This window comes from Panthera pardus, unplaced genomic scaffold (genome assembly GCF_024362965.1).
Source record: "Panthera pardus isolate Hobbes unplaced genomic scaffold, ASM2436296v1 HiC_scaffold_10, whole genome shotgun sequence".
NCBI lineage: Eukaryota > Metazoa > Chordata > Mammalia > Carnivora > Felidae > Panthera > Panthera pardus.
In genome coordinates this window covers 100648494-100916165 of record NW_026526655.1, presented here as the reverse complement: position 1 = coordinate 100916165, position 267672 = coordinate 100648494, and the positions used below count along the sequence as shown (strand labels likewise).

The 267672-nt window shown below is 44.2% G+C and overlaps 3 protein-coding genes across 3 annotated transcripts; 1 reads left to right on the top strand and 2 right to left on the bottom strand.

The window, feature by feature from the left end:
* Positions 1–4148: 4148 nt before the first annotated feature.
* LOC109278751 (5-hydroxytryptamine receptor 5B) lies at positions 4149–18623 on the bottom strand. The gene is given in 6 exon segments (XM_019469323.2): positions 4149–5221; positions 17753–17923; positions 17925–17942; positions 17944–18213; positions 18215–18436; positions 18438–18623. Coding segments are annotated over 6 exon segments (1110 nt in total). The 5' UTR covers positions 18534–18623; the 3' UTR covers positions 4149–4888.
* Positions 18624–44341: 25718 nt separating this feature from the next.
* On the bottom strand, positions 44342–63304 carry DDX18 (DEAD-box helicase 18). The gene is made up of 14 exons (XM_019469322.2): positions 63130–63304; positions 61324–61623; positions 58154–58294; positions 56377–56512; positions 55921–56021; positions 55602–55801; positions 55392–55506; positions 52404–52543; positions 50897–51058; positions 50440–50592; positions 49211–49324; positions 47651–47707; positions 47102–47279; positions 44342–46049 (listed from the first exon to the last, which is right to left on the bottom strand). Exons 1-14 carry the CDS (start codon positions 63212–63214, stop codon positions 45907–45909), a joined length of 2025 nt encoding a protein of 674 aa, XP_019324867.2. The 5' UTR covers positions 63215–63304; the 3' UTR covers positions 44342–45906.
* An 8255-nt stretch (positions 63305–71559) lies between these two features.
* LOC128776984 (uncharacterized) lies at positions 71560–215615 on the top strand. Its single transcript, XM_053901949.1, has 2 exons — positions 71560–73057; positions 215506–215615. Exons 1-2 carry the CDS (start codon positions 71560–71562, stop codon positions 215613–215615), a joined length of 1608 nt encoding a protein of 535 aa, XP_053757924.1.
* Positions 215616–267672: the final 52057 nt, after the last annotated feature.

The window sequence follows — 267672 nt, the reverse complement described above, 5'->3', positions numbered from 1 at the left end:
TCCAGCCCCAGGGGAGGAGTCATGACGGCCATTCTCAAATAGACTGTTTCTGTTGGCCAAGAATTTGTTTGTGATGGGCATCTAAGCCCATTTTGGCCCCATCATGCTTAGGGAGGGGAGCTTCCTGCTTGGTGGTCAGATGCATTCGGAGAGCTCGCATTCTTGCACATTGTCGGGGAAGGACAAGGTGTCTGGAGCAACCTGAGCCATCTTGAGACCGTGAGGACAGAGAAACCCCACAGACTGAGCTTGGCAGATAGAACAAGCCGGACTTCCTGAAGGCACAGCAGGCCTCTGAACTAACCTGGGGATCCCACACCCCCATATTTCGGGTTCCATGAGAAAAATAACTCCCATTCAACCAACAAATAGTTGAACTTCGACTGGGTCAGGCCCTGGGAATGCAGCAGTGGACAGAGCAGACAAAAGAACGTGCCTTCACTACCCTCCCGTGGGGGAGCCGTGCAAGGAGGGCAAACCGGGTAGGCCGTACGGCATTACTGCCTCAGCATGCTGACTGCGGCCCAAGCCTCAGGAGTGCCTGGCTCAGCCATGATGGTTGCAGTGTTACAAGGAGTTAAGGACCACCCTTACATTCTTTACCGGCTTTTCTTTCTGGAAACTTTCCCAGGGCGCCAGTTAATCTGCTGGCTACTGGAGACATCACACCTTGTCAGGGCCGGCCCAGCATCAGCGTCCTGGTGCCATCCAGGCTCACCATAAATGTCACCAGAGCACCTGCTTGCAAAATGCCTCCTGTCCCTCACTGCCTGTTCCATCTGACTCTTAGCCGCCCTAATTTTCTTTTAATTCTATAAACTGCACGTTATTTTGTATGCTTCTGTTTTATTTTTGTCATGCGTAAGCCAGGTGTGGGTTCTATGGCTTAAACGCTATGGGCAGCTACACTGCTCTGCGTGAATATTGGCAGATATTTGGAAGATAAGGTTTACGTGGTCTCGGCTTGATTCGGGGAAGAAACCATGTCTTGCATTTTCTAGATTTGTGGGCTGTTGGGTTTCAGAAGTTTGAATCGCTATTGTTTTTATGATCAAAACGTCCCATCCGGAAAAAACTTTCTCGGTTGTTTGTCTCTTCTTTCGGGTATCAGTGTTCTCAGCATTAAACACCAACAAACAAACGCACGACCAGGGAGGAAGGGAGCCGCATGGACACCTGTGTGAGGGAGATGCCAGGCAGAGGGAGTCGTGAGGGGAAAGGCCTCGGGGTAGGAGCGGCTGTGTTAAAGGGGAGAAAAGTAGCATACTTTATCCATTACATATGACTACATTATAAAATAAAACCATTGGTTTAGCCACAGCCTTCCTACAAGCCTAGAACTTTGTGAAACGAGATTCTGACATGAAGACACCGTATGATACCTTAATCAGGAAATGAATCCCAACAGGGAAGAGACTAATTCCTCCTAAACACCCCCTACCCCTGTCTTAGTCGTGTTCCTCAGGCAGATTTGAAGCAGAAGAGAAACATGCTTATTAAAGAAGTTCCTGGAATGTTCATTTTAAATCGGATACTTTGCCAATAGACTTATTTCTAATACTCTCACTAAAAGGAATTACAGGTGCATCCTTACATAAAGTCAGTCATCAACTGATCTGTTTCAGAAATCTATGCATTTTGTAATTACAGTGAGTGGTCAGGGAAGGCCTCACTAACTGAAGAGAAGATTCAAGTCTGAAAGGTCCAACAGAAGTTGCCACCAAATTAACAAGGAAACAACCTCCGTTTCCAAAGGACTCAACGTACATCATTCCTTCTGCCTGGGATGCTCCCATCATGACCCTGCGTTAAGTCAAAGCCCAGGCCAATGGAACACAATCATAAAGCATCCCACCCAGGCGTAAGAGTAAACAAAACATTCCACAAGTCCCCCGCTCCCGCACCCCCCCTCCCACAACCCTCCCTAGATCCTTCCTCTAAGGCTCCTGCCTAGAATCCAACTAGAACGATGCAGGCAGACCCACTAAAGCGTGTGCAGGTCTCATGCTGCAAAATGGGAGCCAACATGGAAACATGGAGTCCAGGCAGACTTCTGTTGGCTTCCCTTCACTGCCCCGTGCTTGGATGCAGGCAGCCCGGGGTCCACACACCGGTTCTGCCAGGTGTTCCTGTGTGACCAGATGCAGGCTACTTCCCCTCTCGGAACGTGGTTAAATGAGAACAATACCTACCTTGAAGGATACATGTAGGATTAAATGAGCATTTATATATGAAACCTACTACAACAGCAACACATGGCAGATGCCCAATAGATGGTACTCTTAAAATTATTCCCGATTGTGTGTTTTATGAAGAGAGAGACAGGGAAGAAGGTCTTTAATGCCGCCTAGTGTGATTCAGCCAAGAGGGGAAATCCCCAGTAGCCCCAAGCTTGAGCTCCAGCCTTGTAAAACACAACAATGTGCCTAGTCTTCTCTTCCCTGCCTTGGTTCACGGAGGATTTGAGGTGGCTTTTAGGAAATGCATAGAATATGAGAGGAAAATACAAATCGAACAGAAAACACCAGGATAGGGAAGCCCTAAGTAAACACTGGAATTACAGACTGGCTAGAAACATTAGACACAAATCTAGTTTGTGTAGGTTGCCAGTTCCTACACAGATTCCAAAGTTAGGCCAGAAATTTGGATCTGTTCTTCTTCCTGATCAAGGGAAAAATGCAAACAGTCAAGGAAAAGTCCTCATTATCATAAAAAAAAAAAAAATGGCCTTCACAAAGAATGGAGCAGATGACTACATTTTTATGTGAAATGCATTAACAGGTTTCATAAGACTAGTTCTTGAGGGGCGCGGGGTGGCTCAGTCAGTTAACAATCTGACTCTTGATTTCCCCTCAGATCATGATCTCATGGTTTGTGAGTTCAAGCCCCACGTCAGGGTCCGCACTGACAGCACGGAGCCTGCTTGGGATTCTCTCTGTCCCCCTCTCTGCCCCTACCTTCTCGCTCTCTCTGTCTCTCTCTCTCAATATAAGTAAATAAACTTCTAAAAAATTTAAAAAGACTATTTCTTGAAGCATCTTCCAATGAAAATAACATTCCAAAATGACTCCAAAAAGGCTGTCGTAGGGACATGCATAGCACCTGCGTGATGGGCCACTCTCCAGCGGCGAAGAAGTAGTGGGACCACAGTCTCTTCCCAGACTCCCTTTGGAAGCTCTCACCTGAACGGGGCTGACATGCAGCAAAGCTGGGACTGTGGATCGTCTGAGGTCTTACGGGCCCTCTATCGTAAAAACACTGAGTTCGGTGAACAGGTTGTTTCTGACTCATTCGATGACAGGATCTGATCTCAGTGTGAGCTATTTTTAGCCTTTTCTCACAGTGTAAATATTCATATATTTCACTGCACAGTTTGAGTAGAGACTGCTGCCCCCACCCCAGCTGGGGGTGTTATCTAATTTATGCAACACATACCATATTGCCTTTCTAACACTTAAAAAAAAATTCTAAACTCCAAAGCCTGTCTGGACCCAACGATTTTGGAAAAGGCACTGTGGACCTGTATACTCTGATAAACCCCAAAGTACCAAATCCCAAAGAGTATCTACATACCTCAGACATCTAGTGAGCCAATGGCAGAGGGGTCTGTTTTGTGTACATTGAAAAGCATAATCGGTAGGCAGCCAGCACTTCTCCAAAATCAGACGGACTGTGGCCTGCATGACTTGGTCCAGGAATCCCCCTCATCCAGGCCCTCGGACCCCTCCATTCCTGGGCAGCATTTGGTATTTTCAGGAAGGCCAAGATCCACTATGGAAGTTGGGGGGCTGTTGTATCTTAGTTCTACAGTAGATGACCCTCTTTCAAAGGCATGTGTATGTGTGTGTGTGTGTGTGTGTGTGTGATCAATCATACATATGAATGATTCTGAGCCTAGAAATAAATGCTTCAAAAGTATTTTTATTACACATACAAATCCATATGCTGAAGAAGGTGGGAACATTTGTTACAGCTGCTCTCCCTTGTACAGAAGCAGAGAAATGGCCCCACCGGGGTCCTCAACCCTGGCGACACGGTGAGATCACTTGGGGAGATTTAAAAAGCACTCGCGCCTGCAATTCACCATGCTCCCCCCCACCCCTGAAATGCCTGTTAAATTGGTCCAAAGAACAATCTAAGCACCCAGCAGTGAAATGCCTGTTTAATTGGTCCAAAGAACAATCTAAGCACCCAGCAGTGTCCCTCACTGATGAAAAAGAAAATCATCTGGAGAAGTCAATAACATAAATTGCCAGCCCTCTTCTCTGAAAGTCTCCTTCAGTAGATACGGCTGCACGGGACACTTCTTTTAAAAAACCAAAGTTCAGATGATTCCCGTCTCCCAGACTGGGATACACCACCTTGGAGGGTGGGGAAGAGAAGTTGAATCGGGTGGATAGAGGGTGGGAGAAGGGCTGTTTCACAAACGAGACAGTCTCCTGAGTGGACTCCCAAACAGGCCCCTGGGCTCCGTGCTGCGGGACCCCCCCACCACCACCGGCCCCGCTGGAGAAATAGGGTTTTATGCGAAGGAAAGGCAAGCCGGCTTGGACTCCCCTGTCAGTTTCAGCCGGTCAGCAGTCACTGCCAGGAGCTCTGTCTGAAAAGGATCCCGGGGCAGAGGTCCGCTCAGTGGACAGACTGCCGCTATCGATTGGCAGTGTCTGTCACACATCCGGAAGAGGGCACACCGCAGGCTTGCCAGACGCTGTCTTTCTGCAGAGCCCTTGGCGTTGCTGCTCCTCCGGTCCAGGCCCAGTGGTGCGGCTCTCACACGTCAACACCCCGCTTGGGGGGAGAGGCTTCCAGATGACTGGGGGGGGGGGAGGCGGGGGTCCTGCCCACCGGCCCACAGCCCCCCACCTGCACATCTCTCCAGGCCCCGCGTTCATCTCTGCCTGCTGAAGAGACTCTTGAAGGCGTTGTTGTAGTTCTTGTTAAATGCCGTGTAGATCAGGGGGTTGAAGAAGGAATTGGAGTAGCCGAGCCACAAGAATATGCTTTTCCAGATGGGGGGCAGGCTGCAGGCACAGAGGGGGCTGATGAGCTCCGCCAGGAAGAAGGGGATCCAGCACAGCACAAACACGCCAATGAGAATGCCCACCATCACGGCCGCCCGCTTCTCCTTCTGCTCCCGCCACGAGTCCCCGCTCATCTGAAAGGCCACCACCGGGCGACGCGCCGTGAACACCATCTCAGCCTCGTGAGGGGCCTCCTTCACCTTGGGACAAAGGAAATGTGCCGTTAACACCGAAAACCCAACACTGGATGCTAAAGCAACGTGGGGTGGCTCCCGTGCGGCCAACCCCTCCCCCGCAGCCTCATTCAAGACCCATTTATCCATAATCCGTCACAAATGTTCGGTGAAAAGGTTCCTGAGACTGTAGGTTAAATTAAGCCCCGAAGGTTCTTCTGGGAGTGAGAGTGGCGGTCTCCACAATGTCAATATGATATAAAAAGAGAGGGAGGCAGTTAAGAGCGGGAGCCTCGTGTCAGACTCTGGCTGGAGTCCCAGCCCCATGGGCCATGTGTGAAGCTGGGTGACGAAAGTCCTCTCCCTGGTAAGGACACCATGGAGGTGAACTGGGAATGTGCTGGGTGTGCCATTCAATGCTCATGGAGTGGGCTGGGTCGGGGACTAGGACCCCAAATAGAACAGCCCTGACCCAGGCCAGGCACCAAGTTCGAAGCTGGAGAGGCAGCCTATAAACCTCAACATTGCAAGAAATTGTACAACTATGTGCTAGATGGATTCAATTCGGATTTGGGGGTACTTCTGTACTGCCTAGCTTTGGGGGCACCTAGGTGGCTCAGTCGGGTGAGCGTCCGACTCTTGGTTTCGGCTCAGGTCATGATCTCACGGTTTGTGGGTTCGAGCCCGCATCAGGCTCTGCACTGACAGCAGGGCTCCTGCTTGGGATTTTTCTCTCCCTCTCTCTCTGCCCCTCCCCAGCTTGGTGTCTCTCTCTCTCTGTCTCTCTCTGTCCCTCACAAAAAATAAATAAATAAGCATAAAAATTTTTTAATTAAAAAAAAGACAGGGGCGCCTGGGTGGCTCAGTCGGTTGAGCGTCCGACTTCAGCTTAGGTCATGATCTCACAGTTTGTGGGTTCGAGCCCCGCATCAGGCTGTGTGCTGACCGCTTGCTCAGAGCCTGGAGCCTGCTTTGGATTCTGTGTCTCCTTCTCTCTCTGCCCCTCCCCCGCTCACGCTTTGTCTCACTCTGTTTCTCAAAAATAAATAAATGTAAAATAAAAACTAAAAAAAAAAAAAGACAGCTGTAAATGCCTTTGTGGTAATAATTCACTACTCTTTAAGGAGTCCCCAGCACAATGTCCACCCTGTCACCCCCATCCTTTGGCTAACTCCTATTTACTTCTTAGGTCTCAGCTTAGAGGCCACCAACCCTCTCAGAGTGGCCTTTGTGACCCTCTAAACTCAATCACATTGTCCTCTTCCGTAGCAATTTGTGTGACTGTGGCTATTGCATCTGCCCCGCCCCCGCCCCAGTCCAAGCTCAACAAGGGCGGGGACTGTGTCTTCTAGGACTGTGTGCCACCTGCCTGGCAGCAGCAGCCGTGCCTGGCAGGTGCTCCGGGAAACAGCTGCTGCGTTAACGAGTGACCATGACAACAGGAGGGTCCGCATCTGCATTTCCCTTCCTGCCCGGATGCTGCCAGCCGTGGCCCACCGACACTGGGGGCACCCAAGGGCGGGAGGCTTGGGAGCAAGGGTTACATCTAGCTTGGACACCGCTGGAAGCAGCTGTGGGGACAGCATCACGGCCGTGGAGCACAATACAGGGCCCACAGCCCATTTGCCGTCTGCTCTCACTGGGTTAGGATGGCCAAAGCCAAGTGCTGCAGGACCCCCCGGGGGGCCTGACCCATGCAAACCTGGGACTCCACCCTGGGAACCACCTTCGAATTCAGTGCCTTCTGCTACTTTCCCCACCACCCCCAGCTCCTTTCGTGGGAAAATCACTACACCGGCCTGGAGAGAGATCACGAAGACGTGGACAAAGAGTCCTTGCCTTTGCCAGCGCCCACCTGGCTTCCTGCCCGCTGCCTGGAGAGAGACAATGACAAGGAAAGTGATGGCAGCATGGGAACAAACAGCATTTCCCCCTCCCCGCCCTGCGCCCCCAGAGCGGCCAGCCAGAACCCCTCTAATGAGCCTTTCCAAGGTTTGCCAGCCCCCCATGGGCAGGTATGAGCCCCATGTCCCCACTCCTCTTCAGAAGAGGTGGTACTGATCGGCTGATTGCCTCTTGATGGACCATCAAGTCACCAGACAAGTCTGAGCCACAAAACGTGCCTTCCTGAAACCACCTCATGAATATTTAACTGTCTACTAGGGAGGGGATCATGTTATCAGAGCAGGAGCGGAAGTGAGAGGTGATGCGTTTGTTTCTCTCCCACGGCGCTCCCGCTCCATCCATAATGGGCACTTTTCCAGCCACTTCTCTGCTGACCTACGCGGCCTCCCAGGCACTGGAGTCCCTCCTCTGGGTAAGGCAAGTTCTAAGTCCTTGTTATGCTGTTGAGGGAATGAAATGGGGTGAATTCAGTTCAAAGGGCTCCCGGGGGAAGAGAAACAGAAAAGGCAAGTTCACTGATCAAGGAGGTTTAAAATACCAGGCCTCCAGCGCCGCGGCACCACGTGGCAGAACCCGAGTCTGTCCCGCCTCAGCATCTGTTCGCTAGAAGTAAGCTCACAGCTTTCCACCTGAGCCTGCTGCACTCTGTGCAGAGAGAGAGAGAGAGAGGCTGGGAGATCCTGGAATCTTTCCAGAGACAGCTTCAAAGAAACTGAGTCAACCTGGGATGATCCTGGTTGGCAAGGGGACTGGGTAGCTTGGCTCTTCTCGTTTGAAATGAGATATCCAAAAGGGGCTAAGGGCAACTCTAGAGAAGTTACTCTAAGACAGACACGATGCTAAACGCTTGTGACGGATAACTTTAATTCATTCTCACATCAGACTTTCGAGGTATTCATTACTATTATTATCTCCATTTTGGAGTTGAAAAAACACTCTGAGAAGTTACATGCCTTGTCCAAGGTCACCCAGTTGCTTCTTATAAGAGCTGGAAGTCAGACTTGAATATCTGGACCCAGAGACCACACTCTTAATCCCTATATGTTGTTCCGCGCGTTTAGTAAACGAGATTGCTCTGAATAGGTTCCGACAGAACCTATCTTAAGGATATTTATGCCTGGAAATGTTTTCAGAACGGACATGAAGGGCTTCCTGGTGATTTCTCTGGCCACCAGCTCTGGGGCCACCCCTAAGCTTCTCCATCTCTCCTCTTTGGTCTTCTCTCTCCTCAACCTCCTCACCCCAACTTCCCTCTACACCCCTGTCTGAAAACTGACCATCTGGGCTTTAGAGGCCTCTGACCTCTGGTTAGAAATCCGCTCATGTGCAGACAAGAATACGGGCTGGTGAAAGCATACAGTCAGTGGGTCCTGCAGAAAAAGGAAAAGTGCTCTCAATACACAGAAGTTTGGGCACGTCAAATGCCATGGCCAAGGCCACGCAAGCAGGGCAAAATGCCAGACCTTCCCGGCTCTTGACGGTTGTCTGGTACGCGGCTAGGCGGTTCCACACACTGTCTTATTCAGTAATGACAGCGACCAGTAAGGAGGGGATGAGGAAACCGAGGCTCAGAGCAAGTTAGTGATTAGACAGGATTACCATCAGAGCCCCCACTTCTACATCTGTAACCGTAAAGAATCTTGTCTGTACTGTAGGCCTAGTGTGAGGATCACAATGAGGCACGGTGCATAGTAGGACCTCATAAATGTCAGCCTCCTGTCCCCTTGTTCCTTCCTTCTCCTCTAATAAAAAAAAAAAAAAATTCTAGTGGGGCACCTGGGTGGCTCAGTCGGTTAAGTGACTGACCAGCTCAGGGCATGATCTCACAGTTCATGGGATTGAGCCCCGAGTCAGGCTTTGTGCTCACAGCTCTGAGCCTGCTTCCAATTCTCTGTCCCCCCTCTCTCTTCCCATCCCCCACTCGCATCCTGAGACTTCGCCTCAGGTCATGATCTCATGGTCCGTGGGTTCGAGCCCCACGTCGGGCTCAGTGCTGACAGCTCAGAGCCTACTTTGGATTCTGTGTCTCCCCCTCTCTCTCTGTCCCTCCTCTCTTTCTCTCAAAAATAAATTTAAAAAATTTTTTAAAAATTCCAGCTGCTGGGGCTCCTGGGTGGCTCAGTCGGTTAAGCATCCGACTTTGGCTCAGGTCATGATCTCACAGTCCATGGGTTTGAGCCCTGCATCAGGCTCAGTGCTGACAGCTCAGATCCTGGAGCCTGCTTCGGATTCTGTGTCTCTCTCTCTCTATGCCCCTCCCCTGCTCATGCTCTGTGTCTCTCTGTCTCTCAAAAACAAATTTTAAAATTTTTAAAAAATATTCCAGCTGCCACAGAAAGAACCCACAAACATTTTTCATCCTCTAATGTTGTTAACTCAACATCCTAACAAGGAACAGGAGAGGAAAGCAGAAAGAAGCATTGTCCCAATCACTTGTGGAACAAACACCAGTTGGTGCTGTGACCCCACGGGTAGGATAAGAGTCTCCATGAGGCAGGTGTCGGGGCGGCCATGCTAATCCCAGTGGTGAATCAAGGCCTACGGCCTCTGAGCGAGGAGAGAGGGCATAGAGAGTTTCCTGGTTCGGGCTGAAGGCACCCCGGATCGTAAGTGGAATCCCCTGTTTCTAACCAGAGCTCGGCAGGTCAGGACCAAGAATGCCTGGGGCTCCAGTCTCTCTGCCCCGGGGTCCACGGGGCACACCAAGCTCCCCACTGCATTTCCCAAAGGCACACCAAGGACATGACTAGCCAAAATAGCCCCTCAACGTGAACAGAAACTGTCTAGCTTGTCTGACAACCTAGAGCAGCAAATGTTCTCGGCTGCTTCTCTGGCGGAAAAAAAAAAAAAGAAGAAAGAAAGAAAAAGAAGAAAAGAAAGAAAGAAAGAAAGAAAGAAAGAAAGAAAGAAAGAAAGAAAAGAAGGAAGGAAGGAAGGAAGGAAGGAAGGAAGGAAGGAAGGAGAGAGAAAAAGAAAGAAAGAAAGAAAGAAGAAAGAAAGGAGGAAGGAAGGAAGGAAGGAAGGAAGGAAGGAGAGAGAGAGAGAAAGAAAGAAAGAAAGAAAGAAAGAAAGAAAGAAAGAAAGAAAGAAAGAAAGAAAGAAAAAGAAAGAAAGAAAGAAAGAAAGAAGAAAGAAAGGAGGAAGGAAGGAAGGAAGGAAAGAGAGAGAAGAAAGAAAGAAAGAAAGAGAAAGAAAGAAAGAAAGAACCAAGAAAGAAAGAAAGAAAGAAAGAAAGAAAGAAAGAAAGAGAGAAAAAGAAAGAAAGAAAGAAAGAAAGAAAGAAAGAAAGAAGAAAGGAGGAAGGAAGAAAGGAAGGAAGGAAAGAGAGAGAAAAAGAAAGAAAGAAAAAGAAAGAAAGAAAGAAAGAAAGAAAGAAAGAAAGAAAGAAGAAAGAAAGAGAAAGAAAGAAAGAAAGAAAGAAAGAAAAAGAAAGAAGGAAGGAAGAAAGAAAAAGAAATTAATGAAGTTTTCTTGTAAAAAATAAATAAAAGCAGAGCATGCTAGGCTTGAAAAAAATAACCTTTCCTTCAGTGTAATTCTATTTGTAATAGAGTATAGTTTTGCTGAGCTCTTGGGTGTGATCATAACAGAAGGTACAACTGCTATCATTCTTGTTTTTGGAGAACGTGGATTTTTGTGGAGAGGTTGGTCACTGTGGTTTGGCTAAGAATCCACTGGAGTTCATGCTGAGAAGGAGAATATAGCTCTGTTTTCAGCTCTAATATCATCTGATCTGAAGTCATCCCCCCTTTACGAGTGGATGCCAATGGAAGGGCCTCTGTTGAGGCAAGAGTTCACCCCTGAAATCCTTGGGACCCCAGGACAGAGAGGCCTGGAATGGTGGGGTGGGGAGGAGGGAAGGGGTAGAGGGAGAAATGGAGAGAAGGGAGGTTTTGCCTTTTGCACATGTATTGTCAACCCTCAGTGTTCCGATGCACCCCCCCTGGAGGCCACACCCTGATGACTACAGCCCTGCCTCAGAGAGTCACAATTCCCACTGCCCTGTAGGTTCTATCCCTCAAGAGGGCCAGCTGGGAGCAAGGCTCAGTATCACTCTTCAGAGATGGGCTTCAGGGAGCGCCCTATGCAAAATGGCTAAGTACCTACATACCTTTCTGGGCAGCAAGTCCAAAGCTTTCTTGAATTTTCAAGTCATCTGTGACCTACCAGAAGGTTAAGAACCATGGAGTTCTGATCTCAGTGTTCCACTGAGAAGCTCAACCTTCTCCAGGAACTACACGGATTTAAGAAGCAGCTCATTGCAAGGTCATTGGTGAAGACACACGGTGCCTGCACCATATTCGCCTATGCCCCCTTCATTTCCCCTTCTCCCCCTGCACTCTTCCTCAATGATCCAATCAGAGAGAAAAGAGAAACGGAAGTAGACGTACAGAGATAGAATGAATGTGATGATGTAAGGAGAACAAAGGAGAAGTTTATAGAAAAGGGAAGGCCAGGGACATTTCTAAAGGGGTCTAGAAAATGCTCCCTGGCAATTCCAAGTATTTCTGAAAACAGACTATTAGGTACCCATCTTAAAGGAATCAAACCATAAACCAGATTTTTGATTACCACTGATACGATTTGATTCATAAAATGTACTTTCCTAAAGTTAAAATAATCTTGCAGTCTGGAATGGAATGTGTTTGAGCCCACAAGTTCTTTTAATAGACAGAGTCAGAACGAGGGCGACGTCCTCTTCCCGGACCCGAGCTCTGACAAGAGCAAAAGCCCACCAGCAGCTTAGTCTTTGGGATGGTCTGGTGACAACTAAACATTGGACAAAGGACAAAAACAAAAGGGGCTCTGTGCAGATTTCAGTCACTCAAGGCTCACGTACTGTATGCTTACAGCACACAGACCTGCTTATATTAATACAGACAATTAACTTAAAGAGGCAAATATTTTATAATATAGCATTAGCTAACACTCAGATCCAAGTTGTCATAAACCCCACAGCTCAATACTACACATTTATTTTGCCTTTTGCAGTTTACAAAGTGCTTTCCCCTTTATTATCCAGTCTCTCAGGACCATTGTATTCTGGACAGACTTCTAGCAGAGCACCTGTAAGAGTTTATTCACTTTTTAATGCTATGGTTGTAGTCTACTAACACTAACCCCTGGAGAACAGAGGTCTTGCTTGCGCATTCCTTGAACCTTCGGAAGCTACCGCACTGCCTGATATATAGGTCAGCAATAGTCAATCAAGTAATTTTGAGCACCATCTGTGTGGTGCTCAATTACACAGATGGTGGTGGTTTTAAAATCTGTCCACAAGTTTCCTGACACTTCTCCAAAGGTAGAGCTTAATTCCCCTTCCGTTGAGTGTGGGCTGGAGTTGGCGACTCACTTCTAGTAAATAGAATATACGGGAAGTGATTGCCTGTAACTTCTGAGACTAGCTCATAAAAGGCATTGCAGTATCTTCCTTGCTGAGCTCTCTTGGAATAGAGGAAGCCAGCTGCCATGTTGTGACAACACTCAGGCAGCCTTATGGACACCTCCTGCTAACGGCCATGTGAGTCAGCCATCTTGGAAGGAGAGTCTCCAGCCCCGGTCAAGCCTTCGAATGACTTCTGCCCCATCTGACATCTTGGCCACCACCACAAGAGCCCTTCGGTCCAGAAGGTCGAAGCCATTCCCAAGCCTGACCCACAGAAATGGTGAGTTATTACATGTTTGTTGTTTTACACTCCTAATACATGTTTGTTGGGCTATGTTACTCCAGCAAAAAGTAACTCTTCTGCCTAGAATGGTGAGTAATAGAAATAAAGAGGACTAAGATAAGAATTCATTATTTATAACTTACAGGGGGAATTTTAAAAAATAATAACAAAGATAATACAGCAGCTGTCATGGATGGTTTACCATTTTCAATACTCCATATACACCATTATCTCATTTACTCTTCACAAGAATATTATGAGGCAGGCAGCAGTATTTCCTTTTTACCTAAATACAGCCTTAGATTAAGTCACTCAGCTGAAGTGCTAATAAGTCGCACACAAAGAACTGAAAATCAGGTCTCCTTGCTTCCAAATCCCATGCTCTGAACCACTGTGCATGGTCTCCCACCGCGTGTTTATTGACTGAGTGCATGAGTGAAAGGTATCACCCAGGGTGGCGTTATCACATCCCTGAGCCTCAGGCATCTTTGCCTCTGTGGGCCCTTCCCCCATTAAGAAGTATTAAAAATTACATTTTATGACTATATTATTAGAAAGACTAACATAATCGAGGCTGGACACATTATTATATATTCATTGCTGCGATATTCATTGTCCCCGTAATTTTAAAGGAAATTAAAAGTAAACCAGTTCCGTGGGCCCCAAAAAGTATGGTGCCTCCGGGTTGCGTGCCTACTTTGCCTAATGAACAATTAGACCCTGGCATCAACTTGTATACAACAATTAAACAATTGAAAAGAAAAAAACTTCTTTTTATAGAATTTGCTTATAGAATTTTATTTATTTTGAGAGCGAGAGTGAAGGAGGGACAGAGAGAGAGGGAGAGAGAGAGAGAGAGAGAGAGAGAGAGAGAGAGAGAGAATCTCAAGCAGGTTCCACTCTGTCAGTGCAGAGCTCCATGCAAGGCTCAAACCCAGAAGCTGTGAAATCATGACCTGAGCTGAGATCAAGAGTCGGATGCTTAACTGACTGAGCCACCCGGGTTCCCTGAAAAAAAGAAAAACTTTTTGATGCTACATGTTGAAAGGCAGATAAATAATCCCCATTGATTCTGCTTTTTTTCTCCTAAACAGAAAGGGCACAGGGCAGTAGGAAACGATCACAACGCATGGGGGTTGCTCTGTGGGGAGCAGAATATACTGTATATGCGGTGCTCAGTCTAGAAAGCGGAAAGAAAGGATGTCAAGGTAGGAATGAAGCCTGCCTCCTGAGAGAAGCCGGCAGTGCCTCTGTGCTCAGCTGTTCTGGAACGAACAGAGTCCCGTGCACAGTTTTGAGATGCTGCTCCCATACCCCACCTTGACTGGGATACGACTGCCTCATTCCTATGAAGGTTAGATGCTGTGGGCAGTGGGGCAGCGCTCGGCAGTTAAGTCCCCAGAAGGGCACGGAGGAATGACAAAGTAAAGAACGGTGACTTGAGGTCTGCGACCAGCCTCAGCTTCTCCACTCCATAACTCTGTGGTCTTAAATGACCTTTGTGGCAGCTGAGTTTTATCAACTGGAAGCTGAGGGCTGGTGGCAAAGATAGCTCTCACCAAATATCCCTAGGCTCCCCTGGATTTCACAGCCAGTGGACTGAGAACAGAACCGACATGTGTCCACTTGAGGGTAAGGCAGGTAAAAGCTGCTGTATTTCCATATATCTCTTCCCCTCTCACAGCCACCTTGGAAGCCGCCAACAGAGACTTTAGGCCAACCTGGCTGGGCCATGATGCTTAAATAAGAAGATGAAGAGAAAGCATCAAAACAGTATCCAGAAGAGGGGACTGACTTAATAACCACTGGTTTCTGTCTCTACTGTCGAAAACTGCATTTGTTCCCTCAAAGAATTAAGCCACTGCCCAGGAACTGTGGCTTGGCCCTTTCTGATAATATTTCAATGTTGGGACCTGGCCACAGAATTCCAAAGAAGAGGAGGGATGTACACAGCCCTGTTACCAGAGGCCCTCAGCCTTCCTAAGTGCCTCTATCACCCACAGAAATCAGTACCGACATGTCGGAGTGCAGGAAATGGCAGGTGATAGGGGTGGGGAAGGTAGAGAGAGAGTATTCCTGGCATATTTTTTTTTAAATTTCTGTTTGGGGGTCTTAATACTAGAAAGCTTGCTCAGCAGCATTTCCCAGGCATTTGCATGAGGCCTGGCTGAAGCCTAAAGACGCAGGCCTCTCTCCAACACCCTCACATCTACAATCTCAGCATCATGGGACTCAAGACCCCCAGGCCTGGCCTAGACTGATACCAGAGAACTTGCAGCACCCAAAGCAGGGAACCGGGTTGGCAGGGGGCCCACTGCAAGTGGAAAATCACAATACTTCGCCCTGCCCCCCAGAGCTCCTCCTCCCCACCCACAGGCCACCCCGGATTGGCCAGGCTCCTGTTCACTCACTTCTTCTCTGTATCACCTGCTGGAACCGGGTCTGTCAAAAATAAACACCAAACCCCATCTTGGCAAGCCTTTCTGACGTCCATTTCACCATGATTTCTCTAGGTGCACGTTGGATTAATGTAGCTATTAAAAGTCAGCCCTACCTCGCAATCAGACAGAAAAGCTATAATCACCCCAGGCATTTCCAAAGGACCTTTCAAAGAACATCATTAATTCTGAACAAAGCTCTCCCCTACCAACACTTTCCAATTATAGTCTTGACATTCCTATTTTATGCTACAAAATCTCTCTGCCATTTAATGGAGAGGGGGGAAAAAAAGCCTGCTTTTTAAAACACATATGTTTGAGTAGCCTACGTATCTGAGTTAACTTTCCAAAATTAAAACACAACTAACAATAGAAAACTCACTGTCCCTTTCCTCCCCCCCACCCCCATCGGCAGTCCTTCCTTGGCCATAGGCAGTAGCCCTCCCCCCACCCCCAACCCGCCCCCTCCACTATCCATGGTTTCAGCTTTCTGAAGTTTCAGTTATCTGAGATCAACCACAGTCTGGAAGCAGATGACCCTCTTGATTTTTCCGGGTCAACAGGAAACTAACACTATGTCACAATGCCTACATCATCATTTCACTTCACCCCATCTGGTAGGCATTTTACCATCTCACATCATCACAAGAGGAAGGATGGGTATAGTAAAATATTTGGAGAGAGAGGCTGCATTCACACAACTTTTATTGTTATAATGTTATAATGTTCTATTTTATTATTATATATATTATGGGGCACCTGGGTGGCTCAGTCGATTAAGCATCAGACTTAAGCTCAGGTCGTGATCTTGCGGTCAGTGAGTTCAAGCCCCAGGTCGGGCTCCGTGCTGACAGCTCAGAGCCTGGAGCCTGCTTCAGATTCTGTGTCTCCCTCTCTCTCTGCCCCTCCCCCACTCATGCGCACGCTCGCGCGCGCGCACTCTCTCTCTCTTTCTCTCTCTCAAAAGATAATAAACATTAAAAAAAAATTTAGGTGTGCCTGGGCGGCTCAGTGGGTTAAGTGTCTTGACTTCAGCTCAGGTCATGATCTCACGGTTTGTGAGTTCGAGCGCTGTGTTGGGTTCTGTGCTGACAGCTCAGATCCTGGAGCCTGCTTCGGATTCTGTGTCTCCCTCTCTCTCTCTCTCTCTCTGCTCTCCCCCTCCCCCCCCCCCCAGCTCACATGGATGTGCATGCACTCTCTCTTTTGAGAAATGTTAAAAAAAAAATGTAGGTATGTTGCTATCCCTGTGCCTAGTTTATAAATTAAAATCTATCTTAGGCATGTATAGGAAAAGACCAGTATACATGGTTCAGTGCTATCTAAGGTTTCAGGCATCCATGGGGGGCCTGAAAGGTATCCAAGCGGGGCGGGGTGGGGGGAGGGCTTGGAAGGTATCCCTGTGGACAAAGGGCAACCACTCTATTGTATTTGGGAAGGGGCAATAAGTCCTGTTTTTATTCTCCAGGACTTTGAGCCTGCCCCACCCCCTACCCCTTAACAGGGAAAGTCTGGGGCTTGCAGGGTGAGGAGGGAACTGACTCTACTAGATCCCGGACCAAAGGCAGAAAGGTCCAACTTTAACTACAAGCAGAGAAGTTCCGAGGAATGCACAGCCCTGCATCTCATTCATTTCCAGGTCCTGCCCAGTGCACACGGCCTGGCCGGACCTCGTTGATCTCTATTCTGCCGCCCCGTGTGCCTGGCACCTCACGTTCTTCATCTCATGTGATCCTTTCTCACCATGAAGTAGGAATGAACTTGTTTAAAGATATGGGAAAGAGGCCCACAGACATTAAGGAACCGCCCCCAATATCCCAGCTGAGGTTTGAACTCACGGTTCTATGTCGTTCGGAAGTCACTAGAGGAAAGCACTGAGGTTGGGGTAGTGAAAGGAAAGCGACGCTTGGGTTCTGTTTTACGCTCACTTCCCTCTTTGGCACGGAGCTGGCTGATAGAGTTGGAGATTTAGTGTCTGGACTGCAGAGCACGGACCAGGGTGTGGTGGGGACGAAAAATACAGGAATGTGCTCATCTGCGGGACGCACATTTCCAGCCCGCCGCAGTCCCGCTCTGTTTAGTCGGGACCGGGAAGCTGGCGGCTGCACGATTCACACGGAAATACACAGTCACTCCCCCGGAAAGCACCCGAGGGCGAGGCCGATCGGTGTGCCCTCACTATTGCCCCGACACGCTGCCCCTGCGAGCCCCACTCAGCTTCGTGGATTAGCGGTGGGAGCGCCCCCGCCAGCCCCAGTGTGCGGGTTGGGGGGAACCCCTTCCCCCGCGCGTCAGGTCCGCAGGTGGCCAACCGGTGCGCGCCTGGGGCAGGCGATGCGCCCCCTCCGCTGCGCGGTCCAGGAGAGCAGATGGCAAACTCCCTGTGCGCTCCAGGTGCGCTGGCGGCCAGCCTGGCGGCCAGCCTTCCGGCGCGCGCCCCAAGTGTGCAAGCTTCCGCCGCCAACTCTCCCCGTAGCCGAGCTGCGTCCCCACCCAGCGACCCCCTCCTCCAGCCCCCCCCGTGCCGCAGCATGCTCGCTCCTCACCTGCACCTTGGCCGGCAGCGGCAGCACAGCCCCGCGGCGGCGGCCGAAACGGAACTTGGCCGCCTTGTAGATCTTCCAGTAGACGAAGAGCACCACGCCAAGCGGCAGGTAGAAGGCACCGCAGGTGGAGAAGACGGCGTAGGAGGGTTCCTGGCTCACCTGGCAGCGCTGGGCGCCGTGGGTCGTACGCCCTCGCCCCAGCCAAAGAGCAGCGGGGCCAGGGCGATGAGCGCCGAGAGCGCCCAGGTGAGCGCGATCATGAGCGCGGAGGCGCGGCGGCGGGTGCGCAGCGTGTACTGAAGGTGGCGAGTGATGGTCCAGTAGCGGTCCAGGGCGATGGCCGCCACGTTCCAGATGCTGGCGGTGCAGCACAGCACGTCGAAGGAGATCCACACGTGGCACAGGCTCCGGCCCAGCAGCCAACGTCGCCCGGCCGACAGCTCGCTCACCAGGCTCAGGGGGCATCACCAGCGCGGCCACGAGTACGTCCGACACGGCCGTTGAGGCCACCAAGTTATGAGGCACACGATGGAAGGCGCGGACGCGCAGGATGGTGACCAGAACCAGCAGGTTCCACAGGAAAGTGGCCGCGATCAGCAGCACCAGCAGCGTCACCACCAGCACCGTGAAGACGGAGAAAGGCGGCTCGCGGCCGGGCAGGGCGGCCCCGCCTGGGGTCGACCCCGATGACCCCGCCGGGGCTTGGGCTGAAGCTGCAGGCCTCGGATCCCAGGGGCAGGGAGACGCCGGTGGCGGCCACCGTGAGGTTAGCTGCTTCCATGGCGCGCGGCGCGCGGGATCTTGGTTTCCCGGCAGGGGACACACGCGCGCGGCCGGGGGGCTCGGTGTGGACCGGGCGGGTGGGGGCGTGGAAGGGGTCGCCGCGTGCCCTGGGAGGACAGAGCGGGGTCCAGGTCGCCCCACCCTGTCCCTCTTTGGGCCGCAGCCCACGCTTTGGCTCCTCTGTCTGGAGCCCTCGTGGACCTCTTTTCCAGTGGAAGAAAAAAGAGTGGGACCCCTCTGGAGTCCAGCTCAGCTCGGCGCGCCAGTCCCCTCCCACCTCTCTGCGCCGTCCCCGGGGCAACGGGCTGTCACAGGGCTGGGAATCCGGGAGCGCCGCGGAGTGTCCGCGCGCAGGGGCGGGTTTGGAGAGTTGCCCCCTCCCGCAGCCGGCCGCGGCAGGGGCCTGGCTGCAACCGGGTGGGCGGGTGGGGGTGGCCTGAGGACCCGCCAGCACCTGCCAGGCCTTCACGCAGCCTCACCGACCCCCACCCCCACCCCTCCGCCGGGCGGAGAGAACCCTAACTGCGGTTGTCTCCGGAGAAGGTTCATGATCGCGCAGCAATGCCGCAGCCACCACCTTCTCGGATCCGAGACAGAGAGACAGAGGCGCCCACCCTCTCTCCTGGCGAGGAGGAGTTCTGGTTTCCTCCAATGACGATCCTACGTATACCTGAACTAGGTACCGAGGTACAGACAACAGCAAGCTCCTAAAGCCGGCTCCACTCGGAGCACTTCTGACCGGCAGGGGCTTCACGGTGCCTTGAGAAGTTCACCTCCGGGAAGAAAAGGACGCTACTTCTAGGCAGTTTGGCAGGGGCCCCCAACGGGGAGCGTTTGCAACCTGTCCCCTGACCCCAACCCTGCCCACCAACACCTGTCCGCCGGCCTCAACCCTGCGGCCATATCTCTGTTTGTCCTTCCCTCCCTGCCCTTTGCTGTTGCTGACATCCCTGACCACACTCTATGTCTTCCAGGCTAAGGCTGGGGTTTTTTTTGTTGACCTGTGAGCAAAGGTAGACACCAATTAGAAAGGTGAAATCACCCTAACCTTCACCCCACCCCGCTCCCCATTTTCAGTCTCATGCTTTTGAATAATAGTTCAACAATAATTAAATCAACCCAGTGCGGGCACTACTTCTGTGCCCGGGAATCAAAACAGGAACACAGAGCCCAATACGGCCCCTTTTCTTTTCACCGCCGCAGAGGGACAGTCACCCGCCGGCTTCTTACTGACACCTGAGGAACAGCCTCAGGCTAAGCAGGGTGCTCAGAACAGCCAGAGTGGGCACGGCACTGAGTCAGCTCCCAGAGAGAGACTTTCTGGAAAAGTCCCCTGAGACCGTAGCAGGTGGAAGGGGTTTCTTCCGTGAGCGGTCCACTCCTGGCACCTGGGGCAATCTTTGGGGATCCGGACCTGGCAGGGAGGACGTCCCAAGAACGTCCTTTTCCTCTGCTCTCCCTTCGCTTCATCCATTCGCTTTGTAGATGCTCTCTGCTGTCTGCATACCCTGCCTGGCGGTTCTTGCTTACACACTCAGACTTGATAGCACACTCCTAGGGCATAAAAAGCAACAGGCAAGGAAGTCAAAAACACTTACAGGCAGGGGCGCCTAGGTGGCTCAGTCGGTTGGGTGTCCGACTTCGGCTTGGGCCATGATCTGGTGGTTTGTGAGTTCAAGCCCCACGTCAGGCTCTGTGTTGACAGCTCAGAGCCTGGAGCCTGCTTTGGATTCTATGTCTCTGTCTCTCCCTGCTCATTCTCTCTCTCTCTCTCTCTCTCCCTCTCTCAAAAATAAACATAAAAAAAATTTTTTTTTAATACAGGCATAAGTGTCAAGTGATCGATAAAATGATCAGAAATGGGCTGCTCAGTGACCATAGAGACAGAGGATGCTGGGGTCAGAGACAAGGCTTTGCACTTACTGAAGTGCAGGGAAGGGGTGTGGATATTGGACAAGATGAATGGAAAGTTGGACCTGGCAAGGGCGTGAAAGTCTGGGGTCAAGGGGACAGATATGCAGGTGTAAATGACAAGGAGCAGGGTTTGCATGTGGCCATGGAAAAAGCTGGATGCTGGGCGGTTTTGGGACAGTGCCCATGATGAGCAGAAAACGGGGACGGGCCTTTGAAATACTTTCACGATAGTCTCCCCCTTCTATTGGACAAGAGTGTAACCAAAGCAAAGACTATCAAAAATGTAAAAGCATCCGTACTGCAGCAGTCAGATGCTTGACTTGCTGTTATTCTCTTACCTTTGCCCCTACCCGCATGCATGTTTTATTAAACCTAAAATCAATTTCTTATTTGGCAGAGTTCGCTTAACGCTCTTCATGTTGCTAGATATTCTCTTCATAGCTGTACTTTTTATACTGTGCCGTTTATTACTTGAGAGACTTTGAGCAACTTAGGCTCTGTTTCCTCATTTCCAAACCAAGGCGAATTATGCCTGTCGGGCGAGTATTAAAGGACTACAGGTAGGGGCACCTGGGTGGCTCAGCCGGGTTTCCGCTCAGGTCACAGTCTCAGGGTTCTTGAGTCCCCAGTTCGGACTCCACACTGACAGTGAGGAGCCTGCTTGAGATTCTCTCTCCCTCTCTCTGTCCCTCCCTCGCTCTCTCTCTTTTTCTCTCTGCCTCTCTCTCTCCCTCCCTTTCTCTCCAGATTAATAAACTTTAAAAACTCTTCAAATAATAATAATAATAATAATAATAATAATAATAGAACTACAGTTAGAGGAAGCTGGTAGCACTGGCTTGAGTCAGGGTTCAATACAGGGTCACTGTTGCTACTATTTCACTCTGAGTTTAACCTTCCATTCCCTTCTCTTGTGATCTTTTGCTGTGGTTCCGTGTTTTTACAGTTGTGATCCCTTGAATATTTGCAACAAGAAAACTCGTCCACACAGTTTATCTCACTTGATCCTACCCGCACCCCTTTAGGCCTCATTCCCATCTGCAGATGGAGAACAGAGAGGTCTGTGGTCTTAACCTGCTGCCTCCCAGCTGGGACTCAGCTCTTCTGACTCCCTGCCCCTCCCGCCCCCCGTGTCCGTGACGCCAGGCTGCCCTCCGTACACGGGACTGGGGTCCAGTCTGATTATTTTCCTTTAACTCTTTTATGAAATTTTTGTTTTTGTTTTAGAGAAAGAATGCATGAGCACGAGACGGGCAGGGGCAGAGGGAGAGAGAATCTTAAGCAGCCTCCACGCTCAGCACCAGGGCAGAGCCAGACTCTGGGCTCAATCCCGTCACCGCGAGATCATGACCTGAGCCGAAATCAGGAGTCTGACGCTCCACCGAACGAGCCACCCAGGCGCCCCTAAATATTGTTTTATATAAAAAGTCTGTGTTAGAAAAGGTGCCCCCCAAACATATTTCAAAGTTACTTTCTCACTTTGGTTTCAAGCAGAGGGAATGCCTTTCGAGAGAGGGACAGACTGTAGACCTGATGGTCAGGGGAGACCAGAGAGTGACATGGGTGCAGAGACCAGGATGGAGTGAGTGAACGAGCCTCGCCTAAGGGAAGAGCATCCCAGGGAGCGGGAACAGCACACCCACCAAAGCCCTGAGAAGAAATATGTTTGAGGGGCACCTGGGTGGCTCAGTCGGTTGATTTCTGCTCGGGTCATGACCCCAGGGTTGTGAGATCGAGCCCCGCCTCAGGCTCTGAGCTGGGCACAGAGCCTGCGTAGGATTCTCTCTCTCTCCCTCTCTCACACACCTTTTCTCTCTCTCTCTCTAAAATAATAATAAAAAAAAGAAACTTAAAAAAAAAAAGAAATATGTGTAAGGAATGTAAAGCTTTAACGACACACAGGAACACCCTTTCTGATTAAGAAAATAAACAAAAGGAGAAAGAAATGAGCCACAAAGAATCAAAATATCACTTCAGGCAGGAAAGAGCCTTATAATTTAAAAAAGAGATTCTAGATATCCTAATTTTACCTTTTGAAGAAAGATACAAAAAATAAACTAAGTGCCTTCACATGTTGCGTTGTTAATAGCAGAGGCCTTTTCTTGGCAGTGAATAAATCTAATTTACGGAAAGCTAAATAAAAATATAAAGCATTCTCTAGCTCACTGTTCTGCTTTGTCCTCACCAACACTTCATGAATTGACATCATGTTGTGTATTTCGGCGCTTTTTGTTACCTGCCTTTCCAGAAAAATGTTAAGTTCCTCCAAGGCAGGGCGGCTTCTCACTGCTGTATCTTAACTTCTGGTTCTGCGCACGCACGTAGAAGGTGATTGGATGCATTTGAAAGGATGTCTTAAACGAATGAAGGAGGCGTTGTTGGGACAGGTGATCCACGGGCCCTGAGCGCCTCACCCCGTTCCGGTAGGACGCGCCGAGGACAGGGCTCTGCGTCACTGACCAGGCCACTTGAGAGAGTTGTGTTTGCAGCAAGGGGGCCGTAACAGATGAGGTGACCTCTCCCCCTGGGCAAAGGGGATCCCCCAAGCCCAGGGTTCCTCTCCTGTAACACAGTCGCCTGCCCGTCCGGGTGTCATCACAGGCTCTTTCTACAACCCCCCGTGGGATTTGGGGAGTGTGGGGAACCAGCACAAATGAACACGGAGGTCAGGCCGCAGCTTTTGCCCAGAGGAATAAAGTCCTTTTGTCTCTGACCCACTGTGTCTGTCTTCTGACAACATCTGTGAACAGTTACACAGTAGCTTGTTGCTTGCAAGTAAGGTCAAGTCCCGGACCCTGCACGGTACCCGGTTCCCCACAGGCACTTTGCTTGCTGATTTTTAAATTACAACGAGCAAAATCATTTTGCCCCTTGGGGAATTTCCCTTGACATTGTTCTTCCAAATTTAATAACTGAGGCAAAAGGTAGGAACAGTATGATTGTTCTTTTTACATATTTCCAAATCGTACCTTAGAGAGATTTAATGGATTTATTGTTCTCTCGGCCTCAGCTTTGGAGAAACAAGAGAGAGAGATTGACAACCTTGCCAAAACCAATTTTTCTGTCACTAGAAGAAAAACTGTTTAATTGGTGTATGATCATGTATTTTGTTTTAATTTGCCTTTCTTCGATGGCTAAGCATCCTGCATTCTCCCACATGGTGATATATTTTTCTATACATCCTTGTGTGGATCTGTTCGCCCCATTTTAACTACTTTATACAGGAATCCGGGTACTGACCCTAAGAATATTGATCAATTGCAATGTAATTGGGGAGCCGATTTTCATCAGTGCTGTTGTCACATACCTTTTGCGCTGTCATTCCTCTCTTTGCATTTATTCCATCACGTCTTGTTGAAAACAGTTTTCTTTTATGGGAGAGGACACGTCGATCCTGCCCTCCCTCAATGTCCTTAATTTATTCTGTCATCTTAAGTTGCTTTCCTGCCCTCTCTCGCTGCTATTAAAGTTTATGAATAGATTTAGAAATTTCTCTCTTTGATTCCTCTGGAGTCGTGTGTGACACAGAAGACGATGGTGTTTGGACCCTCCCATCTGCATGCTGGCCGTAATCCCGTCCAGGGAAGCCCAGCCTTGATTACTGAGAGAAAGACATGGTGTCACAAATGCAGGCCAGATGCTGTCCTGATCCTGGATCCCTTTCATCCCCCAGACAACAAAATCTATCTGATAACCAGAATACAGCAACATGTGCCAGCAGCTGATCAGAAGTATAAACAAAGTTTTCTGGTCCTTGCTGGGAGAGAGAACTCACCTCCGGTGAGGAGAAGCAGAAAAGGCCTCTTGAAGGAGGCAGATTTTTTTTTTTTAATGTTTTATTTATTTTTGAGACAGAGACAGAGCATGAGCAGGGGAGGGGCAGAGAGAGAGGGAGACACAGAATCCAAAGCAGGCTCCAGGCTCAGAGCTGTCAACACAGAGCCTGACGTGGGGCTTGAACTCACGGACCGCGAGATCATGACCTGAGCTGAAGTCGGAAGCTTAACCAACTGAGCCACCCTGACGCCCCAAAGGAGGCAGACTTTGACCTGGACATTAAGACGCAGGAGGTTTACTGACAGAGGTGGGGGGGAAGAGGAGGAGGGACTACCCATTAGGAAGAGGGTGAGCAGAGGCTTAGAGGCTAAAGAAAAAACACCGACATACCAAACATATGAGCAGATAATTGATCAGGAAGCACCCAACGTTGCCCAAATGATAGTTCCTTCCATTTTGGCTTGTCAGTTTTTGTTTTTAAAGAAAACATAGGGAAAACATTTCTGTCATCTTTTGTCAGCGGATCCTTCCATTTCTCTTTACTACTTTCATTTCTCTCCCATGATTTTGTTTCTGTGTTGCTGTTATTAAAAAGCATTCATTCTTTGATATTATTGCCCTTGTGTTCTTCCTGGTGATTTTTTAATATCATTGTATCGGGCTTTTTTTCTAGTTGTTCATTAAGTCTCAACCAAAGTGTTACCTCCCTTGAGAAGCTGTTCTGATCTCTGCCTCTGCCACACCCCCAGACTCTGCTGGTGCCGGTGCTGGCCCTCTGGAAGCCAGTCCTGGGACAGAGACACAGGAAGAAAGGAAGGAAGGAAGGAAGGAAGGAAGGAAGGAAGGAAGGAAGGAAGGAGAGAGACATTTCTGTCTCTCTACTAGTGGACTGGGTCCTTGAGGATATGGTGGGGCCTCACCCTGCTCTTCCTCCTGGCATTACTCAGTGCCTGGTGTGGCTCCCTTAACTTGCATGGAGGAAGGGAAGGAGGGAGGGGAGTGAAGGAAGGAAGGAAGGAAGGAAGGAAGGAAGGAAGGAAATGAGGGAGGGAGGGAAGGAAGGAAGGAAGGAAGGAAGGAAGGAAGGAAGGAAACGAGGGAGGGAGGGAAGGAAGGAAGGAAGGAAGGAAGGAAGGAAGGAAGGAAGGAAACGAGGGAGGGAGGGAAGGAAGGAAGGAAAGAAGGAAAGGCGAGAGTGAGGGGAGGAAGGAAGGAAGGAAAGGAGGGAGGGAGGGAAGGAAGGAAAAGGAAAGGAGGAAGGGAGGAAGGGGGGAGGGAGGGAGGAAAGAAGGAAGGAAGGAAAGAAGGGAAGGAGGGAGGGAGGGGAGGAAGGAAGGAAGGAAAGAAGGAAGGAAGCAAGGAAACAAGGGAGGGAGGGAAGGAGGGAAGGAAGGAAGGAAGGAAGGAAGGAAGGGAAGAAGGAAAGGAGGGAGGGAAGGAAGGAAGGGAAGAAGGAAAGGAGGGGGGAGGGAGGAGGGAAGGAAGGAAGGAATGAAAGAAGAAAGGGAGGGAGGGAGGGAAGGAAGGAAGGAAGGGAAGGAAGGAAGGAAGGAAGGAAAGAAGGAAAGGAGGGAGCGAGGGGAGGAAGGAAGGAAAGGAGGGAGGGAGGGAAGGAAGGAAAAGGAAGGGAGGAAGGGGGGAGGGAGGGAGGAAAGGAAGAAAGGAAGGAAGGAAGGAAGGAAGGAAAGAAGGAAAGGAGGGAGGGAAGGAAGGAAAGGAAGAAGGAAAGGAGGGGGGAGGGAAGGAAGGAAGGAAGGAAGGAAGGAAGGAAGGAAGGAAGGAAAGAAGAAAGGAGGGAGGAGGGAAGGAAGGAAGGAAGGAGGAAGGAAGGAAGGAAGGAAGGAAAGGAGGGAGGGAGGGAAGGAGGGAGGGAAGGAAGGAAGGGAGGAAGGAAGGAAAGGAGGGAGGGAGGGAAGGAAGGAAGGAAGGAAGGGAGGAAGGAAAGGAGGGAGAGAAGGAAGGAAGGAAGAAGGAAGGAAGGAAGGAAGGAAGGAAAGGAGAGAAGGAAGGAAGGAGATTCAGCTTTTATATCTGCATAAACGCATCTAAATGCATTTCACTACCTCCACCTAGGTCAGAGTTTCTCACCCTAAGCACTATTGACATTTCGGGTTAGATAACTCTTTGTTGTGTATGGCAGGGGTGGGAGAGGCTGCTGGGGGAGGGCCCTGTTGTAGGATGTCTAGCAGTGTCTCTGACCTCTACCCACTAGATGCCAGTAGCAACCCCTCAGCTGTGACAACTGAAAATGTCTCCAGACATTGCCAAATATCCCCTGGGGGTCAAAGTTGCCACAGGTGAGAACCACTGACTTAGGCTGATCAGATCTCTCTCTCTAGCTGGCATCTCCCCTCTGGAAAGTGCTGCTTGACCTGGCGAATTCTTAGTCCTTCTAGGTTCCCCTCCTGCTGTTTCCCAGAGAAAGCTCCTCAATGCTGGCATGGTCCCCATGTGATACCTGTATTTACAAGGAATCGCACAGAAAACCACTGGCTGCAGGATCTGGCTGAAACACTGTATTGCGAGGTTAGCCACCTCCCTCCATGTGGGGGTCTTTGAGGGTTTCTCCCCTGTCTGGAGTTCCAGCAGTCTTTACACCCCTTAGCCCATTTCTGGGGTTCTAGAATGTCTACTTCCATCAGGGATAAATGTTCCTCCTCAGGCCCTGCCTTCATTCCTCCCTCATCTGGACAAATACCAGGTAAAAGCCCAGAAAAGGTACACTGCCTGAAATCAGAGTTATTCAATCTGCTGTGATGTCTGATGGGAAGCTTCAAGATGGAAATATGGGGGCACCTGGGTGGCTCAGTAGGTTAAGCGTCCGACTTCAGCTCAGGTCATGATCTCGCAGTTTGTGAGTTCGAGCCCCGCGTCGGGCTCTGTGCTGACAGCTCAGAGCCTGGAGCCTGCTTCGGATTCTGTGTCTCCCTCTCTCTCTGACCCTCCCCCACTCACGCTCTGTCTCTCTCTCAAAAATAAACAAACATAAAAAAAGAAAAGAAAAGAAAATACGAAGGATGCACTGGATCCTTCCGGCTAAGGTCCCAGTGTCATTTTGCTCCTACCACAGGTGGGTTAAGCTCTTGAACAAGCATGTTTCTGCATGCACACACACCCCTCAGAAGTAAAATAAACAAAAACATTTTAAACACAGTATAGTCTAAATCCACGTTTGGAGGTATTTTTCCTCCCTGAAGGGAACATGATCAGCAGAGAAGAATTCCACACAGAGGAAAAATACTCTTTTATGGGGCCACGCAAACCGGTTTCCCTCCTTGTGCTTCCTGAACCTCTCGGTTCCAGAAAGGATTGCCCCTTTGCCTTGGCGTAACCAAAACGCTCAAAAAAAGCTGCCTGCCAGTAAAGGTGAAATTCAAGCCTCCACCTCCAGAAAACCCAAAAAGCAGCCTGCAAACTTTAAAATAGCCCTCTCTCCCCCTCACACCCACTGCTTGCCTTTATCAAGGTTTTAAAAAGCATGTAGGCTAGTCTCAGCCAGGTACCCCATTATATCTACAGTTGGAAATAAATCTAGAGACATATCCTCTACACATTAACATATGCCACCGTGTTATCTGCCTTTATAAAACTATTCTTTTTTTTAATTTTTTTTTAACGTTTTATTTATTTTTGAGACAGGGAGAGACAGAGCATGAACAGGGGAGGGTCAGAGAGAGGGAGGCACAGAATCTGAAACAGGCTCCAGGCTCTGAGCTGTCAGCACAGAGCCCGACGCGGGGCTCGAACTCACGGACCTCACGGACCTCACGGACCGCGAGATCATGACCTGAGCCGAAGTCGGCCGCTTAACCGACTGAGCCACCCAGGCACCCCTATAAAACTATTCTTAACCACACTTCTTCATTTAGGTCTTACATTGAAATTTAATACTTTTTAAAAAGCACATTCCTCTTCTCTGCTATGAACTACTGTCATTGGTCCCCTGCCATCCAGAGACGTGCATTCTCCGTGGGGTTGCAGACGGTGGTCTTTCCCACCTCACGCTCAGGAGGAAATTGCCCTGGTTTCTGTGTTGGTCCCAGCCTCCCCACTACTGTGGCTTTTGCTTTTGAATGAAACTGGGCGAAAATAATTTCTCCAGATAAGCAATAGGCTTCTCTCCAGCTCACTATCAAAGTAATGTTAATAATCAGATGGGGATGGTGATGGGGAAGAGAAAACATGTTCCAGGAAACATCTAGGCATAATTGGCGTTTGTTTTTCCATTGTGTGGGTGTTGGAGCTAATTTGTTTGCAGGAATGTGGGGAGATAGTGCCTTAGAGTAATTGTTCCTCCTACTACTCTTGGAGTTTTAATTAGCAGATGGACTCTTTTTTTTTTTTTTTTTTTTTTTTTTTACATGGCTGCTTTCTTTTACACCACCAAAGGTCGCTGTTTGTTATTTGTTTTTACATTTCTATGCATTCCAACCTACCTCCTTAAAAACCCCACCTTCCTTGCTAAAGCAAAAGCCTCTGGCAAAGACTGTTGGTCCAGAGCTGAAAGTTCTCCAGAGTCTATGGCGACGACAAAGAACCCCCCTGTGCAGGGACCCTGCACGGACAGGTCTCATATCAGTGTGGATCCACGGCAGGCAGGCAGCTGAAGACTCTGCTCAATTCAGCAGTCTCCGGGCTGGTTGGTCGGTTCCCACCCGAATCTTACTCCCTCGGGCTCATCTTGCCACTTGTTGGGTAAGTGGCTTCATCAGAAGTGGGGATAGAAGCAGTGTAAGGTGAGGAAGCAGAGAGCATGCATCAAAGAGAGTGGTAAGCAGTTCAAAGGAAGGCAAAATTGAGAAGGGGGGCCATAGCGAGGTCTGAAAGTACCTCCATTTCCCCTTATAGGCTGATTTACATCCCACACCCTGCTCTGAGTGGCCAGGACCAGGTGATTCAGCCCCAGATCCTGTAACTGAACTATCAGCTCTAGAATGACCAATAATTGCAAATTGGAACTCCCCCCGGAGCAAAAACCAAGAGTGCTGTAAACACAAAATGAACCCAAGAACTCCAAGGCTCTTAATTTGGAAAGGTGAATTAGGAAATGCCTCGTTGCTACAAGTATAGATTAGGAACATAGGTCAAGACAAGATGACACTTAGTAAGTTTAATGTATAGATTTATAGGACGAACACGGAGAACCATAAAGACATATGGTACCGATTGGTTGCTTGTGGGTGGATTTGAAAAAGTCATGGGTTTAAGTACAGATGCCAAGAGAAATACTTCACTCGCGGTTCTGCCTCACATTCCTGGGTGGAAACCCCAATTCTACCCACAATCCTTGGGGGCAGAGGCATTATGATTTCTGGAAGCCCCAGACTTTCATTCTGGGGGGTAGTTCCGAGACGACTTCAGATTCTTGCTGCAGTGGTTCTTATGTCCCTGCTGTGATGAGCAGCTGCTAAGCGAGCTCAGAAGTGGGAAGCAAGGAATAATGCTTTCAAGTGACCTGATCACACCCACACTGACGGGGCTCATCTCTAAGCAGACTCCCCCTGCCTCTCTCTCACTGTGATCTTCTCTTTGCTTGAGTTTGATTTCCTGTGTGGGTGGTTGGAGAGTCAGTACCACGCCTCTTCCATGGACCTTCTTTCTTGTTTATAATTTGTGATTCTAACACATTTCAGACCCACACTCTTTTATCTCGGTAAGTCTGAATCTTTTTTCTGGACTCTATAGAAAATCAGGTCTCTTACACTTTAGGCAAACTTAACTTTTTACCTCCAAAGACACCATTTGCATGCTGGATTATTTTGCTTCTATGAAATTTTTCTTTCAGTCTCTCAGGATTACAGAGAAAGCAGAGGATTCTAAACATTCCCTTTCTTTGCTTTGCGCCCTTTTTTCCTTACACCTCTCCAGATACTTTTTTTTTTTTTAGTTTATTTATTTATTTTTAGAGAGAGAGCACAAGCAGAGGAGGGGCAGAGAGAGGGAGAGAGAGAATCCATGCTGAGCATGGAGACTGATGTGGGGCTTAAACTCACAAACTGAGATCATGACCTGAGCCCAAATCGAGAGTCAGATGCTTAACCGACAGAGCCATCCAGGCACCCTAACTTCAGATGCTTCTTGACCAATGACACAACCCGAGGCTAGGTTTGCCAATTGAGTGAAGGAGCATGTGGGATCTCTGGAGCCTGAAGATGTGGATGCCATTCCCAGCTCGGCGTTGGCCAGTAGAGCACCCTTTGTTCAGGACACTTCACCGCTCTGCACAGCAGTCCTCCTGCCCCCCTGTTAAGAGAGTGACTACCTTCTCATCTTCTGCTCCAAATGACACCTGACAAGGTAGCAAGGTGGACTCTTTCTCCCTTCCTCTCTCCCTCCAATCTCCCCTTTCTTGCCTCACTTCCTCTTTAAACTATCAGAGGTGACACCCAGGTCCCCCTTGAGGACTGAAGGACTTGTTCCCCAGGTGCTGCCACAGACAGTCCTCTACCCCCAGCTCCTTCTAGAGTTGCCTCCACTGAAGGGAGTCTGTTGTCCAAAGTCACAGGCTCTTCCAGGAACAGCCTTCAGCCATGATTAGCACAGACCATAGAGTCCTGTCTCCCTTTCCCCAACTTGAGACTCAGAAGGGGCATCACACCTTCTGAACCTCCCGATGGGCTTAGCCGTGATTTAGTGGAGATTGAGGCTCAGCTGCTCCTCAGCCCAAACCTTCAGTCACCCCCAAGGGGATGTTTCCCCCTAAGTCACACCTAATAAACCTCCTGCACACTAATCACCTCTGCATCTGTGTCCTAAGGAACTCCACCTGCAACAATCGTGAGGAGGTAGGATGCAGAAGACATGATTTGATGGACAAAAGAAATACACATGAAATAGATTGGTAGCAATAGGAGATGATGACTAATAAAGAGTCATGAGCTACCATTCAAACCACACATTCACAGGAAAACAACCATGGGGTGGGTGCAAAGGCTGCAGGGGAGGAGGTGTTGAAAGAGCTGTGACTTGCCCAGGGGTGGGATTTGAAAGGGGCCAGGAACGATACAGGAGGCTTTAGGTAGAGGAAATTGCCCAAGTGATTTGAGAAGAAACAACCCTAGTTTTCGAAATAGTTGTTATATGTGGGCAAAGCAGACACCCTTTTGCTGTGGGGTGGGAGGGAGTGAGCTATACGGATTGGATAAGCTCGACTGTAGTTAGAGACTAGATTTGGAAGAACTTTGGCCGCCAGGCTGAGACATCCAATACTCACAAGTGGTGAGGAACAAGTAGACACATTGGAGAAGAGGGACACATGAAGCATCTAGGTGACTCGATGCCAGTAGTTGAAAATCACTCCTGATTTGACTTATTTGAGCAAAAATTCATGTGTTTTTGAGTGGTTGTCAAGGAGAACAGTGACCCAAATTTCACCACATGTGTAGCTGGGCTTGAGCTCTGGACCGTCCCATTGCAGGCATGCTTTCCCCCTCCTGAGCTCTCGTTATGATGAGAGTTTGGGAGAGGGCGCTGGGCATGTGCCACCGTGCTTGCCCCCTTCTGGGTGTGTGTGTTTAGGAGGGTTGCTTTGCCAGCACTTTATCTGCTGGGTCAGCATTAGCACGAACTTGGAGGAAGGAAGCCAGGTGGGTGACACTTCCACTGGTGCAAGTGGGGAGTGAAGGGAGCTGGGACGGAGGTGGGAGGGAGTGTTGCAGCAATGGATCAAAATCCTTGTGGGGCACCTGGGCGGCTCAGTCGGTCAAGCATCTGACTCTTGATTTCAGCTCAGGTCATGATCTTACTGTGCTGAGATCGAGCCCGCATCGGGCTTCCCACTGGGCGTTGAGCCTGCTTGAGATTCTCTCTCTCCCTCTCCCTCTGCCCCTCCCCTGTTTGTTCTCTGTCTCTCAAAAAAATAAATAAATAAAAATCAGTTAAAAAACAAAACAAATCTCATTTCTTTTTATGGCTGAATAATATGTAATTGAAATGTGTGAACCACATTTTAACCACTCATCTGTCGGCAGACACTGGGTAATTTCCCCTTTGGGCTAGTGTGGATAACGCTGCAGTGAGCATAGGCATTCAAATAAGTGTTTGAGGGGTGCCCGGGTGGCTCAGTCGGTTAAGTCTCCGACTTCAGCCCAGGTCGTGATCTCGCGGTTTGTGAGTTCAAGCCCCACGTCGGGCTCTGTGCTGACAGCTCAGAGCCTGGAGCCTGCTTCAGATTCTATGTCTCCCTCTCTCTCTGCCCCTCCCCAGTTTGCTCTCTGTCTCTGTCTCTCAAAAAATAAATAAAAAACGATAGAGTCTTTAAAAAAAAAAAAAAGTAAGTGTTTGACCCCTGTCTTCAATTGCTTTGCGTATACAGCTGGGGGTGGAATTGCTAGGTCATATGTTAATTCTATGTGTAAGTCATTGAGGAGCCACCAGCCTGTGTCCCACGGCCACTGCACCCTTTCACATGACGTATGAGTTACAACGTCTCCACGTCCTCACCAACACTTGGTATTTTCCATTTTTAAAACCATATGTATCCTAGCGGATGTGAATTGGTCTCTCATCGTGGCTCATCTCTAATTCTTCGTTGCAGAAATTTGCTTTGCAAATTTCTTTTTCCTTTCTTTGCAATAAGTTTAATGAGCTAGCTCTATTTCTTTTACTCGCAGTCTTGTTGGTTTTTTTTTTTTTTTTTTTTTAACGTGTATCTTTTTGGAAATAGACAAAATTTAAATCCCGCGCGAAGGGACAAAGTCAAACAGTGATGCAAAGACTTAACTGCTTTCAAGACGCTCGCGTGTTGTGTTATGAAGCACTCTGTTCCACTTGCTTTTCGCTTCCCAGATGATCTTGTCATGGAAGATTTTCTTGCTTTCCCTGTTTTCTTTTTTGAGTGTCTTGTGTGATGTCTGTACGGTCCAGTGGAGATTTTTCTGTTTCCTGAGCAGTTTGACAGTTGAGCTCCGCTAGTCAAGAAAGCTGTTAGTCCTTGCTGTTTTTTAGAGGTAACGTTTATATTCTGTTGGCTAGACACGAAATGCGCAGGATCATGCTGTTCTTTATCGAGGATGAAATGATACAGGGCTGTGAAGCCACCACAGCCAGACCCACCCTTACCCTGCTATGATTGACTCCGTGACACATTCTGGAAATTCTCAGATTGTCTTTCTTTAAAAACTTCCCCAGGCAAATACGAGGCATTATTCCCATTAAGGACTTCAGGAAGGCCTGATGGCAGTCACAGTGGAAAATAAAACATGCTTTCTTTTCTTTCTCTTTCTTACGTGTTTTGAATGTGAAATAGGGGAAAGTTGACCTTTGGGTGTTGTTTCCAAATCTTTAAAAAAAATTATACCAGTATGTAATTAAAAAAAAAAAAAGCATTTGACAAATCTAACACCTTTTCAAGATACAACACTCAAAAAGCTAGGATTAGAAGGCAACTTCCTCTACATAATAAAGGATAGAGATGAAAACCCCACAGCATTATGGTCAATGGTGAAAGCTTCTCTCCCTAAGATTAGGAAAGACAATTCTGTTCATCACAGTTATCGCCACAGCAGTTAGGTGAGAAAAAGAAATGAAAGGCAGCCACGTTGGAGAGGAAGTAAGATTAAGTCACAGATGACATGATCTGATAGGTAGAAAATTCTAAAGAATCCACAAAAAAACTAGTTAGAGCTAATAAACGAATTCATCAAAGTTGCGGGTTACAAGATCAACACGTGAAAATGAATTCTAGCTCTATATACAAGCAATTGAGTTAATTCAAGAAGGAAATTAAGGAAAAATCCATTTACAATAGCATCGAAAATAATAAAATGTGTAGGAATAAAGTCAACCAAAAAGGTGTGAGACTTGTAAATGAGAATTACAAAACATTGCCAAAAGAAAGTTTAAAAGACCTAAATAAAGGGAAAGACATCTTGTGTTCATATATTAGAAGACAACATTGTTAAGATAGAAATTCTCCCCAAAGTGACCTTCAGATTCAATGCAATCCCTGTGAAAATAACAATGGCTTTTGTGCAGAAATGGAAAACCTAATCCTAAAATTCATACAGAATCTCAAGGGGACCCTATATATCCATCAAATTTTGAAAAAGAGCAAAGTTGGAGGATGCATAATTCTCAAGTTCAAAGTTACTACAAAGTCACAATAATCAAAATAGTATGGTACTGGCATAAGGACAGACAATAGACCATCAGAATGGAGAGTGTGTAAATAAACCCATATATCTATGGCCAATTGATTTTGACAGCAATGCTAAGACCATTCAGTGGGGAAAAGAGCATCTTCTTCAACAAATGGTGCCAGGACAACTGGGTCTCCCATGAAAAAGAATGATGTCACATCCTTAACACGCACCGTATGCAAAAATTAACTAAAATGGATCAAAGACCAAAATGTAAGAGCTAAAACTGTAAAACTGTCAGAAGACAACATAAAGGAAAATCTTCATGATCTTGGCTTTGGTAATGTTTCCTGAAATATAACACCAAAGGTACAAGCAACAAAAGAAAAAAATAGATACATTGGACTTCATCAAAATTAAAAATTTGTGTGCATCAAAGAACACTAGTAAGAGAGTGAAAAGACAACCTACAAAATGGGAGAAAGAACTTGCAAATCATAGATTTGTGAAAGGCCTAGATTCTAAAATAAAGAACTCTTGAGTGGTGCCTGGGTGGCTCAGTTGGTTAAGTGTCTGACTCTTGATCTGGGCTCAGGTTGTGACTTCACGGATCCTGAGGTGAGCCACCCCCCTTCCCCCACTGTAAGTGCAAAGCCTCCTTGGGATTCTCTCTCTCCTTCTCTCTCTTTCTGCTCCCCCTACTTGCACTCACATGCACACATGCCCCCTTTCAAAATAAACTTTTTTTTTTTTTAATAACTCTTGCAATTCAACAACAAACAACAACCACAAAAACCACCCACATTTTGAAAAGGGCAAATGATCTGAATGGACATTTTCCCAAAGAAGATATACAAATGTTAACAAGCACACGAAAAGATGCTAAAGGACATTAGTCACTACGGAAATGCAAATCAAACTCCCAAGATACCATTGCACACCCGCGAGGATGGCTATCATTTAAAAAACAAAAAAATAACAATATTGTCAAGGACGCAGAGAAATTGGAACTCTTACACTTTTCTGGTGGAATGTAAAATGGTCCAGCTGCTGTGGAAAATGAAGGTCATGGTTCAGTAGGTCTGGGGTGGTGTCTGAATTGTTCATTTCAAAATCTCTCAAGTGTTGTTGGTCCATGGTCCACACGTGGAATGGTAAACTGGTAGGGTCTCTTTACCTTCAGGGGAAAAAAAAGAGACTTCAAGAGAAACAGGCCTTTCTTCCTGCCTTTCGAATTGTTATGTAAAGCTGTGATCCCGGGAGCTGCTGTAACATTTTGAACTTGTTGCCACCATGCAGAGAAAACGAGGGAAACCACAGAGAAAATCACACGGAGCCCTGATTGACCAACCCTGAATCCCCAAGTCCTGGACTTCGCGTTAGGTGACAGAGAAAAGCCCCTTCTATTTTAACCCTTTTGGGTGCTGAGTGTCGTAACACGGGGAAAGCCCCCTAGCAGACATAGCTCCCCTCTCCACCGAGGGTGCTCCTGGGAGGAAGAGAGGGTGAGCTGGGGGCTGTCCACCTGCTCTGTCTGCAGCTTGTGAGCATCTCACTTGACTGGGAGACGAGCACTTTCCCCCCATTGGAAATGACCCTTAAAGTCCAGACAGTCACTTCACCTGTCTTTAAAAAAAAAAAAAAAAATCTGTTTCTGGAGAAACAATGAGTTTTGTTTGGATTTACTGAGAAGTATTATGTCACATTTTTACTTGGGCAAATACAGCCACAATGAACCTAGCACTGATGGCCATCAATAATCGTTCAAGAGACATTCATGCTGTATTTTTTGGGTGATTTAATGGATTTTCTAGGAAAAGTTAACTATATAAATTTGCCACGTTATGGTCTGACTTTGGAATCTAATTTCGTTTTTTTTTTTAATTTTTAAGTGTTTATTTATTTACTTTGATAGAGACAGCGTGAGTCGGGAAGGGGCAGAGAGAGAGGGAGAATCCTAAGCAGGCTCTGTGCCATCAGCACAGAGCCTGACGTGGGACTCGAACTCATAAACCGTGAGATCATGACTGAGCCAGAATCAGGGGTGCAATGATCAACCAACTAAGCCACACTGGTGCCCCTGGAATCTAATTTCTATATAAAATGTAATCCCATCATTATTCTTGTTTTTTCCATATTAATATCACGGAATGGCAGATCCAGAAAGGCTATTGTATCCTGTTTTGTAAGTAGATTAAGGTATTATTGCTTTTGGTATATCGTTTCACTGAAAACACAACTTTTCTAACCATACAGAAGCAGCTACAATTGGAAATAAAACTAGAGAAATCCTTCCATCAAAAAGGAGCTAGAACATGGGATAACAAAGAAAGGGTTAATGTTAATACATAAAGAGATACAACAAATAAAAAAGCAACATTCCAAATAAAAGCAGATGGAAAGTAAAATGAAATATTAGTGATACAATGTAGGTGATAAGGTGTGGGTAGTCTTGTACCACACTTTTCGATTTTGCCAGTTTGCTTGAATTTTTCAAGATAAAGTGTTAGCAAAAAGCAGACACAGGTCCTGATTAGGCAATTAAAAAAGAAGAAATACAAATGGCTAAAAAGGATATGGAAACATGTTCTAACTCACTGGTAAGTAAAGAAATACAAATTGTTACACATTCAACATTAGAGACATTGAGACATACAAGATGGACTGGGCTCTCACCTGCACCAACCCCCCCCCCCACCTCAGCCCCCCCCAGCCCCCCCCCTCCCCGTGGGCTCAGCCCTGCAGGTACAGCAGCTGGAAGCCACCCTTGTCCTGGGCGAGGTGGGGGGGGCTGCCTGGCCCATGCCCACCTGCAGGATGAAACCCCCGTTAAGGCTGTAGCGTGGAGGGTAGAACAGGGATGGCCATATGGAGTCACAAACATTAAGTTTCTGGAAACATTAGGTTTGTGGGTTGGGCTTTTACCAAAGCAGGGGGGCAGGCCCAGAACCTGGAGGCTCCTGAGGAGGAGGGGGGCTCCTTGAATCAGGAACCCAAAGTCTTCTCCCAGATCCTCCCCGAGGCAATGGGACTGCAGTCCTGATGATGTGTGTATCTTCCTCCTCTCAGTGTGCTAACATCCATAGAAGAGGGGCAGCTGCCGCGGGGCTGGGGGGAGCACTGTGGGCACAGGACAGCCTTTGCTTGGGCCCTCCCTGGGCTCATTCCAGGGGTGCTCTGACTCAACGATGCCACCTCGGCTGACTCACAGTGTGCAAAAAAACTGGTCTCTTCTCCAGGCCGCGCTGGCCCGAGAGGATTGAGCACACATTCTTACCCAGATACATTTATTTTCATTAAGACAACATAAATCTAAATATATTCACCAATATTTTGATGGCTTTCCCTTCCAAGTTCATCTGAAACTTATAATTATTTATTTATTTTGAGAGAGACAGAGAAGTGCGAGCAGGGAAGGGGCAGAGAGAGGGAGAGAGAAGCCCGTGCTGTCAGCGCAGAGCCTGATGTGGAGCTCGAACCCAGGCACTGTGAGATCATGAGCTGAACAGAAATCGAGTCAGATGCTCAACGGACTGAGCCACCCGGGCGCCCCATAAAATTGATAATTTTTAAACATATATCCAGTCCATGGAGGGCTCAAACAGGATAAGAAGAGAGGAGTGAATTGCTCTGTTTGAGCTGGGGACGTGCACTTTCTCCTGCTCTTGGACATTGGTGCTCCTGGTCCTGGGCCTTCAGTCCTGGACTGGGACAGACACCACTGGATCTGTCCCCAGGTTCTCAGACCTCAGGGACTGGACTGAGTTGTGCCACAGGCTTTCCTGGTTTTTCCAGTTTGCAGATAGTGTATCATGGGACTTCTCAGCTTCCATCATCAGGTGAGCCAATTTCTGTAATAAATCTCTCTCTAGATAGGTAGGTAGAGTGATATATAGAGATCTGTCTGTCTCAGTCCGGCAATTCTACTCCTACATATATTCCCAGGAGAAACGAAAGCATATGTCCACACAAAAGCTTGTTCAAATGTCCATAGCAGCATTATTTATAATCATCAAAATATGGAAACCCAAATGTCCACCAATGGAGAACTGGAAAAATAAAATGTGATGTTCACACCATGGGCTATTATTTGTTCATAAAAAGGAATGAAGTCCTGGGGCGCCCGGGTGGCTCAGTCGGTTGGGCGTCCGACTTGGGCTCAGGTCATGATCTCACGGTCTGTGAGTTTGAGCCCCGCGTCGGGCTCTGTGCTGACAGCTCGGAGCCTGGAGCCTGCTTCGGATTCTGTGTCTCCCCCTCTCTCTCTCCCCCTCACCTGCTCATGCTCTGTCTCTCTCTGTCTCTCAAAAATAAATAAACATTAAAAAAAATTAAAAAAAAAAAAGGAATGAAGTCCTGATTCGTGTCACATGGGTGAACCCTGAAAACATGCGAAGTGAGAGAAGCCAGACACAAAGGGCTTCATCTTGTATGATTTCTCTTTTATGGAAGGTCCAGAATAGGCAAATCTATAAAAACAATGCAGATAGTGGTTGCCAGGGCGCAGGGCAGGGGGACACGGGGAGCGCCTACTAATAGGTACAGAGTTTCCTTGAGGCGGTGGAAATGTTCTCGTATTGATTGTGGCGGTGACACAACTGTGTGTGAAGAAAACACACAGTTTTCTGGAGTATGTGAATTGTATGGCATGGGAGTTACAGAACAACACAGCTCAGAAAGGCTACCAGAGAGTTCAGAGAGTTGACTCCTCCAGCCCCTTAGACCACATGGCGGCACTTTGTCCCCAGTCACCAGAGAGTGGGAAAAGCCTGCTTGTCCCCTTGGGTATGTTGGGGACTCTCCGGTTCTCAGCTCCATCAAGCTGCCGCATTTCCTCTGGCACTTCGCCGGTAACAAGCAGTCGCGTGGCAGTTCGGTGCCTTGTCCCACCCACTTGGATTTTGGGGACACCCGTCACCTGCTTTTGTTGTAATTACTGTCTTTGGCTTCTTAGTTTTGCCCTCTAGGTACTCAGCTTTTATGTGGGGTTCAGAAAAATCCAGAAGTTATCCTGGTGTCACTGCCACCATCTTCCCAGAATTTCTGTAGGAGGCCTTTGCAAAACACGTCGTTTTTGGTATGAATTTCAAGTATCTCCCTGCCTTCCTGTTTCCATTTGTCTTTTGTCACTTGAGCTTCTGGGATGAGCGGCTTGGAGGTGAAGCGCTGGGGGGCAGTTGGGGGGCAGTTGGGGGTTGTGGAAGCTACTGGGAGTTGGAGCTGCCACACCACAGGCTCCCTGAATAATCACCCAGGGAATTCATCCACCCCGTCTCCTGCCCCGAGTTAGCAGCCTCCAGGCTTGGAGGGGATCAGACTTCCTCAGGCTATTAGTATTTCAATAGTGCAATTCGGTTCACCTACTGCTCAGAAAGTATTGCTATGGAAACCTTTTCAGGCATGTTTAGCAGGTCTTTAGAGGTGAAGAGAAAGAAGAGGGACAAAAAGCAGAGTCCTCCCTCCAGCCACTCAATCCACTTTAAGTCCCCCAGAGCTAAGGGGAAAAACGCGTAGAGGGATGTTCTTTCCATTGCAGATGAGAAAGGGCTAACCCAAGTGGATTTGTCAGAGGACAATTCTCTAAGGCAGCAAATGGTGGTGAATTTGATTCCTTGCCACACTGGTTTGTGGAATAGTCTGTAATGAGACTGTTAAATGTCTAATTTGGGGTCAACACATAGCTTGTCTCACACCGTCTTCAGTTCCTGTGGAGTCCTATTAATATTCAAACCCCAGTTTTTATAGCTGTGGAACACGGTCCCAAGGCTGAATGCAGCTACTCTTCCAAATGGCTGCCAAGAATCCTGAGCAAGGTGCACACGTACCAAATGTCCTCCACTGGCAATAAGGGGAAGATGGTCCAGAGAACGAAGTTGAGGCCGCCACTTATGTGGTTTCTGACCTTTTATTTTCCTCAATCAAAGCTGCCCTGGTAGCTGTAAGGACTAGTGTCCTTGCCTCGCACGGCCAGCTGTTAGGACTCAGGTTCTCAGGTACTGACCGTCCCTACCCTGCGCTTCGAGGACACCGGTGTTCCCTCTCCTGCGGGAGGAGAAGCCCGGGTCAGCCAGCCTAGGAGCCAAGTGAGTGGTCCAGTGCCCCTGGCTTCAGGGTGAGTGGGAGAACACTCTATAGTACAACAGAGACCCTGCTGGAAGTAGAGGTGGCCAGGCCATTGACTAAAGAAGCTATTAGGGACCACAGGGGCGCCGGGGTGGCTCAGTTGGTTAGACCCACTTCAGCTCAGGTCATGATCTCGTGGTTTGTGGGTTCCAAGCCCTGTGTCGGGCCCCGTGCTGACAGCTCAGAGCCTGGAGTCTGCTTCAGATTCTGTGTCTCCCTCTGTCCCTCCCCCATCGGTGTTCTTTCAAAAATAAACATTAAAAAAATTTTTTTTTTAAATAAGCAGCTAATAGTGACTCTCTCCTGAACTTCCTTTTCCTTTGTAACATGGGGATGATACCTGTCCTTCCCAGGGCTGCCAGAAGGCAGGTGTAAAGGTCAAGTATATGGAGAGCTAAGTCAGAGGCTGGCCTTCCCAGGGGTCAGACCTGTAGCTCAAGTGTCCTAAGCACATGCTTGGAGGATGACAGAACCTACCAAGTGCTTGTCCCCTCTTCCCTATGCTGTCCCCTTTCCTGTAGCTGGAGAGGAGCCCCCTGCAGCCCTCCTCTACCACAAGACAGAGTCCAATCAACCCCCTGCCCCAAGATCCTATGCAGAAGTGCAGGGGGAGTGTGACACCCCTGTGGCAGCCGCTGTCCCTTTCAGCCCTGGCTAAGGGCCCTCTGCTGGGGAGCTTGTTGAATCAGAAACAGGGAGACCCTCAGAGTTGATTGGCCTAAAGACACTGAGCCCATGACATTCTGATGGTGGCAAGAGGATGTGAGAGAGCAGGTAAGTTCTAGAGAACATTTTTTTTTTTTTTTTATCACTGTCTGTCCCCTTTCTTGATGTTCTCGGAAGTGGTTACCAATAGCTGTCATTTCCTTTTTTTTTATGTTTATTTATTATTGAGAGACAGAGAGACACAGAGTGTGAGCAGGGGACGGGCAGAAAGAGAGGGAGACACAGAACTTGAAGTAGGCTCCAGGCTCCGAGCTGTCAGAACAGAGCCCGGCGTGGGGCTCGAACCCACAAACTGCGAGATCATGACCTGAGCTAAAGTCAGACGCTCAATCGACTGAGCCACCCAGGCGCTCCACCAATAGCTGTCATTTCTAACGGCGGACTGCTCCATTCTGTGCTAAGTACTTCTCAGGCATGACTGCGTTTACTCCCGTCGACTCCACCGCTTCCTTCTACAGCTGAGGAAACTGAGGCACAGAGAGGGAAGTCCACTTCTTCAAGGCCTCACAGTAAGTGGCGGGACGGAGATTCCCACCAAGTTCTGCCTCACTCCAGAAACTGCTGCCCTGGGCCCTCCAAAGCCCGTCAGCCTCCCCCTCCCCGGTGCGTATTTATTCCCCACTAGGCTGAGCAGTGCTGGAGGCACCGCTTCTTCCTGCTTCCCAAACCTCCAGCTCCAGACCCGCTCTTCTGTGATCTGTACCTCGAGGTGGTGAGCTGGCCGCTTGTTCTTCCTTTCACACATCCTTCCTTTCATGTTTCCAGTCCTGGCCTTGCTCTAAACCCACCACTTCCCCTGTGCTGTGGGGCAGGGCAGCTCCGGGCAAGGGAGGCATGAAGGATGCAAGCAGCCTAGACAGCCTACCTACAGAGGGAGACGGAAACCAAGTCAGAGCATCGCTACATGTCAGAGGGGCCTTGGGTTCTCAAATAGGAGCAACAAAGAGCTACTCTGAAAGCAAAAAGGAATTAATTGAAACAACGGCAACCACAGAGGACTAGAGAACTAGGTTTGGAAAACCAGAGCTGGTCACGCCTCTGCTCCCAACACAGCAGCCTCCGGAAGCGGGATCAGGAAGACGCCACTTGTAGTGTTAGTCCCTGACTCCGAGTCTAGGGCAGGATACCTGATCTGTCAAACCTGGGTTCCAGGCCGGTCCTGGCTGCAGCGGAGGTTTTTCTGATGGGGAGTGGGTTGAAGGCCCAGCAGGGGTAACACGGCACCGTCTCCAAGCACAGGAAGGTTAGACGCCAGGCGGCACCTCCAACAAAAAACGTCCACTAGTCTCGCCCAGTTAAAATGTTCGCATTCCCCCTTAAATTACAGATGAGGATGCCGAGTCCTGGACAAAGTGGCCAAGGCAAATCAATTTCACCTCCTGTGCCAACACCAATCAACGGCATTCCAACTGAATGGAGTGCCGTTGGGGGATCTGGAGGCTTTGGCTGGAAGGAGGGGAGCCATGGTTGTTATGCTGACCTACAGCGAGAGCCTTTTCCCACATAAGCCATTCAAACTCATGGCTGCTTGCTCTGGAAAGCCCGAGTCTATGTGTCTCCTCTGGGCCACCCAGTTCGTGCAGGACTAAACATGTTAACACCATTTCCTGTATTGGGCATTCTCCCTTTGCAAGATGAGAACGTTAAAAGGTTTAGTAAGAGGCTGTAGGTGTATGGATGTCCCCAAACCTACTGGTGGCATGAAACCCATCCAGAGGTTCTTCTGCCCCACCGAAGGCCTAAGTCACAATCTCCTAGAAACGAGGGATGAAAATCTTACATCTTGGTGTTTCTTAAGAAGCCAATCTTAAGTCAAACCAGTATTTGGGAACTCCAGTTCCCGAAGAGAGGCCTACCTTCTACAGGCAGAGAAGGTTCCATCACCTTCCCACCAGCTAATGTCTACCAGAATCCAAGGATCTTTCAGCCTCAGAAACGGCTGGAATCTCTATCGGCATCCATCACACAACTTAGACAATATTGCAATTGTCACCTCTTTACCTTCTCTATACCGTAACCAGGTTCATAAGAACTCATCCTGTCCACGAGCACCTAGCAGGCTTTCAATTCATGACAACCTAGGATTATCCAAAGACACAATTACTGCCTCCACTAACACCCAGTACAAAACAGAGTAGCCTTGAAAATGGCTTTCATCTGTTTGACAGTTGCCTTAGGAAAGTGCTGCAGAAGAAGAATGCTTTCCAAAACCTGGGTCAGATCATAATTCCAAGGCACTGGGCTGCCAGAAATCCTGCCTGTATTTTGCCAAAAGGCTCAAGCTGGCTCAGGGTTTTTGGAGTCCCTGTACCCGATGCTATGGAACGGCAAACCTTTCCTGTGGGACGCGCTCGACAGACAGCTAACAGGAAAAGAGCTTTGCAGCAAACATTCTCCTATGCACTTCTGTGAGCTCATTCAATTCTCATCACCTTATGTTGTTCTGTTACCTCCTTTTACACATGTAACAGACCTAGAAAGGACGCACAGCTGGAATCTGAATCCAGGCACTCATTTTTAAGCACTACATATTTTTCAATAGACAAGATCCTCTTTGGGTATTTTGAATTTGGCTTTATTTACACCACCATGGGCAGTTAAGACAAAGACTTAGATAAGGAATGGCGTATGGTCCCTGGAAGCCCAAAGGACCCAGAGATTTCTATTTGCACGAGTGATCTGCTTGGCTCCCTGCCCATGCATGCTGCCTGCCCTTCCTGGCTGAAGCCACTTAATCCCATTTGTCATGTTACCGGCCCCACACATGCCCCCAGCAGCTGCGCTCTCAGCACATAAGCCGAAGGATCCCTTCCTCTCGTGCACATGAGCCCTACACACGGTGCTGCTCTGACCTCCTATCGGATTCTAACCACTGGCTCTCTCACATCTGAATCCCCGCCAGGCTGGTCAGGACTGGCTGTCTGGAGGCCCCTTCTCTGGCCCATGCTGCCAGCAGATCCTCCTGACTCAGCAAGTACCCGAAATGAGCCATTCCCATAGAAGGAACAATCTTTCCACCTTCTGTTTATGTACTGATCTCACGAGATCTCTGTAGACTGACTTCTACTCATAATGGAGGTCAACCACAGCACAACATATGGGCACAAGACCTCTGTGACCAGCAGGTACCTACAACCTTGGTGTAGGTAGACCGAACGAGAGTTAACAAAATGTAGTATAAAGGAAATACAAAAGTGACATAATTATTTAATGACACAGGAAAATAGCATGTTATGAAAAAAGCCGGTTCCAAGTTGGGGATAGAGGATGACTTCACTTCTGATAAAAAAATGTAAAAGCGTGTATACAAAACACTGGATGAGTACGTACTAAAATACTGACAGTATTTACTCCTGCTCTGGATTAAATACTCTTCCCTTTGTTTTTGTGTATTTTCTGAGACATGACTATGTCTGAAATAAAAAAGAAAAACAAGTTACCAGATGTCTTAGAGGAACAGTTATTAAAAACCAGGAGTCCAGCGGTCAAGGCCTGAACCCCAGGGCAGCTTGAGCCATGGGGCCAAGGGGCCAGGGGTCGGGTCCAGATGCAGAATATCACTCTTCTTTTTTACTCCTGGGATGCTATTTTTATCAGGCTGTTTCTTCCACATTTGACGCTCTCAATGTGCTTATTTTATTAGGAGCCTATCACTATTACCTGGCGTAACAGCAAAATGACGCTAAGCAACTTTAGTTTCAAATTGATAAAAATCTAATAACCATTTTTATAGTTACAAGATGCACTGGAAATAAGACATAGGAAACACGCTGGAAATCAAGAGCTCTCGTAACAAAACCCCTGCCAGACTAAACCCGTCTCTGTGGCTCTGACCTCTGTTCATGTCCAATTTTCATCACAAATCTGTGTTTTGTGGATCCGAAAGGGGCTATTTTTCTCAACAAGATGCTCTCTCTGCCTCCCTGATACTCTGCAGAGTCGGAAGGGCTCACCAAAATCCAAACCACCTGAAGCAGAGCCAAGTGAGGTCTATCACCACTCTGCCTTTTCGAAAAGGTTTTTGCTAAGTTATCAAATGGAGAATAGAAGAGTATTACACCTATACTGGTGTAAATGAGGCTCAAAGATCTGATTCCCTCTGCTCCCAACAAATGTTGGGAGGGCTGAGGGTGCTTTATTCAAACAACGTCAAATAACCCAAACTTCTCACTCTTGAAAAAAAGAAGGGGAACAGCCACAGTTTTAAAATCTGGCCTATTTAAAAATCAATGCCACCTCTGACCTAAAGTGCTTCCTAGCCACAGCAGCATTTTCAGGGGAGGTCAAGAACTACAGTTAAGGTCCAAGAAACAACCCAAAACAAACCCAAGTAAGTGGAGACAATTTTCTGCATCACTACCACCAGCACCTGTTCAGAGTATCAGGTCACTGCCTTTTACAGCAGGTTGGTACAAAATCCGTGCCGTGAAAATCCTCAGCCACCCAGAGGAAAAGGTACAAAAGGAATTATATTAAAACAATGACAAACTTGGAGGAAAAAGAATTAAAATATTCCATCCAAAAGATCCTTTGTTTTGCCCTTGAGCAACCTAAAAAAATGAACTGTGTTTTATATCCCCAAGTAAGAGAGGTATTTCCTGGAAGCAATCAGTGCCCAGCGCTTGCAGCCCAAGTCCATGTATACTCCTGTTCCATCAGTCCCAATCCTGAAGCCACAAAAATTCCTCTGTTAGAGAAAGGGAAAAATCCGTATCAGGACGAAGCTACTGAGGAAGAGAGGAAGGCGGGTCTTCAGTGGGAGAACTGCCTGCTGTCAGATGACTTCCTGCTGATGTGTTTGAAGATTCTGGACTTCTCCACCTTCCTGGCTTTCTGGTAGCCGAATCCGCCGCCTCCACCTCTCTTCTTCAGCTTGCCGTCATTGCTGTTCACGTCTAAAGGCGGATGTTAAGGAAATCAAGCAACATGCAGATAATGAACTCCCACCTAACATCCACACAGAGAACGAACCAGTGTGTCCACCGCTCCTCTGCTGCCACACCCCCTCCCTGCACCATGAAAATGTCAACATAAGCCTATGTGACATTTCCAGGAAGTCTGGAATGGCCCCTTGGTGTGGCCTAAAATTAGCAGCTATGACTTTTAGGCCTAAGGTAATGGTCCTGTTAACTGTGTTCTCCACACAATGAAACCGAAGACAATTACTTATAAGGAGTCCAGAGGTAAATTAGCAAGTTTACACACCACCCTCCGTGTCAAAACAAATGACTTTCACCTCTGTTCTGACTGCATTCAGGAATGTTATAGTGACTGAAGGAGTCCTTCCTTCCACATGATTCAGCAAGCATTCATCACGACGGACGTTCACGCACTGCCTACGATGAGGCCGGTGACCCCAAATCTTGTTGCCTCGGGAGTCCGTGCCAGAACGTTAGCTGGCCTCACTCTAGCTGGTTGTTTCCTCTGCGGAAAACGCGATCAACCTCACAGAAGCAACTGGAGGGGTTTCCTTTGCCTTTTACCCTGAGTAGCACTTAGATTTTATTTTCTTTTGCTAATCTTGCAACTTCCTTGTATGAAATCCTTCAATGGCTCTAAGCGGATAAAAACTCTGAGGTCTCATCTCCTATCTTCAGCTCCAGGACATGCTGGTCTCCACAGACCTCAGATCTCATACAGGGAAGCCTCATAACCACCCAAGCCCTGCAATTTTACCCCTCTGCATTTCTCTCTGGCCTTCACTGTTGGCCAGTTAAACTCCTTTGTTTTTACAGGCCAAATCACAAGCTGTCTTGTTTTTGCAATCCCCACTGTGACAACTAATCCCGGCCTACTTTGTGCTAGCCCTGACAAGCAGTGACCAGAATGCATTCCCGGGCTTCCAGACCTCAGGCGGAGCACATACCAAACCAAGTGCTAAGCCCGAATGCCCCTGTCAACCTTCTGTCCCTTAGTTCCTGGATGAATTCCTAACAACAAAGGATACTCAGATCAACGAAAGGAGGCACCTTGAAACCAAAGGACAGAGCAACTTGAGGCAAATTTAAGTTATTAACGTTAAAGATCTGTTTCAGAGAATGAGAATCATATGCTCGAATGTAGGACTTATATGCTTCCTGGGCTGACTTATGAAGGAAGTAGTTCTTTTCAATCAATTTTTCAAGCTGAAAAGAAAAAAGAGACATCAGTGTCAGTAATAATACAAAAGCAGACTTCCTATATATTATTAGAACAAAACCACCCTATAAAAAAACACATGTTCCAAAACATCTGCTCCAAGTTTCGTTAATATGTGCAAAACCAGGATGGGGGAAGAATAATGTCCAAGTTCTTGTAAGGTATGAACTGGAATGAGGCAGGGAACCCTGGAATGTGGTAACCAGCACAGCAAGAACCCTAGAAGAACACAGTTCAAACCACTGGTTTTATGGAAAGGGGAGACTCAGAGGACAACTACCAATGAAATACTATAAAGGCAGTGCCCCGGATAAGGCTACCTCTTACCCACAAAACAGAAACAAAACACAAAGCGTACCTGAGACTGAATGTCAGAAATCTTGGACCAGGAAAACTCAAATTCACTTAATGGAACCTAGAAAACAAAAGCATGAAGATCAGTCAACCAGGGTAGATCAACGTTGAGACTTTCAGATGAACGAGCAGTGCCAAGTGTCCCACGAAGAGCTGGGAAAAGCCGGAGCCGATGCAGCTGAGGAGGAACTGAAGAGAAGGACAGACAACCAGGCCTGTGCAGCTCCCTCACCACAGCTGCTCCTCTGGTCTCCCGAAGCCAATGGGAAAGTCTTATCTTCCCTTTGCTAACTTCACAAGAACTGGGCTGGGGAACCTTCCTGAAAAAAAGTCAAGGAACTGGACAGGGACAGTGGATCCATGAAGCCCTTTTCTACATAAGGATCTCTGGATGCCCCATGAGGCAGCCCGATGCTTCCAGTCAAAAGGACCGCTGGCTCCTCCCTCCGTGTCGGGAGAGCTGTCCTGGCCGCAAGCTGTCCTTTGTGATGGCCAGAGGTCGTGATGACCACAAACTCCTACAGGAAGGATCTCTCACCAGCCGTCACTTACCAGATAACTGCAAAAATGGCAGACCTCCGAGAGGGCTAGAAAAATAGCTGCCCCGGTCCCACCCCGAGCCTGCAATCTTGCAGGGAGCACAGGTAAAGGATAAAACAGCTGGATGAGCACAGGTGCTATGGAATATGAACGCCAGGAGATCAGGGACGGCTTCCCAGAAGACAGCACAGCTCGCTGAAACCAGAGGCATTCTAGAGATCCAGGCAGACAGCATTCCAGAGAAAAGGTGCAAGGGCCATTTCTGGAAACTGCACGTACGTGCAGGGTAGAGGAACATCCACCTGGCAGGACTGTGCCAAGTGGGGGCCAAATGTCAGGAGAAGGCCTGACTGGTGTGCACAAGACTGAGCAAAAAGGAGGCCATTCGGGATTCTAACGAATTCAGGTTTGGTGGATGGAATGAGGCCAGGGCCAGATTAGGGTGTGTTGCGGCTCACGGTGACTGGACGCTGTATAGCGAAAATAAAAACCGCTTTCCAAAGCAGAAGGAAGAAAGGCAACCAGCAGCAGCCACGACGGAGGGAGGGGAAGAAGGACAGTGGGTTTAGGGTCGAAGCTGTTGTTTTAGTGGGAGATTGGAGATGGTCACAGGAGAGACTGGAGGTAAAACAGAGTCGATGAATAGAAGATAGAAGGAGGAGGAAGAGGCAAGAGTGAATGGAGTCTGGGTGAAAACGACGCTACAGCAGGGCGGCAGGTGGAGGCAATAGGTGTGACGCGGCTCAGAAGGGGCAGAGGTTTCAAACAGGGCTCTAGGCAAAGGGAGGCGCCAGGAGACACGACAAGCACGGTGGATCAACAGAGGCCCAGGGCTGTGCCTGTTTCAGGCCAGCCCCGCATCACGGTCACCTGTCCAACCGCTCTTACTGTTCCCACAGCAGCAGTGACTCCCGACACCTCAGACCCATCCAGAAATGGTGCTTAAGGCCATGGGCACTGGCACACAGCTCCTACCAAGAGGGATCTGTTCCCAGCTTAAGATTTTCCAAACTGGTATCTTTACCTTGGATTGCCTCAAGTAACGAAGGAAACCCAATTCTTCAGGGCGCAAAATGAGCAAGGCCTGCCCTCTTCCATTCAGGCCTCTGGCTGTTCTTCCCACACGATGAATATATTCCTGTGGTGGAGAGAGAAGAACCTGAATTAATACACCAACTTCCACGGAACCTGTTTTTCCAGGACCCGCACGTGGTGGACAGAAGCATGTCAGCACATCTGGATGAAAAGGTGCTCCTCCCCTGGGACCGTGCCACATGCCCCTTCCCCATGTCCCCGGCTTCCGCATGCACCATCACCAGAGAGCTAACAGGGCAATGACCGAGGCTGACACTCACTGGTCACTGGACATGATATTCACATTAACTCTATGATCTAAGAAAAAAATGACTATTTTAATTTTTTCAAAATACTTATTTTTGAGAGAGACAGAGCGTGAGCAGGGGAGGGGCAGAGAGAGAGGGAGACACAGAATCCGAAACAGGCTCCAAGACTGTCAGCACAGAGCCTGACGCGGGGCTTGAACTCACGAGCAGCGAGATCATGACCTGAGCCAAAGTCAGACCCTTGACCAACTGAGCCACCCAGGTGTCCCCAAAAATGACTATTAATACTAAGTGTGCTTCATCTTCAAAATAACTTTTTCAACATGTTTTGATGCTACGTGACGATGTACGTAATCTATCTCTTGTTGAAAGTATTTAATAAAACTTAATACATAAGCTACAAAATCTTCTCTATTTGTGGAAGCAAATTTTATTTCCTTCTAAAACCAGTTACTGCTCTTAACAGACCATTTCAAGTACATGAATTCCTGACTTCAGTCTCACTGAGGCCTCTCAAATCTTGCACATCCACTTTGGGTCAGCAAAAGCCCTAACCACCATCAGCACCAGAGAAATACTACAGTCAGTATACAATAAAAATAAAACATGCCTTGAGGGGCGCCTCGGTGGCTCAGTCAGTTAGGTGGCCCACTCTTGGTTTCAGCTCAGGTCATCATCTCATGGTTTGTGAGTCTGAGCCGAGTTGGGCTCCACACCCACAGTGCACACCCTGCTTGCAACTTTTCTCGTGTGCGTGCTCTCTCTCTAAATGAATAAATTTTTAAAAACACGTGACTGGAGTAACTAAGGGGTAAACCTTTGAATATGAAATAGTTATTTCTCAGGGAAACTGGGATGTTTATTCTTTAATGTACAGCCATTGTGGAGAAGCTCTGAGGATGCCAGTTACCTTGGGGTCATCTGGAGGGTCATATTGCACAATCCAGTCGACTTCAGGGATATCCAGCCCTCTGGCCGCCACATCTGTACACAACAATATCCCTGAATCTGCATTGCAGAACTGGAAGAACGTGGTTGTACGCTTATTCTGCTTCTGCCTTCCCTAGAATCGAATCAAAACATCCATTAGAGCTGGAAACTTGAGGTCATTTCTGGGAGATCTGGAGGTACAACCCCCAAGCTGTGGAACTATTAACCTACATTTCACTTTCACTCTCTGGCCTGTATCCTATTTCCCTAAGTGGATGGTATCTCTTACCCCTCTGTGGTCCTCACCCCTCTACACCCAGCAAAGCTCCCTCCACGTGGGATCGTTCCAGATTTAGAAAGAGCGATACTGCAAACCCCACAATCCATATAACTTGGTAAGTGCAACTGTGCTAAATAAACTCATGATAATCACTTACATGAATGGCCAAGACAGGCAAATCGATGTAGTTCAGCAACTCATAGTGGTATTTCACGGACATACAGGATGAAAAGAAGACCATCAGTTTCTTCTTCCGGTTCTTCTTAAGGAATGTAAACAGGAGGAGGAATCTCTTTTCGGAGGGACAAACAACATATCCCTAGAAGTGGTCCAAGTGAACAGGTAAAAATATTCAGACGCTTGCGGCTTTATGAACCAATACGATTTGAGGGAGAGCACATATACGCATCACATACTGCACCGTCCTGCCTTACCCACAGCAATTACTATCTCCATTACAACAGAGCATTCCTAAAATGAGACTAATTTTAGTTCTTTTGGCTCCTTTTACTGGGTGCAATCACTAGATACTAAATGCTTCTCATATCTCTGAGATTGCAGACTTCTGCTTACCAACAGTTTGTGTAATCATGATACGGTAACATCTCTGCTCATTGGGAACCCTCAGAGCATATCAATGCTTCATTTTTAAAAAGGTCCTTAAAAGCAAGATCTCAAATAACCATAGCCTAAGTGCACTGTCCTAAACAAAATAACAAGGCTGACTGAACGTATTTCTTAAAATACACAGCCAACGAAAAGACCTTAAGCTAGATTATTTGAAATATTTTATTCATCAAATGACTCAATCTTAAGGTTCTTTTTTTACTGAAAATTTTTTTTTTACTATTTATTTTTGAGACAGAGACAAAGCATGAGTGGGGGAGGGGCAGAGAGAGAGAGAGAGGGAGAGAGTCACAGAATCCGAAGCAGGCTCCAGGCTCTGAGCTGTCAGCACAGAGCCCGACGTGGGGCTCGAACTCACGGACTGTGAGACCATGACCTGAGCCGAAGTCAGACGCTTAACCAACTGAGCCATCCAAGTGCCTCTTTATTAAAAATTTTTAATGTTTATTTATTTTTGCGAGACAGATACAGAGCGCAAGAGGAGGAGGGCAGAGAGAGAGGGAGACACAGAATCTGGAGCAGGCTCCAGGCTCCATGCTGTCAGCACACAGCCAATGCGGGGCTCAAACTCATGAACTGCAAGACCATGACCCGAGCCGAAGTTGGTGGCTTTATAGAGTGAGCTGCCCAGGTGCCCCTAAGGTTCTATTTTTAATCCACCTCGTTTGGATCTGTCACCTCACTTCCAATTTTTCACAGCAGGGCTCCTGAAACCAGCCTCTCCATCTGCGAAGTCACCTTGCATCTTAGAGCAAAGTATTAAATGACAATGACTTTTTTTTAACTGCATGTGCAACTGGTGGTGATTAATGTCTCCCATGTGGCAGGCAATATTTAAGAGACAGAATAAAGAGAGCTGACCATGTTATTCAGAGTTTAAGATACTTGATAGATACCAGGAGAGGCAGCAATCCAATACCCAAGTTTACTATATTTGAAGTAAAAGTTCATTAATCCATCTGCTTTTGGGATGATCCTCCAAACAATTACAAGGGCACAGAGATGAGCCGTAAATGTAAGATGTAGACAAAAAGTACCTGCTCAAGACCATCCACTGTTGCATTAGCTTTATCATCATCAACACCAACGTACAATGGCTCCTTTTTCAGAGAAATCCTTGCCAAGTCTTCAACTTTTCGAGTTTGTGTGGCGGAAAAGAGCATGGTCTGCCTGCGAGCTGAAACAGATACACATAAATAACCCAAAGGTTTCAGGGAATTTTTAGAACTGCCTCACAACTAGAAATGCTGAGGAGAACTATCAGGAATGGGACATGTGGCATCACTACAGATGTTAAGGGAATATCACGAACAACTGTATGTCCATGAATTTGACAACTTAGATAAAATGGAGAAATGGCTAAAGCTCACTTGAAAAGAAACAGAAAACCTATATAGTTTTGTAGTACCTATTACAGACATCACAGCCAAAATCATCACATAAAGGAAACTCTAGCCCCAAGTATCAGGTGAATACTATCAAACATTTAAGGAAAAAATATTACCAATTCCTCCCAATCAATCTCTCCAGGACTTGAAGAGTTTTTACTTCCCAATTCATTCTTTGAAGCCAGCCATTACCCTGATACCAAACCCAATAATGATTCGTGAGCACAGATGCAAAATTTCTGAATACAATTTTAGCAAAGATGAATGCAGCATATAAAATGTAGCATCATGACCAAGTGGTGATTACTCCAGGAATGCAGGGTTAGCTTCATGTTTAAAAAATACCAATACAATTTACTTTATTAACAAATTTAAAGAAAAAACATCTAATCATTTTATTATTTTTTTTAACGTTTATTTTTCAGAGAGAGAGAGAGACAGAAAGAGAGAGAGACACACAATGCGAGTGGGGGAGAAGCAGAGGGGGAGGGAGACACAATGCAAAGCAGGCTCCAGGCTCTGAGTCTGACACAGGGCTCGAACTCACAAACCATGAGATCATGACCTGAGCTGAAGTCGGTGCTCAACCGACTGAGCCACCCAGGCGCCCCAACATTTGATCATTTTGATAGCCACGGTAAAAGCATTTGATAAAATTTAACATCTGTTTTTTTAACTTTATAAAAAATTTATTTTGAGGGAGAGAGAAAGCATAGCTGGGGAGGGGCAGAGAGAAGGAGAGACAATCCCAAGCAGGTTCCACGCCATCAGCGTAGAACCTGATGCAGGTCTCGAACTCAGACTGTGAGATCATGACCTGAGCTGAGATCAAGAGTCAGATGCTTAACCATGTGCCACCCAGGCGTACCACTAACATCTATTTCTTATGGTGATGTTACTGTTCTGTTTTATGCTGTTACTGCAATTTCATTTTCAATGGTTTGGAAGCCATTTTTGTGACGAAAAAATGCTCATACTGTACATTATCTACAGCATGCCATTCTGGATTAATAAAAGTAATTTAGCATGTGCAGATAAACAGAAAAAAATCTCAGCAAACCAGGTACAGAAGCAATCATCTTCATCCTCCATCTGGTAAAGGGTATCTACAAAAAAATCTACAGCTAACATCATACTTAACGGTCAAAGACTGAATGCTTTCTTCTCTATGATCAAGAGTAAGACAAAAGATGTCTACTCTTGCCACTTCTACTCAGTACCGTATTGGAGGTTCTAGCCAGTGCAATCAGGCGAGAAAAAAAAACTAAGAATTTTATTTACTTTTAAATTTATAGAGGGTATAATTGCTTAGGTAGAAAATTTAGTGGGTAGCTTCATCTGGAGGGTCATAATGAACAATCCAATTGAATATAGTTAATTACTTTGCGAGATACAGGACCAACACACAAAAATCAACTGCATTTGTGTATACAAGCCATGAACAAGTTCAAGTTGAAATTTTAATGAAATACTCAGGGGTAAATCTAATAAAAGACGTGAAAAAAATCTATGCACTGGAAACTCAAACACTGTTGAGAGAAAATAAGGAGCAAATAAATGCAGGCAAACCTTATTAATGGGTTGAATGATTTAACAGTCTTCTACCAATGATCTGTATTTGGTACAGTATCAACCATGATCCCAGAGGTTTATGGGGTAGAAGTGGACAGACTGATTCTAAAATTTATACAGAAATGCAAAGGGGAGAATAGCCAAAAACAATTTTGAAAAAGAATGGAGTTGGGGTTAATACTACCTAGTTTCAAGACTTATTAGAGAACACGGAACCCACCTATTGCTGATGGGAATGTAAAATGGTACAAGCTAAACACGCGCCAGCCACCCCGCTCCCAGGGGTGTGGTGTACTCATTTGATGGAATGCATCTCAAGAATACAAGAAAGTACTGCCACATGCAACAGCTTGGATGAATCACAAAAGAAACCGGACAAAAGAGTTTTACCGTATGATTCCATTCATAACTCTCTAGAAAATGCAAACTGATCTATAGTGACAAAAAGCAGATCAATGGTCACCTGGCAGAGAAGTGTGTGAGCAGCTGTTGGAAGCGGTGAGGGCGTTCCTTCTGAAGGAGGGAGGGAGGGATTATTACTAAGGCACACAGAGGACTTTTGTCCGTTATGGAGATGTTCACTGTATCGATTGTGGTGATGGTTTCATAGGTGTAAACATGTCAAAATTCACCAAACTGAATCCTTAAAATATGTACAGACTGTACCAATTATACTTCAATAAAGCATTAAAAAACAAACCACGATAAATGGAATCACGGCCTTATTACAGATATAAGAAGTTTTAAATGTTACAAATACTATAACCGAGGTATGTGACACGTTTGTGGCTACCTGGGAGATGTTCGGTTGGGTGAGAAAAAGAGATGGGGTGGTGGGGGCAAACAGGAGTGAGAAATACCTCAGAACTGTCTAACTTACGTTATAATCTCTAAAATGGCAAAACCACCGTATTAAGTTACTGCTAAGTCTGACGCTTGTCCCGCAAACTACCTCTCCTCAGCACAACTACTGCACTTGGCTGTATTAAAATTCTGGCATTAGGAGGAACCCTCTCTTGCTCCCAACAACCACTTTGCAAACCCTCGCAGATATTACTGACTTACTTGGCAGAAGTTTAATAATTTGTTTTAATTCCTCTTCAAACCCAACATCCAAGATCCGATCAGCCTCATCAATAACCAGACACTGGAGATTTTTATACATAAACCCTGGGGTGTTCTACCAAGACAAAGGCAAAGAAAAACGCGTTAGCCGTGAGGTTTATGTTTCACACAAGACAATGAGACAGGCGCCTCATCATAGTGTTGTCTCACCTGCATATGGTCCAGGAGACGGCCTGGTGTGGCCACAATGATGTTGATCCCATTACCAAGTTTCTGTGCTTCAGCGGATCTGTTGCTGCCACCCATTATCAATCCGTATGTGTGAACGTGGTGCGTCATCAGCTCTTTGAGAACGCCAAAAGTCTGCATGGCTAGTTCCCTAGTAGGTGAGAGAATAAGAACGCCTGTTCCTAAAAAGCAAAAAACCATATACGGTAAAAGTCGTACTGGAGGTACTGCCAGTAGTCAGTAACAATTATGATAAACTTCCAGTTAGATATTGGCAAAAACGATCAGATCAGAGACTCACCATTCCTAGGCATGAACTTTAACTTAACAATGAGTTCAACTGCAGGAATGAGAAATGCCAGAGTTTTACCACTGCCTGTTTTTGCAGCTGCTAGAAGATCCCTAAATATTAAAAACGGAAAGGAAGAGAGAGATATTTAGTCTCCCTTTTGAATACCTACCACATACCATCACATTTTAGGCATTAAAGCTAGAACGTGAATAAGAAAAATAAAGTCCCTAGTTTCTTTATCACCAAAATCAATTACAAGTTAAATACCTGGGAAATAAGAATTGTGCTATAAAACAGAAATGAACTCTTTTTTTTTCTCAAACACCAGTAACTTAGACTTTAATGAAGCGTGGATTATCAACCCAACACAGTACAAAATCCACAGAACATACTGGCATTTTCTTTCTAAACTACTAGCACTAAAATAGACAGCAACGCCCAAACATCAATCAACGTTAATCATACCTGCCTTCCAGAAGTGGTCGGATACTTTTATGCTGAATTTCAGTCATGTTTGTAAAACCCATTTCTTTTATTGCCCTCAGAGTGTTCTCACTGACAAGATCAGTAAGAGAAGCAAATGAAGTGTCCTCAAAAGCTCCTAAGCAAAAGATATCTTATCATTAGTAAATTTATCTTTTTAAGTAGTTAGTAGTGCTACAGTTACGTAATCAGTTTTGCTGTTTGAAGACATTTCTGGGTGGGAATCAAGCTTGGAAGAGCTTCTTCTAGTGAAAAAGACTAAACCCCAACCACTGCTATGTGATACTAAGACAAAGACCCTTACTTTTGAAGTTTCTCCACTGCTGATGGCTGTGTGAAATCCAGAACCCACATCCTAACAACAGTAAAAGATGGAGGGGGGATGTAACTGAGGGACTTGTATGAAACGCTAATGCCAAGGATGGCGGTGGTTCAGAGGGAAATGAAATGTTTAAACAATCTGAAATAAAACGTGAAGGCATCCAGCATAACAAAAACGGAGTGGAAAGTCAATCAAAAGAGCTGTTAATCTCATTCCAGAAGGACAACTGAGAAGGTCAGCTGTAGCCACACACCATTTAGACTGAACCCACATGCCGAATGTGCAGTGGTGCTTCAGCAGGGGAAGGCATCAAAATTACCTGGAGTGCTCCCACCCCATACGTGCCCCTGCTTGTTAGCCAGGTGCTGTTCAACCCTGCCACTGCTGACATTTTGGGCTGAGTAACACTTTGTCCCGAGGGGCTGTCCTCTGCATTACTGGATGTTCTGCAGCCTCCCTGACCTCTAGCCACTAAATGCCAGTAGCCTGTCTCTAGTTCTGAAAACCAAATGTGTTGATAGTCAACCTTGACAGTGTGCCTGGGACGGAGGAGGTTTATGGGATGCAGGACCTCGAATGCTACAACTGGTCAAGTTCTGGGTAAACCGGCACGGCCTGGTCACTGCCCTGGTTGAGAACCACTGCCATCATCTTTGCAATTTTGATTAAGCCAGCCTGGGGTTAGGCTTCAACATTTTAACAACTGAAAAACCCAAACCAAACAACTCAAGTAACCCCTAGACACTTCTGGTTTGGAGCAAGCAATTCTAGTCTCAACTCTCGACCTTCTAAAGAAAACAGAGGCCAGAGGACATTATGCTGGCAAAAGGCCGACAATAACACGACTCTCACCCTTCCTTATTTGTAACTGGGCAGGTAGCAAACCTCTGATCGCCAGACTTCTGGGCCAATGGCTTTCCTACTGCAAAATGGAATGAGCTTTAGAAAACAACAAACCAGGGGTGCCTGGGTGGTTCAGTCAGTTAAGCATGTGACTTCGGCTCAGGTCATGATCTCACGGTCCAGGAGTTCGAGCCCCGCCCCGGGGCTCTGTGCTAACAGCTCAGAGCCTCAAGCCTGCTTCGTATTCTGTGTCTCCCTCTCTCTCTCTCTGCCCCTCCTCTGGTTGCACTCTGTCTCTCTCTCTCAAAAATAAATAAAACCTTAAAAAAAAAACAAAAAAAAACAAAAAAAAACCAAAGGAACAAAAAACCCCAGAAGCTGTTTCTGTGCACATCAAAATATTTAGTGTCAGGAATGCAAGTAAACGAAGAACTAAGGCGCACAGTGTGCAAGATAAAGCAGTAGCTGGCTGACAAGTATTTCTTGTCAATACTCTTTTTCTAGGTAAATTAAAAGTCGCAACTGAAATTTCAAATGCTCTAATTCAGAAAGGCATGGCATTTTTCAGGTCTCTCTGGACATCTGTGAAGTTACCTGTCAGTCCCAGGGGTAGGCTGGGCACCTCAGCGTCTTCTTCCTGATCATCCGGCTTCTCCACATGGTTTTCTGTCTCTTCAGGCGCTTGTACATCTTCCTCAGACTCCCCCTTGTCTTCCGTTTTTGCTTTTTTGGTATCTTTGGTTATAAAGGATATCCCCCCCCCCCCCGAATTTTTGTTAAAATAAAAATAGCAAATAGGATCACAAAATAAAAAGACATGTAATACAAAGAGACATGTTCTTGAAAGCTTAATACATTTCCAGTTTTAATTCGCTAAGAATGTCTCTCCTTCATGATTTTCTTTGATTTAAAAACACAGGGGGACAATGCAGATTTTCCAACAAAACTATTTTTTAGGCTGGGGCGCCTGGGTGGCTCAGTCGGTTGAGCGTCCAACTTTGGCTCAGGCCATGATCTTGCGGTTCATGGGTTTGAGCTCCAAGTCAGTCTCTGTGCTGACAGCTCAGAGCCTGGAACCTGCTTCAGATTCTGTGTCTCCTCTATCTACACTTCCCACTTGTGTTCTGTCTCTGTCTCTCAAAAATAAATAAATGTAAAAAAATAAAATAAATAAAAAAACAAAAAACCCCCCACTATTTTTTAGGCCTATTACAGCACCTTAAATGACCAAGACATTTTGACAAGTTGAACAACTCAAGTATATTAATCACATCAAGTTCCATGTATTTCACTGAGGGAAATAAGGGCTGTGATTAAGGTTTCATTATTTCAAACGCTTTTAAAAGCCCTTATTTCTCCTTATGCCATTAAACAGAAATCTTCTATAAAAGCTAACTTTGGCTTAAAGACGAGCAGAAACCCCAAAGGCTCTTCAGGTTACTACAGAGAGTGCAGAGCAAGAACAATCCACTTAGTTGGGGGACAGAAACTGGCAGCTCCTTGAAATGAAGTGGCCAAGGGAAGAAGGGTTAAAGCCTACTGGCATTTTACTTCTACATACACCTTTCATATAGGGTCCCCAACTACCCCTCCAGCCTTACCCCCCATCACACTCTTCAATGGTCCACTCTGGGTCAAATGGGTTAACTACCATGCTGGGCTTTTACAAATGTACGGTAGCTAGTTATGCTAGTTAGAACAGAATTGACCTGGACCAGAACTCAGGACGTTTTGTGGTCCAGGACTGGCCTCTTCCTTGCACCTGACCACCACCCTTCTGGGAAACGGTCAACCCATGGGCAGTGTGAGGACAGGTACGCCATGTCTGGAAAACCACACAACTCCTTTCTAAAGCTATCTTCTTTTTAACATTTATTCATTTTTGAGACACAGAATGTGACCATGGGAGGGGCAGAGAGAGAGAGAGAGAGAGAGAGAGACAGACAGACAGACAGATTCTGAAGCAGGCTCCAGGCTCTGAGCTGTCAGCCCAGAGCCTGTGTGGGGCTTGAACCCACAAACCGTGAGATCGTGACCTGAGGTAAAGTTGGATGCTTCACCAATCGAGCCACCCAGGCATCCCTGCTCTTGTTACCTTTAAATAAGACACTTGTCTGATGCTGTATGTAATTCCAAATTTTATTTTTGGTAACTGTTTTAAGAATTTTTATTCACAAACTCATTTTTAAAACAATGTTAACGTTTACTTATTTTTTGGGGGAGAGAGAAAGAGAGAGAGAGAGAGGGAGACACAGTATCTGAAGCAGGCTCCAAGCTCTGAGCTGTCAGCACAGAGTCCGATGCAGGGCTCAAACCTACAAACTGTGAGATCATGACCTGAGCTCAAGTTGGACGCTTAACCGACTGAGCCACCGAAGTGCCCCTATAAAGCTCCTTTCTAAAGCTCCTTTACTTCAGGGACGTCTGGGTGGCTCAGTCGGTTAAATGTCTGACTCTTGATTTTGGCTCTGGTCATGATCTCATGGTTTGTGAGATCAAGCCCTGCATTGACAGCAATGAGGGTGCTTGGGATTCTCTCTCTGCACTCCTTCACTCATCACACTCTCTCTTTCTCTCTCTCAAAATAAATAAATAAACTTAAAAAAATAAATGAAACCTTTATTTCAGTTAAGATAGATGAACAGAATATTCTAACCCAGTGCTGACAAAACTTTTTCTATAAAGACCCAGAGAGTAAAGATTTTAGGTTTTGCATGCCCTATGGTTTCGGTCACCATAGAAACGAAGTAAACAAATGGGAATGGCAATGTTCCAATAAAACTTTATTTCCAAAAGTAGGCAGAAGGCTGAATAGCTTTCTGACACCTGTTATAGTCTCCCTTGAAATCTCTGCTTGCTCATATCTCAATTAAAATGCCTATTCTTCAGGGTGCCTGGGTGGCTCAGTCGGTTAAGCATCTGACTTCGGCTCAGGTCATGATCCCATGGGTTATGAGTTTCAGCCTCGAGCTGGGCTCCTGCTTCAGATTCTGTGTCTCTGACTCTCTTTCCCTCTCCTGTTCATGCTGTCTCTCTCTCAAAAATAAACGTTAAAAAAAAAACAAAAAACAAAAAACAAAAAAAAACCTATTCTTCATGTAAGCTTATTCAAATATAATCACCTTCCAAGAGAAATTGGCCTCCCCTTCATCCTGGCCATTCCACTCACTTCGAAATTAACGTGCCATTTATACAGAAGTTACCTGCTGGTTTGATACATTCTGCATATCCAAAATGTCAGTAAGTCTCCTTTCAAGAGGAGGAATTTATGATAGAAAAAAAACTGACAAAAAAATTCTTCTTATTTTAAAAGAATCATTAGTGCAAAGTCCATTGACAATAAAGGCCCAAGAAGATAGTGTGTACTAAGCCCAGATTTCTTAGTGTAATTCCACAATCCTGTTTGCAGATAGGTAATAAACCTAAAATACCATGCCCTAATATGGTCTGTTTAAAAGCCCAGCCAACTGTCAAAATGAGCAAGTTTCTAGAATTCAAGGAAGGCTTGTATTTAATTAAGCGTGAGGTTTTCTTCAGTGGTAAGGGAATGTAAAAGCACACCACTTTCCAGTATCTTAATAAAAATAAAAATGTCATCCCCCGCACACTATTTCCTTTTGCTACCAGGTTAGCTTCTGGTATGCTAGTGAGTATGGGGATTCTTGCATGGGGTAGGAATATAGTAATAATAACAGAACAAAGGTACAATGGTGACCGTGCAAACTATATGGATGCCTGAAATTCAAAGAAACTGAAGTACTCACCAGGCCCAGCATCACCCACTGTTTTCCTCTTTTTCTTCTTCTTTTTCTTTTTTGATTCTGAATTGGGAGGCTGTGTGGCTGCTTCTCCATTGATTATTACGGTAGATTTCTTTTTTTTTTTTTTTTTAACTTGCACATTTTCCACTGTTTCTTTAGCCATCTCTCCATTCCGGGCTTCTGACAAGTCCACATTCACAGACCGTTTTAGAGATTTTTTAACCTTCCCACTTCCCACAGTTTCCTCAGACAGTTTCTCATAGGCTCCATTCTGCGTTTCTGAGAGGCTCACATCAGAGGCCCCTGTTTAAAAAGGGGAGGTTTCCTTAAAAATGTTGGAATCGTAAATAAGAAACCCCACGGTGTCCATGACTGAAATGGTTTAGCTTTCATTTCCCTTTCGCGTACACTATTAAAACCACTTATAATTTATGGCGTTCTATAATAGGACAATTTCCTTTAATGAAAAATGCTGGAAAAGGGAAAGCTACGTTGATTTCTTAACTTCAAAAAAACCCCACATCTCTGTCCTTAAGGAGTTAAGAATCTAGGACAGCAAAACTTCAATGAGGTTAAAGATTTAAACGGATGGGGTTAGCAACTGTAGTTACAAACACACGTTTTAACGTCAGATAAATATATGGCTAATGGATGTACCAGAAAACACTAACAGCTATTCACACAACTACTGCTTCTCATATAACTTTAAAACATTCAACTTTAACTCTCCTAGGTAGCAGTGAATTGAAAATTCTGTTAATACGACCACTTACTTATCATATATAAATGCCTGGGGATGCCTTTTAAAAAGTTTCCCTGTTTACATACAATAAAAAAATAACATGGCCTTTTATACTTTGTTACCTTTAAATACCAAGAAACAGTAGAGCTGTATTATTCTGTATGAATCAGAAACACAAGGGAACTTCAAACCATGATTTCTAAAACCCACAAACCTGTCCTCTTCTACTCTCTGCTGAAATCCAGAGTAAGGAACCGCCCCCTGGGATCGATAGGTTATACAGGATCCAACATTGCCCTGGGGGTGGGGGGAGTTGATAAGTTATATATGATCCAAAAAACGTTACTCTAACTTCAAGATTTGTGGTTCATTGTTAGGAACTTAGGCCTGCAAATGAAGAGGGGAAGAAAGGTAACAGCCTTTTCAGGCAAGTCTTTACTAAGGATGCAAATACCCGGCAGCGCTTCAGAAATTCACAACCTAAAGTTAGGACAACCACTGGACACGTGCAGACGCACTTCTAGAGCTGCAAACAGGATATGCTCCAGGAGTCGGGAGTGGAGGTGGGTGGGAGAAGGCAATGTTATCAGGAAAGCTGTGATAAGACACTGACCTTGTTTTGAAGCGTTGCAGGCAGTAAACAGATGTGGAAGGAAGGTGCGTGGAGATGAGAAAGTTTCAGGAGTCTGATTCGAAATGGAGGCGGGGGGGAGGTTGGGGATGAGGTGGGAGGCGAAGGTGGGGAGGGAGTCGGAATGAGGGAGATGTAAAACAAGCTGGTTTAGCAGGACGCCCGGCTGGAGGCCTGTGAAGGAACTCAGGCGGCCTGCTCCTGCTCTGACTCTGTAAGGAAACCCTGAAGCTCAGAAAGATCCGGGGCAGATCCAGGGCACGGGATGAGCGGCACCCGCGCGGGACCAACTGGAGACCTCGCCAGGCTGCCTTTCCCTCTCGACAAGCACACGTGCTCGGGGGAGGCGGCCGCTCCACCTCCGGGCCGCAGGGGTTCTCAGGTGTGGGCCCCCGCAGCAACCGCGCCCCCTGCCCCCAGTCCCCGCGCATCTCACCCTGGAGCTTTAAGTTTCGCTGGCGCAATTTGAGGTTCCGTTTATCGATCTTCTTGCGCAGGAGTTTCATGGGTAGATGCGACATATTGTCGGCGAAGCGACTCCACTGCAACGCCACAGCTCGGCTACCCGGGTTGACGTTACTTCCTCCCCGGTAGCACGTGTGCACCTCGGCGGACCGGAAATACGCCACTGGGAACCCTTGAACACTGTAGAGCGGAAAAAAAAAATGCATCTGGGGAGGAAGTGCTTCCGGCGCGTATGCAACCGGGAGCCAAGGGCAGCTCTCTGCAGCGCCCTCTGGAGGAGCGGAGGTCCATCCCAGGTTCATGTTGTGTCTGAGCTGACAGAGCATTTTAGGGCCGTTGCGGGTCCTGGGAGCGTGAGCTTCCACAAAGGATACTGAAGAACCAAGGACGAGCAGAGGGCCTTCTTGAGTCTCCAATTTTGGGTGCTTGTGCTCTTTGTATCCTGGAATATTTGGAAAATTGAATAAAATCTAAATACATAAATTTCATCCATACGTTGTGAAAGAAGTTTCCAAAGTTAAGCTTTGTTAAGAGAGTCATTAAAAATAGGGTTTTGGAGGATACTGAGAAGCTGCCCTATGCATGTCTCCTCTTTCAATTCTTGGAACACCATGAACTCTTGGCTTTTGTCAACAGCAACTGGGACATAGTCTTCTACGTTGGACTGAAATAGAGATAATGTAACACTTGTTAGGTAAATTGACAATACTTAGATAGTTTAACTCTGTGGTAGTAATCATAATTCTTTGAAACAAGTTATATAACCTTGTGACTTTTGCCTTAATAAATCTACACTCTCTCTTTGCAGCTCAAAGTTCAGACTTTCAACAGTGAATTTCTAAGACCAGGTCTAGCAAATAAATCAGTATCATTAGCTCAGATCTCAGAAAACATCTGTGAGAGTTTGGGGAGGTGGCAATTAATCACACGTGCCTCTGAAATTTCTTTTGTCCCTCACTGCTAGAGCCTATCTTAGTATCTATTCAGTATATGTTTACTTAACTCTTTAAAACTGTCTTGCCTGAGCTCCCCATGGCAAATGTCTCCTCCCCCAGAATGTATTCATTAATCAATTATTTGCTCATTTAGCAATTATTTTTTGAGCATATTTATGTTAGGAGTATGAGATAGGTGTGTGCTCAGTTCTGGGAATAGAATGCTGGGTAAGATGCACACAGCTCACCTTATTGGCACTTATGGAGTTGACATATGGAGAGGGTAGAAGATTAAAGAGCCGTGGTAAACTATGCCGTCGGGGGGGGGGGGGTGGGAAGGCACATGGCAGCGCAGCACCCTCATCTGGGCATGGGGTTGGAAATGGACTCTGATTCCATACTCTCTGCACATACGTACTGCACTAGCAGCAGGGAACGGGGATGCTGCTTTTATTTAAGTACTATTTAAATATTTAAATATTTATATGGATCACACTTCCCCCCAACCTGTTCCTTCAATTGTATTTTGTCACCTGTGAGACCCCTTGACCCCCTGAACTTGGAATTGATCCCTTGAACTCAAGACTGACCCCGGGACCTCAGGGCTGACCTCCTGAACTCAAGGGACGCCTAGAAGCTTGGGCTTAGCTTCTAGAAACTAAATAATGAACTGCTGAAACGAGAAACTAACTAATGAACTGCTGAAACGGAAAAAGAAACATTTGAGGATGACACCTGCACATATGAATTACAAAGTGACCAACAGTTAACCTCACCTCAGTATAGTGTTGAAATTCCCCTCAGAATTTCAATTTTCAATTCAGAATTTCAATTCAAGAATGTCAATTTTCCAAGCCCTGATAAAAGGAGCCTACTTTCCCTTGTTCAGGGAGTCACGCTTTGGAAATTATCGGACAAATAAAGTAACAAACATTGTGAGGCAATCAATCACCTGGTGCAGTTTCTGTCTATAGCTCACCAAAGAGCAGACCCACTTTGGTCCAGTAACAATTTGAAATCCTTAAATCTTAGTCAAGTGTTTATATAATAACAAGCAGATTTGTGTGTAATTTCTTTCCATTCAAATAATTTTAAAAAGTCTCACTTCACTGGGGGAAAGAAAACCGTCTATTTCACAAACTCCTTAGAATTTGAAAAAGAAATAAGTGAGCCTCTCTCTCCAGCCACCGTATTAAGACTCTTGAAGTAATTTTCCAGGAACTTTCAAATGCTACTTGCTACAGGTTAACCACTCTATAGTGTGTAGGAAGTTAAAAAGTGCTATGTTATTGTAAATAAGTGGGGATGTTGCCTTCAGATGCCTTGACTCTGGTTCTCTGGATTGTACTAAGCAGGTGGCAGGTGCTTGAGAAATGTCTTCTTTCATGAACTGATGGATCTGAAAAGGAGAGATGATTTCAGGGAGCACTGCTACAATTCTTCAATTATTGGTGCAGTGATTCTAGAAGGTAGGGAGAAACCTTTCTTGCAAGAACTATATTCATTTAGGACTTAAAAAAAATCTACTCTGTGTGAGGTGCTATTTTGGGCTCCAGGGGTCAGGCAGTGAACAAGACAGTCAAGGTTCCTGTTTCCAGGGAGCTTGCTGCTTAGAGAGAGGTATTAATCAGGTAAACAAGTGAGTGAACAAGGTAACTTACATGGAGCTAAAATCTGGGAAGACATTAAAAAAAGATGATTAGTATAATGGAGACAGATGGATGAGGGCAGGGCAGCATGCTCCTCAGTGTAGGAGGTATTTTTATAGAAACAGAGTTAGACAAGCAAAGATCTGGGGTCAGAGAAAAGGCTGGCAAAGACAGCCTTCACATGTCATTAAATAACAATACAGGACCACAGGAGCAGCTGTGCAAGGGGGAGTCCAGAGCTGGGCTGGGTCTGGGGGGTGAGGCTTGAATGGGGGATGGAGAAAACTTCAAAAAAGACAACTTCTTCAACCACCGTCCCCCTAACTCCTCCAGTCCGACGGCTAATGATTGAATCACAGACTGATCCTTGCTTCTCCCTATGTTATGGAGGTAAGACTTCAGAACTGGGATTTATTTTTAATACACTTTTATTTGGCATGATTTTAGATTTACAAAAACATTGCAGAAATACTGTCCTCCATCCAGTTTGCCCTAACTTCCACAACTCAGCCATGAAACAGATGTCAAAATCAAGACATCAACTTTGGTAAATTACTATGAACTATAAACTAGTTACCACTAACAAAACTTTTTCCGGATGACGCCAGTTTCTCCGCTACTGTCCTTTTTGTGTACCAGGATCCTAATCAAGATACAATATTGCATGCAGAGAGTTTTCTGAAATATGATGTCGACTGCTTCTTAAACAATCTGTATGGAGACGTAAAGAGGGGAGTGGCTATCAGCCAGAAGCTGGTATGTCCACAGTGTAGTCCTCAACGTGGCGTTTTTACCGGTTTGTTATTTCACACGTGCACAGCTCAACATCTCTCCCTTCTTCACAGGCTGTCTCACCCCACACTTTCCCAGGGTAGTAGTGTTGGGATTCAAACAACAGCCCTAGTAATGTTAACAACCATCAGGTCAACTTATTCCGACAAACATCTTTGAAAATGGATGCATTTTAGGAAATGTAGAAAATTAGGAAAACAACCGCTCCATCCCCACTTTCTACTTTACCTACTTTGCCACAGTGAAAATTGTAGGTCTGACTCTTCACGCACTGATTTTATGCAATTTGTCAAATTATTTGCCCGTATTACATTTGCTTTGTCTGCGTCTTAAATGCTCGCTTTCTTGAAAACAGTGATGTGGTTTGAAGTGCTGGGGTTCAGAGCTGACGGCCAAGAAAGAATTCTTGAGACGTCTTTGGTGCAAAAAGGTGGTTTTATTAATGAAAGGGCGGGCCTACGCCGGCCGACTCCATCTTGTTCTGTGTTCTCCACCTTGAGTGACTATGTCCCCGACATGACCCCTTTTCCGGGAAATTCACAGAAACCTCAGACTGCGCCTCCTCCCCTTGAGTAACCTCCCACTCACCCGTTCAAACTTTCTGATCAAAACACGCCCAGCGACCTGCGTAACAGGACTCCGACCCTTCCCCAACCAATCGGCTGAGGCCACGACCCTTCCCCAGCCAATCGGCTGAGGCCACAGCCATTACCTCACCAACTGCCCCTAGACCCCTATAAAACCTTTGTGCTTTTGAAACTCACTCTCTCTCCCTGGTATCTCACCGCTGCGTCGGTGCAGGTAGGGGATTGAGCTCGAGCTAGCTCGAATAAAGGTTCTTTTGCTTTTGCATCGGACTCGGCTCCCTAGTGGTCTTTGGGGATCACGAATTCTGGGCATAACATTTGGGGGCTCGTCCGGGATCCCCAAGACCCCTGAGGGACCCCCGACCCGGAGAGCCTGACTGGCCACGGTTAGTGTCTGTTTGTTTGTTCTGTCTTTTCTGTGTGAGCTCACTTCTGGAGTTCTGGTAGTGCCCGACGCGGTCTAAGTGGACGCACTGGAGGACCACGGGCCGGGAGTTTCGGAAGACGTTCCGATTCTCCCTTCTGGAGGGACGTGGAATCCCCTCAAAGGTCTGAGACGAGGCGGGTCGCTCCCGCTGGTCGGTGTGAGGCCCTCGTCTTTGGAGGGACGTGGAATCCCCTCATCGGTTTTGGAGGGACGTGGAATCCCCTCAAATGTCTAAGCTAGCTTTCAGTTTTGCTTCCATGGAGTTGGAAGATTTTCTAGGGGCCCTCTGTTTGTCTGTTTTTGTGTTTCTCTGTTTTGTTCTGTGGACTTACTGGACGGACGTTATGGGACAGACTCAGACTACTCCTCTAAGTATTATGATTGATCACTTTAAGGATGTGAGGGGAAGAGCTAACAACCTCAGTGTGGAAGTCCGAAAGGGTCGGTGGCAGTTTTTTTGTTCTAGCGAGTGGCCAACTTTCAATGTCGGATGGCCACCAGAGGGGACCTTCGACCTCCCTACCATCCACCGAGTCAGGAGTATCATCTCTCAGCCTAAGACGGGCCATCTTAATCAGCTCCCTTACATTATCACTTGGCAGGACCTTGTGGAAGACCCACCCTCTTGGCTTAAACCCTTCCTAGCCCCGCTCCCTCCGGAACCAAAACCCATTCTTGCTTTGCAGGGGACAAAGAAGAAAAGTCTTATCCAGCCTTCAGCACCCCTCTACCCTGTCTTACAGGGGGGTACTGAAGAAGAATTAATTTTTCCTCCCTCGTATAACCCCTCTAGGATGCTGGAAGAACACCATCCTCCCCCTCCGGGGGAGGCAGACGCTGTTCCGAGAGCGGGAGGCGGAAACGCTCCCTGAAGGGAAGCCCGCCCTTCACCAGACAAAGGGCTCAGAGGGAGCAATCCGCCTCCGCCGCCGACTCCACTATTCTGCCCCTGCGAGCCACCGGACCCCCAGACGCGGAGGGGAACCAGCCCCATCACTATTGGCCTTTCGCCACTAGTGACCTCTACAATTGGAAAGCTCAGAATCCTAAGTTTTCCGAGAAACCGGCAGGGCTTATTGATTTATTAGACTCTGTTCTTTTTACCCATCAGCCCACGTGGGACGATTGCCAGCAGCTTTTGCAGGTCCTGTTCACGACTGAAGAAAGAGAAAGAATCGTCAACGAGGCCCGAAAACTAGTTCCGGGCACAGACGGGAATCCCACCACCAACCAGGCTCAGATAGATGCCTCCTTCCCCTTAACTCGGCCCCAGTGGGATTTCAACACGGCAGAAGGTAAGGAGAGGCTCCGGGTCTACCGCCAGACTCTAATGGGGGGTCTCCGAATGGCTGCTAGAAAGCCAACCAATTTGGCCAAGGTAGGAAATGTACAACAGGGAAAAGATGAATCTCCGGCTGCCTTTTTAGAACGGATCATGGAGGCATTCCGTACCTATACCCCCATGAATCCAGAGGCTCCGGAAAGCAAGGCAGCTGTTATCATGGCCTTTGTAAACCAATCGGCCATAGACATTAGGAGAAAATTACAGAAAATAGATAGACTAGGAGAAAAAAGTCTGCAGGACTTACTGGTGGTAGCTGAAAAGGTATATAATAACCGGGAGCTTCCTGAGGACAAGCAGGCTCGCGCCATGGCGGCTGCCAGCAGTAAGCAGACTCGAGACCTGGCGAGAATACTACTAGCTACCACTGCTGACTCCCCTGAGGAACGAGACCGCCGTCTCTGGCAGCTGGCAGACGACGCAAGAAAAGGTAAAAGAACCACCAAGGGGGGGAAGCAGAGGCTGCAGAAGGATCAGTGCGCATACTGCAAGGAGATAGGGCATTGGGCCCGAGATTGTCTGAAAAGGGCCGGCGGGAAAGGAAGCAAGACTGATCGAGTAAAAGTCCTAGAGCTAGATGAACTAAGTGATTAGGGGAGTCGGGGTTCGGACCCTCTCCCCGAACCCAGGGTAACTCTTAAAGTGGAGGGGACCTCTGTTGACTTCCTTGTCGACACCGGAGCACAACATTCGGTCCTCCGCACCCCACAAGGAAAACTAGCCAGCAAGAAGTCCTGGGTACAAGGGGCAACTGGTATGAGCCAGTATTCATGGACTACCCGAAGAACAGTAGATTTGGGAACGGGCCGGGTATCCCACTCCTTTATGGTAATACCAGAATGCCCCTACCCGCTGTTAGGACGGGACTTACTGACCAAGATTGGAGCTCAGATAACTTTCAGACAAGGGGGGCCTCAGGTCACCGATGGCAAGGGCCACCCCATCCAGGTCCTGACCATGAAACTGGAGGATGAATACCTCCTCCACCAGGAGGCGCTCCCGAGAGAGGATAATATAGACAGATGGCTACAAGAATTCCCCTCAGTTTGGGCAGAGACTGGGGGGGGGGGATGGGACTAGCCGCTCATAGGACCCCAGTCCTGGTAGAGCTCAAGCCAGGAGAGAGTCCGGTAAGGATCAAACAATACCCCATGTCACAGGAGGCCCGGAAGGGGATCCAGCCACACATCCGGAGACTACGAAGCCTAGGGGTACTAGTTCCTTGCCAGTCTGCCTGGAACACCCCCTTACTGCCGGTCAAAAAGCCTCACACAAATGACTACCGACCGGTACAAGACCTCCGGGAAGTAAATAAGAGGGTCGCGGACATACACCCAACTGTTCCCAACCCATATACTCTCTTGAGCTCCTTGGCGCCCTCCAGGGTCTGGTATACTGTACTAGATTTAAAGGACGCCTTCTTCAGTCTGCCGCTGGCACCCCAGAGCCAACCCCTGTTCGCCTTCGAGTGGCATGATCCAGAGGAGGGCTACAGTGGGCAACTCACCTGGACACGGCTACCTCAGGGATTCAAAAATTCACCCACCATCTTCGACGAGGCACTACACGAGGACCTGGGTGAGTACAGAAGGGAGCACCCTGGCCTCACCCTCCTACAGTACGTAGATGACATCCTGATTGCTGCTGACACGGCCAAAGACTGTGAGCGAGGGACCCAGGACCTGCTGGCTACCCTGGGGGCTTTAGGGTACCGGGCATCCGCGAAGAAGGCTCAGATATGCAGGGAGAGGGTAAGTTACCTGGGATATATCCTGGAGGGCGGACAGCGGCGGTTATCAGATGCCAGAAAAGAAACTGTCCTAAAGATCCCTACTCCCACCTCCCGAAGAGAAGTGAGGGAATTCCTAGGATCAGCCGGCTACTGCCGCCTCTGGGTTCCAGGTTTTGCTGAGATCGCCAGGCCCCTATATGAAGCTACCAAAGAGGGGAAAACATTTAAATGGACTGAAAAAGAAGAAATTGCCTTTAATCAGTTAAAAAAGGCCCTCCTAAGTGCCCCAGCCCTGGGCCTACCAGACATTACGAAACCCTTCCACCTCTTTGTAGACGAACATAAGGGAATAGCAAAAGGGGTTCTAACTCAAGCCTTAGGCCCCTGGAACCGCCCAGTGGCTTACCTGTCTAAGAAACTAGACCCAGTGGCTGCCGGCTGGCCGCCATGCCTAAGAATTATTGCGGCGACAGCACTCCTAGTCAAGGATGCAGACAAACTGACCCTAGGACAGGAGATCTGGATCACAACCCCACACGCCATTGAAGGGGTCCTGAAACAGCCTCCTGATAGATGGATGAGCAATACACGTGTGACTCATTACCAGAGCCTCCTACTCAACCCTCCACGAGTGCGGTTCCACCCCAGTGCAGCCCTCAATCCTGCAACCCTGCTGCCCGACCCTGACCTAGGTGCTCCACTACATGACTGTGCGGGAATCCTGGAACAAGTACATGGATTCCGGATGGACCTGACCGACCAGCCCCTCCCCGATGCCGAGGCTACTTGGTTCACTGATGGCAGCAGCTTTGTGCGAGATGGACACAGGTATGCGGGTGCAGCGGTGGTCACCGAAATGGACACCGTATGGGCGGAGGCTCTACCCTCCGGAACGTCAGCCCAGTGAGCGGAGCTCATAGCCCTCACCAAGGCGCTGATGCTGGGAGCTGGAAAACGGCTTAACATCTACACAGACAGCCGTTATGCATTTGCCACAGCTCATATTCATGGGGCAATTTATCAGGAGAGGGGGTTACTGACGGCAGAAGGACGGACTATAAAAAATAAGCAGGAGATACTTAACCTGCTTATGGCCTTATGGCTTCCTGCCAAGCTAGCCATTATCCACTGCCAAGGGCACCAAAAAGCTGATAACCCAGTAGCTAGAGGTAATCGAAAGGCTGACCAGGCAGCCAAGGCAGTAGCCCTTACTCCAGTCCCCACCATGACCATACAACTACCAGACCCGGGAGACCCAGTTTTACCAGACCAGCCCAAATACTCCCAGGAGGAGTTACAGCGGATCAAGAAACTCCCCATGGCCCAGGAGATAAAGGGATGGTGGTATACACCTAACAAGGAGCTCGTGCTGCCAGACCGGCTCGGAGTCTCAATATTAGAGCACATGCATCGGTCTACTCACATGGGGGCCCGAAAATTAAAAGACTTAATCCGACATGCCGGAATCAAGATTCACCAACAGGACACCAAAATAGAGCAAGTTGTATCTGCCTGCAAGACCTGCCAACTCACCAACGCGAAAGCCACATCAAATAAAAAAGGAACCAGGCTCAGAGGCACCAGACCGGGAGCCCAATGGGAAGTCGACTTCACTGAAGTCAAACCAGGAAAGTATGGTTATAAATATCTTTTAGTATTTACAGACACCTTCTCTGGCTGGGTGGAGGCATACCCAACCAAGCATGAAACGGCTCAGACGGTGGCTAAGAAGCTACTAGAAGACATCTTACCCAGGTATGGTTTTCCTGCCATGGTAGGATCAGACAATGGACCAGCTTTTATCTCTCAGGTAACACAGGCAGTAGCCAAGGCGGTGGGGGCAAACTGGAAATTACATTGTGCTTATAGGCCCCAGAGCTCAGGACAGGTAGAAAGAATGAATAGAACCCTAAAAGAGACCCTTACCAAATTAACCATGGAGACTGGCGGGGACTGGGTGACTCTCCTACCGTACGCCCTTTACCGGGTTAGAAACACTCCTTACACTCTGGGTTTTACTCCCTATGAGATCATGTTTGGCAGGCCACCCCCTGTTATTCCCAGCCTTCGAGCTGAACTTCTTGCAGAGTTTAAAGATCAAGAACTTTTTCTTTCCTTGAGAGGGCTCCAGAGGGCGCACGAGGATATTTGGCCGCGCCTCCGTGCCATCTACGAGGCTGGCCCGACCCCGACACCTCATCAGTACAAGCCGGGAGACTGGGTCTATGTCAAGAGGCACCACCGAGAGACTCTCGAGCCGCGCTGGAAGGGACCCTACATTGTAGTGCTGACAACCCCCACCGCTCTCAAAGTAGACGGCATCGCGACCTGGGTCCATCACACCCACGTTCGGCCAGCGGACCCCTCCTCGATCCTGAAGGACTTCGTCACGCGATGGGCCATCAGTCGGGACCAACACAACCCGCTCAAGCTCAAGCTCAAGCTACAGCACATTCGACCCACCTAATATTGGTAACTCTGTTAACTCTGCTTGTCATTGCTCATGCTACCGGGAGTCCCCACACCCCCCAAAACATCACCTGGCAGATCATAGATACCAGCTCAGGGACAATACTTAATTAGACCTCCCAGAGCCACCCCAGGGACACATGCTTCCCAGAACTTAGCGTAAACTTCCAAACTCTGTTCCCCTTGTCACCATAAATGCAGCCGGTCCCATGATTGGGTCTGTAAGTTACATGACAAGGGGGGAATGAAAGGGCGGGCCTACGCCGGCCGACTCCATCTTGTTCTGTGTTCTCCACCTTGAGTGACTATGTCCCCGACATGACCCCTTTTCCGGGAAATTCACAGAAACCTCAGACTGCGCCTCCTCCCCTTGAGTAACCTCCCGCTCACCCGTTCAAACTTTCTAATCAAAACACGCCCAGCGACCTTCGTAACAGGACTCCGACCCTTCCCCAACCAATCGGCTGAGGCCACAGCCATTACCTCACCAACTGCCCCTAGACCCCTATAAAACCTTTGTGCTTTTGAAACTCGCTCTCTCTCCCTGGTATCTCACCGCTGCGTCGGTGCAGGTAGGGGATTGAGTTCGAGCTAGCTCGAATAAAGGTTCTTTTGCTTTTGCATCGGACTCGGCTCCCTAGTGGTCTTTGGGGATCACGAATTCTGGGCATAACAATTAAAGCACGGGGACAGGACCCGTGGGCAGAAAGAGCTGCGCTGGGATTGTGAAGAGTGACTGATTATATACCTTCAGGTTGGGAGGGGGTTAGGGATAGCATAAATCTCTAAGGTAATTTGGAAACAAGGTTCCCTGGACCTTGAGGGGCTAGCTATTGTTAGGAAAAGGTCATTGATTGCTGTCTCGTAAAAACTCAGTCATGAGACCCTTCAGATGTGTATCAGTGGGCTGTATACTTGGAGTGTGATTGCCAACACACATCTTGGGAGGGGTCGAGATAAAGAAAGTTTCCAAAGGCATTTTTATATGTTAGAGTAGACTTACAGGATTCGGGGTGGGAGGGGTCAGGATAATGTTAAGCTAAGGATGCCTTTTGCCCTTAGCAAAGTGTCATCATATAGCAAACTGAGCTCCCAGAGGAAGTCTGTTTCAAGGACTTGTCAATGGGCTATAAATTGCAAGGAATTTAATTTTTCTTCTTCTGCCTTTGTTTCCTACATCAACAGGGCTGTTATTTCATTCATCTTTAGAGACCACCTCCCCCCCCCCCCCCCCCCCCCGACCTAGAACTTTCCATTCATTCACCCATTCTTTCAAACTAGTGTCTGTTAATCAATGAGGAGGTGCCAGGTAATTGGCTAGGGGCTGGCGATATAAAGTTAAATTAGCCAAAGCTCCCACCCTAAAAATACTCATACTGTTGGTGGAAGTCAAAGACTTCCAAGTTAGACTTTCAATGCCCAGCACAGCGCCTGGAGTTAAGTAGGTCCCTGATGCGTTTGACACCTATTTTGAAAAGACCTCTGACAGGAATGGGGGGAATAGCAGTTAGACGATAAATCGGGTGTCTGTTCAATGGTTCAGTAGGGACATTATGAAGGTCATGGGGCTACAAAAGAGTAAGTTTAGATATGTTTTCTGAGAAAGAATTGACATAACTGAGTGGTCAGATTGGATGTTTGTGTTAAGAGAGAGGAAGGAGTGGGGGATGTTTCTGAAATTTCCAGCTTGGGATGTGTTGTATAGAATACATAGAAAACAACGAGAAGAAAACAAGGTTGGAGGACAGGTGGTGAGGAGAAGCAGGGAGAAAGAGAAAATGAGGTTCGTAGGGAACATTTAGTTTGAGAATTACATAGAATAGATGACCCACAGGTACCCCTTGAATGAGTGAAGCAGGTGGAGTGGATCACTACTTGAGTACCTGTGGGCAGATGGAAAGATGGACTAAATGGGAAGAAGGTGTACAATTCTGAGTCTGCTGCGATGCCAGTTGCCCAGCAGTTTAGGCAGAGGGAGCAGGTAAGGGAGGGCCAAGGATAGGTGGCATAGGAACTGAGTCCTAAGCACGCATAGAATTTGGTTGGGGGTAGCATAATAGATGTAAGGTGAGGTTGAACCTACTTCCAGAAAGGATGTAGCCTCATCCCAAGTTTTGGGGGGGCTTGGGTAAGTAGTACTGACGATATGTGGAGGCAGATCACACATAAGGCCATTAGGTAAGAGGCAGCAGTCAAGGGATAATTTGATAATTTATGACGATATAGGCTCTTGAGAAAGGTGCAGGGGTGGGCGGGTGATCAATCTACGCTTCTGGAGAACTCATTTGTTAGCCGTGTTCAGACGGACTTGGATGAGGGAGAGAATCGAGACCAGCTAGTGGCTGTTTGTTCTCAGTACTCTGGGAACAAAGTGACTGGACTTCACCATGCTTGCTTCCTGCCCCCATATGGCCTCTGTTGCTTGGCACCCCCTCCAATCCTTCCCTGCCTTCATTCAATCTTCCCAAGCTGTCAGCCCCCTTCCCATTGTCCCCCAAGACTCAAGCTTCAGTGCAGCCCTCCCCCTGCCCCGGGGTGCTCCTCCAAAATTCCCAGGCCAGGGCCGTCACTCCCTCCCCTTGGGACCACTCCTACTGATACTCCTTTTGCACTGGATGGTGATGTGTCCTCTTAAATATCTTTCTTGTTTTGTACACTGTGAGTTACTCAAGGACAGAGATATCCCTGGTTTCCAGAACTCTGCCCAGCACATAGTAGGTACTCACTACATTGATTTCGATTGTGTTGAAGAAATTAATAACAGAAAAACTGGAAAAATGGATCAAGGGTATATTTGGAGGATAGAACTGGTAAGATTTACTGATTAATTACAGGAAGAAGACCTGTACACTGGAGAATTGATGTATTCATTGAGGGTAGAGTGGTAAGGTGTTTACTAAAGAGTAATTACTAAGTATTACTAAGTATTACTCAGGAGTAATAGATTTGGTCTGAAGCAGTAGCATATATATATGAACATATAACAATAAGTAATATGTAAATATACTTAAAATAATATATACTATATATTACATAGTATATATGATTGCAATGTATAGTAATAATACATCATATGTAAATTATATACATATGCCCCCCCCCCTTTTACTTTGGAAAGCATAGAATGCTAAATGTTTGATTCCATGAGAAAAATTAAATTTACTGGTTAAGGGTTCAGGTTTGGCATAAGACAAACATAAGCTTGAATCTTAGCTCTTTCATTTACTGGCTACGTGACTTTGGGAAAATATTTACCCTTTTATAGCCTCAATCTCTTTATCTGTAGAAGACGTGTAATAATAGCAATTATTCCATGGAGTTGTGCGAGGAGTCAGTGAGGTTTTATATGTCAAGCACATTTAGCTTGACGCTTAGCTTTTATTAAGTGACAACTGTCATTATTATTCTTGCACATGGAGCAGAATTAAAGCAGAGTTAGATAGGAATAGGGATAACCAATTAAAACCCCAGACTGTGGCAAAGCCCTTGAGCTGAGGACTAGAATTTCTACCAGGATGAGAAAACGAGGGCCATGAGAACTGCAACTCTCATATTCATGCAATCACTTTTGAGTAAGCTCAATTAAACTTGCACCTTTCTCATGGAAGCATCTCATGGAAGAGTTTCTGTATTTTATACAGGAAATTTGGATTGAAATACTAACTGCATTCATGTAACTAACTGGAAGGAATATATATCAGGATCAACTTTCTGTGTCAAAAGAAAGAGGATGGGTTAGCCCTAGGTCTAGGGTTATGATTTTTGAGATGAGATTTTCTTGAAGCGCCATGCTTTGTATCCATTTTGAGAAGACAGAAAGAAAATGGTTCTCAGAGCCAAAAGGAGTATCATCATCTACCTTAATTGGATATTATTCTGGAAATATGAAATTTATGAGTAGCTGATTTGATTTTCCAGCCTGTGACGGGGAGCAGCCTGTGTAAACTTCCAAAGGTTTCCTTGCTCGGGTTGATGTACAGATGTGAAGAAAATAGCTCATCCTTTTGGTGGAATGTCTCACTTGTATTCTCAAATAAGGGACCTGGGGGCATGATCTAGAATAGGAAAGGCAGAGGTACTGTGTCCAAAAGGATCCATGAAATGGCAGGGCTAGAAGGAATCTTGGGGTATCGACCTCTCAGAGACGAGGGTTAGGGGGGAGCCACAAAGGCCTGTCTCCTGGGGATGCGACATGGAGAAGATTCAGCTGGGTACCCCCTGACACAAATATCAGGAATGCCAGTTGCACACAGTTTTGATTATATGTTTCTACGTATTCTACACACAGTGAAACAGGTGTCACATACCTGGTTTTTCGATAAGGAAAATCATTCCACTAAAACAAAGAATCCCAGTTCCTTCAGTATTTTGGAGGATTAGGTCCACTATTGGTGGGATCTCCATGTGTTGTTCCTTGAGCCCTGAGCCTGACCTTAGCCCGTACCTTCAGGTTAAAATATTCTTTAAATTTTTAAAATATTTATTTTTGATAGAGAGAGACAGAGCACAAGTGGGGGAGGGGCAGAAAGAGAAGGAGACCCAGAATCGGAAGCAGGCTCCAGGCTCTGAGCCGTCAGCACAGAGCCCAACGCGGGGCTCGAACCCACCAACAGAGAGATTATGACCTCAGCCGAAGTTGGACGCTCAACCGACTGAGCCACCCAGGCGACCCTCAGGTTAAAATATTCTTAAGGCAAAAAGAAACAAGAAGATACATTTTATTTAGATAATTTATTGTTATTTTTTACGTTTGTTTATTTGTTTTGAAGGAGAGCGAGAGAGAGCGGGATTGGGGTGGAGAGAGAGGAGAGAGAGGACCCCAAGCAGGCTCTGTGCTTCAGCATGGGGGGCCCGAAGTGGGGCTTACTGCCACGAACCATGAAATCATCACCTGAGCTGAAAGCAAGAGTGGGACACTTAGCTGCCTGAGCCACCCAGGCGCCCCTCTTTAGATCTTTTAACACAGTAATCTATTTGTCCTTTAAAAGTTATTTTTTAATCACCTGCTGTGAAAAATATGAAGTGGAATGTACCAAAAGAAATGCTGATGACGGCTCATGGCAAGTCTGGCCCAGGATTCAGTCACAAATCCATAGCAATGATTTTTTCCATTGAAATTGTGATTTTTATGGCTGACTTCATCTGTCACATAGGCATTCATTGTTCCTCTCTGTCCAGTACATGCTGGATATATTTGATACTAGGTATTTATTAATGGTTTAATAAATTGTATGTTTTATATCAAGTATCCATTAATGATATTAGAATATTCATAATTAGCCATTAAGTTAGCTTCAAACTTGAATTATTCAGCCTAGCATTTCACATTTTAGAGTGGGGTAGTTTATGATACATCTTGAGATTATTTCTATGTTAATTGAGTTTCTTTCCCCTCATACATCAAATCAGCACGTAACAGGCACGACTGAAGGATCGCAGGCCCTTTGGGGTACAAACATTGTAGAGTTTGACTTTTTTGTTTTATGATTATTTTTGATTTAAAAGGTGCTTAATGTTTTATTTTATTTTTGGGATAGACAGCATGAGTAGAGGAGGGACAGAGAGGGGGGGGGGCAGGAGATCTGAAGCAGACTCCACACTGAGGGCAGCAAGCCTGATGTGGGGTTCAAACTCACGAACTGCAAGATTGTGACTGGAGATGAAGTAGGAGGCTCCACAGACTGAGTCACCCAGGCGCTCTATAGAGTTTGACTTTTTAACTGTTAACATGTCCTGTCAGATTTCTGTACCTGATGTGTGGAGAAGTCCCTAAACAATACTTCAGTTTGATTTTATAGCTTTTCTGTCGTCTTTAGTTATTAAAATGTCTAGCCTATTGAACATGTCAATCTCACTTTCAATTAAAATCTCCCCCTGCCCCCCGGTCTACAGCAAGGTAGGCATCCCTCTCCAAAGATTTCAAGGGGAGGCTTGAGATATTTGTCTGCTCGCTTTCCTCTTCCTTCCTCTTCCTTGTGCTTATTCCTTGGGCACTGCCGTGAGGAAAAGGGAGAGGGAAAAATGTACAGTCATTCATTTTCTTGACTTTCTAAGGTGAGTGGGTTTTCCTTTTCTTTGTTGGCTGGGACTGATTTCTTCTGAGGCAGAGAACCGCCTATTAATGGTGGAGGTTACTCTCCTTGTTTTTCTAGTCACCATCCCTCAGCTGGCTCCTTATCTGAAGATCTGGACAGGTGGAGACCCCAGCTGTTTCCACAGAAAAGGAAATCAATCCCAGGAAGTTCCCGTAGGCATTGGTGGTCCTACTCTGATTCGCCTGTACCTTCTAATTGACCCCCAGGTGGCAGCTTCAGTGGATCTTCCTGTCATGCCCTTGCCTTATTACTGTCCCGTGCTTCAGACATCTCCAGGGGCTGTACAGCATCTAGGTCACCTACATTTTGTGGGCCCTTTGGCACCTGCAAGGGTTCATCTTCCTCCATATCTCTCAGATAAGGCATTGCAATGGAGCTAAGGATACTAGAAAAGTCAATGGTTAGCTATTTTCCTTTGCCTCTTTAGATCTTCTCTGCTCAACCTAATATGATCAAGTGTTACACTTAATACTTCATTATCATGGGCTTAGATTTGCAAACAGCTATCAATGAATTCAGAAGCATAACACTTCCTGCAACAAGAGTACAGGAGTAGACAAGGGAAGGCCTAAACTATGAACACGGTGGGCTAGCTCAGGGTATGTCTAGGTAGCTGTATTGGTGTTATCTCTCCCCTTTATCTTGGGAAATTCACTTCTATGGCTATGAAACAAGAGTGTCTCTTTATTTTTGTCTGCCTTTTCATGTGGTTTGCCTTATGTCTGTTTAAGAGGGTTAATCAACTGGCATCTCCAATACGTACAAAGCCTTGGACTCAGGCTCTATAAACTTGGGGTCAGTCACATACATTTTTAATGCTTTGTTTCCTCACCTATAAAGTGAGGATGATGTTAGTAACTACCACATTGTGTCGTTGAGAGAAAGAAATGAATAAATGTATGTCAAGTGCTTCGAACAGTCTCGTCACATAGGAAAAAAAACCCTCAATGAATACTGGGTAATGTCAATAAGGTGTTCCTCTGGTTTGCTATTTTGTATCTGTAAAGAAAGTCTTGTGCAGAGTGAAAGTGGCCAGAGAGCTCATCAAAAATGTGCTCATTGGGGGCGCCTGGGTGGCGCAGTCGGTTAAGCGTCCGACTTCAGCCAGGTCACGATCTCACGGTCCGCGGTCCGTGAGTTCGAGCCCCGCGTCAGGCTCTGGGCTGATGGCTCGGAGCCTGGAGCCTGTTTCCGATTCTGTGTCTCCCTCTCTCTCTGCCCCTCCCCTGTTCATGCTCTGTCTCTCTCTGTCCCAAAAAAAAAAAAAAAAAAAAAAAAAAAAAATGTGCTCATTGGGCTCCGAGTTCTCAGTGCCAAAAGAACATATCTGATTATTTTTGTCTCCCAGCATGCAGCGCGGTGCCTGGCACATGGTCAGTACTCAGTAGGAAAGGACTGAATAAATGAACATGTGCTCTGTCCTTCTTTAATTCTTCTCACGCCCTCTTTGGTACATACTTGTGAGTCACTCAGTGACTCAGTGTAGCTCAGATCCTTTCGCTTGAAATTGTCCAGAGGGTGGGCAAAGAAGGAGCCCTCTTAAAGGTGCAGAACTTAAGCCATAAAATACCAAGGACCTGTTTTACTAGGTCACCTGTCCCCAGACCTCCCCGTTTACTTAGAAAGTTTCAAAGAGTCTTGTCGGTGAGAAGCTCCTTCCATGTTTTTCTACTTGAAGTAATATTAGCACTGCACATCTTTCCCTTTGCTATCAAGGCTAGCAAGTAGGGTCAACTGAATAATGAGTAGATTAATCAAAACTTCAGATGCTGCCTCTAGCTCATAACTTACAGACTGACAGGTTCATACTCCTTAAAATCATAATTTTCCCTAGGGTACCTGGCTTTTCTATAATAAGCCATTCCTTTTTTGTTTTTAAAACACACGAAGTTTCTCAATGAAAGGAATGCAATCTCTTTTTCTTCAAACACACTTTAATTCCACCTGTCCAGCTAAAAAAAATATTTAAAGAAGTCCTGATGAGAGATTGATTCCCACACGTATACCCACACAAAGAGAAATATGGGCTAACCCTGTAGACTTACCTCACTGTTTTCAGTTCAGAAAGTAACTTTGGCCAAGAAGTCGCGCAAAAGTGTGCAGTTTGCTAATAAGTCATCATGGCTGCGGGTTCAAAGTTTGTAGTTCACAGTCTGGACCTAAACCAGTCTCTGAGCAGATACAGCATAACTGCTCAGGTTCAGCGCTGTATTGGAGGTCCTGAGAATTTGGATTTTTGAAATTGAAACAATTTTGAAGCATATTGAAACTTATTGAACAAAACAAAATCGAAACATATTGAAACAGTATGGTAAGCCATACTATTTTTTAACAAGACTCAGAATGGGTTAAATATATCCTTTAAAAGTTTATGTGCCCCACTGATTAGGAACCTTTTCAGAAGCTAAGTGCTAAAAAGTTATAAAGATAATAATGATACAGATATTTCTTGACTTTTGACGGAGTTACACCCCAGTAAACTTGTCTTAAGTTGAAAATATCTTTAGTTGCCAATGCATTTACCATACCTCACCTACTGCACATGACAGCTCAACCTCACCCACCTTAAACATGCTCGGAACACTGACATTAGCCTACAGTTGGGCAAAGTCATCTAACGCAAACCCTCTTTATAACACAGTGTCGGCCCTGTCATGTAACTTCCTGACTAATGTATTGAAAGTGAGGAACAGGATGGCTGTCTGGGGACAGAGTGGTTGTCAGGGGAGTGGATGTTGGCTCTCCTGGTCGCCTGGCCGACCGGGAACTTCCCTGCCCAACATCAGGAGAGAGTATAGTCTTGCCTGTTGCTAGCCAGGAAAAGATCCAAATTTAAAATTCAAAGCATGGTTTCTGCTGGATGCCTATCACTTTCTTGCCATTGTAAAGTCAAGGAACCATTAAGTCAAGCCATCGTAAGTCAGGGACCGTGTGTATATAATAAAAATAAAAAATTATTGTGACATTTATAATGAAAAATGTCTCCCACTCCAATTTTAATCCTGGTGGTGACTTCTAGCTTTCTAAGCTCTTTCTTCCCACAGATATCATATTTCTAAGTAATTTATAGATTGCTATATCATAATTTTAGTATTTTAGGCTTTTTTGACTTTCCTATAATGATAGGAGCCTTTTTCTGTTGAGAGAGTCTCCCCTTAATCCTTCCTGATATGGTTATTTTACAGTTCTTAATTATCAATTCAGGCTTACCTCATTCTATACATGCAAATACTGTTTTGATAGAAGTGTGTGACTTTTTATCTTTCTCAGTAATTTAATTGTCTTGTTTTTCACTTAATTTATTATCCACCTGTTTTTAATTGTAAAAAGATGTTGTAATATCACGGACATTTCCTAACCATAGAATTGTCTTTTTCCCCAGAGCCATCTTTTCTGGAAGCCTCTATTTCACTGCTTTAATCTTATCTGCTTGCTTTTTGGACCTGTTACCTGATGCCAAAATTTTCAATAAGTTGGGACAGATTTACACAGTTTGATAAATAACACCTTCTAAATCATAAGAAATATATTGGGAGGAGAGACTTAAACATATATCACTTACAATGAGAACGCTCTTAGGATCTGATACCAAAAGGTATCTATCTTTTCTTCTCGTGTGTGAACTGTGCCAGAAAAAGCCCACCTTTGCCCCTCTTGGTTTTGGCTACTTCTCAATGGGTTTTATAACTTGGAACCACCTAGTCACTCTTTCTAATGCTGATAATCACGTGTGAAATAAAGCACAGACTCCTGTTCTGCCTTTTGTGTCACCAGCGCAGAGCCATGCATGGGGCTGTCTGTTTTTCTAGCACACAGCACCAGAGGAATCATGTTCAGTCATTCGTTCAGCAGGACTGATTGAGTTCCCACTGCGTGCTGGCACCAGGCAAAGCCCCAGGAAAACAATTACGGACAAAATGCAGATTCAGTCGCTGTTCTCCTGGTGCTCCTGGTCTACGAAGATGTCAGATGTTAACTGAACATTTCCACGTGGATGTATTGTTATAAAGGAAAAGCAGGGTCCTGTTTGGGCACGTGGTATGCATAAGCGTTAAACGTAAACGCTGCTATTACCTGCCTCCCCTGGGGGTGGTACCACCATCCCAGAGGAGCTTTGGAAATTTGTGGGAGCATTTTTGTTTGCCCCCACAAATGACTGGAGGCATTTAGTGGGAGAGGAACAGAGTATTAGACACACCATGGCTCACAGGACTGTCTTCTACACCAAGTATTGTCTCACTTCACGCATGGCTTTCAAATATCTTTTTGGATGCTTATGTGTTTAATTATCTGAGTTTCGAACCGAACTGCATTTTCCATAGAAATACAAAGCGTTTTTGCATGATTTCAACGTGCATAGAATTTTCCAAGAATGTAACCTCAGTGTGCACTGAGGGGAGATTGTATTTTATTTTCTCTGCAACTTCCACAAGCGTTGCTCTCCAGTTTGGAAACTCACGTAGCTGGTAGCAGAGCTGCAGATGGCTTTTGAGTCACCAGCACCACAAATGAGTGTTGGCTTGCGTTTGGAACTCTTTCATTCCACGTGTGGAACCATATGCAAACACGTGAGTACTTTACGGGATCCTTTTATGTGGCCGCGACTAATCATTTCCATATTGAAATAAAGAGGACTTTTTATCATAAATTACTTCCCTTTAATTTCTGCTTTATATTATAGTTTGCCTACTGCATTGATTGTTTTAAAAATTATATGTATGGGAAGGTTATATGATTTGTAAATTTAGTTTTAAGACCCTAAAGGAGACATGACAAAATATTTGTCATAAAGTATCGGGGCTTACGGAGTTGAGGAGGACAAGTTTGCGACAAAGGACTTTTCAGGACAAGTGACGTCACGCCTGAAGGCTGAATAATGAGCCAGGGCTAACTAGGCAAAGGGTGAGGAGAGGGAAGGAGTGGTGTGTATCAGGCAGCTGGTAAGGTGTCCTTGCAGAATGGAGCCAGGACCGTTCAAGGAACCGAAAAAAACCTCAGGTGGCTGGTGCTCAGAGCGAGGAAGACAGTAGCATGAAGTAAGGACGGTAAGGTGGCTGGAAGCTGGTCCTTCCTGGCCTTCCAGGACTTGTAAACCAAGTTAAACTAGGTTTTGGATTTTAATCTTAAATTCGATGGAAAGCTGTGGAAGGGAAGAGAATGTTATAATCGTATTTTTACTAAAACCCAAACCAAAGAACCAAAATAACTGCCTGCGGTGTGGAGAAACAAATTAGAGGGGGTGGGATACAGGATGAATGTAGGGGAATGATGGTCCAGGTGAGGGATGACTAATTTCTGGGTTGGAGTGAAGGTAGCGGTTAAGAAAAATATTTAGGAGGTCAAACAGGTAAACTTTGGAATGAACTGCTTAAGAAAGGCACCGAGGATGGTGTCCACGGTGAATCATAGGAGTTTGGCTTGTGCAATTGGGAGGTGACGCCATTCACTGGGTTATAGAACCTTGGAAGAGGAAGAGGAGCTCATTCGAGTAGGGTCAAGATCACAAATCTGGCCTTGAAATGTTGCAATGGTGATGCCGTTGAGACCACGAGGTGGAGATGTTGAATAGGCAACTGAAGCTTAGAAGAAGCTTACCAGAGGTCTGGCCAGAGCTGGAAACTTGGGGTCATTTGTGTAGTGTAAGGGACAGTCTTGGATGTGATTGTACAAAAACAGTATAAAATAGAGAGTCCAGGTTGGAGCCTTGGAGGAACTTCAACAGGTAGAATAAGAGGGTGGTTCCTAACATATGGTCCCCAGACCAGTAGCTGCAGCATTGCTTGGGAACTTGTTATTTAAAAATGAGTGATGAATGAATGAATGAATGATCTCACCAATTTTACAACTCCAAAGTTTCTCTGTGCGTCATAGCTTTTATAATTTCTGTGAGCATGAGATTTTAAAATTTATAATTGGCTGTAACCCAACATATTAAGTAGTGGGTAAGAGTTTATTGGCTGTGTTACAATCTCGCATGTAATTACAAGAAGGAGAAATAACAGAGGTGGGGGAATGTGGGTGTAGAAAGTGACCCTTGATCGTCCGGCCTCAGCCACAAGCAGACAGGAGAGTAGTCTGATAGCCCTGCTCAGAGCCCCAGGGAATAGCGTGGTGGTTCAAAGCCTTGGCTATTCTTAAAAATGTCACGGGGAGCTTTTACAGAATATCCATGTCTGGGTCTTACTCCAGGTCGAGTAAATCACTATCTCCGGAAGTAGGGTGGCCTCCTCATTTTAAAAACACTCCCCAGTTGATTATAATGTTCAGCCAAGATTGAGCACCTTTGAGCAGGTTCTTTGATGAATTCAGGTTCTACTAATCGGGCTGTCCACCTTTCAGGTAGATTTAGAAAAGTGGTTTATTAGATCAATCTCACATGGCTAGGTAGAGAATTCCAGATTTAATAGGCCATGGAGAAGCTCCTTTTTTGGGTTGTAGGTCCTGGTAAAGATCAGTTATATATTCCTTTCCATTTTGTTAAATCCACCACTTTTAGTAACATACTGATACTTAAAAGATTTAAGCCAACAGTAATTCATTTGCCAGTGCTGAGAATAAGTAAATAAATAGATTTCATACAGATTCATGAGTTTGTATTGTACGACACTAATCACAGTGTTGTACAATATGCTTCTGGATGAAATTATCTGATGAGGGAGACAGAAATGGTTATTTGTGTCAAGGCATTAAATGTTCTTTTTTTTTTTTTTTTTTTTAAGTTGCAGGGGATTGGGAGGTAAGAAAAAGCTTTTTTTTTTTTTCTTTTTTTTTTTTTTCTTTTTTGCAGGAGAGTAAACCTAGAGAGATTGAATCAACTGTGGTTGAGATGGACAAACTGTACACACGGGAAATGCTAAGAATCATGTCGAGGAGATACTGGTTTGTAGAACCTGGTCTTGGGGCTGGCTGCTTTAGCTTATTTGATTCATGGCCATTTTTATCTTGATGGCCAAGGTCTATAAATTACCACCAGGGGGCCCTGAAAGCGTTTCTATCTGATGACAAGGACGGAAGTGTCTTTCAGTGAATACAGCTGATGAAACAGCCCTAGTGCAAATTGGAGGGGTGCCTTGGTCCCTATTTAAAGTTTGGCTTTCTCCCATGGACATTTTCACCCAGAACCGAGGAGCAGCTGCTGAAATGGCTTTGACATAGTGTGGGTTTTATCCATTTTTTATTGTAATGTTGAATAATCTATTATGCCTTGCCTTCTTTTTGATGAGCTAAGGTTTTGTATAAATTTGATATTCATTGTGGTAGGGGGAAAAAAGTTTCATTTCTACTTAAATTAAAGGCAAAAAAAAGTTAACTTTGTTTCTCTACCTTTTTACTGAGCTAGAATAACTGGGGATTTGCAAGGTCTGTGCTGAATGTGTGGTGGGCTTTCTTAACATCCCATTCTTTGTACAAGATCTGTCTTGAATTTTCCTTTAGATCTTCTACTTCAAGAACCCTGAATTATTTTCAAGTGAATAATTAATTGTGACACCTACAAGGCAGCTTGTAATTGCTCAAAAGGGACAAGATTTGTAACCATAGAATACTTTTATTAACCTGAGTAAATGCGTTTAAATTTTTGAAGAAATATTTCTCATACCAACAGATACTAACAGATTAGGCATCAATTTCAATTTTTTATTAATTTTATTTAAATTATCTATTTCAGGAGGGAGGGATTCACACTACTTAAATGAGATACAGGTAGTAAGGCTCTATTATTTTGAAGAAGTGGAAGATCATCGGTTTATTCTGCTTATGCTTAACATTGACTTCTGTAGGTTTAACATTATTTATCCGAAGTATGATTATTCTCAAGTGTCAGGAAGAATTTTATAGTTTTGTTGAAACCTACATTGAAATTGAAGTTGCACTAAATGCAAATACTTACTAATACATGAATATATCCTGGTAAGATTGAATAAATATAGAACTGATCCAGAAAGTTCTCTGATCTTGTATTCAATGATAAGCAGATAAGCACTTGGTGGGAACTGGCAGGAGAGATTCAAGCATCACAAGTCTGGTGAAGAGACTTGCCCTTTAAGATACGGCCCACGGGGCGCCTGGGTGGCTCAGTCGGTTGAGCGTCCGACTTCGGCTCAGGTCACGATTTCACGGTCCGTGGGTTCGAGCCCCGCATCGGGCTTTGTGCTGACAGCTCAGAGCCTGGAGCCTGTTTCAGATTCTGTGTCTCCTTCTCTCTGTGACCCTCCCCCGTTCATGCTCTGTCTCTCTCTGTCTCAAAAATAAACGTTAAAAAAAAAAAAAAGATACGGCCCACATTTCCGATTTTATATATATGTGAAATCACATACTACATTCAGTTCTATTAAACCTGTGTTTTCCCCAGACTCCATGGTTTCTTTACAGACAGAATGTTTTTGCTATATGAAATAACTTGAGGTTTAATTTGAAGGTTGTTTAAGGCCCCTGGAGGAATGAAGTCAGAAGTAACTTATTCAACTGACTTTGTCATTGGGTGCAACTGAGTCCGTGTGCCTCTATGTTTTATTTGTGCTATGTCTATGTGTATGTCTTAGGTTTTCTCTTATAAATGCATTTGATGCATTCTTTTACCCAATGACTTCATACTGTCAGCAAATGATGTCAATTTGCTAAAATGACTGCCATCAGCAGGGCTCTGAAATGAGAGGGGTGACCATATTAGAACAGATTTAACAGTTTATTCTGGAGATAGCTTCTTTCACTTGGTGAACTCCAAGACCATTGGATTAAGTGACAGACACAGGTTTTGTATTTATGTATGTGTACAGGGTGGGGAATATTTTCTTCACCAGCACTTATGGATACATATTTTATATTACTTTAAGTTTAAACACAAGGAAGCCAATACAAATATTTGCATTTGAAAGTTACTAGTAGATGCGGTTTTTAATTTTTAATTTTTTAATTTGAGACAGAGAGAGAGAAAGAGAGAGCATGAGCAGGGGAGAGGGGCAAAGGGAGAGAGAGAGATTCCCAAGCAGGCTCTGCATTGTCAGCATAGAGCCAGGTCGATCCCACAAACCCTGAGATCATGACCTGAGCTGAAATCGAGAGTCTGACGCTTAACCGACTGAACCACCCTGGCGCCTCTTGATGTGGTTTTTAGATTGAGAGATTCTAGAAATATTTCCTCAGTTGGGAAAATGGAATCACCATCAACAGTGCTAATTCATTCTTATTTTGATGGTAGAGAATTTCTTTACCTATCTAGAAGTCACGTAGCTTCTAATATATATTTGGCAATCTGGAAATTAGACAGAAAAACGTGTTTGTTAAAATAGATCACTCAACGTAAATGTTGAATGTATTGAACGTAGAATGTAAAGCACATGTCCTTTATTCAAGAAAGAGCCACTCATGTCGCTGGTAGTCTCTGGACTCTTGATTCACCCACACTTCTGTGAAGCCTGGTAACTTGGATCTCTCAGTCTACAGAAACCATAGATGTTGGGGTTGAGTGGGTAGAAGAGAGAGCAGATACTGGGAGCTACGCTGATCAGCCACAAGAAATGATGGCTGATGTTGAGAAGGACACATAAAACACATTCAAATTTTCAGGGGCGCCTGGGTGGCGCAGTCGGTTAAGCGTCCGACTTCAGCCAGGTCACGATCTCGCGGTCCGTGAGTTCGAGCCCTGCGTCAGGCTCTGGGCTGATGGCTCGGAGCCTGGAGCCTGTTTCCGATTCTGTGTCTCCCTCTCTCTCTGCCCCTCCCCCGTTCATGCTCTGTCTCTCTCTGTCCCAAAAATCAATAAAAAAACGTTGAAAAAAAAACCACATTCAAATTTTAAAAAATGATGGCAATTTTGGATCATAATTTAGGATTATCGAGCATAAAGCAATCTTCTCTCTCTCAGCAGCCCTTGAGAATGTTTCTATATGGCACCAGTATTTTCTTCTTTTTTTTTTTAAGTTTATTTATTTTTGAGAAGAGAGAGAGAGACAGAGAGACAGAGAGAGGCTGAGTGGGGGAGGGGAAGAGAGAGAGCGAGGAGACTGAGAATATCAAGCAGGCTTTGCAATGTCAGCATAGAGTCCCATGTGGGGCTCAATCCCAAGAACTGTGAGATTGTGACCTGAGCCAAAATCAAGAGTTGGGTGCTTAACTGACTCAGCCCTGACACCAGTATTTTTTTTTTTAATTTTTAATTTTTTGTTTGTTTTTGAGAGAGAGAGAGAGAGAGAGAGCACACAAGTAGAGGAGGGTCAGAGAGAGAGAGGGAGACAGAATCTGAAGCAGGTTCCAGGCTCCGAGCTGTCAGTACAGAGCCCAATGAGGGGCTCAAACCCATGAACCCTGATGTCATGACCTGAGCTGAAGTCAGACGCTCAACCGACTGAGCCACCCAGGTGCCCCATGACACTAGTATTTAATGATGATCCCATTGTTAGGGTTTTGTATTGTCCCAAGGATATCAAGTGGGTGGGACTCCGCTGAGCCCCGATCTCTCATTTCAACTCTTCTTTTTATCTATGTTGTATGTTAGAATTCTATAAAGGGCTTTTCAGCTAAAATGTATATTTGAAAACCAACATTTTCAAAGATGGTTTGGTTCCATAATGAGCTTGAATAATAAAGAAAAATTTAAATTATTTTCAGCATTCTTTGTGTAAAAGGCAGGGAAAGATACAAAGTATTTCAGAAATATTTGCATTAAAATGGTGAAAATAGAAGTTTTGGCACCGTAGGCTCTAAGTAAATATTTGCTGAATGGATGAATTACAAAATGCAAAGAGAGAAACTCAGTGTATCAGAAAACTCGCCTTCCCCCACATCACTGAATAAATAAGACATTACTGAATGTGGCTCCTTTGTTGAATTTTGTTGTGTTTATAGATACCTTGGTTCAATCTTGTAAGAACAAGTCAAATAGAGAAGTGACAACATTTGGCAAGGCACTTGTCGAAAGTGCCTTCAAGTATCATCTTGCAGTCTTTAAAACATCTTTAAGAAATATATCATCAATGTATTTGGAGCAAAAGTTGATGATCTATTCTCTTACAAATGTGGAAATTGAGACTAAAATCAGTTCTGGAGGCAAGTACAATTTATTTTGCCTATAGAATTAACATATTTAATTAAAGGAAAGAGTACTTACATTTTTTTAAAGTTTATTTTTGAAAGAGAGAGACAGAGAGAGACAGCATGAGTCGAGGGGAAGAGGGACAGAGAGGGAGAGGGAGAGAGAGAGGAGAGAGAGAACCCTAAGCAGGCGCCACAATCCACACAAAGCCCAATGGGGAACTCAAACTCAAGAACCCTGAGATTGTGACCTGAGTTGAAATCAAGAGTTGGATGCTTAACTGACTGAGCCACCCAGGCGCCCCAAGACTGCTTATTTTTTTTTTAAAAGACATTTGATTTAACTGCTATGTTGTGCATTGAAGATCTTTGCCAAAAACGAAGCAGAGCTAAACATAGAATTTCATATATATGTGTGTGTGTGTATATATATCTATATCTATATCTATATCTATATCTATAGATATATATAGTTAAAATTGTAAAATACAACAGGTATGTATATAAATACAACACACACACACATACTACATATAAACAAAATAGAAATGTACAACTCAGTGAGTTATTACAGGGTCGACAAACTTCTGTGTAAGAGGCCAGATGGTAAATATATTAGGCTCTGTGGGCCATACGGTCTCTGTCATTAGTTCTCAGCTCTGCTGTTGTTATTGTAAAGGCAGACACAGACAACATGTAAACTACCGTGTGACTGTGTTTCAATAAAACTTTATTTACCAAAACAGGTGGTGGAGTTGGGATCTGAATGTCCCTTGGGCAGAGAGTAACTGACCAAGATGGCCGCCCCCATCTTCCTGCCCACCAGTTCCTCCACTGGTGTCTCCAGCCAACCACAACTGGGGGCAAAGCCTGCCTACCTCCTAGGATGGCCCACTCCGATCAAATGTGGTGGCGCGTGGGGCATGATGTACAAGGAAATAAGAATTTTCTCTTGTTAGAGAAGTTCCTGCATAGATAATATCCTCCGTTTTGTCTCTTGACCAAAAAGCTTAAAAAATTTGCTATCTAGCCATTTACAGGAAAAGTTTACCAACTCCTGTTCTACAGTCTCACCCACACTTGGGTGTTGCTAGTCTTTTTAAATCTATTCTGATGGGTCTGTAATTATACGGTATTGTACTTTTAATTTGTATTTCTCTAATTTCTAAAGACATTGGGTACTGCATCGTGTTGATTGGCCATTTGAATGTAATCTAAGGAGTAGCTGTTCAGGTCTCTTGCCCGTTTTTCTTTTGGGCTTTTTCCTATTGATATGTAGGAGTTCCTTACATATTCTGGATATGAACTTTGTCAGTTATGTGTCACCAGTTTCTTTTTCTGCTGAGTGATTTGCCCTTGTATTTCATGGTACCATTTGATGAACAAAAGTTCTATATTTTTATTTTCCACCTTTTTCTTTATAGTTATGCTTTGTTTAGGAAGCCTTCCCTTCCTTTGATCATGCAAATATTCCCCTAGGTTGGCCTCTAAAACTGTGACTCTCAGACTTCAGTGTGTGTGAGAGAATCATTTGGAGGGTTTGTCAGGGCACAGCTTGTGGGGTGGGGGAACAATGCCAAACTTTCCCACCCAGCAGGTGTCTGTGGGGCGGGGAGGCTAGAGAATTTGCATTTTGCATTTCTAACAAGTTCCTAGGTGGTGCTGATGCTGCTGGTCTGGGGACTGCACTTGAAGAGTCAGTGATTCAGAAGGTTCTGTTGCTTTGCCTTTCCCACTCATATTTATAATCCACCAGTAATTATGAGACATGAGGGTCAGTGTTTATTCCTTGGAATAAACTCCTATGGAAATCCAAGTACCACTTGTTGAAAAGACTGTCTTCTCTCCACTGCTCTGCAACCCAAGTGTCCAAATGTGCACGAATCTTTTTCTGGGCTTCTCCAGTCGATTCAACCGGTCTGTTTGCTCACTTAGGGCCAGTACCACACTATCTTCATTACAGTAGCACTATCGTAAGTCTTACTATTTGGTGGAGCAAACTCCCACCTTTCCTTTACCGTCAATATACATTTATGATCAGCGTGTCGGTTCTCTCTCTCTCTCTCTCTCTCTCTCACACACACACACACACACACACACACACACATGCACACACATACTCGCACAGAGACATGCACCCTATCAGAATTTTGTTAAGAAGGGCATTGAATCTATGAATCAGTATGGAAGAACTGACTTATTAACAATATTGAATCTTCTAACCCAGGGCTTCTCAACCTTCTCCCCCCACTGAAATTCCCCCTAAATTGTCTTTTTTTAGACTCTTCCCCCAAATACTCCCGACTCCCATGAAATTTTAATGCCACAGATATACTATGTATCTGTGCCTTACACATAAAACCAGATTTTTTTCATCCCCTGAAGAACCAATTTTTACTTCTTTTGAGGGAGATTTCACCCCCACTGCAAATATGAATCCCAACCACAGTGTGGCCTTCCATTTGTTTAGACATTCTTTGGTTTCCCTTAATAATGTTATTATTTTCTGCACAGTATTTATACACATACACATCTATTTTTGGGTTGGTTCCTAGGTCATTAGTATTTTGGAACGTAGAGTCATTCCTTCTGGATCGCCTGTGCACCTCCCGAGAGGGCTCAGGTGAACAGGTGTGGTCACTGCTGTGAGGGCACGTTGACCTCTTGACTCAACACCTAAGGGCCTGCCCCTTGGCTGCCCCACCTCATCAAGACCTAATCTGTAGGATCCATTTTTCAAGGCACAATACTTGACAGTCTTAGTGTAATTCCCAACCCCTTTGTCATTTGTGGCTATAAAAGAAAATAATTTATTTGGTTTTAAGAGCAGAACAGACACTGGAAAGAAGGGCCACGTCTTGGACCACGTCGTTCGTAATTAAAGGCATAAGTAACAGCAATTCTTTTTCTCCTGGTTCACAGGAGAACGGTGTGAAGATGTTCCAGTAGATGGCACTGTTTCTCAATAGACAGGGACAGCTCTAAACTGGTGGAGTAGGTTTGAGGAGAGTCTTTTTCTGCTACATTGGAATTAAGAATAATATAGACAACACTAGCAAAAGTTCTAGGGAGTCCCTTGCCATCTACTTCTCTGGTGAGTTTAATTAAAGTCAATGAAGAAGCTTCAGTTCTCCCACCGGCATCCCTTTACTTTTGGTGGGCCGGGGCTCCGACTGTGTCTTTCCTGAGACCAGGCTGAAGGCGGCGACAGCAGAAGCGTGCAGTTGGTGTGGCCAGAGTACAGTCGCCCGACCTGCAGCCCTAGGTGCCTTCCCGCGCACGGCCCTGCGCTCTGCCCAGAGGGCAGCGCTCGTTTTCATCTTCGGGACCGTCTGTGTGGGAGACGGCGCGGCGCGTTGTAAAGGAGAAAACCGAAAGCCTCCCCTCAGCGTGTTTCCTGTACAGCGGAGAGGAAGATCCAGCCACAAAGGCTGCCTCTCCCACGTACTTGATCTTGGCAAACTGTTCGATCTCTCTGACCTCGGTTTTGTTACCTGAAAACCGGAGATGTTGCCTACGTGATGCAGGGTGTTGTGAGATTAAGTGGGGCCATGCCTGCATAGCATTTAGCCTGGCACCAAGCAGTGACAACATGGCATTGTGATTAGGCTGTGCCCTTTGGAGCTTTGAAACTGGCCTAGAAAGTAGAGTTCATGGGTTGTGAGTGGTAACTCGTGTACCGAGGTGACAAACGTCACCGAACCTGGCTAGTTGCATTGCTCTTGGGTTTGAACCTTGCAGCCAGGCATATGGCATTACACAGCAAAACCCAGATCTCTTTGCTTCCTGGTTCCCCTGAGGAGCTGGCAAAAAATAGCAACGCCTAGCCGTAGAGATTTTTATTTACTTGGTCTGGGGTGGGTCAGGTCCAAGGTGACTCTAGTGTTGAGCTGTCCGCCTACAGGATGCCATTTTTACAGTGTCAATAGATGTGAGAATAGATCTCAGGCTTGGGGTGTGGTTGCAGGTTAGCATCTGAGTGTCTGTGGGGTATTGGAGCTGATTCTTTCCTCCTAGGCACTGTGCAGGTCACTGACAGGTATCTTTGATAGCTGATTCTGACTGGGCAGAGGTGTAGTTGCAAGGGGCATGTCTCCTCCTCAGAGTATTTCCTGAAACAGAGAAATAAAGTTCCATGAACAAATTATACAGAGCATCAGGAGATACTGTATTTTTTTCTCACCTTCCTAAGTTTGTGTTTCTGCCTGTTTGTATGTCTGTGTGTCTGCCTGTCTGTTCTCTTTCTGTCTTGTCTGCTTCTGTTTGTTCTGCTTCTTTCTATGTGCCTGTGTGTGTGAGTGTGTGAGTGTGTGTGTCTGCTCTGTACCCATCTGTCTGCATATTTTTCTGTCTCTGTCTCCCTATGTGTCTGTCTCTCTCTTGACTCCTTTGTTTTGGTGGGGTCTGATTTATACACCCCAGGGACATCAAATGTATAGGTCAGGGTTATCCAGAGAAAAAGAAAACAATAGATCATATCTATCTTCTATCTATCTATCTATCTATCTATCTATCTATCTATCTATCTATTATCTGTCTATCTATTATCTATCTATCTATCTATCTATCTATCTATCTATCTATCTATCTATGTATCTAATCATCCATATGAAGAAAATTATTACCAGGAGTTGGCTCACATGACTATGGAGGCTGACAAGTCCTAAGATCTACAGTCAGCAAGCTGGAGACCCAGGAGAGCTTATGGTTTAAGTTCTAGTTTGGTCCAAGTCCAAAGGCCGGAGAAAACTGATGTCCTGGCTCAAATCAGTAAGGCAGAGAGCAAATTCTTCCACACTCCACCTTTTTTTCTATTCAGACCTTCAATGGATTGGATGAGGCCCACCCACATTGGGGTGGGCCATCTGCCTTACTCTGTCTACTAATTCAAATGTTTGTCTCCTCCGGGAACACTCACAGACACACCCAGAATAATGTTTGACCAGGTATCTGGGCATTCTGTGGTCCAGTCAAGTTGACACATAAAATTAACCACCACACCATAGAAATCCCTATGTTCACTATCCTACAACTTCTGGGTCATAGAACTCTTTAACTGGATAATGGAGGACCCAGTTTGGCTTTCAGGGATGTCCTTGTGTTCTGCCTCCCTCATGCTTATATTACATGCAGTGATATTACATGCCGTAAGTAGGCAAATATTTCCTGCCTGACCACTTTTTCTAGGTCATGACCACGTATGAGGTCACAAAATCTGTGACCCTTTTTCTGTCTATTCTAATATATCAAAGCACATCTAGGTTAAACATGATTTCTTTATGCCACTATTTCTTTATGTCATTTTGATTCTGAGAAAATCAACCCCTACTTCCAGCTTCTAGTGGCGATATTACTGAGCTAATAGAACGCAGTGATTTTGACTGTGCAACTGGTTGGTTTCTTCCCTGTCCTCTGTCTTGAGAAGAAAACTCACTTCCTGATACACTTATCTTTGGGAAGAAGAGGACTTCAGGCATTTGTACCCTGTTTGCCAAGGTGAAGTCCAGGGCATTTTTGCTGTTTATTGTTGTCCATCAGGAAGAGGGTTCCCCCCAACTCACTGTCTCCCCGATCCCGACTCTTCTTTTTTAAGGTCACCTCATGCTCCTTCCTTATGGGAATTTTACCTGACATCCCCTGGCAGTTAAATCCTTTTTCAACCTGGACACACACCACTGGGCTGCTCTGGGTGTAAACGGTCTTCTGGAAATAGCTTGGAGTTTGAAAATATAAGTTTGTCAGGACATAAATTTTATGATTTTTAAAACAGAACTTAAAAGGTTTTAAAACAAACTGCTCAATCCAACAGGAAAACAAGAAAAAGCAGACTTATAACTATATAATAGGACTATAACACCTTGAGCCAAAGACTACGTAATTATCCAGTGTTTTGCATTCTTTTCCGAAAGTCTTTGTGACAAATTATTACAATTCCCCTGTTTTTATATGGTACATTGAAATGTTTCCAATAGTGTAATGTTTTGGAAACTGCAGGGCAAGAAGCAGTCTCAAATATTTAAAATTAAAAAAAAAATATGTAGTAGTTTCTATGCTGTTGCTGCCTGGCCGGTGGGAACTGGAGGAGAGGGATCTGGGGAGACAGAGGAGTGTGCGGGGCTGGCTGGGGAGAAAGCCAGAGAAGACGAAGCATGGCCAGATTCGTCCCAGTGTTTCTTCCCTCAGGCTCTCAGCAGCCTCCTCTTGGCAACACTGGTCAATACCTAAACTATCCCAGAAAACCCTCTACTCTCTGGGAGCAAGTTCAGAATCAATCCGGGCCAATCAATATGGCAGTATATCCAGGTCTGTAGTGAGAACTGGGTATAAACTGTGACCATCAACTGTGCTTTTTTTTTTTTTTTTTTAATTCATCATTATATTTTTCAGATTTACCTATGTTGATGCATGTATATTTCAGTCGTTTTAACCTGTTTATGGAATTCCATTTTGTAAATATACCACAGTTTATTTTTCCATTCTCTGGTTGCAGTGAACATTTTAGTGTATGTCTTCTTGTTTACAAAGGTGCAAAACTTTCTGTAGTGTTGTGGATGGAATGTTTGTGTCTCTTCAAAATTCAGATGTTAAAGTCCCAGTCCCCATTGGGATGTTATTTGGAGGTGGGGCCTTTGGGATGTGATTAGGTTTAGATGAAGTTGTAAGGGTAGAGTCCCCAATACGGGATTAGTTCTCTTCATAAGAAGTGAAGAGACCATCCCTTTCTGTCTCTCTCCCATGTGAAAATATAACAAGAAGAAGGAAGAGGGCCCTCACCAGACATTGAATCTGTTGACACCTTGATCTTGGACTTCCCGATTTCCAGAATTGTGAGAAATTAATGTTGGTTAGTCTCCAGTCTGTGATATTTTGTTATAGCAACCCAGATGGACCAAGACAGCCAGAGAAGCCTCTGGTCATCAGCGTGTGAGGAACTGAGGCCTTCAACCCAACATTTCCTTGGACTTTCTTGGTGTTCTCAGTTGTGCTGGATTTTTTGAAACCTTCCAGTCTAATTTAGAGGCAGATGGTTTTTCGTAATTCAAAGAAATCCAGCTTTGAAAGTAAAAATTGAAGCAGGAAGCATGGATGGTCCCCTGCCATTTGGTGTTTTGGGGTTGGCTGAGCACAAGTCAGGGAATTTGGTTAGTGGCACCAAGGAAATGGATGAGAGGGAAAACAAAGGCTGTGTTGTGAAGAAATGTTTGCTTGATTGGCTCTGAGGAAACCTGTGTAGGAGGCCCCTAGGGATAAATTGCTTGGCTAGTGGTGGGCCAGAAGGTATTTGCTGTTTCAGAGCTATTGTGTACCAAAAATAAGCAGAGTCCAATCTATGGTCGGATCATTTCCAGGGGCCCCCAGCACTCTCTGAAGCATTGTGTCACCACCATGGCATTCCTGGCTCATCTTCAGCAATGACACCCACAGCTCCTCCTGGACGTTCCTCTGCCCCATTCAAAACCAGAGAACGTAGGCACAGAGACTTTTGTGGGAAAGCCAACTTAGCACTGCAGTTGTTGACTGCCATCTCTCTCTTTGTTGAACTGCAAGCTCCTCATAAGCAGGGTGACAAAGACGTTCTCCTTGACCAAATCAGTCAGCCTTCTCTGAGCAGTCTTCTTGGCTGGGTCTTGACCTTGAGCTCTGCCCTTGGTCCACTTAGTCAGTTTAAGAAGAATCCTGCTTGGACCAGTTGAGTGGAAACCTCCTACCCTCGATATCGAATCAGATTTCTCATCCCCCAGCCTCAATGTCTTGTTACCTTGTCCTGCTTTCAGTGAGAATCCTGTTGAATTGATCTAGCAAGAATTCCCTCCAAAAAATTTCCTCCCAAAAAACAAGTGATGTTTTTTGTTTTTTGTTTTTCTCTTAGAGCAAAAGTTTAAAAATTTTGTTTTTTAATGTTTGTTTTTGTTTTTATTCAGGTATAATTAACATACAGTGTTATATTAGTTTTAGGTGTACAGTATAGTTATTCAACAATTCCATACATGACCCAGTGCTCATCAAGATAAGTGTACTTTTAGTCCCTTTCACATATTTCACTCATCCCCCCCCACCCATATCCCCTCTGGAAACCATCAGTTTGTTCTCTGTATTGAAGAGTTTTGTCTTTGTGTTTTCCTCTATTTGTTTTGTTTCTTAAATTCCACATATGAGTGAAATTATATGGTATTTATCTTTCTCTGACTTATTTTACTTAGCATTATACCCTCTGAGTCTGTCCATGTTGTTGCAAATGGCAAGATACCATTCTTTTTAATGGCCATATACTATTCCATTGTGTGTGTGTATATATATAAATATATATATATATATATGTATGTCTATATATATATATATATATCACATCTTCCTGATGTCTTTTTCTTAGTAATTTTCTGTTCACCAACCCTCACCCTGTTCTTTGGTTGCAAGTCCCCACTTGTCATTGTTGTATTCAAACCCTTCATTGCAGAGGTCCCTTGAATAAAGTCTTCCTTATTCTCTTAACAAGTGACTGGACCATTTTTTCTTTGACAAGGGTCAGGTTGACTTTGCATCCTCAAGGTCTAACACAGGGCCCGAACCATTGTGGGTGTTCAATCAATACTTTTTGAAATGACAAAGGAATGAAAGATTGAAAAAAAAGGAGCTTGATTTTGAATTACAAAAATCAATTGTGTGTCCACAGACTGTGTTCAAATTCCTGTTCTCATATTTATAAGCCATGAGATCATGGATAAGCTACTGAACTTTCTTAAGTTGCAAACAATAAGGATAATATAACTTAGCTTTTAGAGTTGTTCTGAGGAGCAAATGTGATAATGTGAAATGTTAGGCACTTCGTATTTGACCAATAAGTGGTTATCGTTGTTGTTATTAGTAACAACAATGACAAAATGATCACCTAGTCTGGTGGTGAGAAAGGCATGATTCCATGTAGAATTCCACTTGTTCTAAGACTTTCCCATTCTGTTATGGACTGAATTGTGTCCCCCAACCATTCGTATGTCAAAGCCTTCATCCCCAATGTGACTATTTTTGGAGATAAAGCCTTTGGGGGGAGTAATTAAGGTTAAATGAGCTCATCAGGGTGGGGCCTAATCTGACAGGAATTGTGTTCTTATAAGAAGAGGAAGAGACATGGGAGATCTCTCCCCACACTCCTACAGAAGAAAGGCCATGTGAGTGAGACATGGCTGTCAATAAGACAAGAAGAGAGGTCTCACCAGAAACCAACCTTGGCACCTTGATCTTGGTTCCAGAACTGTGAGAAAATAAATGTTTACACCACCCGGTTGGTGGTATTTGTTAAGGCAGCAGAACTGACTGAGACACATTTTGAGCCCCCCAGCTGACACTGAGCTTTCCGCTGTGTAAAATGTCCTTCTCCCTCACACCGTAATTTCTCCACTCGTCCTTGTATCCTTACTCATTCAATCTGATTTTTATCAATTCAAGCCGTTACTTCCAAAATTTGGCTCTTTAAAGACTATGATTATCTTCTCATCAGACAATCTTCCAAATGAAAATTGGTATTCAATATTTTGAGTTTATAATCTTATGTGACAAAAGCACTAATTAATTTTGTAAACAAGGCTTGGAAAGGTTAGAAAAATTACAGAGAATTGACACAGACTTGGAAGGCTTCATGGAAAAGCAATATCATGTGTTAAGAAGGGAGGAGAGTTCCATTATTTTGTCCAAAGAGAAGGTGGAAAGCTGCATTTTTTGAGGCACTAAACCTATTAATGCTTATAATTCAACTCTTAAAATAGTAAATCCCTTTCCATGACACCATTTGGGTAAGCAGGTGTTCCAGTTATGTATTGCCTAACAAACCACCACATAACTTAATGCTTAAAATAACAATGATGATTTATTTTGCCCATGAATCTGAAGTCTGGCCAAGGCTTGGCAGGAACAGCATGTCTCGGTTTTATGTGATAAGAGCTGGGGCAGATCTACTGGGGGCTGGAGGGATCACTTCCAATGTGGCTCATTCACGTTGAGTCTGATTGCTCAACCAGACTCTGGGTCAGGACCTCAATCTCTTTCCATATGGGCCTCCCACAGGCTGCTTGGGCTTCCTCTCAGCATGGTAGCTGGGTTCTAAGAATGAGGTCTTGGGAGACGGAAGAAAGTGGAAGCTTCCAGTTGTTAAGGACTTGACCTAAAAACTGGCACGGTGTTGCTTTTCCCTTATAACCTATCAGTCAAGTTGTCATGAAGCCCAGATTGTAGGGAGGGGTCTCTAGATCCCACCTCTTAATGGGAGGCATATCAAAGAATTTTGAGTCCATATTTTAAATCTGGCATAGCAGATGGTATAAATCAGAGGTTCTAATACCCTGGTTATATTTTAGAAACATTTTGAAGTTAAAAATAAAATACCAATGCTCGTGACCACCTCAAGAGACTTTGGTTTGACTAGATGGTGAAAAGCCTGGAGGTAAGTATTTGAAAAAATTTCTAGGTGATTCGGACATGCAAACTGGTCTCTGGGCCAACGTTCCTATGTCTAAAGATTAGTAAAAATGGGCCATGGGTCTAGGGGTGAGAATGAGAGCCCTCCTGCCATCCAGTGCCCCACTGAAGGAAACACAGCTCAAGAAGTTGACTCAGGAGTTGTCCTAACACCACTGCCTACCAGATAAATTGCTTCAAATGAGTCTAAGGAACAAACTTTCAAGTAAATGGACCTTCCGTCACCACACATGCTTTTTCTCGTATTACATTTTACCTGTAGTTTGTAAATATTATGAACAAAAATCAATAATGCTGCCATATTGCCATAATCTAATTTGTCTTTTCTGATTGTGTAAAGCATGAGTAGGCGTTTGGCACCACATTTCCAGACCTCAGAGAGCGATGTTAAACATTTATAGTGCACTTAATCATCTGTCAGAAATGTATAAAGGCATAATGTCTCATTAATAATTATTAAATCATTGAGTCGCACAGAAGGAGATGTTTCCCTCTTTACTTGCATAATGACCAGTAACCACTAAAACGTAGGTCATTTGTGATGCGCGACCAGCACCCCTGATAGTGGAAATCTGCTTGAGGAAATTAATAAAAAATCTTATTAAGAGACAGATAGGCTTTTAGAAAGGAAGAAAACATGCCTACGGATTGCTGCAATATATTCAGCCCGGGCAAGCTGATGTTCCCTCCCCGTGCAGAGTCAGGTTGAAATTCAGCCAGGTAATTGCTAGGAATGAAGAGATGTGAAAGGAAATGATCTTATTTGCTTTCGGAGGTTAGATAACTCATTTCAAAATGCCCGGCTTTGGGCCTTTATTCATAAGTATATGTATCATTTTATGAATAAAAGAGATACATAGTTTGATTTGGAATGAGCCCGGGATGGAAGGTACAATCTGATTTTTTTAGGGCTTGCATTTTATTTCCGATGCTGTTTGTGAGGATTTTTTTTTTATTTTATAAGAACTTTTAATATCTAGCAATGTCATTTTAGCTACATATAAAACAAGAATTGAATTACATCTGTTGCAGATTCAACCCCCATCACCCAATATTCAGCCTAGAGAATTTGAAGTGTTAGCCTTTAAAAAAAATTGCAACCTGTGTTTGCCTTTATATAGCAGCTGATGTGACATCAACTCCCCTTATTTTTCACGTTTAACTTTAAACTTTCTTCATTCAGGGTGAAAGTGAAGCTTCTCAATTGAAGCAGGTGATGACTGCATGATCCAATCCACCAAGGCGGTGGTTCAAGATGGTGTGGAATTGTTATGCGTGTCCCATGCACTTGGTTTTGCTGTGGCCTGATATTCTGTGCCACTAGTAGTCCTTAAGTCAAGCCTTTGGAGTCTTTGACCCTTTGTTCCTGACTGTGCTTGGTCCGGTCTCTGGAAAAAGTATTAAACGCTCAGTATTTGTGTTTGTCGCTCATGCTTTCAGTTCTGGGTCAACAGTCAGTTAGCGCATCCTTCCTTGCCAGTTGTCTCCCTGCACAGTTCTTGAACACAGCATTGCCCATTGACCTTAGAGCAGTTGTGGGTTGGAGTACTTCTAGGTGAGACTTATGGGGAAAATCACCAGAATATGTTGTTTGTGTTACTGCGTCTCACCAAGATTTTGGGGAAAGCGGACCACATTTCAAATGCCTCTTAATATTTGGTGAGATTGGATTTCATGTTAACGTGTCTGAATGAATTAATACATTTATGCCCTTCCTTTGTCCCTAGATCATTTAAAGCACTTATAAGAACGTATTCAATTTTTCAAAACTCTGTAAAGAGAAGTTGGTGAGAAATAAGAGGAAAAATTACCGGTGGAGATATAAAAAGGAGCCAGGAAAGAAGCCAAAACAAAAATGCAGACCATACAATCTGTTACTCTTGGAGCAGACGGGCCTCAAATTGCTCTGTAAGTATTCTAGAAACTAAATGGAAAGGGATATTTGATTGGTTATACTACAGAGTTCATGAGATTAAAGACAAACTCATCTGTAAGGAATGCATCATTCATTTTGATACCATGGCAAGAATTACATTCCTTCTGGAATTTTCCCTAATGAGAACACTGTGTGATGCAACAGTATCCTCAACCCCTCAGTGTAGATACATGGAGCTCCTCTGGGGTGTCTCATTGTGTTTCTCAATGTAGACTGACGGTGTCACACCATATCCCAAGTCAGTGGAGGACTTTCAGTGGGAGGATGACAGAGAAGGGAAAGGGGTCAAAGACTTTCTTAGTCCACAAATTTCTGCTTGTCCAGCTTAAATCAGGAGTGGACTTTAGAATATCTGGATGGAAGGATAAAACATTTCACATATTCTCTGAAAATTTTTTTTTCTCTAAACTGAGCTTCTGATAAATACCAAAATGCCGCAACATATTTAAACCTATGCTTCCATGCAAATGCTTAGGGTGTGTGCACTTTGTTTAGACAGTTAAGTGTGGAACCAGATGCCCTAAATGATCAGCTGGAGGGAGGCTGACATACCGTGTGAACCCAAGCTGCTGGGAGGGCATTTGCCTAAATCAACCTCCGCTCTTGCTAGGAAGTGTGCCTAAAGAACAGCTGTGTACAAGGGCAGAGGGCTGAGTTGTGCTTTGCTGTCTCTGAGCATTTTTGCAATTACTGTCTCAGGAACACGAGAATCAAAGATGAGCTGACAAATAACAGTAGTCAAGGTGAATCATGGCCAACGGCAGAGGGAGTGAAGAAGTAAGGTGGGTGATTTGTGCAGATTCCAGGGTACATCTAAATGGAAGTTTGTGGCAGAGCAAAGGGTTTCCTTGTCCTTTTCACTTGTGTGACGCTTATCCTTTGGGCACTGAGAACCACTGTGCTGGATGCTGGGCAATCTGATAGAAAAAGCACATGGTTTAATTATCTCTCGCCATTTTTTTTTCCATTCTCATCTTCCACAGAGAGATTGGTGTTCCTGTGTCTCCCACCAGAGGTTTTGGAGTCTTTGGGCTTCTCAGTGCCTATGGCCTTCTGAGAGCAGAGGGCCAAGCCTACTCATATGCTCACATAAAGACTTCCATTCTGTGTTTTGGTAATGACCGAGGTCGTGGGGGTCAAGGAGAACATTGTTTTCATTCTCCTGATCTTAAATCAAGTAATAAGATGATGGCTAGGAATTACTGTCAGCAACACAAATATGGGAAGGTCATTCTAGCTTCCTCACTGGAATAGTTTTGGGAAACCATAGCCTTATACGGAATGATTTTGAGATCTAATTACGGAATCTGAATGGCTGTGTTTTAAATGTCAGTTATGGTAGGAAAAGATCCTTTATTCTTAAGGGCCAGCAGGGAATGAGCAGTACAAAGTGTTCTCATTAAAATTTCCCTTCCCTTTTTAAGATAGAGGATCAAAGACTTCCAAGTGTTCCCACCATTTAAAGCAAATGTATACATAGACAAGGAGTGACACACGGGAAGACTCAGATCTTTACCACGACACGCAGAAGTCCACGGAATAAAAGAAAATGCAAACTGGAAGGCAACATCTAGCCCAGCCTCCTCATTTCGCAGATGAGGAAACTGTTCTAGAATGGGGCATGACTTACAAATGTCACAAAGTCAATGGCAGAGCAAGTACTGGGTTCAGTGCTCCCCTTTCTGAATCTAGTGGCCTGTCAACCGTGTTTAGTACATTCTGATTGTCTCATTCCTCCTTGCCCCCAGGGTATCCACTTTGTTGCTGTCATAGTGTACCCAGTCCTCAGAGCACAGATGGCGATTGTCATGGTGATCATGTTCCCCACAGGGGACATGCTGTGGAATATGATATGTAAGAGGAGCTATACTGGTGTCCTTTGGAAACGTTTTGTCTCTTGGCAGGGAGGCACTTGCGAATAGAGCCCTTTGGGTAATACTTCCCTTACTTTTTCCTTTGGACGTTGCCATGGGAGGACATAGGTTTAGAGCTGTGGCAACTCCCCTTGTGACCATAAGAAGAGATAGTTGACATTTCTTTGAAGTCGGCAGATACCCGTCTTGATATTATTGATCTGAGCAAGCCTGTGGCTGACTACTTCTTCCCATTGGATTAGCAGAACTCTCCTTTGATTTAAGCCAGGCAGGAGGGTGCCTGGTATGTTCAAGAATAAATGAGGGGCCAGTGTGCTTGGAGAGCAGTGAATGAGAGAGAATATAGGAGAAGAGGTTAGGATGTAAGCGGAAACCAAATCACTGACATGATCCAGGGGAGAGATGCTTGTAGCTTAGACCAGGAGAGTAGTGGTAAAAGTGGAGAGAAGTCATCAGTCTGCAGACATTCTGGAGGTAAAAAACATTTCTCTTCTCTTCTCTTCTCTTCTCTTCTCTTCTCTTCTCTTCTCTTCAGTTTTTTCTTTTCCTTTCTTTTTCTTTTCTAAGAAAGACAGACTGCCACACACAGTGTCTCATTCGGAAGAGTCTTGGAAAGTTGACTACCATATGTTTTCCTATGGATGGACCCTGAGAGTTTGGAGCTTCCAGCAGGGGAGCACAACCACTCAGATACCTCTGGCCGAAGAACAGTCTTTTGATCGTCCTCTTTGACCAAGTGTGCAGGTATAGGAGGGATGCACATAGAGTGGTGAGGGAGGAAGGGATACCTGCCCAACCAGATAGATCAACCCAGTGAACCTGGGAGATTCATGGGGTGACAGATGTTGCTGTCAGATTGCCCTCACATCCAAAAGATTTCTTGACACAATAAGAGGATATATTTCTATCAATTGCTCAATTGCTTGCTCTATCTGTCTATCTATCTATCTATCTATCTATCTATCTATCTATCTATCTATCTATCATATCTCTATATCTGTCAATCTATTATCTATCTCTCTATGTATGTATGTTTGCATGTATGTATGTATCTATCTATCTCTATGTCTATCAGTCTATTATCTATCATCTATCTATATCTATCATCTCTTTATCTATCTATCTATCTATCTATCTATCTATCGTATCTATATCTATCAATCAATCAATCTATCATCTCTCTCTCTCTCTCTCTCTCTCTCTCTCTCTCTCTCTCTCATCTATCTACAAGGGAAAGGAGGATCTAAAATGACTACAAGATTTGTGGCCTCAGCAGTGGGAGGATGAATATGCCATGTAGTAGGTGGGGAAGACTGCAAGAGGAACAGCTTCAGGAGAAAATCAGGAATTTTGGACATGTTAAGCTTGAGGTGCCCATTAAACTTATAAGTAGAGATGTTAAGTTGGCTGTCAGGTCTCGAAGTCTGGAGTTCAGGGGGAGAAGTCGCGCTAAAAAAGTAAATCTGGGAATTTTAATCGTGCTGCTTGTATTTAAAGTCATAGCATTGATGTGATCTGCAGGGGAATGGGGGTACAGAGGGAAGGGGAGAGACCCAGAGACTGAACTCTGGAGTACTCTAACACATAGAAATAAGGTGAAACTGGAGACAGAATGAGCAACCAGGAAGTTAAGAGGAAACGCAGGAGAGAAGGTGATCCTGGAGGCCAAATGAAGACTATTCAAGGAGGAAGGAATAATAGCCTGTGCCAATAAATTCAGGTCAAATTGGCTCAAATCCCTATTCCACAGCATAAAGAGATACCCAGGGTTTCCTTCTACTATTTCCCAGTGGTCTTGGAAGGGGGAGATGCTTGCATTCCTCCAACTTGCCTCTGACTTCAAGGTCTGCTTGTGTAGAGTTCTTAATCTCTATTCTTCATTTTGACTCCTCTGTGTACTGCTCCATTCTCTACTCTACTGGAGACCAACCTACCATCCCTTTCCTACAGTCCACTGTCTCTAAGCCGTGGTGATAGACTGAATGGTACATTTAGGGAAAGCTAGCATGGTGACATCACAGGACAGCACAACCTCAATGGAGTTAATCAACTGGGATAGGCTAGGTTATGCTGTGGTAACAAATAACCCTAAACATTAGTGGCTTAAACCAGTAAGTAGAACTTATCAAATGTGCATATGGATTTGTGCATGTCACTTCTTACATTCATACATTTCATGTTTTTAAAAGTTTATTTATTTTTTGGGGGGGAAACAGAGAGAGAGGGAGAGAGCGAGAAGGGAAGGGGCAAGGAGAGAGGGAGAGAGAGAAAATCCTAAGCAGGCTCCATAGTGCTAGTGCGAAGCCTGACGCGGGGCTTGAACTCACGAACCGTGAGATCATGACCTGAACTGAAACCAAGAATCAGATGCTTAACTGAATGGGCCACCAGATGTCCCTGTACATTTCAAAAAATATATGTACCTTTTGCCAAAAAAAGAAGTACAAACAAATACTGGGCTGTATGTAGCAATATGCATTTGGAAGTATTTAGGAATGACATTATATTGATGTCTGCAACTGTGAGATGTATCCAAAAAATAAAGTGGATAGTAGATAGAGGGATGGAAGAATGGATAGAAATGAGCTAAAGCAACTATTGCAAAATGTTAACTGTGGGATCCAAGTGGTGGGTACAGAGAGAGAGGGTCGCTGCAAAATTCTTTCAATTTCTGAGTGTTTGAGAATTTCCATAAAAGAATGTTGGAGACACAACTATAGCTCATGTTATGTGCTATCAAGGGTCAGCAGGGGGTTCTGCTCATTATGGGTAGTGTCCTAGGGTGGAGTAGCCACCATCTCAAATATTTTGAATCACTATGGCAGAGGGGGAGAGAATTTTGGAGGCAACCAAATGTACTAGATGGGAATCAATTCATGTCCTTTTAGAGAGAACTAGTGTAAGGCTCCAGTCAATTATAGGGTCTGGGAAGTGCACCTCAACCATGTGTCCAGAAATGGAAATACTAGAAATACTGGTTGATGATCACTAATGACTTCTACATAAATGGCTAGATGTCCTCGTTCCTTAAAGCCCCTTAGCCATTTCCGCCTTCGGGGAATTGTCACTGGCAGTATTTCCTATCCAAATTCTGTTTCTTGCTGTGTTGGCTGGGCCCCCATTTTCCCCTTCCACCCAGCACATTTCTTACTTTCTTGTTAATTTCTTGTGTGAAACAGTGAGCTCTCTGTCGCTTTAATCCCCCAGGCTCTGCCTACAGGGCTTCAAGTCCCTATCAAGAAGGTCCCCGGAGCTTGTTTTACTTACTTCACTTTCCCTGAGAGGAATTTTACATTATCCTCAGAGTAATTCACCACTTCCCCTGTCTCCCTGCTGGACCACGTTGCCCGCCTTTGGGAGAAACTGACTGGATCCTACTTCTGTAACGTGTGGTGGCAGTGTGTGGCGAGTTGACATGATGGTCAGGAGCCTGAAGTCTGCAGACAGATCTCCTGGTTTAAGCTTCATCTCCCCTCGTTCCCGGCCTCTGTGACTTGGGCACGTTGCTTCTCTGTACATCAGAGTCCTCAACTTTAAAATGGAGATGCTAACGATATTAACCTCAGGGTCATCGTGAGCATTACATGAATTAATCCACTAACGTGTTAATCTTAGTAAGCAGCAGCTATTATTAGTACTAGCAGTGAATAAGTTCAGGCAGACTAACTCTTCAGAATGGTTTTGTTTTTTTCCATATGTAATAAAACTCCCGATGACACTAGCCACTTCATCAAACTCCTCCTTCGTGATAAGTTCTTCTGCTCATGCACTGCTGGGAGCGTTATGTGCACAATACATTACGGGGATTCTGTCCAGACTGTTACCCTAGAAGGCAGGGATTCCACTATCTGACAGCTCATAGTTGGGACAGAATGCTGCTGGATAAAGATTCGATAATGAGGAAAACTTCACGTGTTGGGCGTAGGCTCTCCCTTTTTCCAAATGTCTTCTGGATTTAATTTGAAATGATGAACAACTAAAACGTTTGAAAGTGTTAAAAAGGTGACAATTACATAGTTGAGGAGACTATCCTACTTAGAGAGACCTGTATTGAATTGTGATTTACTATTCCTTCTGCCTTTTTCTTCCTCCGCCTCTAACAACTAAAATCTATGTCAGGCACTGTGCTAGGCTCTAAAGGTAGAGTGGTAAACAAAATAAAATGGTTCTGGCTTCCATGGGACTTATAACTAATGGAGATGCAGATAAGCAATCAAGTAATTGTAGCCCAGTTTAGCTGGATCAGAGTAGAATGAGTGAAAGTTACCGAGTTTATCACCCAGAAAATGTTGATTATAAGCCTCACTAACCCTATCAAACCCATCTTAAGATAAGTAACAGACATCATTTTGGAACAGACAGTCTTTACGGAGGACACTGTGACAACCATATCCTTCAATTTATATTATCCCACAGCCTCCCTGGGAGGTGTTTATTGAATTATCTCTCCTTCCTTCCTTCCTTCCTTCCTTCCTTCCTTCCTTCCTTCCTTCCTTCCTTCCTGCTTTCCTGCTTTCCGTCCTTCCAAACTTATTAAACACTTCATATGTTTTATCTAGGACTTGCACTAGATATTGAGTATAATAATAAGTGGTTCTAGACCAAGAGAACCTTGCTATCAAATAGGGGATGATAACAGATAAACACATAGTTATCTTATGAAGACAGGCATGGCATAGGTATAGGTTTTCCAGGGGTGGGATTGTTCTGGTTATTTATTGCTATGTAACAATTCATTCCAAAACTTAGTGGCTGGAAACAAGAATAGTTGGGTATTACCAGTAAAGGTTTCTGTGGGTCAGGAATTCGGGAGCAATTTGGTCAAGCGGTTCTGGACCAGAGTCTCTATGAGGTTGTGATCAGGTGGTGGTTGGGGCAGGCACCACTGCCAAGATTTATTCATTCACATATCTGGTACCTGTGCTAAGATGACACAGCAGTTGGGGGCAGTTGGTGACCTTTGGGTATCTTTCTGTATTGGTTTGGTTTTCGTTTCTCTACATACTCTCCCCTCCTTGGTGGCTTCAGGGTAGGTGCACTTCTTACACGGTGGCTCAGGGGTCTGAAGGTGCATGTCTCCAAAGAGGGCACGAAACATAATTTTTCACCATTGCCACCTTTTGTAACCTAGACTTGAATCTTACGTAGCATGATGTTCATGCATTCTGTTTGTGGAAGCTGTCACGTAGACTCGCTTAAGGTCAAGGGAAGAGGAAGTAGATTCTATCTCTTGATGGGAGAAATGGCAGGTTACTAGAAGAGCATGTGAGACTACAGATATTGCTGTGGTTATTTTTAGAATATGTCTGCCTCTGCAAATATTCTTTTTTTTTTTAATATTTGTTTATTGAGAGAGAGAGAGAGAGAGAGACAGACAGACAGACAGAGCACAAGCAGCGGAGGGGCAAAGAGAGGGAGACACAGAATCCGAAGCTAGATCCAGGCTCTGAGCTGTCAGCATAGAGTCTGATGTGGGGCTTGAACTCACGAACTGCCAGTTCATGACCTGAGCCAAAGTCCGACACCTAACCGACTGAGCTACCCAGGCGCCCCACCACCTTAACCATTTTTGAGCGTCCAGTTCACAGCAGCATTGAGTACATCCACATTTTTGTACAACCACCACCATTCATCCCCAGAACTTTTTTGTCCCAGAAAACGGAAACTCTATACCTGTAAAACAAGAGCTCGCCAAACTTGCCTCCCACCACCTCTGGCAACCACCATTATACTTTCTGTTGTTATGATTTTTAACTACCCTGAATACCTTACATAAGTGGAGTCATACAGTATTTGTCTTTCTGTGACTGGCTTAAGTTTCACTTAGTATAATGTCCTCAAGTTTCATCCGTGCTGTAGCACATTGCAGAATTCCCTTCCTTTTTAGGGCCGAATAATATTCCACGATAGATATATACCCCATTTGGCTTATTCAGTCATCTGTCTGATGCTTGGGCTACAGCCAGGTTTTAGCTCCCATGAATAATAATGCTGCTATGAACATGGGTATACAAATATCTCTTTGAGACTCCGCTTTCAATTCTTTTGGGTAAATACTGAACAGTGGAATTGCTGGATTATATGGTAATTCTATCTTTAATTTTTTGAGGAACCATCATGCTGTTTTCTATACTGGCTCTTTCATTTTACATCAACTACACTTATAAATATGTGTTTTGTTTTGTTTTGTTTTGTTTTAATTTGCAGTCTCTTGTTTAAACTGGAAGGCTGTGTCTTGCTTTAATGGTAACTTCTCGGTTTCCAACAAATTTGTTTGTGGCCACTGGAAAAAGCAGGATCAAGGGTCCTGAAGCCATCGCCCCAGGACCCCAAGCTTCAGTTACAGGCTTCACATCTCTCTCTCTCCCCTGGGATACTTTCCCGGATAATTCTTGGAGGTCTGCCTATCTCGATCCTTAAATGTACCTGGGTCATGACCACATGTCATGGCAAGACTGATACATAAAAAAAGCCAGTCACAACTTAAATGTCCGACAATGGGGGAATGTCTACATAAGTCACTGCACCGTCAGACTATTGAATGCCTTGCTGTGGTTAAAACAAACGAGGTCGCTCTCGGTGCTCTATCAGAGAAGGATCTCTAAGATGTATTGTGGAGTAAAAAACAAAAACAAAACAAAACAAAAAACCCAACAAGGTGCAGAGCAATACACGACACCATTTATGTGAAAGTTGCTCCCATAAAGCAGTACTATATATTTTCACGGGTACACCTGTCTGAATAGAAATGTAAGGAAAAGTTCTGGAAGGAGAGAAGCGGAAGGGTAGCAGTGTTCATCTGTTTAGAAGACAGGGTGGGAGACGGTGGTCCAGTAGAAGTTGGACTTTATTTGTAATAGTTGAGAGTTCTTGTCACGATTTTGTTTGTTACAAGGAAGAGACCATATTCCTGTGTTACCTACGTGATTTAAAAACTAAAGAGGAGCCATGTAGAGGTGACTGTTCCAGGCAATGGTTCTGGGCCATGGGGAGATGGTTGCCATAGGGGTGTTACATTAATTAAACAAGAAGGCCATTTGCCTGCGGTGGCTCTGATGCCATGGTGGCCTACATGAACAGACCCAAATCTATGGCTGTGAATGCCTCAAGGTTATAAAACAAACACGCTAAGGACAACCAGTCACAAACAGCCAACTATGCTCTAAGCTATAACCAACCAAATAGTTCCCTTTCTTTCTTTCTGCACCTTCTCTTGTTAGTGTTTCCCTTGGCTCCTGTCCATGCAGCGCTCCTAACTACCTCTGGTCTGGCACTGCCCGATTCAGATTGATTTTTGCTCAAATAAACTCTTAAAAATTTTAACATGCCTCGGTTTATCTTTTAACAGGGGAAAGGCCACGGCTCCCTCAAATGCAGAACCATGCAGATTTAGTGGGTCACTTACGTCCCCAGCCCCGTAACAACTACCTTGCAGGGTGGGGGGGTTGTCATAAGAATTATGTTTGGTAATTGATAAAAAGCACCAGACTCTTCTTCCTGCTCTTGAATTTGGGCCCCTGGCTTCTGGGCCCCAGCCTCACTACTGGCTGCGGAACTTTCGGGGTAGACACCCACTTTGAGCCTCCTGCTGTTCTTTTGTTTGCAGCCCCCTTGCAGACATCCCGGCATTGGCATTCTACCTGCAGGGAGGGTGGAGGGGTGCTCACTATCATTCATATTCTCATCCAATTAGCACAAGGAGGACTGTTTTCAATTCCTAGCACATTCTGGGGCTTTATTCTCCTCTGGCAGTTCTCCTCCAGAAATTGTTCCTTGTGTGGGAAGTGGGCATTTGTAAATCAGTGGGAGTTTTGCCTGAGAGCAAACAGCGAAAGGAGAGCCGGCAGAGTCTGTGGATTTACTGGGATCCGATACAAAGAAGGCAGGCTCTTCTGGGGCGAGTTGGCCGCTCTGGCTTCCCGCAGGAGCAGGGCCTCCGCCTCCCTCTTCCAGAGAGAGGGGAGACTCCCAACTTATTACATTTGCAGGTCAGCAGAGGACCTGCATGGGACACAAAAACTTTAGTTCCCTCCTTTATATGTATTTTGTTGTTTTACAAAAATAAGTGCCTCCTGAGCTTTCCAGGGCGGTGGGAAATGTGGCTTTTAATTCCTTTTGTTCTGCCCCCAAGAACACGATGCCAATTCAGAGATTTTGCTTCATGCTAATTGATTTACAGAGTATGGTTGAGACCCAAATTTCTTGTAGTCCTTTTTTTAAAAGTTCATTTATTTATTTGGAGAGAGAGAGAGAGAGAGAGAGAGAGAGAGAGAGAGAGAGAAAGCACGAGCAAGGTAGGGGCAGAGAGAGGGAGCTAGAATCCCAAACAGATTCCACGCTGTCAGCAAGGAGCCCAATGTGGGGCTCAAACTCACAAACCATGAAATCATGACCTGAGTCGAGATCAAGAGTTGAATGCCTAACCAGCTGAGCCACCCAGGCGCCCCTGTAGTCCGTCTTTCTTGTTAATAGTATGACCAATGTGGGATTTCTTGTTGTTGATGGAGATGAGACTTTGTTGTAGATGTCCTCGGAGAAATGAACACTCAGCCCAGGGAGGTGTCCACACCGATTGCTGGAAGGATTGGTTCTACCCACAAATTGTTCAACAACTGCAGAATGGTGAGGGCGTAGAGAATCTGGCCTCTTTGCCCAGAAACCATTCCTTCTCCTTCCTGGTCCTCTTGCACTGTTGCTGGAAACTTCCACTGTAAGAGTCTCCTCCCCCCTGGGGGGTGGTTGCAGTAAAATGAAAATTGTTTAGAAAAGGTTGCTGATCAAGTCAGGGATTCTCAAATGTTTTTTGTGTAATACCAGCCCCCCAAATATTCTTGAAAAAAAAAAAAACAACAAACATCATGCCTAAGGAGACATGGCCTTAACTATCACTTGTCAGATATTAACAGTGTAAATTGGCACAGTAATGGTTAAGAGGTTTTCACGTAAATAAAGTTGTTTACATTGTTTATGCAGGTATCTTCCACAGAACACAATTTTCAGGCAGATGCTCTTATTGCCTTGAGGAACCAGTGTTCTCAGAGCATACGGTTAGGATAGTTTGGGTTGTCCGTGACACTTAGCAACAACCTGGTGGAAATAGACTATTATTTTTCCTAGTCACCCCAGCTGGGTGAGAGCTCAGGCCCAGAGAAGGGAAGGCATGGAGAAAGCAGGAAGTTGGCTCCAGGGGCAGTAAGTGTTCAGTGACATCTAAAGGCCATAGAGAGCCCTGGTTAACTGATTAGCAGGAAGAGGACCTCATAACATTCCATCTTTTATGTATTGGCCCAAATTGTATTGATTTTAAGAAAATATGCTCAACCACTGACAACTATTAGGTTGTTTCAGAGATTTGTAGTAAGCTGTGTATCCTTGTATGACTTATATGGAGCAAACCCTAAGTAGGATCATAGAGTAAACCAAACTTTTTCTTCCTCCCTTCCTCCCTCCCTCCCTCTCCTCTCTTTTTTGTCTCTTTCTGATTTTCTTTTTCTTTCTTTCTCCGTCTCAGGTCTAGACTCCCACTTGACTCCTTACAAAGTTTCTCAATTAACGAGTTTTAATAGTCTACTCATTTCTGAACTTCACTCTCGTAACTTAGACTTCACTCCTGTATAAAGCTGCATTGGTTGACGCTTCAAAAAAATAAAGCAGAGTCTGTAGCAGTAATGACTAGGAGAGTAAGTCTCAGGTCCAAACGCTGGGTCTGCAGCTGGTTTATCCCATCCTGATCCCAACCTCCTACCCTTTGTCTAACTCTTAGGGAGGCTGTAAATACTAATGGACAGAGTGGTTGGGATTGCATATGTGACATTATTCCAGTAAATGAGTTATTACTGATATTATATAAAAATACGATGGGAGTAAAGGGGGAGAGAGCATGGGGGGTCAGGTGCATTGCTGTTTTCCATTGGGACTCTTCCTTCTATTTCCATGAGTGCTCCTGTATAGAATCTGTGATCTTTTTTTCCTGACATGTTGCTGAAACCTTACTCCCCACATAGAAATTAGTATAAGTTGAGGTTCACATACCTCCCCCAGTGAGTCCTTGGGACTGAGAGTCAAAGGGTCTTAGAAGATTCTCAGCCATCCGCCTAGAGCTGTGTGCTGCCTGCTTCCAGGGCACAGGGCCCCAGAGCAAGCTGGTTGAGCTGAGGGGCAGTCCCAGCTGAAGGTGTGCATCATCAGGGTCAGTGTCTAGAGGAACGAAGGTTATGCCTGGAGAAACAGGCAAAGCAGCCAAGTCTGAAGAATAAGATGAGGGTGGAGACTAGCAAGTTCGGCACAGCTGAGAGTGAACACACCGAGAGGGCCAAGAAACAATGTATAAGCGGCACCGGGACACCACGCTTTGGTTCTGACATGGCCCTTGTGCGCTGTGTTGAGTGTGAACAATGCATTAGCTCACGGGAGGGGTGTTGGAGCCTACAAAAGCCTGATTCTGATAACCCTGTTTCATCGAGGTGGATTGTTACCATGGGGCATCCACCAAAAGATTGTTCCTATAGGTCTCAGTTCACTGACGGCAAAAAGATGTATTGTCTGTTCTCTTTGACTGTTTCCCTGGATTCCTTTTTCCAGCTCTGCGGAAGCTGGCATGATTGAATGTACCTTGGCTTCATCATACACGCCCCCTCCAGGCATTTGAATGATCTTTTCATCATCCCAGTTCTCAGAGCCTGGCTTCTTAACACCGTGCCAAAGATCACTCGGTGAATGAAGCCAAATGCGCTGGTTGGAGAGCTATGTTGACTCCTAGTTTTGGAACAACTGCCTGAGCACAATGTATAGAGTGTTTTTCTTGTCACTGGGCCATGGAAACAGCTTGTCCCTGGCTTTAGTGCAAAGCTGCCATTGGAGGGTTGATGACTGGCTTCTGGGGTCTTTTCTCCCCGTAAGGTAAGATCCTAGATACTATTAAGGATTAAGAGAAAAGGTGCTCTTTTTCTTCTTCTCCCCCCCTCCCCCATACTGGAGGCCTGTGGTCTGCATCCTGCATAAATGTATCTCAGAGAAGACGGCTTGATGCGTAATTCTAATTTGGAAACAGGCACTGTGTGAAAGCCGTACTGGATGCATGCAGTCTCTAAATGGGTTAGAATACTCAGTATCCTTGTTCTTTTGTACTGGCCTTCCTTTTGTACCCTGCCTTTGCGGTTTGCTCTCTGCTTTCAGAGCCTCCACGTACAGTTGTAAAGAAGGTTTATAAGAGGCAGGAAGGCAGCTCTTCTAAGGGCTCTATTATACTATATACGTCATGACCTTGTGTACTTATTATTAAAAAAATCTGGCAGATGGCACTACGTGTTTTGTCCTAACAAACTATGGAAAAATTTCTGACAGATGGCAGTAATGTGTCTTGAGGAAGGTGGCCATTTTCTTTATTGGCACAGGGGCTCCCGGAGGAGCCAGCTTTAGCAAACTTGGAAGACGAAGAGGTTTTCCTTCTCCCCTTGCTTCATTATGTGAAGGGGCCAAGTGTCTGCGTGGCCCCACCTAGATGTTATCTGGGAGGTGGAAACTCATCCAGAGGATGGGGAGAGGGGCTTTTGCTGGGACTGAGGAGGCAGCACGGCTGTCTTGTTCCCCAGAAACTGGGATGACTTCCTTGGAGTGGTCTCTGTGAGCAGCCGAGACCCAGGCCATGCTTGTCCACAGCACCCTGGATAAATGGTGGCTTCACAGAGCCCAAGGAGAATGGATCTGCCTGGCAGTCTGGTTCAAAGATCCTTGAGGCATAGTTTGGTTTGAGGCCAGGGATCTCACCTTCTAACCTTGCCAACTTGGGCGCTGAGCATCTTAGCAGGACACCTATAGGGATATAAGGGCATGGATCCCATCCTGAAATTTTCCGGTCCGTATAAGCGATTCCTCCCTCCCTAGAACTTCTGGATGAATTTATATGATGTTTAGTGTCTCACCAAATTAAATCTCACATAAAAGTAAAGCAATGTGATGTTTCTTGTACTCCAGTTGGATAGACAAGTTTATATGCTCTACACCCAAACATGCATGGTATATTTAACTCAGAATCACAATATTTGCAAAGCACGCCTCTAGTGCCGTTGCTGGAAACAGGCGCGACTCAGGTCAAGTTTGTCTTTGGCATTTTGTCTCTTTCTTTCAAAAGCACTCTTTCTCGGGGCACCTGGGTGGCTCAGTCGGTTGTGTCCAACTTCGGTTCAGGTCATGATCTCATGTTTTGCGGGTTTGAGCCCCGCGTTGGGGTCTGTGCTGACAGCTCAGAGCCTGGAGACTGCTTCGGATTCTGTGTCTCCCTCTTTCTTTGCCCCTCCCCTGCCTGTAGTCTGTCTGTCTGTCTCTCTCAAAAATAAATAAACATTGAAAAAAATTTAGAAAACACCCTTTCTCATTCAGCTTCATCCACTTCTTCACCCCAGAAACCCAGCATGTATCTGGTGCACGTTTGCTGCCCTAGGCCCCTCTTCTTGCAGGAGGCATCCCTTTCTCCATGCCTCACTCCTGTCCCTACCTAACCATAGATGTCCGGTGACACAACCGTCCCTTTGAAGCAGACCCTCTGGTAACAAATCAGGGGTGACACATCATTGACCTATGGTGAATTAATAGGTTACCCTACTGTCAAAGACAAAAACAAGTCAGAGACCCAATTAGCCAAGGCTATTAATCCGTAAGCTTGCAGTTACATGGGAACCGTCCGCGAACACTTTCCTTTCAGCAGGGGTTTGAAGAAACTGAGAAGGTGTCATTGAATAAAAAGGGTCCTGAAGATCATCTCTGGTGAGCATTGTGTTCAAGTAGGTTTCTGATTGGTCTTTAGGTATATTTGGTAGTCTTTAAGCAATTCACCACGCATTTTCACATGGCTGTTAAATTTTCAGGCTGGGCAGAACTGGAAGGGCTTTTCTGCCTTGTCAGACAAGGGCTATGTTAAGATATTTCTTCACTCCAGAGGGCAGAGTGGGGTATCTGGACCTGGCAGAGACCAGGCACGACTTCTTTTCTTTGTGCGAGAACGTGCCGTTCTTGCTTCCAAAAATGCAATTCCTCAAGAAATAGCTTCTTGCTGGTGGGATTCTCTTCTTCCTCCTGTCTTATTTCAACAGCAGCAGAAGCAGCAACAATAACAAAAGAAAAAAAAATCTGTTTGCTGAGTACTTACTAAGTACAGACTCTACAAGGTAAGTGGAATTCCTATTTTATTTTATTGTTTAAATGTTTATTTATTTTGAGAAGGAGAGACAGAGAGAGAGAGAGCGAGAGCGAGAATGAGAGAGAGGGAGAATATCCCAAGCAGGCTCCGCACCATCAACGCGGAGCTCGATGCGGGGCTTGAAATCCCAACTGAGAGATCATGAACTGAGCCGAAATCAAGAGTCCAACACTTACCTGACTGAGCCACCCAGGCGCCCCTGGCATTCCCATTTTAAAAAAGAGAAACTGAGGCTCAGAGAGTGAGCTAACTAAGGCCCTTCAGCTATTCAGCTTGTTAAGAGTCAAAACTGAGACCGGGGCCTGTTTGGTCCTGAATATTATGATCTTTCAACTGTACATCTCTTCATTGGGTAAAACGGAGGCGGGGAGTGATGGCAGCCATTCAGGCCTTTAGGCAGGGCTGGGGGTGGGATCAGTTTTGGGTAAAGAATCCCACTAGTGCCTTCTGATTCAAACCTCCTGTTTGGGCCAAGCTTCACCAGCCTACGTGTAGCTCCAGCCTGGCATAAGGAAACTGTCTATTCTGAAGTTCAACACTTTTCAATGTCAGCGGTGGTTGCATTGGAGAAAATGGCCCAGGAGGAGGCGGAGGGAGCCAGAGGGCTGTAGGGTCTGGAAAGGACAAGTAGACTGTGGCAACCCAATTGTTACTAAGTGCATTTGCTATTGGCCTCTGCCACTCAAACCTTACATCTTTAGGCAGAGGATAGACAAAAAGTTGGTATTACACTCTCAGAAGGAAAAATCAAACGTAGTAGAGAGGAGGCCAATTGTGTGATTTTCTTCTGAAATGTTCAGTTCGGTCATGTGACTCCACATACTCTTTTTATGGACTCATTGCCTCAGTAATCTGACATTAAGGTAGGATGATTGGGCACGGTGTTGAAACAGCCTCCCTGGAGTGGAGAAGAGTGATAGCAACCGTCCAAGAGAAGATAATGTTCTCTTTAAGTGTATGTCTGATGGGACTTTACTGTATTTTGTGACGTGTCATAAAAATCTCTCCTTCTGTCACTCGCACATCTTTAGGGACCCGATACCCTTGGATCCCAGCTGTGAAAGCTTTACCTAAAGCTCCCTTCCCCACGTGTGTGTGCATACTTGGCAGGGAGGAAGAGGTAGACACTGGGGATATTTCCAGGACCTCACTGGCTTTCCATTCACCACCAGGATGATTCCATCTGCAAATGGGGTACACCATTAGTCCTGGAAAACCACCCAAGGAAACTGGTTTTAGTTACAGCTTAGTAAGGGGCCCCTTTGGGTGTAACAAAGGAACTGGAATCAGATGTTGTCAGGGGAGGCGTGGAGGAGTTAGAAGTTTCTGCCACCCCCACCCAGATGCCTAATGAATGCAGATGGGAGACAGGAGACCCATAAACAGATGTGTCTGTTGTTTGTGAATTTAATTGTGGAGGAGAAAAAAGGTTACCATGTAAATCAGAGCAGAAAGCCAGTATGAATTACTCATTACTTCTTAACTGCCAACAATTAATGTCCTTTTCCCAAACAGTGTTTTTCTCTGTCTTCATTACTTAAAGACTTGTACTTTCTTTCCCCAGAGCTGTTGAGTCATACTGGAAAGGTGTAAAGGTATTCCTTCTAGAAGCGGGATAACTCCCAAACTCTTGGGTGTGAGTCGTATCTTAAAGGGTGTTAAGCGTACAGAGCCAGAAGCCGCCATGTTTCTTGGGCCACCTGTGAAAAAAGGTAAGGCAGAAAGGAGAGTGCATAGTTCCATCGAGAACTATCTGGAGGTTCCTAACCCAGAAAGCCGAACTCTGCCTGTGCCTGCAAACTAATGGTTTGTAGTTAACCAGATGTCAGCTGAGGTCTCCTGACCACTGAGATATAAATGAATCTCGTTTCGATCCCCTTCTAAATTTGAAGGGACTTCTGAATCATGACCATTCACTCCAGGGATTCTGGAAGGGGGTGGCTCACATTTCTGCTGGTTACCTCTGGCTGCGAACCTGTGTTTCTGAGTCACTTCGTTCAGAGAGTGCTGCTGTCCTCACCGACACATCTCAGATGTGATCTGAGATGCATTACTCAGGCTCTGCCCTTGCTTTATCACCTCTATCACCTCTTCCCTGCACCCCCACCACAAGGCATCCATGTGATGTTGACTTTGGTGCAGATAGAGAGGACTGGGATAAAAATGCGAACAGTCTAAAACTTAACCATATTCTTTATTATCCCTTCACCGTCTTTACCAACCTAGGCTCCAGCTTCCCTCACGTTGCTCAACGACACTCCTCGCTCCATCTTCTGTTTTCATTCTGTTTATCTTCCTTCCCTCGTCCACTCCTATCCCCTTCCCATTAAGGAACAACGACAATAAAAAGCTCAAAACACTGAGTTCAGCTTCAGGGGTACTTCTACATCCATGGGCTCACCCAAAGTGTTCTGTGGCTCAGTGGACCATGACAGTGGCCTCTGCCTTTTCCCCCTCCACACCAGTGTCTGCTGAAAAGGAAAAGTCATAGTGGAGAGATTTTAGTCCTCACTGATGTGGTTTATGACACTCCTCCTAGCCCCCTCCTTAGAAGGCAGAAGGCTGGGGAGCCAATTTTGGGTTTAGTCATTTCTCCCTTTTCACTGCTAATGTTTCACTGCATTACAGGTCTTACATAGTCGAGTGAAACAGACTTATGTTCAAAGACATGTCTATGATTGTGGTTCTCCAAGTATTGTCCCTGGCCCAACAATACCATTTGGGAACTTGTTGGAGATGCAAATTTCCAGGCCATACCCTAGACCTACCAAGTCAGAGACTCTGTGGGTGAGACCCAGCAGTCTGGTTTAACATGCCTTCCTGATGATTCCATACACCCTCAAATTTGAGAGCTGCTCAGCTAACAGATGGGCCCTAAAAGACATCTGGGCAGACAACACTGGCCACAAATGCCAACAAATCAGTAACTAATTAAAGTACATGCAAGATGCTACATTCTTCCTACGGGGTTGGCGGTTGTAGAGGGGCTGAGGGCCTTGTGGGTTGCACCACCTGAGGCCAAGGATGAGAGTTAATTGAAGTTAACATTTACTGGGAACTTATATATGGACACTGGTCTAAACTGGGACACAGTAACTCACTTATTCCTCCCAATAATCCTGTGAGGTAAGTATTATTATTGTCCTCATCTTACAGATGGTGACAGTGAGGCACAGAGGATAGGTAGCTTGTTCAAAGACACACAGCCAGGAAGTGACAGGGCCCACACTAGAGTTTTGGTGGCCCCAGTCCCTTCCCTTCTCTATTGACACTTCACCATACCCTTTTCTTTGCACCAGTCTTTTTTGAAAGGACACGTTTAACCTCCCGATTAGCCTCTTGCCATTGGTAGTGGAAGAAATGCATTAAAAAGACCTGTTGGCTACTCTGCTTGGAAAGAAAGGAAGCCAAGAAAACAGAGAGTCATTTCTATGGCTCTCTTTTCTTATTTGTAAACAGGGAAAAGAACTTGGAGAGGCAATATATCACTAAAGGGAACCCAAACTTTGAAATCAGGTGGACATGGGCTCACAGCACTGCTCACTGCCGGCAGAGCCTGTGGGCCAGTTACTTACCTCATCTATAAGGTGGATATAATAATATACACCACGGGGTGGTTGTGAGAACCCAAAAAGCCAACATATGTAAAGCTCCAGGATGAACAACCCAAGAATGTGAGCCCCTTGCTTGCCCTTTCCTTTCTTCTGCATAGAATGATTTCCATAGAAAAGTAGAGTTTAGGAATAGCTTATAATTTTACGGAGGATCCCTAGATATAAACAAATAAAAATGGAGTGTTTCTTTCTAGATTTTTTTTCCTTCCTCTGCAAGGGGATTTCAAAGCTTCTGATTGCTGAAACACTGGGAAAAACCACTGGTCTTGAGAATGGGTTACCAGGAAGTGGGGAGGGTTACTTACCTATACCCTGGGTGTGTGGGGGCTGCTGCTTCCTTCTGTGACTAGAACATGGAACTGCTCTTGGGATCAGCTGGATCCTGGATAAAATCTTCCCCAGAAGACCCAATATCGCCTGCCCCTCTGGGGTCTCCTCCTTGGTTACTTAGAATCTGTGCCTTCCAAACATCTTAAGACCTCTCAGCAGCAAAGAGCAGGGAGAAGTATTCTTGAGATGAAATGTGTGAGGGAGATAAATGCACCATACAATGTTTAATTTTCTTCAATAATCTCCTTTCCAAATCCCTTCTGACCTTAAAATGATTAAGAGAATCAAAAAGCTTTGTCATGTCGTTGACCTCCCATTGGCCCTCATAAAAAAGTCATCATGAACTTCAAACGTTAGTGTGTGGTTACTAATATCATTTTAACTTTCCATATTCTTTACTTTCTCTAGTAATTATGTTCCTTCAAGTAATTTTTTCTCAATGACTATCCAGCATACATTATATGCAATTCCAAAGTTTCAAAGAAACTTTCTGCTGGCCTGAAAGATTATTACACTGTTATGGGGAAGGTGTGTGGCTTCTGTGCCCAACATAAATATTCTTTTTTCGTGGCAAGTGTGCCCTGATCCTCCATTGTCAGCACATGAGCTTTGAGGAAATGCGTCCACTCTGGGTCCCGGGGCATATCATGTGATGCAAGTTAGCCAATCAGTGCATTCTGTCTTTCTGGCTGTGGTGACCGGGTCAGCAATAGGCCCAAGATCCAAGTCAGGTTTATTGGGTTCAGTAAGGCCTTACTCAAGGATTGTGGGTACAGTATTATGGGGAATGGAGTCTCTCTCTCTCTTCCTCTGGACTTTTTCATATTATATAAATAGGAATATAAGATGCTCGGCTCAATCCTGAGGATCTTGAGGAGGAAGCCATCAAGGAGAACACTGAGTTGAGAGCTGGTTCCTGATGATATTATAGGCTGTCTTAGTCTGCTTGGGCCACTGTAACAAATGACCACAGACTCGGTGGCTTGAACAACAAATATTTATTTCTCTCAGCTCTGGAGGCTGGGGAGTCAAAGATCAAGGTGCTAGCAGATCCGGTGTCTGGTGAGAAATTGCTTCATGGATTGCAGATGATCATATCATTGTATCTTCACCTGTCAGAGAGCAGAGAGGAAGCAAACTCTCTCAAAGCGACTCTTATAAAAGCACTAATGCCATCATGAGGTCTCCACCCTCATGACCTCATTTTATCCTAATTACAAATCCCAGAGGCCCTGCCTCCTATGCCATCATATTAGAACATGGTGTTTTAACATATTTCACATTTATGGAGGGTACAGTTATTCAGTCCAGAATATTTGGACTCTGAAGTAGGCCCCAAATTAACTTAGTTTTACCTATAGACTTTTCAGCTTATATAAACAATGACTTTTTTTTTTCCCTTTTTTTTTTTTGCTTAAACTCGCTGGGTCAAATTACCTGCAATTTGCAGTCGCTAAGAGTACTGACTTGTACTATTATTAATTTACATTAGAAAGCAACCATATACAATATGGAAGCAAATGGGCATGGCTTGTCCCAATAAAACTTTACTTACAACAATGTATAGTGGGTTCACAGGTTGCAGTTTTGTTTGAACCATTGATCTAGTTGAATCCTTCTCACTTAACTGGTGAGGAAGGAACCAAGGCTTGTAGAAGTCAAGTGGTCTACCAACAGTGGATCATTCAGCTCCTGGTCAAGCTGAGAGAAGATACTTATCTTCTGACTTTTCTGGCACTCCATGTTACCAGCCCTTAATAGAGTCTGGCTTGATGTAAATTTGTGGTTAAATGTGCTTCGGGATAACGCATTCTCGACTTGCATTCTCGCCACTTCTGCCCATGAGGCTGGATGGGATAAAACCTGGGCTATGTCTAGTCAGTGTGAACCAGTTGGATCAGACTCTCAGACATTTCTGGGTCTTCTCTGCTTACCAGAGAGGTTTTTGTTCTTCTTCTTTCCAGTTTGTGTTTGAAACTTTTATTATTTTTTTCGGCTTTATTGAGCTATCATTGACAATGAAATTGTATATAGTGAATTGTGGTGTTTTAACATATTTAACATATTGACAATGAATTGTCAATAGCTTTATTGAGCTATTCATTGACAAATGAAATCATATATCCCAAATATACAATGTGGTGATTTGGTATACGTATACATTGTAAAAAGAGCAAGTTAATGAACACATCCATCACCCTCTGATATTTGCTATTTGTGTGTGTGTGAGAACATTCAAGTTCTACTCTCCTAGCAAATTTCAGTATCCAACACAGTATTACCAATGGTAGCCGTCACGTTATGCATGAGCTCTTTAGAAATTATTCATTTTATAACTGGAAATGTGTACCCTATGAGCAGCCTCTCTCTACTTCTCCCTCTCCCCAGTCCCTGGCGACTGCCGTTCTGTTCTCTGTTTCTAGGTGTTCAACTCTGCTTGTTTGTTTTCATAGTTAAGTGATACCATGTAAGATCTCTCTTTCTCTGTGTGTCTCTGGCCTATTTCACATACCATAATGCTCTCCCGGTTCATTTATGTTGTTGTAAATGGAAGGATTTCCTTCTTTTCTAACACGGAGGAGTGTTCATACACACACCCACACCCACACCACACTTTTTTTTTTTTTTTACGCTTGCTTTATCCATTCATCTATTGACAGACACCTAAGTTGTTTCCATACTTTGTCTATCGTGAACAATAGTGCAATAAATGTGGGAGTATAGATATCTCTCTGAGATAGCGATTTCATCTTCTTTAAATACATACCCAGAAGTTGGATCCTTGGGTCATATGGTACTTCCATTTTAAATTTCCTGAGGACCCTCCATACTATCTTCCAGAGGCGCTGTACCAGTTTGCATTCCCACCAACAGTGCATAAGGGTTCCCTTTACTTCACATCTTCGCCAACGCTTATCTCCTGTCTTTTTGATGACAGACATCCTAACAGATGTTAAATGATATCTCATTGTGGTTTTGATTTGCCCTTCCCTGATGATTAGTGATGCTGAGTGCCTTTTCATGTTCCTGTTGGAAATTCATGTGTCTTCTTTGGAAAAAAGTCTATCCAGTTCCTTTGCCCATTTTTTAATTGGGTTATTTATTTTTTGCTATTGAGTTACAGGAGTTCCTTGTACATTTTAGTTATTAACCCTTCATTGGATATCTGGTTTGCAAATATCTCCTATTCAATTGATTGCCTTTTCATTTTGTTGATGGTTTCCTTTGCTGGGAAGAAGTTTTTTTTTAATTTATTTTTTATTTTTTAAAGTTTATTTATTTATTTTGAGAAGAGAGGGGTTGAGGAGGGGCAGAGAGAGAGAGAGAGAGAGAGAATCCCAAGCAGGCTCTGCATTGTCAGTGCAGAGCCCCATGTGGGGCTAGAACTCACGAACCATGAGATCATGACCTGAACTGATGTTGGACACTTAATCCACTGAGCCACCCAGACGTCCCTGGGCAGAAGCTTATTAGTGTGATGAGGTCCCACTTGTTTATTTGTACTTTTGTTGCCTTTTCTTGGTGTCAAATCCAAAAAACAATTGCCAAGACTGATGTTAAGGAGTTTACCCCTTACGTTTTCTTCCAGGAGTTTTATGATTTCAGGTCCTATGTTCAAGTGTTTAATCCATGTTGAATTGATTTTTGTGTACGGCAAGATAGGGGTCCAGTTTCATCCTTTTGCATGTGGCTGATTTTCCTGCACAATTTATTGGACACTTGCTCATGTTTAAAAACTGCTTCTTGGGGCACCTGGGTGGCTCAGTCGGTTAAGTGGCCGACTTCGGCTCAGGTCATGATCTCGCCGTCCGTGAGTTCGAGCCCCGCGTCGGACTCTGTGCTGACAGCTCAGAGCCTGGAGCCTGTTTCAGATTCTGTGTCTCCCTCTCTCTGACCCTCCCCCGTTCATGCTCTGTCTCTCTCTGTCTCAAAAATAAATAAACGTTAAAAAAAAAATTTAAAAACTGCTTCTTTGTTTGCTATAGTCCTTAGGAACTCATGAATGTAAATCCCACTGCCTATGAGAGCTGGGTGATTTGGGGACCTATGTCTTGAATAGCAGCCATAAAAGTTGGGACACTAGAGGCGTGGGTACTCGTGACTTGGTTTTATTGGTGGTGTGAACTATAGGGAGAAGGCAGGAGAAACGCCCATCAGCTCCCGAAGGATTGAAATCAGTACCTGGCAGTGTGCCAATTAGAAGCCCAGCCCTCAGGCAGCAGTTTGTAGAGTGTGCAGTCCAACCTCTTCCAGGAGAGACTTGTAGATGGGTATTTTTGCCTGTTTCCTCTGCACCAGGCCCTGGGGATAGCTGCAGTGAATGCTCACCTGTTTGCCTGTTAACAACTGCTTCTCCTCTGTTAAGTTCCTGTGGGACTTACAAACACAAGCTCTGCTGGCTTCAGAGCCAGTGGATCTGGGCCCTGTTCCTCCTGTGGCAACTGCAAAAGCTGGGGAACTAGATGTGGCTTTCAGGGAGAAGGCAGCTGGGCGTTGGGTGTCCCCTCCCTACTGTGTAGTGCTGTGCTGGGGGTGTGGTTTATGGTGGGGTGCGTCTCAGTCATTCCTCCGTGATCTTATGTGGATATTTTCTCATTTGCTCCATGTGTAGGAGTCGCTCAGCTAGTTTCTGGATTTCTCTCAGAGGGAACTGCTCTGTGTAGAGCTGTGCATTTGGTGAATCTGTGAGAGGAGAGAAATTCAAGAACCTTTGCCATTGTCATCTCGGTCCATGGTTTCCAGAGAAGTTTATAGAGAAAGACAGAGTTTTTTAAAGGTCAGGTTAGACCCCAAGCATTTTTCCGGGGTAAAGTTATTTTGATATGGTGAGAGCGATTTGGATCTCCTTGTCAACTTTGTATTGTTGAAGGACCGAAGGAAGGCTTCCATCTAGCTCATCAGTTCCAAGCATTTACCATTTTTTATGCCTATTTTTCTCCCAAATATTCTCTTCCAATTCCTGTTCTTCACTCTCTTTGCTATTGGACTCAAAGTTCACATTTTCCATGAAATCTTCCATTGTTGATATAGGCAATTCTCCAGTTGCCTCTAATTAGGCATGTACCTGGGATATACCATAAGAATTTGCACTTACTGAGATGTTCTTTCACACCCTTTCCTTCGTGTGTGGGTATGTGCGTACTTGCAAGAAGGATCTCTCTATCTCCCAACCTGAATCAGGTTGGCTTCTATTTCTTTATCTCCCCTAGATCCAGGCTCTAGTTACAGCAGTGAGTCTGTAAAGTGTGTCTGATAACCCAGCGGTTCTTGGCGTGCTGTGAAGCCCACACACTACTGAGTGTGAAGTGATGACTGAGAAACATGCCACTGGAATCATTGTGGTCCTAAGCATCGGAACATCAGCTTTATGATGGATTCCAAATAGAAAGTACCCATCTCATTACCACAGTCTGTGGAGAAGCACACATTTCAGACAAAATGCAGCTTCTAAGGAGAATGAAGTTTCATGTAGTTTAGAAAGACAGAGAGCTGTAATATTGTACAGCTATTCCCGAGATATGCAAACAAGAGAGGCTGCCAAATGTTTGCAGATATGTGGGATGAGAGTTGGTAATTTTGAACATGGCTGAACAAATTCTCAGAGTGCCTCATGGTTACTCAAAAGGAACGAGAGCAAGAAGTCAACCCATACACAGAGGGTCTAGGTGGTCAATGCGGGACTCAAAAAAAGGATCCCTAGGACCTGAAAGAATATAATCCAGATCAGAATTATCCCTTTATCCACACTGGCTTTGTTAAATAGTTGACAAATGATTATTATTGATGGACTACTGTGTCCCAGAATCACTGAGTTTCTTGGTAAGAATGAAATGAGGAGAGGTGGGGGAGGAGGGACTAAATGGGGGATGGGCATTAAGGAAGGCACTTGTGATGAGCACTGGGTGTTGTGTGTAAGTGATGAATTACTAATTCTGCTCCTGAAACGAAGACTACACTATATGTTAACTAACTTGAATTTAAATAATATCTTGGGGGAAAAAATGAAATGGGGATAAGGTCTCATTCCTCTTTGTGGTCTATTATATATTTCAGTGTAGAGTATATTGTATTTGTTTTCACTATAGAGTGTTGGATCAGCCATTCGGCAGATTCTTTTATAGTGTTCATTATATTATTTATCTATGAGGATCTCTAGGCATTATATATGTGGCTATCTCCAGGTGCTTTGATTAGGTGGCCTGAGCCTGATTTTTTATAGTCATGATTTTGGTGTCTAGAGTGCAGATAAGCAAGCTTCTTACAGGATTCTATCTTAGCAAGACTTATTTCTGCCTAGGCCTGCTATACGTTACACTAGCACATGAACAAACCACTATCTTGACAAATATTTTCATGCCTTTCTATGGAGAAACTCCTGTTGACAATCTTTACTGCTGAAGAGTTATATCTTATGTCCATGGAAGGCAAGAGGACGATCCCTCCAGCTCCAGTCATTCCCTAAATAACACCATCCAGTTCTTTACTTTTCACAAAACCTTCTTTTTTCCCCGCTGATTTTGAGAAAGTGAGATCCACTTCCGCCATGAATTTAGCCCTCTCTGTGCATTAATCCAGATTATGAATTTCCCCAATAGGCAGACCCTGAGTAAAGCACAGTTTTTATATCCTTCACTCTTTTCTAAGCTGCTATGACCCCCATGGTGAAGGTAGACACTCCATGGTCTTCCAGATGTCCCCGATCACCATTGTGACATCACATCCAAGGTCACCTTCTTTGGAAAGAACACTTTTTGGGAGACCAACATTAATTGGGTGTGGCTACGATGGGCCAGATGCTGTGGAGTCTCTGTATTTGGCATTCACGGCAAGTCCATTAGGTAGGTCTCCTTCAGTCCAATAAAAAAAAAGAAAGAAAAAAAGGAAATCGATTGGGCACCTGGATGGCTCAGTCAGTTAAGCATCTGACTGGCTCAGGCCGTGATCTCATGGTTTGTGGGTTAGAGCCCTGCATCCGGCTCTGCACGGGTGTGGAGCTTGCTTGGGATTCTCACTCTCTCCTCTCTCTCTCTGCCTCTCCCCCACTCATGCTTTCTCTCTCTCTCTCAAAATAAATAAATAAACTTGAAAAAAAAAAAAGAAATTGAGGCTCAGAGTTTGGAAAACTAGTTCAACTCAATCTGATTCCTAAGTCTTTATTTCGTCTGGTATGCCCAAGAGCTCTCTACACTTTCCTCTTCACTAAACGCAATAAAATTGGCCTTGATCTTACCAGTTACTTTCTATCCTCCAAGCTCATAGTGCTGGGGTGTTAGTGCTAAGGTTTTTGCTAAGGTATCAATGATTAGCTTTACCTTTCTCAGGTGTATTTCATGTTAAGAGTTTACCTAACCAAAAAATATTTGCCAATATTTAATGTTTAAATATTTATAAAGAGAGGCCACATAGCCTAGCTAAGTGTGGGCTCTGCAGTGCCAAACTGAGTTTCAGCCCTCACTTGCTGTGTGACTTGGTCAAGTTGCTTAACCACTATGCCTCATTTTAACAATATGATTATGAGAATATAATAATGAAAATCCCATCAAGCTCTTAGAGCAGCGTAAGCGCTCAGAGTAAGTGCTCAAAATATTCTTGAGGGAAGGCTTGGGTGGCTCCATTGGTTAAGTGTCCGACTCCGGGTTTCAGCTCAGGTCAGGATCTCACGGTTGATGAGTTCAAGCCCCGCCTTGGGCTGTGCGCTGACAGGAGCCTGCTTAGAATTTTCTCTCTCCCTCTTTCTCTGCCCTTCTCCTGCTCTCTCTGTCTCTCAAAACAAACAAACAAACAAACAAACAAACAAACTTTAAAAATATTCATTTTTTTTTTAAGTTTATTTATTTCTGAGACAGAGAGAGACAGAGCATGAACGGGGGAGGGTCAGAGAGAGGGAGACACAGAATCTGAAACAAGCTCCAGGCTCTGAGCCGTCAGCACAGAGCCCGACGCGGGGCTCGAACTCACGAACCTCGAGATCATGACCTGAGCTAAGTCGGCCGCTTAACCGACTGAGCCACGCAGGCGCCCAAAAAATATTCTTGAGAGACAGGGAGCAGCCCAGCAGCACATAGTCTATCAGGCACAAGGGATGCCCAGAGTCACATGAGCTCAACTCAGCCAACACAACTGTAATGAAATAGCTGAAAGGGACTGAGCATTTATTATATGCCAGACTCTAAAGTAAGGACTTTACCTGGATTATCTCATATAATCTGCAACGGCTCGATGAGGAGCCCTGATCTCCGTTTTACAAGGAGGATGTCTGCGGGGCGGAGGAGCTGGGAGCTGACCCCACCAGTCTGACTGCATGCAGAACCCACCTACCCAAAACCTCCACTCCTTATGGGGCTGCTTACACTTGATGCTGGTTTGATGTGGTCTCTCACTTGTCTCTGTTAGAATCCCTCAGACTCCCCGATGTGCCGTAGCCTTGTTTCTCATATTAGTTCGCAATGATGTATTGCCAACTAGAAATAGACTTTTTCTTTCTTTCTTTCTTTCTTTCTTACCCGTGGGGGTCTGTGTTTAAGAGCTTTGTGCAGGTAAGCAGAGAAACACTCGGCTGGGGCTGCTGTTTACAGAAGAGACAGAGTGGGAGCGGGTACGAGGAATTTGGCCAAATGTGAATATTTATATTTTTCCAGATAATTAACTATGGCAGCTTGTAAGTGAAATATTTGCCGGTGTTCATGAACATTACCCAGCATAATGTTATCTTTTGATTAAACAACATATGTTCTCTAATAACGCATACGTAGGAAGGATAGAGAGAAAAGTGCCAAGACGCTTGGAATTCTGGATTTCTTAGGTTTGGTGGGAGTCAGCCAGAGTCGTATGCAGTTCAGGACTTTCCAGAGAGAAAGGAAGGCCAGGATTCTGTTGATTATGCATTGTTCTTTTTCTAATCCACCTACAAACAATATTGTCAGTGCAATAATGTGAGTCAGACTACGTGCAAAGGGCACTGGATTAAGTCTGGTAGTGGGAAAGAAAATGAGCAATTTCATGAATTAGGCTTTCTAATTCCTCACCAAAACTCATTTTCTGGGTCTCACACTTCACCTGCATCAGCATTACCAGGTGGCTTTGTGAAATAGATTTCTGCGCTCCAACAGAGTCTGCTTCAGTAGGTCCTGGGTGGGGCCTGAGAATCTTCATTTCTAGCCAGCTTCCAGGTGCCGCTTCTGCGGCTGGTCTGGGGACCACACCTTGAGAACCACCCACCTAGGTTGAGGTTTAGATTGTGCGAAGCTGTACGCGAGCATGTTGATTGACAGGAGGTCCCACTGTGGTATATTCAAGATGTGTTTGTTCTAACATGCTCTGAGAGGTTGGATTCACAGCCATTTTTCCCTTCTCAAGGTGCCAGGGGTTGGGTGAAATGGGTTCTGGCATAAAATCGACTTGTGATTAGCCAAAATGATAAACTGGGCCGTAATTATAAACTTGTAAGTTACTTGTCTTGCTGTAGCCATCAGCAGATCTTCAGAGACACGGGCACGAAAAAGTATCGTGATGGAAAAGTGCCCATCCACAGGCATCATGGTGCCCATCGGGTGCTCCAGCCCCTAGTCACTGGTTGGTCCATTGGTTGGTGCTCTGTCTCCATTCAGGGCTTTTCTCAGCACTTTCTCCTTTCCTGGTAAGCTTACATTCTCAGGACATACACTTCAGAAGGATGGGAACTTTGTATGATATTTTGGGTTATTTTGACTGTTATTAATATCCCAGCACAGTTATAAATATTGGAAAATATATAACTGAAACCAGACCAAATGTGAAACTATGGCAACCAGATTGTCTGTACCATGGCTGATTGCATGGCATTCCATGATCAACAAATATTATTTGTAGAATAAGGAGACTCAAACCCCAATTTTAAGTGGGTGTTAGAAATACAGTATGTGAGATACAGCATGGTCGGAGAAAGGACTCCTTTAGAATTCAGGGTGTCTTCCTTTTATTTCAATCTCAGGTGGGTGACTCAGTCATTCTCCTGGCTTCTCACATTCCATCATGACCTTGAGGCCCTTTTTCTGGTCTAGAGCACCATGAAGAATATGTTAATTTTAATCAGCAGGTGAATCGTCCAGGTTGTTGGATTCTGAAGTGAGGATTTTGAACAGCTGTGGAACAACACAGACGCCGAGGTAGAAAATTAACATATTTGTCCCGGCCAGAGGTCCTCCCCCAGGGACACTTGGCAATGTCTGGAGACACTTTTGGTTATTACTGGGTAATTGCTACTGGTATCTAGTGGAGAGAGGCTGTACATGCTGCTAAATATTCCATAATGCATGGGACAGCCCCTCACAACAAAGAATTGTCCAGCTCCAAATGACCATTGGGCCGAGGTTGGGGAAACTCTGGCCTGGGGTATAGCGGAGAGAGCTGAGAGTTCACGGGGTGTCTTGGAAAGGGTAAGTGGTTGTGGAACCTGTGGTATCTCAGGTTCCAGCTGAAGGATCCAAGAAGGTCATGCAGTGACTCAGGAGGGCCTGGTACTCTCAGGCCAGCCAGGAGGAGGGTGCGGACAGATAGGAGGGTTTGTTTGAGGCCACTCGGGAAACAAAGCTATGGGTCACATCCATCGGTGTGAAATCCAGCCCTTGCGAGAACGTGGCATTCACTTCAAGTCCAAGAAACAAATAGGCCCTTTCCTGTTATCCTTCCGGGGGGCTGCAGAAGTCATTAAATGGCATTTTGAAGGGAGAATGATGATTTCTTTCCCTTCAAACACAACATTCAGTTGATTTATTCTGGCTGGATGTGGAGCGAGCCAGTGCTGGACAGTGTGTGGAAATACATGCCTATACCTCATTATCTCTGATGGGAGTTTCAAAGGCGCTCGCAGATTTAGTGTCCTATTTGGTCTGACTTGTATAACACCTGTCAGTAGGCTGCTTTCCTGCTATGTCATTAATATTTAAATAATGCGATTTAAAGGTCAAACTGCGCCTACAGCAATATTAAAATACATCATTTAGTTTTTCTAGATGGTAATGCAAAAGACTAGGAGAGAAAGCTCGCAGGAGACAGTAAGGAGGTAATAGCCCTACCTGGGAGACAGAAGCAGCCACATATATTTTCATCGTATTAATATAATTAATAAGTTATGGAGGTGGCTTTTTAAAAAAAAACACAAAAAACAAAACTCTGGCCAGAAATCTATAGCGTTCAGGTGAATGGTCGCAAAGCCATGAGTTCTACCTGGACTAACTTGGGGTGAACAGGAGAGGTTGGGAGACTTGCCTTCCCTTTGTTGTCTTTCTTCTGAGGCTTTCATTTCCCTCACCTCAGTGGTCTACCCAGGTCCCCTTCCTGGAAATGCCTTGGCCGGATCTCTCTGCCTATATTTGTAGGCTGTGCACTCATTCTCTGAGGAGGGAGCTAGTCTCCACCATTGCCGCTTTGGGAAGGAGCCCTTAACAAAGTTACAATTAAAAAAAAAGATTTATTTATTTTTGGGAGAACGCAAGTGGGGGAGGGGCGGAGAGAGGGGAACAGAGGATCCAAAGTGGGCTTTGCGCTGACAGGCTGACAGGAGCGTGCCTGCTGTGGGGCTTGAACTCATGAACCCCGAGATCACGACCTGACCTGAAGTCGGAGGCTCAACAGACTGAGCCACCCAGGCGCCCCATATTTACAATGTTAATAAGGAGTTAGCAGTAAACACCTGCCAGTTTGGGGCCACTCAGCATGCCCCTGCTGCCCCTCTTTCTATCTGGTGTTGGTGTGACAGTAAATCCAGGTGCCTGGCTCCCACCACGGGTGACAGAAAACTCGAGTTCCTCCCCATTTGAGGAGACTTAGGTACGATAAATTGACTATAGCGCCCTCACACTGAACTGAATGTTCCTGCTCTGTAGTTTTCTCAGTTCTCTCTGTGCCCAGCCCAGGTTCCAGAGCGGTCACTGGACTCTCTGAGCTTCCTGATGCTGTCCTCCCACGAACTTCCTTTTACAGAATGAGAAAGAACTTCAAAGAGACTTTCCCTGAAGACCAATGCGGAGACCCGATATTTGACAAACCTACTGCAAAGCCAAACTAGTTTTGTGAACTCGAGCCCTTCGACAACTTCTTGCCCTGATAAGAATGGCTGTATTCATTTCCTGTTGCTGCTGTATCAAATCAGCACAAACCTGGTAGCTTAAGACGACACAAATTTATTATCTTACAGTGCTGGAGATCATAAGTCCAAAATAGGTCTCTTTGAGGCCAAAGTCAAAGTGTCAGGCCCGTGGTATTCCTTCCTGAGGTTCTAAAAGAGACTTTGTTTCAAGGGGCGCCTGGGTGGCTCAGTCGGTTAGGTGACCGGCTTCGGCTCAGGTCATGATCTCACAGTTTGTGAATTTGAGTTCCACGTCTGGCACTGTGCTGACAGCTCAGAGCCTGGAGCCTGCTTCAGATTCTTTGTCTCTTCCTCTCTCAACCTCTCCCCTGCTCATGCTCTGTATCTCTCTGTCTCTCAATAATAAATAAACATTTAAAAAAATTGAAAAGAGAATCTGTTTCTGCATTCTGCTCATATTCCTTGGGTCACAGCTCCTTCCGCCTTCAAAGCCAGCAACCACATCACTCCAACCTCTGCTTCTGTCCTTACACCACATGTGACTCTGGCTTTATGGCCTTCCCCTTTCGCTTATAAGGACCCTGTGATTAGATTAGATTGGATTAGGCCCACCTGAATAATCAAGGATGATCTCCCTGTGACAAGATCCATAACTCATCTCTTTTACTATGTAAAGTAACATATTCAGAGGTTCTGGGTTTTATGATGTAAACATCTTTGGGGCCATTATTCTGCATACCACAAAAGGGGGAGAGCTTTTGTTTTTTCAGATTTTTTTCCTATATAATATTTCTTTTCTCCTTTTTTTTTTGGCATACATTTTGTTATAAAATAAAGCACATAGGTGTTTTATTTTAGGTGAAGGGGATTAAGAGTACACTTGTCGTGATGAGCACTGAGTCATGTAAAAACAAAAACAAGTACAACACAGACCCAGAAACCCAAAACTTTAGCTTAGTGAATTATTATGAGGGAAATACCCATTTAACCACCATGCAGATTCAGAAATAGGGCTTTGCCAGCTGCCCCACAAGTTTTCCATACGTCCCATCCCAAATGCTGTCCCTTGCCTCTAAAGACAGACTAGCTTTGTAGTAATCAGTGCTTCGCACTTTTTATGGTTTTATGAGCTAAGTGTGCATCTCTGGACACTGTGGTCTAGTCTTGCCCATTAAAATTTAATGCATCTTTTAAATCTCTTAATGTACAATTTTCCTCTCCGTCCCTTTCTTTTTCTTACAATTTATTTGTTGGGCTATTTGACCTGTAGGAGCTTTTCATAGTCTGGGTTTTGTTGATTGCACCTTCAAGGCACAGTTCTACATATTCCTTTATCTGGTTGTATTTCCTGCAAGCTTGCAGCTGGATCCACAGGCTTGATCAGGTTGGCTGTGATCCCTTTGGAAAGACTGTAGGTGATGCTGTGTTCTTTCACCAAGAGCCACATGAGGTCTGTTTTTTGCTCTTTTTGGATGTCAGCACTGTTTTTGCTCCATCCCCAGACTAATTAGTTCAGTGAGGGTTGCAGGATGGTAACATTCTAAGGACATCATTCAAAAAACATATATATAGTAAAGGTTTGGTTTGCAAGCATAATTCATTCCAGAACCATGCTTGTAATCCAAAGCACTTGTATACAAAAGTGAATTTCAAGAACCCTTGGCTCAGTTGTGATCATGGGATGTTTGGCATCGCATACGACTCGTATCGCAAGACATCCCTCGTTTCTCAAGTTAAAATTGATTAGAAATGTTTGCTCGTCTTGCGGAACACTCACAGAACAAGTTACTCGCAATCCAAGGTTTTACTGTTTATAGTTTTGGGGAAGGAAGGATTTGTGGATTATGGGCATTTGTGGATATGGGGCTTCCTGACCGCTGCTCCCCCTGTCTGCTGAGTCACAGGAGGACAGCTACAGGAAAACCCCTTTGGCTGCATCCAGAGTATAATGTGTCCTAAGCTTTTCTCTTGCTACTACAGAGGACATGGCAGAGTCCTTAGGAGGACCCGGGGCATCCCTCTGAATTTGGGGTGTAAGTGATAAAGATAGAGGCTAGTTGGAGCTGCGCTGTCAGCAGCGTGAGGAGAGAAGGCTCTATGGGGCAGCAAGTCAGGGTTCCATCTGGACCAGCCATCCTGGAGTTTCTCTACCTCAGAGGGCTGCCTGCTTGGACCCAACAAAATCACACCTTGTAGGGAGGCTGGCTGGAATAGGAGCTGAGGGGTTGCCCCTAGGGATCAGCCCAGCAGGGGTCGCCTGTGTCACAGGACTGTGCTACTTGGAGGTACCTGCGAGGGGGTCATCCAAGGCACCCTGAAGAGACCTTCACAAAAAAGAGCCACATTTAGATACGTGCCACACAGCACTTTGTTGCTTTACTTTTTGTCCTTCCTTGCTGTGTTGGCCTGGAGAACCAGCAGCAGAAAAGTGGTGGAGAGGAGGAGTGTAAAATTTTATTTTTAATGTTTATTCAGTTTTGAGAGGGAGAGACAGAGTGCCAACAGGGGAGGGGCAGAGAGAGAGGGGACACAGAATCCGAAGCAGGCTCCAGGCTCTGAGCTGTCAGCACAGTGCCCAACGCAGGGCTCGAACTTACGAACTGTGAGATCATGACCTGAGCTGAAGTCGGACACTTAACTGACTGAGCTTCATGGTGCCCCAGGAGGAGGAGTGTAAAAGAAGGTGGCAGGACGACAGAAGAGCAGAGTGCACCCACCTTCGCACCCCCACTGCCCCCTGTAGCTTTGGGTAAGGTTTGAGCCTAAGGTAAGGCCAGGAGCTAAAGCAGGGAGGAGAGATTAAAGTCTTTATGCTAGCAAATAGGACTGGAATGTTTATGCCTGAAAATGACACTGTTCCTTAATACCAGAAAAGACAGGAAAGGTATCGAATCTGATCTGCCCAAGTTGTTGCCAGGGACCAGGAAAGGAGCCCTGTTAGAGGATGTTTGTAAGTAGCAGTAAGAGGGGGGGAAGAAAGAAGCTTTCTCTCTCTCTCTCTTTTTTTTTTTTTCTGATTGTACCCTACCAATTATTACACTGGTTTCACTTAAGTGACTTAAGTGACCAGAGTTAGCTTCTCACACTTGAAACCGAAGCTCTGTACACGATATGTGTGTCATGCTTCTCAGAGGCATTTGCACTGTGAGGCAAGACACCTGTTTAAATTCAAGGTAAGATTTTCCCGGTATCCTTCACAGGGTGGGGGTGTGGGAGGAAGAGACTATTAGACTCCCCCACAAAATGAAACCCAGTGAGCTCCCCCTGTGCTCTCTCTGGCTGCCGTGTTGCATGCTGTCGGGTGGAGGAACTGGGGGACAGGCTCTGCCGTGCCCCTGTCTTTATGGCTTTTACAGGTGATCCCATCCCAGGTCACTTCATGACTCCAAGACTAGTTTCCTTACCTTAAAGTGGGAATAATAACAATGTGTAGGAGTGTAAGGATTCAGTGAGATGATGCATGTGAAATAGGATGTTACTCTGAGGGGTCCTCAGACGGGAGAGAGTTTTCTTTCCAATTTAATTTTTCAATACATAACACATTTGCATGGCTTACAATATTTAAAAAGGTAAAAAGAGAAAGTTACTGCTCACTCCTGCCTCTCAAGCACCCTGTTCATCTTCAGGAGGAATTGTTCTATAAGTAGGTGTATGTCGGTGTATTCTGTGGGGGAGATGAGTTTGGAAATCTTCCTATGGCACCATCTTGGACTGGAACCAAACTGGGGCACCCAATTCTCATCCTAGCCTCCTACAGGCATTGACTGTGGTTGGTTTGTTTACGCATATACAAATAACAACATGTATTCTCATTCTTTTCCCTCTTCTTATTCAAAGGTATTATACAAATACACTATAGAATATATTCTTCTTCTTCAACTTGCCTTTTTTCCTTTTACTTCATAATATGTCTTGAATATGCTTCTATATCAATATATAGCTCATTCTTTTTAAAAAATAGCTTGTTTAATAAGTCCTCTGTTGACATACAGCTAGATTGTTTCCAATATTTTTCTATTCAGATAAATCTGCCAAGAAGCATTGTTTGTGTTGCGCCTGTGTGTTTGCATCCTGAAATTTCTCTCTCAAAGGGGGAAGAGTTTATCTTTCTTTTTTAGTACAGGTGCCCTGGTTGGAATGCGAGATATTAGGCAGCTTGTCCTTTCTGAAGCTTTCACCAAGTTATGATTATTTTTCCCTGGATAGGACTGGCCCATGCCAGAGGCCAATTCTTTGTAACTTTTAATTATTTATTTATCTAAAAATGTTTTTTAATGTTTATTTTTGAGAGAGAGAATGTGTGTGGGGGGGGGGAGCAGAAGAAGGGGGGGGGTGGACAGAGGATTCAAAAAGGGCTCCTGTGTTGACAGAAGCAAGCTTGATGTGGGGCTTGAATTCACAAAGTGTGAGATCATGATCTGAGCTGAAGTCAGACGCTTAACCGATTTAGCCACCCAGGTGCCCCCTTTGTAACTTTTTTTTTTTAATTTTTTTTTTAACGTTTATTTATTTTTGAGACAGAGAGAGACAGAGCATGAACGGGGGAGGGGCAGAGAGAGAGGAAGACACAGAATCGGAAGCAGGCTCCAGGCTCTGAGCCATCGGCCCAGAGCCCGACGCGGGGCTCGAACTCACGGACTGTGAGATCGTGACCTGAGCTGAAGTCAGACGCTTAACCGACTGAGCCACCCAGGCGCCCCTGTAACTTTTATACTTAACGAAAGAGAAAGCAAGCAGGACGTCTTGGTCTAGAGTTGGATTTCTCTCCTTGGGACCCAATGAGCCTGCCTCTAGGGAAAAGGGACCACTCTCGCTTCCTTTCCATATTTTAGAGCATTTTTCTCATCCAAGGAATGGGGATAATAACGCTCACCCACAGAGTAGCTCTGAGTCTGAAACAAGCCCCCAGCACTCATGCACACTATACATGCTGGATACACAGTTGTTATCTTAGCAGGGATATCTAATGGCCCCTCGTTCAACTCAGTTTGCTGTGACAAAGTGAAATATGCCTGGCGCCAGAGGAGGAGTGGCTGAACCATGGGCGGCCGTTCATAGCTTGTGGTCTCAGGGGCCTGAAGACCCCCCTTCTCAGTTCTCTCAGTGAGTGGCACGTGAACATGCCTGATGCGGGGACGGCTCCTCCTCCCCTCTACAGTTGACACAACCTGAACAGACACTGGCAGTTATGCTGGTTGTAGAAAGGCAGCCACCTGAGACAGCAGAGCATGTTGAGGCCCCCGAAGCAGTCACTGTGCGGGAGGAGAGAGGCTTACAGAGGGGCAGAGGTAGTGGCTGAGAAGTGAGGATGGTGAGCCAGGCAGGGACTGCACCATGACGGTCTCAATCACAAAGCTGAAGCTTTTAAGTGGTTCCAAGAGCTATGGGTTCCACTGGAGATTTTTGGTAAGAGCGCAGATTGCAGTGTGCTTGCAATTGTAGGTAGAAAAAGTGCTCTGACAATGTGTGGAACAGGGTGGAAGGGAAAGATGCTGGGGCGAGAAGCTGTGGGGATGGAGGTCAGGACCCATTAAGAGGGGGCAGAGAGATGGGGTGCCTGGGTGTCTCAGTCGATTAAGTGTCTGACTCTTGATTTTGGTTTGGGTCATGATCCCACAGTTCGTGGGATCGAGCCCTACGTTGGGCTCTGCTCTGGGCGCAGAGTCTGCTTGGGACTCTCTCTCCCTCTCTCTCTGCCTCTCCCCTGCTCTCTCTCAAAAATAAATAAACATTTAAAAAAAGAGAGAGAGAATACAGAATGGGAGACCGGGTAACAGGTGGGGAGAGGGCCAAGGCCAGAGTCTGGGATGACTTCTGGGATTCTGGTCCCATTGGCCACGTGGATGGTGGTGTCATTTCTTGAGCTGTATGCACAGAAGTTGGTGCTGAATGAGGCCTGGAGGGTTCTGTTTGGCGGTAAGCTTGAGTGGGGACATCTAGGTGGAGATGTCCCGCAGGCAGCTGGGGTGTGTGAACAGGTCAGGCCAGGCAATGGCATAGACCAGTCTCTACCTCCTTGTGCCATTACTATTTATTCTTTGGGGAAGGTACTTTCCTTTCCTGCAAGTCTGCATCCTCTCCCACCCTCTCAAAGCTGCCTTTCCCCTGCAGCAGAGATCATGCCACACTCTGACACCCCTCGGATGTGGGGCCGCTGCTCGTCGGCCCTTCGTGACTATTGCCACCTGCCTGCTGAAACAGAGTCTGGCCCGCGCATCTGAATGTAAGAACTTAGCATTTCTAGGCTCTGATGGACGCTGTGTCCACTGGCTATAATCACATTTAATGAAAAGATAGATTAAATGTTTCCTCCTTTGATTACAGGAATAATGATCAATTATGCAGCGGTTTGTTTTATCAGCATATCAGCAGGTCTCTTTACTGAAATTCTTCAACTGCGTCCATTCCAAACATCAATGGCAGCTTGCCGCCTCCCCCTCTCTCACACACGCCCCTGTTTCTTCATCTAATGGAATTAATTAACCGTTGTTCCTTCCCTTCCGGACTGATGTCTACCCGCTTACAGGCAGATGGCGTAGGAAGAAACCCAGTTGTCGGGAAGAAGGTGGAAGCCCCTTGTATGTATCTCTTTGAATGCTGCAGAACAGCATTGCAACATAAGTCACCCCAAGTTCATCAGCTCTGGCATATCATCAAAGAAGAAGAAAGGCTTCTAATGGGGTGAGTGGATCTTTGTAAATCCAGTAGCTCCTTTGAAAAAAACCCCTCACATTTCCTGCTGCCATAGAAACCAACTTTTTCGAGAGGATTGTAAATAAAAACAGGGCCCTCCGGCTTCATGTTTATATTATATGTGTATTCTCTTTTAAATACGGAGGTGTCTGGTCTGTTGATCTTATTCTCCTTGTGCCTGGTAATAGTCATTGGGAAACCTTAAGTCCGTCTTTCTGGGGTAAGAGATAAGAAATGCATGTCGCCGAAAGGCGCCAATGTTCACTTCAGTGCAGTCAGGGGTGTCGTGTTCTTGAGAGTGGATGAATCATGGAAAGGGATTTTTAAAAATCTCTCCCTTGGCATGGCTAAAAATGTCACAGATCTGTGGGGAATCGCTCCCGGAACACCTGTGACATGAGGGCCGTGGCTGTCTTGAGACATTTCATGTGTTTATCAGCATTCACTTTGTGAGGAGGGAGATTCCAGCCTTTCATTAGGGCCACGGAGGGTAGCGTTCACTGGAGGTTTGCCCTTTGTGCCCTCTTCTCTGGTCTTGATTGGCGGTCCTGTTGCACAGCACATCAGAGAGTCTGAATCTGGATGGGAGCAGGGTGGCCGCGAGTCGCTCCTGCCGTCGGCTACACCTGCCGAACACCGATAGCGGCAGTGGGGCATTCTGGGAGACCGAGGGCTTGAAAGCTTTCTCAGCTAACCTTGAATTAAAGCATAACTGATTTTGCACATTTAGAATGCACGCCAAGAGAAGTGTCCTCAAAAAAGCTGCCTGTTTACCCTTGATTTAGCTAAATGTTCTTTGGCATTCCCATAGCCTCTATCTTATCACTCAAAGAATATTGAAATTATGTGTTTATGTTTCTGTGGTCCCCACCAAACTGTTCACTTTTAAAGCTAGGGAGGGGGCCTTATTCATTCTTATACTACAGTGTTCAGTCCAGTGCCCCACACATAGTAGATTCTCAATAAATATTTTTCAAACAGAGCTGAAATGAGTGAAAAGCCCCATCCTGTAACTTGGAGTGAACTTCTCCAAGACAGGTACCACATCTCCTTTATCTTTGGAATAATAATGAAGAGCCTAGCTTGCACTATCATTTCTAATCATCTAATCAATTCTGTAAGATGCCTTCTATTATTGTCCCCATTTTTCAGATAATGAAACTGAGTCAGAAAGTGACTTTGAGCTTGTGCTGCTGGTAAGCGGTAGATCTGGGATTCTAACACATCCCCTCTAATTCCAGAGCCTGTGGCCAGTGCCATGATGTTATACTGCCTCTCAGACCTAAGTATAATTTCTTGTTTAGAGAAGATATCAATAGATGTATGTTGAATGAATAAATCTCATAGAAACTCTGGTAGCTCAGAGTCATTAAATTATGTCTGGCTTGCTTTGTAGAAGTAGCCAACACCTAATTTCTCAGGGTCCTGCTGGAGACTATTGTGGTGATCAATAATGAGAGTTGTTCATAAATATTTTGGTTCTCATTCTTTTAGGCATGTAGTACAATTTTTTCCCTGTTACTTTCTGTTAGTCACAGACACGTGACTTACCTCACACCATTAAATATGAACACAAGTGCTATGTGTCACTTACAGGCAGAAACTTTGAGGGCCAGTGTGTGCTTCACTCAGGTGCACTCTTTTCCCTATAGTGGTGAATGTGGACATAAAGGCCAGGATGGTCCATGTCTTAGCCTGAATCCCTGAGTGACCTTGACAGTCCGTGATGGCTATGTGTAGTGTGAGGAAGAAATAGACCATTTTGTTGTTGTTAGTCATTGTGACTGTAGCATAATCTCATACATCTTGCCTGGTCCTAATATCAAAAGGTTGTTTTTCTCTCATTTTGACCATCTGGACATCCCTGGCAGTGGTGAGGGGTCAAGGTACTAGAGGTCCTGGGGAGATCCCTGGTCATTCAATAAACATTAAATTATTTCTCCTACCATCCCCTTTAGACATCAAGGGCAAACAGTCTTGTCTTCATTTGGAAGCTCTTGGTGGTATCTACTAGGTATAACTTCTTTTGAGAGTATAGTTAGTACCATTCCATTTCTGGTTTTGGCTTGACTTAAGTTTGGTTCCCCAGAAACAGTCAGAGATGAGAATGTATGTGCATGTGTTTTATTCAGGAAGGGCTCTCAGAGGGGACGAGGGAGGGAGTGGGGGGGTGGGGCAGGACAGCGAAGGGGAGGAAGCCAAACCAGTAGGTGGCCTCAGGCCAGGTCTTCAGCGGGATCCCTGGGGGACTCTGGAAGGTAAGTTGCACTTGTGTTTTCTCACCTGGAGCCAAGGAGTTAGGCTTCCTTGCTCTCTTTAAGAGCTTTGAGGGTTTAAGAGCTATTGGCTATTGGTTGCCCCATGGAGGGTTGGATATAAATTCCCACGAACTGGCCTCCTGGTAGGCCAAGGGCATCCCTAAAGAAGATATGAAGGGGCTGCTTGTGGAAAGCACTTTGAGGGAGGGAAGAAGGGTTGCATGGAAGGTGTTAATTTGGGGACATTTAAGAGTTTTGGCCTATTTTAAACTATCTTTGCTTAGGTATCTGTCAAGGAAAAATCAAAGACTGGCCTCCCCATTTCCATGTGACAGTGAAAGACAGGGAGACGTATAAGCACAAAATGACCCTCCTGTCATCAGAGAGGCTGTTGTGATGAAAGATGAAGTTGGCACTCAGGCCTCCTGAGTCTGGCGTCAGAGAATAATCCGCCAGCTTTTGGGCACTCTTGGTATGAGCCCTGGATGTGTCAGACCGTAAGTGGGCTCTTCTTTATTAAAATCCGACGTGCGGAAATCTAAGTGGACCACCAAGACCGATTACGGCGTGTCTACTCACATTACAAAAGCATTTGCTGAAGCTGAATGGGCAAACCCCACACTCCTGTGAACAGTTTTTAAGATATCAAACATAAGAATCTTACTGTGCGGACTGTTAAAAAAAAAGAAGGTTTTTACTAAAAGAGGTAGGAGACTTTCTTCTTTCTTTTTCTTTTTTTTTTTAGGTTTTTACTATGACTTATGTGGGGGCCTGGGATGATTATCCCAGGGTGTGAAGGAAATGACCTTTCAAGGTCGCTCCGATATTGTAGTCACACTGCCGCAAAATTGGGATTCCAATCCGAGTTGTTGATGCGTGACACCAGGCAATGTATGAGCATATGGAGGGAACACAGACACTGACAAATGTATAGATTGCGTCGTTATGTTTGTGTGACTTCTGTTTTACGCATCTGTCACAAGGAAAGAACGGAGCCTGTGATTATCTCTATCTTAGACCGGCAAATGAATGTGTAAAAGTTGGAGACAAGATAGACATTGTATTTCCCAGAAACTCATAAACTACCGGAAGCTGTAAGTAAATGTGTGAGAATCAATTTCTTGGTGCTCGAGAATGTTATCAACATTTCAGGAGTAACTGCAAATAATGTGCGATGTAAAAACAAATACCGAATATGTTCCTGTTTGGCAATGTTTTAAACCTTGGTCTTTATTGATAGATCTGAATCTCTTCGTTCTATGAAAAGCCCTGACATTTTATTTTCAAGATGTCGTTTCTTCCTTCTGGCGCACGACTCTTCCACTCCCTTACCCCTTCTATAATGAACAATCGCACCAACAAACAGACAAAAGTCATCCCAGACCTTTAGAGTTCATTGTGTAGGGCTCCAACTTAAAAGTTGTCTGAACTTCTTAGAATCATTTTCAACATGTTTTGTTTCACTGTCTAACTATTATACCTATCTTTTGTTTTTCTTTTTGAGAAAGAGGAGTAGCAGAAATAAAATATACCTTTTGTTGTAATTTTTTCTCATCAGTAGGAAAACACGGCCATGCAAATGGTATGGGCTAGACATGGTGACCTGCTTATAAAGCATAGAATAAGGCAGGAGGGGTAGCGGCAGAATACAACTCCAGAAACTAGGTCGTAAAAGGTACTGTGGCTTTGTCTTCGCTCTCAGTCTGTCCCTCTCAAACTGCTCCCCCTGGAGGGTGCCAGCTGACATATCACACCAGGATTTCCAAGGGGCCCTATGGCAAAGGGTCCACTGCCAACAGTCGTGTGAACAAGCCATTTTGGAAGTAGGTTCTCCAGCCTCACCAAGTCCTCAGATGACTACAGTCCTGGCTGACACCTTAATGCCAACCTCATGACAGACTCTGAGCCAGAACTACCCCTCCAAACTGTTCCCAAATTCCTGACCCCTGGAAACTGTTAGATAATAAATGGATGCTGTTCACAGCTGCTAATTTGGGGGGCAATTTGTGATGCAGCAATAAATATCTACTATAGTGAATATTCAGGGGATCAGGAGAAGGAGTGTGAGTCCTGGTTTCTACCGCCCTGCCGCCACCAGGCTTGGAGACTTCACGGGCGATGTCGGCATAGCGCGCTCGCATGGAACATGAAGGAAAGCGGATTCTCAGCAGAGGGGGTGAGAATCTAATGTTCTGGATGTTCTCTGTTAGTGGAGATTGCACTTTCTGCCATTTCTGCCTTGCTCTGGGTCCCGGAAGCCTGGCTTCTATGGACTGCCCTCATTGGGCTCCCTTGTTCTCTGGTTTCTGTTGGATTTGGCCAACAGGCAAAGCCAGCAGGGGATAGGGTCGTGAGAAGAGGAAGAAGCCAGGAAGTTGGTTTGCCGGGGTCCCTCCTTGCTGGTCAATGGACTGGCAGTAGCTATGTTCTTTCACTGAAGGCGGGACCCTCGCTGGCAGCCTTCTGTAGCCTGACTCAGCTGCTCTGTCTAATGGCCTCTGCAGGTGTAGGAGTCTGAGGGCTCCCCATTGTTGCTAGCCTTGGAATGCTTCACCATCTGCTTGTGGGGTCCCCAAACCCTGGACATCTCTGAAAATAGCTCTCAATCACCCCATTTGAGTATGTCATCTGTTTCTTGCTGGGGCTCTGCCTGACACATCCGGCTGGTCTTTCTTTGGTGTTCCTTGGTGTGTGTATAACACGGGATGGCAAAAATTGCTTTGGTCTCAAGGTTTACAAATTATTACTATCACTCCTCCTCCTACTATTACTACTACTTGTCCTTCTTCCACTTTTGCCTCTTTCCCCTTCTGGTAGCACGAAAAACCTTTCTCAATGAAATTTTATGCCGAACTCCAAAATGTATGTGTATAATGTATAAAGCTATAAAGTGAGGTCTGCTTGGGTTGAAATGGGTGAGGAGGGCAGGCATCCCACCTACAGGCCCTTCTCTCCCTCTTTAGAAGGAGTGCCTCGAGGCACTGCCCAACTGAGAAAGCTCAAGACCCTGAAAGCCACCTTCTGACACCCCCATCTTCCTCGGTCCTCTGAATCTGATTTTATCCTTATCATGGCCCTAAACCTTGTGTCCCCTTATTCTCTTTCCTTCTATCTTTGTTTGGATTCTCTTATCCAGAAGAGAATCCATATTTGCCTATGCTTTTATAGGCACCCTTAGTTTTCTTATCCCCCAGCGTTTCATCTGCGCCTGCTTCGACAATCCCCGACCACACATGACTCTTCAGTGTCTGCATTCTATTTCCAGTGTTTACTTCCAGTATCTATTTTCACGTGTGCATTGTTGTGGAAAACTGAGATGATACTGTCTGAGTCTCATAAGTATCCATGCCCCCCCCCCCCCCCGCCGCCTTTCTCAACCAGGGCCTCAATTCCACGGAAGACTCCTTCTGGTTCTGTTCTGTTGATTCTCTGTTACATCCCCTTTGGACCCACTCTGCCCTTACCCCATGTTCCTTGTTCTTTCCTCCCAACTTATAATAGTAGGTTTTGCTTTGCTGAGAAGACACGTCTTTCAAGGTGAGCCCCCTCAAACAATTAACTTCCTTACCCTTGTGTTTGTTAAGAAACAACGCCCCCTCCCCAGCCCATGGCAGTGGCTCAAACAAGATAAAGTCTATTTTCTCTTATGTATAGTTAGGAAGTGGGAGGTTCCAGCCTCTATGTTGCTATCACGATTCTCAGGAACTGAGACACCTTTCAGCAGAAGGTTTTCCCATCCCTTGGGTGTGGCCTCTATCATCATGATTCATAATGGCTGCTTGAGGTCCAACTGTCATTTCCCATTCCAGAAAGGAGGATGAGGAAAAGGGAGGAAACAGTCATATCTTTCTGTTTTAAGGACACGTGCTGGAAATCACAAACAAGACATCACCTCACAGTTCACTCAAGAGTCGATCCCAAGGCTTTACTGAGTGCAGAATGCAGTCTTCTCTGGACGGCCATTTGCCCAACGTCAGAGCCTCCTTGACTGAAGAAGAAAGGCGGAACAGCTGATGGTCTGCTGTGTGTCCTCAGGACAGCTCTGTATGGTCACGGGTCACCCCATCCTCTGCCTCTGTTCTGCCTGGGAATCTGAGCCCCTCTTCCTTTCTGAGGAGACACTTTCCACATGTGCCTGGGATCATGCTCACTCTATAATTTTTCAAAACTGCACCCTTGTTGTCAGAATTATGCAAAGTGTGTTCATTTCTCTTTGTATCTATGGCAATGGACATTTCCCTTGGTTTCTGGGAAGTTGCAGTTATTCCTTAAGGGCTTATTCATTGTGTTTAGTAAATAACAAAATTACTCTTCTGCCTGCTCCCCTTTTGGATCTGTTGAACTGGCTTTAATTGAAAAAGATGTAGCTCATTTTTAAATGCTCTATTAATGTTATTTAAAAGTCAATATATTGATGAAGAATACGTTATCAGTCTCTGAAACAGCAAACTTGTTCTGCTTCATTTTGGCTGGGCTCTTCAGATCTCAGAGACTATCTGTGGTCTTGTACCAGAGAGGATTCTTTGGAGGTAAATTTTCATCTCAAGATAAAATGATATCTGGGTGCATGACCTGTACCCCGGTCTTAATTTATAAAGGGGACTGAATGATGACACAGAGAGGCCGGTGTCGGTGAATGAAGAGCTTTTCTCACTCCCATTTCTGGAGAAAAGGAGGCAACCAGGTCTTGCGGGGCCACATGGGGAAGTACCAGGTTTGGTCAGGAGGCAGAAGCAGGAATAAGTGGAAAGCCTAGACTATGGCCTTTTTATTAGGTTTCCAGGGGAAAGGAAGGGTGGGGCAGGGTAAATATATTAGGAAGGGCTAATTTGAACAATTTTGGTGGGCTTTTGGGCATCAGGGCTGTCCCTGGCTGTTTTGTACCCGGCCCTCGGCCCTCGGGTGATCAGGCCAGAGGAATATTGCCTCTGGGAGTCTAGAAACCACATAGAGGAGGTGGTTTGGAGCAAGGACTCTGGATTAGTTAATTGGCATATGAAAGGCACGTTCTGGGCTGAGCCCTCTGTGATCTCTAGGAATTGGCTAGCCCGGAGAACAGGAGTCTCTCCCTGGCCAACAAGGTTTCTAAGATGTCAACACATCATAAAATACAGAAAATTAAAAAAAAAAAAAAGATTACTAGAACTCCTCATCATTTTCTTAGTTCTCTTCTCAATACCCTGGTCTCAGTCCTCTTGCTTCCAGCTCATGTTTTTTCCTACAGTTCAGACCACAGCCCTCCACTCTTCTTTCTCTACCTGATTTCAGTCTGCGGTTGACTGCATGCCTTTCCAGAGACTTAATCAATGCCCCAGTCTATCAAGGTAGGTGCACGGCCTCGGCCTAAGTGAGGTAGTGCTTCTCTCTGGATCTCTGCATCCTTGTCTGTGAGATGGGAAGAGGTGGGGGTGGAGGGCTTCATTTCCCCTAATCTATACTTTTCATCTAGAGTTTGTAACAGCACCTGCAAAGGGACCTCTTTCTGAGATAAGGGGTGGAGGACATTCTTTATCACTGAAGTGCTGACTTTGGAGAACCGAGGAGGAAAGATAGACTACCTTGGGGTCAGACAGGGAAGGAAGAGGAAGGAACGGATTTCCAAGCTCTGCCATCCTGCTGAGCGTCTTCTCATTCTACTTGTGTGTGACTCCTCGTGGTATGGATTTTAGGGCCCATAATATCAATGTCTGCTAGTTCCTAACATAAGCCTCACGGGTGTTCGTTGTCTGGCTTATTTCTACCAATGTGTTCTTCCTCATCTGTCCCCTCTGCCTTGCACACTGTCTCTCTCCTTCCTTCCTCTTATGTTTAATCTCCAAGGCCTGGCATTTGTGCTCTGGATTTTCTTCTCTGATTTTTCTGGCTTGCATTGAACTCTACTTTTGGGCTTAGAGTCAGCAGTCAGCACCGTGTAATGATCCCTTAACTAATCCCAACTGTTACCTATGCGTTTGGACTCTAAGCTTGGGGTGGTCAGGGGCCACTTCTTGGGTGGGGCCAATGTTAGATGTCTGCGTTCAAAGTTATACAATACATTTTATCCATAGATCTCTCTCAGTGACATGCTTTCTCCCTCCTGCACAGGCTGAGAAAGAGGTTTTCTGAATATCTCGCTGCTTAAAAATCCAGTGGTTCTCCTCACCCCGGGCCTTATATTTGTATACACCCTTCCATCTTCATGACTATTTTATTGGCCTCACGATTCCTTCTTTAAAACACAGTCACTTCTAGGGGCGCTGGGGTGGCTCAGTTCGTTAAGCGTCTGACTCTTGCTTTCAGCTCAGGTCACGATCTCATTGTTCACGAATTTGAGCCTCACATCAGGCTCTGTGAGGAGTCTGGAATTCTCTCTCTCCTTCTCTCTCTGTCCCTTCCCTGCTCTCTTTCTCTCTCTCAAAATAAATAAATAAGCATAAAAAAACACAGTCAAGTGTCTTGAAGAATGCAACTTAAGGTGCTTGGCACACGGTAGGTGCCCATAAAGTGCCTCAGTTGAGGGGCACCTGGGTGGCTCAGTCAGTTGAGCTTCCAACTTTGGCTCAGGTCATGATCTCGCGGTTTGTGGGTTGGAGCCCTGTGATGGGCTCTATGCTGACAGCTCAGAGCCTGGAGCCTGCTTCGGATTCTGTGTCTCCCTCTCTCTCTGCCCCTCCCCTGATCAAACTCTGTCTCTCTTTCAAAAATTAAATAAGCATTAAAATCTTAAAAAAAAAAAAAAAAGAAGTGCCTTAGTTGAATAAAAGGCTCAGCTAGCTTCTCACATTTTGTACTGCCCTCCGTCCAGAACTCACCACCTCTAATTTATCTTGAAGGCTGAATTTTGACCAACACAGAGAGCCAGCGACTCTGCCATGAATTGCAGCTTCCATTTGACCCTTGTAGAGAAAATCTGAATATTTTCCCTGCGGGTGCTTGAGTGAACCAAATTAGCCCCATGCCTGTCAGATTCCACCCTCTCTTTGTGCTGCAAATGAAAGTCTCAGAAATGAAAACTGGAACTCTCTTAACCTTTTCAAGTCTTCGAATAATGATTTTCTGGACAGATAAGACCAAAGTGGTATTGGATCTCTGCTCAGGAGCAGGAAAGGTGGCTGTTTCCCGGCTGCCTGTGGATTGCTTGTGGCTTCATCCTCTTCTCTGCTGCCCAGTGGAGGAAATTAAAACTCTGATGGTCAGATTAGGTGGTTCTAAGCCTCTGCCCCTTGCCTGCCGCTGCAGATGTGAGAATTAGGCTTATCTACCAGTTCAGATGAGGTGGTCGATAATTTGAACACTTGAAGAAATAACTGAGGTAATAAGATCCTTAAACTAAAGGGCTTGTAAATTGTTAAAAAAAAAAACAAACCAAAAACTACAACCCAAAGCAAACAAATAACCCTCACACTGGTCTTTCCACCATAGAGTGGAGGGTCACCTACCTAGCATAAAGTAGAGGGCACTGTGAAAAATCATTTACTTTCTAGGACCGCCTTCCTGTCTGAATTGCCTCTGTGAGTCATTCCTTTGGGTTAAGAATCTGTCTACCACGAAGCTGTGCATTAACCATGAGACACCTGCTGTTGACGGGTATTCACACAGCTTTCTCGGTTTTTAAAATTTTTAATTTTTTAAAAGTTTATATTGAGAGAGAGAGAGAGTGGGGGAGGGCAGAGAGCAAAGAAGAGAGAGAATCCCAAGCAGGCTCTGCACTGTCAGTGCAGAGCCTGATGTGGGGCTTGATCTCACCAACTGTGAGATCGTGACCTGAGTCGAAGTCGGGTGCTTAACCGACCAAGACACCCAGGCGCCCCTGCTCAGCTTTCTTTCGGGTGTTCAGCTGGGGGAGCTGGGCTATGGGCCAGGTAAATCATCAGAAAGAGAGTAGTTGGTTGGCAATATTTATTGGCCTCACCATTCCTTCTTTAAGATCAGGGGCTATTGCTGAAGGCCCATTTTGACTGTGCTACACGGGGAAAGTAACCAGAGGGTGCTGGCTGATTTCCTGAAAAAGAAAGATCATTGGGAGGTAGGAGGAGAGATCCCCAAAAACACACGTAACTTGCTTCTCAGTGTTGCCAACACCAGCTATGTCCTTTCCCAAGCATCTTTATTCAGGGCTATTAGCTAATCCACCTTTACTGATGTTTAACTCATGAGGGAGTGAAAATTGGAAGGCCACATAGAAAATTTAAGTCATCAGACTTCATTCACTTTAGTGGTAGGCATCTTTTTGAGATACACTTTTTTCTGCACCTGCTGCTGTGTAACTAATCATCTTTGGGGTGGCTTTTAATCTCAAATCATATCATTCAGCACTCTCTGGGATAAAGTCTTAGCAGAAATAGGCCCTGAATATTCAGTCCCCCAGGTGGTAGTGATATTAGCTACGGCTGCAGGCTGGGGATGAGAGGCAGTTTCGTGGTGTGTGTAGGGTATTTGCGTTGTGTGTGTTGTGTATGAGCTCCTGGGGGGCCTCCATGCACCTCCAGAGGGCAGTCAGGACGATGTGAGCTTGCGGGTCCCCTGGGATTCGCTGGCAGATTGCAGCTGACCCAGCCCAGTCTACATGGCTTTCTAGGGGCTTGTTAGGGTTCTCTCTTTACATTATGGATATTCCCAAAGACAGGAGCCGGGCCATATTTTGTCTTGCTCTCCAGTAGAGCAGTGCCTTTCAAGATATTGTTACTTTGACTGCAGTAAGAAATAAATTTTGCATCATGTGCAGACATATATCTAAAATATACCCACAGCACCTGCAATACAGTCTTGCCCCTCTTTTCCCCTCCCCTCGCCCCCTCCCCTCCGCTCTCTTTGCCTCTCCTATCCTCTTCTCATTTCTTCTTTTCATTTTCTACTCTAATTTAATCTTAAAAGTTACTACTTTCCACATTCACTTCCAGGCTAGTGGGCGGCAGGGTGCAGTGTGTGTGTGGCTGATGTTGAGCACAGGACATCGTAACAATCTTGGAATCTGTAGTCAGATACACTCGGGTTTGAATTTTGCTCTGTCACTGAATAGCCATGTGGCCTTGGGCCAGTCATTCAACCTCTGTGAGCTTCAGTTGTTTTTATCCGTCAAGTGGGGATAAATGCCTGGGTCCTAGTGAGGATCAAATTGGGAAGTGAATGGGTATAAACAAAACGAATTGTATTAGTTCGTCTTGTTACAAGCTACCACAGAATTAGTGGTTTAAGATTTTTTTAACCTTATGGTTCTGGAGGTCAGAAGTCCAACATGTGTCTTACTGGGCGAAAACCAAGATATCAGCAGGGCTTTGTTTCTTCTGGACGCTCTGTTGGGAGAATGTTTCCTTAGCATTTCTACTTCCTGCAGGCTGCTTACACTTCTTTGTTCATGGTCATTCCTTAATTTTCAATGCCAAAAGCATAACATTTTCAAATTGCTCTCAGATTTTGACCTTCCGCCTTCTTCCGTATTTGAAGGAACTTGCGTACATTTGGCTCACCCAAATAATCCAGAACAATCTCTTTATTGCAAGGTTAGCGGATAAGCACCTAAATTCTCTCCTGCTGCTTAACATAGTGTTTTCACAGGCTCTGTGGGTTAGGATGTGACATCTTTAGGGGCCACTGTTCTGCGTAACACAACAGTACTGTGAGTAGAACCTCATGATGTTCAATAAGAGCTGATGACACCAAAGTTCCCTTTCAACCGTGACATTCTGTGAAATTAAAAACATATGTATAATTTAAGCCAACGCAATGAAACAAAAAAGATCTAACTTTTAAATACATATTCAACTTTAAGCCAGATTCCTATTTTATCTTTAGACGATGATGTTTGAACCAAAGTACAGGACTTTGCATTGGAACGCAGACATCACCATCAAAGTGACTTCTTAAAATACTTTGTTTCAAGGGGTGCCCGTGTGGCTCAGTTGGTTGAGTGCCGGACTCTTGATTTCAGTTCAGGTCATGATCTCACCATTCTTAACATGGAGCCCTACGTCAGGCTCTGTGCTGGCAATGTGAAGCCTGCTTGGGATTTTCTCTGCTTATCTCTCTCTTCCCCCTTCCCCCCTCCACTTGCTCACACCTGTGCTCTCTCTCTCTCTCTCTCTCTCTCTCAAAATAAATAAACATTAAAAAAATGCTTTGTTTCAATTGAGGTTTTTGTGAGGATGCTTTCAGTGCCAAAGGTCAAACCAGCTATAAACATGTTTAGCACGACAGGCCTCAGGCCAGAGTCTTGCTTGGGAAGTTCTCCCAGAGGCTTCTCTCTACTCTGAAACTGACTAGTAATACACCCAGGTGACCTGAGAGAGGAGAGGGAGGAACCCAGAGAGTGACAGGAGGAGAGAGAATGAATCAGAGCAAGCTGTACTTCTGGGAATATGACATAAACAAGATGCTTTTTCTGGGAATTGGTGTCTTGGGGGAAAGAAGTCGAGTTGTAATCAGGCCAACTTTCAATAAATATTAGCTATCAGTATTATTCTACATATTTCCGGCATTGCTCTTGGATTACACCTGGAGCTATGTACAAGGCTCTTGCTGTTCCATACTGGGGCATTTGCCTCCCCTGCTGATGGGATTAAAGAGCCAAATCCCTGGATAGTTAGCTAGCATGCAAGCCTCAGGTCAAGGCAACGCTAACTCCCTGGCACCTGGACTGCAGGACATGTGGAAGCAGGGTCAGCAACAGCACAGAAAGATGCTGGGAGCCTCTGAAGCATCTTCAGCAGCACCGAGTAGTGTGAGCCTAGGCTGGAGGTTAGGAATCAGGAGGGTGAGTGTCTGGCAGATATGCTCCTCTGAGGAGGGGTGATAAAGGGAGACAAAGGAAGCGCGGCAGCCTCCAGGTGGCAGATGAAGGCCATCGCCACTCATTCCAATGTTGAGCCCAGGTAGCAGCAAACACGAAGACTTTTGCAACCACCTGAATGATGCAGTGACTTAAAAAAAATTTTTTTTAAATGTTTATTTATTTTTGAGAGAGAGCTAGTGGGGGAGAGGCAGAGAGGGAGACATAGAATCTGAAGCAGGCTCCGGGCTCCGAGCTGTCAGCACAGAGCTCGACGCGGGGCTCGACCTCACAAACCGTGGGATCATGAGCTGAGCCGAAGTCAGACGCTTCACTACTGAGCTACCCAGATGCCCCTTGACTTTTTCAGGCTCCATTTGCCTTTCCATGCTCACGAGGAATCGGTTTTGTTTTCCAGATATTTTGCTTCTGGATGCATGATTGAACCATGGAGTTGTCAGCTAAGGTCTGACATCATATTGATTCAGGTTAAAGCTGTTCTAGAATATGAGGTTGGGTGTGTTCTTCTGAAACCATGAGGAGGGGGCTTGTTGAGTACATTTCTGTAACTCAGTGCCCAAGCCAGAGCATATCTTCAGTATGCTTTTGTTGAACTTAAGAGATAATAGATTCAAATTGCTTCTCAACAGATTTTCATACCCATTTTCTTGACTCTTGGTCATGAAGCAAATAATTTTCTGGAAATGAACTCTGTCTTTTTGGGGTAATAAGATTTCATAGTGGTAGGAGAACAATCTTTTGATTTAGGCCTGTAAGCAAATCTCCATTTGCACATTTAATGATATTCTATGTGACTTTGAGACAATTAATTAAATTATCTGAGTCTCAGTTTACTCACCTGTAAAATGGGAGCAATAGTATCACCCACCTTACAAAATACTATGAGAAGTGCTTAAGACTTTTTCTACCATACCAGGGTCAGGGCACTTTTATCTGTAGGTATCAGTTCTCAGTGAACATTGGCTTGATCCAGGAAGATAAGATGTTCATTGTTAACTTACAAAACTGTTTATAGGAAGGCAGTTCCAAGGTCTTTCAATGGTATGACAATTTCAACTATTCCTTATATCCTTGTGCTCTATCTTCTTGTGTTGGTTCTTTAAAAAAAATATTTTAAATGTTTATTTATTTATTTATAAAATTTTAAAAAAATGTTTATTTATTTTTGAGAGAGAGAGAGAGACACACACACAGAGTGCAAGCAGGGGAGGGACAGAGAGAGAGGGCAACACGGAATCTGAGCTGTCAACACAGAGCCTGACATGGGGCTCGAACTCACAAACCGCGAGATCACGACCTGAGCTGAAGTCGGACGCTTAACCGACTGAGCCACCCAGGGGTTCCTTTGTTGTGGCCCCTATGGCCACAAGATGGCTGCTCCTACTCCGGAGCACCACGCGCTCAGGGAATCACCACAAGAAGATCAGTGCCAAAAAGCTTTATTCTCAGAGATAGTCTGCCATTTTGCTCTATAAGTGAAAGCCTCCCATGAACTTCACCTGATGAATCGTTGGTTAGAACCATGCCCACCTCAAGATCAATCTCTTGAAGAGAAGGGAGTCTGCTTTGACGTAGAACGACCATGATTTATATTCTGGAAGGAGAGGTGGAGGTGCTTACTTCCTTCTCGGTGATCAAGGTGTCTCTGATCATAAGCAGGAAGAAGGAGAAGACTATGGGCTTGAGGATGAGCAATGTCTGCCATGCCTCTTCTGCCTTCTTTATCCCGCCTGCCTTCTTGGGTATCTAATCTGCAACCCACACTCCAACCGTTGTTTTCTTCCACAGGCCCAAATCCTCAGTGGACTGGTAGTTTCAGAGTCGAGAAGTAAGAAAAGGTCGTATCATATTCCTTTTTGTTTCTAGTACTTAGCACAGATCCTGGCAGATGGGTTGTGTTCCGAATGGATTTGCTGAATGAAACAATGTTCCCTGAAACCTGAAATTTACTGAGAAAGTCATATAGATCGGAGGAGGGACGAGGTTCTAGTTCCGGAAAGAACTCCTGAGTGCAGAATGGAAGAATGGTTTGCCTAAACGCCTGATAGGTGGAAAAATCAGATATTTAGCGCCCAGCTTGTGTTGATTTGCTCCTAATATTCTTCACAGCTAGAAGCAGCTTCTGCCTGGGGAGGGAGGAGGAGCTGGTGCATGTTGTGAATCAGCTGGGTCAAGTACAAATGTTGCTGAATGTGTGTGTGTGTGTGTGTGCTGAGTCAGGTGTACTCGCCAATGGTCTGTGATCTTTAATGTCTGTCTAGTGCGCTGTTTTTTGTTTTTGTTTTTGTTTTTGTTTTGTCCAGCCCTAGCCTTGGGCTTCTGCCTTGTATGTGTACGATTCTTCCCATTCTCCACACACACACACACAAGGCAAAGCTAATGACACATTCATGACTGTATTTCTGAAATAAGAATGCTGGGCCAATGCTCGGAAGAGCTCAGTAAATATTTGTGTCAGTGAATTGGATTTCCTCAAGAGAGAAGAAAACATAAGTGACCTCCAGCCTGACACTAGGGTTCGCCTGCATGGGGATTCCTTAACCGGGTTTTGGAGAGGTCATTCAGCAGTTCTAGAAACTTCATTCATGTTATGTGGTCCTTCTTTTTGTTTTGTTTTGCATTTTCTACCTTCTACATTGCTAATTTCTTCAGCACTCCAGAGTCTCTGAAGACATAAACAATGATTATTGTGTAGGATTGGGGAATCCTTTAAAAAGACTTTTTAAAAAAGGGATTCTAACACTGGTTGGGCCTGTTTCTTCACTTTAAATTGCTATATGGACATGCTTTTGAGGATGATCTGTCTTCCCTATATTCAAAACCACAACGATGCTTTCAGTCCAATTCATTAGATTCTCTTCCACTTAGAGCTCTTATGTACCTGTACATAAATAATTCACATTTTTCCCAAGCATGAAGAAGACTGGGACCATGGAATGACATATTTACTTCATTTATAGGATGAACATGTTATAAATTGCATGAATCTTTGGTATTGTGGGTGGAATATGTTAGGATTTACATTATTCTAGGTGCATAGGAAGTGGGTGTCTAGCCAACAGACCTCATAGAGGTCAAGATGGAGGTGAGAACAGTAGGCAAGTTGGAAGGAGTCAAGCATAGGCTGGCAAACTTATTCAACCATTGCCCTCACCATTTCCTTTAGGTTTTTGCCATCTACCAAAGCTGAGGGCATAGCTATGCCAATATCCCACGGAAAGCATGACCTGTATGAGCACACAATGAAATTGAAAATAATTAGATGGAAACACAAAAAAAAATGATTATTAGACTTTTCATTACTTGGAGCCTAGAGATAGTTTTACATGTCTAAAATCCAGTGAAAATGATTACTTGTGATAATGATCCTAATATTAACCCCAAATTCATAGTGTAGTTTTCTGAATATGTCACATGCCACAAGAATGGATTTGTCCATTGAGTATGTATTGTCTGAGATGGAAAACATGTGAACCATGTGGAAGAGAATGCTTTTGTAAAACACACATCTAGATTCTAAACATGACTCTTTCATTAGGATGAACTGAACTTGACCCATCTATTTAGTCTCTGAGACTCAGTTTCCATCCTATGATAGACTGGGGCATTTCCACCTATATCTTAGCATTCTTGTCCTCGAGGGGGTCAAATGAGCTCATGCATGCAAGCAACATGCAACAGTGCCTGATACCTAGTAGGTGCTCAGTACATGTTAATTTTCCTCACTGTATGCTATAAGGTTTGAAAGTGTTAACTCAAGGATAACGGGACTCCTTTTGTCTCTATCGTGGCTGACACCCAAGACATAAGGTGTGAACAACTACCATGTAACAAAGCTAGATGCTCCAGTGTTGAAGAAGGACTTGCAAAGTAAATGAAAAGCTTATTTTAGTCCATTAGCCCCTTTTCCATTTTGGGGGTTGTGTGTGGGATATGAATGCTCACTGATACTTCTTATGTTTTCCTACATTTCTTGGCCTACTTGCACTTAGGTGTGGCCACGTGACCAGCTCTGATCAACAGGCTGTGAATGGATGGGACACCTATCACTCTAGGCCAAAGTGTAGAAGTGTGAGTGTGACTTTTACATGCATTCCTTTCCCCAGCCTTGGTGATCAGTGGCTGAGCCACAAAACTGGAGTTTCCTGGAACACTGGGTCATCTGAGGGAGCAGGAACCCCCCTTGGAAGACACCCAGGTTCTCAGCAGACTTTGCTTGAGAGTGGAATGCAGTTTGGCTAAGCTGCTGACACGATGGGGTTAATCTTTCATTGCAGCTTAATATGTTTAATATAAAGGAGCGTCTCACAGGGCAGGAGAGGATCTCTTCAAGGGAGTTGTCGAAATATTGTAGAGTGTTCTCTCCCTTGCTCACGTGGGGACGGGCAGGTAGGTGCTTCTTTTTCAGGTCTACCCACTAAGAGGGTCTGCAGAGACCCCATGCAGAGAGCTTGGTGTATTCATCTGGGGACGATGAGGCAGGCAGACAATAGGATCCGGAGCAGGAAGTCTGAGGTGGGATGCTGCGTCCAGCTGGACAGCTGGTTGCTTTGGGTATAGGCTACACTTCCAGAGTCGGTGGGGCTAAGGATGTATGAAAATGGATGAAACAAGGTATGAGCCGAGTAGGGGAGATCTGACATGGAGGTGCCTTAAAGGAACTTTGCCCAAGATGGACACTTGATGGGCCATTAGGACCCAATGTAGCCACGCTGTATCTGGAGGGCTGCAGGGGATTGGGACTAAACAGGGACCCCAAAGAAGCCAGTTGGAGGAGATAGTGCCTACCTTTGGCCTCCGAAATACCTGTGCAAAAAAGGGGCCCATGAGGAAGAGTTGACCTTACCCCTCTGCCACAGCCGAAGGTAATCCTTTCCTGCCCTGAACTCTCCTCTGTCCCATCTCTGGCAGAAGCAGAGTTATCTTCTTGAGTTAAGAAGAGGGGGAGGTCTCTAGGTGGGGAAATGGAAAACATGGCCTTGACCCTTCTGGAGAAGAAGAAGCTCTCTTTGAAATGCATTGAGATTTTTGACTCTTGCTTGGGACTGACTAGTTTTATTATGAGAAAAGATTGGGCATCTAAAAGTAGATGATTTTCTTTTAATAATATAGTGTTAACAGGAAAAATAAAAAAAAAGTTTTTAATATAAGGAAGAATTAGTCCCACAAAGTAGGTTTGAAAGAGCAGAGGGGAGGGGTGCCTGGGTGAGGCAGTCGGTTGTGTCCAACTCTTGATTTCGACTCAGGTCACGATCTCAAGGTGATGGGATCGAGCCCTGCATGGAGCACTGACAGTGTGGAGCCTACTTAGGGATTCTCTCTCTCTCTCTCTCTCTCTCTCTGCCCCTCCCTGCTTGCATGTGCTCTCTCGCTCTCTCTCAAAATAAGTGAACTTAAGAAAAAAGAAAGAGAAGAGGGGAGAAAAATATTTCATTTATTGTTGTTATTGCTTTCCTGCATTCCTTCCCTGAAGATACGGTTTCATAAGCATCACGTAATCACACTATTGATTACATTAACACCAAAATACCCGAAACAGAATAGTAACCTGATATAATAGAGACATGTGTTTTCTTGAACAATATCATAGAAAATGAAACCGTGATATGTCATTCTCCAAAAATAATCTCCTGATAGGAAATAGGATACTGAGAGCCATGGGCTCATGAGCCTTCTGTACAGTGTCTCAAGGCTCTTAAAAGAGTGTCTTAAAAAAAAAATCAATTAATTGGAATGCAAAACCGCTTGATAGAGCTCAGAGAAAAATTTAACAATAATTTTCCTAAATGCTTTTTATTGTCCACAGCAATAGAAACAGCAAAACTAGAGATTATAGTCTGCAAACATGTTCTATGAAGAAACAAGTAATTACATTTTTATCAACTGCACTTCCTGCCTTTTTTTTCAAATGGCCGTGTTTTATCCTGCTCTAAAATGTTTTACCTTATCTACTGCTGGCCTGCAAGAGCAGCAAATAGTGTGGTGATAAGCACAATAATTATGGACACTGTAGGCTCTGGAAGAGTTTCATGGCCAGAGTCAATGGGCAGCGTTATTATCTGATGCCATCACACTGGATTAAGTGTCTTTGAGGATGAATTTTCAGAGGATCTCAGTGTGTGTTCCATCTCATCAGGGGAGCCTAGTGGGAGGTGGTGGTGGATAATGGGTAAATGAAGAGGTTTGAACGTGGCTTTGTGAATGACCACCCCCCAAAACAAGCCCCTCGTCTTCTCCCTGATGACTCTGTGATCTTGGGCATGTCCCTAACTTAACTAAGCCCCAAGTTTCTTCTGTATAATAATATTATTACCTACTGAGTATTACTCTGAGGGCCAAATGTCACGTCAATCTGAAACTGTTAGAAGCCAGGGCACCTGCGTGGCTCGGTCGTTAAGCATCTGACTTCAGCTCAAGAAATGACCTCACGGTTCACAAGCCCGAGTCCCCTTCGGGTGAGCCCCGCTTCTCTCTCTCCCTCTGTCTCTCTCCCTCTGCCCCTCCTGGAATTCTCTCTTTCTCTCTCTCTCTGCCCTCTCTCTGTCTCGCTCTCAAAAAAAAATTGTTAGGAAACAATAATTAAGCAGAAGTATTTATTTGGGATCAAAGAGTTGCAATTTGGGGCACACAGATTTAGGTAGCAAGCAAATAGTTTCCCAGTAGGGAGCAAAAGTCAGGGGTTTTTAAAGACAAAAAGAGAATGTTTGTACATGCTCTCTACAAAGAATTTTGATTGGTGTTGGTGGCAGAAAACGAATATTGGCTAAACAGAATTGATTGCTAAGACCATCACTCGGCAAGAGTCCCTTGCTACAGCAAGCTGCACGTGTTTGTGCAGAATCACTGGAGTATTTGTGGTTTGGTCCCATTTAGAAGTTCATGGTTCCACCCAGTGAGGACCTGAGTAAGGCCACCTCCTTAATGGCCTCCTGGCTCCATTTACAATCGCTTGACATAAGCGACCCCATTTTATTTCACCTTTCATAGTAAAATAAAGAGAAGTATTTCAGGATGATGATACAGCGATATAGACCAGAGTTACAAAAGAACAGATGTTACGAAAAGGCTAAAACTATAATGATAAATGATAATTGGATAGCTGTAAAAGACAATGATAAAACAATGTAGAATTATAGAATTAGAATTATAACCAAATGGGCTTATATTGCACTTCAGATATATACATTTTTGTTTTCTCTTGCGGATGTGTTTTAGAGCAACGACAGGCCTGATATTCTCTTTTAAAATTCAGGAAAGAAAAATATTTAAACCATTTCAGACTGTTCTTCCTACAATAATATACACGGAGCACTTCGCACATTACAACACTGTGCCCATCTCAATGAAGATTGTATTGTGTACCCTCAGTGAAGATTGTTGTGGTCTGCCTGGCTCTGGTGAGAAGATTCTCACTAACAGCTTTCCTGACAGTCCCGTCCAACTGTGCTATTGGCTCTTGAGCTGTATTTGAATTACCTTAAAATAGTTGGGACATGCTTCTCTGAACAGGGAACTGATTGCTCCATAGGGACTACTTTATCTAGAAATACAAGTACATTTATTAATCTCTCTCTTGCTTGCATACGAAGATGGCAGGTGATTGCTCTTTGCAGATGGAACAGCATGTTTTAACTTAATGGAAAGATTGCAGAATCTTAGGAATATCCAACCTGCAGCTTGCTAATTACTGAGCCCGCGCATCCTGGGTTTGCATTTGTGGCCGTTGCCTATAGAATTGGACACTGTCTGCAGCTCTGAGCATCCCCTGGGACAGTGCTGTGTGTGTGTGTGTGTGGCGGGGGGGGGGGGGGGGGCTGGGGCTGGGGAGGGGTTGACTTTCTTTTCCTCCTTCTCTCCCTCCCTTCCTTCTTCCCTTCCACTCTTTCTCTCCCTCTCTCTTTTTCTCTCCCTCTCTTTCTCTCTCCTTCTCTTCCTCTCTCTCTCCCCCATCCCCTTCTCTGTCTCTCTCCCTCTTTCTTTCTTTCTTTCTTTCTTTCTTTCTTTCTTTCTTTCTTTCTTTCTTTCTTTCTTTCTTTCTTTCTTTCTTTTCTATTGGCTATTCTCTTGAGGCCCTCCTGGTCAAGGTCTAAGAAAACGGAAAACACAAGGGTCAGTAACCCAGGAGGCTGATCTGCATTTGTGCTTAGGCGTCGCCCATTCAGGTGTTCTCTGGCTTACAGATTATTTAGAACTTTCTTTTTTTCTGTCCTTCCCTAGACGGGGTGCCATCTGGCCTTCCCCTATGGGTGTTATTTTTCAGACAGCGACAGTGATAAATAATAAACAGAAAGCACTCATTTTCTTCCTGCCAGTAAAGCTCGTAAAGGCACACGTGTGGTCGCGTGGCCGTGGTACCCTTCTCTTCTCTCGTTTGTCTGCTTTCGCTTTCATCTGCTGCTCTGTGTTTACGGCATTAGTCACCTGCCGGAGATATTTTCCTTTTCTTTTCCTCCCATTGTAAAAGTAAAATGCCAATTTCAGACTACTTGAAACTTCTGAAAACAAGTAAGATAAAACACTATTTTGAAATCTTACCACTGAGAGATACTAGCTACTTACGCTTTGTTGTGTTTGTGTTTTAGCTTGACCTTGTCTACATACAGTGGAAATCATACTACATATTGAGTTTTATGTCTTGTTTTTTTTTCGCTTAACATTATATTGTGAGCATTTCCTTATACCAATAACCATTTTTCAAAACTTTAATGGCCAATAATGTTCCATTGTATGGATGTTTCTGATTTATTTAACCTTTCCCTTTGGTTGTATCTAATTTCTCAGTGTCATAGATAATGCTGCCATGAACATCTTCCCCCATAAATCTTTGCTGGCCTCGCAGAGGTTGGGATACACGGTGCTAATCGCTTTCCAGAGAGTTTGTATGCATTTATGGTCCCTCCCTGGTGTGCCAGAGTATCATCGACTCCCTCTATTGCCGCAAAGTATTACATCTTACTGAACATTTTAAAAAAAGGAAATGGCATTCCACTGTTATCCTAATATACATTGCTTTGATAATTAAGGTTTCTTCTGCTTTTCCAAAGTTTGCGTTACGCGAAGTTGCTTTTACAAAACATGGGCCCCTGTTTTTACTCACTGAAAGAAATCCAAAGGGGATTTGTGCTTTTACAGAAAAGGCTGAGAGCAGAAATCGTGTTCAGTGTTTGTTCTGCAGCAAGCAGAGCCGTTATAGAGACGGCGTGCACCCCACGCAGTGACAGTGACCCCAAGCTCATCCTGGGGGTACACTCAGCATCTCAGCATCAAGCTGCCAGAGCTTGGGACATATTCTGTGAGCATCTGTGCTCTACCTGGATTTATTTTGTGTGTCCATTATCAAGATGTGTCCCAAGGTATCAGAAAAGCCTAAGAGAGGTTATTTTTGGGGTCTGGGAATGCTCAAAAATTTTTAATTCAAATGAATGGTAATTCCTTCTTCCTTTAACGCCACTTTGGCTTATGGAAGATTTCGTAGGAGCACTGCAGTTTCAGATAGCAGGGGAAATCTGTCGTATAATCTGTACGACTTGCTCTCCTTACTCAGCATGCAAATGTAATGACACTGCTGTAAGTCCCGCAAAGGATCATTGAAGCATTTGTAGCCAATATTAATAGGGAGTTCGGTATGTGCCTCTGGAGATCTCCCACCCTCACCCCCACCTCTGCCTCATCTGGGAATCCACAGGGTGAAATTTGTCTGATTTCCAAATATTGGGGAATAAGATAATTGGAGGGTTTGATCAGCACCTTCTGCCAGAGGCTGTCAAGGGTGCTTCTACTGAAGACTGTGCAGTTCAGGTCCTTATCTGTGTGTCCCACGCGGGCTTGCTGCTTATTTCCAAGCTCAGCCATTGCACAAGGTTGTTTGGGTTGGAGGTGAGGGTTATGCTTATGGCGCTGTCCCATGCCACCCCAGATCTGGCCCTGCTTCATGTCTGGGCCATTTGATGCCTCCTGCCTTCCTTTGAGATCCCTTTGGTGCCCTCCATATCCTTTCCTCTCGCTGCCCTTAAGGGCCTGGAATGGCCCACTGCAGCCAAGGTGCTGGTTTGGAATCTGGGAGCAGGAGCAGGGCTATGGTCTCCTGGTATCCTAATGCAAACAGACCCGTGGCTCCCAGGGGATCTGCCTGCCAGGGAGCAGAAGCTTTTTCAAAGCAGGAGTATGAGGGTCCACTGGGATCTGACTGCCTGAATTTGAATCCTGGTTTTATCGTTTTCGAGCTGGTTAATCCTGTGCAATTTGCTTCATCTCAAAACTCAATCTCCTCATCTGTGAAATAGGGTTTATTTGAGTACCTTCCTTTTAGGATCCTGGGGAGGACCATGAGAGAATCCAAGTGAAGCACATAGCGTAGTTGTTAGAAAAGAGATACTCAGTAAAAGTTAGCCACAAAGTTATTATGCTACATAAAACTCCGAAGGTCCCATTACACCAAAATGGAAGTTTTGCCACAAGGGGCTTTCTTCTCCATTGTGTGAAAAACTGCTGGAAACTTATTTCCTGTTAAAAAAAAAATAAAAAACAAATGAATAAACTTGCTCCAAAAATATCTGTCTGAACCGCATTGATTAGTACGGCTAACATTTTCTCCTCCCAACTATATTTGCTGTATTTATTTGCTCCTTGGTGAATTGTGAGTCAACACATTTCTTGTGTTCCGCTTCCTTTTTCTTTTTTACAAACATTTATTTTTTTAAATTTTACCTTTTTTAAAACCTACTAATTTATTTTGAGAGAGAGAGAGAGGGAGAGAGAGAATCCCAAGCAGGCTTCGTGTTGCCAGCAGAGACCCCGATGTGGGGCTCGACCCCATGAACCATGAGACCATGACCTGAGCAAAAACCAAGAGTCAGACACTTAACCGACTGAGCCACCGGGCGCCCCTGCTCCCTTTTTATTTTTAATTAAACTTTTATCTTGAGATAACTATTTTCATATGCAATAATAAAAACTGATAGAGATTCTAAGTAACTGTTACCCCAGTTTCCTAAGCATGCGTGCGTGTGTGTGTGTGTGTGTGTGTGGGGGGGGGTTGTCCTGGTCTTTCTCTCTGTTGTTCAGATTGTATCATTTCTACTGTTCTACCCTCAAGGTCACTAATGCTTCTGTTGTCTACACCATGCTATTGAGTTAATAGGTTATTGTACTTTTCAGTTCTAAAGTTTCCATCCGATTCTTATTTATATCTTCTGGTTCTTTGCTGAGATTTTCTGTTTCTTTGTTGAGACTTTCTGTTTTTTCATTTGTGTCACACATGTTCTTAATGGCTCACCGGGACATTATTTGATGGCCGATTTAACATCTCTGTCAGATCATTCTAACATCTCTGTGTTGGTGTCCACTTTTTTTTTCTCATTCAAGTTGAGGTTCTCTTAGTTCCTTGTATGATGAGTGAGTTTTGCTTAAAGCCTGGACATTTGGGTATTACGTTATGAGACTCTGGTCCTTCAACCTTCTGTTTCTGTTTCAGCTGGCCTTTGTGTCATGGCTCCGTTGGAGGAGCAGGGTCACGCCTCACTACTTCCCTGGGGCGGGGGGGGCATCCCAGTTTCTCCTTCACTCTCTGTTGACACCCGAGGGTGCTGGCGTTCCCCCTTACTGCTGGGGTGGTGGGAGAGCTGGTTCCCCATAAGGACTTTATCCCTCCCTTGTCCGGGAGGGCAGGGGTGCCTTGCCACTGCCCCCCACGTGGCCTCCACTGGGGCGGGGAGTGCAGGGTGGCTTCATTAGCACTGGGTGGTGAGGAAAGCCCTGACTCTCCCTGAGGCCACTTCTGATCCCCCAGCCTGGAGGGAGGGCTGGCACGTTACTTGGTGCTATGGTACTAGAGTGTTCCCACGTGGCCTCCATAAGGTTGGAGGACTGCCCACTTCGTACCTGTAACTGCTGGCTTGAAAGTCCAGCTCCCAACTCTCCTTTTTCTGATGTCATTCTGGTGGAGGAGTGTAGAGCACCTCATTATAGTCCAAAACAAGGTGGAAGTCTCATCTCCTTACTTGGATTTTGCTGGCATGGAAGGGGTCGAGCCATAGTTTTATCTGTGATGCTTATTTGGAAAGAATAATTTTTATTTAACAGTTATCTGCCTTGCTAGGGTACTCTTGGCTTGATCTTTTTTACTAGAGAAAGCAGACTCTCTGGGGGGCTTTTTAAAGTCTGCATTCATTGGCATTTCCAGAATGCTGGCTTTCTCAGCTCCAAGTCTGGGAAAACCCAGGGAACTAGCTACCACAGGTTCCCGGCTGTTCTGCCTTCTTCTCTCCACCTTTCACAGTCTTGTTTGCTTTATGTATAACGTGCAGGGCTTTTCGTTGTATTTAGTGGGAGGATGAGGGAACTGTACATGTATTACATCTTCTCTTTGCTGCCTTAAAAAAAGTAAGGTCTCGGGGCACCTTGGTGGTTCAGTTGGTTGAATGTCCTAGTTTTGCTTTGGGCTCAGGTCATGATCCCAGGGTCGTGGGATAGAGGCCTGCATCGGGCTCTGTGCTGAGTGTGGAGCCTGCTTAATATCCTCTCTCTCTCTCTGTCTCTCTCTCTCTCTCTCCCTGCCCCTCTCCCTGCTTGCAATTCCTTTCTCTTTAAAGTAAGGTCTTATTGTTTTTCTTGTAAACTTTTTATAAGTATATATTAAAAATATCAGCATTTTGAATGTCAGAACTGTAAAAATTTATCTTCCTATTTGTGGTTACGTGTATGCTTTCTGAAGACCTGTGCCCCATTCTGTTGCACACTTAGAAAAATCATACTGATGATGGTGGTAAAGGGGATGATAAGGAAGCCGAAAGTATTGGCTGAAATGAAGTGCTTAGTGGGGCTCCTGGGTGGCTCAGTCCATTGAGCGTCCGACCCTAGCCCAGGTCATGATCTTGTGGTTCACAAGTTCAAGTCCCATGTTGGACTCTGTGCTGACAGCTTGCAGCCTGGAGCCTGCTTTGGATCTTGTGTCTCCCTCTCTCTCCTCCTCCCCTTTTCTCTTTTTCTCTCTCTCAAAAAAAATAAGCATTAAAAAAAAATTAAAAATAAACGAAGTGCTTAGATCTTTGGCCAAGTGAGTTATCCAGGCTGTGTCTTGTTGCCATGGATAACTGAGCATTCATTTCAGGAGGGTGAAACTTCAATAGCAGATTTAAGACTTGCCTGCCCCTGGCCTTGAATAAGATGTGGGGTGCTCAGGGGGCCGAGCAGGAGACGGCTGGCAGCAGGAATGCCTTGTGTCTTGCTGGGCTGGGGAAGTTCCTGTTAGCGATCCATGGGGACTGTACTGAAGAACCTGAGTGAGGCCTTAATGCTATGGACATTTAAAGCTGCAGCAGACAGTGTGGCAAAATGATGGAGACCTGCTCTTTATGTCTCAGATGCTGCCAAGATGAGATCCTCTTGGGACTCAGTGACTCTGGGGTCTTGATATACATGGTTCGTCCAGGTAACCACTGGACTTTCTGCTGTCCGTAATCAGGGGAAGCGCTCAGGAAAACTCTGACCCTTGGGATGATGGTTTTGGGAGATTCCATTCCATTTTTGCCCTTCATTCATTTATTCACTCATTGAACCATCCATTCTGTTGTTCAGTCACTTGTTAAATTACTACACCATTTTTGAGAGGCGCGGGGAAAACGGGAATGAAAATTATTCTTTTTCCTGACAGAATGGTAGTCAGTAGGGAAGACATTGACCATTGTATTTAGGGTCGTGATGGAGAAAGGCACACGATCATCTTGGGGCTGAGTCTTGTGGGGGAAAGGAGTTAGCCAAGTAAAGACAGGGCAGGGCAGGAGGGAGGCTGACCTCCCTGCAGAGGGTTGTGGTTGCAGAAGGGTAGGACTGCGGAGTAAGAAACACAGGCTGCGTGGGAGGAGGGACTGGAGAGGCCCAGGGGATTGGTGACAGGCTCCCAAGCCTAAATTTCAGGCTTAAAGCCAATGGGCAAGCATGAAGAGTTTTTATGCAGAATAGAAGTGCCATCTGCCAGAAAGCTCATTCTATCACTCACTGGCTACTTCCGCCTTGGAGGAGCTTGTATGTTCATTTGTACTAAGATATTGGTGACTTCATATGACCCTAAGAGCAGCGTTTGGATGTCGTGGTTGTTGTAAACGAGGACCGAGAGAACGGAGGACAGCTCCAGTTGTGTGGTACAGTCCTCAAACCATGCCATGCAGGCAAACATACATTTGCCAGTGTTTACGGCCTGCTGGCCCTTCTTTCTTATAACCCACATGTAACCAAGAGCTCTTACCACTTAAATTCTTTTCCAGCCATCTATTTATGTAAATAACAGGAAGAGCCTTTCTTTTGAGTTGTAAAGATTGTTCTGAATAAGAAAATAGCTGCTTTGCAATGTTTTGAAGAAAGGATAGGAGCGGAAGGCAAAAGAGGGGAAAGTGAAGGCCACTGCCTAGTCATTTCGTCCCTCTCGGATCAGAAATTATTAAAATGTAAAGGAAACCTTGAAACATTCAGACCAGCAAACAGGGGAAATCAAAGGACAAAGGGTGGTTGAGACTTAACTGGTAAGTTTGGGGAGGAGTGGAAAGTGGGGGGACTATTTGCTGTCCCCAGGAAATGATATTGCTTTCATCCTAAGGAAGAAAAAAATAAGTTCTCTGGTTTCCTATGTCCCGAGGCTGAGTTTAATTAAGGCAAGAAAGGGCAGAGCGAAGTGATAAATAAAACAAAACCTAGATCTGTAGGAAACTGCCCTAGAGAAGTTAGATGAGTGTGGGGCTAGTAATCATCATTACATGAGGGATGAGATCTGTCAAGGATAGGGGATGTCATGTGGACAATATAATGAAGCGCCATATGGGAGGAGATAGTAAAATGCAAGCACCTTTTATAATAGCAGAGCTAAGATGCAGGGGTGCATGTGTGAGCGCCGGTTCTCTGGAGTTTGACAAAACGGATCCTGGATGTCTTCCTTTTTATCAACCTGGGGGATAGAACGCGTGGTACCCGCAAGGTGATGTCCTTGGCCCAGCGCCACTTAAAAGGTTTATTGGAGATACGACAAGGGAACAGAGTGACGGGTGATTTGTATAATAAGGATTGAGTTCCAAATGACCTTGGGGGAAACAAAAATGGGGGCAGAAACATAACCGAAGGCAATGAGAATACCTGGAGCAAATAAAAAGCCAAGTCATCAAATGCAGGATGGCAGACCCAGATTTGCAACTTTTGGGCAGGGTGACCATGGCGGGTCACAACTTTGCCGCTTATCAGTAGTCAGCAAATGGGCTTAAAGTGCACCTCCTTCATTTTAGGTATTGCTAAAAGGATCGAATGAATTCTTATGTGTAAGGCATTTAAACAGCACCTGACACGTGGAAAATGCAGTACACTAAAAAATTAAAAAAACAAAACAAAACTGTTGTGACCAGGATTGTCTGCCCAAGTACTGGGGTGTCTGGGGACTTAATTTGAGGTGGTCTAAAAAATAAGAAAATATCATTGGGTAGTTATGAGCCAACTTGTAGAAGGGTCTAGAGCCAAGGCGGTGAGAGATCAACATTAGCCTCCACTGGTGGGTGGAGAGGATCAGGGTCAGAGATGGGAGCCTGAACCATGAGTCAGCGTGGGCTGGAGAAGGCGCGGAATCAGAGTCAAGGTGGGTCCAGCCAAGGTCAGTATGGGAGCTCTGAGTAGGCAGGGATTTGTGTCACTTTTGCTCAATGCCATGAACCCGGTGCCTAGAACACTGCCTGCCACATAGCTTGCCCTCTCTAAGTATTTGTTGAATGAGTGATTGAAGTATTGAGTAGACCATGGACATGTGGGCTTGGTATAAAGGAACAGAATCAGAATGGACAACTGTTGTAGGGAAGCCACCTCAAAGACCAAGGTAACTAGCGGTATGGGTTCTCTAGGGTGTTCAGAATTAGTAAGTCCTGAAGCTGAGATGGTAAAAGAAACCAAAGGTAGGATTAAAGCAATGGAAAATAACACTTTTGTAGAAATGAAGCATAACTCGAGCACCCAGAAATATTGAGCTAGAATAAGGGAAACTGAGGAGTTTCAATTGGTGTCTCTCTCTCTCTTCCTCTTTCTCTCCTCTTTCCATTTGGCTCCTGTCTTTCATCTATCCTGACGCACAGGATGTAGTGGCCACCTGATTTTTCTCTCTTCTATGGACAGAGCTAGGACATAGTCAAGTGAGCTTGAGGAGGAGCTGAGAGATTTCGGTTACTTTCAGATTTCAGCAGCTTTACAGAGGCATTTGTTATTAGTAAAGAGTGCTCAATCCTGAAATCTCTCAGTCACGGAGGCAGATGGAGAAATCTGCTGGTTTGAGAGATCTCTGCCAGGAGCATAAATTCTCCACTCTCTGGAATGCCCTGTGATCTCACATGGAGGAGAATGGACAAGAAAAAAAGAAAAAACCAGCTCATGAGGCCCCTCTGCCTGGGAGGATGTGGAAATAAGAACAGCCTCAAAGATTCAGTCTTGCAAAGTGGAAACAGGGTGATGGGAGGGAAGGGGAGGAAGTTCAAAGACCAGGTTGAGGCAAATGGCAGCCTTCTCTTTTCAAGTGTGCGTGTGTGTGTGTGTGTGTTTGTGTGTGTGTGCGCGCCTGTCAACAACAATAAAAAAAGGGGTCTATGTTTTCAAATGCTGCTAAAGTGCTTGGAGATCCTCAGTTTCTGGGTTTCCATGGAAACATGAGAGGCTGTCTCAGAAACAAATGGCAGGATACCGGGGAAAAGGGCACAGATAGTCACAGCTAATATCTTTTTGTGATCTACCTATTTTTGTACATTTGTGAGGCCAAGCAAGCCAGAAGAGTGATCAAAATACTCAGAAATATTTTAATGGTTATTAAAAAAAAGGGCATCGGTCACTCGGCTTTTGTTTCACAGAGCTTTCTCACAATACAGAGGTTATTTCCAAGATTCCTTCTTTGATTTCTTACTTTACTTCAGCTTGTGTACCAACCAATTCTTATTAAATATTTATGGACAAGATTAAAGACTTTATAAAACTTAGCAGCTGGCAGCTGTCCTCCCCTAAAGGATAAAGCAGAGAGTTTTCATTTTAATTGGATAACTATGTGACCGAAATATCTAACCCTCAAGGGAAGTACAAGAATTAAAATATGTAAAGCAATTTTTAAAAGAGAAAAGTGCCTTTTACATTTTGTAGTGTTTATTTCCTTGGGTGGTTCCTTGTGAAGGTGAAGTTTCAGTGTTGCCTTTTACCGTTTCCTGAGGTTGAATGCTTCTGAGGGTTTCCTAATAAAATTCAGGTGGTAAACACACAATTTTGGTCCTTGTTGTGACACCAAAATCACTCATCCTATCTCACTTCTCAGGATCTTTAACACAGCTCTCTCATGACTGAGTTATAAAATGACAGAGTAAATGAAAAATCCAGGGGGTGGAGGAATCTGCTAAACTGACTCTGACATTGTGGTAAACAGCAGTTGAAAAAAAAAAGTGATTTTTCTATTTTCAAGCCAGTAACTGCTGGATGTGTAATAGCCATGCTCTTTCTATTGAGCTACTTTGTTGTTGTTGTTGTTGTTGTTGTTGTTGTTTTAGAGACAAGGAGAGAGAGAGAGTGAACTGGGAGAGGGGCAGAGGGAGAGAGAGAAAGAATCTTAAGCAGACTCCACACTCAGTACAGAGCCTGACATGGGGCTCTATCCCGTGATCCCAGGATCATGACCTGAGCTGAAATCAAGAGTCAGACACTCAACTGACTGAGCCACCCAGGCATCCCTCTTTTGTGCTTCTTTTTTAATGTTTTTTGCTTTTAATGTTTTAATGCTTTTTTTTTTAATGTTTATTTATATTTGAGAGACATAGAGAGACAGAGCACAAGTGGGGAAGGAGCAGAGAGAGAGGGAGACATAGAATCTGAAGCAGGCTCCAGGCTCTGAGCTGTTGTCACAGAGCCTGACACGGGGCTCAAACCCACGAACTGTGAGATCATAACCTGAGCCGAAGTTGGTGCTTAACCCACTGAGCCACCCAGGTGCCCCTCTATTGTGCTTCTTCTATGGATCCGAAAGACCCCGCTGGTCCTGGACAAGTCACTTTTTCTCAGCTGCAACATACAGGGGTTGGAGAAAATATTTCCTGAGATTTTTTGAAGGCCCGAGTGTCTCCGTCAGGATTGACGAGCAAAGGATCACGGGCCAAATCCTATCTCTTGCCTGTTTCTGTATAGCCCCACAAGTTAAGAACGACTTTTTACATTTTAAATGGTTGGGTTGTTTGAATTAGGTTTTTAATTTTAATTCCAGTATAGTTAACATACAGTGATATGTTAGTTTCAGGTGTACAATATAGTGATTCAACAATTCTATACATTACTCAGTGCTCATCATAAATGTACTTTTAACCCTCTTCACCTATTTCATCCGTACCCTTTCCCACTTCTGCTCTGGTACCCATCAGTTTGTTCTCTATGGCTAAGAGTCTGTTTTTTGGTTTCTCTCTCTCTCTCTCTCTCTTTTCCTTTGTTCGCTTGTTCTGTGTCTTAAATTCCACACATGAGTGAAATCATATGGCATTTGGGGGAAAAAATTCAAAAGAAGATTAATATTTTGTGATACATAAAAATGATATGAAATTTAAATTTTTGTGTCTATAAATAAATTTTTATTGCAATCCAGCCCAGCTCATTCATTTATGTATTGTCTATGGCTGCTTTCATACCCCCATGACACAGTGGCATACTTGGGACACAGTCTCTACAGTCCACGAAGCCTAAAATATTTACTATATGGTCTTGGGAGAAAGAGGTTCCCAGCCTCTAGCTAAAGGATTCCGAATCAATTTGAGAGAATAAGTAAAACCATCTTTTTGTTTGTTTGTTTGAATGGTAATGTTCTTAGCAGAACTGATTGTGTTTGGACAGCGTTTTTGTTAAGTTTTTTCTTTGTTATTAAAGGGAAAAATGTAGCTTTCTTCAAATAAACCAGGTAGCTTATCAACATGAATCAATGCCTCTGGGTAATTTTTCCTTTCTCAGCTTCACATGGGTAAAGTGAGCAACAGTTTTCAAGGAGTGAGGTAGATATCTAATGTAATGGATGGACCAAAGTTTCCAAGATTACTTTCTCTTGAGTCTTCCTATTTACAAGTTCTCATATCTGAGCCCTGAAAACACTCTTGCCTGGCCAGAATGCAAATGAAATCTGTTACTAGCAGGACTGGAGAGTTAACATTTATTGATTTCCTGCTTTGTGCCAGCATCTGCGTACATCATTTTATCTAGTCCTAATAACAGCCTCATCTCCCAGGATGGGGGGCCGGGACACAGAGAGGTTAAGCCAGCTAGTAAGTGGACAAGAACAGATTTGAGCCTACGTGTGTGTCTGATTTCAGGACTCATATTCTTTCTTCTTCTTTTTTTTTAATGTTTATTCATTTTTGAGAGAGAGAGAGAGAGCGAGAGAGAGCAGGGGAGGGGCAGAGAGAGAGGGAGACACAGGACTTGAAGCAGGCTCCAAGCTCTGCGCTGTCAGCCCAGAGCCTAATGCAGGGTGTCATGGACTGTGAGATCATGACCTGAGCCGAAGTCGGATGCTTAACCTACTGTGCCACCCACGTGCCCCTGGGGCTCATGTTCCTCTGGGACTCATGTTCTTATAAAGTCAGTTTAAGATTTACAAGGAGGACTCTCTCTTCTCAGTAAGGAAGTCACCCAAAGAAACAAAAAATAAGACAAGAAGACCTACATTTAGATCACAGAAATGTTCAAGAACATCTGTAGATCACTTTGGATATGTCTCCTAAAGCTGTTGCTGGCAAAAACTCTCCCTAAACTTCTTCTGGTCTCTGTTTTAAATCGTCAGAGCTCTCCTTTATGATATTTTGTTTTTCCATGTTATTCCTTTGGTTGTTGAGTCCCACCTGTCTTTAAGGTTTAGCTCCAAGAATGCAGAATGGAGCCAGGAGCCTTGACACCGTGGCTGGCCATCACCAAGGGCCACCTCCTCCATGGGATGTTAGGAATCTTCCTATCCCTGCAGATTACATCTTCCTTGGAACCTCCAGTCTGTACGTTCCTTAGTCTCGACATTCTGCCTTGGGGACCTCACTATATTATACGCTTTTTGAGGTCAGGGATGCTGTCTTAGACCTTCCTGCTCCTGTAGCACCAAGCTTGGTGCTTCGTGAAGGCCATGAGTGTTTGTTTGGAAGGATTACACGGGAAAAAATTTTATTCTAGCAGTTTACTGCTTCACCGGTTTTCTGAGTGCCCACTGTATCCCGAAGCCAAGAACACACTGAATGAACGCAAGGTGTTTTGTGCTCATTTCAACAAAAAAAAAGGATGATTTGAGCTGAGAGGTGACATCTAGGCACAGTATTTTTGAGGAAGGTCCTTGTGTTTACTGAGAAGAAAGCCTCTCTGTGTTACTCACACAGGCGGGTCTTTTTACTCTGACCTGCCCCACGACATGCTGTCCTTCCTGTTAGAACTGATAACAGTATCATTCCTTGCTCGCTCCAGTTCCAGCTTTCCAGATGGATGTGATGCCCACCCAGCCTCTAGGAAGCTGCAAGGAAACAGAGCCTAGGGGGAAAGAGTACGTGCTCTGCAGTCCATAGCTTTGGGTTTTCAGCTGCCATTCTGTCAGTAAAAGCCGTGCAGCCTCAGGCATTCACTTACGTTCTCTGGACCTCAGTTTCCTCATTTGTAAAATACAACTAATACTAGCACTTACCTCAGAAGGTGGTCTTTTTCTTTTCTCAATGTTTATTTAATTTTGAGAGAAAGAGAGAGAGCAAGTGGGGCAGGGGCAGAGTCGGGGGGGGGACAGTGGACAGAAGATCAGAAGCAGGCTCTGTGCCTTCAGCAGTGAACCTGATGTAGGGCTCGAACCCACGAACTGTGAGATCATGACCTGGGCCGACGTCTGACACTCAACCGACTGAGCCACCTCAGAGAGCTGTCTTGAGAATTAGATGGGAAAATGCACCTCATGCACTTCTATGACAGCAATCATCCTTATGATGCTGTCATATAACATGAGAGCCACCCAAGTGTGGGTGCGATTTGGTAAGAGGAGTGCTTGTCAGCTCAACAGTTGACATTTTGGTTTACTCATCGGGTGGCTGGTGTAGACATTTGAGAAGGAAGAGATACAGGAGAAAATGTGACAAGGCCTATTTCCCCTCCTTGCTCTCCCCCCTTCCCTGTCCCTACTTCTGCCCCTATATCGGGGGGAGTGGCATAGAATCTTCCTTTTATTTCTTCAGGGAAGAAGAAAAGCCTTTGCCATATTGGGGAGAGCCATTTTAGGCATATACATCTGTGGCAATCTGTACCCGTGCTGGGTGGATGAACAAATGTTCCTGAGCCTTCCAAGCTACACAGGGTGGGGAATGGGTGCTGTCACAGTCCTCCTCCCTGATCTCCACCCCAGGTACGGGGTGGGCCAGGAGGCTGGGTGGGAGATGCCTGTTCTCTCCATCCGGGCTCTAGGCATAGAATGATAATGCAAACAGTTAGAAGATTGTTATGTGCCAAACATTGTTCCAAGAACTTTATAGATATTATCCCATTTAACACTTGCAACCATGCCCATTTTAGAGAGAAGAAAATGAATTATACAAGTGGCAGAGCCAAGAATTAAACCCAAGCCATCTGATTTCATAAGCCAAGCAAGACAAACCTGAGTGGCTTGGTGTTTTTCAGCTACCAACAGCTTGTTCCAAAATCTCTGGCAAAAACATTTGTAGCCTTCAATGATATACTTTTGACTCGGGTGCTGCAGTTCCGATCCCCCAGCTTTGTTTTCTTAGGGAAAAAATATCCAGTTGAGAAAAGATCATACTTGGGAGTCATTTAAAAATGAATTTGATAGCTGTAATGGTGGTTTAGAAATAAAACCCTTTTTCACTTCGTGCTTCTGGAATCTTTATTTCTGAGTGTGGGGTGGTGGGGGAGGAGGGGAGCTGGAGGTGGGAAGTTGGATGAGCTTTGAAAATAAGTGGATTTTCTCTGATGTCTAATCCACTAATTATGCCGGGCAAAATTGGATCACGCTTGTAATTCAGCCTTTACTGTTTGCATTAAGAAATGCTGTTGGCAGAGTTGTGAGCCGGAGAAGGGAGAAGGACATTGCAAATCATTACTTAATGTGAACAGAGTGAATGGTAGTTTTATTTGGGGGGGGGGGGTGGGCAAGGTGTTGCATTTGGACTGCTCAATTTAGCTAATGTAGCTGCGGCAGTAATGACTACACTGGCAGCAGAGAATATTAAGGAAAGTAATGGGGTAAGGAATTTGAATATAAGTCATCGTGCCTGCTCTGTGTTTGCATACAGGGCGAGGAGTAAAATGCAATGCGTGAGTTCTTTTTCATGGAGTTTAAAGGAACTTTAACACCCAAATTGACTCTAATGATGGAAATTTGAAGAAAGTGATAAACTATTGGCTGGAAAATAGGGCTGGCCAGCACTTGGAACTTTCTTCACGTGCGGCTGGAGCCCAAGGCCACCCCCACCTCCTCTGTGTGTAACAGGTGCTGGTCTCTGTCATGGGATTACTTTTATGTTCCTAAACACCTTGAAGCTACTTGGGGGCATACCGCCCTCCAGTCTCCATGGCATACCAAGTGCCAGAAAACCCGAACATTCTGAGGAAGACATCAAGAAGGTGAATTTCTTCTGACTTTGAAAAGAGAGAGAGCAGAGGGAGGGAGAGAGAGAGAGACAGAGAGAGACACACACACAGAGAGAGAGGACAAAGACTGGGAATAAAAGTAGCCCTGGTTGGAACGTATGTGAGAGAAGTAAAGTTTTCGAGAAAGTTTTCACCGTGATAGGCTGAGATTGTCTCTGGGCACTAATGTTGCTCGCATTTTCTCTCCCCTTGTCTCTGTCTTCCTCTTTCTGTAATTTCTTACTAGCTTTATAAAACTGTCTTTTAGAAAGAGGCTTTGCTTAAAGCCCGTAGTCTGGGACCGGGACTACGTAGTCCGGGACTGGGACCGGGAGCCCACTTGACAACATTCTCCATTGGGGACAGTGTGTTTCCATCTGTTGTCCACCGACTGACCAGGTGGCAAACTAGACATCCAGCTGGACCCAGCCGTGAAGCACTCTGAAGTCGTGAAGGGGCTTTTATCCAACTCGAGCTCACCTCCACCTTTTCAACTGGGAAATTCTTTCAGTCCCAGATGGAGTTGAAGCCGCACATCAGGTCATCCACTTAAAGTATACAATCCGTCATATATGCGCAGACTTGCGCAGCCATCGCCAAAATCAGTTTAGAACGTATTCGTCTTTCCCCCCAAATCCCACACTCCTGGCGCCCAGTCCTCAATTCCCCCCATCCCTCAGCTCTGGCTCCCACTAATCTATTTTTCGTCTCTATAGGCTTCCCTATTCTGGACATTTCATACATTCAGAATCAGTGATCTTCTGTGACTTGCGTCTTTTACTCAGTAAAATGTATTCAACATTCATCCACATGGTAGCAGGTGTCAACACGTCATTCCTGTTTACTGCCGAATGTTTATTTCCATTGTACGGACTGAGCACGTTTTGTTTGTCCAGGCATCAGTCGATGGACATTTGGGTTGTTTCCATTTTTTTGACTATTATAAGTGATGCCGTGTGAACATTTGTGCACAAGCTTTTGCGTGAACATAGGTTTTCATTTCTCCTGAATGTATACCTTGTAGTGGAGCTGCTGGATCATGGGTAACTCTATGTGTAACCTCTTGAGGAGCTTCCAGACTCTTCCAAAGCAGTCGTGTCGGTTAGCACAAGTTTTGCCGATATGATTTCCTGTGTTCCCTTCTCCCAGTACCTCCTCCTTTAGAACTGGTCTCAGATATCACTTCCTCGGGGAGATGTCTTCGCTGACCTCAACACTTGTTTGGGACTCTTGTTTTATGCCCTCATCACTATAAATGCTTTTGGTGTGTAAATATTTAATTAATTTTTGCGCAAGCGTTTTATTAACTTGAGACTTTTTGTGCCTCTAGTTTACTGTTCATGCGTTTGTTTGTAAAATAGGGATCATAACATCTAAATTACACACAGGAATATTAACGTGTCTAGCGTCCAGAGGCCTAGAGCATAGTAGGGCTAAAATTGGCAGTTAGTATTGTAATATTCTCTGTGTAGAATACAAAACCGGAGCCATGATTACACCTTCAATAAGCATGAACCACACATAATTGGCTTTTCCTAAGGTTTTCTATTAATAGCGAGTTGGTAGTTGCTTTATGTGTTTTGTTGCTTAGGAGCGCTTATCAGCAAAGAAACAGGCAACAAAGGTGTAAGAAAATATAATGGAAAGGAGATATAAATAGAGGAATATCTATCAGTTTATTTAGTTTATTTGAATCTGGCAATTTATTTGAATTGGTTAAATGGCTAATATTTTATTTTAATTTTTTAATGTTTGTTTATTTTTGAGAGAGAGAGAGAGAGAGAGAGAGAGAGAGAGAGACTAATGTTTTATTTTAGAAGAGAAAACGTTGGTCTAGCTCAAAGAACCCCAGGACTAGAGGGGGCATACTTTATGAACCATGATTCCTCAATATTTATATAGGTTTTTTTTTATGGGGGGTTCAGTTGCACATCCATTAGTTCCTGAGAATTCTAAAAAATTTTTTTTAACATTTATTTATTTTTGAGACACAGAGAGACAGAGCATGAACGGGGGAGCATCAGAGAGAGGGAGACACAGAATCTGAAGCAGGCTCTAGGCCCTGAGCTGTCAGCACAGAGCCCGATGCGGGGCTCAAACTCATGGACCGCGAGATCATGACCTGAGCCAAAGTCGGACGCCCAACCGACTGAGCCACCCAGGTGCCCCAGTCCCTGAGAATTCTGAGGAGCCAACATCCACATTTGCTTTGACTTCTTTTTCCCCTGAACCCTGACGAAGGCCAAAGCCAGTTTCTCAGCATGGCAGTGATACTTTCTGGCTGAGCACTGGGCTGTCTGATTTCTTTCTCAGCAGCATCCCAAGGCTGACTCTGCTGAGGAGAAAGCAGAGGACCATCTGGAGGTGAGGGTTGGTAGCATCTCATCCCCGCCCGTATTTGCGGCCATGTTCCAGGCGTGGCAGCATTTCTAGAGTGTCAAGGGGAAATGCCTGTGAAGGGCTAACAGAGGATACAGGGACTGTTGATAGCCTTTTGTGACCTGGAGACAGAGGAGTTGGGGTCTCGCAGTCACAGTTGAAGGAAGGCAGATCAGAGCTTTGGGGTCCCTCCCCAAAGGGACCAAAGCATCCTCCCACTGCTATATTCTAAGGCCTGTCAAGGCTGAGTGTTGGGCAAGCGCAGAACAAGGTAGGAGAAATACTCCCTTCTCTCAGGGAACTTCCAGAGGAGAAATACAGAGTTCATTAGTAACTATTCTCAGTTGATGGGAGACTAATCATAACTGTGTGCATGTATGCACACGTACACACATGCATGCACATGCGCTCGCACACACACACCCACACCCATACACACACTGGCACCATTATGAAGCATTTCCTTTCCTTTTCTGGCCTCATTCTCTTTCTTGTCTTCCAAGTCTTCCACCGAGTGCCCTGGGAATGCCAGGGTACCCCAGGGTCTCTGCTAGACCCTGGCCAGTAGTGGATGCGGTCAGTGCCCACCCACCTTTGCCTGATGGATATGTATTCCCTGCTGGGAAGGGTGGCTGATAACTACTTCCTGCCCAGGGGAGCCTCCTCAGTCAGGTGGTGGCTCTGCACTTTCCCCTTCCCCTGCCCCTTCTTGCCTCATGGCAGGACCCAGCCTGAATCAGACCAAAGCTCATGTTTGGCTGAGACCACATCCTTGCTTACCTTGTTCCCCTGGCCCATGCTGCGTCCCCTGCTCTCCTTCTCCTGAGATGGTTCTTTCACTTGCATTCGCACAAGAATTCTTGTCTCAGGCCTTACTTCCAGGGAAGCCAAGACAGTGCCCGTACACAAGCCATCCTTCTGTTTTCCCTTCAATTAGGAGCTGGCCCTCCTTCAAACGTTTAGTCTCTACCGGGTGAAGATAGGTCATATTAATAATTAATCATAAATAAATCCTTCTAGTATATTTGTAGGCTAATATGTTACTTTTTCCTGATCACATAATACCTTAACACAGCTCAGAGTTTATTTTTAAGACTTGCCTAAGTAGCAATCCCAGTGGGAAAATGGCATTTAAATTTTATGAGTATGGTTAATGGTGCCTGCAGGAAGGAGAAGGGGGGTTACGTTTGGTTAGGTGGGCCTTTTAGCATCTATACTGGAAAGACTTCCTGAATCACTCTCGCCATCTGCAATGGACTGAGTGTGTGTCTCCACGATTCATATGTTGAAATCCTAACCTCCAGTAGGGTAGTATTTGGAGATGGAGCCTTTGGGAGATAATTAGGTCATGGGGGTGGAGCCCTTCTGAATAGGGAAGGGAACCCTTATAAAAGGAACACAGAGACTTCTCTCTATTCTTTTTTTTTTTAATTTTTTTGTTTTAACGTTTATTTATTTTTGAGACAGAGAGAGACAGAGCATGAACAGGGGAGGGACAGAGAGAGAGAGGGAGACACAGAATCTGAAACGGGCTCCAGGCTCTGAGCCATCAGCACAGAGCCCGACGCAGGGCTCGAACTCACGGACTGTGAGATCATGACCTGAGCTAAGTCGGCCGCTTAACTGACCAAGCCACCCAGGCGCCCCTCTCTATTCTTTACCAAATGAGGATACAAGGAGAGCCCCGAAGAGGGCCTTCACGGGGACCTGACTGTGCTGACACTCTGATCTTGGACATCTAGACTTCATAACTGTGAGAAATAAATTTCTGTAGTTTATAAGCCACCCAGTCCATGAGGTACTTTTTTAGAGCAGCCCAAACTGCAAGAGACACCATCCCTACCCACCAACGAATTGAACTCTCCCTCCTAGGTCTGATGAACACCTCGTAATTGCACTTACCATATCGCATTGGAATTATTTGTTTTTCTGGTTGTCGCCTTCACTAGATTTGGAGTTTCTAGAGAACAGAGGCCTTGTCGTATTCACCTCTGTATCTACAGTGCCTACCAGGGTGCCTGGGACCCAGGTGGAACTCGAGTCATGTGTGTGATAAAAGGAATTACAAACGTTAATAGAAGCACACCGTTGTCTCTTCCGCTTTCATATATATTGGGACCTGGGCACACAGATGACATTTATGGTGGGATAAAGTGTTTAGACTATTAATCCATCTTTTTCCTTCTTGGTATTTTCCAAATTTTGAGACTGGAAAATGATACCCATGACTGAGGAAAGAGAATAGAGAAAGACGAGAAGCAGGAAGATTGTGGGTCTCAAGTAGTTTTGGGGGTGATGGTCAGGGCAGAACCTAAGATAGACTGTCCAAGAGGAGAGAGGAGTCATGCTGCCTCTCTCTAGTGGATTCTCTGTTAGGAAGTAAGATCCAGAGAAGAAGTGTGGTGAGTCTGAGCGGAAGGAGCTTACTTGGGAATTCAGGCTAGAGACACCAGCACGTTCCTATACATCTGAGGGGTCTAGAAGCAGCTGGAACACCCTAGACGCCCAGGAGGTGGGATAAGATATGACTCAGCATCTACCTGACCCTACAGACTGAGGGCTAGCCAGATGGAATAACCCCCTGGAAGAGGTTACTCCCAGCTCACCAAAATTGTTTTGCTATTCTGGTAAAATAAGGAGTCAAAAATTTTTTTAAAGTTTATTTATTTCTTTTGAGAGGGAGAGCAAGCATGAGTTCTGGAGGGACAGAGAGAGAGGGAGATGTTGAGAATCCCAAGCAAGCTCCACACTGTCAGCATGGAGCCCAATGCAGGGCTCGAACCCGTGACCTTGAGATAATGACCTGAACCAAAGTCAGAAGCTTAACTGCCTGAGCCACCCATACAGAGTCAAATTTAAGAATAAAGTTGAGTTATAGAGAAAATTTTAAAGGTTTCATTTAGTGCACCCCTCAACTTTGGACTAAGCCTTATTTATACTCAGGAGTAGAAGTAAAAGCAAATGAATGAACACTATTGAGTCAACAATGGACACAGGGGTCAGTGAGATGCAGGCTGATGGAGAACTTAGGGTCTGGGGCTCATGGGATGGATGTCAAGGACCAATGAGGTCAGAGGTAGGCCCCTCGGGGGTGGGGTGTATCTTGGTTGTCAAGAGGACACTAAGAAAGGAAAGTGAGAGGGCATCTTGTCTTCTGGGCTCTTTCAATTCCAAGCACATCACCCATGAGCATCTTATGAGCGGTGACTGGGGAGGCCCAGACGATTAAAAAGGCCAATCAGAAACTCTGACAAAGATGCATCCCTAGGCATTGTCATGGTGGGGATATTGAAACTGCTTTGGCTGTGAAAACCGAAAACGTGGCCAAGTACTCGCTCCCAGTGAGTCAGAAAGGCAGCCTGGGAAACTCCGCTTGATAAATCTTATCATTGCTTTTTTCCCCCTGGATACTTGTGGGCAGATTCAAGTCTGCTTGCAGAAATGGATATCGAAACATAGAGATAAAAACCCATATATGGACATAAATATGTGTGGATAAACACTCATATGCAGACATAAATATACAGACACTGTCATTTGTTGAATACTTACTATTTTAGAAGTTCCGTATATAATTTCACATACATTATCTCATCTTTCCCCCCCACCTTTAACAATAAAAGGTAGGTGATATTATTCTGTTTTTACTCAAGAGGTAATTGAGGCACAGAATGGTTAAACATCTTGTCCAGGGTCACAAAGCTAGGAAGGAGTAGGTCCTGCTGACCCCTCTCCAGGGAATTATGATGAATGGATGCATATGAATGTCTCCTGTCCCCAACTCCTCCACCCCCATTGTTTAGCTCATTTTATTTCCTTTATCAACATTATTGGCGAGAGCTATATGGGTATGATCTTAATATAATTGTATGAAACAGAGAGGGAGTAGCTCTGGGGGAAGGTCATGTGTATCCACACCCATGTGCACACACGCATGTGCAGGTACACACCCATGAGTTTCACATGAGGAAATAGAAGCTCAGAGAAGAAAATGACTTGTCCAAGCGTCCATGAACCAAGTCTCACAGGAGCCTAGTGTGGTTCTGCCTGAGAGATGGGGCTGTCAGTCTCCAGCTCAACTCTGAACACGGGAGGCTGCCCAGTGGGAGAGCAGGGAGCTGCCCAGATCTCAGTCTTCTTGCACCAGCTTGCAACTTCCGAATTTGACTGCAGTGTGACTTCTCAGGACACCAGATATGCTGCCTTACAATGAAGGCATGAGTATATTTTCCTAAGCTAAATTGAAATAGATTTTGGATTATCTCCCATTATTCAGAAAGATCCTCTCTGCATTGGTTGCTTTGAAGTTTCCTGGCCTCCCAGAACCCTGAGTCTCTTTTGGGCGTTGTGTTTGAGAAATATTCCGAAAGCCTTCTTTCCATCTCTGACCAGGCGGGTCCACAGGGCTCTCAACCAGTAACTGCTGACCCGTCTCTCTGCCAGGGCCTGTGCCAGGCCCTTTGGTATGGACACAACCCACTCATCACCCTCAGAGGGTCAACCCAGCCCTCACTTCTCTCATAACAGTGAAACTTGGAGGCATTAATATAATTTTTTTTTACATAAAACTTTCAAAATTAAAGAAATAGTAGATGGAAATATAACAAACGCTCATGTACCTTCTACTCAGATTTATTTATCCTTTAAGAAATAAAACATGATAAATGTAGGGGCACCTGGGTGACTCAGTCAGTTAAGTGTCCAACTCTTGGTTTTGGGTCAGGTCACGATCTAATGGTTCGTGGAATTGAGCCCTGCAGCGGGCTCTGAACTGATGGCACAGAGCCTGCTTTGGATTCTGTCTTGCCTCTCTCTCTGTCCCTCTCCTCACTTGCTCACTCTCTTTCTCAATCTCTCTCTCTCAAAATAAATAAACATTAAAAAAAAACCCACAATAGGGGCACCTGGGTGGCTTAGTTGGTTAAGCATCCAACTCTCAGTTTTGGCTCAGGTCATGATTGCACAGTTTGTGAGTTCGAGCCTTGTGTAGGACTCTGTGCTGACAGCTTGGAACCTGATTGGGATTCCTCTCTCTCTCTCTCTCCCTGAACCTCCCCAGCTTGCTCTCTCTCTGTCTCAAAAAAAAATAATAAATATAAAAGCATTAACTCCCCCACAACATTATAAATATAACTAAAGTTTTTTTTGTATTGCTCCCAGATCCATTCTCCCAGAGGTGAGTACTACAGTGATGTTTATAACTGTTCTACATGTATTTCATATTCTTATTATATATTCATATGCACATAAAATGTTATAAACTTAAAAGACATAGCCTCATACTGGATGTGAATTAAATTTTATATGTATATAAATATAATCTATACATATTACATATAATTATATAAAATTATATACTGCACAAACTTCAAGCTTAAATTAAATATTACATTAATTAAGTGAAAAATGCAATTGAAGCTTATATAAATATAAACTAACATATCTATAGATAGTATGTAAATGCTGCATGGCTATTACATTTTATACTGTATATAGGGTATGTAAATTAAAATTTACAAAATAGGCATTAAACTCTTCACATAATGGTGTAACTCAGTTTTTCACTTAATACTATATTTCCTATTTTGTTGCACATCGCTTCCCTTTATTCCTCTGAACTCCTGTGGAATCTTCCATTATAGGACTATGCCATGATTAATTTATGACCACCCTGTGGTTTGCAGAGTACTATTGTTTGAAATTTCTTGTGATTACAAACCCCCTGCCACATCCATTCTTGTGGATGTCTCCTTGGGCACCCGTGTGAGTGATCTGAGGACACATGACTGTGTGTGGGATTGCTGGGTATAAGGGTGTGGACACCTTCCCCGTGCCAGGTGTTGTCAACCTGTTCCCAAAGGACGTTGTACTTGTTCCGCTGCACCCCCACCCCCCGCCCCCATCAGGATATGAAGCTCCCATTTCCTTGCATCCTTACTGGCACCAGGCTTTGTGAGTCTTGAGCTTTATTGTCAAATGGATGGGCATGTACTGTTTCTCATTGGTGTTTTATTTCTATTTTCCTGACTACTCATAAAGTTGATGGTCTTTTCATATGCTTATTGACCCTCTGAGTTTCCTCTTCTGAAAATACATTTTCATTGCCTTTGGTTATTTTTCTCTTGACTTATTAATTTCCAGGAGGTTTTTTTTTTTTTTTGGGGGGGGGGGGTTATTTCTTTGTTGGTTTTGAGCATTACCAAGGCTTCTCTTGGTCTGTAACTTATCTTTGAATTTTATTTTTTGTTTTTAATGCTTATTTATTTTTGAGAGAGAGGGAGAGACAGAGTGCAAATGGGAGAGGGGTAGAAGGAGAGAGAGACAGACTCTGAAGCAGGCTCCAGGCTCTGACTTGTCAGCACGGAGCCCGATGTGGGGCTCAAACTCACAGACTGCAAGATCATGACCTGAGCCGAAGTTGGATGCTCAACTGACCGAGCCACCAAGGTACCCCTGAATTTTATTTCTAATGCTTTTTGCTCTGTATAAGTGTTAAATTTAACATGGTCAAATGTATCAACTGTTATCCTCATGATGTGTGCTTTGTGCATCCTGTTCAAGAAATCTATCATCAGGGGCGCCTGGGTGGCTCAGTCGGTTAAGCGTCCGACTTCAACTCAGGTCACGATCTCACGATCCGGGAGTTCGAGCCCCGAGTCGGGCTCTGGGCTGATGGCTCAGAGCCTGGAGCCTACTTCCGATTCTGTGTCTCCCTCTCTCTCTGCCCCTCCCCTGTTCATGTTCTGTCCCTCTCTGTCTCTCTCTGTCTCAAAAATAAATAAACGTTAAAAAAAAAAATTAAAAAAAAAAAGAAATCTATCATCAGACATTTGTCTGTGGGCAAGGTGAAATCTGTGAGTATACATGTGCGATGGGAGAGGGCTTTTCTTTTGCTTTCTGAATTCCTTTTTTGTTTTTTTTTTTAATTTTTTTAAAATTTTTCGACAGAGAGAGCACGTGTGCAAATGGGAGAAGGGCATGGGGAGAAGGAAGGAGAGACTCTTAAGCAGGCTCTACTATCAGCTTGCAGAGCCCAGTGGAGGTGGGGGGCTGGTGGTGCGGGTGCTCCATCTCATGACTATGAGATCATGACCTGAGCAGAAATCAAGAGTCAGCCTCTTAACTGACTGAGCCATCCAGGCGCCCTGCTTTCAGAATTCTGTTTTTTTTTTTTTTAAATTTTTTTTAATGTTTATTCATTTTTGAGAGAGAGAGAGAGAGAGAGAGAGAGAGAGAGAGTGAGAGTGGGGGAGGGACAGAGAGAGAGGGAGACACAGAATCCGAAGCAGGCTCCAGCCTCTGAGCTGTCAGCACAGAGCTCGATGCGGGGCTCGAACTCACTAACCGCAAGATCATGACCTGAGCCGAAGTCGGATACTCAACTGACTGAGCCATCCAGGCGCCCCTCTGAATTCTTAATTACAACAACAATTCAATGAGTAGACAAATTCAGGTTTGTTGTAATGGTTCCAGATTATTTCCCACAATAGGGTATTGTGTGGTGAATAAAGGTATGAAATCTGGAGCATGACTGTCTGCTTTTGGATCACTGACTTTGGGCACATTAGTGAAACTCACTCTGGGCATGATACTGTAGTACCCACCTTGTAGGGTTGCTGTGGAGATAATATATAGTTTATATATGACTAGTTTATATACGCAAAGCACTTATAATGAGTGCTGGTACACTGTAAGAGCCAACTGTTATCTCCTAGTATTGTTGTTCCTAGCATCATATTCTCATTATACCGCTCAGTTTACCTCTGGGCTGGATTTCCAGGGGCCGCCTGGAGACGTTAGAGCCGCCATTCTCCGCATGCTTCTCTGTGCCTAGACTGAAATCACCTTGGTCTGCTTGGCCACATGCCACCTTGGGAGACTCACCCACTGGGAGTTCAAGGTCTGAGAATGTTCACAGTCTAATCATTACATCTCGTGGCCCAGTTTGCTGGTCCCAGATGTTTCATCTCATGTAGCTTTCAGAAAAAGTAGAGAATTAGAGGTTGCAAGAGGTCAAGTCTTATCTAAGTCCAGATAGCCGTCATCCTTTTAAACTGCCAAGGTGAAAAATATATTGACAAACGCACCTTGTAAGGGCTTCATAATGTTTGTCTGTCGTGGTTTTTTGCCCAGTGTCCCTTTCCCTTCCTCTGGCCTGGCGTCTTCTCATTATTGTTCTTGTTAAGCAAGCTGCCAGTCAAAGCATCAGCTCTCTCCCACACACACGGGTGGCATGTAACTCAAATTGGATTATCCCTATGGCTGTTGTCATTTTTCCAAGAGGTTGACATGTGACCCAAGTTGGGCCAATCAGAGACTGTCCCTGGGATTAAAAAAAAAAAGGTTTTTTTTAACGTTTATTTATTATTGAGAGACAGAGAGAGACAGAGCATGAGCATGGGAGCAGCAGAGAGAGAGGAGGAGACACAGAATCGGAAGCAGGCTCCGGGCTCTGAGCTGTCAGCACAGAGCCCGACGCGGGGTTCAATCTCATAAACTGAGAGATCATGACCTGAGTCGAAGTTGGACGCTTAACCGACTGAGTCACCCAGGCGCCCCATTTTTTTTTTTTTCTTTAACTTGAGTAACTGGAGAAAAGCCCTTTCTTGCTTTGTGGCAAATTGGAAAGATGAGTCTGTGAGATGCTGGCTACTTTAATGTATTATGAGCCCCATATTGGCTTGGCTGGCACCAGATTTTGCATCTCATATATCCAGTCCCATGGAGAAACCCATCGGAGAGGAGAAAGCTGGTCTCAGAGAGAAGTGAAGAAGAAAGACAGACAAGGTCCTGGGGGTACCTGAGTTCTATTCAATTTCCTTGGATCTTGAATTGAGAATGGAGCTGGAAGGGGAGGGTCAGATGGTCAGGTTCATACTTTCCAAATCCAGCTTGGTAAGCTCTTGTTTTGATTCTGAGAGCTTCTGCAGGATCTTTATAACCTCCTGGATTATAGGCTGTCGACTTTGTGAGTCGCAGGTTCCTGCCACTTGCAACAGAAAGAGTTCTGTGTATTATAGACATATAAATAAGAAGTATAATGGAAAGAAAGATGAATGGCTTTTGTATCAGACCTAGGTCCACATCCTGCTTTTGCCACTTATTAGTTATGTGGCTTTTACTTAAAATTCAATTTTCTTGTCTATAAACAGTGAAAAATCCTTTGTGGGCTGTGTGATTTTAATAGGATAATAAATGTAAAGTGCCGATATAGGTCTTTGCACATAGTAGGCACTAACATTTTAGCCCTTGCTATTATTGTTTTTACAAACCACTTACTTACTACTATTAGTATTATTATACCAACTAAGGATTTGATTAGTCAAGTCTTGCATGCTAGGCATTTCTACAAGCCCCCCAACCTTTTCTCTGGATCCACGTGCATGAAAAAAACCCAGCTAAAATATATAAAGGTGATATTGATTACTTTGCCCATGCAGGGCATATGATGAAGTGACAAGGAGGAGTCTCAGTCAGGTTCCTGATAGGAAACACAGAGCACACCCCCAGGGTTTAATTGGAGAAAGCTCCATGACAGAACTTCATGGGCAAGCGGGCAACATTAAGGGGAGTGACATAAAATGGTGACAGACTCAAGGACAAGTGATAACGGGGGCTATTATGGCTACCACCCCAAATCTGAAGAGAGAAATGCAGGGGACAGAGTTCAGAGTTACATGAGCACTGTAGCCTAGAGGGGATGTCATCTGAAGCATCATGGCTTCAGAGAAAACCGCCATCGCCAAGATTGTGGCCATGTGGGAAGGCAGGAAATACTGAAACCTTTCCTTCTTCTTCCTACTCTTCTGTATTTTTTTGGTGCCTTCTAATGGCTAGGCTCAATCAGAAGCCATAAGGCAAGGGAATCGGGGTGATACAGTCTGTAAGCTCAGCAGAAATCAGGTGTAGCACGGCAGGGAATGTTTGCAGGAGGGGAATCCACAGAACAGCTGCACAATCATGGAAGTCACATAGTGAGGTAGGACAGAACAAGCGTGTGTGTGGGAGGGGTGGGTGTGTATGGCATCTCCCACTAACATCGTCCTGGTTAACATTTTCTCACAAGTCCCTCTCTTGGTTTTGAACACTCAAACTCATATAACTGACATATTTCTCAGTATAATGCTTTTGGCCAATGTTTATATAAGAAAATTTTATATTTGTGTGCCCCCAAACTCAATACAATGTAATTTCTAGACAAAGTTATGCGCTAAGTCTCTAGTTGTAGTGTCTTCCAGTCCAGTCACTAGAATCCCATATGGATGTTTTGCAAAGCATGCCAGATATCAATAGAAGCGTGAGCGTTAACCACATACAAAGCAACTCTAAGTTAGCACCATAGCAATTTCATAGTGATCCGGAACGCCTTAAGCATTTAGCAACAAAACATCATAGTTTTTAATATATTTTAGTAAATCGATTGGGGGTTTGGGTTGATTTCCATTTAGTGTTTTAACACCAGAAGTCTAATTTTCAGGAATTCTGACATTAAGTGGGAGTTGCTTGGGTATATTTCTATTTAATTTTTTTTTTAACGTTTATTTATTTTTGAGACAGAGAGAGACAGAGCATGAACAGGGGAGGAACAGAGAGAGAGGGAGACACAGAATCTGAAACAGGCTCCAGGCTCTGAGCGGTCAGCCCAGAGCCCGACTCGGGGCTCGAACTCACGGACCGTGAGATCATGACCTGAGCCGAAGTTGGACGCTTAACCGACCAAGCCACCCAGGCGCCCCGGGTATATTTCTAATGTAATCAGACTGAGCCAATTTAGACCAACAGTAGAAGGCAAGTCTGAGTTGCAGACTCTGTTTAGAAAGACGGAGTTTTATTATTTTAAAGCTCATATGAAATGGAGCATCAGGTTGACAACCTGTCGCCTGGAGGAGATCCCTGGGGACATTCACAGTAATATGTACAAAAGAATGGTTGACAGGGAGCGTACTCATTGCCATAAGTGGCAAATTCTACAGTGTTTTCTTGAGAGACTTAGCCACCCCCTCCTCCCTGTCCTCATACTGCCAGGTACTTGTTTAGCAAATCCTTTCTTCAAGATACCATAATACTACATATTCTGTAAGCCGCAGCTCTGCACTTGAACTTTATATACTTTTTTACTTGTTTAGTTGTTAGCCTCCCCTGGTAGAATCTGAGCCCTTGGGGTCAGGGGCAATGTCCACCTTGCTTGCAATTTTCTCTCTTGCATCAAAGAGCCCAGGGCCTGGGCACACAATAAAAGCAGTTGCATAACATGGTGCTTTACCTCCAGAGAGCTTCCAAGCTACACGCTGTGCAACTATGCTTGTTGAAGCTCCATCTGTACTTCTCTGGGCCATCTGGTTCAGGGTCTCCTCTCCTATAGTTCATCTGGAGGTTGTGACTGACTAGCTAATTTGGATTTGACCTTCAAGCTTGACCTGGCATCCCTTCCGGTACATAACTGGTGGGTCTGCCCTTCTGCTCCATCCAAGGTCACTGCAGGGAAGAGAGTCCTTGTTTGTGTGACCTGCTTCAGACTCTTGTGGAGTGAGCACCTACTCTTACCCCACTTCCACCCCATCTACAGGTAGGGAAGAAGTATTCAGTCAAGTTCAGCTATGCTTTTTGTGATCAGAGGTCTATGAAGTGTGACTGTACAAAAGGAGGAGAATGCAGGTTAGGTTGGCAGGTGGAAGAAAAATATTTATGGGTGAAGTTCCTTCCTTTCCTTCCTTCTTTCCTCCCACCCTCCCTCCTTTTGTTCTTTCTTTCTTTCTTTCTTTCTTTCTTTCTTTCTTTCTTTCTTTCTTGAAGTTTCTTTTAAATTAGTGGTTCTCAAACTTTAATATGTATCAGAATCATCTGGAGGGCTTGTTAGACTACAGATCATTGAGTCGCACTCCCAGATCTTGATCCAGAAGGTCTGGGATGGTGTCCAAGACTCTGCGTTTCCAACAAGTTCCCAGGTGATGCTACTGGGGAGCCACAAGGAGAACCACAGTTCTGTGCATGTCTTCATGAAACATAGGTGTTCTCTGTCAGGGTCTGATGGGTTTTGGGTCAAGGGTGAGTGCATGGATCTGAGGTCTACTGCAGAAATAGAAACCACACTAGCTATTTAACAGGAATTTCTTACAGGGCATTAGGAGCCCATGTATCTGTTGGGACAGCTGGAGGAGTGGCTTTAGGCTGGCGTCCAGGAACACCTCCTAGGACAAGGTGGCCGCTGCAGCTCCATTAATGGAGCATCTGCCTCTGCTCTGGCAAGGGAGGTGGGGGACCCGGAGGACCTGACAGCAGCATTGTTATCCTCCAGGCCCTGCCACTACATAATTGCTACTCCTCACTGCAAAGCTGCTGAGAGCTCACCGCTTGCTGCTGCAGAGAAACCCCGCATCCCTATGACTCAGTGGCTGGAAGAAAATGTCTGCTTCTCTTCTGCCTTCCAAATATCACATACATGCCTCCAGAATGCTAGCACAATGGAATCTGAGGGTTTTTTTTTTTTTTTCTTTTTAATGAAAACCATCAAGGTAGGGCCAGGGAGAAACAGTTGGAAGAAGGGAGTAACTCAGTAGGGGCACAGTGGTATCCCTGAATGGGATTTGGGGGTAAGGTTAGCACACGCAAGCTCCTGGACCCAACTTCTTTCCAGATGGTCTGACCCAACATAAGCCACTGGTTCTCTCTGGGCATTTGCTTTCATTTAGACAGCAAGAGCTTGCATCAGGGCATACAAGAGGGAAAAAATGAATTTAGCTAAATGCGCTTATGCTCTTGAAAAAATAATAGCCACTCTAGGAATATGTGTAATGACTTTTATATTACCATACATCTACTCTGTTTATTCCAGGGTTTCTCATCCTTGGTGCTATTGACATTTTGCATCATATAATTGTTTGTTGTGCGGGGCTGTCTTGCGTGCACCATGGCATATTGAGCACATCCGTGGCCTCTACCCACTAGCTGTCAGTCGCATCTTCCCACCTCAGTTGGGAAAACCAAAGAGGGCTCCAAACATTGCCAAATGTTCCCTGGGGGCAAAATTGTCCCCCTCCCACTTGAAACCACAGTTGTGTTAAATCTTTATACAAATGTTATTTGAGCCATTGTCCTCACTGAAGAAGCACAGAGGGAGAAATCTAACATTTATGAAACGTCTATTCTATTCCAGGCACGGCACCTCATCCACTTTGAGGCATTTGCTGTGGCACCAGAATGGACTGGAGAGGCAGGCAGAGCTGGGTTCAAATCCTGCCCCCCAGCATCTGCCTGGCCTTGCTTGGGTGAATTATTTAATCACTACAAGTTTACGTTTATTCCCCGTAAACAGGAGAATTTTTCAGGGAGGCTGCAAGGATTAACAGAGGTGATTTATGGCACACATTTTCAGTGATTATTATGCAGAAGTTGCCTGTGGGTGGGGACGTTCCCTTTCTTTTTCCTCCAACACACCAGTTCCAATCTTGTTATCAGTGACCGCCATGATGCCACATCCAATCTTTCCTTTCCTGCCTTCCTTATGGAGAGATAGTAGACCAGAAGGAAAGGACCATGTCTTTAAGGGCAAAGGAGAAAATGAGGAATGCAAAAAAATCTGGCACTTTTAAGTAGCTGGGTTTTCTTTCTCCTTGATAGGGCTGCTGACAGGCCCTTTAGCAATACAGAGGCTAATTACTTGCCAGGAGTAAAAGAAAATGTGTCATTTGGTTGTTCTGGCTTTTCCCAGTGCAATAAATCACCGCCATGGGATCCCAGCCTCATTTGATTTAATAAAGATCTTAAAGAAAAAAAAAAAGTTTCCTTGCTTTTATCGAGAACTGTTGGTCATTTGTGTCTGTGTCATCTGGGCTCTTAATTGGATGTGACCTGTCCACGTTGCAAGCCACTTTTGGCGTGTCAGAGCGCAGCCAGCTGCATTTATTTGCCCACACCACTCTCCCACTCGTCTTTTGGGCCTAGAGTTCCAAGCCCTCATGTTCCCGGGTCCCTAAGTCCTCCACACCTTTCATCAGCCTCTGATACCCCAAAGGAGGCTCTCCTCACTTTGACAAGTCATTTGCCCATTTGGCCTTGCTTGGTCTGTAACCTTCACACGGTCCCCTGAAATAATCTTGTGATGGTCTGGTGGTCCCCGCTCAGCTGTGGTGGCAGGCGCTTTGGCCTCCCATCTCCCTCTCCCTTCCTCATATCAGGTCTACACTGCCTGTGTCTCCCATCGGGCATCCCCACCAGGTGGGGAGCATCAGACAGTTTGAGTGTAGCAGCAACACAGCGGGGGTAAAAATCGAAGTAAAAATCAGAGGTAGATTTTGCTTGTCTTACAAGAGCCCAAGAGCTCTTGGTTAAGAACATCTGGGCAACAGACCTAATTTCTCCTCTCTCACTGGCTCCTACTTGTATTCGTCTTGTTTCTGGAAGGCCTGGCTCCTTCTTTTGTTTTGTTTTGTTTTGTTTTGTATTGTTTTTAATCACCATTTCATAATGACTGCAAGTCACGCGGCTAGAATAAAACCCCTGACAACCCCAGACACAAGGGAGGTGACAGGTCGTCGTAGCGATGTTTCAGGAGCTAGGGACGAGGTTGGAAGGACAAGGTTGAGGGATTGGTTTGATGGGCCTGTTCCTATGTGACCGACCAGGCCATCAGAGGGAGGGTGGGCCGAGGGGTGAACACACAGACGCATTTCCCTTGAGCAGAACTTGGCTTCCTGAGACCAGCAGAATGCCAGAACCAGAAAATGCCTTGGGAAGCTGGCATCCAATTCTTCTATCAAGAACACTGAGGTCCAGAGAAACTGAATGAGTTGCCCCAGGGCATCTAGTTACTGATTGAAGTCAGAGAGGCTGGAAGCCAAGTGTCAACTCCGTTGTTTTGGCTTGCCTTCCTATAGATCTGAAGCTGAGTGTTATTCCCCCTAAGGCAATGTTTTCTTTGTTTTGAAGCAGACGTGCAGTCTCTGCCCATCTGTTTGTATTGCTTTAGACTAGGGTGTCCTCTCCACCTACATCATGGTGTGTCTATATAATGGGGTTGCCTTTTTTATTTATTTTTGAGACAGAGAGAGTGTGAGCAGCGGTTGGAGTAGAAAGAGAGGAAGAGAGAGAATCCCAAGCAGGCTCCACACTGTCTGCGCAGAGCCCGATGTGGGGCTCAAATTCATGAACCGAGTCAAAACCAAGAGTTGGAGACTTCACTGACTGAGCCACTCAGGCGCCCCAACAGCGTTACCTTTTGATTCCAGCCCTCTGTGGGCTTGAAAGTGAGTGGGCAGGTGAATTTGTTCTTCATCCTGGGAGACAGAACTTCCTGGCCTGTGGATAAGCTAGTTTCTAGTGTGAACTTGGACAGGACTATGTTCCTGTGACTCCCTCCCGCCTCCCCCGTCTTGTCTGTACCTAGCACTTCCTTGCCCTCCCCGGTTCCCCCATCTTCTCATTCCTGGTCTTCTTTGGATAGTGACTTAATACTTGGAAGACCTCTGACTGCCCCAGCTCACCAGCCAGGTTTGAAATTATCTCAAAAATTAATTCATTCTAGGGATGCTGATGGTAATTATTTTATTTTTTGTTTTCGCTGAGAATCGTTGCATTTTAGCAGGGGAATTTTTAGGACTACAAAGCTTTGACAGAGAAGCTCTCAACTGTGGTTGCACATCTGAATTAGCTGGAGAGCTTTAACAAACTACCAGAGCCTGGGGTCCTCATCCTCACATATTCTAATTAAATTCATCCTGGAGGGGTCCTGAGAAACAGTAATTTTTTAAAAGCTCTCTAGGTGATTCTAAAGTACAGCTACTGTTGAAAACCTTTGCCTAAAAATGAAGGATGACATCTCCAAAAGATTCCAGCATCCTATGGCCACCTGGGAAATTTGCTGCGGTAAATGTCCCAGTCCCCTCCTAACGGTTTTTCCGCCACTCCTCTGTGTGGGGTCCAGGGAAGTCTCAGAGGAAGTCTCAAGGGGCCAAGAAAACTTCCTGGGACAGAACATTTTTCGGTCAATTTACTCCAGTTTAATCTTAGTTAGGATGTTTAGTTTTATCTAAATCTCTCTAGCCAAAGATTAAATCAGAGATTGTAAACTGGCAGTTTGTGAGCCAGTTCTAGCCCCACGCGTGGGATTTGTTTCACTTACATAATGTATTTTGATTTAGAAAATTGAGTTAGAAACTGAGAGACTACATAAAATCTAGATTTCTGCCTTTCCTTCCCCCATCCCACCAGTTTTATCGAGAAATAATCAACATACATCACTGTATAAGTTTACGTGTATGGCATGATGGCTGAATTTACATGTATTGTGAAATGAATACCACAATGGGCTTAGTTATCATCCATCATCTCACACAGATGCAATAAAAAGAAAAGGGAAAAAAAAATTCATCGTGTGGTGGGAACTCGTAGGATCTACTCTCTTAACAATTTCCTGGCACATCCTACAGCAGTGCAGCTGTGGTCATCATGTTGTACATTCATCCCTAGGACTTATTTATCTTATTACTGAAAGTGTCCACGTTTGGACCACCTTGTTCCAATTCCCACTCCTCCCACCCACATCTCAGATAACAAATCTGATCTCTTTTTCTATGAGTTTGGTGGGTTCCCCCTACCCCCTTATTTGTCTATTTTTCTTAGATTCCACGTATAAGTGAGATTATACAGTAATTGTCTTTCTTTGACTTGATTCATTTAGCATCATGTCTTCAAGGTCCATCCATGTTTTCGCAAGTGTAGGATTTCTTTTGTTTAAAATGGCTGAATAATATCACATCATACAGACACAAGCGCACAATGGAATATCTCTATCATCTCTCTCTCTCTCTCTCTATCTCTGTTTATCTATATCTCACACCTTCTTTATCCATTCATCCATCATTGGACACTTAGGTTATTTCCACGTCTTGGCTATTGTACATAACATTGCTACGAACATGGGGGTGCAGATATCTTTTTGAGATAGTGTTTTCATTTCCTGTGGATCTATTCCAAGAAGTAGAGAGGAGTGGAGTTGCTAGATAATGTGATAATTCTATTTTTAATTTTTTGAGCTATGTCCATCCTGTTTTTTCAACGCGGTTGCACCAATTTACAATCACAGCAGCAGTGCACAAGGGTGTTCTTTTCTCCACACTCACGCCTGTGTTTATTATCTCTTGTCTTACCGATGGTGGCCATTCTAACAGGCATGAAGTGATATTCCATTGTGGTTTTAATTTGTACTTCCCTGGTGACTGGTGATGTTGAGTATCTTTTAAGATTCCTTTTCTATTTCTGTGAAAAATGCCATTGGAATTATAACATTGGTTGCACTGAATCTCTAGATGGCTTTGGGTAGTATGGACATGTTAATGATATTAAGTCTTCTGATCCATGACATGGAATATTTTTTCTATTTTTTGGTGTCTTCTTCAATTTCTTTCCCCATTGTCTTTTAGTTTTTGTACATAGATGTTTCATTTCCGTGGTTAAATGTATACCTAAGTATTTTATTATTTTTAATGCTACTGTGAACAGGATTGTTTCATTTATTTCTTTCTAAGATAGTTCACTTTAGTGTACTGAAATGCAACCAATGTTTGTATGTTGATCTTTTTACCCTGAAAACTTACTGAATTAATTTATTAAGTCTAACAGGTTTTAGGTGGCATCTTTAGGATTTTATATCTATAAGATCCCGTCCTCAGCAAATAGAGACAATTTTACTTTTTCCTTTCCAATTTGGATGCCTTTTATTCCTTTTCCTTGACTAAATGTTCTTGCTGAGACATCCAGTACCTCTGTTGAATAGGAGCAGTGACAGTGGGTACCCTTGTCTTAGTCCTGATCTTAGGGAAAAAGCTTCCATATCTCACTGTTGAGTATAAAGTTAGCTGTAGGTTTATTATATATGGCCATTATTATAAGGCATTTTCCTTCATTTTTGTTTTTGAGAGAAAGAGAGCATGTGCGAGCATGTGTGCAAGCATGTACGTGAGTTGAGGGGGCCAGGGAGGGTGGCAAAGAGAGCACGGAGCCCGAGGCAAGGCTCATCTCACAGACCATGAGATCATGACCTGAGCCAAAATCAAGAGTCAGACGCTCAACCAACTGAGCCACCCAGGGGCCCTGAGGTAAGTTCCTTCAATGTCCAATCTGTGGAGAGCTTTCACCATGATGGGGTTTTGAATTGTATCAAATTTTTTGATACAATTTTTTTGTGCATGTATTGAGACAATCACAATTTTTGTCTTTCATTTTATTTATGTGGTGTATCAGATTTACTGATTTGCTTATGTTGAACCACTCTTGTGTTCCAGGGATAAATCCCACTTGATCATGGTGTAGGATCCTTTTATTGTGCTGTTGATTTCAGTTTGCTAGTATATAGTAAAACCTTGGATTCTGAGTAAGTTGTTCTGTGAGTGTTCTGTAAGATGAGCAAACATTTCTAATACATTTTCCCTTTAAAAACAAAGGGCGTCTTACCATATGAGTAGTACATGATGCTGAATGTCATACGATTGTCTCTCTCTCTCTCTCTGACTGTGGGATTGTGGGTGATTGTCTTTTATGCTTGGATGCTTGGTCCATGGTGCCAAGCCATGGTGCTTGGCAGAAATCGGTGGTTCTTCAGAACTTTGGTAAATGTTTACAACTGGCACTAGTGTATTTTTTGTCACTTCGAAGCACCTACGGACAGTCCTTTGCTTTTCCGTATAAGAGTAAACTTAGGAATGCTTTGCTTCATTCCAAGTCAGGCTGCCTGCAGATATAGACCCTTTCCTCTGCTGCCTTATTGCCAGTTACATTAAATGCAGTATATGACAAGGGTTTATTAATATTGTACTGGAGTCAACATCTGTGTGAGCTTGTACGATGGTCCCCCTACGGAAAAAGATTCCTTTGAGCCAATAGATAGCAGTGATTCTGTTAGTGATAGTGAAAGTAGTGAAAGTCTTTCTACACAATAACCCTCCTCTCTCTTGTGTCCCTCACACCAGCCACAAAAGTTTTCAAAGGTAAGTGCAGGTTAATTTATTTTTCTTTGTACTTTATGTTTTCTTTATTATTTTGTATATTACAGCATTGTAATCATTTTTATATGAATATTTTATATGAATATTTATATGAATATTTCATCTGCGTTTCCATTATTTCTTATGGAGAAATTTGCTTTGATATACAAGTGCTTTGGATTACAAGCATGTCTCTGCAATGAATGATGCTCGCACACCAAGGTTTTACTGTATTTTGCTGAGCATTTTTGCATCTGTGTTCATCAGGGATATTGGTCTGTAGTGTTCTTGTAGTGTGCTTTTCTGGCTTTGGTATCAGGTAATGCTAACCTTGTAAAATGAGCCTGGGAGTGTTCTCTTCAGTTTTCTGGAAGACTTTTGAGCAGAATTCGTGTTCATTCTTTTTTATATATTGGTAGAATTCACAAGTGAAGCCATCTGGTCCTGGGTTTTTCTTCGTTGGGAGGTGTTTCATTTCTGATTAATTATCTTTATTTATTATTGGTCTCTTTAGATTTTTTATTCCTTCATAATTCAGACTTGATACATTGCCCAGTTAACCTCTGAACAACACAGGGGTTAGGGATACTGACCCCCACACAGCTGAAAATCCATGTATAACTTTTAACTCCCCCAAACACTAACTACTAATAGCCTACTGTTGACCAGAAGCCTTACTGATAGCATAAACAGTTAATTAGCATGTATTTTGTATGTTGTAGGTATTATATACCATATACTTAAAGTAGACTAGAGAGAAGAGAATGTTATTAAGAAAAACATAAGGAAGAGAAAATACATTTACAATATTGCACTATATTTACTAAAAAAGCCATGTGTGAAGTGGACTTACGTAGTTCACATCTGTGTTGTTCAAGGATCCCCATATATTTCTAGGCATTCATCCATTTCTTCTAGGTTGTCCTATTTGTTGGTTTATATTTGTTCATAGCAGTCTCTTAGGATCTTTTGTGTTTTCATGGTAGTGTTAGTGGAAATATCTCCTCTTCAATTTATAGTTTTATTTAATTGAGTTATCTCTCTCTCTTTTCTTATAAGTCTAGCTAGTGGTTTGTCAGTTTTGTTTGATCTTTTCAGAAGACAAACTCTTAGTTTCTTTGATCTTTTCTATTGTTCTTCTGGTCTCCATTTCATTTATTTCTGCTCCGATCTTTGTTATCTTCCTCTTTCTGCTAGTTTGTTTTTGTTTTCCTAATTTATTGAAGTGTAAAGTTAGGTTGTTTATTTGAGATATTTTTTTTTCTTAATGTAGGAATTTATCCTTAAAAAGTTACTTCATAGAATCACTTTTGCTATATCCCATAAATTTTGGCATGTACTGTTTCCATTGCATTTGTTTCGATACATTTTTTGATTTCTCTTTTGCCCCATGGATTGTTCAGGAGTGTGCTGTTTAATTTCCACATATTTGTGAATTTTCCAGTTTTCCTCCTGTTACTGATTTCTAGTTTTATATTATTTTGGCCAGAAAAGATACTTGGTATAATTTCAATATTTTAAAATTTGCTGAGACTTGTTTTGTGACCTTAATGTCATCTATTTTGGAAAATAATCCACGTGTGCTCGAGAAGAACGTGACTTCTGTTGCTGTTGATGAAGTATTCTGCATATGTCACTTAGGCCCATTTGGTCTAAAGTATAGTTCAAGTTCAATATTTCCTTATTGATTTTCTATCTGGATGGTCTATCCATTGTTGAAAGTGGGGCATTAAGTTTCCCTACTTTTGGTGTATTGAAGTCTATTTCTCACTTCAGATCTGCTTGTATTTGCTTTTTATATTTAGTTGCTCCAATATAGGGTGCATATATATTCAACATTGTTATACCCTCTTGATGAACTGACCCCTTTATCATTATATAATGACCTTCTTTGTCTGTCGTTACAGTTGACTTAAAGTATTTTTTTGGTGTGATAGAACTATAGCTACCCTTGTTCTCTTTTGGTTTCTACTTGTACAGAATATATTTTTCCATCCTTTCTCTTTGAGCCTATGTGTGTCCTTGAAGCTGAAGTAAGTTTTATGGGCAGCGTATATTGCATTAAAAAAAATCTATTCAGCCACTCTATAACTTTTCATTGGAACATATAATCTATTTACATTTAAAGTAGTGATTTATAGGTAAGGACTTGACATCTTGTTAATTGTTTTCTGGTGATTTTTGAGTTCCTTTGTTTCCTTCTTCTTTTACTGTCTCTTTTTGTGAATCAATGATTTTCCAGACTGTGGTACTTTGATTGACCTTTCATGTATATACTTCTTTATCTTTCATGTGTATACTAGAAGTTCTTGTTTTGCGGTTACCCTGTGGCGCGCTTGAAACACTTTATCATTTTATTTTATTTTATTTTTTTATTTTTTCAATATATGAAATTTATTGAAACACTTTAGAGATATACCAGTCCATTTTAAGCTAATAACGTAACTTTGATCCCACACAAAAAAATCTACCTTTTATTCCCTCTCACCCACATTTTATATTTTTATAGTCACACTTTGTATCTTTTTATATTGTGTATCCATTAGCAAATTGTAGCTATAGCTATTTTTAATACTTTTGTCCTTTACGTACATTTATGTCTGTCTGTATGTATGTATGTATTTATAAAGTTTATTTACTTATTTTGAGAGAAACAGAGAGAGAACCAGCAGGAGAGGGGCAGAGAGAGAGAGGGAGAGAGAAAAATCCCAAGCAGGCTCCACACTGTCAACACGGAGCCCGATGCAGGACTGGAACCCATGCACCACAGGATCATGACCTGGGCTGAAATCGGGAGTCGGATGCTGAGCCAACTGAGTCACCCATGCATCCCAGTCATTTACTTTTATACTAGAATTAAATGGTTAATATGCCTTCTTATGACAGTATTAGAATCTTCTGAATCTGACCATGTACAGGAAGACCTTATTTAATTGCTCTTAGCTTGATTGTGCTTCACAGATACTGCATTTTTTATAAACTGAGGGTTTGTGGCCACCCTGCATTTGTTCACTTCATGTCTCTGTGTCACACTTCGGTAACTCTCACAATATTTCAAACTTTGTCATTATTATCATATCTGCTACGGTGATTGCGATCAGTGATTACAACTTGCTGGAAGTGGAGATAATGGTTAGCATTTTTTCACAGTGTTTTTAGATGAAGATATGCATGTTGTGATTTTAGACATGAAGTTATGGCACACTTATAGACTACGGTGTAATGTAAACAGGACTTTTATATGCAGTGGGAAGTCAAAACCTTCCTTTGACTTGTTTTATCGCAGTGGTCTGGAAGTGAGCTGACAGTACCTCTGTCAGCCTGGGCTCGCCCTTACCGATGTGTTGTTCATTCACATGTGTTTACGTTGCTCGCCAGCTTCCACTCATTTCCGCTTGAAGATCTTCCTTCAGCATTTCTTGTGAGGCAGGTCTAGAGTTGATAAACGCCTTCAGCTATTATTTGGGGAAGCCTTTATCTCGCCTTCATTTTTTTTTAATGTTTATTTATTTTTGAGAGGAAGAGAGAGAGACAGAGTGCGAGCAGGGGAGGGGCAGAGAGAGGGGGAGGCACAGAATCCGAAGCAGGCTCCAGGCTCTGAGCTGTCAGCACAGAGCCCGATCAGAGCCTGATGCGGGGCTTGAACTCACAACCTGCGAGATCATGACCTGAGTCGAAGTCGGATGCTTAACCGATTGAGCCACCCAGATGCCCCTATCTGGCCTTCGTTTCTGAAGGACAACTTTGCTGGGTAAATTATTTTTGGTTGGCAGTTTCTTTCAGTACTTAAAAAAATTTTTTTTAATGTTTATTTGTTTTTGACAGAGAGACAGAGAGTGAGTAGGGGAGGAGCAGAGAGAGAGGGAGACACAGAATCTGAAGCAGGCCCCAGGACTTGAGCTGTCAGCACAGAGCCCGATGTGAAGCTCAAACCAAGTACTGTGAGATCATGACCTGAGCTGAAGTCGGTCTAACCTACTGAGCCACTCAAGTACCGCCCCCCCTCTTTTTAAGATTTTATTAAAACAATTTTTTTTAATGTTTATTTATTATTGAAGGACAGAGAAAGACAGAGTGTGAGCAGGGGAGGGGCAGAGAGAGAGGGAGACACAGAATCTGAAGCAGGATCTAGGCTCTGAGCTCTCAGCACAGAGCCCAATGTGGGGCTTGAACTCACAAACTGCAAGATCATGAGCTGAGTCGAAGTCGGACGTTTAACTGACTGAGCCACCCAGGTGCCCCAAGATTTTATTTTTAAGTAATTTCTACGCTCAATATGGGGCTTGAAGTCACAACTCCAAGATAGAGAGTCACACACTCCACTGGCTGAGCCTGTCACAGCCCTGTGTTTCAGCACTTTTGAATACATCCTGCCACTTTCTCCTGGCTGGTAAGGTTTGTGTGGGAAATCTGATGTAGTCTTACAGGGGTTTTCTTGCATGAGAGAAAACATTTTTCTCATGTTGCTTTTAAAATTGTCTCTTTGGCTTTGATTTTAAACAAAGCCATTCTAATGTGTCTTGCAGAATATTGTTTTAGATTGAGATTCTGGGATGACCTTTTAATTTCATGAGCTGAGAAGTGCCAATCTCTCCCCAGATTTGGAAAGTTCTCAGCTATTATCTCCCTAAATACATTTTTTGTCCCTTCTTCCCTCTTCTCTTTCATGGACTCCAATGACGTATATATAGTTTCTTTCAATCATGATTCTATTAATCAAATTTAATCTTTGAGCTCATGATTCTTTCTTCTGCTTAGTCCAGTCTGTATTGAAGCCCTCTATTTAGTGTAATCAGTGTATTTTTAGCTCCAACATTTCTGTGTGATTCTTTTTTTATGTTTTATACCTCTTTGTTGAACTTATTTTGTTCTTGTATTGTTTTCCGGCCATTGTTAGATTGCTTATCTGTGGTCTCCTGCAGCTCTCTGGGCTTCCTTTTTACAACGATTTTGAATTCTCTGTTGGGCAATTCCTGTATCCCCACATCTTTGGGCCAGCTACTGTATTCTTTGGGTAGGGTTATGTTCCCCTGAGTTTTTGTAATCTCTATAGTCTTGTGCAGTTGTCTGCCCATTTGACGAGGGAGTCACCTCTTCCAGACTTTATGGGTTGACTTCAGTAAGGGATGACTTTTGCCCGTGGGTGGGGCACGGTGAAACATGCCATGACCCTGAGTCTGATGGCGCAGGGTGTCAAGGGCAAGGGCATGTGGCAACGCTGGAACTGGGTGGGGGGGGCACTGGTGGCTCACTGACTCAGTCCACTGGGGTCTGTAGCATCAACACCTTCATGGTCTTTGGCGAGCACCGCAGAAGGTTCTCAGAGGCAGAAAGGTTGTGGAGTGTCTCAGCAGCACCTCCAGGTCAACCAGGTAAGTAGCAGGGAAAGCAACGTCAGTGGTCAGAGCCAGTGATGTGCACATACTTGGCCACAGGGGCTGCTTGCAAACCCAAACATAGTGGCACCGTGGGAGTCAGCTGGGGGTGTCGAGGCTGGTGTCCTGCACTCACTCAGCCGCGGCAGCCCGAGATGGTTGCCGGTGTGCTTCCTGGGCTCTGGCAGAGACAGGGCGGGGAGAGGCCCGAGAGGGACACACACTGGCATGGGAGACCCAAATATCTGTGGGGCAGAAGCCAGTGAAAACCTTCCACGAATCTGCCGGGGATCCTTTGCTATTCTGCCGCTATTGATTTTCTCTGTGGTGAAAGGTGGTGGGTTTGCGTGCAGAGCGGGTCACCGGGAGCCGTGACTGCTCTTGCTGTGTGGCCGCTGTTGGCAGCTGCTGCTTTTCCTAGCTCTTTCTATCTCAGCTCTTCTAGTCTCTGGGTGCAGTGAAATGTCGCTCCCACAACTGCCTCACAACTATTTCTATGGAAATACTATTTTTATGGAGGCTGGTCTGGCACAGCCCCGTGTTGACTGCGGATTTGAAGCCATCCTGGCGATGCATAGCAGTTGTATCTCTCTTTCCACTAACTAGAAATTTCTGTTCCCCGACCAGAAACTCTATTTCTAGAAGCATCATGACCAACTGACCTACCTTCTTTAATTAAACACCTACTCTGTATCAAGTACTACAGAGACATTTAAATATGTAGTTTTATTTAATCCGTATGACAACTTATTTAATGTGCATGTTTTATAGATAAAACAGGGTCTCCAAGAGGTTGAGAAAATTACAAAAAGCCATATAGTTACTAGACAATGCTGCCAAGCAGGTATCCTGCTAATAGTCAGTCAGTCAGTACCTTGTCATTATTACTAAATAGAAACAAATATCTTGCATTTATTATTATTTAAAAATTTTTGAAAGTAGCGTGTTTACTGTTGAACTTTTGGTAAATTCAACAAAATCAAAGAAGAAAAGAACTTTATCTCCCAGAGATATTGTATCAGTTTGGTGTATTTTTATGTACTATTTTGGTATATTTTGGTGTGTGTGTGCACGCACGTGTGTGTCTGTGTGTGTGTAATATATAAAATGTACTTGTTTCTCTTTTTAATTGTTTATTATTTTTGAGACAGAGGTAGAGCACGAACAAGGGAGGGCCAGAGAGAGGGAGACATAGAATCTGAAGGAGGCTCTAGGCTCTGAGCTGTCAGCATAGAGCCAGAAGCGGCACCCGAACTCATGAACTGTGAGATCCTGACCTGAGCGGAAGTTGGCCACTCAACTGACTGAGCCACCCAGGTGCCCCTAAAATGTACTTGTTTCAAATGTATTTAATACTTGAAAGAATTCTTGAATGTTGGTGATGTCACATTAGACTTCTTAAGAGGAAACTCTAGTGGAGATAAATTCACCAACTATTTACTAAATATTTACTGTGTGCTAGACATTGAAGTTTCAGAGATAAAAATAACCTTAAGGGAACACACAAGGTGCGGGGTGTGTGTGTGTGTGTGTGAAATAGACTAGTAAATGCAAAGTTATAATGCAATCTGACAAATGCTTTGACAGTGATATGCCCCTGGAGTTTTGGAAATCATAGAAGAAACTATTCACTGTTCACACCAAGGGAGAGTGGGCAGGTGACATCTTCATTACCTGGAGCAGGTCACTTATGAGCAGAGTATTACAGCAAGTGTTGAAGATACCTAGGGAACAGGTAAGGGGGGGCCGATAGGGAAGGGCAGCTTGGGCAAAGCCTGTGACATTGGTCTATTTCTGAATGCAGTCCTCCGACCTCCATTTCGTCTGGAAGGAAGAGCACACAGAATATATTTTCTTTCATGCCGGTAGAAACCACAAGTTATGGACCCATCAGTGTAAGGGCTTTTTCTTGTACCTGTCCCACTGAGTCACTTAGAATTCTAGGCTCACGATTCTGGGATAGACTTACAGAGACTTTACTATATCCTGTGGGAAATATATTTTTTACCCACGGCAGAAAATCTGTTTAATCATTTGCACATAATAGACCATATGCTGGCGCAGGGGCTGGGAGGTGACACGATAAAGGCAGAGAAAATCACTTGCCACTGGTTCGGGTGATTAATGTATCAGGCAGGGCTTCGCCCTAGGAAAGAACATAGATTCAAGTGTGCTCAGGTAGGGCCAAATCCTCCCCCCGCAAGTGCCTTGGCAGTTATTACAGAGGTTGTGTAGGGCAGGCACACATCTTGCTTAATGAAACATTTAAAAGGGCAAAGTCCCTGCTCTAGTTTCCTCTAAAATCGAATAGGGAAAGAACCAGTTATCTGTATCTGACCAGATCACTTAAAAAATCATGAAGCCATAAAAAAATCTCTTTGGTACATGGAAATTTCTCATGTTCGCAGACAGCAATGCTCTTTCCCACTCTCGCTCATGCCCTGCACCCAGAAAGCACGTCGTGAAAAATGCATGTGCAGAAGAGTAATTAATGATCACGGGAGCCAACACGGCAGAGCTATATACTGCATGCTTTTGCACATGTATTTTTTGTTTTTGTCTCAGTAACCCCGAGGGGCCGTTACACTGCCGAGCAGGCTTGCAGAGGCTAAGAACTCATTTGAGGAAACAGCCAGTTAGTGGCAAAGCAGGGATTCAAACCCAGGTCTGCCAAGCTGTGTGGATTTGGTGAGTGATTGTTGGCATAGTGGATGTTCTGAGAAAGGGAGAGACGAGTATGTGCTGGTGTGTTCGGCCCGTGTATCCGATGTATAGAACTTAGCAACTGAGGCAGAGGAAGAGGGAGACGTGTTTCCTTGCCAGCATGCACTGGGGCTATGGGTCCCACTTTTCTCACCTCAGCAAGGACACCACTCTGACACTTGTCCTTATTCCCTTCCTGTGTTATCTCTTGTCCCTTTCTCCTGGATCACTCTGATCATAATCCAAAACACTGTCATCTTAAAATTAATTCTCTGGGGGCTCCTGGGTGGCGCAGTCGGTTAAGCGTCCGACTTCAGCCAGGTCACGATCTCGCGGTCCGTGAGTTCGAGCCCCGCGTCAGGCTCTGGGCTGATGGCTCGGAGCCTGGAGCCTGTTTCCGATTCTGTGTCTCCCTCTCTCTCTGCCCCTCCCCCGTTCATGCTCTGTCTCTCTCTGTCCCCCCAAAAAAAAAAAAAATTAATTCTCTGATCCCCATACCTTTTCTCCGGCTAACCCCCCATTTCTTTCCTTCCTTAATGGCCAAACCCAAGAGTTGTCTATACCCACTTCCTCAACTCTTGTCTTTTCTTGAGCCTACTCTAGTGAGACTTTTCCTGCCACCCCCCAGCAAGATCATTCTTGCCGAGCTCACCACCAGCCTTTGTGTCACCAAAGCCAGTGGTGAGATCTCAGTCCTCCCTCTTACCCAGACTGTTAGTGGGATTTGACCCAGTTTCCCTTGTGAAAATATTTTCCCCCATTAAGTTGCTAGGACCCCATTCTCTCTCTATTCTGCTACCCCTGGTCAATGTTCAGCCTCCTTTACTGGCCCTCCTTGTATCAGTTAAGGGTTATGTTTGGCTGTTAATAAGAGAGCTCATTAATATGATGGCTTAAATAACATATGTCTCTCTCTCTCTCTCATGTAATGTGAATCCTACAGGAAGACAATCCATGGCTGGTAAGTGGCTTCATGTCTCATCCGTGTCCCAGCCTCCTGTTGGCTCCCCCTTCTTTAGTACATGACTTCTATTCTCCATGTTTCTTCATGGAATTAAAATGGCCATTGAAGCTCTGGTCATCGTGACCACTTCCAGGTGGAGTGGAAGGGAAAGGGAAAGTACAAAAGGATGCAGTTTCAAGCTGAGTCAACCTTTTTTGTAAGGTGACTTTCATTCGGAAGTCATACGTCGCACTTTCTATGAGGGGATCTGGGACCTGGTTTTTGTTTGTTTTTGTTTTTGTTCTTCTTTTTAAGCTTGGGACATTGCTGCTTTCCCATAACATCAAGGTTTTGTATTAGGAAACAAGGTAAGGTGAAAAGGAAATTAGAAGTCTCTGCCACGTTCATCATTACCGTGACCTCTACAACTCAGTCTTCAAACTGCTTCTCTTTTCTATCTATACCAGCTTCCTACATGTCCTCATCCACTAGATAGACTGTCCTGACCCTACAAGCCATCTGTCCAGTCCTGAACTTCCCTCTGAACTGCAAGTTAAATATTTGGTTATCTGCTTTATGTCTCCACCTGGATGTCGGATAACTGTCTCGAATGTAACATATGTGAAACTGAATATGGGATTCCCACCTCAAGCTGCTTTCCCTCACTTACTTCCCCATGTCGGGAAATGACAACTATATTCACTGGGTATTCAGGCCAAGAAAGAATCCTGAAGATTTCTTTCTGTCATAGCTGGAATTTAGACTTAGCTTTATTTAGGAAATGTGTCCTGAATCCAACCACTGTTGACCATCCTCAACCCCTCTCTCCATGTTTCGTTTATTCTTACCCCCCACCTGACTGTCGTCACAATCCCAGCTGATCTTCATGTCTCCATCCCTATCCACCTAGTTTACTCTGCACTCCACAGCCATCGTGATCCTTCTAGAAAGTAAGGACTTGACGTTTCTTTCGCTGTTCACCTGCCAAATTTCTTCTGTCAGAGTGGATTCCAAGTCCTTTCCGAGCCTTCAGTGTCCTTTATTACGTGGCTATATTCTCACTACCATCCCCCACCACCTTCTTCACTCCGCTCCATGCGCTTTGACCATCTTGCTCTTCCTTGAACACATGGACCAGCTTCAGGTTTAGGGTCTTGGAATCATGTCTTTCTTTCCCCAATGCATTGTGATCGCAAACAACTTCATGCAGTTGTTGCCTCAATGTCATCTTTTAGAGAGGCCGTCTCTGACCACCTTTTATGAAACCATACGCTGCTCTCTCCATATGTTCTTACTTTTCATCTCTGCTTAATTTTCTTCATAGTACTTACTGGCACCTGACACACTCTATATATTCATGTATTAACGGTCCCTCCCTCTCCCAACAATGTAAGCTTCATGAGAACAGTGATCATGTCTGTTTTGTTTCCTGCTGTATCTCTAGCTGCCAGAACAGTGCATGGCCCGGGGCAGATGCTTGGCAAATATTTATTGAACTAATGATTGAATGACTGTTTTGGCAATGGCATTCTTGGAGCAGTAGCTGAGGACCAAACAGGGCAGCAGAGCCAGTCTGCCTCAATAGAGCTGTTGAGATTTTGCTCTGCATTTACCTTGACTGATGGTTTGGTTCAAGTTATACTTTGTGGGAAATTTATTCCCTCCCACAGTTTCTTCTACCAACAGAGGGAAGATGATCATTTCTTCTTGGCATGATTTCCACCTCAAATCTTCTCTTTCTTCAAGAGCTCAATTGCAACCATACAACTGTTCCAAATCTCATCTTGGTGAAATCAAATGTTGCCCTTGTAATTTAACCATCCCTTCCGCTACTGCATCCTGTTTTTTTGTTTGTTTGTTTGTTTTGTTTTTTGTTTTCTCAGCTCCATTAGGGAAGATTGATTTGCTTTGTTTTCCAATTAGATCCTTAATTCCATGGTTTTGGAGTTCTGGTTATGAAACACTTTATTTCCTCATGATGTGTGTGTTTGTGTGGGTCTTAAGTTCATATACATGGAACAGCTAGAACAGGGAGGTTTGTAGTTAGATTCAAAATCCTTGGAATAAAAAAATCAGATATTGTTCAAAATGTATGGTTTACATTTCATCCTGGTTCTGGATCTGGGTTAAATGGCTGTATCTAAAAAACTTGCCCTTAATGAGCCTTGTAATAAATGACCCATAAGAAACCTTTTAGTAATGAGATCCCTTACTACTTTTAAAAAGCACCCCCTACAGGCCTGGGTGGCTCAGTCGGTTAGGCGTCCAACTTCGCTCAGGTCATGATCTCGCGATCCGTGAGTTCTAGCTCTGCGTCGGGCTCTGTGCTGACTGCTCAGAGCCTGGAGCCTGTTTTGGATTCTGTGTCTCCCTCTCTCTCTAAACCTCCCCTGTTCATGCTCCATCTGTCTCTGTCTCAAAAATAAATAAACGTTAGGGGCACCTGGGTGGCTCAGCCGGTTAAGCAGCCGACTTCGGCTCAGGTCATGACCTCACGGTTCCTGAGTTCGAGCCCCGCATCAGGCTCTGCGCTGACAGCTCAGAGCCTGGAGCCTGCTTTGGTTTGTATGTCCCTCTCTCTGTCCCTCCCCCGCTCATGCTCTGTCTGCCTGTCTCTCAAAAATAAATGTTAAAAAAAATTAAAAATAAATAAATAAACATTAAAAAATTAAAAAAAAAAGCACCCCCTACAGACAACATAAAATGGATCTCCTTACTTTGCAGAAAGGTGTACAGAATTCATAAACTTTGGATTAAGTGAAAGTAAACCATGAGGTTTTGTTTCTATTTGCCACTTTTAGGAGAAAATCAAATGATCTCTCCACTCCAACAAAAATAATTCTTGCTTATTTACTCATTTACCTAATTATCAAACATACTCATTTCCTGTTCATGGCAAAACTTGTAAAAAAAAAATTTATGATTTTCAGATCTGGAGTTGGAAGAGACTGGACTCATTTAGGTTTAGATTCCGATGTGATGGAGAAGCCAAAACAATAGCATAAACAAGACAGAGATTTGTTTCTTCCTCACATATTGTTCCCAAGAGAAGCAGCGTGAACAGCTCTGGCATTCTCTGCTTTCAGGTACTGAAAGGTACAGGTGCAGGTTCCTTCTCTTTAACTCCCACACCAGCACCATGGTTTTGTGCTTGTCTGTGTGGCCAAGCACTTCTTGCCTTCGTCTCTGCATTCCAGTTCTCAAGATGAAGTAAACAGGTCAAGAAGGGCATGATCAGTCCCTCTGAGAACATGACTGGACGTTGTATCTATCACTTCTGTTCCATTCCATTACGTAGTCATAAGACTTGGTCACATGGCTGTCCCTAGCTGCAAGGGAACATGGGAAATATCACATTTATGCCTTTGAGAACATGACTGGACATTGTATCTATCACTTCTGCTCCATTCCATTATGTAGTCATAAGGCTTGGTCACATGACTATCCCTAGCTGCAAGGGAACATGGGAAATATCACATTTATGCCATGTGCCTAGCTAAAAATTGGAGTTCTAATACAATGAAAAAAAAAACCAAGAGGGACAATTAGTAGTTTCTACTACAGATAGCCACACTCTAATGTTATAGGTTCATGCACCAAGGTCAATGGAAGTAAAATAGGTGGTCCCAGGCTTTACAGCCCAGTGATGGTGAGACTAGGTGTGCAGCCCAGGTCACAGTGGTATAGCAGAAAGAGCATGGATTTGGAGTCAGACCGACCTGGGTTAGAATCTTAGTTTTATCAATTACTGGGGAAAAGCTATTAACCATTCGAAACTATGGTTTTCTTATTTGTAAAATTAGGCTCATTTCTCTCAAGAATTTTCTGGAATGGTAAAAGAGTTAAAGTATGAAGACACTTTTCAGGGTACCCAGCACATCCTAAGCACCAAATAAAGTAAATGGTAGATTCTTCCTTATGCTGATTTTCTATGCATAATTTCATACTACATACTGCAGTTATACTTAAACATACACAGGTATTACCTTATGGAGAAACATCAAGTTCAACCCAAATCTTCTTGTACTTCTCCATCTCCGTACAATCTGAGTTAATATTTAGTTATAATTTCAAGGTGCTTTGAGAGATGGGTACAAACAAAGGGAAGAGATTTTTAGGGAAAGTTTCAATTATCTAGAAAATTGAAGCTAACTAGAATCTCCCGTACCCTGAGCATTCCAGTTAATTAACTGAATATTTAGCATTATTTCAAAAACACATTATATCCTGCCCAGAGGCTTTGTACTAATGGTTTTTGTCACTTTCACTTTTAATATATTTTCTGTGGTGTTTTCATCTCCAAATTCTAATTTCAACATCTGAGTTTTATTTTTCTTTTAATGATTTTGGGGTTTCAGTAAATGGATGTCCAAAGTTTGGAAAACAGTAGGTTGGCTATTTAAAAAATCTGAGAGAGTGGAAAAATGTTCAGACCTAGTTCAGATTTTTTCCTGGGGTTACTTTTAAAAAGTTCTTTCTAAACTTTTTTTTTTTTTTTTTTTTTTAAGTGAAAATATCTAAAAGAACACACATAGATTCGCTTCAGAGAAATCCCTCCAGTCTGGGGAGAAATCATTCAAATCCAAACCATATGTGATATGTAAAGCAGCATTTTGAATATTCATATTGTGATGTGGAAATCAGATCCTTGGAACGGTAAGTCTCACAGAATGAATTAAAATGAAGAAGGCAGTATGAATGTCACTTCCCTGATGCACAATACTGCAGTTCTATTGAGCATCTTTTTTTTTGCTAAATCGGATCACTGGAGAACAATCATGCTTACAGATACGGCAAACATGTCCTCGTTCTAGCTCTAAAGGCACTTTAGAAGGAAAACAAATCTTTGCTCGATATCTTTCTGAATGAATTCTAATTCTGGTAACGTGACACTATTCTTCTCGCTCATTCCTCTCGCCTAGCTGGTTTTTGCAACATCAGCTTTTCACTTTGTTCCTACTAATTTTTGAGTCCTGGTTGAAATTTGCCTCTGAAATGTACTGGATTTTTGTTTGCAGCTTGCGAATTCACACTTTTTTTTTCAAGCTCCTGTTGTTATGCCAAATACGTCTTTCTCTACTTTCATTCATCTTGTTAGTATCCCTGTCAACAGATTCATCTCAGAATGATCTAAATTACCTTCACTTTGTTTTAGTAGAGGAGAGAAAGAGTTGGACAGCTTTACAGGAAGTACTTTACCTCACTTTTAGAATGTATTTCAATCGCTATTTTGGCACACCTGCTCAGTCCACTTTAGCAATATTCATCTCCATTTGTGCTGTTAATGGATTTTCAATTGCAAATTATCCACAGAACATGTATCAGAGTACTTTTTACAGCTGTAGGAATTGATTCATACACCCATGGTATTCAATCAGCCTTTGGCTTGTATCAACAAGTTGTCTGATGTAAGAACTCTTTCCCCCTTTGAGAGCAGTTAGCTAATAAGGAGCCCCAGCAGACTGGTGTTCCATTGTGATTCCAGAATATTCTCTGCGTAGATAGAGCCAGAGCATTCTTTCACTACCTTCAAGGGTTATACTGGAATGAGAGAATTTGAAGCTGGAGAACATAGGTATTTTAAGAGGTTGGTCTTAAGAGGAAAGCTTCATAAATATTTTAGTGCTCATAAAATGAAAGAGTGGATCCAGCAGACAGAATTAAGAGAATGTCAATGATCTTGTTATTATTATGTACTTAAAGACGAAATGTCAGTTCCAAAGAGAAACTAAGAGCAGGCCTCCTTTGTCTGAACCAGCGCTACAAAAAGGGTGTCCGTGGACTATTGTGTGAACTCTTTGTTCACATGTGTTGAGTACAGAAGTTGAAAGTACTGTATTTAGAAATGGTCACAGTGATCTGATGTTGCACAGATGTGACATCTGTCCTTCTGCACAGACAAGAAGCAAGTGCTCTAAAAGCTTCTCTCTCCCTGTTTCTTTCTCTCATATATATATATATATATATATATATATATACACACACATGTATATAATTTTTTTTTAAGTAGGCTTAACACCCAGTGTTGAGTCCATCACAGAGCCCAAATTCACAACTCTGAGATCAAGACCTGAGTTGAGTTCGGGACTCGGTCACTCAACAGACTGTGCCACCCAGGCACTCCTGCTTTGCTATATTTTCCATAGAGACAGGGAAAAAAAAAGGAAGGAAAATGGGAGCCCCTGGTCCAGGGTAGGGGAAAGCTTATAGGTCTCCTAAAACCAGACAGTGCCTGGCAAATCCTGCTGGTGGAGGGAGATGGGTTGACACTGTTTAGGCTCCCATGAGACCCCAACTTGCCATAGGTTAGTCAGCTCCATTTAGTTAGAAAAGGAGCAGTAGTTCTGGCTTCAGGTTCTAGCAGGTGTGACCACCACTGTGTGGGCCAGAGCATGTGTCTTGTCATTTCAGGCTGTACTGATGAGTACCATGGAGAGACCTTCCCCAAATACCTTGGAGGGAGTTTTACTTTCACAGGCAATCTGAGTGTGGTCATGGATCTCACTAGGAACACAGACAGGCACTGATGTTAACTCATCAATCTTTTCAGCATATTGCTAAAAGCCCATCATTCTTCTTACAATTGAAACATACCTGCAGCTAAATTCTAACTGCAACACAATATTATGTTTATCTTCTGAGGCCTCAAGTTAACACCCACAGGTTTCAATTAAGTTAGGGTAGAGTCTAATCACCAGAGAGAAGGTCTTATACAAGTGACATTACTTGATAATGTGCAATTAGTTCCATTGGCGTTCCCTTTCCCTCTAGAAACTTTTGAGGACGCTCCTCTTTGGAAATGTCAGCAGGAAGCTACTTAATTTTTGTTCTAGGGATAATGTATATATCTATAAAGTGGGTAATTTTTTTTCTCCTTATGTTGGTCTTTCCTACAAATTCCATACTCTGAGATGCTACTTTGTTTCCAAAGATGGTCAGTAACTTGAATATTTCAGATAGAAAATGTTTTGTAACCATTTAAACACCATAACTGACCATGGTCGAATAGGTGTTTCTCAAATTTTATCCCAATGTTATATACCTTCACTTCACCCATGAGAACTGTGGCTTATACTGTAAATCGGCTCTTTTCAATCCATTATCTCTCCCATTCTTCCCTGGTACTTCTCAGTAGGAGGCGGGACATACAAACATTTGTTTACCCCAAGCCTTTGCAGCTATGGGGCCCACGTATGGCCACATTCTTGCACAAAATTCTGCCTTGGGCACTTCTGGCAAATCATTTGTGTTTCTGAAGGAATGAGTTGGCTAGTACAACCCTTTGCTCTTCTGCTGTGAGAAAGGACATGTAGGCAGCGGTGACAGGGGTTACAGGTTACATTGTCACCTGACATCCGCGTGCAGAGGGAAGAAGAAACCCGTATGTGTTAATATCATTGTGGCCCAGTTTCTGTTACTTGCAGATGATTGGCTTCCTGACACAGAAACCTCATCCTCTGAATCACATGTTTACACATTTCCATAGAGCTTTTCTCAAGTTTCATTCTCAAGAATGCATTTGAATATGATAGAACATGTGGACCAGGCTCTGTTAGATCCTCATGTGTATTTTACTTCAGCCAATCTAAAAACTACAGAAGTGAAACTCTATGCCTCAAGCTAATCTCTTTGGATTCTTCAAAAGCTGTAATATAAAACTGTCTACTCTAGTTGTGCTATCCATTTTTACCTCCCTTAATGTTTACTTCTAGGGTACCCCCCCAACATCTCTCATTCCTCCAATCTGAGATTTGAGTTGAATTAAGTCAGAATTCTTGTCATTGTGGAAATATACACAGAAGTCATTTATATTAGAATTTTGTGTAAAGGATATTTGTGTATGGCAAGGATTGTTATACTTTTCAGAAGTTCTTGTTCCCACATGGGGAGTAAGGAATCAGAGAAGGCATTTGAAATAAAGCATAACACTGTTCTTTATTTTTAAAGCATATTTATTTGTTTTGAAAGAGAGAGAGAGAGAGAGAGAGAGAGAGAGAGAGGTTCTGCACTGTCAGTGTAGAGCCCAATGCAGGGCTTAAATTCACGAGCTGCAAGATCAAGACCTGAGCCGAAACCAAGAGTTGGATGTCACTCAGCCGCCCAACACTGTTCTTGAAATGGCTCAAAGCAACAGAATGGAACATAAAACAGGTGACAAAGCCAATACCTGTGAACTTGGTTTAGTCAACGCATTCAAGGTGTCTCACTGGCACCCCCTAGATCACGCTGTGCAGCAGACAGACTTCTCCCCTCTGCTCCAAGGTGTCCTGTGTTGTTCACGCAGTCTCGCACTTGCCATGCCACATGGTGATTTATTCGCTCACGCGTAGTTTTTCCCACTTGACCGTGAGGCCCTTGTGGGGCAGTAGCTCTGTGTCTGCATCCCTAGTGCCAGTAGCAAGTCTGGGATCTCAAAAGAGATTTACAGACATGTGGACAGAAAGAAGGAAAATGTAAGAACAATTAAAAATGAAGAAATGTTTGTCTGGAGTATGTTTGGCACCAGAAAGTTAAGACTTATGTCATATGAGTTCATTTGTATGCAAGAAACATATACTGTCTTTTCTTCCATCGCCCTCCTTACCCCTGGAGGACACTGGATTCATCGTGTTTTTTTTTTTTTTTTCTCGCTCCAAATGAAGATATGTAATATAGAATAAAAGACTTCAAGCTTGTCACAAAGCTTGCCATGTTGGACAGCTTGCTGTCTCTTTCGTTGTCTCTCTCCTCTCTCATTCCTCTGCACCTTCTCCTTTCTTGACTTTCTCCTTTCCCCTTTCTCCTGGCTACAGGCTGTCTAAGCTAGAGTACCCCAAAGACAACATTGCCAAGGCAATGATATTTCTCATCTCTCTCCTCATCAAACTTGGCCCGATCTATCTCCTATCTCTTGGCTCTTTGCTCTTTTCTGGGTTGAATCCCTAACACCACTGTGATCCGCGGTGTTTCGGTTCTCAATCTGCATGTCTGCCTAGCTTTGCGCTTGAAAAATGCCCTTCGGTGCCTTAATGCAAGGGCAAGTGTGGCGGAAGCCTGGCGCACCACCCAGATCCCCCTTCTGCACCGCGGAGCTCATTCCCCCGGCTTCTCAGTGCTGGCCACTGGTGCCTCTCTGCTGCCCTCCTTCCCAAAAGCCACAGAGGCTGCCTTGCCCAAATTTGTGCCCTACCCACATTCAGTGACTAGTGACGTGAGTACATGAGGCCAGCCTCCCTCGCCACATGTCGGGACAACTCGGAAGGGCTCTTCTAGTTGCAGAGCATCCCGTGGGCCGGGCCGACGTCCGTGTTACCCATGCATTGTGCTTCAACTTCCCTCTGCTCCCCGGGCTTCCCTCATTTCCGCAGAGGTCTTGCTGCCAAGCACACTCTTCGGTAATACTGCTGCATGCGAATCTTTGACCTAAGACGGGTGATAGCAGAAATGGTCCTAGGAGGCGGTCTCTTAAATGATATTTTGGAACTGGATCACTCGCCGGCTGGCTGGCACGGAGGACCCCGTGGCATGCAGTAGGTAAACCACTGAAACTGGGATGGAGCGTCAGTGCAAGGGAATACACCAGCTGGTACCATATCTCAGGTGTTCGGAAGGTAAAGGGGAAGTGGTGAAGGTGAGGCCTAGGGAATCAGATAGATGTCGGTAAGTGCTGTCAGTGTATTGGAGGAGGACAACAAAAAGCTGAAGGTGACCAGTCACCAATTTAGGGCAAAGTATGACAGCAAGAAAGCCTCCTTGGTAGCATAGGAGACCGAGTCTCTTGTAGTTGGAGAGCAGACAAAGCTGAGGGTCAGACCTAGGGTGGGGGGACTCCGGAGAAGGTTACATTCGAAAGCTCAGCAGGACCTCTATGCCAGAGCCAGGACCCTGGTTTGGATGGAGTGGGACTCTGAGACTTGAAGCAGTGACATCTGTGTCATTGCACTCAAGAAGCTTGAAACTGTCCTCCTCCTTGCACCCTTTGGCCTGCAGAGATGACACACTCCTTCCTTTGAAAGACAAGCACGCCCTCCTTTGCTTGAGGACAGTGCGGCGACCTCTATCTGCAAGACACCGCACGTTGCCCTCATGGTAAAACCTCATTCCCCCAATGATTATTGTCAAATCACGACATAACTCGGCCAGTGAGGTGCTGGGTCTGCTGAGGGAGGAAAAAGGCACTGCAGGACCTGGCTATTTACATACCTGCGGAGCCTGGATAGCACGTATGGGATTGGATCCCGAGGGTGCCGAATCGAGGGGTGATAAAACATAAAGTTGGATAAGGGAGAATTGATCAAAACGAGAGCACTCGCCTGTGATACAAGATTTATTTCTCCCACGATACAGAAGAGGACCCTGGGAGACCGTGCTAACAAGCTGCCGGGATGACTCTTGGATGTTTAGACAAGGCAGTGGGAAGTAGAAACGTTGAAACTGCTGTGGCAGACAATAGAAGAAAAGATCACAGGGCCTGGAAAAAGGGGGCACGTTATGTGGATATGTTATGGAAAGGAGGAAGGCTGCGTGTGTGTTTTAGGAAGGCCTGCGGGACATTCCATTTAGCAAAGCAATTAGGGCTGCCCTGGTGAGAGGAGACCGGCAGCACCGAGATCAGGCCGGGGCTGACGGTAGGAGGTGCTGTTACAGAACCAGGCTTCCTGATTGCAATGGGGATGATCAGATCTGGAAATAATAGAGGCTGGCTGGTGACACTTAATCAGAAGCAAAGTGGGTAGAATTGCAATGAGTGGCAAGGTCAGGACGGCACAACCCGTGGAGAGTTCTAGAGGTGGCTAATAGAATATGGTGTTCCTAGAGGCAAGAGGTACAAGCTGAAAATGAACTTATGCTACCTGTTAGCCCCATTCAAGGCTGTCTCTGAAAAACAGAGCAACGGGAAAACTTTTTAGGAGCAAAATCTGAGTGCTGCACCAGATCTTGTTTAGGAATACCATTGGCCTTAGATAAGAACACACATAAACTCTTGGTGAATGTCTTGGCTAGCTGGTCAGGGATCTGCAATGAGAAAGACTGAAAGATCAGCAGCGTGCAGGCATGTGGATGGACCTACAGGAGTGAGCATGTTAATGCCATCAGTGAGCCTCCACCATGGAAAAGCCACTAAACAGCCAGAGAGAGAGGTGGTCTTGTCTGGTTCATGTCAACCAGCCTCTGTCATTAGCCACGATAATGCAGGTACCAGGGGCTCACGAATGAGTGCCATGGTGGAAGGGAGTGGATGTGCGTAAGGCCAGCAGCAAGGACTTTCTCTTACCAAGGCTGACCTAACAATGTTGCTGTCAAGTGTTCAGACTTCCTGCAACGCAGCCGGATCCTGAGCCCCTGCTGTAACACCATTTCTCGAGGACAGCAACCTGCCATTTGGTGGTAATTGATCATGCTGGCCCCCTTTCATCACAGAGGGACAGTGATTTGTCTTGAGTGGGATCAACATATATTCCGGATATGGTTTTTCTCTCCCTGCACCCAATGCCTCAACCAGAAGTAGTACTCAAGGAATTACAATGTGTTACCCATTGACAAGGGATTTACATAATATTATCCAAGATGAAGGGAGCCACATTACGGCAAAGGAGGTGAGCGGGTGGGCACGTGGCCATGGAATCCTCCAGTCACATCACGTAGCACACTACCCAGAAGCTGCCGGCTTGGCAGAATGATGAAATGGACTTCGAAGGGAGCAGCTGAGCATTAGCTTGGGGGATTCAGAATATACTCTAAATTAAAAAAAACAAACAAAAAAACCCCCAACACCCTTAGATTATAAGGGTCTGAGAAACAAGGGATCAAAGTAAGAATGGTGACCCATTTGAGGAGTTTGTGTTTCTTGTCTTTTTGCGTTAGTTCACAAGTCTGTTGGTCTTGGCTCCCAGAGAGGGAATGCCTCTGAGTAGGGGATATAGTAAGAGTCCATTAAGTTTTAGTCTCAGGTTTCTACCTATCTTCTTTGGAGTCTCCATGTCAAGAGGCCAGCAGACAAGTAAAAGAATCATTACCTGGCAGGGATCATTGACCCTGATGGTCAGGAGGAGGCAGGGCTGCTATTCCATAGTGAGGACAGTGGAAGAGTTTGTCACACAGGTGATCCTTTGGGGCATCTCTTGGTAATCTCTTGCCCAACTTGACATAAATGAATGCATGTGGAGCTTGAGAAGGGCCTAATGACTAGGGGCCCAGAAGTCTCAGGGATGAGGGTCTCAGTCAGTCCACTATGTAAGCCAGACCAGCGAAGTGCTAACCAACAGAGGCAGAAATCTAGGATGAGTAGTAGAACACAGAGACAATGACTTTCACTTGTGGGCTTGAGAGCAGGTATAGCAGCAGGAGATATGGTTCATCCCACAAGCCTTCCTCCCAAAGTTTCCCTAGGAAATAGGATCAGTCCTGAATCCTGAAGGAACTATTCCCAAGTGGGGTGAATATAAGAAGTAGCAAGTATATCTAAACATAGTGATGTAATAATGGAAACCACACTCTCCAGTCCCCTCTCACCCCCCGACTCCTATAATAGACACATTCACTCCTCAGCTGCTGAGAATGTCAGCTGTTGAAGGCTGTATCTTTCTGGCATTGTCTTTCCCCTTTTGGAGTTACCGTAACCCAAGTTCACGCCCCTTACAGGGGCTGCCTGCATTTAATATTGGTTGAAACTGGGGTACAAATGTTTAGCCTCCTTACCTTAACTGGGGACAACTTTGAAGAGCTATAGAGCTTTAGATCTCCCTGTAGAATCTTCTGGGACTTCTCTTGATCCTGTATGGTGGTTCAGTTCTTCCCTCTGCCTACCGCATCCCTCATTCCCTTACAGGTGCTGTTCCCAAACATATTCCCCCCTCCCCAACTTCCTATGTATAAACCATCAACTCAAAACCTGTTTCTAGGAACCTGAGCTAAGACAAAGCAGTAAGGACATTCTGAGACAAGTAGGAGTTTCCTTTAAATCTTATCATGTATGTGGATGGTGGCTCTTTTTTGCCTCACACAGGATTGGCCTTCCCTTTAATGAAATGTTTTCCTTAGAATAAAAATGAAGTTCTGGGAGAGTAGATACCTCAGTAGATATGACTGATTTAATTCCTCAGCAAATGGGCACAGTCTTGACGATTAGTATATTTACTTTGTGGTGTCTAATAAAGTTGAGAGGCTCTAAGAATTAATGTTTATTTTAACAAAAACCAACGGCTTATGGTTTGAGTCTAATTAATATTAATTCTAATTCATAGATTATATAAAAACTGGTGAAAAACCATGGTGAAATGAAAACTTGACTTTGGAATTAGAGAAGTCAGGATTTAAATTCCAACAGGCCATTTACAAGATGTGTGTTCTACAAATGACCTTTTCTGAGCTTTGGCTTTGTTAATCTCTAAAAATAAAATAACACTTACTTTTGTGTGTGTGTGTGTGTGTGTGTGTGTGTGTGTGTGTATAAGAATTAAAGAAGATAATGTCTATAGAATCCTTAGATCTGTGGCCTTTATATTTAAAAGAATTTTTTTAATGATTATTTATTTGAATAATAGAGAGACAGAGAGAGAGAGAGAGAGACAGCATGAATGGGGGAGAGGCAGAGAGACACAGAATCCAAAGCAGGCTCCAGGCTCTGAGCCTTTCAGCACAGAGCCTGACGTGGGGCTGGAACCCATGAACTGTAAGATCATCACCTGAGTTGAAGTCGGACGCTCAACCGACTGAGCCACCCAGGCACCCCAGGTCTGTGGCCTTTAAACATGATCCAAAGACTCATGTTTGTTCAGCATTCAGCATGGATCTTCATTAAGCAACAAGTATTTATTATGTGCTAGGTCCTGTGTCAGGTGCTTAGGATAAACATATTGGCAAGTACAGTTCCTATTTTGAAGGAGCTGATACTTCAGGGTAAGAGACATACATATAAAGAAGAAGGAGCTATATTAAAAATTGTCCTAGTCCATTTGGGATGCTATAAGAGAGTACCACAGACCGGGTAGCTTACAAACAACAGAAATTTCTTTCTTACAGTTCTGGAGGCTGGGAAGTCCAAGAGCAAAGTGGTGGCAGATTTGGTGTCTGGGGAGAGTCTGCTTCCTGTTCACAGACAACTGTCTTCTCACCATGCCATCACGTGTGAAGAGAAAAGGGAGCTCTCTGGGGTCTTTTTTACAAATATATTAATCCCGTTCATGAGGACTCCACGCTCGTGACTAATCACCTCCCAAAGTCTTCACCTCCAAATACCATCACATTGTGGGGTAAGTTTCAACAAGTGAATTTTGGGGGGACCAAACATTCAGTCGATAGCAGTTTGTTCAGCTTGACGGATGGTAGTGCTATAGATTTTCCAGTGGTATTTTTGAAGTAAGCAGGGCTGGATTAAGGATGTGGTACTTAGATGGGTTTCCAGGGAGCCAATCTGTGAGGTATCGAAACATCCCTGGGTATGATAGAGAAGATTGTACTTCTTGGACCTCCTCTAGGGACCGGTGAATTACACATGCTTGGGACCGGAGTGGAATTGCTGGGGTCCATAGTGGTGACAGTGAACATTACTGCTCTTGTCCTCCTCTGTGTGCCTGCTTTGTGGTGGTCTGTAGTCCCTCCCCCAACCTGGCCTCAGAGGAACATTTTGAAAATATTATTTTGAAGGAGCAACTTTATAAGCCTACCGTGGGTGTCTACATGCCTCAATCCAGGCCATTGCATCATCATTTTGAGTAAAGAAAGCAAGGTTTAGAGTCAAGGTTACAGCTGGTTTGTAGGTGGCAGAACCATGCCAGGGACTTGGTCCTCTCAGACCCCAGCTTATTCCTCAGGCCCTCCCTCAACAGTTAAGCACATGACTCTAAAACACTGGCAAAACAAAACCCAGAAAACAAAAAACAAAACAAAAAAAAATGAGGCATATAACAGCAGCGTGAGCTTTCAGCATCAGTTTTATTTAAACCATCTTCGTAGTGGCCATTTTGTTGTCACAGTTGCCCCGACCAGTGAGATGGATACAGGGTGTTGGGGCTGCAGCTGTTTGTCTGATCATTTAACCTTCGGAAGCAGATTTTATTAAAGTGTTCCTGTTGCTGAAAATGAATTACAGAGCTTTCCTTTTTCTGGAGGAAATAAGAGTGCCCAGATGAGATTACATGGCTTCCTATGATATCTAAATAAGATTAGTTTGCTGAAGATCACATTAAAATCCCATTAAAGAGACGGTTCCGCTCCAGACCCCCTTCTCCTCAGGCAAGTTCTGAGCAAGTTGACGAAAATTGTCCAGGGATGACACACAGACATCGAGCACCCTGTGGAGACATAGGAGTAGGGGGCGGAAACAGTCCCCCAACTGCCTTCATCGAAGGAGATGGTCTGTGTACATGGCCCATTACTTACAGATGACAGTTCTGACTCTAAGGAGGGAAGACTTCAGGGAGGAAATGTAATAAGATAAAAGGATCAGGGGACAGAGGCATTGAGGTCATCCCCAGAGACGGTCCAGGAAATCATTAATTCATTTTCTTTCTGTGACAAGGGTAATAATATTAATGCTTAAGTATTTATAGGTTTCCCTCCAGACTGCTTCCACGGGGGAGGGATCCTTTGCTCTCAGGAGGCCACTCAGCCTGCATTTTGGTGGTGCTGACCTAAGTATCAGTTAACTTTGGTTGGTGCTGAACAAAAGTTAAGTTGATTTTCATCAGGAAGGGATGCTGGCAATTTCTTCAATGCCCAGACAGGGCCAGCCGGTGGTTCTGAGTTTTGAAAGGGCAGAGAGGAAGCCTGGGAGAGGAAAGGAAGGGGAATTGAGGGAGGATATTGTGATAGCTGGGTCTTCTGAGGAGTTAGGTAAACAGGATCCGCAATACAATTACCCTTGTCATCTCTTCAAGGGGCTTCTTTGAAGATATGCAGTGCTTTCCAGTGATTATTTTTTGGGGGGTGTGTGTGGAATTGACGTTTTTTGAATGGTCATCGGGTAGCCATGAAATGACCACATTTCATTTGTTCACTAATTTAATTACCAACTTTCCTTCAGTGCTAGGCGTTTATTAGAGATACAGAGAAGACGGTCATCGACTTTGCTGCTTAAGGGGTTCACAGTTACATTCTGGGGGTGTGTAAACAAATACACACAGTTTGGTTCAGTAGGTGTTTCAGTGGAAGCCAGCACAGGGGGCAGAGGGGATAATGGGAAGAGGTACGTTCACTGGACAAGCAGAGAAAGCTTCACAGAGGAGTCCTGGGTCATGACAACTCTGAGGAGTCAATCTGCCTAAGGCTTTACTAGACCTTCAGTTTGGGTATTTCTTCATTTAAAAAAAAAAAAATTTAATGTTTATTTATAATTGAGAGACAGACACCGAGCGCAAGCAGGGGAGGGTCAGAGAGAGAGGGAGACGCAGAAACCAAAGCAGGCTCCAGGCTCTGAGCTGTCAGCACAGAGCCTGATGAGGGGCTCAAACCCACAGACAGTGAGATCATGACCTGAGCCGAAGTCAGACACAACCGACTGAGCCACTCAGGCGCCCCAGGGTGTTTCTAATTGGCTGCAAAAGAACCTGGTCCCTTTCTGGTTCCTTCCCCCATCCTGGGGGGGCCTGATGCTGGGACTTTTTACAATTTTCTCCAATGGTGGGAGATGGCGACTTTTATCAAAAAATAAAAGTAATAAGGAGCAATCTTGAATATATAGTGCCCCCTGTGACCTTTGTTTTGAGGGTCTTCATGAGAATGGCATTATTAGGGCACACATTTCACTTCTCAGCATATGTCCTTATTAATACCATGTAGCTTTTGTCGTTACTAAGTGGGAAATGGAATCGGATTCAGTCATTTCATTCAGACATTGAAATAGTCATTCCTTTGCCTATTTATTTCTTTTTATTTTGAAAGGAACATAACCTGCATGTGAAAGGTTTCATTGAAACACTTCAGGCCACTTCTTTTTTATAGCCTCATGAGCACAGTTTAGTGAAACGTAAAATAACAATAGACATGATGGGTTAATAAAAAAATTAGCTCTTTACGGACACGTTGGTGGCTCAGTTGGTTGAGCTTCCACTTTGGCTCAGGTCATGATCTCACAGTTTGTGGGTTCGAGCCTCACATCGGGTTTTGTGCTGACAGCGTGGAATCTGCTTCAGATTCCGTCTCCCTCTCTCTGTCCCTACCTCACTTATGTTCTCTCTCTCTCTCAAATATAAATAAACATTAAAGAAAGTCAACTCTTTAAAAATATATGTATAAATCTTACAGAAAAAAAACAAGCTTCACACACACACACACACACACACACACACACACACACAGACACACACAAAAACCTATGAGTAAAAACACCAATTTGCTAAAAGCACTTTTTTTTTTTTTGGTGGGGGAGGGCAGTGGTATCATTTAGAATGGGGATGAATTTTCTTCTTTATATTTTTTAAATGCTTCCAAATTTGCTAGATATAAACATGTCTTACTAATTTGGTAGTTAGAAAAAAAAAACCCATCTTACTTAATGTGAATTTGGTACAGAGGTCAACCAGACAAGTCAATGTGTCTGCTCTTGTAAGAATTCTAGCTCAAATCACCCCAGATTTTGGCATTGTTAATTTTTTCATAGGCTACTTTTGAAAGATGAAATTAAGCCTTCCATCTTTGACATTTGTGTTCAACTAAGTAGCAGTTACTGGAATTGTGGAAACAGACTGACACCACACTCTCTCTAACAGTGGTAGTGATAGCACATTTGATGGACACGGTGACGATGATGTTCATGGCACCAAAAGGCTGTGGATCCCTGCAGAGTTAAATAGGGTCAGCTCTGAACTCTACCTTACAGGTAAGGAAATAAAAATTTTAGAGCTTTATTCAAAGCTGCTCATTTCTCCAAGGTCATCCACCACAGACGGAAATGAACCAGAACCCAAGTCTTCAGATTTCTAGTTAATTTCTCTCTCCACTACCCCATGCTATTATTGTTATATTATTGTTAATGTTTCTTTGCCTGCCAGGAACTACATTGATTGGTTTTCAGTGTGTTCGTTCCAGCCTTTTTAGACTTTAATGTTTTTGCATGCTCATGCATGAACTTAGGTGGTTAATCCTGGAAAATGAATTCCTTTCTTTCTTTTTCTTTTTTCTTTTTTTTTTTTTTTTCACCTGAAGGTAGCACCTGGTAACAGCAGTTTTCTTTTTTTAGCTTTGATTTGGATCACTTTCAATATAGACTGGGCATTTGTGTTTATTTTTAAAAATAGACCTTATTAGGACATACATTTCGCTGCTCAGCACACACTTCTTTGTTAATACCATGTAGCTTTCTTCGCGGTTGTCACTAAGATGGGAAATTCAATTCAGTAGAAACTGCTGATTGAACTTTTATTTGCAACTAAGTGTACAACTGTGTAGATGCTATTTATGGGCATAACTCTTGTCCTGTTTGTACCGTGGAGCTGGGTGTGTCATTTGTGTGATGTTGGAAGTGAAGGCCATTTACTCTAAGCTGCAAAAGAGGTCTGAACAGAAAGGATAAGCATCATCAAATTTATTCAGAGAACTGAAGATTCCCAGATTTTGTTTTTGGACCAATTGTGAAGAGGGCTAATACAAAATTAATCCAGTTTCTATGTTGTAACTCAAATAGGTCCTTATGACTTGAGTGACTAAGTATAAGCAGTTGAGATTGCAATGTTCACCTTGCTCATCCTTATTAAAGATTCTGACTTGGGAGAGGATGCACGTCAGGCATCTATTTTCACCAGCACCTTGCAGTTGTCATGAGATTGATGAATTGTATTCATCCTCAATTTTCTTTACTGTGTTTATCTTCAGATGGATTAACTTTGGTCAGATATTCTATCCTTCCTATGTTGAAATGGACAAACAGTGATTCATTTCCTGCTATTTGTTTTATTTATGAAAATGAGTTTGACCCAAATGTAAATGCATTACGTGCCTTTGACTTTCTGGAATATTTTAAACTTCAGCTTCAGAAAAAAAAACCTCAGCCAGATTAAATAAGGGCAAATTAATAATAAATGCATGACTTAAACAAAGTACAATAGGAATATTTTCTTTGGAATTGAAAAATGGCTTAGTTGGGTTCTCTACCAGTGAGATGACACACGTTTCTGAATGGGTCTATAGGTGTCGCTGTTGAGATACATTACTGAAATTAGCTTTGTGCAGTTTTGAATCTGAGAAAGGGCTTCCGGGATGCATTTTATATAGTGCTTTTGACTAACTCTTGTACTATACATATATATGTGTGTGTGTGTGTGTGTGTGTGTGTGTGTGTACTTTTTTATTATTTTATTTTTTTTTCTGATACAAGCATAGTACTTGAGTCTGAGTCTGATTTCCTGGCACAATTAAAACAACTAATTGAACAAATTGAATGTTTTGTTCTTTTGGAGCAAAGAAATCACTTTGGACAAGGACATATAGGTAGAGTGGAATGAAGTATAGAAATTATTCATTAAATTTTGCCTCACTATTCCTAGCTTAGTAGTTTGTAAAAATTAATGTTTTATTCTTCTTCCCATGCTCAACATGCACTGACCAGAACCTGTGGCCAGACCTTCTGCATGCAGGGGTTCACTTCCAGATGGTATGTTTTCTTCATTAGGAATAAAAACAGTGTTTAACCGATATTCCTGGTTTCCTGAAGGGAGTTCCTAAGTTAGAACCGGGATAAATGTCAACCTCTTGGGACTTTATAAGAATTCTCCTCTTACTGTTTTTATTCATGTAGGAATTTGAGAATTTTGGGACATCCCTTAGCAAGAATAAACCTCAGGAAATTGTTAAGGGGTGATCTATCATTTGTTCATATAGGTGTGCTTCTAAGTTCTCTGTTTCTCAAGCTTCCCCTCCCAACCCATATTGGAATTAATTAAACTATTAAGTAGTTCTTGCTCTTCTATTATGTACATTTCATTTTTTCCCCAGAGGTTAGTGATACAAAGGAACACTGGGAATAATTCTTACCTTTAAGAATCTTAGTGTTCAATAACAAAGAAAGACAAGTTGAGTAAAACAATAAGAAAGCTAAGGGATTAGTTCATGTGGAATCTAAAGAGGAGAACTGCCACATTGGCTTGGGAGTCTAGAAATGTTTCAAAGATAATTTTGGTGAGCAGCTGAATAGAGTTTCCTGTGGGGATAGGGTGGTGGGGGGAGATAGGACCATTTGAGGTGGATGGAACATTACTTACAAGGGCCACAGACACAAAGCACCGGGTGTACTGGGGACAGTGGGTAGTTAGGTGTGGCTGAAGTCCAAGGATGATAGTGAGGTGGGGAAGGTAGTGTTTCCATGGTGCCCCTTCTATGGGATGCTCTGTGTTTCAGCAAAAGAACTGACCTCAGAGGTTAGACCACAGATATTCTGTTTACTTTATTTTTCTCCCAGCAAACTTAGCTGCTCACAGTCAACTCCTTCAAACAGAAGAAGGCAGGTTTCTGAATGAACAGTTTCTGTATCAGAGTTGACACTTGTCATTTGTTTTTTTCTTTTTTAGATAGTCAGTGTTTTGACTACTTACTGGTCTTGGCAGATGAGGAGGTCAAATGCAAGGACCGCATTGCTGGATGTTTTGTGACTGATGTGGTTAATTAAATGATTTCTGTTAAAAATGGGTATGAGGTGTTTTGCTTTGCACTGAACATTAGCCAGCCTTTTGTAGCTTATACAAAACTGCCTACTACTTATGTAGTTCTTATTATGTGCCTGACACTATTTTAGATACTTTACATATATTAACTAACCACCCTGAAGAGTATAAAATCATCCCGATTTTATACATACAGAAATGAGGCACAGAGGATTGGCACATTTGCCCAAAATCACACAAGTAACAAGTGAAAGAGCTGGGATTTGAACTTGAGTAGTTTGGTTAAGGTTACACATTGTCTAGCAACTGGATATTGCATATTAGCTTAATTGTACTATGTAAAAAGATAGTTACTTTCAGTAACTTTTAGTTTATGGGGATTAGGGACAAGTATAAACTTTTAATTTGGATGGGTTTCTGGGAAAGCAGCTGAGAGAGATTCAAGGCCAGAGAAAGTGGGGAGTGGGGAAACTAATAGATCCTCTGATCAGTTTAGGAAGTCTCCCTGAATGAGTGATTTCTTTATTTTTGGGTAAAGAAGCAACAAGCTTTGGAGGGGCACCTGGGTGGCTCAGTTGGTTAATTAAGCATCTGATTCTTGATTTTAGCTCAAGTCGTGATCTCAGAGTCGTGGGGATGTGAGCCCCGCGTGGGGCTTGGCATGGAGCACGCAGCACAGAGACTTCTTGGGATTCTCTCTCTCTCTCCCTGTCTCTCCTTCTGCCCCTCCCCCGCTGTGCTCACTCTCTCTCTTTCAAAATAAAGAAATAAACTTAAAAAAAAAAAGAAACAACAAGCTTTGGACAAAACTTTCTGTAATCTTCTCAGAAATTATTTTCTAAGTAGCTTCTAGGAGTAGTCTCAACTGGATGTACCCAACTCAAGAGTTTTGGCAAACTATGAATATTACAATTTATTTCATGTTTATAGAATGAGAATGGGATCCTTGGGGCTGTACAGATTCAAAAAAGACATCATTCCTTCCCTAAGCGTTTACAATTCAAACAGTCAGGTTTGAAATATTTTACCAGATCCAAATGTTTGAATATTGCACATCACCTGCCCTTCTCTGCTTCCCTCCACTTTAATTTAGCACATACTCCCAGGGCAATCCACACTTCAGTATCAGCCACACTGATTTTGCTCCATGTTTTAGTCAGGAAAAAGTGGAATGTGCCTAAAATATTCTTTTTTTTCTCTTCAGCAGTACATTTCTCTATATCTCAGAAATGATATTCACCAACTTCTACATATGTGGCAATCAGCTTTTCCATTAGCTTTCCCTGTTAAAGCTGAAATGTGAAATCAGGAAGTGAAGGGATGAGAAAAAAGTGGTAGGAAGATCCATTTACCAACAAATTCCCCACTTGCAGTGCTGGCCACATGTATGAGCACAGGAGGTGATTTAAATGCTTCTGGCAGTTTTCTGAGAGCCTGTTATAGATAGGCAGATGTTTCCGTGTGGGGGAAGGAGCTTAAGATTGATGAACGCCCAGAAGATGGACAAGAACCAGGCTCATCCCTCTGCACGTTTTATGTCATTTAATCTTCTCAGCAGATAGTGAGGACAAGCACTATTTTATGGTCAAGAAATCTGAGGCTCAGAGAGATTACGTGACAGGTTCAAGGCCACACAGCTAGGAGAGGTGGGGCTGAGACTAGATATCTTGAGGCTCCAAAGCTGTGTGAGCTGTCTAAGGTGGACAATGCATGCCATTCAGAGTCAAATATTGTACTCCTCTTGCCACATCAGTGGTTACTCCCATTACTTGGCCTGTTATACTAACTTCTATTTTCGAGACAGGTCATCAAGATTACTTGTCCAGCTTTCTCCTCTTAATGTTGCACTTGCCAAAGGCAGTATTATCATTGAGACTCTCACTTAAATCCAATGTGATTTGATCCTGTATTCTATCCTTTTCCAAAATCAGGGGAGAAACTGGCAACACAAGTTATTCCCAACTCCAGTCCCCCTCACAAGAAAACCGGCTAGCAACCAGACAGAGATAAGACACCAGTGTGAAAACTCCAGAAGCTGGGCTGAAGCTGTGACACCCACCTGGATCACAGAGACCAAGAAGGACTGCATTAGAAAGGCAAGAGGAACAATTTCACTTTGACTGCATTGTCCCTTCTCCAGGCCATCATACTGCCGCACCGAGAGGGCCCCCATGGGCTTACGGTTTCTCCAGTGGGAAAAGAGAGCCCAAGGTGGAATACAGCTCCCCTCATGCTGTGAGGCACTCCCCAGAAGGCCCCCCCTGGGTCTTGCCTCTTGGGGATCTTTGAGGGGTGGAATTTATAGGGCTTGACCACTAGGCACTGGGGATCAGATAGAGACAGAAAAGGTAGGCAGAGATTATAGCAACCAGTGCTCAAATCTAGGCAGACTGTGTTCTTGCTTGTGGTGGCATCTGAGGAAGGATCCTAGCTGGCTGTTCTGCCAAGCCGGTAGCTCCATCTATCCAGGGAGTTTGGTCAGCAGTTCTGTCTTATTTGAGTCCCTAGCCAATGGGCTGTACTGGCTATAGAGGCTGTTCTACAGGAAAATGAAGCAAATTCACATCTTTGCACAACAGCAGAGCATAGCCACCAGTCCTACTTGACCAGGAAGCCTGGCCAGAGAGCCTGGATAGACATGGAGCCCAACCGATAGACCCATTCAGGCAGGGAGTCAAACCTGCATCCCTGCCCAACTGTTGAGCAAAGCCTATGGTTCTACAGAACCAGGGAGCCTGAGCAGTGACCTTGGGCAGCTCTGGAGCCCAGCCTATGGCCCTGCCTGACTGCTGAACATAGCCTGTGACCTCAACCAGGCAGTGATACCACCCAGTGGGCTCACCCAATTGCAGAGTGTAGCTTGCGGGTCCACCTGAGCAGGGAGCCTGGAGAGTAGGCCTGCCTAACCACAGAGCATAATCTTCAGACCCACACAATTGCCAACTTTAGGAGATAGCTGGAGGTCCTGCCCAACCAGAGAGCCTGGGCATGACCTTTCTCAACAGTGAGTACAGCCAAGGGCCTACTTGATTTCAGCTCAGGTCATGATCTCATCATCATGAGGTCAGGCCCTTCATCAGGATCCATGCTGAGTGTGGAGCCTGCTTGGGATTCTCTCTCTTCCTCTCTCTCTGCCCTCCCCCACTCGTTCTCTCTGCCTCTCTCTGTCTGTCTGTCTGTCTCTCTCTCTCTCAAAATAAATAAATAAAATAAAGAATTTCAGTGAACTAAAGAACATGGAGATAACTAAATGAAATTAGGAAAAAAATCATGAACAAAATGGGAAGTTTATTTCAATAAAGAAATAGAAACCATCAAAAAAGCCAACCAACCAACCAAAAAAATCTAGAGGCTAAAGAATATAATTCAATAGAGAGCTCAACAGCAAACTCAACCAGCCAGAAGAAATAATCAGTGAACTCAATGAGAAGTCATTTGAAATTATCCAGTCAAAGGAACAAAAGGAAAAAGAATGAGAGAGAGGCAAGAAAGCCTACAGGACTTATGGAATAGAATCAGAAGAAACAATATAGGCATTATGGGAACTGCAGAAGTAGAAGAGAAAGAGAAAGGGATAGAAAGTCTATTTAAAATAATACTGGCTGAAAAATACAGGAGAGAAATGGCCATCCAGATTCATGAGGCCAAAGGACCCCAAATGGGTTGAACTGAGAAACATTATAATTAAATTGTTAAAAGACAGAGAATTTTGAAAGAATCAAGGAAAAGGCCATTTGTCACATGCAAGGGAGTCCCCATTGACTATAAGTGAATTTCTAGGAGGAAATTTGCAGGCTGGGAGAGAGCAGGATGATCCAAATACTGAAAAAGAGAGAGAAAAAATCCTGTAAGTCAAGAACACTATACCCCGCAAAGCTATTTTTCAGAATTGAAAGAAAGGTATCAATAAAACAAAACTAAGGGAGTTCATCACCATTAGACCAATCTTACAAGAAATGCTAACGGGCATTCTTCAAGCTGATGTAAAAGGATGCTAATTAGCATCACAAAAACATATGAATGTTTAAAACTCACCGGTATAGGTAAATATATAGTAAAAGTCAGATTCTTTATTATTGTAATAATAGTGCACAAAGCACTGACAACTCTCATTTAAAAGTTTAAGACTGACATTAAAATTACTCTAACTTGTAATTTGTTATGGGATGCACAATATAAAAAGGATGTAAATGTAACATTAATAACCCAAAGAGTGAAGCGTGTTGGCAGGGGAGTGAAAGTATAAAGTTTTTGTATGATATCAAATTAAGTTTTTATCAGTTTAAAATCAAATGTTGTAACTATGAGATATTTTATGTAAACCTCCTGGTAACCACAAAGGAAAAAATGTTTGGATGTTACATAAACCTTGATAAAGGAGTCAAAGCGAAGCACCACCAAATAGGCATTGAATGACAAAGGAAGACAGCAAGAAGAAGCAAGGAACAAGGGATCTACAAAACAGTCAGAAAATGGTTAACAAAATGGCAACAATAAGTCCTCACCTATCAGTAATTACTTTAAACATAAGTGAATGAAAGCCTGTAATCAAAAGACATATAATGGCTGAATGGGTTAAAAAAAATAAGATCTAACAATATGCTGTCTATAAGAGACTCACTTTAGCTTTAAGGACACATATAATCTGAGAGTGAAGAGATGGACAAATGTATTTTCAGAAAAAAAAAAAAGCAGAAATTGCTACCCTTTTATCAGATTGAAATAAGTTTTAGGCTAATAAGGCTCAAAGAGACATTATCATTAAATTAATCAAGAAGACATAACAATTGCAAATATTCATGCACCCAACATCAGAGAACTTAAATATCTAAAGCAAATACTAAAAGAACTAAAAGGAGAAATAAACAGCAATACATAAATAGTTGGGGACTTTAATACCCTACTTTCAATGGTGGTCATTGAGAGAAAGAAAATAAGGAAACAAGGAATTTGAAAAATACTATGAATCAAATGGATCTATTAAACATATGCAGAAATTTCTAACAGCAGCAGAATACATGTTTTTCTTTAGTACACACGGAACATTCTCCAGGGTGAATCATTTTAAAATGAGTCTTAAAAAATTTAGGAAGATTGAAATTATAGTAATTATCTTTACTTATCACAATGGTATGAAACTAGAAATCGGTAACAGGAGGAATGCTGGAAAATTCACAAATCAATAAATGTGATACATATCATTAATAGAATAAAATATAAAGCCATATGATCATTCCAATAGAGGCAAAAAATACATTTGACAAAATTCAACATTCTTTTTTTTTTTTTTTTTTTGGATAAAACTACCAAAAAAGTTAGGTATAGAAGGAAGGTATCCAAACCTAAAAAATCCCATATATAACAGTCCCACAGCTAACATTATACATAATGTTGAAAGATTAAAAGCTTTTCCTCTAAAATCAGAATCAAGATAAAGATGCCCATTCTGATTCCTCCTATTAGAGTACAACCAGAGCACTCTGGTCTTAGCTAGAGAATTTAGTCAAGAATAAGAAAGTAAAAGGCATCCAAATTGGAAAGAAAGAAGTAAAAATGTGTCTGCTGATGATATGATGATCTTATATATAGAAAATCCTAAAAAATCTACCAAATGGAACTAATAAGCCAATTCAATAAAGTTGCAGGATACAAAATCAATATATAAATATCAGTTGCATTTCTTTTTTCTTTTTTCTTTATTTTTTATTTTTATTTTTTAATTTATTTTTGAGACAGAGAGAGACAGAGTATGAGCAGGGGAGGGGCCGAGAGAGAGGGAGACACAGAATCCAAAGCAGGCTCCGGGCTCTGAGCTGTCAGCATACAGCCTGATGTGGGGCTCAAACTCACGGACTGTGAGAACATGACCCAAGCTGAAGTCGGACGCTCAACCGACTGACCCACCCAGGCGCCCCTATCAGTTGCATTTCTATACCGACAATGAACTATCTGAAAAAGAACAATCTCATTTACAATAGCATTAAAAACAATAAGATACTTATGAATAAATTTAACCAAGGAGGTGAAATATCTGTACACTAAAAGCTATAAGACATTGATGAAAGAAATTGAAGAAGGTATAAATAATAGAAAGATATCTCATTTTCATGGATCTGAAGAATTAATATTGTTAAAAATGTTCATAGTCCCCAAAGCCATCTATAGATAAAATGCAATCTCTATAAAAATTTCATGGCATTTTTTGAAAGAAATAGGAAAAAAAATCCTGAAGTTCTTATGGAACCAACCACAGAAGACTCTTAATAGCCAAAGCAATCCTGAGAAAGAAGAACAAAGGTGGAGGCATCGCACTCCTTGATTTCACACTATATTACAAAATATATTGATTGAAACATATGGTGCTGCATAAAAAGAGACACATAGATCAATGGAAGAGAATCAAGAGCAAGAAACCCAGTGCATATGCTGTCAACTAATATTTGACTAAGAATAGTCAATGGAGGAAACACAGTGTCTTCAAAAATTGGTGTTGAAAAAACTGGATATTCATATGCAAAAGAATAAAACTGGATTACTGTCGTACAACGTTCACAAAAATGAACTCAAATGAGGCACCTGGGTGGCTCAGTTGGTTGAGCATCCGACTTCAGCTCAGGTCATGATCTCACGGTTCGTGGGATTGAGCCCCGTGTCAGGCTCTGTGCTACAGCTCAGAGCCTGGAGCTTGCTTTGGATTCCGTGTGTCCCTCTCTTTCTGAGCCTCCCCTGCTCTTGTTATGTCTCTCTCTCTCAAAAATAAACAAACATTAAAAAAATTAACTCAAAATGGATTAAAGATGTAAACATAAGACTTGAAACCATAAAGTTCCTAGGAGAAAACATAAAGAAAAGCTCTTTGACATGGGTCTTGGCAATGATTGTTTTGAATCTGATACCAAAAGCACAAGGAACAAAAGCAAAAATAGACAAGTGGACTGACAACAAACGAAAAGGATTCTATGAAGCAAAAGAAGTGAACAACACAATGAAAAGGCAACCTCTGGCATGGGAGAAAATATTATAAATCACATATCTTAAAGAGGTTAATATCCAAAATATGCAAGGGGCTCATGCAATTCAATGGAAAAAAAATAATCTGATTAAAAATGGGCAAAGGAAGAGAACAGACTTTTTTTTTCTTTCCTAAAGAAGACACACAAATGGCCAATAGGTACATGAAAAGATGCTCAACATCACTAAGCATCAGGGAGAGGCAAATCAAATACACAATGAGACATTACCTCACACCTGTTAGAATGGCATTCATCAAAAAGATAAGAAGTAAACGTTGGCAAGGATGTGGAGAAAAGGAAACAGTTGTGCATGATTGGCGCAACTGTAAATTGGTTCAGTCACTATGGAAAACACTATGGAGGTTTTTCAAAAAATTAAAAATGGAACTACCATATGACCCAGCAATCCCACTTCTGGGTGTATAACCAAAGGAGATAAATTCATTATCTCAAAGAAATCTATCTGACCCATGTTTATGGCAGCATTTTGTTTTCAATAGTTAAGACATGGAAACAATCTAAGGATCTGTTTACAGATGAATGTGATGTATGTAATGAAATACTATTCAGTCATAAAAAAGAAGGGGGTTCGGCGCACTTGGGGGGCTCAGTCGATTGAGCATCTATCTTCAGCTCAGGTCATGATCTCACGGTTCATGAGGTCAAGCCCCACATCGGGCTGGCTGTTGTTAGTACAGCCTGCGTCAGATCTTTTGTCCCTCTCTCTCTGCCCCTCCCCCCTTGGACTCTCTCAAAAATAAATAAAACATGAAAAAAAAGTTTATTAAAAAGAAGGAAATTCTGTCACTTGCAACAATATGAACGAAGAGGTAATATTATTTAGCCATAAAAAAGAAGGGATTTCTGCCATGTGCAACATTAATGGACCTTGAGGGCATTATGCTAAGTGAAACAAATCAGAGAAAGACATATACTGTACTGATATGTGGAATCTAAAAAAACAGAACTCATAGAAACTCATAGTAAATTAGTTGGTGGTTGCCAGGAGTGGGTGGGGAGGGTTGGGTGAAGCTGGTCAAAGCTTCAAGGGTACGGATTTCTAGTTAGAAGATGAATCAGTTTTGAGGATGTAATGCACAGCGTAGTGACTGTAGCTAACAATATTGTGCTGTATATTTGGAAGTTGCTAAGAGGGTAGATCTTAAGTGTTCTCACCACATATACAAAAATGGTAACTATATGAGATGATGGATATGTTTATTACCCTTATGTGGTAATCATTTTGCAATCACATCATCGCACTCTATATCTTAAATTTACATGATGTTGTTTGTCAGTTATAGCTCAATAAAGCTGGAGTAAGAAAAAAGGCAGATGAAAGCCTCTCCTTGGCACTGGACATCACCCCATGCTGTGTGCAAGGGATCAAGGTCACATACTCCCTAACTCCTAGACATGGAAGTCTGCCTACGTCAGGGAAGGCTGACAGAGTTCATAGCTTGATAATCAATTACAACGGTAGCAGAGATTGTGGATAGCCATCTGAGGTTAAGAATGGCTCAGGGCTTGTTAGCAGGACAGAGATTGCAGGGTGACCAGGTGACTTCCCCATCTGGCTGGTCTCTTCTGTGATGAGTAGAAGTCCCTTGGGTGCCATGTGGAGCTTACATGTCATAGACCTCTGCACTGTGGTCTGGTTTAATTATCCTGGGGTTAAACTGGTTGTTTTCTGATGATAAAATAGCAGTTAACCCCTGTTCCTAAGGCTCGGCACCAATAATTGGGCGTTAGTAATTTGAAATGATCTGTCCATGCATTCACACGCTATTGTTCAATTTTCAGTTTATAAACAAATGTGAAAAGAACCGACCCTTAGGTAAGTTGATTTCACAGTTGAAACACTAGAATCAGTCTTAAGAAAGATTTGGCTCCGGTTCAGAAGTTCTAACAATTTGTAATATAAATGGCTCACCGATTTAGTCAATCGATCTCAACAAACATCCATTGTGGGCAGGACACTCTGCTGGGCACTGCGGCCCTATTGTGAAGAGATGTCAGGTGGATCCAATGGATTCTATTTTTTTTTAAAGTTTTAATTATTATTATATTTCTTCCTTTTGCATGGTCAATGGGAGGTTTTAAAATCTCTGTAAATGGACATTCAGGGCATAGTTCCAAACTTCTCATTACATTAGTGCTTGGCAGATGATCAAAGACTCCAAGAGAAGTTCAGATAACTAAAGGAAAAAAATAAAAACAAAGACCCCAAAACCCCAAACAACAACAGCCATGAATCTGTAAGGGGGAAATCTGGTGCGATTCGAAAAGAATAGTAAATATCTGGGGCACCTGGGTGGTTCAGTCAATTGAGCATGGGACCCTTGATTTCTGCTCAGGTCATGATCCCAGGGTTGTGGCATTGAGCCCCGAGTTGGGCTCTGTGCTGAGCATGGAGTCTGCTTAATTCTCTCTCTCTCTCTCTCTCTCTCTCTATGTCCCTCTGCCCCTCTCATTTGCTTGCACTCTCCCTCTCTCTCTAAAACAAAAACAAAAACAAAACCCTCCAAAACAGAGTAGTAGATATATTCAAGTGGGTTGATGCTCAGGAGCATAATTTCATGGGGGTTGGGAGTGGTTTTGCCATTAACTAGCTCTGCCATTAACTAGAGGTTTCATTAGGATATCTCTTAATGTCTGGGAGCTTTGGTTTCCTTATCAGAAGAGATTCTTGTTGGAAAAGTCCTCTGACCCACGTTTGCTGCCCATTGTGCTGGTCTCCTGTCTTCTGCTGCCTTGTGTACAGATGCAACTGGTCTCTGTCCTTGTTCCCCAGCCCCCATCCATTGTCCCCTACCCAAGGGCATTGCTTCAGCGATAATCCCCTGTCTCTAACGCTCTTTTTTTTTTTTTTTTTTCTTTTCCTGGATCATACCTATGAGCCTACAACCTGCTTTCCTATCTCCCATCTTAAATAACAGCTCCCATATCTCTCATCTCTTCGGGCTTTCACTCTATTTTGCCTTACAGCGCTGCCTCTCAAAGTATGGTTAACACTTCCTCAGCATCTCCTTTCTTGTGAGATACCTCACAGCCAGCTTCCATCCCTGATGCAGCAGGAGACTCATCTTGCTCTTGTCAAGGAGCACAGTGCTCAAACTTTCCCAATTCCAATGCTCAATTTTCCTTCCATCATCTCGTTTAACCAGTTTCTCAGCGTCTTGAAATAGTTCCTCACAACTTCTATCTTAAACCATCTTTTTCTCATGGCTTGTAGGTCTCACCCTTCCCTAGGTCCCTGCCTATCCTGTTGGTTCTTTCCTTCCTCTCCTGTCATGGACCCCACTCTTCTTCATGAACTTTAAAGGTGAGAGAGTCCCAGGGCTTAGTCCACTACCTTCTTCTCTTTCTCTTTTTCCTCCCCTAGATGAGCACCCCCTGTTCGTGCAGTGAAGACCTACACAGGATTCCTCCAAACATTGAGATCGTGACTGACCATCCCTTTCTCATTCACCCGTAGCTGAATGCGTCATCAAGTCCCAATGACTCCTACTCTGACATGTGTTTCGAAACTGACCTCTTATTCCCATTACCTTGACCACCTGGCTCACATCACATTCACCCCTCATCTGGAGTGCCGCAAAAACTTCCCTTCTGACCTCCCTGTTTCCACTTTTCATCTTCCTGTGGTCTGTTCTCCCCATGGCTGCCTGAGAGATCTTTCCAAAGATAAATCTGATCATGTCACTCTCTTGTCTAGAACATTCTAGTAACTTCCTATCACACTTAGAAAGAAATCCTATGTCTTACTTTGTTCTATATAGTTTTGTGTTATCTGTCCTCTGGCTGTATCCCTGATTTCATCTCCTATGCTCCTTAAACCTGCCAAGAAACTATGCTGACTGTTCTTATTTTTGCCCTGAATGTTTGCTGCCTTTGGAGCACCCTTCCCACATCATGTGTGTGGCTCACTTTCTAACTTCATTTAAGTCTGTGCTCTAATGTCACCTCCTCAGAAAGGCCTTCTGTGGTCCTTCTATGTGATACCACCTCTACTCTCTATATACTTACCCTGCTTTAGTTTTCTTCCCATGCTAATCACTCACATATTCTATATTTTTTTGTTTATTGCCTCCCCCAGTAAGATATAAACATCATGGCATCGGGAACTTTGTCTCCCTTTATTCATCCCTGTATCTTCAGTACTTAGAACTTTGCCTGGCATATAAGAGATGCTCAATAAATCTCAACTGACTGAGTGAATGATATAATTATTGAATGACAGGAATAATGGCAACTGACTTCAATAGACTTTGCTGCTAGAGGATGATGTGGGTGATATATTTGTTGTATCCTTTTGGATTGTAATTTCTGGGATTGGGTAAATAGGGGGATATAGGGAGACTCAGAGGCAGCCTTTCAGGTAAGCACTGATTCATAGATAATAGTTATAATAGTTAACTATTACCTAGTGCTTACTATTGGCTGGATGTTCTAAGCATTTACATATATTAATTTTGACGACAAATTGATGAAGGTAGTTATTATTTTATCCATTTTACAGATGAAGAAACAGGCATAGGGAGGTAAGTAACAGCTCAAGATTACACAGCTTCTAGGATAGAGATTTGAATCCATGTGATCTGACTATGATCTGAAGCCACTATTTTAACTACTGTACTGTGTTGCATTTTTGGACTAATGGAAAGTGGTCACGAAAGGAAGAATCTTCCTAATCTCTGGTTATGACATAAAGAACCAAGTGGTGGCTTCAAACCTGTCTTTCTAGCCCACGGTGAAATCTTACTGATGCTTTTTCAGAGGACCATCAGCACCATCTTGGCTTAATTAGGGGTGGGGGCTGAGCTTCCCTTTGCATCCCCTGGTGGGCCCTGGCCTATTTTTTTTTGTTAGTTGGATCTGGAAAGTCATGGTGCGATGAGGCAGAAACAGCATGGGTTTGGAATCAGGTAGACCTAATTGTGAACCCATCTGTGACCTTGGCAGGAATCTTTCTTCTGAATCTCAGTTTCCTCTTCTATAAAGTGGACATAATAATACTGACCTTGCCCAGCTGTCATAAACTTTGGAATTTATTGGTGAAAAGTACATGCCTGGTATATGGCAGGTATTCAAACAATCACAGATATATTATTATTATTATTAATTATTATTAATTATTATTATTATTTATAATAGCAATCCTTGACAAAATTGTCATTATGAGCAAAAGTTATTTAAGGTGTTCTTTTCCTTTTGCTTTGAGCCTGTCCCTCTGGTAGGGACTTGCTGCTTACAGTCCCTCCCCTTCCCCCCATATTGGCTGGGATCACCACTCTTCCTGATCCTGTGTGCCATTCCTGGATGGGAATCCCCACTACTGACCTTGTCTCTTTTTCATGAGAAGCTCCATCTAAGTATCCTCTGAACTTTGTAACTATTAGTCTAACATCCTGTGGTGCTCCCTTCATGGTGTCTCATATCATAATCATTTGCACTAATGTCTTATCTTTTCAATTAGAATATCTATTTAACACTGGGCACAGAGAGGGCAATTAATAAATACTTGTTAGGTAATGAAGATATGACCTTGAACAGTGGAATTATCACAGAACTTGCTTCCATTTGTTGGACACATATTAGATCAGATCCCATTATCTCAAATTCTCACAGTGAGGATAGTATCATTTTATCTTCTTTCAAGTTGGGGAAACTGAGGCTAGGATACCAAGTGGTCTTCTAAAATCGCCCAAGTAGTAAGTGGTGAGAGCATGGGTGGACGTGTGTGACTCCTAAGTCTGTCGCACAGCCCTCCATCTGACTGGGAGAAAAGGCACCTGTAAGACTCAGGCAACCTTACCCTGTAGCCCACTGTCACAGGACCCATGGTACTGTGTCCTCGGGGCCCAGGTGCTGTGAGGGCTGGGGTAGAGCAGTGGTTGTGGTCAGAGGGACGTGCACCAGCATGTGGGAACTGAGCATGGCCTTTGATGAAAATGGCGGATGTGCGCAGGAGGAGAACGGGTGTGCAGGACTGAAGAAAACCATCTGAGGATGTAGTCTAGTTCGGGCTGGGGGGCCATTTCTCCTGAGTGGCAAAGCCCAGGAAAGAAAAGGCCAACATACTTTGGTTCTTTCATACCCTTGCAAGCTGTTAACATTTGAATGAAGCACAGTGGTGGGGCACGGGAAGGAGAGGCTCTGAGCGTTCTGCAGGAAGGTGACAGGGACACAGGTGCCCAACACATTGGGAGGTTTCTGACCAAGTGGACCCTGGCAGGCTCTCCATCTTACTCCCACTGCTTTGAAATAGGAATCTCCATCTCAATTCTTGTCTAAAATGCTGTGTGGAGAGCTGTCTTGTTTCGTTCAGTGTTTCGCAGAGTGTGGGTCCCTAACCTGCAGCAAAGGAATCAGCTGGAACTTGTCAGGGATACATCTTCTCCGGTCCCATCCTAGACCTGCTGAATCAGAACCGGGGGTGGAGCTCAGCTGTCTGAGCCTTAACAAGTCCACCGGGTGATTCTGATGCTCAAATTTGAGAATCCTAAGTACATGCCACTGTCCTGAGATTGTAATTCTCTCCTTCCTGTGCTTTAAGTTATTATCTGTTCTCTTGTAACTTTCCTTACCTATTAGAATTTTCTCTATTCCTCAAAGGCCAATTCAAATCCCTCCACCTTCCAGTAGTGTTCTCTTGACCGCAGCGCCCAGATCAAAGGATCACCTCCGTTGGTGGCCTTGCATCCTGGACGATTTTTCCTTCCTGTGAGAAGGTCCTCTGTGTCTGAGCAATACTGGAAGGTTTTTTTTTTTTTTTTTTTTTGGCTCTTTGTTACACTTATTTGTAGTCTCTCCAATTCCTTGTACATAAGAAGTACACAATAAATGCCTTGCAGTGACTGATGGAACACTGAGCCTAAATATTTTATTTCTGGCTATCCATCATTTTACATGCCTGTGTGTAATATAAAAATGGAAGAATTCTTTTGGTAACAAAGGAGAAATCTGTTTTTACTTTGTTATATTGCTTCTTGTTCCAGAAAGGATTTAAGGAGGCCTAAAATGCAGCAAAATAACATATATTAGAAATAAGAAAGAAAAAAAAAGGCGAAGCAAGGTTAGGGACATAAAATGGATCCAGAAGCGAGACCAATTCGAAAAGCTGCCACATAGTACAGTACACTCACTACAGAGCGACCAAAAATTTAGCTCTTAGCTTTCTTATCAGGGATTTGGAAAATAATGGCTTTTAAGCCACAAATAGAAGTCAGGATAGATTTGCCTTTCATGAAGCCATATAAACCCCAAAGTTATTTCCTAGCTCCTTTCCCCACCTTTGGATTGGCCCAACAAATTCAACTTGCCAAGAAGCCATTCTAAATCTCTTTGAAAGACGATTCCAGAACATGATGGTCCTCATCACTGTGGTCATTACTGTGAAGAAAGACAGCAGAACATTCTGCCATCTCTCCCTCTGAGAGTCTGGGAAACATCTTGAGGGAAGTGGCCCTGTGTAGGAAGAGGGACCTGGCTGCTGTGGCAGAGTGGCTAAGCAAGGAGATGTGGCCTCTGTCTTGGATATTGTCTCCATCGTCAGCAAAAGCACTTATTAAAGGGATTGGGTACCTGTAGTTTTAAGAGCTATTTTTGGATGAGAGTGACAGAAAGTCATTTAAACTAGCTGGGACACAAAATGGGAATTTATTAGAAGGGTCACGGAGTGTTTCCAGGAATGTGCAAAGGCCCAGGAATGGACTGGAATCAGAACGTGGAGAGCTGTTGGGAGTACTTTTATTTTTATTTAAAAAAATGTTTATCTATTTTGCGAGAGAAAAAGAATGAGTGGGGGGGACAGGAAGATCTGGAGCAGGATCTGTGTTGACAGCAGCCAACCGGATGTGGGCCTCAAACTCACAAACCGTGAGATCATGACCTGAGCCAAAGTCCGACGCTTAACCGACTGAGCCACCCAGGTGCCCCAGGAGTACTTTTATTTGGTCCCTGTAACAGTTGCTTCACTGGCTGCATGGCGGTTTCTTCTTTCCTAACAGACTGGCTTTGTCAGCTCCCCAGTCTGCAAGGCGGGAGGGCAGCAGCCATGTTAGTAACCATATCACAAATTCTCGTCACTTGAAGGAACTGTAAATTGCTCTTCATGCCCAATCTAGTTTCCTCTGGAAGGGACTCTGGATTAAGTGTCCACTCTTGGTCCACTAGATAGAAATATATAGAAATGCTCTGACCAGGAATCTCTTTGACTTCTCCTAACTTCTGGAGAAGTTCTGGGTCCTGCCTTTAAATCACGACCACATCTTCCATTTATACATGAAGTGTCAAGTTACTTTCCCACACATCAGCTCATGTGATTCTTGCCAGGCTTCCATAGGGGTAAGGAGACTGAGGATCTCTGTCCGTTTGATACACAGGGAAATGAAAGTTACCAGTAGTGATAATCAAGGGGTCAAAAAACCATTCTGGACCCATCTCTGCCACTCCCTGGTTTGTCATTGTGTCAAACTTCACCTATCCTCACTTTCCCCATCTCTAAAATGGATTAATGATTCCATCTGAAGCCAACGTGAAGAGCGATTGCAAGAATCAGATGAGTGGTCCTTGAATCTGATTGGTCGTTAGAATGAAATAGGGATCCTTAAAAAAGTATATAGATCCCTGGACTCTAGCTCTGTGTATTCTGATCTGTCGTAGGACCCAAGTATGTGTTCCTATGAAAGTCCCCAGGAAATTGTGGAGACCAGTCTGGATTCGTTAATCCTTCAACAGTTTGAGAAAATAGTTAACTTGCATCGCCTGGTGTGAAATACATTATGACCAAAGAAAAAGAGTGAGAACAGTCTTCTCTGAATTACATTCTGTACTGGGTGCAAATTGCTTTTTCCTCCAAGAATATTTAGAGAGCTTACTAAGGGATACTGGCGTAAAATGGACTTCCATTCTAGGAGAGGCCCGTGTATTTGCGTGTGTGTGTGCACACACGCATGTATGTATCTGTGTGTGAATGTGTATACAGGTATGAGCATGTTCATGTGTGTACATGTGTGAGTGCGCATGTGTGTGAGTGTGTGTATTCATGTGTGTATGTGCATGTGAGAGTGCATGCATGTGCGTGTATGTGAGTATGGGTGGGGGGAGTGGGCAGAGGCTATGTGTGGACTGTGTTTATTGTAGGACATGTTTCTGCCCTGTGTGGAAGAGGCTTACATACTTTCTAAATTCAGAGACACGATGTATTTCCATATTTGGGGTGCCTGTGATGCAAGTCAGGCATTCTAGACATATGGCATTTAGCTTCTCAAACAAGCTTGTGGTGTAGGTAGTATCATCTCCATCTTATAGAACAAGAAGTTGAAACAGTTTTTCTTTTGTCTGAAGTCGGACAGGTAGCAGGCGGCAGATCTGGGATTCAAGTTTAATTTATGGTTTGACTTGATTTGGAGAACTTTTCAGGCGACAGAGTTCAGGAGGGAGATCTAAGTGAGCAGAGAATGTTGACACAGAAGCCTTGACATCACCCCGAGGATCCCCAAACAAGGTTTTGAGGGTCACCTCTCCCTGCTACCACCATATTCACCTTGGTCTGACGTTGACTGGCTTGTGTCCAAAATAATAATGGGTTCACTGCTGAATCTTGGGTATTGTCAAGTCAGGCTGACATTTTAGTGGGAAGTAATGGTAATATTACCAGCAGTTGTAAACGTGGTGGTAACTTATCTGCCATTTATTGCCCAAACGTTATGGAGCTGGCGCTACATTGGAAGACTATAGCTTTTGTTGACAGTGAGTCTACAAGGTAGATATCACAATCCAATTTCACAGATGAGACGGGCTCAAGGAAAGCTGAGTAAACAGCCTAAGACCACAGTGGCTCCAAGTGCCAGAGTGAGGATTTATTAGAACTCAGGTCTGGTTGGCTCTTGGTGCTACGTGGCACTGCCTCTGTATTCTATAGCTTCCTTTACTCCCTGGGGAATGGACCCTCATCTCATGTATTCCATCTGTTTTCCTCCACCTCGGCAAGACCCTGCGGCCCCTGGTTGGCATTTTTTGCTCCTCGACTCAGAAAGTGAAAGAGACATTAGCTGTACTTGTGTGGGCCCTTTATGAGCAGAGAGTTTCAAAATTTAAGAAGTGTCTTTCGGAGTTAGTCAAGGAAGTAATTAACACCGGGGCACAGAGAGCACCCTCAGCCTCCAGTGTCTGGCATGAGGAAAGTCGACTGTTCATCAGTAGCACATGATTAAGTAGTTTATCATGGGAAGGCACAGCTTGTGGAGTGAACACACTTATTTGTATTTATTTGAGGCCTGATCTTGTTCTGTTTCTTCTCTCAAGGCCTGGAGAGGCTGGAGAAGGAGCTGTCTGTAAGGACAGACATGCAAGGCAGGTCTCAGGTCTGCAGGGGGCCGGGCACAGGAGCCACAGGGACTGGAAGGACGGAATCAATTATTGAGAACAATGCCATGAGGAGTTAGTTTCATCCTCATTTTTGTTCAGGCGAGAGGTAAAGATCAGAAACGTGGAATTATTTGCCTAAGATTAGACAAGAAGCCAGAAAGGGATAGTGTATTGCTTCAGTTTGATTCCAAATTCAAGCTCTTACACCTTAAAGCCATTGGCGGGGAACTGAGGCAAAGATCAAGATCTGGGAGTAACCAGAATGCCATCAGAATAGATGGAGGTGGAACCAGAAGAGGAGGAGTCAGAATGTTGACCAAAATTAAAAAGGTAGGTATGGCAGATTGTATTTCGAGAGATGGCCACACTTTATCTATTCCAACCCGTTTTCTCTTCTCACAAAGTATTGTTGAACTCTACCATCAAGACATAGGGTCTGTTTCCCTCCCCTCGAACCCTGGCTTATTCATTCTTGGAACATGCACCTTGGGAGCCATGAGACAATAAGTATGAAATCTGACTACCCTGAAGCTTCCTTGCCGGAGAGACCTCATGGAGAGAGATAATTCTTGAAAAGCTTCAGCTGTTTCAGCCCCCCAGCTATTTGAGTGTCCCCAGCCCGAACACCAGGCATGTGAGTAAGTGAGCTTTCAGAAGATGATTCTAGCTCCCGCCTGGAAACTGCCCCATTTGTTACAGAGGAGAATGGGATAAATTATCCCTGCTGACTCCTGCCTTATTTGCAGATTTTTAAGCAAAATAAATGTTATTGTTTAAGCCACTAAATTTATTACACAGCCATAGTAATTGCTGAAGTAATTGGTGAAGCATGTATTTGAGAATCTGAGTCTATGATTCTGAATATCTACCTGGGTATCCCTTTAATGCAAGCTCAGGCACAAAGTCTTAAATGGGCCAAGGACGCCACCCAGCTTTGGATACCTTCTCAGGAGCCTTCAGACATGGCTGCCTTTGTGTGACTCCTGGGTGTATCCTAGGAGTGTGTAGCTTTAGGCTTGCACACATGAAAATATCACCATTGACACAACGCAATGAATTCCAAGGGCGAATTCAGAGGAAGCGAGATGGCTGTAGACTGGAATGTGGGAAATCCTGCCAGACTGGTTGGGATTTGAGCTAAGTCTGAAGGATTTTATTTGGCACAGGATCATCAGGGCATCCCCATCAGGAAACTGATCTGGGCAAGGGCATGGAGTGGGCAAGTGTGGTGTCTGAGAGACCAAACCTGGCCAGGGTGAAGGGGCCAAATCTGGGCAGTGGGGGGGAGGGGTGGTGGTTGGAGGATTAAACTACCTGAGAGAGTTCCAGAGAAGGACATCTAGAGCTGGGTCTACAGGGGATGGAAAGGACAAGGTCTACTGAAGAAGGAACATGAATTCTGCTCCATTCATCCATTCATTTATCCATTCATTCAGCAGACATTCCCTAGGATTACAAGGTTACCAGGGCCTACTTTGGAATCATGGGAGATACTGTTCTATTTCTAATCTTAGCAGAGCAGGCAAGGAAAGGTCTGAAGGCCATTGTAACTTCTCTACTAGTCCCTAAATGGCACCTCTTCCAATATCTTCCAGATTCTTGCTCTCAAAATTAACTCTTCCTCCTCAGGCCCATTTGATCTCTCCTTCTCCACTGCCCTTAAACTCAGATATCATAACCATAGCTAGTACCTTTAATTAAAAAAATTTTTTTTTTACTGACATTCTTCTTGAACAAATACATCTACTGGTGTAATTTACTCTTCAAAGTATCTTTCCTTAGTTCCCTTTGGTCCAACATCAACCACTGAGCTTTTCCATTACCTGTGTATTTCCAGTGTTGATGGCGTTCCCTCTCGCTGTTGCATTTGAGGATGCCAGCCACCTTTTCTGAAGCAGCTCCATTCCAAACCATCTTTCTACATTGCTGCCAACTGTAGTCCCTTGTCCTGTGCTTGTCTGTGTCTTTTGCGCTGTTTCTTTCTTCTCTTCCTAAATACAATCGTTTCCCAAGGTTGTTCAAAACCTCTGCTCTCCCTTATACCTTCCCCCTAAGGCAGTCTCCGTCATTCCTCATCCTCCAATCTCTTCACACTTACGTTTTCAACTACCACTTCCAAATGAACAGCTCCATAAACTGTGACAACAGCAACTGCCATGGCCCTTACGTACTGCGCTCTAGTGTATGCTGGATACTAAGCTGAGCACTTCATACCCACTTAATAAAATCCCTGTGGGATTGTTGTTATCACCATCATTAACAAGTAGGCAAACTGAGGCTCCCGGAAGTGAAATGACTATGGCTTATCAGAATCCTGTTTTGCCTGCCTTTGAAGCCTGTACTCTTAATCCTTGGGCTGAATTGACTTTTTCTTCAATCCTCGGAGCACCCTCATATCAACTGTCACAGGATGTTTTCACGAGGATGGCTTTCTGTCATTTCTTGCTTATTTGTTCAAAACCAAACACCCTCTTCTCAGAACTGCCTCTAAGCTATTTTTGTCAACCTTTCTGCTACGTTACCAACAACGTGCCTTCACATACCATCAGGACAAGGGCAAACGGGTCAATATGAAAAACAGCCATCACCATGGGGATGAAAGGCAGAACTCTTCCCCCTCAGGGATGGTGGCCACCACATGAGTTTGTGAGTCAGGACACAGGCTGCCTGCACCAGAGAACAGTTTTGCAGGTGCAACTTTGAGAATGCACATTCACTGGTTGAATCAGAGCAGAGGACTGGCGTGTGTAATCTGCAGCCATAATTATGGGCCTGTCTGATCGGGACCTTCAGTAGTCCCAAGCATCTTCCTCTTCCTGTTCTTACATCAGACTAGAGAAGAGGAGCCCATCTGCTCTGGACCACCAGTGGCGCCATGTTGGATCTGTGTGCAACCTTAGCGATTAATTTTGGCCAAGCTGTTTCTTTTCCAAGATGGGGAAATGGGGGCTCAGGAAGGTGAGGCATCCCCTCCTCCGTGAGGTCTACTCTGGCCATTCTATTGAAACTACCTGCAGGTGTCCCTTCCACCCACCCTCTGGACTTTCCTCATCCTGGGCTACTTTTCCTTTACCCGAGGCTGGTGTGACCGTGCATCCCCATTTGCCAAAGAGAGTTCCTATTTGTCACTGTTATTCCGGTATAATTATTAATATCGCTTCCTATCGCTTTCTAGCATCCCAGCTTGGAGGATACATTATCTGGTGACCCTATCCACAGCCCTTAACACCTTCTAATGCACCATATAGTTTACTTGTTTTCACTTAGTGTCTATCTATGGTTGATCGCATACTGTCTCTTTCCTAGAATTGAGGGTCTTTGTGGGCAGGGATCTTTGTTGGTTGCTATATTGCCCATAATCAGAATAGTGAAACCACATAAAACGGATAGGTGGGCTTCTGGCTTCCTCCCTTGGCTCCCTCCAGCTCTTCAGAACACTCAGGGCTGGGGTGTGGTGGCTGGGAGTTGAAACAAAGTGGAATTCAGTCATGCACTTGCAAAATTCCAAAGAGTGAAGGGTGGGGACAGGTTGTGTGAGTGCCCACGCTGCAAAATTCCTTTATTTTCCAGCTCTGTGAGGGATGATGAGGAAGTCAGATATGTGGGGACAGAAAGAGCAACCTTCTAGGTTAGAAAACCATATTTCTTCTTGCTCCTTTTACTCTTCAATCCCCTGACTTCCTACATGGTTTCCTTGTCCACTGTCGACCTTGCACTTGCCCTCTAATTTCATAATTATACTTAATTTTTCGAGTTTGGTGTGATGTACTGTCATCAGTTAATTGTAAAGAATTTTTTTTTTAAAAGATACTTTAAAATTATCTTAAGCCCAAAGAAGTCTGTAATTTATTAGAGTAGACATTTAGGGTTTGTTTTTTTTTTTAATTTTTGTTTTGTTTTAGGAAAAATGAACAAGAAGACTCCTTGCTCTCCCTTCTCTCCCTATCTCTTCCTGGACTATCTCCAGAAGACTGTGGTCTCTCCTGGACAGGAGGAATGGTGGGTTATTTTTACCAGGAACGTATTTTTATCTTTATTCCTCCCATCTCTGCAGATCAAACGCTGACGCGCTGGCAGATTACCAGTGTGTTGCAGGCTTGTCGCCCCCCAAGTGCGAGATCATACTTTTTCATTTAGAGTCAAATCATGGGAAGAATCAGGAAGGATTATATTGTCAGAGGTAGGGGAAGGAAGTAAACAAATGTCTTATTAAACAGCCTCTGTGGAGCCTCCAGGTGCAGGCTGATTTTCCTGTTGGAGGATGAAAATAAAATCCCTGGCATTTTTCACAGGACCCTGGAGACCCAGGCGGCAAGGCTGTCTGTTTGCGCTCTTGCCCTGCATGGCCATGGTGTCAGCATTATTGACACGTATGTGATTCATGTACAACCCAGGCCTTCCCACAATTCCAGAGGTCCACAGTGGGCAGATGGAGACAACGGGGCTGCAGGCGGGACGTCCACGGCCCACAGGAGGGAGTCGCTAGGCACAGCTTCCAGCTCCAGGGACTGACTGGATTCTGGGTTTCACAGCAGCCACAGAACACCTTCTGCAAAACGAGGCAGGGCATGGTGGGGTGGAGAAGAGAGTTTCCTTATCAGGCTTGGTGTGTTACTATCAGCCAATGCCACGTGTGTTCTCAACCCCGTGCTTCTTTTAGAAAGCTCTTTTCTGCCCTTCGCTTGTCTGATTCTTTCCTTCACGGTTCAGCTCAAAGCCACCTCGTCTCAGGACACAGTGGTCTCTCCTTTATTGTCCTGCTCATACAGCTTCGCTGTCAATGATGGCGGGGGATGTTGGATCCTGAATATGGAAGAGGACAGGGACACCATTTTAGGTCACCTCTTCTTTTACAGAGATGAGACTCAAGAATCAGATGCGTGAAATAGCACATTAAAAGCTACACAGCTAGATACTGACAGAATAAGAAGTACCTCTTAGTTTTCATCTTCCAGGAAGTTTTCCTTCATTAGACCAATCTGTGCAGTACTAAAAGTGCTACAGTGTTTGAGACATACAGGCTCATCACACACAGAGAGTACCCTGCATACTTACCTCTGTGTGACTGTCCTGATGGCGTTTAAGTATTTTACCCTAGAAGCCTGAAAGCACTCTACTGTGGTGCTTCTGTTGTTCTGGCATCTTCAACTGTTATGGTAATGGTGTGCAGAAAATCGAGATGGGGTGATGGAGGAGGTAATCATTGGCAATGAGGTCAAGAAGTTGAGACATTCGGGAGATATGTCATCTATATGGTTAGAAACGTCATCTGGGATCATGTCTGGACTCCTGTGGTGAGTGAGCCTGAAATAGTAGCCTAGTGAGACGAGACCACAGTGGATGATGTGAGTTTGAAGTTGGCTACAAGGATGCTTTGGATCTGACTAAGGTTTATCTTACATTGGTTTCTCCAGAATTGGCAAAGGATATACATGAAATGGAGGGTGTAAATGAAGGGCTGGAAATATTTTTTTTTTTAATTTTATTTATTTATTTTGAGAAAGACAGAGGCAGCACAAGTGGGGGAGGGTCAGAGAGAGAGGGAGAGAGAGAGAATCCCAAGCATGTTCTGCACTCTCAGCAAAGAGCCTGATGCGGGGCTTGAACCCACAAAGCCACGAGACCATGACCTGAGCTGCAACCAAGAGTCAGCTGCTTAACTGACAAAACCACCCAGGCAAAGGGGCTGGAAATTCTTTATGCCTTCCTAACTCCCCACGGAGGTATGGTAGAAGCATGGCGGCCTGCACAGCCTGATCAGAGGACGACTGGTGTGTCCAGAGCTCACATTCCTCTGCCTTCTATACTGGTGCCTTAGCACCATTCAAGTAAATCGGGCTGCCATCTTTCTGTTTCTCCTCATGTCCCAGCCGGCCTGTAGACCTGATGGTTTGGAAAGGCAGCGGGGAGAAAGGGAACTGCTTTAGCTGGAATGTGACAGAAACAAGGGCAACTCCAGCAAGAAAAGTGCTACCTTCAGTATAAGCCAGGTTACAATGCAAAGAGTCAAGAAGTGGAGAAATTTATCTGGGAAGATGCTGGGGAGCTGGAGAATGTGCTATACAAGGAGTACAAGCCACGGCAAGTGTGGTTAAGTGTCCAGTGGTTCCAGAATCAGATTGCTTGACTCAAATTTCTACTCTGTCATTTGGTACTTTATTCAGCGTCTTTGGTGGCAGTTCCCAAGGGCACAGGGAGAGGGTATGGGAAGTGAGGGAGGAGTGAGAGCTGATGCAGTCAAGAAGGACCACTGGGGACAATGGTGCAGCAGAAAGATGGCCGGGTGGGCATGCACCCCAGCCATGTACTGGTAAGAAGAGTGAAAAGTGGCCTTGTGCACATGGTCCCAAAGGGGGGGAGAGTCACTGGCCCCTGGGTGGCTCAATTGGTTGAACATCTGGCTTTGGCTCAGGTCGTGATCTCACGGTTTGAGCCCCATGTTGGGCTTTGCACTGACAACACGGAGCCTGCTTGGGTTTCTCCCCCTCCCTCTCTCTCTGTCCCTCCCCTGCTCTCTCTCTCTCTCAAAAATAAACATTAAAAAGTTAAAAAAAGAAGAGGGGGGTCACTGAGACTGATACCTAGGGGATTCAGTGCACCAGTCTGTAGATTGTCTGTATTCGTGCAGTTGTGGTCTAAATATATAAAACAGTCAGAGAAAGGAGGAGGCGTATAGGTCAAGGGAGACAGCCATAATGATTAAAAAAAAAAAAAAATCATGCTGATTGAGAAGAAGGGAGTCAGGGATTGATTTTATGCAGTTGTTACCCAAGGCCATGCTCAAGGCCATTCCAAAAACAAAGGCAAGGCCCTTTTGCAATTCCTAGATGAAAAAGGTTGCTTTTGTTAGATTTTGTCACACAATATTATATATCTTACCCAAAATTTAAAAGTACAGTTAATCTCAAACTCTTCGATTTTTCTCATTACCAGTGGGGGGAAAAGATCTCAGTGTGTTGCTTTGCAATATCAAGAGTGTGATATTTAATTTCACAGCAAATGGCTTTTCTGTTTTCAGATACTCTTCTAGTTCTTTTTTTTTTTTTTTTTTTGAGATTTTCCTACTCAAGACTTTATAAAACTACGGCGCAGCATTTTTTCCCCCACAATACTCAAGAAATATGCTTCTGAAACTTTGCCCATAACCGGGATAGAATTATGAGGGATGGAGTCTCTTGGGTTCACACAGTAGATGTTGAGACCGTCCTTCAGAATACACAAACTTCCTGGTTCAGCAACCCTGCTATTCCACTGGACGTTGGTCCAAACTACAGCATTCACAGAGGGAAATATTATGCACACTGAAGATTGGTTCATTGCAATACCATTTACCAGAATTGTTAGTATCTTTGCACATCTACAGACTAAATATAGTAACTCTGTAATAAAACTAATTGATGTTTACAGTGACCTTTGCAGTTTCAAAATGCTATTATGTATCGTGTTTTATTTGATCCTCAGAAGACCTTGTGACATGGGTGGGTTTGTCTTAGTTTTATAGCAATCTGAGTTATCTACTTCAAGTGGCCTGTCCTATCGCATTGCTAGTGAGTAGGGGGTGAGACTTCCATTCTTTCTAAGTTTCAACTTTCCTGTTATCTATTTTCTTTTGAAATATTGCAGAGTAGGGGCGCCTGGGTGGCTCAGTTGGTTAGGTGACCGACTTTGGCTCAGGTCATGATCTCATAGTTCGTGAGTTTGAGCCCCGCATCAGGCTCTGTGCTAACAGCTCAGGGCCTGGAGCCTGCTTCAGATTCTGTGTCCCCCCCCTGTCTCTAACCCTCCCCTGCTCACACTCTATATCTCTCTGTCTCTCAATAATAAATGAACATTAAAAAATTAAAAAAAAAATTGGGGCGCCTGGATGGCTCAGTTGGTTGGGCGACCGACTTCGGCTCAGGTCATGATCTCACAGTCCGTGAGTTCGAGCTCTGCGTCGGGCTCTGTGCTGACAGCTCAGAGCCTGGAGCCTGTTTCAGATTCTGTGTCTCCCTCTCTCTGACCTTCCCCCATTCATGCTCTGTCTCTGTCTCTAAAATGAATAAACGTTAAAAAAAAAAATTAAAAAAAAATGAAATGTTACAGAATTGAATTGGGTATAATTTTAGAATTAAGGGTAATATTTTTGGAATTGCTTTGATAAGATAATATGAACAGTAAATATTGAACCAAAATATTCAGTTATCTGTTCTCTACCAAGTAACAACATTTGCTCTGTTATTACATATTTGTTCAGTTCACTTTTGTGATAAAAAAGAAAAAAATGTCGAGTTGTTTTGGGCAGGCAATTGGCCTGGGAACATTTCCTCTTGTCCAAGTGTTGGGGAAACAAAACAAATAAAAAAACAAAACCGAGGGGATTTGGCTGCTTGTGGAAATTATTTAGGCAGGGCAGTTATTCAGCATATTAAGTTCAATATCCATGTTCTCATTAAATTTGGGGGAAAGTGGGGTGCCTGCATGGCTTAATTAAGTGTCTGACTTTGGCTCAGGTCATGATCTCATGGTTTCTGGGTTCGAGCCCCATGTTGGGCACTGTGCTGACAGCTCAGAGCCTGGAGTCTGCTTCAGATTCTGTGTCTCCCTCTCTGTCTGCCCTTCCCCTGCTCACACTCTGTCTCTCTGTCTCTCAAAAAGAAATGAACTTAAAAAAAACTGGGAGGAAGTTTCAACAAGCTTAGTAGTCCAGCAAAGACCTTTATTTCCTTCATATTTGGAGGAATAAAGTCATTAGCACCTGGCTGCCTTCAGCAAAATTCCTAATAAAACATAATTTGGTTACTTACTGTTTATTTTTGAGAGAGAGAGAGAGAGAGCACAGGTGGGTCAGAGACAGAGAGAGGGAGACACAGAATCCAAAGCAGCTGTTCCAGGCTCCGAGCTGTCAGCACAGAGCCTGACGTGGGGCTCAAACTCACGAATCGTGAGATCATGACCTGAGCTCAAGTCGGATTCTTAACCGACTGAGCCACCCAGGTGCCCCCATCATTTGGTTATTTAAAATGACAGACTAAGTGAAGAAATAAAATATTACAATAAGCAAACAGGCACACACATATGCACACACACACATATACACACTCTAACACCTTCCCATACACATAAACTCCTGTGCATTACCCTTTATAGCACACACAATCCCACTCAACAAATTCAGTGTGTCTTCAATATAATATTCTCTCTGCTCCCACGTAAAGGCAGACATGCCTAGACACAGACACACAGATGTACATAACTCCACCACAGACCCGTATTTTAAACACATTCATTAACATACATGACGCTCACTCATTTCCACCTGTTAATGTTAGATTGCAATCATTGGGGTATGTGCCACAACAATTCCCATACATATATCACAGCCACCTTCATACACACCACATTCATAATACAACAGATGAGGTGTGGCTCGTCTCCCTCCCCTAAATATGGATACAACACAGTTTTTAATTCCTGTGTCTGTGAAATCGTCCTCTGTCTAGAAGCTGCTGTTGCTTGTTAATGCATTTCATGTAGCTGATTTTCTATTTTGCAAGCACAAATCTCACTTGATCCCTGCTAATCTAGAGGATGCTGTTATCAGGTAAGAAGAAAAAAAAAAGTATGACTAAATGAGTCTCTTCTATTTTCCATTCGTGAGGTTAGTCCATGTTCCTAGGTAAATAGATTAAGTGGAGGAGTTTATAAGAGTCTTCAAGGAGAATGGGGACACCAAAGGGTTTGTGGATTCTCTGTGTTGTGCACCAGAAAGCAAAATACTTGGTTAGTGATGCTTTGTTCTAAAAAGTAGTTTTTGGGACATCTCAGTGGCTCAGTCGGTTGGGCAGTCTGGCTTCAGCTCAGGTCATGATCTCGTGGTTCGTGGGTTTGAGCCCCATGATGGGCTCTGTGCTGATAGCTCAGAGCCTGGAGCCTACTTCTGATTCTGTGTCTCCCTCTCTCTCTCTGCCCCTCCCTCAGTCATGCTCTGTCTCTGTCTCTCTGTGTCTCTCTCTCTCTCTCAAAAATAAATGAAATATTCAAAATAAACAAAATTAGTTTTTGATGACTTCCAAAGAAGGTATGTAACATGTGTAAATTATGAGTGTAGTAATAACTCTCCATCCAATCTGAGTTCTAGAACATAACCAACACTAATGCTTGGTTTTCTCAAACCATCTCTTTTTACAGTTTCTTTGATACAAGAACTTCAGAACATTTTACTTCTGATCACACAACCACTCCCAGCTAATTTTAGTCTAGTATCTTATTTCTGTGTCTCTAAGCTCACAATTTCAATATTATTATTTTTAATATTTCATAAGATCATGTTTGATTAGATTTATATACACGTTAACCACTTTTTTCCTTCTTATGTCTCTGATCATTTTCTTTATGTAGGAGATTTTTCTTGGAAGTCTGGTGTATGCAATTCTAGGTTTGGTGATTTTTTTTTTTTTTCTCAGTCCTTTAAAGATTATTCCACTGTCTTCTGGCTGCTGTTACTGAAAAGTTTTCTGCCAGCTTTGTATGATTCCCCACCACCACCCGGCTCCTTTGTCCTCCTTTTCATCTTGATAATGTATTTTCGCTAGATATGGTGTTTGTAGGGATAGATTTATTTATTTATCCTGCTTGGGATACATTATGATTCAGGTGAATCATCGTTCTATTTTCTCCTTGTGGGAATGTGATTAGTTGGCTGTAAGACCACCCCATTCTGTTTCCCATGCTTCATAACTCCGGGCTCCTATTCCCTGTCTCTGGTCTGTGTTGTGTTCTTGGCCTGTTCTTTTACTGTGCTGTTTTACTCTTTCTTATGTATAGTCTGAAATTTAACCCAAACTTGGATTTTTTTTAAACGACATTTTTTTTTTCATTTCTGTAAGAAATGACACATTGTGTGTTACATTCATAATTGTATTATGGTCTATATTTAGTCAATTTGCCATTCAAAGTCCTTAGGGAGCTAAGCCTGTTGTTTGTTGTTTCTGTTGAGTCTCACTCATGATGTTTGTTTTTTCCTTGTCTGTTTTGTAATCTTTATATTGAATTTATTTGATTTTAATTTCTGGGAATCCTGTAGGTCTGAATTACGGAGGATTTCCTTCAGAGAAGATTTGTATTGGCTTCTGTTAAGTTACTCTCACAGTTTGGGGTTATATTGGCTTCCTTTCGTGGTCTCTGGCTTTATTGTGAGCATTTCATTCCCAGTGCCTGACTTTGCTGCTGTCCTAAGATCGGGTCTCTGGATTTCAGTGTTGCTGTTCTCAAGGCAACGAGATCCACTTTAGCTTTGGTGGAAGGGTGAGAGCCTTGGAGATTTCCATTCTTTTTTGGAGGCCTAGCAATGTATTAAAAAGAACATTTTATATGAGATGTAGATGTTTTAGTATAATAGTTCTTTGGATTATGTAGCCTACGACTCTGCCAAAAATGGATTTGCAAACTCTGATTTTCATTGATAATCTGCTCACTCTACTGATATTGAAAATCTCTCAGTAGGATCTCTGCTTATGAAAAGGCTTTGATAAATATTTCAGGGGATATGACCATGGGAGCTTAGAGACTTATGCAAGAGATCGGCCAGGCATATTTAAAAATATGTAGCCAACAAAGATATAGTCATCCCTGCTGACGACTGAATCCTGGCTTATGCCTGCAGCAAGGAGGAGGAGATGTCCAATGTATGAGGGAGGTGTTTTGTTTTGTTTTTTTATATTTTTATTGTTAACAGTATTATTATGATGAAGGCTTCTCTGGCTTCTCTGAAGAACTAATCTCTTGCCAGTCCTCACTCGGTCCAACTGCACTTCGTATCTCTCTATGCATGTATTAGGGGTTCCTAGGTAGTCAGTAAATTCCCTGAGTCCAGTGGGGGGCTTCACATGTTTGCCACATTGTCCCGGTATGTGGTATAATGGCTGGCAAACTGCGGATGGTCAAAGCGTATTTACCGAATGTGTTAGTTCTATGTTGTATTGTAACCACTTACACTGTGCGTCCCTGCAATGGGTCTTCTTTATCTTTGCATTCTTTCAACACTTAGCACAGAGTCTTAAATAAGATAGGTATTGGAAAGTATAAATAACCGAACGAGGTAAACGTTAGATAAACATGGCTTTGGATGGTGAATGACTATTTTAAGTCAATGCTTTAAAAAAAAATTTTTTTAATGTTTATTTATTTTTGAAAGAGAGAGAGAGTGAGCGAGCACAAGCAGAGGAGGGGCAGAGAGAGAGGGAGACACAGAATCCGAAGCAGGCTGCAGGCTCTGAGCTGTCAGCACAGAGCCCAATGTGGGGCTTGAACCCACAAACTGTGAGATCATGACCCAAACCAAAGCCTGGCGCTCAACCGACTGAGCCACCCAGGAGCCCCAAAGTCCTTATGCTTTTACTAAAGGTATTAGAGCCTGTAAGTAAGTGAAAACAAAGCTTGCATTTTTATAAGTGTATAAGACCATCTCATCCTGCATTTTCTGGTGAAGAGTCATAGCCATTCTTTTTATGTGCCGACTCTTGTCCTTTGTACCAAAAATGCTTATTTTCCAAAATATAAGCATAAATAGAAGGTAGGACCCTAAGTTTCCTGTTGTTCTTGCTTTTAGTCATTATAGGTAATGTAAAATGTCATAATAATTTATTCCTCATTTTTATCAGTGTCTGAGTGACTGGAGGATCTAGAGAAAGGAAGGACATGGAATAATGTGGGCTGCCTCTTGAGAAATCCCTCCTTCAGTCAGTTTTAAAGGAAGCTAAAAATGTGATTTATTTGAGGGAGGGTCATGTTAGGGTAGAAAAAAAATACAAAACTGAGGGTCTAATTATTCACTGAATCATTAAGAAAAATTATAGACTTCCATGCCTGATACTAGATGTGGAGCCCCCACTTAGGTGAAACAATCACAGGGGAAACTTGGAGAAACCACGAGAGATCTGTTGATCCCACTGAGGGAGATACATTCACCTTCCTGGTGAATAAGGCACTTATTAATCTCCTTGACAACTTTGGGTTGAGGAGGGTGCGTGGGGAGGAAGCCATCCCATAAAGTATTTTGATTATTTTACTATGCTTTTTGAATCCCTCGTCTGGGATCACATGTTTAAGAACTGCAGCCAACTGCAATACTTTTTCTTTGTGTCACCTCATTTCATGGTCATTCTTGTTGTTTGGAATGGATGGGAGCCTCACCTTGACCTTAGACAGCTGGATAAATTTCACATAGGGCTATCTCTTGAAACAATAAATTGCTTTCTTCTCCAAACTAAAGTATAATGCTTTCTCTGACAAATGAAGCCCACCGACTCCCACCTATCTGAAATTGAAAAAGAAGGGACATCAGATTACCCCTGAACTCCTTTTGAGAAGGATCATAGAGATGGACCTTCAGTGTGTGTGAAACTTAATGACCATACCTAATAACTAGTATATTCCATCAAATGGCTTGCAGAGAAAAGCTGTACTGTTGTCATTGGTCTTTACTAGTTATAGTTAAAAAGGAACAGAGTTAGACCATGAAATAATCATGTGTCCTATATTATCACTTTCTTTCAGATTGGAGAAAAGCAAGGCTGCTGGCTTTTTTTTTTTTTTTTTTGAGATTTAAATAAGGCAAAAGATTTTATTTCCATCTAAGAAGAAAAACAATTGTTGTCCTGCATTTACTTAGTGTAGGTACAAATTTGAAGCAAAAACACTTGGGGCTGGCTTGATACTGACATTGCTTCCCAAACTGACTCAAAACCTATTTCAGAAAGATTTAGGGAACCCTCTGTCTCTTAAATTACACTAGGCACTGTAAGGAAGACAGGAGAGGTTTACAACATTGTCTCTACCCCCTGGAGCTCTCATCTCTGGTTCTAGAGAGAAGAAACAGATAAAACTCTGTGCTAACATTATCTGGTTCTAGCAATTTTGGAGTGCTTTCTTTGCTATAGGTGGTAGAACAGGGCCTTAAGGAGGATTCGCTTTGGAAGAAAAACTGACCTTGACAATACTCTTTCAAATGTTGTCTGATTGTAAAGAAGAAATAGTGTGGCTGAGCCAAGAAAGCTATCTCGGAAGTGAACAAAGGCGGCTTCTATTGAAGTCATTGTCAGTTTCCAATGGCATGGTTTGCTTTTGATGGAGCTCTAAGAACACCTTGGGGCAACATACCTAGGCTACAAGTAAGAACTCTTATTGCTTTTTATAACCACAAAGAGAGACTTTTTTTTGGTAGAAAAATGATGAAATACAGAAAAGGAGAAAAGGAATAAAAATCACAGGAAATTCCACTATCCAATGACAAAAAGTAACTTTTAAATTATTTGCATTTTTGTTCTAAATATAAATAGTTATGACTAAAATGTATCTTACATTGCTTATTTTGTTCTATTTTATTCTATTGTCTTTTCAAGAAACACCAATTATCTGCAATTCTCTCTCTGTCTTTCTTTTATTTTATGTATCTTTGATAATGCCCTTGCTAGTGTCTTTAGCATTGTGTGAGGTCCACTTTTGCTTCGGATTTGGTTTAAATCTCTGCAATGATACTATTTTTCTCCTCAGTTTTCTTCCTTAGCTCCTCATACTCCATTTCACTCATTCCATTGTCTCTCATATTTGATCTTTTTTTTCCACAGGAAGTCTCCATTTTCTTTAATTTCTTTGAAAGTTCAGGGCAGTTGTTTGCCTAAGATCTTCTTTATCTTCCAGAGAAAGGTTTTTGTTTGCTTTTTCTTGTTGCTTTTTTCCCCTGTATTTGTCTCATGATTTTTGCGAGATGCAACATTCTTTTTTTTTTTTTTTTTTTTAATGTGTTTTCCTTTGCCTGCAGGCAATTCTTTTCTCCCTAGTGGAACTTTTGTTTGCTGGTGTTTTATCCTATTTTAGACAATTGTTTCTGGATTATGCTCCGTCTTTCTTTTGCTGGCCTCCGCAAGTTTTCTTTCCTGGCTACAGAGTGCTCTCTCTACTCAGTTGGAGAAAAAATTCAAGTGCATTTTGCACATATCTCTCCTTGTCCACCCTGCCCCCTAGTCTCCATGTTAAAGATGGCAAGTCTCTTGGATTATATAGTCAGTGACAGGGTAAGGACTTGAGTGTCTCCCTGATAGACTCTAACCCCAGGGTTTATGCTACAAAACCTACTGTGTCATAAAATTCATAAGGACTTTGACCTTCTTGTTAAACTAGTCAGCCATCCAAGGTATATGGCAGTTTTGTGCAGGTATTTAGTTCTAGAACTGATGCCATTTACACGAGCCATCTCTCCTATTGGGTTTATTTATAAATTAAATGGTTTAGTCAAAGAATATGAGGTTCTCACAGGTTGTACCACACATAACATGGATCACCATTTTTCTGGCTTCTTATAAGAGACCTCTTGCCATTTTTCTGGGCTTGTTTAACAATTTCTCAAGATTTTTTCAGTGCAGTTTCCTCAGTTTTTTCTGGTTTCCTGTCTTAGTTTGAGGTGCTATAACAAAGTGCCATGGCCTGATGCCTTATAAACAATAGAAATTTCTCACAGTTCTGGAGTCCAGAAATCCAAGATCAAGATTTAGTGAGATTTGGTGAGGACTTGTTTCCTGGTTCATAGATGGGTGTCTTCTCTGTGTAGCTTCATGGGTAGAAGGAGCGAGTGAGCTCTTGGGCTCTCTTTTAGAAGGTCACCAATTCCTTTGATGGTCTGAGGTCTCTACCCTCAGGACCTGATTATCTCAAAGAGCCCACACACTAATACTATAACCTTAAGAGTCGGGATTTCAACATATGAATTTTGGAAGGCCACAAACACTCAGTCCATAATACCTCTTATAAAAATTTCCTTGCTGCCTGCTGTCTGTTCCCCAAACTAATCCCATGTACTTTAGGTCATAGTTATATCAGAGTTCACTTCCAGTTATCAACTTTTGTATTAGTTATCTATGGTTTACATAGAGTGCTGCATAACAAACAAGGCATCAGATGACTGATGATCTGGGCTAGAAAGTTTAGCCCTGGCTGATTAAATCAACAGTCAACATATATTGAACAGCTTAAGTCTTAAGTATTGTTCTAGATGCTGAGACTGTCCCTTGTACAAAATTAATGACAACAGCTGTCCTAGAGGGGAGAAGGGAGCAATGCAGGGGGAGGCAGAAAATGCAGAGAATCACAGCTTTTGCCAAGGAAAATGTGGTAATAAAACTCAGCTAACGGTTCCTCGGGGAAACTCCACAACTACTGTAGACATTGTCAACCTTTCTTTACAAAGACTAACGTGACAAGTGCTCCTTGGATGGAGGACTTTCCCACAAACACCTTGGTCTTGTTATGACTGCTTCTCGGCATGCTTGGTATAATATCCTCTCGTTCGCGGCAGCTCGAGAAAACATATCACAAAGTGAGTAGCTAAGGGTTATGGATTTCATTGTGGGGTTAACTTTGACTTTGTAGTTTATAAAACTAATCAGGTGAAAACCTTAGTTACTTAAGCTTTTATTAGTACATTTCTCACTTATGAACTCTCTCACTCCTGGCTATAAAATACCAGTTCGTTTCTTGGTTGGTCAGCACAATGATGGGAGAATGTTGTTTGGTGAGATGACGTCCAGATGCACTAACATTTATTGATAGAAGTTCTTCCTCCATGTCTTCTCTGCTTAACTCACCACCCCCCCGCCCCCAATCTAATTGGCTTGGTTTACCAAACTGGTTGTAGGAGCAACATGGTGTCCAGTATCCCGTTTCTGGCCTACACCCCACACACGTTTCCATGCTCAACTGCCTCTCAGGAGTGACCTGTTCTTCTTTCCTCCCTCCTCCTCCTTGGACTGGTTAACTTTTATGATTTTTAAATTACTGGTTCAACCACCTCCTCCAGGAAGTCTACCTTGTCTCCCTTCATACGATTTCTCCAAATCCTCCCCTGAGCTCTTATAGCAACCGATGCATATCTCTGTGCTTACCACGTGCTGTGCTTTATGTAGTGGACAAAGGATAGGCTCAGCCATCCTTCTCCAGCTTGGAATCCCAGGAAGGTAGAAGACAGTTCTCTCTAGAGGTCTTGATTCTGTTGCTTTCCAGTCAAGGGTGCTGCTGATTTGATTATCTTCCAATTCTCCAGCCACCCTTTTTCACTTAATTAAAAATGCTTAACACGTAACTATTAAATTGTTAATAAGCAGGAATAAGTATGTCATTAATTTTAAAATACTTTATTCAGAGATTGGACTTGCTGCAAGATTTTGGTGGCGGCTGCACAATAATTAATGAATTTAATTTCCGGTGCTAAATACATCATCATTTGAGGCTGACTTTATGAGCTAATTGCAATTAGGCCCAGAAGACAGGATATTTTCTTGCACTGCCATCGTCTACGTATTTATTTTTGGTCTTCCTTTTGAAAAGCACATCTCCTAAAATTGGAACTTCTAGGAGACAGAGTTGGCAAGCTGGCTCCCTGGGCCTCAGAACGCCCTGGGTTTCTGTCTGCCAAGAATTGCCACAGTCAACTCTGACGGGATCACGCAGGCAGGCCTGGGTCTGAGGGCCACCTGCGGCTCTTGCTCCCCATGCGACTTTGAGCGAGATCTCACCCTCTGAGCCTTCCTTCCCTCATCCGATAAAACACCCAGGTCACAACTAAATGATGTGTGTTTGAAGATCTGGCACACAAAGGTGCTCCATACACTTGGTGTGAATGTAATCTGTACAACAACAGAGTTGAGGTTCTCTGTACGAGTTGCAGGCTAAGTGCCAAGTACATTGAGATTCAGGCCCACCTCTCCCACTCCCTCATGACCCACAGCCTGGCTTGAATTCTTCAACTTTGAACTGTTATTCTTATAGCAACTCGTCACTTACTACCCTTTCCATCCATCACCTGCTGCTCCCTGGATGCGCAATGAGAAGAGCCGTCATCTACAAAGGCTGAATCCCAGATGGACGGGACCCTTCTGGCCCCAGGGGCTCTGGCCTTCACCCATGTGACCTCCCTGTGGCTCTCCAACGCCTTGGCTTCCCATTTGGAGGAACTTCCCATTTTCAAAACTCCAGAATAGAGGCAGGCAGGCACACACGCCCCGTCTTTCATTACGTATTTTTCCTGTGCTGCCTGGAATTGCATTCGATGCTGCAAGGTGAAGAAGAGAGGGGATGTGGTTGGGGGCTCTGTGGTGTTTCACTCCCAGAGCTGCGTGCTGCAAACCAACTGCTCGGCAATGTGCCCGCTAATTACACACCACCGCCACCAGAGGAACCTCAGCGCGTCCAAAACCAGAGTTAGCAGGCAGAGCCTCCACTTTCCCAACTAATTGAAAGGCAGCTGAGGGGATAGGCTGTTCCTGTTACCAGCCATAAAAGGCTTCTGGGGTTTGTGTTTGCAGTTCGTACTGAGGGAGCCATTGTCTCAGTTCAGGACACTGCACTTGGATTTAATTAATTCAATGCTTCTTATAAAGTTGAAGTCAGGAGGGTTTTCAGGTCAGCTTGCATGGGAGGCCATTTTTGGTTTGTTGGATAATGAGGTTGGTAAACAAGAACAAGATGGAGACCCCGGTAGCTGTGGATCACAGGATCGACTCAAACTAAGGAAAACATCATTTAACTGGATCCCTCAGTTGGCTAAACTGCTTTGTTTTTAGTTTTGGCAGGAAAGGTCACATGGGACTATTACAGGTTAACATTGTGGTTTTCCTCCAAAGAGGAACTTCCCGGCCATGATCTAGGCTTAGTATATGGTCCCCATTTCCCTTTGTCATAATCTCTAATGAGTGGTCATTTTGAGACTGAATGATCGCGATTAATTAAAGGAAGATTAAATTATTTTCCATAGGTTGAGGTGGGACTAGCTTTAGTGGGAGACAGAGTAGTCTTTGAGTGATTGGTTATGACTTCTCTGGTGCTAGTAACATACCTCCCTTTCATTTCTTCGGTATTTGTTGTCTCTTTAAGTGGACGGAGGACCTTTTATTCCTCATCTGAGATAAAGCATAGAACAGATTTGATATGAAAGAAGTAACCCTAGACTCACACACTCTCTGTCAATGACTTTTATGTGGTTTTCCCTAGTTTCCCTGAAGCAGGAAGATCATGTGGAAGACACTTGGTCACCTGAGGTGGTTACAGCGCCACCTAGAGGGGGACCGAGGAGGTTGCAGAAAGGAAACAGACTCCCTCCTGCTTGGTCCAGCCTCAGCTTTTCTGCGAATACCCAGGTGTCTGTTGGTTTTTATTACTCTTGCCAGAATCAGTCAGATGGTAGTATAAGTAGATAAAACTTCAGAATCAGTACTTTCAGAAATAGCTATTGTTTTTTATTTCTTCGTTTTGTGAGGGGAATACACAAAGTGGGTGGCTAACGTTACAAATGATTTGGGAACAAAATCAGGTATCAAACAGCTTGAATGTCTTTAGGAAGGTAGTCAGACTAACTATATGAGTCAAGTATGATTCAATCTCATAGCCGACATTTAGAAAGACTAAATAATTTTTCCCAGGATTATACAGATAGAGACCAGAACAATAGAGTGGTAACAGTATGTGATTCTCAGGTCCTTTCCAGATGACTCAGGGACACCACATGACACCCCCCTTGATTTTCTTAGGTTTCAGGGGATTCTGGGTTCCCCTCAAGGCTACTGGTGTATAGAATTGAACCTTGTTCTGCACCATCAGCTAAAAATGAAGTCTGTTGCCATTTTATACCTGTCCGCTCTGCATTTTCCCAACATGATGCTCTCACTCTTGCCTTCATGAATGGAATCATTTGAATGACTTAACTTGTTCTTTGACACTTCTACTGTTCTTGCTTTGTTTCTCCGAAGCCACCTTCTTGACACGGCTATTTTGAGATTTCCATCATTCTAGATTCTGGGGTTTGACAACAGGAAAGGTTTACTCACTCTCTGCTGACCCACCTGTAAGTTTCTGAAGTCTTCCTTTGGTCTCTATTATTGTCTCTTGCCGTATCCTCTTCTTCCTTACAACTATGCCAGCCCTGTCCTGTTCTCAGAAGAATCACTATGATCAAAGTACCTTAGAAAATAGATTTCTAAGAACATTGGATGAAATAAAATTTTCAGTTAATCTACAATCTATTTTGTCAAAAGTTGCTTTCTATTCTTCATGCACCTCAATCAATTAGAGCTTTGCTCTAACATACCAAAAATATTGGCCCAAAGAAAGGAACAAAATGCAGCATTCTTGAGATGATTAAGTGGTGTTTTTGACCCTGGAAGTTTGGGTGTTCCCTGTGTGCAGTGGAATAGTTGGACCAAGTTTGAGTATTATGAAATATCAAAACAAGTGTTAGCTTTTTGGAGAAGATGAGGAATATCTCACTAATGGTACCAGACACTTGAAGCTCCACTGAGCAGGGAATGAAATATTTACCATCTCTTTTTAGATGAGAAAGAGTTACATTTCCATCCATCAACCAGCTTTCCAGTTTGTGCCATGTTCTCAAATTGTTCAAAGAACTCATGCCTTCAGGGGATGAATTGTGGAGAAGCCTCTACAATATGTGTGCTGAATTTTCTCTCAAGTAGGATGACTGGGAAAGCTTGAATATTTTTTTTGCATAGGGCAGGCAGTTCATTTCTGCCTTCATAAGGTGCCTAAGTCTCATAGAGAGGGCCACATCTGCAGTGGGCACTCGCTTTACTGTACTTACAAGAGGTGCTCCTTCCTCCCCAACTCAGAAGAGTTTAACTGACAAGGCTAACTGGTAGTAAATGCTGACTTCAATTATTTTTTTTAATTTAAATTTTATCTTATTTAATTTTAATTTAATTTTATTTTATTGAGAGAGAAAGAGAGAGTGTGTGCCTGAGTGTGTGCGTGAGCAGGAGAAGGGCAGAGGGAGAGGGAGAGAAAATCCCAAGCAGGCTTCATGTCCAGTGCAGAGCCCAATGCTGGGCTTGATCTCACCACCCTCAAGTGAGATCATGACCATGACCTGAAATCAAGAGTTGGCCGCTTAACTGACTGAGCCACCCTGGTGCCCCTGACTTCCATATATCTTAATCTCTGATTGTACTGTAGTTTGCTAGCTATTTTTTGAATGTGCTGATATATTTTTATGTGGGAACCGTACTTTGGATACAGGAAAGAAGACTATCTGTTTAGTCCCTTCCACTCAAACAAGGAGATTCATCATCACACGCTCATCGTCATGTGCAATTTGTGGTGCTTTCATTTATAGTTTTCACCTCGTATAATCATTTTCACAGTTTAGTAATTAATTATTCTACTTATTTCAGGGATGCCTGACACATACTTTTGCTAGAATTTAGAATTTTCTGCAATTATTTAGCATCTATTAAACTTTCATTCAACAAATACAGGTTAAGTACCTCCTAGGTATCAGGCACTATGCTGGGTGCTGGGGATATAAATATAATCACATAGTTCTTGTCCTTAAGCTTCTATTGAAAATGCTACATAATAAAACAGAAGGTCACAAATGTGTGTGTGTGTGTGTGTGTGTGTGTGTGTATGCACACGCACTCGTGGGCCTGGAGTGCCAAAAGAGAGGCTCACTTGGAGTGCACAAATGTGCCTGTCCTCCCGGGGGAGATCAAAACAGAGAAGCCATTTTTAGTCATGGTCCCATTACATGCCTTCTAGAAGAGTTGGGAAAGATGCTGGAGGAGGGCCTAAGGAAGACTTTGGATGCCCATATATAGAGAAAGATGGAGGCAGAAAACAAGAGAGAAGAGACAGTGATAGAAATTGAGACAGAGAAGGAGGAAAGGAAACGGAGAAAACCCAGATTCAGTCCCTATCACTAAGCAGCTCACAATCTAAGAATGAAAAAGTAACCAGTTGAGCAGAACAAAAAAGAAGCAGACTAGTAATGTGAGCACAATTGAAAGGGGAGCCCCTGAAATGAGGAGAGAAGAAATCGAACTTCCAGGTGTCATCACTTCTTTTTTTTTAAAGTATTTTTTTTTTAAGTCTATTTATTTTTGAGAGAGGGAGAGAGCAAGAGTGAAAGCAAGAGCAAAAGAACGATTGAGGGAGGGACAGAGAGAGAGGAAGAAAGACAGAACCCTAAGCAGCATCCCAAGTCCCCAAGTCAACACAGAGCCCTACTAGGGGCTTGAGAACTGTGAGATCATGAATTGAGCCCAAATCAAGAGCTGGAAGCTTAACTGACCGAGCTACCTAGGCACCCTCGTTAATGTTATTTTTACTTTTGAAAGTGATTTGTAATTTTTCCTCCAGCTATCATTTTAAAAAGCTTAATTTGATTGTTTAGGGAGAGGCCATGTTCCGATTACCACATTCATTCAGAGGATGTTAACCTTCTCATCTGGAAATGAGAAACTTGGGTTGACTCTTCCTTTTTAGTGCCTGTTGAATCCATCTGTGCCTTTTAACCCCTACAGACTTGCCTTGATTACAGTCCATTGTTTTCTTCCCTCGCCCACCCCTCCCCCCTTCCCTTCCCCTCCTCTCTTTCCTCACCCCCTCCCTCCTTTACAGGATGAGAGCATCAGCCTCTGTCTTTGTTGTCTTCTTGCCTTTGGTCTTACCACTCCCTCATCCTCAGCCCACTTTCTGTTCTGTGGCCTCTCTGATGTCAAAGACCAAACTAACTCAGACAAAATTACCACAGGCTGTTTTTTCATAAACTTGGGGAGGGGGACCCATTTGCTGTTACTTTTGTTTCAGCAGAGTTTCAAAGTGTAGAAAGGAGAATCGGTTTTCTAGAAGAAAGAGAGGAAACACTGAGACAGGCTCTGATGGGCAGGTGTTTTATTAAGTTTGGGGTTTGGAGATGAGGAAGACTTTCTAACTGGTCTTCGGTACATTGGACAGTCTTTGGCTGCAAGGGGACAAGCAAACTGTCTGCAGACATTTCAAAAGATGAAGGACTGTTCAACAGAATGGGTGGAGAGTTTTCTGTGACTTGCTGTTTCTTGGACCAAGAGAGTGTCGGTGGGGAGCTTTTCAGGGAATGGTCCATGTGGAAAGCTAACTGCCATGGCGGGTCATTTTTTTTTTTTTTTTAATTTGTAAAAATGTTTATTTATTTTTGAGTGAGAGAGAGAGAACAGGGAGAGGGACAGACAGAGACGGAGACACAGAATCCGAAGCAGCTCCAGGCTTTGAGCTGTCCGCACAGAGCCCGACACAGGGCTTGAACTCACAAACCATGAGATCATGACCTGAGCCAAAGTCGGACGCTTGACCGGTGCCCCATGGCCATTTCTCACTGCTCAAGTCATTCATGGGCTACCTCTTCTTCAGTGACTTCCCTTCACCTTCAGTAAAAGGCCAATTACTTTGGCCATGTATACAAGGACTTCTTTAACTCTTGAGTCTCACAAAGTAATTTATT

Excerpts from the sequence above, each read along its gene's own strand:
- DDX18 (XM_019469322.2), bottom strand. The coding sequence starts at position 63,214 with ATGTCGCATCTACCCATGAAACTCCTGCGCAAGAAGATCGATAAACGG. Across the intron at positions 55,507-55,601 it reads GTCTCCTGGACCATATGCAG|AACACCCCAGGGTTTATGTA; the intron begins GTGAGACAACAC and ends TTGTCTTGGTAG. Across the intron at positions 47,708-49,210 it reads GTTACTTGAGGCAATCCAAG|GTTCCATTAAGTGAATTTGA; the intron begins GTAAAGATACCA and ends TTTGTTTTCTAG.
- LOC128776984 (XM_053901949.1), top strand. The coding sequence starts at position 71,560 with ATGCTGGGAGCTGGAAAACGGCTTAACATCTACACAGACAGCCGTTAT. Across the intron at positions 73,058-215,505 it reads ACACAACCCGCTCAAGCTCA|TGCTGGCCACTGGTGCCTCT; the intron begins AGCTCAAGCTAC and ends CCGGCTTCTCAG.